Below are 287,010 nucleotides of genomic sequence, written 5' to 3' on the forward strand. Positions count from 1 at the left end.
TTATAAAGAAAAAAACCTTTTTCTTATGCATATTTATGAGATTTCATTCAGCTCCAAGATGGCTGTCTTCATCCACAGGCTTTCAAGCACCATGGCTCAGTCATAATACAGTTACAGAGTAGCTGAAATTAACCAAAATAAATATTGCTTTAATTAGCTTGTTCTAAACAAGAGAAACATGAACACATCTCTCTTCCTGAGAGGTTTTGTGAACTACTTCCTCAAACCTGGGGGGATGAACATAACATCCTCAGCAGCAATTAAGTTCAAACGTCTGTGAATCTGGGGCTCTAAATCACAGCTTAGAAAGAGCTCTCTGCCCAATGTATTCACTAAAGACTGTGTGCCAAACAAATGCTGCTCTCCAAAAGTCTCCTTGTAAACTTCCCTGTTGTTAGCTGAGGAGAAAATAGTAAGCTTACCAACATGGAGTAGGTCAACAATCATACAGTAGAAATACTTAAGTGGGATTCACATGATCTATTTGAAACATGTAACTATAGAATAGCCCCCCTTGCTAACTAGGGCTGATGCCCAACTGACAATTGTTTACAGCCACCTCCTAACAAATCTGTACACACAAAATTCAACTATTGCCATGTATAGCACAGCTGCACAGAACTGCAGTTATACTACTTTTGGGTTACTTTACACACTTTTATTATTGCTAAGTTGATGCAAATCATCACCCATGTTTAGACAGCACTTAACATTCCTGTTGCTTCAAAGGGGATATACAATTCTCCTCCATTATTAAAAGAAACCTGCCTGGCCAATCCAATAGAATTCCTCTGAGATCTCCAACCTGAAGACAACAGAAAGATTTCTACATGTTAGACAGGACCAACTCTACAGTGCAAACTAAATGCTTGGATCAACAGTGCAATCTTTGTGCAATCTAAGACTTCAGCAAATAAGCAAGACAGCATTGGTGAAACTTGTAGAGGGGAAAATCATTAAGCAGGACAAGAGTGGAGAGAACTAAGTGCACTTTATAAAATCTGCAGATCAGTCATTTCCATATCTCATTTCTCTTAATGCAGATATTTCAGGCAGAAAGGTCAAACATACAATTTTTAAGACATTCATCTCTGTTCTGATGCTCTGCCACTAGAGGTATGAGGCTGATTTCTATGTTTTGACTTAACACAAAGCTCTCTGGAAAAGTTCAGATAGAAAGATACTGTTCATGTAAATCCAAAGCAATATAAAGCTAACAGTACTTCCACTCTTCTTGGAAATACCTTCTTAAGTTGGTAGCTATGATCAAAAAAGACAATGAACTTAGGGAGGTGCATATTGCGAAGCTGTATGTAATGGGAAAAAAAAAAAAAAAGAAAATGTCTTACTGCAACTAAGTCCTTAACAGTTTGAGTATTTTTTTTATTTATTTTTTGTGTGTGTTGGAGATTTCATAAACAAACGAAAACCATGTTTCTGGAATTTACATAGAAATATGCTTTCTTGTTCATTCTGTACAGACGTAAACAACTAGGATTCCTTTTGTTGAAATCGCCCACTGCAAAAGCACGACGAGATCAGCTGTAAAAAAATTTTCAACTACAACAACAATTTCACTTTGTACAGTTATTCTTAATATATAATAGAAAAAGTCAATACTCCCAGAAAAAAAAAAAAAGTAGAAATGAGAATAACAACTTTAGATTTTATAACTTGACAGTCATTTCCCACATATAGAAACAGGCTACACCTCCTGATGGATCAATAAGAGGAGGTATGTTAATTAATATAGCTATGAGTCATCAATACAATATACATAAGTAAGATGTTATACACGGAGCCTGGAAATAGGATGGCAGAGGGGAACAAAGGCAGGACTGTCTCCAGTCCACAGAGAAATGCATCACTAAATGATTACTATACACTGTGGTATGAGGCTTTGACACTGAACTCATTGCTTATCTTTTGAAGAATTCTTTTCACAGTATCTTTCAACTATGAAATATGCATTTTTGAAGGGAGAAAATTATAAACCAGCAGCTTTTTCACTGTTCTGAGAAAAGAGTCTTTAGGAACATACCAAGAATCTCTTATCTGCATCCCAGTTCGCTTTGCTCTTTTAAAGTTCTCTGAATTATTTGGAACCTCTTTTTCATCTCACTCAAAATGCAATCCAGCAGACACACCTCAACAGTGATTCTGAGACCACTATGCCTGGCACTCTGCAGAATGACTTCTCTCTCTGCAAAATAATGCAGTCTGACAGGGTAGTGCAACACTAAATGATACTATCACATGCACTCTCTTGCTCAGTGCTCCAGATGTTGAAAAGCATCACTGTAGCTGCATAATATTAAGTTTTCAGATAGTCAGCTCTGTGCAAACTAATGCCTCTACACATAGCCTTTCTAAACAGAAAAAAGAGACCCCATGATGCTTTTATACTGTATAACACATTTTTGCTTTATTCAAGCTCTTTCAAAGTTAGGCCACATAAGCTGCATGTAAAACTTCTATAAAGGCATTGCAGATTTCCATTTCCCCAGACACTGGGAGACAGGCACACAAGGATCTCACGCTGAAATGTGAGAACCAGTGGCTGAAGTCAGTGAAATCTATTCTGCTCTCAGTCACATCAGAGAAAATCAGAAAGAAAGGACTCCACAGGAGTCAGTACAGTTACACTGATATAAAGACAGGAATAAAGACAGAATTAAGACCATTCAAACTCAAATCACACTCTAGAGATCTGCATTTTTGACAGATCAACACACCCTTAACCCAAATTATTCAATTTTATATTGAATAAAATATTATACATCCTGAAGTGAAAGTTTGATGAGATTGGTTCAGAGGGGCTCTTTTACTCAGCTAGGGATATATCAATCTGAATTGCAAAAATACAATAAATCAGCCAATATGCCTCAGTATTTATGAGGTTACTAGTAACATCTTCAGTCCTGAAAAGAAAACTTACTGGAGAATTTGTATACTGGAAGATACAGCAGAAACATTAATCAATGCTTGTATCACTGCTGCAAGGCGGAGAACAGTTTTATCTCTGTTTTGCTAACCAAGGAATTCATACAGGAAGTTGCAGTGACTCAGGACAGTTAACCAAAGTTGTGAAAGATATACAGTTAAGAGTCCAGGACTGCCTTCCATAATATAGCATGTCACCCAGACCACCGAGTCCAGGGTGTAGGTCTCTTCTTGTTTGCATCAGTTATAGATTTTGTTTCTTTCAGCAGATTTTGAAGCTCTAATTTACATGCATAGGAAGAGACAATACAATGCTCCATATATACGGCTTGAATGTTTTCCTCATTCATCTCTGATACCCAGCTGCAAAACAGTTTCAATTGCAAGTGGGGAAAAATGACCCTTCTCTGTGTTAATGAAATGTTAAAATTCTTTCACTATGAGTAATAGAACTCCTCTGAGCCAGCCTAATGCTAGAGGGAATCTTCATCTGTATCGATGTCACTGCTTGGTTTGTTCAACCTCTCAAATTCTTCTCCATCCTACAGGAACCAGAAGCAAAGGAAAAAAATGTAAGCAAAACTTATCTTACTATTAACATCAACAAAAACAAACAAACAAACAAAACCAACCCAACCAACCAAACACAAAAAAAATCCAAACCAAACAAAAAAACCCACACAAAACCAAAGTTTATTTTGAAGACATCACTTATATAACATCAAAACCCTGTAATTTAAATCTCTTACCAGTGTGTTATAATCTTGCTCTGGAAAAATATCCCTGTATCTTTAAAGCAGCTTGTAGCCCATTCCTTTAACAGGAAGCTTGCGCACACAGTACTGCTTGTTTTCACCACAGCTGCTCAGTTTTAAGTGCTAAAATAGATAACTTCTGGTATACCAGAAATATATGACAGTGTTATTTATTACTTGTTATACAACAACCTAAGAAGGGACTTTGTGGAATATCTGGAAAACACCTCTTCCAAATTGAATATTTCTTAGAGTTAAATGGAGACAGCACCCCCTGCTGGTTTCAACGTGCATTACAGAACACATCTGTGCAAGCAAACTCGAGTACAGAAACATTAACCCTTCCCCTTTAGACTGACCGCTCAGCTTAGCTGAATGACCTACCTACGAGCATGCCCTTCCTGCCATGTTCTAGTTAACTACACGACTATTCAAATTCGGACAAAAGCCACTAATGGGCCTGGAGGAAATTTTTTTTTTTCCCCCTTATGAAACAAGTGTTAAAACTCTGTATTTATAGATTACCTTTTTGTCTTCAAATACCATTGATTGTTCAGGTAGAAAGAATCTTAACATCAAATATATTAACTTCTTCATTATTTGTGCTCAGTTGCCAAGACTTATCAGTTCTACTTATGTACAATTATTTCCCAGGCATCAATTTCAATTTCTGAATGCCCAAGGCCAGTGAAATATTTGTTTCTAAAGGTTTCAAGAGAGTATTTGTACAAAGCTAAAGTTGCTCACAAGACAAAGTAGGAAAGCTATGCTTACCTAGGGTTCACGCACTGAAAAAGATGAATACGCAAAGCAAGACCCAGTCAATTTAAAAGATTTTAAGAAATACTGAGGAGTTTTGGTGTTTGACTTGAGGGATGAGTCCAGTAACATGAAAAATGAATCTTCCAAACATACCATAGCATAAATTGAGGTGAAACAAAAGAGGAGCCAGGGAAGACAAGAACTGAAAAGCCTTACCCCGCTTGACCTCTCCCATGCATCTCCTTTGATATGTTTGCCCCTTTCCCGCAGAGTAGCATATTCCAGGCCTCTTGGTTTACTGGCATTATAGATGAATATGGAGAGAAGTACTACAGGAGCTTCCAAAAAGAACTCCAGAGAAGGCCTGAAGTCAAAGATGATAAAAGAGACGGTGGTAATGATGACAGTGGTGATCTGAGCAGTCATAACATGGAACATGTTGTCTCGGAACTTCAAGATGAAGGCTACAGACAGTCCCAGGAAAGCTGTGACAAATATGAGAGCCACTGAGAAGATGTTGTGCCCATAAAAGAAGCCACAATTCCCTATCTGCTTCCTGTCCTTATTCTGCAGTCCCAGCATAAGCCCATTGAACAGCACCCCAAAGGCATAGAGTTTGCTGTTCTGCGTGAAGATGCTTTCAGCAAGCTGATCCCCATCTTTCAAGATCTTTTCATTGTAGATGTTAGCCAGGGCAGAAATGAAACACTGCACCAGAATAAGCAGATGACCCAAACTGAGGCGAAGAGGTTTCAATGCTCCTGCCATGGTACTGGTGACATTCCAATGGAAGCTGGGAAGGAAACTTGGTGTTACGCAGTTGCTCTTTTCCAGGCATGCTTCCTCAGGTCGAGCATAGAGGAGGCAGTGGTTAGATGGACTAAAAAACATACTATGATGGAATCCATGTGCGGCCAAGCTTTGCTGATGGCCTCCAGTTCCTAGAGTCAGGGCAACGATGGACAGGAATAAAATCACCAGAGATGCCCATTGTACCCAAGAGATTTTTCGCCTAGGAGTAGACAAAAAAAGCCACCAACTTTAGAAACACACTGGCATAAATTGTCAGGAGAACAAACTCTATAAAACACATAAAAGACATCATGCCACAGATAAGGAGACAGAGACATGAGCAAAGATAAATCTTGGCTTTCCAGACTTCACAGTTAAATGCCAAAAGGCAGCACGCTTTATTACAGCAAGGGGGGCCCAGCCTGGCAATCACAGAAATACAAATGGACTGTTCTGTAGAGATAATTTAAGGAAAGTATTTCAAGATCGTGTTAGTTCTAGATACTGACTGCCTGACAACTTAAAAGCAACTGTTGTCTCTGTGGGAAAACAGATCTGATAGAAAAAAAAGTAATCACAAAAATTCAAATAATTATCCGCTTTCTCTGGTAAACTTTTACTACATTTCACTTTTCCCACATGATTATGTGCCCTTTTCTATTATTTTATGATGATACATGATATAAATCTATGAATATAATTTATAACACTGTAGGACTATTTATATTATTTTTCACTCAAGCAATGACAGTTTATCTTGGGGAAAATAGGGAATTTTGAAAATTAAGTAAACTGTGATATCACAAGAAATATCAAAGTAAACAACTGAGAAAAAGCATTTCAAGTCAGACTGTCAGACACTGTTTTGGTATATTAACGCTTGTAGAAAAGGCATCTTTCTTCCACATCCAACACAAATGAGTTTTTGAGTGTTATTATCCATTTCCCTGTCTTTTCTGAACCTAAATCACACCATAAAGTACCCAAATCAGGTGAAGTGGCACACATAGGACAGAGTCTAGCTTTTGTCGGATGAACAATGAAGAAAGAATACATAAATACTTCTTAAACATACTAAGCTAACATATAAATGGAAGTACCCAAACCTTAATTCTGACCATCCAACAACTACCTAATCAATGGTTCAGCTGTCTCTTATTACAGTTGACCAAATGTGCAGAGATATGTAGGAACTCCTAATAAGCTACCATTTCCTATGCCTTCAGAAAACACCTTTGTAGAAAACAAAGCCAACTCTCCAAGTTGGTATAGTCACAAGCAATTGAATAACTGTTCCCCATTAGATGAAAAGAAAGAATGTAGCTTAACTTCTTCATGAAGGCTGGGAAGATATAAAATTTCTTTCACTTTCATAAATACTACTTACTTTAGCACTATCCTGAAGAGAAGAGCTGTTGTTATAATGACAAAATTTGAAAAGAGTACAGCCATTGCCTAGAAAGAGAAGAAAGGGAACAAATTTATACTCCAGACATAGTGTGAACATCAAAAGTCCACCAACTTCAAGTGTTCACCTTTCTGCCAGGTAAAAAGCATCATCCTGGTACTTACCTTACATCTATACTCAAGTGGCAGAATAACACTTCCCTAAAATGACATTGAAGCACCATTTTAAAATCTCAAGCAAACCACAGAGACCAAGTTCCACTGAAAGTGGGGAAAGCTGTACTGAAACAAATGTATGAGGAAACCAATCCAGCAGAAAACTTACTTAACAAAACGGTTTAGTTTTCAGCCGGATCAGATCCCCAGCCAGGCTGATCAGTCAGGTGCAAAACCAGCTATGCCAGTAGAAAGGAGGAAGTTCCTCCAAAAAGAAAGTAAGAAAAGAATAGGGGAAGACAATGCTGCTGCTGGCTGTGGTGCCAGCTTGCAGCATTCATGAAATCCCAGACTTGGACAAGGCACTTACAGGAAATAAACTTCTTGCATGTTAAGTGCATTTGTTGCATTGTTTGTCAAAGGTAAGGAGGTTCAGCTTGAATTTTCAAGACTGCAACTGTACTAGAGAAATCACCTGTTTCAAACCAGAACTGAAAACAACTCTAAAGCTCCTCATTTGGAAATAGCTGTACAATTATGACAGTGCCTTATTCCATAGCTATAATCCCAAACTGCAATCTCCTTGTGGCAAGGACTGTCTTTTTAGTCTCTATATTAGACACTCTACACTGGGACACTGGACCAAGAAGAGGCTCTTTTAGGCAGTGCAGTTACCATTAAAGATCAGAATCTATCAACACCAGTAGGGAAAAAAAGTTCTTTTTGGGGGTGAAGGCGTTTCCCAAATTGTGCTATTCAGGACTGCCCTGTGTAGTCAGTACGCACACAAAAAAATCCAGGCATCTGAACTAATTCCTCTAATTCAGCCTTCAGATCACTTTTTAAGACAATTTTACACAAAACCATATATGGTTTCAGAAGTGTAAGACACAGACACTGTCTTGAACTTCCTCATCTGCATTTCCACATTCCTGATTCCACAATAACAGAGCCTTTTTCATTTACTAGAGGAAAACCACAGATCCTTTTCCTGTTACCTTAGTTCCAGTCTGTTCCAAGGTACTCTCTGCTGAATAAAAAAAAATCTCATGAAACAAACAACACAGGGTCACAAGTAAGCTGAAGACTGACATGAGACATCTGCCTAAGACACAGCAGCTTAATTTTCCTTTTTGCAAGATTACAACAGAATAAATATTTATGGAACAAGAAAAATATTGCATAAAGAAGTGAATCTGGCAGAAACAACTCTGGAAAAAAAGAGGCTTGATGCAAAATGTACAAGTGTTCCATAGTACTCTGGTTTTGCTTTACAGTCAAACCCCCACATCCAACAGCTTTGGTAACATAATATGATCAAAATCTGTAGTAGGATAGTTACAAGGAATTAATTTTGAGTTGCTTTGTTCTCTGAGGCCTCAAGGGACCTTTGTCATAGATGAGAAGGAGCAAGAAAAAATTTACCAAATATCACCATACCACAAACTTACATGCTACAAACAGAATCTCTGAAAATCTCTTATCACTAGGAAATGTTACCTGCTAAAGAGTATCCATAGTTGTTAGAGCTGAAGCTTACAAACAAAAAAATTTAAAAAAATTGCCCCAAAGCAACTTCATACTTCAAGCAACTGTCACCCAGGTGCTAATTAGTTGGAAGCCTAGTAAGTTTTTAAAGTCACATGAAACCAAGTTCAGCGCAGTATGGCCTCCTTTCAAGCACCTTGCCTCTACCTTTTCACTTTGTCTTGTACACTGCCAAGGTGTTCTATCTTATCTACGATCTTACAGGTATTTAGTTGGTCTTTTAATACTTGTTTACCATGATTATGCACAATTACAGCTAACCCTCATAGAACATACCCATTTAAAAGATACAAGATGCTAAGAGTTCTAAAAAAGAGAAATCTTCGAGCACATGCTCTGAGGGGAGAGAAACAAGGTGTGCGCATCAGGGGAGGAGTGGGGGTGTAAAATCTAAAAGCCATCCATACTGCAAAAGATGTATAACCTTTGCATAAAAAAGCAATAGTGTTCATGTAACCTTCTGAACATCAGGCTTTGTTATTACTAACATTATAACTGAATTTCCTTCCTAAAATAAAAAAAAAAAAAAAAACCCAACAGAAAACATACCAAATGCCAAATCCAAAACCAACACCAAAACCACATCACCAACAAAAAAAAACAAAAAACAAACATTGCCAAAACCCATACACAACAAACCACAGAACCAAGCACTGGGTATGTTATTTTAAGATATCTAAGTCTTGATTTAAATTACATTTTTGCAGCCAAGTCTTATTGTAGACTCTGCCCTGTTCATGACACAAATGTACACCTAAAAGAACAATATTTTAAGGAGAAGTTCTGACAGAAAAGGAACAGAAATATTTATACATATTTTTAATGTTAAACAGAGGCTGCCATAATACCTTATAGCAAGCACTAACATCTGTTTCTAACTTCAAACATAGATATGGAATGAAAATAAAGAAAAGCACAAAACCTGTACTATTTCCTGAACATATGTAGATTTATCCAAAAGGATGAATGTAGCTAGAGGAAAGTACCAATTAAGTTTTGTGTTTAAACATAATTTTTGCATTTGTTTGTTAGTTAAGAGTCAGTTTGCCTCCTCCACTCCTCACTTCCTGTTACACTTACTCTATTTGTGGGATTTACATTTACTCATTTCTCTTTGGAGTCATTGAGGAAAGAAAACAAGTAATTATGTGAAGTCATATATATAAACTAGTAGAAGCTGCACAGAAAAGTGCAGCTCAAATATAAGCAAGATGAGCAAACACATTGAAAGAGAAATACAGAGCTGAAGAAACCAAATGAGTGAAAGCATAGAAAACCTGCCTAGTACTTAAGCAATTCAGTCTATTTCTAAATCATTTCAAATGGAGAAAATACACGGAGACTCCTCTACTGAGAGACCAGGCAAAGCAGATAGCCGTTTAATTTCCTCTGTCTCCAAGGCAGCCATACTGAAAGCCTACCAGCGCACTTTTGGGTCCTTGAAGTACCCTCTCCTGCCATAGTATGTGCCAAGGATGCACAGAGCCTCTAGGCCAGTCACAATGTAGTGCTTCTGTCACTCCTTCCTATTCAGGCTGATGTCAGCCTTCAGTACAGTCAGCTGCTGGGATCCCCCTGTCACTCTAGAAACACAAATGGATTCCTCCCCTTCATAGCTCGATAACATTAGGGTACGCTGTGTAACTAGAACATTACATTTCTGTGGGTCCAACATGCCAGGTGATCTGATCCACACAGTCCAGTAAACCCAGCTGTCCCTCTTCTAGTCCCCACCTCCTTCTTGAAAAAATGGATTATACTTCTTTTCAACAGGACCAGGAGTAAGATCAGCCTTTCCACTCTCTCTGGAGAACTGCTCACTGGAGACTGGAGCAGCAACTTTCCTGGAAGAACTCCCACTTGTGATGTTTTTTCCTTGCAATTCATATACCTGTGCCTCTAGAGTCAACGCAAATTTTCCATCCCAATTCCTCATGTCCTTTCTGTGGCACCACAGGTAAAACCACAGGGTACCCATGGGTGTGTACCTTCTATATTCTCCCTCTCGAGCAAAAGAATGCTTGCTGTTAATAGATGAAATACTGGTCCATACAGATAGAGAATAGGACGTATCTTCTTTGAATCACTGGAACTCCCAGGACAGCTTTTCCACAGCTGAGAAACAAGTCCTTTGGGAGGACGAGAGATTTTCTTTGTATTGCCAGAGATGGTGAACCATTTCATCCACCACTGTGGCATCTCATCTCTCTAGGTCATTACTATCAAGTTGGCATACAACAATGGTGCGCTCCATACATATTTCCACAACATGAGTCATGTGCATTGAACTTTGGATCTGTGGGTAACTGTGCATTGTTCAAGTCATAATAAATCATCTCTAGCACAGCCAATTCTCTCAGATACTGGATACTTCTCTACATTGCCTTCCAATTGCCTGGGTGACATCTAATATCTTCCTTGAAGAGTTACCATTCCTTGACACTTCACAGGAACCGCCTCCAGAGGCTGAGAACTTGTGACCCACTCCCAGTTGCCTTCTCAATTCTCCCTTCCCTAGAAAGTGACCCCAGATGATTGGCTTACCTACCCTCTAGTTCCAGGCTACTAGCCCTGTTATCCCAGGGAGCAGCGAGGTGATAATGTGCTCACCGGGATGACAGCTGAAATCTTTTTGCAAATTGCACAGCTCAATCGGGGATAGTGATCAAGTGGTTACTTCTTGTTCCACTCACTCCTCCTGTAATTGTGGTGGCCCTGCTTCATCCTCCTTTACTGAATGAGCTGACTTCCTTGTCCATTTCTTCTTGTGTATAGGGACAACTGATGCCAGCACACATTGGTCCTCTGGTTCAGCTGCATCAGCCATTGCCAGGATTGGAGTAGCACAAATAGCTGCTTAACCCTAAAGAAGACCTGAACCACATTCATGGCTCCTAGCAATAGGGCCATGCCGATCTGAGCATCCCAAGTATAATAAAAATTTTCAGAATTCTCAAATGTTTTCGTAATTGGCCTGGAGGAGGAGGTGAAGATGTGGAGAGATGTCTTTTTCATAGGTTGGCTCTCCAAGGAGAAAAGGTAAAAGGTATAATTATTAATAGTTTCCAACAGATTACTCCCAAAGTACAGAGGTGATAACAATGCTGGGTACACATACCAGCTCAGTTTCACAACCAGGAATTCTATCATATCATAAACCAATATTACAAAGTACAGCAAAATGGTAACTTTAGCCCGGCCCCCAAAGGTGATAAACAGCACAGCAGGGAACATGTACAGCAAGTGAGGAGTTACGCAACACAACCCTGAGAACAAGCACAACAACCCTGACAGCAAATAAACCAACATTGTGACTAGCGACTATTAAATCAATACAATGAATGCTTATAACAAATTTCTTATAGCATGCTCTGGTCAGATCTGTCATTATCTCAATACTTTGGTGCCACTCTGGACACTAAAAATGATTGTCATGGTTTAAACCCAGTGGGCTGCTAAGTACTACATAGCCACCTGCTCACTCCCTACCTCTGGTGGGATGGGGAGGAGAACTGGAAACGTAAAACCCGTGGGTTGAGGTAAGAACAGTTTAATAATTGAAATAAAGTTGACAACAATAATAACAACAACAATCATCATCATCAAAAAAAAAAAGAGAGAGAAATAAAACCCAAGAAAGACATAAAACCCAAGAAAGACAAGTGACGCACAGTGCAATTGCTCACCACTGGTGCCCACTCCGTACCTCCCAGCCAACGTCCCCCAGTTTATATATAGGGCATGACGTGCTGTGGTACAGAATACCTCTTTGGCTAGTTTGGGTCAGGTGTCCTGTCTCTGCTCCCTCCTTGCTTCTTGTGTCCCTCCTCACTGGCAGACCATGGGAAACTGAAAAGTCCTTGACTTAGGGTAAGCACTACTTAGCAACAACTAAACCATCTGTGTGTTATCAACACAGTTATCAACACTGTCCTCAGACTAAAGCCAAAATACAGCACTGTACCAGCTACTAGGAAAAATTAACTCTATCCCAGCCAAAATCAGGACAAAGCTGTACAACACTGACCAGTGGGCAAGAGAATAAGGTCTCCTTGGTAAGGTAACAAGATCATTCTTCTACCTGCAAATCTTGCCTTGCCGGTATTACAACTGTTGATAGTCTAAAGGCAATTTTACCTACCACTAAGACATCGGAAGATATTTTATTCATTATATGTATACTTACTGGCTGGAGGTAGGACAGTACGTAGAAGACAATCAAGTTATCCAAAAAGTAGAGAAAGGCAGGAATTGACCATTTCATGGAATTACAAAAATTCTTCCAGGAAAGACAGTCAAAGGGATGATCCAAACAACCCTCTGAAAGGAAATCAGCAAGAAAATAATCTTATTATCAAAAGTCCATTCCCATGTAACAGAATAGGTACCACTGTTCTATTTTCAGGAACACTGCTGGACTGAAAAAAAAAACAAACCTAAGATACTACAGCCCTCTGGCAACACAGAGGACAGATCCAGGGCAGAAGACACAGCCAGAGCAGCAATCCTGTGCCTACAGATCTCCTTGCTTCGACATAGAAAACATCAAGGAACCTGTTACCCCCATCAGAGTGTTTGTCTACTGGGAGAAAAAATCCAATTACCAACCATTCTTTGAGGATCAAAAAGCAACCCAAAGCCCCCACACAACAGTGACATCATCACTGGGTATGATTTCCTGATGATCATCCATCAAATCTAGAAATGAAACAATGACACAGACAGTGAATCTGTTCATACAGCACCAAAAAGGCAGTCAGTAATGTCAGAAATACAAAATAAACCAGAATTCAGTATCTGTAGCACACAGGACATGATCTGGGTAAAAACAGAACATATAGGAAAAAGGAAGAAAGGACAAGGCACAAAGTATGACATTTACTTAGGTATTCAGAACACACACTTTAGGATGAAGACTGTGATAAACTTAAGAGCTGGTGACAGAAGTACTTTGTTAGCAAAGATTTAAGACTACACAATGTTATTTAATCCTCCTCTGAACCACCAACACATTGAGTTCAGAAAAACTCAGGCATCTGGAAGGAAAAAAACCCAAACAAACAGAAAATGTATAATCAACAGTAGCCAATGATGGCAAACACTGACTGTACTAAATGGTGGAAGTAAAAATTTCCTCAGCTTGCTAGAGCCATGACTGTTAGATGGAGAAGTCGATAAAAATAACAGTTCAGTTTAACAGAAGTCTCCAGTGCTTGACACCCTCTTCCAATTTAAACATGTTTCTTACCATTTTGAAATGCTACAAGCTTAAGCTCTTGTTCTTTTTACATCAAGACAGAAAAGCCAAGAAAGAAAAAGAAAAATAGCCTGCAATGTCAAACCAGTAGCTACTGAGGCCCAACACTGATTTTTCTGAAGAGCAGCCCTAAGATTTGTCTTCACAGCAAAGCCACCTTGAATTATAACATTGGGATGTTGCTTCTGACTCAAATACCACTACACACACAAAGCCTCTTCAGTGGAAGAGTCGTTTAAATAAAAGTGGTCAGAAGAACAGAATAAAGGCCAATTCTTGGGTTAGTGCAGTTTTTAAGCTTCTCTTCAGTCTATTTTGTGAACAGTGACTATTATCCTAGCATATACTGTGTTAAAATTGAGAGAATGTGAAGACCCTGTCTTCATTACACTTTCTAATTCAACTTATCTGCCCCCATTTCAGCCACCATGCATACAACTGAAGAACACCTGAATTTACAGCATGAAGTTATAAAAGCAAAGTTTTGTTGCAACTCTGCACGGAAGACACAATTCCAGAGAACCTTACTAGCAGGACCTACTCCATACTACAAGTGAATATACCATTAAAAAAAAAAAAAAGAAAAAAAGAAAAAAGAGAAAGTACTACAGCAAATCTTAGAAAGTCAACACATTTGAGTTATTTCAGACACAGGTACTTACCTTTTTTCTTAACCCATAGTGCCAATACCAAACACAGGACCAATTTTACTACTTCAGAACATATGTTCACTGTTGTAGGAAGATAATCATATTTGTTATCTGTGGGATTCAGCAAATCAGAGAGTACACAATCAGATTCTGTCTCCTGTGTTTATAATTAGAGCAAGAAACTATTTTAATCCCTCAGGTCAGAATTTTAGCCACTTTCCATAAACGCAAAAGGCTCTATCAGCACTTTCATTATAAATATTCCAATTTTTATGATATACAGCTTCCTGAACTGCCTCCTTTCTGGGTTGAAATCTTTCCTCATTTGGTCCCACTTTACAGAATTTTTAGGGAGAACTCAAGAGCATCCTTTTTTTCTTTTTTTTTTTAATTAGGAATATTTTCCCCAAATGACAATATACTATTATTTTCTCCTGGCAAAAAATGGCTTTTCAGGAGGGAGGACACAACTTTCTTCTAGGCCTGTATCTTTTCTTTGTTAGCATATTTTGCTAATACTTGGCGGAAGGAGCACCAGTAATTCTAGGCAGCTACAGCACACCCACTCTGATACCACTTTTCTCCAAAGCCTGTTGCAAAACAAATATTTCAGTCAAGACACATACCATTACTATTGCTTATACAACAATTTAGCCTTTGAAAATCAGCTATAAAATAATTCACTGCCTCATCTTTTAAGGGTGAATCACCACATGGATCATACACTTTGCAACCCAAGTTATCACTATATGCTAGACCAGAGATTTTCCAGTACAGAAATACATGTCACTACTTATACAATTGAATGTTTATCCCAAGAACTCTGCAGGTGGAAAAGTAGGCTTCTGAGTGTTCCTTTTACCCCAAATGTCAACTCCTTATTTGAGGTACATCGTGTTTATTGCCCAACAGCACCTTCATTGGCAGAATACTTCATCAGGAGGATTCGACTTGAGCCCAGTGCAATAAACACGCCTCCAAGCAGAAAAGTATAGATGGTTGTCTTGGAGCAAAACACAACTCGATTACAGCACTTCATTCTGCTGTCTCACTGTCAATATCCTTTGGATGACAAAATGAAAATACACTGTAAATAGTACTTCCAGAAACTGATTAAACCAGGTGAAATGTATTTTGCTTCTTTGTGTTATTTTACACAAAGATGTTTACATCACAAGCTATAATCTCAGTCTGCAGTTATCTTTTTCCTTTTTATCAAAAAAAAAAAAAAAAAGAGAGAGTGAAAGATATGCTATAAGGAGCAGCAAAAGGGGGATAAGCAATGAACACAGAATATTCAGAAGGTGGCACAGGAGGCCAGTCTGTCAGAAGATTGCATCTATGGAATACTGATTACCTATGAGGAACAAACAGGCGACAGGTTTATTTTCCTTTAAGATTTTTAAAAATATTGTTCCAAATTCCAGCAAGGGAGTGTTTTACAGCTATTCAGCGAGAGCAACACCTCAGAGAAGATCTGGCACTTACTCAGCACCGGCTTGTAGCCAGGAGGACGGGAGGTATACGGATGGCTGCACGCAGAGCCTCAGCTGTGCCTGCCGCTGGTTCCCCGTCTCTAGCGTTACCGTTACTCGGCCGACCCGTTAGCGGATCTCCAGGTCTGACAAACCGACTCGCAGACGGCCAGCATCGGGCCCTCTGCCGGGTGAAGAGGCCTGAGGGGAGCCCCTTCGGGCCGGCTGCGGGCAGGATGTTCGTTAACAGCAGCCACGGCTCGCGCCGTTTCACCTCAGGGAGCAGGGGCCAGGGGCGGCAGGGAGAGCGGCTTCAAAGCAGACCCCCCCGCAGTGTCAGCGCTGCGCGCCGCCGGGGACATACGGAGCGAACACTCACCTCGCAACGGCGGCGAGAAAGCGGCCAGCAAGCGCCGCCGACCGCACCCCCCCCCCCCCCGCTGAAGGACCACTCGCCTGGCTTTGCGGACCGCCGGCTGCCACGTCGCTGCCTCAGGTCGGCACACGGCTGCAGCCAGGAGCGGGGCCGCAGCCGCGTGGGACGAGCCGGGTTCTGAGGCCGGGGCAGCGGGGGCAGCGGGGTCAGCAGAGGCGGCAGCAGCGGCCGGTGCTCAGCCGCCGCGGTCGCAGCACACACCGGCTCCCCTTCACCCGCGCTGCTCGCCCGCCGCGCCCATCGCCAGCTGCCTCAGCCGCACTCACAGCCAGCAAGCACCTCAGCGGCCCGCACCAAGCTCTCCCGCAACCCAGCGCGTTGCCCGGCTCCCGCCCTGCTCCACCGGCCTCACCTGGCAAGGCCAGGCGGTGTCCTCCCTCTCACGCAGGCGGCGCACTCCCCTCGCCTGCTCACCCGCCCCGCGCGGGAGCGCGCACCTCATTCTCTTTGACAATCGGCCCTCCCGGCTGCGTGACGGCGAGGAACCGCGCTCCTCCCCCCGCCATTGCGGGACACGCGTGCGCGCCAAGAGCCATGGCCCCTCTCCTCCCTCCGGACCTTCCCGCCGCGCGCACGCACGCGCCGGGGGGCGGGCTTGTTGCGGCGGACCAGGGCCCGCTACGGCGCAGGCCCATCACCGCCGGGCCGTGCCGTGCCGGGCGCGACGAGGTGCTGAGCGTCGGTGTGTCGTCAACGTGTGTGCGACGCGGGGAGAGTGCCGCCGCCAAGAAGCTTGTTGACCGAGGGGCGGGGGAGGTGGTTGTCCTCCTCCTGCTCTCGGGGCCCGCCGGCAGCATGCAGAACGTCATCAACACGGTGAAGGGGAAGGCCCTGGAGGTGGCCGAGTACCTCACCCCTGTGCTCAAGGTGCCGGTCCGTGCGGGAGCGGGGTGAAGTGAGGGGAGGTTTTGGAGCTGTTAAGGGTGGAGGATGCGCCTGCTTTTTTAAAGCAGGGTGGCCCGCGGAGCCGCGAGCCTCCGGTCGCGGGTGGCTGTAGAGTTGTCCTGCTTCCCTCACCTCTGCCTGGGGTGTCACCCGCAGTGCGGCCGCTCGCGGGTTCTTATGGCGCAGGCATTGCTTTGCCGCCCCAGTAGGACGCGAGGAGCGCCCGACCGCTCCGGGAGTCGCTTCGCCTTCCCGGAAGGCGCTCGGCGGCTGCGGTTTCGCTTGTCCCGGCCTGAAGAACTCTGGTTGCAGCGGCTTTATGCAACCGGCGGAGCGCCTCAGAGGGCGCCGTGCTCCTTCAGGCCTCGGGAGAGATTGTGCAGGGGCAGCCTTGCGGCTTCAGAGCCACCGACTCTCGTCTTGCGCTGTGCCATACAGGATGGAGGGAACCTGAGTGGGAGCTCCCATTCCATTAGGGGTGGGAGCATTCGCTGGAGAGGTGCGGACCTTCGAAGGCCAGGTATTGCTGGACCTATTGCTGGAGAAATAACTTACTTATTGCTGTTCTCTATTAAATTGGCTAAGCTTTCATAGAACCATAGAGTGGTTTGGGTTCAGAGGACCTTAAGATCATCTAGTTTTGACCCCCCTGCCATGGGCATGGACGCCTTCCACTAGATCAGGTTGCTCAAAGTCCCCTTGGCCTTGAACACTGCCAGGGTTGGGGCATTCGCTTTGGGCAGCCTGTGCCAGTTGCTCACCACCCTCACAGTAAAGAACTTCTGCCTTGTGTCTGACCTGAACTTCCCCTGTTTAAACCCATTATCTCTTGTCCTGTTGCTACAGTCCCTGATGAGGAGTCCCTCTCCAGCATCCTTTATAAGCCCTCTTCAGATACTGGAAGGCTGCTATGAGGTCTCCACGCAGCTTCTCTTCTCCAGGCTGAACAGCCCCTATTTTCTCACCCTGCCTTCGTATGGGAGGTGCTCCAGCCCCCTTGTCATCCTCATGTCCCTCCTCTGGACTTGCTCCAACAGCTCCATGTCCTTCCTATGCTGAGGACACCAGAACTGCACACAGTACTCCAGGTGGGGTCTCACGAGAGCAGAGTAGAGGGGCAGGATCACCTCCTTTGACCTACTGGTCATGCTTCTTTTGATAAAGGATACTTAACTGATTGTGCTTTTCTGCAGTTCTTAGACTACATCCCATCTTCTGTCTCCTATTTACAAATACTTCTTTACATAAAAGTCAACTTTGTGAATGCCTGACTTGTCAGCAGTTCCTTCACCACTGATTTTCACATCTCCCCATGTTTTTTGAAAAACTACTTTTGCTGTAATTGTTTATGATAGCAGCTTCTACCTGTGGTTTTACGGCATGATCTTTTAGGTGCTTTGTACTCTGCAGCTTAGATCTTTGTGCAGAAGACATGATACTTAATAATTAATTGAACTTGCCCCTCTGTGGTATGTTGCCTGCATAGTGGACCTTTCTACAGTTACCCACCAATGTGACGTATTACAGACTGCAGTTCTGGCATGGAAAAGTGAAGTGACTTGTTTACCATGGTACAGTTGCTGTTGCACAGCTGGTGTAGTGGTAGAGGATTTCTTGTGCCCAGATGTACTACTGGGAGGAGGCAGCAGTAAAACCCCCTACAAATGGAAAGATATAACAGTGTACATGTTCCATTTACAAGGGGTTGAAATAAATACTCCAACTTGGTAACTTTGAAAGAAACTATACCTGTGTATCTCACTAGCTTACATACCAACAGAATGTAGAGATGAAAAACTGAACTGTTTATCCTTAGGGCATGGAGGATGGATATTTTACATATTTTCCATATGTAATTCCAGAAACCAAGCTTATGCATGTTGCCTACTCCTTATAGTGTATTTTGAAATTAAACAGTAAGTTGTCTCCACTGTGCTGTTGCATAATGTGTTATTGAGAATTCTCAGTTTTATAGCAATCCAAATTGCTAAATTAGGGCTGTTTGAGTTTCTTTGGTTTCTGTTAACTAGTGCGTATTGGTGCTTGTACAACTGCTCTTTTGCTTATCTTAATACTGTTCTTAAAGGTGTTATCTTTAGAAATGAGGGAGAAAGGAAACAGGTTTGCTGTGTGCTCATTTCTTTTTACATAGTGCAGGTGATAGTACGCACCGGGGTGAAGCATAAAGAATAAACGAATTAAGCAGTGATTGGCATTAAAATGATTTCCCAATGATTAAATAAGGTGAAGTTGTAGTGGAAAGTGAGGTGCTTTGCAGTTGCTGCTTTTAGTTTAAAAAAAAAATAAAAAAAAAAATCACAAGTTCTTTAAGGCAAGAAGTTATTCAGTAATTGATGACAGAAGAACTTGAAAAGTCAACTATGCTATGGTTGACATTACTTCTTTTTCAAAAGCCATTCTTAGATAGCTCTAATGCTGGGGAGCACTAAGTTTCTTTGATGATTGTGACTCTTCTGAAGAAAAAAAAACAAACCAAACAGAAGTCTGAAACAAAATATTCTAGATTTGAATATGCTAAAAAAAGCCTTATCCTTAAACTTCATAAATATCACCTTTAATGCAAAGGTACTTAATTTCTCCATGTAGAGCTAAATTATATTGCTCATTGTTGTCTATTCCTCATCCATAAAAAAAATCATGGCAATGTGAGAAAATCTGAACTGTTTCCATAGAGTGCATAATGAAGGCACCACAAAAATGAATATATAAAAAAAAGTTAGTAACGAAGTCTTTCTACGCAACTTTTCCCACCACAGATAAAAGTTGGTTTGGTCGTTCATTTATTGACCTTTCTTAACTGCAAAGCCTCATACTGGTCCATTGTAGTGCTGTTCAGCACCTAGAACAGTCCCAAAGTCCTGTTTCTGAGAATCACTGATTCTGACTCGTTTTCTGTCTCTCACTGGCAAATGTAGTACTGAATTCTGGGGGAGATTTTCTCCAGTTTTGATATATTAATTGGCTGCAGCAAAAAAAAAAAAATAAAATTAATGTGTGATCTTTTTTCATAATATCCCACATTCTGTAAAAAGTAATTTTGTTGAGCCATACATCAGAGGATATGGAAGTAGGCTGGCTGTCAGCCCTGACAGAGAGCTGCTTGGTCTCCAAGCTGATTAACAGATATCCATGGACAGTGCTAGTTCCAAGGCAGGACTTGATGATCTTAAAGGTCTTTTCTGACCTGGTTGATTCTATGATTCTCTGTTTGTCTTACCAGTAAAGTGGGGTACTTCAATTTGTCAGCAGTTCTCAAAATTTCTAAACTTTTTTTATTGCAGGAGTCAAAGTTCAAAGAAACTGGAGTAATCACACCTGAAGAAGTAAGTATTTAGAAACTTTGAAATATATTTGGGACGTAATGATAAATTTTAGTCAAAAGGACTGTATTTATCTCAAAAGTTCATGTCTTTACCAATTAATTACTGGTTTTTGAAACAGTTTCCACAAAGTGAAAGTTCTAAATGGCCTTTTTACTGTCCAGATGAAATAGAGCAACAAAATTCCTGTTAGATGACATTTGACATCTGAATATGGAATGCTTTTTTCCTATATTATGTCACAAGAAGCTTGTAAAGAAGCTCGTGATGGGTCAACAGCTCCATTTGTCACAGGAGTTCTGGACTCAAGCAGGAGTATATTGATTTTAGAAGTCTTTCCCATAAGCAGTTCAGAAGGGAGCTTGTATCTTGAAAGCTGTCTTTTGCTTACCTCACTTTTGTTTCCTTCGAAGGCTCTGGCTAAATCATTACAAATGCTTGTCCACACCAAGTATCCAATGATTACTATTTTTTCCCTCCTTTTCTCTATAGCTTACTCCAGGCTGGTTGTATTTTGGCTTGCTGCTAAGCAGTAGTAGTTTTTTAAGGAGTCTTCTGTGAAGAGAAAAAAAGAGGATTTTTCTCTTTTTGTCTAGACTGGTAAGAACACTGATTGTACAGTGCTATTTTGACTTCGCCATTCTACTTTTTCTCATACTAAAGTGTTACTGTTCTGAAAATACATTGTCTTCACAGAGGTTTAAGAAAATTATGTTAAAACTGTTAGGTAGAATGAAAGAGAAATGAGGTAAAATGTACAAATGTGAAGATGAGATGGAAAAAGATGGAACAAATGGTGACTGATGCAGGTACATAATGTGAACAGAAGCATTTTTCCTAACTTTGGTACCTATAGCATATTCCTGCTGTGTTGCATGGCAAGCAAGCAAGCAAGCTCAGAAAAACAGGCTTAGCAGCATGATGTTCTGCTGTTTGGATAACCATATGTGTGTGTTAGTGCATATAGATCTTTCTATGTTGTATATTACACAATAATAGATTTACAATTTATATTATCTGTGAACCAAATATAACAGAGAAAGTCTAGACAAATGTTCTACTAATGCTGAATCCCTTCTTGATCATGGGAGAGATATTTGTAGTAGTGCTGAAGGAAAAGGGTCTTTCTATAGAACTTAGCAAGAACCACATTATGTTACATTAAATAGTTTGCAGCATTTAAACATCCTTAAGAATGTGAATAGTGTGTATTCTCTGTATAAAGTTAGATTCTGATAGGAAGAAGAAATTGAATCCTTCAAAGAAGTAGTAAAGGGAAACAGTTCTACAGCAGGGTTAATTTTTTGTTAAATTTAGGTGAGACTGAAGAGTGGATCTACTGATTGTCCCTTTGACAGTCTTTCTTTTCTGATGATTTTGGTCTTTATATAGTAATGATTGCTAAAGAAGGATTCAAAGCGTTGATGTTGCTAGGATATTGTCTTCAAATGACTTTGAATTTCTTGGGTAATGAATCTCAATTCAACTGTATTTTAGTCTGAGATGCTGTTGTATAGACTTTGTGGGATTCCTGTGGCTTGCCTCAGAAGATGAATCAGTTAGGAATAAGGCTAAAAGATGACTCATTATTCAAACTCAGCAATTGCTCCCTCTTTTTATATACTTTTGTGCTTGATTTAATTGCAATGAATTCTTGCCTATTCTTACTAGTTAATACCTCAGAAAGATAACATCTGTTTTAATTTTATATGTAAGTACAGGCAAATCTTAAAAATCATTCTTTCCAGGAGTAGAAGTAAGATGTCCTGAAATTGATGTCTTTTGCAATATTGGTTCAGGCATGAGATAGCATTAGTGCTTGAGAAATAGAAACCACCTAGGTAATTCTGCTGCCTAAGCTGAAGAATATGCAAATGACATTTCAATTACAGTTCTAGGGTTTTGCATCTATTAGAACCACAAAGAATACTTCAATGTTTTTTTCATCTTGAGGAATATTTTGTAACATTGCTGCCAGTTGGTTCCAGTTCCTTGAACAGAGAATTCTAAATAATTCTGGAATTTCATATGTTGTTTATTACTGTGTAAAGGCTAATGAGTTTTAAAGTTTTGATGTGTATTGGGAGGGATTGCTGTTTTCTTAGAAGATTTTACTTCTGCTGGAGACTTCCGTTGGAAAATGGATGAAAGGAAGCACTTTTGCAGGGATTGAGTCTGCTAATCCGTATGCAGTGCGTGTTGCAGTGTTTTCTACTGTGCTAATATGCCTCGCTTTGGAGGACATGGTGAGAAAATGGCTGACACACCACTACAACAGCTTCTGGTTAACTAAAAGTGTGTTGTTATAAACTGGCATTTTAAGACAAGAAAGCAACTGTAGCAATGGGTGTTCCTCTCATTTTCAAAAGTAGCTGGTGCAAAAGACCACACAAGTAGCTTTTCATAGGTGCAGGCCTGCCTTTCTCAATATATGCATACAAAAAGAAGCCAGTGTGTTAGACTTTGCTGGGTGAATTTGAGTTCATATGCAAGCCTAGCATAAGTTTTGCAATATCACTCTGAAGTAATTATAAAATTTTATAATTTTATTATGTAATTTTATAAAATCCTTTGCTGTGACATTAAGCACAAGTAGATTGAAGATTTTTTTAAAACCTATTTCTTCAGAACAAAGTTATACATAAGGTTTTTCAAGGTATGGTTATCCTTATTCAGTTAATGCCAGTGGTGAACTATTACAGTGATGGTCATTACTTAAAATGCATACTGTTTATACTCTGTTGCAGTTCTTTCACCAATACAATGAATTAATGTCAGTCTCACTTTTCTTCTTGCTGCAAAATTGTTTTAAACAATTTTAAACAATTAAAAATTTTTTTTTTCTACATTAAGCTCTTCATTGTCTTTGCAAAACTTTGAAGAGTGGCAAATAAAAACATATTCTTCATCATAAAGTAAACAATGTTACTGGGTCTAGAAACTTTTTTGCTTGTTTCCAGAGTGGTAGGTTATACCACAGCTTTTTAAACTATCTGAATTTGCTGTTATGCTTAGCATGTTTCCTTACGCTGAAGTCAATTTAGTCTTTGGGTTTTCATGGTTATCTGAGAAATTGAGTTAAAATAAAGCATCAAACTGATCTAAACAATTGCTAGTTACACAGTTAATCTGTCAAAGGAATGTGCAACTGAAATACTAATATTGAGGAAAATTGGAGATTGTTTCTTTAGGCTCTATTTAACAGGGCTGTTTTTTTTCTGGCCTTAACAGTTTGTCGCAGCTGGAGATCACTTAGTTCACCACTGTCCTACTTGGCAATGGTAAGTAAAATTAAAAGAATTTTAGAAAGTTAGTGTCCCTGCTATGCTTTGATGTGCTTCCATTGAATGCAACTATACAGTTGTCTCATTTCATAACAATACGTGGACTCTTTCAGTAGAATTTTTGCTGGTTTTATGATAAAGCTGTCTTTAAGTCAGGCAGGAGTTACTTATTGCTGTGTATAGGAGTAGTTGAGATGAGGATTTGTTTGGGGATTTTTTGTTTTCCTAAGGTTTTAGAGGAAATAAGCCGATACATACTTGAATGCTTTCAGTGCTTAGCTGCGGTAGCAGCATGTCTCCCTGAGCTTGTCTTGGTGATTAGTGATCAAAAAGTAAAGGCCACGTGCACCTAAGTAGTTACAATTAGTATATTTTAACAAGCGTTTATTAATTGATTATGTTCAAGTTGGCCCACATCAGATCACTTTGAGCAGTGCTTGCCCTTGGAAATTCCTTATCTTTCATACACAGTAAGGGTGCAAATAGGGTGATTCCTCATGTTCTACTGATGTCTTGCATTATAAAACTGAATCAGTTAGTGCCTACATAAGCATTGTCTGTGCAGTTGATATCATCAAGCTTCTTGGCTCTGTACTGGGCCATGAATTGCTGAAGGAGGAATTATTATGCTTTAATCATTGTTTCTTGACCTTTTTACCATCTCCTTCAGAGAAAACATGATATTGAGTCTGGCCTATGTGCCAGCAGTTTAGATCAGGCTATTTAGAATGTTGGTCTTAGTTTAAACCAAAAACCACTGAAGGTGAAAGCAAATGCTTCAGTAATGTGAACTTGGCAAAGGTTACTTGAGCTCTAATGACTATGGGCAGGTTTTATATTTATAGAGGTCTATTTCTTGCTTTTTCTGAAGTTGCTTTCTTCAGATATTTGGATCTCTGTTGTTGATGATCTTAGCAAATTTTGTATAGACTAGATTGTTCCATCAACCCATCATTCCTTGGCCATCTTAAAGTGAAATTAGGTTTTGAAGCAGAAAATAATTTTGATCCAAGGTTCCATAGTTTAGGGGTGGCCAACTTTTTTGATCCCTCACTTACCTCAAAGTCTCTGTGTAGGGAAGAGTAAAGTCATAGCAAACAGATTCTGAGAATAAGTGAAGAAGAGTATATAAAATGTTCCTGATATGCAGTGAAAATAGAAGGGTTCTTTTGTTTGCAGATCATCAAATTCTCAACCTTTTATGGTGCACTTCATTTTACAGGGCTTCAGGAGAAGAACTAAAAGTCAAGGCTTATCTGCCAACAGACAAACAGTTTTTGGTAACTAAAAATGGTAAGGCTGGAGTTTAAATGTAAGTGTTCTTAGGTTTGATAGCATGGTTGACTGTGCTATCAACTCTACTGGTTGTATTGACAGGGGAAGCAAATAATCTTGCATTTTGAATGCTTTGGCTTTGCAGTATTAAAACAGCTTTTCCTGCACATCTAAAGTCTTTTCTGTAGACCAGTTGTTAGCAGGGCTTTACACTAGTAATACAGCTGGCCTTGATGAAGTAGAAATGTAGTTTAAGCACAAAACTCCTCGTGTGTCTTTCTCCTGTCCTTCAACTCATATTCCATGTCTAAAAGGACGTTGTTTATTTTCCTCTTTCAGAAAACTCAGATTATTGAAATGTTCCCAAAATGTTTTTCATGGTGACACTGATGCTTCTTGTTCAGATACATAATTACTGTCACTATTCCTGTCAATAACAACAAAATACAATTTTAAATAAAATTTTGATCGGCTTCAATGCTATGTATATAGAATACATGTGGTGACTTCATCTTTAATGGAAAAGACAGCTAACAAGCATGTGGAAATAATTTTCTCAAAAGATCTCAAGTCAAAATGTGTCAAAGATAATTCCATTAAATGAACCTTTAGTTTGAAGAACAGCCTGAGGAGATTTTTACCTGCAACGGATTGTATTTTGTGCTTGGCTTTCACTTGCTGGCTTTTGGAGTCTTACAGTGTGCTGTCATTTGAAATTGCTTACAGTAGTGTTGGATGCTTTCCTAAGGTGGTCCTGATGGCTGGATGACCAAGTAATCAACTTTGTTTCTCTTCCCCCTGCCACTTTTTCCTCCTTTCCCTTCCTCCCCCTCTCCCTTCCTGTACTTCCAGGACCCTAATTGATCTGATCCTTCTATTTTGAAACACATTTCAAAATTTTGAAACACATTTCAAAATAATGTGTTTCCTGCTGATGTTGACACATTGGCCTAACACTCGAGTAAAAGTGGTGGGCTATGTATTGAGGCAGGGAGCCATCCTACAGATCTCATTTGAAAGTCTTTGGGATACTTCATTGTGACTTTCACACGCCTGTTCTCCCTTTCTGAAAGGTCTAAGAACAATTTACAAGTTCTGCACTTCATGCAGCAGTGGAGTTACAACTCCCCCCCCTTTAGTCTAATAGGAGCATTTCTTAGATTGTATTTGTTTATGATGATGGAAAATGTCTGTTTTGCCTTAATCAGATCTGCATTTTCTCTTTGACTGTGTTCTGAAAACTTTTATAAATCTGAACTCATATGGCTCTGTAATGCATATAACTGAAGTTATTTAGAATAACATGAATTCTAACCTTTTCTAAACTTGTATGTGTTAATTTATAATTAAACATACCTAATATATAAACAGGTGTTGCAAACGTTTAGCAGAATTGTAAAGACAAATCAGTTCAGTAAACTGATGCTAATCCAGGCAAAATTATACTCAAGATAGAGGTTGCTTAGCAATATGAAGAAAACTAATAGGTTGTCTCTAGTTGTTAGCAAATGAGAAGTTAATTATTTTCTAGTTCGTAAGAATTTTGATGAATGTGCTCTGATGGGTTACAGAAGAATGAACTTTTAAGTGTTGTACTGTATATGAAATAAAATGTGGTACAGCACATCAATGTAATTTTAAGTTCATGCTTTTGCATTTGAAATACAACTTAAGGATTCCTTAAATAAGGATATATGAGAGACATTTCAGAAATCCCTGTAGGATAATTTCTACTCCAGTCTGGTTTTGTACAGGAATGACTGCACTCATTTTGTTTTGCAATTCTTTTGCAGTGCCATGTTACAAAAGGTGTAAGCAGATGGAGTACTCGGATGAGCAGGAAGCAATTATAGAAGAAGATGATGGTGATGGGGGATGGGTAGACACTTTTCACAATGCAGGTATTCAGCCTTCCTTCAGGCTTTGCATTTGGTAATCTGAAGTATTTTCAGTTTCCATTACTAGAAAGTAAAGTCTTTCTTGAATATGTTATGCTTCCAGCCACCCACTTGATTGGTACATGACTGCTCAATATTCTCTTATAAATGACCTGTGTAGTCATGTGTAGACACATTCCTTTGTAAGATCTGTGAAGAGAATGCTGGTTTAAACTATTTGTTTGATCAATATGCAAATTTATTTATTTTTTTTTTTAAGATTGCTTGTGAAACACATCAAGATCTTTATCTTAATGATGACCTCAACTGACTTAATTATTTCAGTGTTTCCCATTTTGTGTCAGAGCAGAATCTTACTATGCATCCCAAACAGTACTGGGTGAAAGCAGCAGTAAAACTAGAAAGCTAATGGGAAGGAACTGAAGAGTTGATACTATGATTTGGGATGGTTTTAAACTCCAGTTCCTTGCTTCCAAGATGTTTAGAAATACTCATAAATGCATGCCTTGCTCATGAAGTTGGGTTCTGTAATTGTGCGATGCCTATCCTGTGAATGCCTATCCTGAACTCACTTCTATGAAAGTTCATTAAAATGAAAATTACTTTGCAGTGTTCCATCAACAAAACCTGAATGATGTGTGAGAACTGTGCTGTTGTGCTCTGTGTTACTGGTATGGTTTATGCATGTCCAGCACCAAGCATGCTACCAATATCAAATACACAGCCTTTGAAGTATCAAAATTGTTGTGAGATGTAACTTGAAAAGATCATACGCTGCTTTCTGAAATCTTGGCAGCCTTTTTCTATACTGTAATAAAGAAAAAAGCTTTCATAACACAAACCTCTTGTTCAATTAACAGGTATAGTGGGTGCAACAGAAGCAGTTAAGGAGATCACACTAGACAGTAAGGTATTGTCGTGGTTTAAACATGGTTCTAAATTTTCCTCTTGCTTTATTACAGGTAATAGAAGTCTTACCTGCAGCAATCTAATACTGCCCATGAAAGATTAAATTATACTTTGTCACTAGATGTGTTACAGATACATAGTGACTTTCAGAGCCCATGATTTGAGTCAAAGCATGTGCATCTCCTTCTGAGAGATGTTTACTGAGGCAGTGTTCTTTTTGGAATTCCTTTAGCCAGTATGCTCTTGTGCCAGGCATCTGCTCATTGAAAATGAAGGTACTGCTTTTTCACAAGTCAGTAACATCTGGGTGGAAGGAATACCTAAAGATGATCACTATTTCTGCAAAACACAGTACTTGTAGGATCTCATTGTAATTCGTAGCTGCTGTTGTGTGTTACTAATTGAATTTCACTTCTGGTATGTTGTATGTCAAAAAACTTGCTTATTGTACAGCTTGGATCACAGGTCCAGTCCAGAAGGACAACTCTCTGCTTATGTTCTATTTGCTGAAGCACTTCACAACTTAGTTTCTTACTGGTTTTGATGTTTTGGTTTTCTAATGAGGAAACCTGCTACCTGATACTTAGCAATTGGAGCAGCTTTCATGAAACCCATGTAAATCGAGACCTCCCCCTTCTGAATTTCATTAGGGTTGTCTCTTGGGTTCAGATGCTGTGCATAGGCCCACACTCCCTAAAAGAAAAAGTTGGCTGAGGGCTTGGGCTAGGACATACAAAATCGTAATCTGTAGATTAGTCGTAGCTGTTCAGTCATTGCCTTTCGTTTAAGATGGGTGGGTTTTTGAAAACGGTTACAGGCTGTTTAATCTCTCTTATTTTTCTTTGCTTAGCAATTAACTCATTCCAGGTTACAAAGTCAAATGAGAACTTTGAAAATGGATTTTTAATGTCATATTAGGACTTTGAAACAGATTGGTTGATAAGCAAATATTTGAGTTCAGTATAGTCCTTAATATTGCAGAAATTATTTTTCTGTTTCAGTGTATGTGCTGGGGCTGTAAGGCTGTGTAAATGCAGTGTCATTAAAGCAGTATTTTCAATTTAAATTATAAAGGAAATTATAAATACAGCAGATCATTCAGCATCTTGTGAAGATGATGATGATGAAGATGAAGGAGAAGCTGCAGACATGGAAGGTATTTCCTTAAATCGGGTGGGACATGATTTATGTCAGGCCTTTGACTACAGCAGTACACTCTAAGAAAACACTACTCTTTCTTTTCATAGAATACATGCTGAAAAATTCAGCAGAAACGTGCTCTTAATCATCTTTTGTATGGTCTTATTGATGCATGTTTACTCTTACCTTGTGTGCAAAAACATGCATGAATGTTTTTGACCTGGAAATTAATTTGAGTAGCAGAACAGAGCCAAGCAAGTGTAAATTATGGATTTAATACAGCTTCCTTCCACTTCATATCCACACTTAACTGCAATCTGCCTACTTAAAACCACTTGAGGATTGCTAATCATGTACTTACTATAGTCTTGATCAAATTTGTATTAAAAAAGGTATAGTCTGGTTTGGGGTTTCAGAAGTTTACCTGTATTAAACATCTTTAGATACATGTAGAATGTTTTAAAGGAGTTGTTTATGAATGAGAAATATGATGACTAGCTACAAGCTGAACACAGAATTTTATGGGTCTTCTTTTCAGAGTATGAAGAGAGTGGGCTATTGGAGACAGATGATGTGAGTGAACAGTTCTCTATCTTGTCTGTTGCAATGCTTATTACCAATATGAGCACAAGCAAAGTAAAAATAATGGTAACGCAAATGGATTATATAACAAGCTTGTTATGAGCAGTGGGATTACTGAGCTTGGTTTCCTGTGGATTTGTCTCCTGCCATCCTATTGCAGTAACCTTAACTCTTAAGTCCTCAACGATTTAGATCACAGTCATTTTGTGATTTTTTTTTTATTTTTTTTTTTTTTTTTCTGATCCTTTTCACTCTACTTACACACAATGCTGTACTCGCAAGACGTAAAAATACACAATAATTCTTGAGGCTTATGTGTGGAAGATGAGTGGCTTACAGGTTCGATAGATTATGCTGATACATCAGACTGTCATGAGAGGAAAAAAAGAGTGTTGTTGTTCTTGGTGTTCCACTAAGGTCTTCATAAATGCATAAACTGAGACCTCTGCCTTCTGAATTTCATTGGAATTGTCCCTTGGGTTCAAAAGTTACTGGTGAAAGAAGGCGGGGGGGGGGATGTGACAATGTAATTGCATTTGTAGTTGCAAATTAGACCTTTCTTAAAAAATCCTCACCAAAACCAAAAAGTACTTGGTGGGAGACAAACTGATCCAACTAATTTAAAGATAAAAACAAAACCTAAAAGCCTATGGATTTTTTTTTTTAATGCTTGCTTAAGAACATTAATTTCTGCTTTAGAGCTTTATATAACTACTTAGGATGAGAAAGGAGGAAATCCAAACAAGACTATACTAATGTCATTTTTCCCTTGAACCAGGCAACACTTGACACAAGACAGATCGTAGAAGCTAACAAGGCTAAAGTTGATGTTGGAGGGGAAGATGCTATTCTACAGACTAGAACTTACGACCTCTACATCACTTACGACAAATATTACCAAACTCCAAGACTCTGGTTATTTGGATATGATGAGGTATAGGTCTGTCGGGTTTTTATCACGTCTGTAAAATTAGACTTATGGTATCAAATAGCAATGCTTTTTTTTTTTTTCTTATTCACAGTAAAAATTGAAATGAAAAAATAGTGACAAAATCATTATATAGTCAGGGTTGCAGACAGGACTTAGGATACTTGCTGGAAGTAGGAATAATTTCACTTGAAATTGTACTTGGTGATGGAGCATTTAGAAGGAAGCAAATCATGCTCTGTCACTTGACTGAGTTAGCTCTGTAGAGGTAGTAATAGCCCTAGTAAACTCAGTCAAATAAGCAAGTAGGTATTTTCATGATCTTCAGAGGGAGGGGATTAGATAAATCACTCTCCCTTTCATGACTAAGTTTCTTGAGTTAAAGTTGGTTAGGGCTTACAGCTCAAATACCTAGATGGGAACCTAAGTGGGAACCATTGAGATGGTTCTCAAAATGTATTGACTTTACCATTCATACAGTTTATTAAAAACTAAATTTGTTTAGTACTATTCTACACCATATGGATCTTAAGACACTTGGTTCTTTCCTTCAGACCTGTTTTATATTAGATGCTTATAATTTATGGTGCTTGATCTGTTAATGATGTTAAAATTGCTAAGAAGGAGCAAAAGACTCTTTGCTAGTAATGGTTTTGTTCTGTTCCGTTTTCCTATATAGCAGCGGCAGCCTTTAACAGTAGAGCATATGTATGAAGATATTAGTCAAGATCATGTCAAGAAAACGGTAACCATTGAAAACCATCCTCATCTTCCTCCACCTCCCATGTGCTCAGTTCACCCCTGCAGGTAAGTCTTTGTTTCAGGTCTGATTCAGTATGTAGATAAAAGGCACTTCACTGGTCTTGTTGTGGATTTGGTTCAGGTTTTCTGGATGCTTCCGCAGTTGGCTGCTGTAGTGGTGTGTCAACTTCTGAGGTAGTATGAAAAGAAGATCTTGGTGATTCCAGTGCTTACTGCTGCGAGTATATTCTGCAGTTATAACTGTCTCCTCTTGCGCAGCTTACTTTTCCTCCACTTCCCTATGGACTCCAGAAGATGGCAGACTACTAGAACTCTATAAAAGGAATTTCTTCTATACTTTATTTGCTGCTATTTTTGTGAGGGTAAAATTATAATGTATACTTTGGGAGCAGAAAAAGCTATTTGAACATGAAATACCTCTTTATTTTGTAATATCTGCCTCTTGCTCCCCTAGAAGTCCCTGAAATTTTATACAGATAGAGGTGCTCTAATTGCTGTGCTGAAATGCTTGTTGAACACAAGTGCAAAACTCACGTGTGCTTTTAGGCTTTTTTCTGTTTCATTTGCCACATTTCTCACCCAAGACGTAGGGAGTCTGTAGTTCAACTACCTGCAGCGGTATTTTTTTCCTAGGTCTTTGAAAAGTGCCTGTCATGTTATATGTAAAATCCTTTTAGGTGTCTTAATGATACAGAGCCAATATCTTAAATGGTGTAACTCCTCAGCTTCTTGATAGCGTGAAGTTCTTAAGAGATAAGAGTTTTGGCTTCTATCTCTTTTTAAGAAGAGAGACACTCTTTGTAGTCTTACATAGGTTAATAATAATAAAAAAAGGTCCAAATTGCCACTTTAAGTCTTGTAATTTCTTTTGACTTAAAGAAACACCTTTGGGATTTGTGTCAGTAGCTGAGGTGTCAAATAATCAGCTTTTTCACAAGTTTATGGTAGTTTTTGCATACTCAAGACATTCTTGTTTCTGGTTTAGGAATTACTCGATCGTAAAATTACTCTTGGTAAGGGTATACTATTCTTTAGCGAGAGAGCAAGGGAACTTTGCACCAAGGAGTTTATTGCTACCTTTGGTGGTCTTATGAGGATGAGTATTCATGGACTTTGTCAGTGTGTGTCTCTTGATTCTTCCAGTTCATAGTTCTTTACTGCTTTACAGCAGTCTTTGCTTTCACCAAGTAGTCAGGCTTGTATCTGGACAATCTGAGCAGAGAAGCCATTGTACAACTGGGAAATAGCTTTTTTTCACAGTTAGTGGACTTACAGAAAATCTAAAAGTGGTAAGTTTTATTGTTGGCCTTTAAATCATCAAGTTTAAGTCTACACTAATACAGTACAATTTCCACACCCGTGGAAATGTCAGTCTCAGAGCTAGAAAAAAAAAACACAACAAAAGAATAGAACAGATAACAGCATAATGCCTCTGCTAATATGTGGTACCACCTGCATGTTGAATACTGCAGTACAGCTCTGGTCATCTGTTCTGTAATCTGTGAGGTGAAGGAAGACTAAAACTGGAAAAGATACAGAGGGATTATCCAGGATAACTGAGGTTATCCTTTTTTCCCATAAGAAATGATTGAATAACCTGGGACCCTTCAGCTTTAGAAAAGGCAGCTGAGGAGGTTGTTACAATTTCAGTGACCATCATTATGAATGCCACAGAAAGTGAAGTAATGAGTGTTCTTTTGTTTTTTTTTTTTTCTTTTTAGTAGTAAACTGGTGACATTGAATGCATGTGACATGGTGGCATGTTCAAAGCCAGAAAAAGGATTAAATTCTGCACACAGCACATATTTAAACTAAGTATTTATTTAAGCAATATGATGTTAATGAAAGAAAAGTTTGTCAACAGTTGTCACAAGGGAAGTTACTAGAATGCTTCAGAATTAGAAAGTCCCTAGGTTGTACACTACTGGAAACTAGTACTTTGGAGGAAGCATTACTAGGTGCTTGCTCTGGTCTCTTTCTTGTGTACATACTCTAAGACAATAAGGAGGACACGGTTTGGTCTAGAAGGTATTATTGTACCTTATATTAATATACCAGTCTTAATATGTAAACCTGTTGGTGACTTTGAGTGTCTCATTGTTTGCTGTCTGCATTGTTCTGGGCAGAAAAATGGATGCAGCATTTTGTTTTTGAACGAGTGTCGGCATGTATCTAGAGAGACTTAACAGACTGACTAGGAACATGATTTATAGAAGAAAAGGAGAGAAAAAAAGCCTGAAGCCAAGGCTTGATTTAGTGATTGCTGGAAGTCCTGCTAATAAATCAGTTGAAAGAAGCTCATGTAGTGGATGCAGGCTGGGAAGATGTTCAGAAGAATCAGAGATGACCAGATATTTGGGTGTGGCTGACTAGGTAGGCCTGTGGGTTTTATAATGGGCTGTGGCTGCAATGTAACCTGTTTAATTTTGCAAACACCTCTGTAGAGTAAGAACTTATCTAATACTAGACTGTGAATCTGGATTGAGAGTCTTCGTGGATGAGAGCTCTGTGTGCATGTGTCGCTTTCCTTCACTTCAGACAGTGAAGTGCCAGTGTCTTTGTTATGTAGTCCACATCTACACTTGAAGAAATGGTTTGCATTGTGAGACTTGTTCCATCGTGAGGCTTGTTTCCAAGCCTGAAAGAGGTGTAGATATTGTGGTGAGACAGACTTGTTGGTAGCCTTAAATGTGGAGGAAATTGTCTAGTGCTTCTCAAAAAGCAGACTGACTGGCAACTGCTTAACATTGGAAAGGTTTGAAAAGGTCATCTTGATACTGTGAAGAAAGAGGCCAACAGTATATCTAAAATGGAGGATTTAAGTATGTTCTCTTACTCTCTAAGGTGAGCTATTTTGTTAAATTGTTAGGCTAATAGCTAAGAAGGTCTGGGCTTCTGAGGTGAAAAATAGTAAGCAAAAATGTTGGTTTGTTCTTAATTTAGCTAGGAAATACCACTGCTTAGCTCTGCTGCTATTGCTTCCATGCATGTCACAAGAATTGTGTAATGTCGGATATTTAGATGGTCCTAAACTTGGTTGTTTCTTGTGACGTGTACATCACTGTGTCATGCGTCAGAAAGGAAACAAACAGCAGTTGCGTGCCACCATCAGCTGCTCGAGATCGCTCCCATTTTGAGTAGTTGAAACTGTTCATCTTGCAGCTCTGCTGTAAGTTGTAGTTCCTGTCAGCATTTTTATGGTACTGGGAGGAACACAGTCAACTTCCTCATTAATTCATGCAAACTGGCTTAATTGCAATTCTCAACTTTTTTTTCATGCGGGTATTATGAAGGGACTGTCAAACTAGTTAACTACTGAACACATTTACATTTAGATCTGAATTACTTGCACTACTTCCAAGCACTTATTTTCCTCTCTTTCAGAATAAATGGCAACAGGTTTCTGGACTTTTTTTAGTTCTTACGTACTCTCAATATCTGCAGGGAAGTGACTAGAAGCAGCTGCAAGGATCAGCAAATTGTAGATCTTGAGGCTAACTGATTGTTACGGATACTGAGTGTCTTGCCTGATGATAACATTTGTGGGTTATCCACACCTGTCTTAGTGTGTTTGTGCAGTTACAGACACTTAATTGAAATAATAGGGAACTTTTTTTTCTTGAAAATATGCTGTCCTAAAATGTCTTACACTTTACTCTCTTTAATGGAAGCTTGATAGTTGTTATTCACTGCACTGAAAGTCCTCTGGAAGGCCTTTTATCTCTATGAATTGCAAGGGGTTGAGAGGGACAGGAAAACTGATTCATTTCTGGTGGTGTTTTTTTTCCTCATATGTCAGGAAGGCTTCTATTTTTTACTTTTCTGATGGTATGTATTTCCCTTCCAGCTGATATTCAGTGTCAGTATGTCAGGTGTGCTGAACTCCATGTGAAGTTGTTAAATATTTTGACTGACAACTTTGGTCTGTTGCAAAGCAGTAAAGGGGTTCTTCAGCAGGAAAGCGGACATTCTTGATGAGAGCATAAAAGGTCATCTAATCAGTCTCAGAAATCAGTTTCTTTCTGTTAAAGAAACTTATTGTTAAACCCTTAATATATGGTTTTAATTCTGTGTATCTCAATTTATTTTCAGTAGTAACAGCAATATTTCTGACTTAGAACATGAATAAGTCCATTACATTACTTGAACCACATCAAGAGTTAGTTGATTAGTTGGTTATGCCAGAAAGTAAATTAGGTGAGTTTAACAGATGTTTTAAATGTCTGATCTATTTGATAGCTCAAGCAATCTACAGACAGGTCCTGGAACAAGCATTTTAGTCATCTGAAGTTAAGAGTTATTTCTGGGGGATTTTTTTTTTTTTTTAACTTCTGAATAAAAGAGAGATTTCTAGACAGCAGGATAATTTAGATAACGTTTCTTCCAAAGTCATCTCATTTCTTTCCATTGGGAGGTATACATACTTTATATTAATTCCTCAAAATATTCTTACAGAAGGAAATTGAAACAGGAAACAAACATTTGAAAGTTTATAAAGCACCTGCAAATCTTTTCATGAGTGTGACAGTAAGAATGACCAATATTGTGGCCATTATGGAATTCCAAATATCTAACGTCCTTAGAAAATTAAAAAGAGCAAATGTCATGCAGTTGTATGAATTTGAGCCAGTATCCTGTTAAAGACTTCTAATAGCTTGTAGGGTGGCCTGTGCCAGTACAAAAAATAGTCCACTGTTATGGGTAAGGTGGAAGCTTGACAGTCCAGGTTCCTATATAGAAGCAGCTGGCTATGGCACCCGATACATGGCATGTGTGCTGCAGGTTCATTATGAAGATCCAGAATTGGAATCAGCTGTGGGGGTCAAAGACCAACAGCACAGCAAATGACAGATGCTGACCTTTAGTATTTCCCCAGACTTGCATGTTCCTGTTCACAGCGTGTCCTGGTAACTTCGCAACAGCTTCCTTCCTTGTGTTTGCAGCCACTGGCAAGATGATTAACTTTGGAGGTAACTACTAAATGCCAGTTACTGGTCAGCTATTTAGATTTGCATAATGGTATCAAAGCGTGGTCAGAAAGTTATGCAACCTTGTCCTCAGTAGAATCATAGATTGTTTTGGGATTGGTATGTTAAACTACTGCTGTTAACTAGCTTGCAGTGTTGCATAGGTGGATATCCATAGCCCTATATGATGTCACTGATAAAGATTGCTACGGAATTGTGAATTTAAAACCAAGTTGAAGTCTAGAGAAAAGTAAGATGAGTTGTACAACTTGGGATCTTGTGTTAAATATGTAAATAAAACATCAATTAACCACACAGTAGTTCTCCCTTTTGATGTTCATCCTTTGGTTTATGGGACATAATAAATACCCTGAACACCAGACCATTACTTCTGAATTGTAATTGGTCATTAAAAGATTTAAATTCTTCATCACTGGAGATATTCAAGACCAGACAAAGTTCTGAGCAACCTGTTCTGATTTACTGCTCATCAAGCAAGGAGGATTGGACTAGATGATGACCAGTCTCTTCCAACCTTAGCTGTTCTGTGATTCTGTGTTATATTCCCAGGAACAGCTTTGTACAAAAATGTCATGTGGTTCAGTTTTACAATATCATTTTTTATGTTTTACAGTAATGGAGTTGCAAGAGAGAAGCTTACTTAGAAACTGTTGATCTGCCATAGAACCCAAGTTACCGCCAGAGAAAGTTTCCATACCCTGTCAGTCTCAGAGCAACAATTCTGAATTTATGCAGATTTAGCTTAGCCTGCCTCTCCTAGGAAACTACAAATTGTTTAAATGTTCGATACCTCCTAAGCTCTACAAATTTAAGAGTACAGCAGAGCCAGCTAAATAAGTTGCAGCAATTTCTAGGTATCTTCTTCAGAGGTCATTTGGGAACTTCTGGTGACTTGCTGCTGGTGAGGATTACCTGCTAGGGGCATACCTGGTGGCTTCTTTGGTATTTAGCAATTAAAAATAGCACTAGTAACAAGCAATATATATTTGCTATTGTGGCACTCCATCTACATTGTAGCATAGAACATTTTTCATTTTCCTTGTGAATGTAGAGAGTTGGCGAATAACTTTACATTCATTGTGTAATACTACCTTTCAGTTACTGTTGGGATTTTTTCGTCAGCAAACTGAAAGGTTCCTCTTGCTGCTTCTGAAGCTAGCAGTCCAAAACTATTTAACTTGCACAAAACCTAATCTTACTGAGATGAAGAGAAGCTTACTTTTTCCTTAAAATATTTCCACTGTTTCTTATCTTTTTCAGGCATGCAGAAGTCATGAAGAAAATCATTGAGACTGTTGCAGAAGGTGGGGGAGAACTTGGAGTTCACATGTATCCTTTTTCATTACTACATGATATTTTCAAAGATTTCTTGTATTTAAGGAGCTGTTATCTCAAGGTTCCTAAACTGGAATGCAGTTGTGTGTGAAAGCAGTAAACGACTGCTTGTGGTAGCACTTACTAAAGTTCTGGGATTAATTCCTTTGTGCAAACAAGCTCTGTTAATCAGTTCTCAGAAAGTAGGTGGAATTGAAGGGACAGAATTGAGCCCTTGTTTTTAGGGGTGTGAAGCTGTGAGTATAAAACTGAGTATGAAACTATGATCCCAGGGGAGGATGAAGCTGGAGGTTCACAGACTCCAGCCAGAGTATAATCAGTCCTCTTGGTACAGCAGCTTCTGTATTAGATTTGAATCTGAAATTCATTTCTGAAAGATGTCGAGGTCCCATTGTTCTCTACTCTATATGTGAGCAATATGTTGGTAACAACATTCAGCTGACAAAAAAGCAATAGAAAGTCTACTGAAATGATTCTTGATATTGAATGCCTCACAATTAGAATTTTCTTTTGCAAGTTGACTGATCTTGGTTATGCTTTGTAGTAATTGATCCCACGTTTTCTGACTAAAGAAACCTCCATGTTAGGAGAAAATGAAGTGTGTACTTTCAAAATGATGTTGCTGCTGTAAGGCAGGCAAGGGGGCATTACTGTGCAGCTGCGGGCCCCGAACCAATAATATTCTCTTTAGCTGTATGAGTTGAGACTTGCTCAATTTGTGCAGCAAGCAGCTGAAACTGAACTGGAAAATAACTTTTCTATCAAGGTAGTTCAAGTCTTCTACTCCTTAGTAGTTAGAAATAACTTATTTTCAAGATTTTTGGTTACTTTTTCTGCTATTGCTTAGCAAATTGAGATTTTTTTTTTTTAACAGCCAATTCTTCCCTGGTCTGTGTTTGTCAAGAAATGGTCCATGAGACTGACATGCGAAAATAGTAGGGGTTACATATGTCCAGTACTTAACTGTTGGCTGAAAGTAGTGATTTATTTTAGTTTTTACTTTGCTGTCTGCCTCAGTCCTAAGTGGACAAACACTTCATTTTGTAATTACTGCGTATACCCCACACTGCAGATTCAGGCCCAACATACGTTTGAAGGTAACATACACAAGGGAGATTAGGAAAGTCTCCTCTACAAAGGCAGACTTCTTAGTTTAGCAAAGCTATCTCTCCACTTTCCCTCATTGACAGGTAAGATTTATTTCAAAAGACAATTCAGAACAGGAACCTATTTCTTTTTCTGAGACACTGAGATGCTGAGGAGGAGCTTGCTTTCCCTACAGCTACACAAAGGTAGCTAGGGATTAGCCTTCCTAGATTTAACTCACCTTGACGTTTGTTAATTACAAACGTGAAGTGTGTAAGTGGGATTGTAAATGTTTGTGTACTGTTTTCTAAGATCTATTGAATATAACTCCTGGTTCTCTGCTTCAACTTAAAACAGGAAAGTCTGTTATGTTTGGGCAAGCATCAGATGTCATTACCAGAGTTCTGCTGTATTAATTTCCCAGTCTCTTAACATTGTAATTGCTAGGTGTTATTTTCCTACCAGCAAGAAATAGTGTTGAGCAGACCATTGAAAGTGACTTTTTCTTTCTTTTACAGGATTTCTATCTATTGCATGTTTTCCTTAACAAGAAACTCAGGTACCTTCTTATTTTCTTGAAATTTGTACAGGCAGTCATTCCAACGATAGAATATGACTACACAAGGCACTTTACAATGTAACTAAAATAAGAAGTGTCTCCTCTAATTATCAGATCCTTTTTTAAATAACCCATCCATGTGACTTATACAACATTATACATAATTTCTGTAACTAACCTTTTATCAAGTTGATGCATTAAAATAAAATGTTCCATTACCAGCCTTTTTAATAAAAATCTTTGTGTGTAATATAAATAAATCACTTTCATTCCTATACAGACACTGCAGTAAGTGGTGGGATTTTTTTTCTCCATAATTCCTTCAATTTGCTTTCAACAGAAGACTGGTTTTTGTCTACATGAGAAGCTAAAATCTACTTTCCTAGTAGAAGCCTAATGCTTTTGGCTTTATTGTTGATTCCTGAAAATGTAAAGATTTTATTATTATTTTTTTATCCCAATTAAATTAACTTGAGAATTATGTGGGTTTTTCCCTAGTTAATGAATGGTTATGATTCCTCTAGCTGGAGGGGGATTTAGAAAGCTGAAAGAATATAAGTGATCATCTTGTAGGAAAGTTTAACTAGTATAGCTGTAACTAACCAATCTCTAAAAAGTGATTTAGATTTACACTTCAACAAGAGTAGTGTTTTGGGTTGGAATCTTTGTGGAGACAAAGGAGTAATATTATTAGTATGTAGTCTGTTCATCTTGTAATAAAGGCAAAAGCAGTCTTATTGACAGAATTGCATCTTTTGGGTAAAGAGAGAAGATTGCTATGGTAAAGCAAGGTTCAGTCTTGATTACTTTCCTGCCTCAGCTACACTAGCTGGTAGTCCAATAGCATAATTTCCTTTTGGGGGTAAATATACATGGAGTTGTTTATGAATTCAGATTATTGCAGATGCATCCAGGCTTTAGCAGCTGCTTTCTGCCCTGTAAAAACGTCAGTTTTTCATTGATGAAAATGTGAGGAAAGGACCATCATATATATATATGTGTGTGTGTGTGTATTTATATTTATTAGGTTCACTTAAACTCTCTTTAGCTTTCAGGTCTCCCAAACTTCCATCTTGCATTCTGCAAGGTAATCCAAAATTGAGAGTCTGCAAGTGACTGAATTTACTGTTGGGTGGGAAGGTTGGTTCCTGTCCTGACACAGCTGGTCCCCATCTTGACTTTCCTCTGTACCATGCTCTTACATGACAGACTGTGTACTATGCTTAAACTGGCTTTCCTCTCTTGATATCTATCTTCACTTCCTCTTTCTTAGACAATATCTTAAGCAATGTCTATGTAAGTGAAGAGTAATGCAGCTGAAACCTGTTAAAGCTTAACCACACCCACTGAGTCATGCCATAGGATTTTCCCTATCAGACTAATCTCCAGGATGTTTTGGTCTTTTGGTAACAAAGGAAGTAGCTGTACTCCACCCAACAAACAGGGGAGTTGGAGGGGAGCAAAAACAGATTATGACCTAAAATAACCTGCACTGATGCATATTTTTTCCTTTGCTCTGTCAGAATCTTTTGAAATATCATTCTTCCTAAAAGTTGTCTATCCTCTTTTAGGAAGATTAATTAGTCTTTCACTGGTATCTGGTATGTTAACAAATACCACATTTTAGTTTGCCAGGCTGTTGATAGAAGTATGTGGCATGATATGTGTATATATTTTTTTAACTACAAACTGATAAAGGCCTTTTTCTCTGACCCTAGCAGGAAAACAGGAGCAGCAGAGCTGAAGAGAACTTGCTAGCAGCTTCTATCAGCACCATGATATTTAATGTATTATGGCATTTGTAACACAGAAATATCTAGTATTACAAAACCTGATGCTTGGTGACTAATATGTGCAGCTCTGCTTGGCTGGATATCAAAGTGGCTTTACTGTGGCAAGCAAATTTGAGCTGGGTGCACTTGCAGCAGTTGTAACATATACTAATCCTATTCTGTATTAAAAATTCCTGTTAGAAGTGAAGATTGCTGCTCTGGGAACTGCTATAAACGTATGCATTAATTGTCTCAATTTTGCCACTACATCAAAATAGCTCTTGAGAATATATGCTCTGCTGGAGTCCCTTTCCTGCTATGCATCTTACAGTTCTTGTGGCTCTTTATTTGCTTTCTGCATCTCTATCTCTGGGTCTTGGGCACTGACTACATTCTAATTTACAGGTGCTGCGTGCAGCGAAGACATGGGTGAAATTACTATTCTACTGAATCTGAACCAAAGTTACAGGGAATGGGTTACGATGCAAAGGGAGTAACCTTACAGAGATTTTAAAATAATGATCATGTCAAACTTAAGATACCTAGTCTTCAATTTACATGAAATACTTTTAAAATACAAACAAAAAAAAAAAAGACCCTCTTTCAATAAAAATAAACATAGGAAAGTACAGCAGTAACTTCCAAGCAATATCTGTATTTGGCCTTCTAAAAGTCTAATCAAAGTCTAAATTATAAATAATGTAGGGTGGAAATAGTGTTAAAGAATGAGGGCAATTTCAACTTTGGCCTGCTGTGGCTTCATTTTTAGGTGTGGGAAAGTGGAGCTTGTTTAGCCAGCTTGCAAACAAGCAGCCTGGTCCATGACTAGAGAGCTAGAATGTCATGAGTTTGTCTAGGTGTTGTAAAGGCTGTAGGGACACCTGCATTTTAGTCTTACCATGAATAAAAGCTTACTGATTTCATTTTTCTTCCTGAAACATACCTATCTGCTGCCCTACTGGAAAATAACCTTCTCTGCTAGTAACTTGTAAAGATTATTCTAAGTCTACTTTTTTAAAATAAAAAAAAAAAACAATAACAAACAAACATGGGTGTAGAAACCATATGAAGGAAGAAAAAGTTAATTAATCCATGACATTATACCTAATGTTGGAAGTAGGTATCTATGCGACTTGATAAGAGGCTCTCTTTTTTTGATAATCCACTTTCAGTTCCAGCAGGGATTTATGATAAAAATATGGAAGTCTTCCTAGCTGCAGACTCTTGTGATCCTCTACCACCTGGTTAATATCGTGTTGCGGGCGCTGATAGTCTTACTACTGTTATTCTCTACAGAAAGCAAGCCACGTTGAATATACTGCTAGACTGACCTAGCACGAGGGCAGCTGGTCTGATTTAGCATGTCCATTTCAAGTCTGGGCAAATAAATATATCTCTTTATAAAGCAGACAAACTGAAACGGAGTGAACACAGGCGTAGTGTAGAGTATGAGCAAAATTCTTTGTGGACGCTAACTGAAAATTTTCTGGCAAAAATTAAACACACAGTGGGGGGTGGAGTGGAGAGGGGGAAGGCTTATTTTGGGTCAGGCCAAAATTTTGAGTCAGATATTATTAATGTAGCTTTTGAAGAGAGGAAGCTGGTGTGTTCTCCTCTCCTTCTGTTCCTTAAAATGAATTCAGACCAGTGGTCTTTAGACAAATTTGTTAAAGCACTGAAATTCAGTTTTATAATATTTAGAAAATTGCTTTCTTTTTATTCCTGAAACTGTTTATTGAATTCAGCATTTCTGTGCAAATAGTTTTAGGTCCTACTAAATAATTGGTTTTGGCAAATGTATTGACAGGAGAAACACCGAGTTCAAGCCAAGGACGCTTGCTTTTCTCCTAAGAAAAGCCAAGAGGTTTAAAACATGTGAATATGTTTAGGTTTAAATCAACATGATTATGCATCTTCTGAAGCCTTTAGTACCAAAGCAGTCTGAAATGCTGTTCTACATTCTTACTGCCTTGTAGCATATACATGACCACACAAGTTACAGAGCCTGCTTTCCTTTAACAGCTTTGCAGAATGTGTTCTTGTATGAGCTGTCATCAAGTACAAAGTGCGTATATGTATTCCTTTCGAGTAAGTTCTTGTCTGAAAGAAAGTCTAAGTTTTCCTGCCATCTTTTCTTTTTGCCCGCTTCTGTGGTTTTCAACATAGTGTATCTATTTTAAACTTAGAACATGAGCCATTTCAAATTAACCTTTCTTGGCTTTAGTGCCCTTTTGCAGAAGTGAAGATATTTATCTGGTGGCTTCTGTTCCAAGTTGTGCCTGGAAGGTCTGGTAAGTGTCCCCTCTGTCTTTTACCTACTTCAGAACCATGTGTTCGCTGCTGATCAATAATTAACTCCTTGTTTGCCTATGAAATCCTTTTGACCTGCACTAAGCAAAGTACGCTTGTTGGACATGGTGCATTGATTTGTGTGTTTGAGAAAGATCTGTGCTAGGGCATTATTAGCAACCAATTCAGTAATTGTTTTACAACTCTTCTCAATACTAGTTCCCTCTCAGTCAGTCACTGTAATACAATTGTTAAACCTGATGGCAACCATCAGGATATGGATGCCTGATACTATTCAGGATAGTGTTTGTGATGAAAGGGAACCAAATTTGTTCTGGGTCCTAATCTGTAATTTGCAGACAGCTGCAAATCACCACTTTACAGCTCTTTTTTTAAACTGTTGTCTGTTTTTGATTGCTTAAACTCAGCCAAAGCTATTCAGGGTAAAAACCTGGCAATGATAGATAGTTTTAAAGGTCAGCCTTGGAGCAGTAGTCTGAAATATATTCTTTTAGTATGTTCTCGCATGTAGCATGATACATGTAGGAATCAGGACCATAATTACTGGGTGTCAGGACAGGCAGTAATCTTCCCCAGTTAGAAGATGAAGACCTAGACCTGGTTTTAGTGTTACAAAGTGTTGCTTATGATTCTTTTTCCATGCTTCATTTTCATTTGGCATTTTAATATCGGTAGTACATCCCAAAGCTCCTACTTTGTTTTGGGAATGACATTGTTCATTGTGCTGCAGAGATTGTTTTGCCAGTATGGACTAGACTCATGCTCCTCCATGCATGGCTTTTGCCCACAAGATCGTTTGATGTTGCTGGTGACCAGATGTAATCAAATGTACATTTGAACATGTGGGAAAGCAATGAAGATAAAATACGAAATTTGCAGCATGTGCAGTGTTGTGAGGATGATGATCATGGCTAAATTTGTGAATAGACAATAAAGTTAGATTGTCTTGGAAAACTTCAGCCTGAAGAATGTATTCTGTAATCACTTGTCAAGTGACTAGTAGCGATAGCTTGCAGGCAATCAGTGCCAACTAAAATATTATGTGTATGTATTAGACTTTCACCATGTCAGAGGATATAATTGCAGATATTGGCAATTAATGGTCAGATGGAAGGGAGCAAGGTCTTTGGATTATTAATACTATTTTTCAAAACACAGTGAAACTTCCCATAGTTTGGAGGATTCAGTGTTGTGCAATAGCTTAAAGAAAAGAAGACAAAAAAAAAAATAACAATACACATGCAAAAAAAAAACCCCACAAACCCACAAAACACCACCAACAAAAAAAACCCCAACCACAAACAAAAAACACACCACTGCCCGCAGGCTGACCCAGATAAATTCAGGCAGCTCCATCTCATATTGTTCCTTCATTTCAGGAAGAGGACAAAATAAGGGAGTAGCCAATATTGGACTTCTTGTTCTTAATGCATTAAGGAAGGGTGATACATGCTAATCAGTATAGCTTTATGCAAAGTATGTCTAGTTTAATTTTATGCTCTTCTTTAAAACAGTCAGTATTATCAGCCACACTTACAAAAGTAATTTCACTGATGTAATGCGTTTTGATTCATTTTACCATTTGAATGGTACTGTGTGACTCACCTACTAAGAAATCTCAAAAATTCAGCCTTCAAATTCATCGATATGGATAAAAGAGAAGTAACTGATGTCAGCTTTGCTCACAGTCACAAAGCAGGGGGTTTCAGCAGGTATTCTGGGTATTAACTTTTATCCTGCAATATTTTAGCCTTTTATTACAGGGAAGAAGTAAGCATTAAAAACCTACCTATAATGGAAAATTCAAACACTTAGTTAATTCAACAGAATCACAGAAAAACTTTTCTCAAGTGTATTTTAGTTTCATCTCCGCAGCCAGTCACATAGGAATACAAAAAGGTCTTCAGATCCCTATATGGGAAGGAGCTTTAGGAACAGCATTGTAAAGCCCAGTGGGTAGAGGTTGGACACAAACACAAATCAATTTCTGTTCTGATAGAGATGTATGATATTTTCTGTATGCTTCTGTATGAATTTGAAGACCTGGAAATGAGACAAGCTAAATTAAAATTGAAGATGGTTTATGCTTAACAGAGTGGGCCAGGAACTTCAGCACCAGCTGCTTAATGTCAGTTGTGGATCAAAGGAAGGAATTGTCCATCTGCCCAGAGATTTCTTTCATGAAATCTAGACTATAGGCATTTTCACAGCATCTGTCAAACTCTGAAGCACCAGCATTGAAATAGATCCTGAGCCAGATTGGGACCACAGTAAAAAATGAGGCAAACATAAATTTTACTTTAAAATTATTGAGGTAGTTTATTAAGGATTATGGTGAGTTGTTTAAAACAATAATTCATTAGTAATGAAATACTATTGGACTTTATTTACCTAAGATTTTCTCTTCAGTATCAGTGCATGCATTCTGGTCCAACTTAATTGTTGCTGGATTCTTGGGTTTACATCCATTTCATATATAATGTGTCAAAGTGGCTCACGGAAACAAGTGATTAACTCCATATACATACAAAAGGTGATAATTAAAGTTCAGTATGCTGCCTTGAAGCTCCTCCATGATGTCTGTAGTCTTATGCTGTCCAAGTGATCACAATTGTTTATTGAAAAAGTTGTGAACTTTTATCCAGGAAGAAATACGTAGGGATATTTGCTTTTCCAGTAATCCCCGTGTACAGGAAACACTCTCAACAATTTTCTTGTTGTTTTGACAAACTTCTCAACACTGGCAAAACCAGGGAAACATTTTTGGTGATACAGTTGACACTGGTAATTAGCTCATCAAAAGATATTTTCCTAATAATTTCTTTTTGGATAAATGTCAACAGATTCTAATCAAGACTACATTAGATGGGTTCTCACTACGGGCAGGTCTTCAGGCTGACCTATTAGCTTCCACTGAGAAGTCTGTTCATTATCCATTACCTGAGGTACTTAAGAGTGTAGTGGGAACCAAACAAGCTGATGCCGTGTTTGAAAGAGTTACTTACTATTACAAGTATGCAGTATAAGGTGAGCTGAACTAGATTTAGTTCTACATCCATTTCTAGTCCTCACACCTAATCTCTCAACGTTTTGCTTTCTAAGTGGGAATCACTTATTAGGAGATGCAGCATCTAACTGGGAAATTTCCATCACTGCCAGCCATGCCAGGTTTCTGTTTTCTTGGAAGATAGAAAATATGCCCCTCTTCTTCCAAACCGTGCAAGTCAAACATCCTCTAATTGTAAGTGATTGCTTCTGCCTCTGATATCCTGCTGCTTCAGTAGACAATGACTCAACCACAGCCTGTAGTGGGGCTGAAGCTGCTTCTTCTTGGTGCTTGTCTCTCACTGAAGATTGTGTGGAGGAGGGGAAGGAAGGTAGTTTAAACAGTTTATCTCTACTGGATCCTGGTCAGTAAGGGAGAGGCAGAGGTGAAGAGCAATGACCTGAACATAGCAAATGCTGTTACCCTGTTGCATCACAAATATTTCATTTCTAAGGGGAAGTTAGAAGCAGCAACAGCAATAAAAGCAGTGGTTTCTGCCTTGTCTTCCAGACCAGCATCAACAGGCATCTGTACCATGACACTCCACTGCATGTGCCTTTTTCTCTTCCTTCTGCTTGGTTCATGGTGGCCAGACTCAGAGAAGCATGTGGTGGGAGCAGTGAAGGTCAGGGAGCACTATATAGCTGCTCAGATCACTAGCTGGAGCTACAAACCGGAACCTGAGGAAAAGTCCAGGTAACAAAGTACAGGACAATGACGATGAAACTAGCCCTCTCTTGTGACTGAAAGTATTTTCTGCCATCTCCTGTGGGATTCTAGAGCCCAGGAGGACTTTAGAGCCTGATCTGTTGACTTCAGAGAAACTTGTGTGACTTTAAACAGCATTATTTGGGCTGGAGCCAGTGAAGTATTAAAAGCTCCTTTTTACTTTTCATTAGTGGATAGAATTGCTTTTATGTATTCAGAGCACTTTTGTAAAGTATCTTCCAGGGCTTGCTGTGTCATCTTTTTTGTGGGTTGATGTGTGTTTTGGGTTGTTCTGTTTTTTATTTTTTATGTAATTGTTTTAGGCATATAGATTTTGACCAATGTTAAGTTGAGCCATGGTTTGATGAGATTTCGAGAGCTTTCAGACTTTAGAGTTTGCTGAAGGAATAAATATGTTCCACTGTGGATACTATCACTTTCACTTAAACCAGAGCCCAATGAACTTTGGAACTAGCTATGTTGTTTCTGAGTTGCTCAGTAGTTTTTGTGGAATGGCTATCCTGAGTTCTGCTGGTAAAGTGTGTAGGATCAGGCATTGCTGAACTTAAGTATTTTTTTTCCAGGCACCATTGCGGAATGTCCAGCCTACATGCATATGCCAATCAAGCATATAAATATCTTACTTGTATTGCCACTATTATCATTAAGATTGTAAACACTGCAAGTGCAATGCTACAGATGATGGAACTTGATGTAATTTAGAAATCTGTTTAAATTAGGCTTCATTTTTATGCTGTGGTCACTGTAGTTACCATACATAGCTTTTATTTGTCCATGAAGTGGCATGAAATGATACAAATTACTTGTTCTACTACACTGAAGAGTGTATTTGGGAACTATTGGATTTTTGTATATTAGTGGATGGCTTGTTCATTATGGTTCAGTTTGTGTTTTTTATTTTTATTTTTAATATGTATTGCATTTCTGGATGTTACAGAAAGAACATTTCCAATTCAGATTTAGACTTTCTATCCTTTTTTCAACACTTAATTAAAATGAAGTTTCTGTGATTTCTAAAACTCCACTTGGAAGTTTAATACAAATTATAAAAGCATAATGTCAAACAGGCAAGACAGAAGAAAATATGTTTTAATGTGAAGGCAAATGCCATTTAAGTGTTGACCTGGGCACGTGAATTTAGTAGTTAGAACTTCATTCTCATCTGCACTGGATGCATCGATACAAGCATCAGCTGCTGTTTCATTAAACATCACATTGTGTATAGACTGTTGAAACTCTTGATTAGGGTTTTTCATACACAGTGCCTATTGAGATAGCTCTCTTAAGTATTGAGAGTAAGTCACATCCTAAATGGGTCTGATGAACTTTGTAGAACATACAGAAATTCAACTCAAAACCAACCACACAACGGGGAAAAAAGCCAAAAACAAGCAACAAAAAAAAACAAACAACAACCCACCCTCAAACAAAGATCCCCAAGCCACAAAGCTGCTCGCTGCGGCAGCTGGCTATGTAACTTGCTCTGATTTCAGTAGTAGCTGAACATCTAAATACAGTGTAGAAATCTGGTACTTTGCTGCATTGGTTCTAAATAACTGAAGCTGAAAAGAAAATGGGTTCTTCCTGAACTATTTCCTTAATTTTCCAGTCATACAGGCTAGAAGAAGACACTTCTAGAGTCAGTTGTCTTATCTGTGTAAAGATTTGCTACCACATGCAAGTGGTATTTATAAGACACTTAAGAGCAAAATGAAAATGTATTGTCTGTGCTTGCAGCGTTTCTGCTGCTGTTCCCAAAAGTTATGTAATTAGACCTGCTTGTGTAGCCTGAGATTTCCAAAGTGTTAGTGTTAGCAAGCTACACGCTTTGTTCCTTCTAGCTATACAATTGGCGCTGATGATCAATTTCCTCTTCCACCCCATAGTCTTATGGCATGTTCTGTTGAACATTGTCACATTAGGGCAACAGTTGTCAATGAAGTTTGTGAATTGGGGCCTTCTTAAAGAGTAGAACTAAATTTCATCAGTGTCTTTAAAGAGAGGGGAATGAATTGGTACATGAGCTGATTCTGCCCGACTTCTGGTGTCAGTGTTGCAGAGGGATTTACAAAAGACCCCTATAAAAAGAGGTCTCCCCCTTATGGGCCCTGGATGTCACTGAAGCAAGTTCGCTGTGTTATTTCTGCCCATCCTCTCTGTGCTTGAGCAGCCCATCAGCTCCCTACTGTCAAATGTGCCTGAGGGGGCATTGCAAAAAAGCAAGTGGGATTACTGTTGGATTCAGTCATCATACATACTGTAAGAAATCAGCCAATAAATGAGAAAGGCTATTATCCCTCCAGCACTCTTCTCATCATAATTTCCATTCTAGTAGTACTGTGTGCTGTTTTCCTTCTGCTTGCCTAAATATTTTCTAGGGAAGTGGTGTATGGTCTGCTTGCAGTGTTTCTCAAGAAGCAATTTTCTGACTTGCTGTGAGATTTGTAGTTGTCAGGGAACAGTGTTGTGCTTGCCTTCAAGGTCATTGCTGCAACAGGAACTTGCTGTTAATGCTGTTGTAGAATCTTTGTGGTGATTTTTAAAGTTCAGGCATGAGGATGAGTAAATAGAAATCCAATTTCTTTCACTGTGTTTTGGCAGATGCTTTTTAGGTTAAGATGTCATGGTCAAGACATCTTTGTGTCTTAAATGGACAAAACAAAGACATCTTCAGAATCAAAAGGACCTATAGAAACCATCAGCAAAATCAGGGGTAAAGTGTGCTAGGTACTGTAATCGAATGTCCATTGTGAAGTGGCTTACCTCGTTAACATCATAGATTGAGTAGAGTAAGAAAGAAAGGGGAAGACACTACAAAGAGTCGGACTGTGTGCCTTGCCTTCAGCAAAACATGCAAGTGATTAAATTTGATTCCAGGATTTGTTTTCTGAGATAAGCTATTAAACAGCAATGGGAGTCTTTGTCCTTTTAATTCCTTTTTTTTTTTTTAACTCTTTGGTTTCAGATTAGAACATTCAGATCCAGTGTTTAAGAAAATTTCTTACAGAGAATATGAAGTGGATTTTAAGAAAGAAAAGCCAGGAAAGAAATTTGCAGGTAAACAGGAAGGAAATGTCTGAGTATGTTTGTTGCTTGTTATAAAGCCGGTTACAAGCTTGTATTTTTGTGTTCACTGTTTTTCACATAAACCAAGTAGGCACAGGGGATGAGGTCACTGCAGTGCACCAGGCTTTCAAAGGACATAGAGAGGTTGGATTTTCAGAGGCTCAGTGCTATCTGCAAATTAATTGCATGATACAAAGTTGCTCCCTTTGTTTTCAGCATGCATTTGGGCAGGTATGGCACAGTCACAGTGGTGACACTAGAAATTCCCATGGAGTGAGCGTAAGGCCTAAGGCTAAACATTTTCTGATGAGTTGTTGGAAAGGAAAAGAAAAACTGTAAGGTTGGGTGTGAAAGATGTCCCCTTGACTTTGCATCTGTTACTGCTTGAAGATACTTTAAGTGGTTGGAGGCAAGTTCTTCTACTTATGCCCTACATAAATATAGTACTTGTGTTCTGGTACTTATGCAGAGTACTTATATAGTGTTTCTGTGTTTGCTATTAATAGATAATATAACTTCAGATACTAGATGTTCAGATTTCGGTTTCAAAGTAAATGTGTGTGTGTGTGTGTATGTGTATGTGTGTGAGGCTGGTTACAAGTTACCCTGAAAGACCTAATCTGTGATCTGATTCCTTCCAGTTTTGTTCTCCGGTGTTACCTGAAACTGCTTTTTTCTTTTCAGAGAAAGAAAGTTACTAAATGGTTTACAAGAAAAGAGGCAAATAAGATGAACGTTGTTTTAGCGTATCTCTTCCATTGCTTATTTTTGCAACATGGGGATAAAAGACCCTCTTGAAGCCTTTAGCAGGCAATGCCTCAATAAATTTGCAGCATGGAATTTTTATTACTTTAGGTAACACGGGTTTTGAAAGATCTTTTTGTTCTGTGACCTCTGGCACTGAGACTGCTACTCAAATGTTCTTGAATGCCTTTCCCTGAATTCTTAAACTATAAAATGTCTGCCTTCTGAAACTGTTAGTTGTGTGTGAATGATTCCTAGAAATTCCCAGTGAAGCTCAACATGAGCCTTTTGATAAATTTGTTGTATCTGGAAATAATTATTTATTTTTTTTTTTTTTTTTTACATCTACCATTTTCCTGTGATTTCTAAGTGCTCTTTGCCAGATACACAATTTATAACATTCCTGACTGTAAGTCTGCAGGTTTTAAATCCCCACATGCCTTTTTAAGCATAAATCTTCATTGCAGTGATACATTCTCTGCCAGTATTAATTTAGCAACTTGTACTTTGAGAGTTCATGTTCCCTCACTGGGAGGAGAAAACTTTGAATTTCACTAAACACACTGTTTTGCTTACATTTTCTTTATCATGAATAACTACAGGACTTCTGGGACCAACTCTGCATGCTGAAGTGGGAGATACTTTAGTAGTTCATCTTAAGAATATGGCTGACAAGCCGGTCAGTATTCATCCCCAAGGCATAGTGTACAGCAAAAATGCAGAAGGTAAATACTAGAAAAAAAATTGTGTTTTGTTCATTTACATTCAGACTACTACATGAAATATTGAGAAGGGCCCAGACCAGTGTTTGAGGATATGTGTAACACAAGTGTCTGTTGATCCTGGATTAAAACTTCACCTGTTGTTAGCTCCTTTCTTGTTCATCAGTGTAACACCAGAAATACGAGTTTCATCTGACATGCACAGTCTCCTGACCAACTGCCTGTGTTCACAGAATCGCAGAGTGGTTAAGGTTGGAAGGCACCTCTGGAGGTCATGTGGTCCAACCCCCATGTAACTGCAAAATACTCTTTTTCCGGACATGAAAACTCTTAAATACAGGTCTAAAAAAAAAAACAAACCCACAACTTTTCCAAATCCCTTGCAATAGCTTACATCAGGGCATTATTGATAAAGGCAGGTAACAGTGCTGATCATGTTGTTCTGATACTCAGCATTTCATTCTCAGCTTTGTGGTGTTTTGCTCCTGAAACCCTCATGAAACTAGCAGAAAGAGATCATAAACTGTGACCAAATTGACTAGCACAGAGTGAGCTTTCACATACTTCCTAGATTGCCCTGCCCTGGGTGCTGAGCTGGAGCGCTGACCTACAGTTCACAAATTTATTAAAGGCTTTGTTGTGTTGGTACAAAAAAAAGTTTTGTAACATGGAGTTGAACAGAACATCTTATTGCAAGGGATAAGCAGTTCAGTTTGACTATCTTTATAATAAAAGGCACACTATAATGTGCCTTCTGCACCTAGGATTCTGTCTCACCTTTGTCATATTCCTGATTTGTTGGATATGGTAGGTATACATACGAGCCACTACTGCCGCCTGGATGCTCAATGCACAAAAGGTCTGAGGCAGCAAGGCAATGCTAGTCTGCCCAATGGTTTTATGAACTGGTTGTCAGAGAATATTCCAGGTGCTTTAATTGCTCTTTGTCTTCATGCCACTCTACTGACTGTTTTCTTGGCAGGCTCCCTGTATGATGACCGAACATCATCTGTAGAAAAACGAGATGATGTTGTGCTTCCAGGCCAGGTCTACACATATGTGTGGGATATAACAGAAGAAGTTGGTCCAAGAGAAGCTGACCTTCCTTGTCTTACTTATGCATATTATTCTCATGAGAACATGGCAATGGATTTTAACTCTGGTCTGATTGGGGCACTGCTTATCTGTAAGAAAGGTAATGAAATGCTTTAAGCCTACTATAAAGTAGCATAGTTTCATTTCTTAATAAGGTTGTATGATAATGGGGAAGATATATTATTTTCCTTTCCACATCTTTACATGCACTGTACAGTAAATGTTTTTTAACATTTCTTTTTGATGTTAAAGTTTTTAAATGCCAGCTTTCATGCAGATCCATCCTAGATTTATAGAATGGACAGAGAGTGCTACTGTTAGATACGTTTGCCTGACCTGGTCGCATTTTCACTTGCTTTACTGCTAAATACATGGCCTTAAATTTCTTGCCCTAGAGCCTCTCATAAATAAGAATGATTACATTAACGATAACTGCTTCCACTGCCAGTGTCTCTTCGCAAGTAGAATAATCAACAAGCTCCCAAATTTTTAGTTCATGCAGTTCAGGACAACATCTGTTTTAGTCCTGGACTGTGTATTGAAAGTAGCAAATGGAAGTTTTTGATGTGAGCAGTCTACAGAAAGAACCAGTAAAATGGCACTTGTTCTGTGTGGCATGTCCAGGATTAATTATAATTGTTGATAGAAATCACATCTGTATCACAAACTCAACTAGATGTTTCTTATAACTGATCTAGTTCAGCAGTATTTGTCAAAGTTTATGTAAACATTGTTTGCTGAGTGGTTGGCTTTATTCATTTTAAAGGAGCTGATGACCTCAGTATAGCTTGAAAAGGCAGTGTTTGCTCTGTAGGTGACTGTGCCATCATCCTTCTCCTTGCCTCGCAGTCTCAAAAGACTGACCAGTATCTGATCGTGGACAGACAGCTGTTTTAACACTCCCATTCATTAAGGCAATCCCTACAACATATTGCCAGAATAGTCTTGAGACAATTCGCTGCATGGTGTTTAATCTCCTCTGGAATATTACAGACTTTTGATTTCATGATTACCCAATCCAAAAGTATGTTCAGAAATAAAATTACTTTATAAGCATCATTAATGTCTTGTTTTGGTCAGGTACAGCCAGTGCATACTAACAGGTGAAGCAAGCTCATTAGATACGTATTGATGCAACTACATTGATATGTAAACTGCTTTATTTAAGCTTCAAACCAAGACCTGTTGTTTCTTCATCATAGGAAGCCTAAATGAGGATGGGTCACAGAAACTTTTCGATAAGGAGTATGTACTCATGTTTGGTGTGTTTGATGAAAACAAGAGTTGGCAAAAATCAGCTTCACTCAAGTACACAATTAATGGCTATACTGATGGAACATTACCAGGTACTATTCAGGCTAATGTGAAAGGAAACTAACATTGATGAAGACTGAGTATTACCTTTTGCTTTTTGTGCAAGGGAACAGGAATGTGGAGGCATGGATTACAGCCTTTTTTAGAACATGTCTGTAAGCATCGAAACCCTAGAAGAGAAACTGTGCTGCTGGAAGGAAGTCATTGCTGATAAGAACAACAAGATTATGTCTAAGAAGAGTTCTGCACAAAGAACAGGGTTACTAACTATAAAAACATAAATGCCTCCCTTTTTTACTCAGCTGATGGGGAAAGAGTGATGTGTTTAAGTGAACTGCTGGTTTTACAGCATTTAGAACATACTAAGTGAAGAACTTCCTGGAAGTGGAAAGTCAGTTACCTTGTGGGAAGACTAGGAAGGTTGTAATGGGCTACACCTGGGTCAGAGCAATCCCAGGAACAGCTACAGGTTGGGCAGAGAAGAGATTCAGAGCAGCCCTGCAGAGAAGGACTTGGGGGTGTTGGTTGATGAGAAAATGAACATGAGCCAGCTTCAGTGTGCACTCGCAGCCCAGAAAGCCAACCGTATCCTGGGATGCATCAAAAGAAGCATGCCCAGCAGGTCGAAGGAGGTGATCCTGCACCTCTCTTGTGAGACCTCACTTGGAGCATTGTGTGCAGTTCTGGTGTCCCCAACATAAAAAGGACATGGAACTGTTGGAACAAGTCCAGAGAAGGGCCACGAGGATGATCGGGACTGGAGCACCTCCCGTATGAAGATGGGCTGAGAAAGCTGGGGCTGTTCAGCCTGGAGAAGAGAAGGCTGCGTGGAGACCTCATAACAGCCTTCCAGTATCTGAAGGGGGCCTGTAGGGATGCTGGGGAGGGACTCTTCATTAGGGACTGTAGTGACAGGACAAGGGGTAACGGGTTAAAACTTAAACGGGAAGTTTAGACTGGATATAAGGAAGAAGTCCTTTCCTGTTAGGGTGGTGAAGCACTGGAATGGGTTGCCCAAGGAAGTTGTGAATGCTCCATCCCTGGCAGTGTTCAAGGCCAGGTTGGACAGAGCCTTGGGTATGATGGTTTAGTGTGAGGTGTCCCTGCCCACGGCAGGGGAGTTGGAACTAGATGATCTTAATGTCCTTTCCAACCCCAACTATTCTATTGAGTCTGTTCTTTCACTAGTGTCTTCCCCTAGTTCTCCCAAGCAGCTACTTTCACATCTCTATCCAGTCCATTGAGCAAATACAAAAGACTGTTTTAAGTCCCTTTCCTTCCTCTCCCCTTTCTCCTCCTCTTTTTTGTAAATAAGGACAGCTTTCCAAATAAATCAGCTTTCCAAAATAAACTTTTGGTGTTTTTCCTTCTTTCCCACCTCACTATAACTGAGGTTGTCATTTGCATATAAGATTTAAACACCTATCTTCCACTGACGTAGAGGATTTTGGTATCTGTTCCGTTGGCAAGCTTCTGAAACTTCCTCTTGTTACAAACACTCAGGAGTCAGATATTTATTTTTTAATATTTTGAGCAAAGCCTCAGTATAGACCTAGTATGCATAGGAAACTTGCATGATTTGTCTGTGTTCTGAATCGTACTCTGGTGTCTCTTTCAGATCTGGAAGCTTGTGCATATGACAACGTTAGCTTGCATTTGATAGGAATGAGTTCCAAGCCAGAAATTTTCTCCATTCATATCAATGGCCAGTCCATGGAGCAAAGACAACGACGAGTTTCTAATGTTAACCTACTGGGAGGAGCATCAACCACAGTAAACATGACAGTGACTGAGGAAGGAAGGTGGCTCATATCTTCTCTTGTCCAGAAGCACCTGCAAGGCAAGGGAACATCTATTTATGAGGCAACTGTGGAGTTGTCCTTCTCTTCTTTATGTCCCAATTGGCTTCTGCTGTTTTGCAATGGTACCGTTACTGCGTTTCAGATGGTGGTTATTTCGCTCAGAAACCACTGGAGACCAGGACGTTCTGTTGGAATGAAGAGTGCATAATGAACTAAAAGGCACTTTTATCTGCTGCTTTATTGCTGTGTGCAGATCACAGAGCAATAGTGAATCAGTACTCCTGTGTCTTAAGTCTCTCTGAGCTGTTATAAAATGATTAAGGAACCACCTGTTCCTGGGGAACAGCTGAGGGCCACTCAATGGGTTGAAAATGTTTTGCTGTTCATCATTTGAAAGTGGGTATCCCTCGGCAGTGACCAGAATTCTGTTTTAAAGCATGAGAGAAATGTCTCTTACAAGAGCTGGAAGGCATGTCTTGGCGGGGGGGGGGGAACCCAAACAGGGTAGGAGGGAATAGCTTTCTCTCTATTGAGCTGATATTTTTAAAGAGGGCTAGTTGAGATAGTTTCTCTATTCCATTTGATTCCTATGGGATCCTTGGAAGGCTTACATCTTATATATAGTCTAAATGGATTCAGCCCTTTCAAACCTGAAAAGATGGTAATCAGGTGAACAAACACATGCTGACAGCCTTACTTAGCTAAAGAAAAGAGAAATGAGTTGAAGTGGTAAGAGTTCATAAAATGGAAAATCACTGTGGTACCGTTTCTTCCCAATCAGCTGGAATGCATGGTTACCTCACTGTAAGAGATTGTGGGGACAAAGAGGTGAAGAAGAGTCGTCTCTCCTATAAAGAACGTCTTATGGTCAACAGCTGGGAATATTTCATTGCTGCAGAAGAAGTTACTTGGGATTATGCCCCAAATATTCCAGACAGCCTTGACAGGTAAAATAGTACTTTTCTAACATATTACAGAATGTTAACATGAAATCACAGTATAATTCAGGTTGGACAGGGCCTCTGGGGACCCAACAGCAAAGTGGCACAGGGCCCATATTCAGTCAAGTTTTCATTGTCTCCAATGGTGGGGACTCCTCAATTTCTCTGGGCACCTTTGTAACCTCAGAGTGAAAAAGTTTTTGCTTTTACCTGATCAGACTTACAATGTTGTACATTGTGTCCATTGTGTCTTATCTCTTCACTATGCAACTCTGAGAAGAATCTGGTTCTGTTTTCTCTATAATCCCCTATTTGATAGTTGAAGATAAAAAGAAGATGCCCCATTAGCTGTGTCTTTGTACGACTGAATAAGCTGAGATTTTGCTCCTATGTCATCTGTTGTTGCTTCTCGATCACTTTGGTGGCCCTCCACCAGGCTCTCACCACACTGTCAATGGCTTTCTTTCCTGAAGAGCCCAAAAGTGGACACCTTCTTTTGCCTCTAATGGGGAGCCCAAAAGAAGAAAATGACTTATGGAATGCCTTAAGTAGCATACAAGCCTGGTTCCTAAATTACTTTTAAATGTGAATTCTGCTGAAAGAAACAATCCTTAAGAGAAAGGCAAAGAGAGGGAGGGAATATTCCTGGAGAATTAAAGTTTTTAAAGTTCAGTACAATAAATTGTTTAGGGAACAGAAGAAAGAGAGGTGTCTATAAATAATCTCTGCATGACACCTGTGTCAATGTAGTAAAAGTCATAATAAATAAGCATATTGGGCTGTTTTGTTTGATGTGAGGAATTCTGTAACATACATGAGGTCATAGAATCATAGAATGGTTAGGCTTGGAAACATAATGCTGCCAGTGCACTGTAAGGTTAAATTTGCAATTTCACTTCCCCACTGCAAGAGCGCTAGTAACTTTACAATCTGATGTTCATAAGAACCTTTAAGGATTTAAGCAGAACAAGACAAATGTCTTACCCTGTATGGAGTTACAGTTTCATATATCTCCATAGAATATAGCATTCACATAACACTTTAAGTAGTCCTTCTTCTTTGGCATGATCTTTGCTCTTGGACTGCATAGAGCAAGCTTTTATATCTTTCTCTGCTAATTTCATGGCATTACTTAACCACCTCAGTGCTTCTTTGTTCAAAGTTAGAGTTTATCCCTGTTCAGTAACTTCTTTTGAAATGCAAGTGACCAGAACAACTGTGTTACTCTGTGTTACTTCCTGGTAAATATCCTGGTATTGCTATCAGCATTAACAATTCTTATGTTTTTAAACCTAAGTAAGTGTAGCACTGCTTATTGTATGGTGCTTGACTGGGATTAACGTTAGCTGTTCCTGTCTCTCCTAGAGTCTTTACTCCTGTAAGCAAATTGTTTATTTTTTCTGTGCTCAACTATGCCATTTTTAAAGGAGAGCAGTGATTTCTGCTATCTAATCTTGAAAATGTAGCTGCTGCTTCAGTTTGTTTCTTTCTTGCATGTATGCCCAATTAAATGAAATGTAAACTCTGATACTAATTGACCCTGATACTAGAACAGAAATAATGTTCCAAGCAACTTCTTACCTAGTTTAGGTTAGAATTTGGGGTAAAGAGCATTAGGTTAGTTTAGGGTTTGAGTTTTTTTTCACACAATGAGGTTTCTGCCAGTTGCTTGAGTACTAATTCTGTATCCCAGTAGATGTCACTACTCAAGTTTTGTTGATCATTTGTCTTTTTCTTTATTTTTAAGACACTATAAAGCACAGCACTTGGACAACTTCTCAAATCTCATAGGTAAAAAGTACAAAAAGGCTATTTTTAGGCAATATACTGATGCCAGCTTCACTAAACGTCTGGAAAATCCTCGCCCCAAGGAAACTGGAATCTTGGGCCCTATTATCAGAGCTCAGCTCCATGACAACGTCAAAGTAAGTAAAAAATTCAGAGTTTATTTATACTATAGCGTAATTTTCTGTTGGGCAGAGATACAAAAGAACTACTTTGATTTGTTTGGGGTTTTTTTTGTCAAAAAATATAGCTGATGTTATAAATATTGGCCCTGTTAAAAGGTATGATCACAAGTGGTGGTGTTTAGCTTAAATTTTTCAGCATTCCCTCTATAGGTTCCTAATGGTACTTCATTTTACAAAATAAACATACTTCATTAACACTCTTTGTAAAACATATTTATATGTTGGCATTGATCTAAATGGAAAAAATTTGAACATGAGCCCAAGCTTCCTGGGCCTCTCATTCCTTATGTTGTTATTTTTTTCTGCCTGTTTTAGACAGTGGTACTCAGTTTTCATCCTTAAATGTTCTTTCGTGGAGTTATGAAATGAAACACCCTCTGTCACATCCACTTGTCTTTCTGTTGTCACTTAATGATGCATCGCAAAGTTTCATGACCTTTTATTGCTACCATGAATCTGTGACTGAATTTGAGTTTAGCATGTTTGGGGTTTTTTTTGGTTTTTTTTTCCTGGTTTCATCAGGAATAGGCAGGACATTTTGCCTTTTCCTCTCATATCCCTGTAGGTCTTGGAATCTGAGAAAAGATTTGCTTTTAAATCTGTTTCAATATGGGAGACAACAAATTTAAAGTTCGTAAGAACTTTAATCAGTGACTTCATATTCCCTGAGGTAATGTGTGTCTCGTAGCTGGAGAAATGAGTGTTCTTTTTAGATTTTCCAGAGACCAGGTGTAAGAAGCTGAACTTTACTCAATAGGCTCTACAAAACCCAGCATCAGGGTATCAACAGCATTTAGACTGTGGGTTTTATGTAATCAGACAATATTGAAGACATCCCTTTGCTTTTCCAGCACTTTCTGAGCTGAAATCAGGAAAATTCTGCTGTAGTTGAAGCTTTTGTCATGTATTCTGGCAAGGATTTGCTGAATACTAAATTCATTTTTGCCTGTCAATATAGGTTGTGTTCAAAAATAAGGCCAGTCGACCCTACAGCATTTACTTCCATGGTGTGACACTTTCAAAGAATGCAGAAGGAGCTAATTATCCTCTGGATCCTACAAGTAAGGAATTTGTGAATTACATTTCGCATACCATTAACTGTTGTGCAGGGTTTCATTGATTTGAAGAGAAGAGATTCAAAGCAGCCCTGCGGAGAAGGACTTGGGGTGCTGGTTGATGAGAAAATGAGCATGAGCAGGCAGTGTGCGCTTGCAGCCCAGAAAGCCAACTGTATCCTGGGCTGCATCAAAAGGAGCGTGACCAGCAGGTCGAAGGAGGTGATCCTGCCCCTCTACTCTGCTCTTGTGAGACCTCACTTGGAGTATTGTGTGCAGTTCTGGTGTCCTCAACATAAAAAGGACATGGAACTGTTGGAACAAGTCCAGAGGAGGGCCACGAGGATGATCAGGGGACTGGAGCACCTCCCATATGAAGACAGGCTGAGAAAGTTGTGTCTGTTCAGCCTGGAGAAGAGAAGGCTGCGTGGAGACCTCATAGCAGCCTTCCAGTATCTGAAGGGGGCCTATAGGGATGCTGGAGAGGGACTCTTCATTAGGGACTGTAGTGATAGGACAAGGGGTAATGGGTTAAAACTTAAACAGGGGAAGTTTAGATTGGATATAAGGAGGAAATTCTTTCCTGTTAGGGTGGTGAAGCACTGGAATGGATTGCCCAGGGAGGTTGTGAATGCTCCATCCCTGGCAGTGTTCAAGACCAGGTTGGACGAGGCCTTGGGTGATATGATTTAGCATAGGGTGTCCCTGCCCATGGCAGGGGGTTGGAACTTGATGATCTTAAGGTCCTTTCCAACCCTAACGATTCTATGATTCTATGCTGTGGCTAAGCATGCGTGTGACTAGGAGACCTCAGTTCTGTGCTCTGCCTCTGCTGACCTGTTGTGTTGCCTTATAGAGAAAACAAGTATTGTCTGCAAACTATAGACAAATACCCTTTTTTTGTGTCTTAGTTTTCTGTTCTTGTTTGTGATTTTGGAGAGAGAGACAAAAGTTCATGCTGAACAGGAGTTACCTCAGAGGTAGCTTAAAAAGGTGTGACATCACCAATTTCATTAAAAGGTGCAGCCTGATGTTATATAAAGATCTGGCTCTAATTTTGTATCATTACTGTTCTTCCTTATTTTCCCTTAGGCAATGACACCCAGAGAAGAGGAGTTGAACCAGGGAATACATACATTTACGAATGGAAAATTGCTAAAACAGACCAACCCACTGCACAGGATGCACAATGTATTACAAGGCTGTATCATAGTGCTGTAGATATTGAGAGAGATATAGCCTCTGGACTGATTGGCCCACTTCTGATTTGTAAAAGTGAAGCACTGAATCAGAAGGGTGTGCAGGTAACATGTTTGGCAACCTCTTATAGATAGATTTTACTCTAGTAATAATGTTGGACCTTCAGTGAGTTTGGGTTTGCCCCCCTTAGAGAACTGTCATGTAGAGAGCAATTACACCAACAGGATCCTAAAGAAATTACTTGAAGAAACAGTCCTCTAACTGTCCACAGCAGTAGAGGAATTATTTTCTGATTTTCTTAGCAAGAGCAGCATTTCAACAAAAGGTCAACCTGACTCGAAAGTCTGTTTCTAGACTTGATTATAAACTTTGCTGCTGCTATTATATCTTTGCACTGTAAAGATATTCAGATATGAGCTGGTGTCTATCTGTAACAGTTATAACTCACACTGGCAATCTCAGTGATCACTGAACCCAGAGCAACCCAAATAGCATGGGAAAGTTCTTGGAGAGTGGTTTTCTTTCCCATCCATTGAAATCTTGTATGGCAAAGCATTGTGACCTTGAAGTCTTGACTCTATGCTTAGCCTTTGGATCACACTTACCACAATTGTAGTGAAGCTTATATTGCTTATATAGTAAGTAAGAAAGATAGTAGGATTGAATCCGTACATGCCTCTGCGCATAAAATGCATTAACTGATGTGTCAATTTTCTTTTTCAGAAAAAGGCAGATGGGGAGCAGCAGGCAGTGTTTGCTGTGTTTAATGAAAATAAGAGCTGGTACATAGAGGATAACATCAAGGACTACTGCAGCAACCCCGCCAGCATTAAAAGGGATGATCCCAAGTTCTATAACTCAAACATAATGCACAGTGAGTGGCATGTCAAGCTGAATATTGCGAAAGCTCATGTGAACATGAGCATTCAGTGATTGCTTGTTCTCAGGTGTAGTACAATCAGGGAATTCTCCAAAGTCATTGAACTTCTAACCATCCCAGGTGGCACTGTACAGAAATATGCAATATTTTAGGGACCAGGCTGGCTCTGGACCCTGAAACAAAGGCAAAGGTTATTTAACTTTCACATAGTACCCTGCTGCCTTAGAGATACTATTTCCAGAGCTAGAATAAACCATCAAGGCTGTTGTGGTTTCAGCCCTGTGTCAGTCTCTTTCCAGATGCAAATGTGAGTCCAGTTCAGTGGACTGACATGAAAGAACAGCAGGTTAGAAGTCTTATTCTGAAAATATTGAGACCATTTTTATTTCACTTTTCTTTTAGCAATAAATGGCTATGTGTCTGACAGCAGTGAAATCCTTGGATTTTGCCAAGATAGTGTGGTTCAGTGGCACTTCTCCAGTGCTGGCACTCATGATGAGCTTGTCTCTGTTCGCCTTTCTGGGCACTCTTTTTTGTATCAAGGAAAATATGAAGATGTGTTGAACCTTTTCCCAATGAGTGGAGAATCGGTCACAGTGGAAATGGACAATGTTGGTAAGCGGTAAACTACAGTGTTTGATGCCTTTTCTAAGACATTTTTTTAATCCCCTGTCTATAGGGACTTATCTAAATAGGAATGAAAGCCTTTCAGGTAAACACAGTGCTGGAAAATGTTGAATCATTCCCAAAAGCAGTTGATGTGTATGGAGTTTTGTTGGCTACACAGATTTAGCACATGGCATAATTGTATTCTATACTGAGGTGTTTTTTGTAGAGGCTTTTTTCACTTCACAGCTAGTATTGGGGCTAACAGTGATCTTTTCAAGGCAATTCTAAGATTGTTCATGGAAACAATCAGTACCAACTCCACTGTGTGATGCCCATACTTGCCACATACTTGTCCATCCTGAATTAGGTAAAATAGGCCAAGACTGCCAAATTATGCTAATCATGATTGGACAAATAGAGTACCCCTCACCTTGTGGTCATTTAGCAGTAGCAAAGTCTGCCTGACTGAATCACATCAGTGGCCTATTGGTATACATCGTCTCAGTGTCTAACTAGGATTAATATTGTATCTTGAAAAGGTGACACTAGAACCCATGTAGTCTACACTTAAGGAGTTACCTGCAAAAGGACAGAGATTCATCCTCATTGAAGGCTATGAGTTAAATTCCACAGGGTTGAGGTATCTTCATCCTATTTAAAATATCCTTTTTTTTCTTTTTTTTTTCTTTTGTATATTTAAATAATGAATTCTTTATGTCCTCAAAGCATGTTTTTGGTGATCATACTGCATCAAGACCTTGTAAGTTATAAATGTATGTTAAGTGTTTTATGTTGTTTAAGACTAAGGAATCATAAACGTTCCATCTGACTTACAGAAAATTATGAGGTCTACCTTTGCTTGATTTTTGGTATGCAATCTTTTCTTTCCGTCTAGGGCATGTTTCGTTTTATAAATTTGCTGTTGGAAGCTATGCGAGTCACTTCAAACCCTGATAAACACTGAAAAATCATATGGGACCTTTTTAATGAAAAAGGCTGTTTTTCTCAAGCTCTGTTAATTCTGTCTATTCAGTCATTTCTGCTAGTGCCAAAAGCAAGCTGTAATGAGCAAAGAATTTAATTTGATGCTGTTTAGGGAAACAGATTGTACTTTGTTCTCTGCAGACCCTAGTTTCAAATAGAGAACTTATCTTTTGACTAGGTTTTGAAGGAATTATTAAAACCTTTAGGTTAATCTAAGATGCCAGGGATTGGCATTTTAATGTTTTGTGTCCAGATTGAAAATTCAAATTACTTTATTCTTTTAAAGATCATTCTTTGTGCATTTAAAAGCTTTTAAAATACTGTGTTTGTCAACAGTGCCCCAGAACATATTTGTTCTGTTCAGAATGCTCTGTGTGGCAATGTATTCAACACTAAGGGCAGGGCAAAATGAACATTTTCACTCAGAAGATCCCACTCTTAGATCTAGATATAAACATAGGATCCTTTACATTGTTTCTCTCTTTTTCACATGCGTCTCTTTAATGGGTTATGTTTGAACTCAGATCCTAGGTACAGCTTAATCTGTGAAGCTCTCCAGCTCTTAGATGTATGTATTTATATGTGCTATTATTTATTTACATTTATTAATTCCTTTTCATAGCAGTTAGAGCTAATGGAAATCTCAGTTGAGGATTAGGACTCTGCTATAGCAGGTGCTGTAGAAACTAACCCAGCAACTTGCTACTTACATGGTAGGCAATATCCTCTCATAACTACTTGTGTATTAGAAAACCACTTTTATTTCAATTGCAGGTACTTGGCTTTTAGCATCCTGGGGTAGCCCAGAGATGAGTAAAGGCATGAGGCTGAGATTCAGAGATGCCAGATGTGACAATGAGGAAGATGACATGTTTGATGTTATGGATTTCACTTACACCAAGACTGATAAAAAGGCTGTTTCCACCTCAGTTGAGGATGATGTGCAAGAAGAAGAAACTGATAAGGAAGATTTGGATTATCAGGATTACCTGGCTTCCTTTTACTCCATCCGAAGCTTAAGGAAAGCAACAGCCAATGAAGAAACCCAAAACCTTACAGCACTGGCCTGGGAGCAGTATGAAGGCACTGATGCCATGAGTTCTGAGGTGGCAGCTGGCTCAGGTCTGACAGCTCTATATAGTAGTGAATCCACAAGTACCTCTGAGTTCTCAGAAACTCTTATCACTCCTCTTCCCCTAATTGAGGCTGAAACATTCCAGTCAAATCACACATCAGTCAAAGCAGAAGAGGATTTATTTTTGGCTGGCACAAGTGATGGGAAGGCTGACTTGGTATTTGAGAATAGAAGCCAAAGCAATTATGAAATAGATCACAGTAATAACATGGCTGCAGATGAGCTCTCGCTGAGCAATGGGGAAGGCCAAATGAATGTTGCAGAAGAGTTTCCAAGTGATGGGAATCACAGCAAATTTTTTTCAGAAAAGAATCAAGAAGACCGCACAGGAACAGAAAATTATAACATTAACAGTAAAAGGAAAAGGCGAAACTTGCTGGCCATCAAGTTTTACTCTGTCCAGAAGATGACTGCCCTTCTGAATCATGTACGAAATAAAAATGTCTCATTTTTTGACAAGACAAGTATACCTCATTCTGCGCATAATGCAGAGAACACATCTGAGATAGTGGGAGCTGGCCAACTTCCAAGTGATTATGATGATGAACTGGAAGAAGAAACCAAGGTGGAAAATGCCATGCAAGATGTTAACTTGACACTTGGTTTGGACCTCATTGTAGATGGGTCTAATGCATCCAACCTCTCTGAACCCAAGCTATCCAAAGATAAACAAGCAGACACTTCTTTAGGCAATATAAGGCCTAATTCCAGCCCTGCTTTAGTGAAGAACTTACTAGAAGCATCATTGCCCAGGTCTGGGAAATATTTATCTAAAACAACAAATGAGGAATGGAATTTGGTGTCTGCAAAGGGGAGTCTGGGATTTGAGGCAAATTTAGATAAATCTGTGGGTGGTAAGTTAAATCGTCATGGCAGGAATGTTACAGCATTCATAAGTAAGAAGCATATGAAGAAGTTTCAGGGGTTCTTGCATCTAACAGGAGAAAACCAGAAAGGGAGCCACATGCACCCAGCTCTGAAAGGAAGGGAGGAGAACAAGAATGATACTTCGAGTACCTCTGGAACCTTTATCAAGATCCGAAGGAAAAAAAAGGAATATCCAAAAGTGAACCACTTGATGAGCCCAAGGAGTAAAAAGCCCCCCCAAACCATCAATTCTATGGCAGAGTATGGCCGTACATTGTTTCTGGGCGAGACCAACCACACGACACTGCCATGTTGCACTAACACTACAGAGGCACCCAGTGAGGCCAACCATACACATCTGAGCAAAGCCAAGCACGAAGAGTCACAAAATTACACACTCACCCCACGGCAGTTTAAGCCATCGATCACGATTGGGCTTCCCCAAGAAAATGGAGAATACGAATATGTTATGGAAGGATATTACAGCGAGGAAACATCAGGTAGTGAATATGAGTATCATTATGTGACCTTTGATGACCCATACATGACAGACCCAAAAGTGAATATCAATGAACAACGTAACCCAGACAACATTGCTGAACATTACCTGCGTAGCAAAGGGAACGAGAGGAGATACTATATTGCAGCTGAAGAGGTCTGCTGGAACTATGCAGGATACAAGAAGAGGTTTGGCTAAATTATTTGCTTTTATTTTGCATGCCACCCTGATACATGCTAGCAGATTGTTGATTCGCATGCTGATATACTTAAGGGTAACATGATTCCCAGTTGCAGAGAGGCTGGGGCTCCCCTAGAATGTCATAGAGAGAGGTTACTATAATCAAGAGAAACACAATTAAGAACCCTTTTCTATGCTCAGAGCTCTAGATAGATCTCTCCATTGAGGTTCATCCTCAGCCAGTGTGAGTTGGATAGTTCCATCAAAATTAACAGAGCCCATGGCATATACTTTCTCAGTGTGCTGAAGAGCAGAAAAACAGCCTTTTTTTCCTACTAGATTACTTTGGTTAAGTTTCTGTTGTTTTTCAGAATTGATAATAGGGTGAGGTTTATAGGGAATGATAATATGTTTTATCAGAATAATAGCATTTTGGTGCTTCTGTTTAAGATCTGCAGTATGGTTAGAATGCCTAAAAGCTTACTTTTTCTTACCAGCTTTGTGTGGCAATATGCAGATATAATCAAAGGCAAAATGTGTTTCTGTTAGCTTTCCAGAGAAGGTATGTCTGTGTGACAGTAGGGCATAGGTGGTAGGCTCTCTACACTCCAACCTAAGCCCTGATTCAGATTGTTAAGGCTAGTTGTAAAAAAGGAAAACAGCGCTCAGGTGGGGTTTGAAAGATTAGAGGTTTTGGTCAGTGATAGCTGACCAAAGCTTCAAAGGATCTCCTGTACAACTGTAGAACTAGAATTGCTTAAACATTGCAAGTCACGATTTTCAGAATCATCTGGCATTTATTTGTGTGTTTATTCTTTATATTCTAAAATGTTCCTGCTGTATGAGTTCTCAGGTTTCATCAAAGCTAGTATTACTGATTCACTGTGTGGGTTTTTAATTGGGGATTTCCTTTCAGTACAATGATGAATGACAAACCCTGTAAAGATGGCACCACATATAAGGTGATTTTCCAAAGCTATACAGACAGTACCTTTACGACACTTCAGGATGAAGACGAGTATAATGAACACCTTGGCATCCTGGGGCCAGTTATCCGGACTGAAGTGGACGATGTTATCCTAGTAGGTCAATGTTTTGAACATGTGTGCAGCATAAGATTCTTGTGGTGATTATACAGTGTGACATAGAATGGGTCTAAAAATCCCACACATTTTTAAAAGATGATGGTTGGGGAAACAGTTTTCAAAGCTAGAAACACTAATGTGAACACAAAAACACAGTAGTGTGTTGCTTTGAAACACATCCTTGTTCTCTCCTCTCCATAGTAAATTCTGTTTTTTTTCTGTTTCCTAACAGTAGATACTGACTTACGAGTCTAATGTAAAATGAGATTTAAGTTCAATGTTAAAAAATTATTATTTTTTAAACCCAGATTGCACTGAACATATGAAAAGGGAGCTTCTTAATTTTTTAAAGAAATTAATAAATCTGTATTAAGGATTAATATATTTATCCAAAAGGTATACTTTTCTCTGAAAAACCTTTGCTGTAGATGGGTTGGTTAGTTCTAATACAAACAACAAGGATAGAGAGGAACTGTATTGCTGGTGATAGAGTGGTATATTTGCATTAGGCAGCACCTTGCTGTAGAGCTTCCCTTCTCTTACCCCTTCTTCAGTCAGTCTTCCAAAACAGATGGATGGGCTTAGATGGGGAGAGTAGATCTCTCTACTTTCTGCTTATTTCAGTAGGAGTAGTGCACAACAGGAACACATTGAGCTACATTAAAAAACATTTCTCTTAGAAGAAGGAGGCTATTTTAGCTTGGGAGCATCATTCTGTAAGGAGAGGTAAATATGTAATCTCCTTATCATTGTGCTTCTCTGGGACAAGTGAAATGCACTGATTTCAGTGGGAGTGATACATACAGAAGTCTGGTGTTACTATTTTGTGCTGTCCTTTAGTGCAGCTGCAACAAAGCTCACAAGGTAGAAACTCTCCATCTCCCTGCTTGCTGTAATTAAGCGTATCCACCTGTAAAGGGCAACAATGAAAGTCCTAAGAACATAGACTCTGGAAGACAGGGAGTTAGATTCATGCTTTCTACTTTTTAATTGACTACCTCCATCGAAGAGGGTGGCTCTGCATGGAGACGACAGATGCTATCCCTGCCAGCTTTGCTATGCACAATGTAACCTGTAATCACTTTACAAACCTTGACCATGGTTTAAGGTCATGGGAATCTATTGTGTGGGGACTTTGTTTTAGGCCTGCATTTGCTGAAGAGAATCTATTTCTTCCTTTCTTTGGTTTGTTGTTTTTTTTTTGTTTGGTTTTTTTTTTTTTTTTGGTGTGGGGGGGGTGTTTTTGGTTTTGTTTTTAGGTTCATTTTAAGAATCTGGCATCCAGACCATATTCTCTCCATGCTCATGGACTCTTCTATGAAAAGTCATCTGAGGGAAGCATTTATGACGATGAATCTCCTGCCTGGTTTAAGGAGGATGACCAAGTCCAGCCAAATAACAGCTATATATACGTATGGTATGCAAACAGGCGATCGGGACCTGTGCAGTCAGGAGCAGCTTGTCGGTCCTGGATCTACTACTCTGATTTAAATATGGTAAGGAAATCAAAATAGAAGTGGTAGTGTTGCTGGGGATGATCACAGAATCACAGAAACATTTGTGTTGGAAAGGATCACTGGAGAACATCTAGTCCACCCACCCCCAACTCAAGCAGAGTCAGATAGAGTAGGTTTCCAAGACCACATCCAGTCAAGTTTTAAGTATCTCCAAATGATACTGCTGTATAGCTGTAGAACACATTTTGGTTATCTGGCATTTTGGGCCTTATGTTCCCATCTGACATTTAATCTCTTATACTCAGTTAAAAGAGGATATAAGCTGTTGAAAAATTCAAATTGTGGAGCTTATTGGTAGATTGAGCCACAGGAAAGTAAAGATACAACGCAACAACAATTCTGACCTCTGCTTTAAATTTTTAGGGTCTGATGCATTTCTACAGAATTCTGTGTTTTCTTGACATCTTTTGGGAAATCCACTCTTAGATCTTATATGAGTTCATTACCTTCTAGGAGAAAGATATTCACTCTGGTTTGATTGGGCCAATACTGGTTTGTCAAAAAGGAACCTTCAGTATGTCAAACAACAGCAAAACATCGACCCGAGACTTTTTCTTGCTTTTTATGGTCTTTGATGAAGAGAAAAGCTGGTACTTTGACAAACATTCTAGAAGTCCGTGTACTGAGAAGACCCAGGAAGGGCAGCAGTGCCACAAATTCTATGGTACTTATTTAATTTTGCCAAGTATTCAGTTTGTTGTGGTAGAAGGAAAGGTGTTGGGGGAGGTATCTCAGCTCACTGTGTCTTTGAACATGCATAAATCTTACATGTTAATTATGTGAATGGGGTCATTTTTGTTGTTGTTCTTCATTATACCCATAATAGTCATAGTCTCATATGTAAAGATTAGCATTGACTGGAAATTTGTTATTACGATAAAGAAAGGTCATACTAGACTGAAACTTCCAACAGAAAACTACTCTCTGGTACACACCTACATCTATCCCCCATATTTAAAAAGAAAAAAAGAAAACCAAAAGACCCTCTTTTTAGGAAGAAGTTAATGCCCTGAAACCTTTTTGCAATAAATTTAAAAATACTACCCTAATTTGACAAATCACATAGTTCTACTGAGGAATTTAAAGCAGCCATAAGACAGCTCTTCATATACCTCTCTGTGGATGCAGAGATTTCAGACATGTAGACTTGAATAAGTGGCTGACTGTTCAAGGCAACCATTTTTTTCTTTTGAAGGTCGGTAACAAAACTATGTTTCTGTCTTTGAAAATCTGATGTTTGTGTGCTGTAAGTGATCATGTTTGAAAAAGGCATGTTGAGAAGAGGAATCTGCCTTTTCCCAAATGCTTTACTTCATTAAATATTTTACTCATTTTGATAACTACATTCTAGCACTTTGAGACCTGTTTTGTGAGCAGTTTTCCTTATCAACAATGTTATTTGATTTTCAGCCATTAATGGGATTACCTACAATTTGCAAGGTTTGAGGATGTATGAAGGTGAACTGGTCCGATGGCATTTGCTGAATATGGGTGGGCCAAAAGACATTCATGTTGTTAATTTTCATGGACAGACCTTCATAGAACAAGGAAAGCCACAGCATCAGCTTGGTACATACATGCTCCTTCCAGGTAAGTATCAGAGCAGAATAAGTTCTAAGGGGTGATCATTGCAGCCTGTTGTCTTCATACCAGTATAAAGGTGGACAGAAGTTGCTGTTGAGCACAGTAAGAAAGAGTTTGAGAGTGCTACTGGTTCATTTGCCTACAATGGTGAGAAGGAAAATCATCGCTTTGCACCTTGCTTAACAAGGAAATAAAGGTAACGTTGTACTTTAAAACTGGAAAGATGAGTGAAGTTACAGGCAAAACTTAAGTGCTTGGACAAATGTTGTCTTTTCAGATGAGAAGGGATATATATGGAAAATGAATATACAAAAAGCAATGAGGGCACATACTGTGCTTTCTAAAAACTGCAGTAAATAGTCTAAACCGTATCTGCTTTCTGCTCAATCCTTGGCACTCCTGTGATATGCAAAAAGTGAGGCGAGGGCCCATACATCTGATTCTCCCACATCTACTTTTGGCTTCTTTCATCTATCCTTTACATTGCTTGAAGAACTCAACACACTGGGGCAGCAGGAGTAAGAACTACAATCAGCACCAAATTAACATCCCTCCATTATGTAATAAACTTAATAGCACTGTCCATTACCTGGCTCAGCACTGAACTTAATGTGCAGGTACCTGCTGTTACGTACAGGCATCCAAGATTTTCTATTTTGCACCAGCAGCAAAGATTAGGTTTTGATCTGGTCACTTAATTCTAAACTCTGTCTCCAGCTGTGACCTGCTTGCTAAGAAAGGAATTACTGAGATGCTGGTAGCTATTGCTCTCTGTAATGTGTAGCAGGAAATTTAATTTTTTTAAGTCACAGGATGATATTTGCTTTACAATCCAGCCTTGCTAACATCAACCTTATGATGCTAATGTTTCTGACATGTTTCTCTTCCATTTTTTCTAGGCTCATTTAGAACAATCGAAATGAAACCGCAGAGACCTGGCTGGTGGCTTTTAGACACTGAAGTGGGGGAATATCAGCAAGCAGGAATGCAGGCATCCTATTTGGTTATAGAAAAAGGTACTGAACTAAGGAGGTTTTTTGACTGGGGAGAGTCAAGCTATAAAGTCATCTCTACCCTTTCAGTATTACTAAAAATAAATTTGGGAGGTTGTTCTGCAAAAAAATAAAGCAGATTGTCTGTGCATTCAGGAGGGTGTGAATTGGTTACTGTAGATTTGTGGTAGAAGAAAAAATGTGTTTAACCTCTACCATAGTAGCTCTGAAGTATTTAGCATACAATGTTTATTCCTTTAGCATACTGGCTTTGAATTTGAGATCCCCCCTCAGTGACCAGTGGATTAATCTGTTGAGAGAAATTGCAGAGGTGAATTTGGCCTTCTCTGGGAAGAGAGTGGTGATGTTACATTGTTACTAAGAATTGTTCTGAGTGATGATGTTTGAGAAGATTCCACTAGAATGTATGTTGGAATTTCCCTCCTGTTTAACAACAAACCTACTGTGCTCTCTTTAGAGTGCAAGATTCCAATGGGTCTAGCAAGTGGTGTCATACTCGATTCACAAATTGATGCTTCACATCATATAGGTGAGTTAATGCTTGAAAAGGTCTGGGCATGCTCCTGAATGTGCATAGCAAAGTATTGCAGTTCCAAATCCTTTTGGCATCTCATGATAGGTGTTACAAGATCAGTTCAGCAGTTAATCCACTGTCAGGTTTAAAAGCTCTCCAGTGCTGTAAGCAGAGACTGAGAGCTGTCTGAAGTAGCCCTCATCATTGTAATCTAACAGTGTCGCAGGTCTACTGTCAGTATCGCAAGCTTGAGAGCTGGGGAGTCCTCTGTCTATGGCCTGCTGGATGACCTGGAACAACCCCAGCTCTGTCTTTTTGTCCTTTGGCTTCCCTGTTTGAAAATGAACACCAAGTATTCAAAAAGCTTTTGGTATGAGGCGTGAAAGGACAAAGTATACTTGGTATGAAAGATTTGGGAACCTGGCATCCCTCCAGAGCAATGACAGAGTCTTTAATTTACCAAGTATTTTCCTGGTAGAGAAGTGGGATCATTTGGTAGAGAAACTGACAGAATTTTACATGGACAGGGGCAAATCAAGGTGTACAGGTTACACATACATGCAGCAACACACATCCTTTCCCTTGAAATAACAGATTATTTATTTTGGAAAATGTGGGGGTTTTTTGTGTTTTTTTTTGTGTTTAATTTCTTCATTTCCTACCACAGTGTTATAAAGGCTTGAAAACTCTGTTGTCATATATATTCCATATCAGTTGTTAACATGGAAACCTCATTATGCAGAGAGGAGCTGTCCTCCATGAATGTAGAGCACATTGTGTCTGATAACTACTGGTTGCCAGCACTTGATTAGCAGACTCTAGACCCCAGTTCCAAAGCAGCAGACAGTGCGCTACAAAAAATGCTGTTATTTTTCAAGTCATTCTGCCAATTATAAAACTTCACAGTTGACTTGGTTGGTTAGTTGGTTGATGGGTTTGTTTTGCTTTCTCCCCCAAGACAGACTGGAAAAGAAGTGAAGCACGCGATAGCAGGTTGCAACCTTAATTTATTTACTCATCCTTTATTCCTGTTTTCTGTCTTAGACTATTGGGCACCAAAGTTAGCCCGATTAAACAATTCTGGAACGTACAATGCTTGGAGCACTGTAGTGAAAAAAGAAGAACTTGCTTGGATCCAGGTATGGTTGGTTCAGCAAGTGCTTGACCGTAATCGAGTTGTGATTTTCCTACAACTTATTATAGAAGGTCAAGATGTTCTTGCTCTCTCTGAGAAGACTGCTGGGGAAAACTGAAAAGATCTAGCAAGTTTGAATGGTGATGCCATGAACTGTCTACCTCCCCTGGAGTAACACAGTCTCTACTGCGTTGAAGTCATTGACTGGACTATCATAATTTAGACTGTAACCATTTTGTAGGCAAATTGAGTCATTCTTTCTACTACTTTTCCCGCCCTCTCTCTACCTGATAGTGCATATTTATATGTATGTGTGTGTTGGGTGATCATTTAAAGTGCAATACACTCAAGCATTGCTTCAGATAGCTTGGGGGGGTTTAGGGTTTCTTGGGGTTTTTTTTTGGTTGATCGGTTGAGATGCTTCTGTGTCCAACTTGACACAGCACAGTGTGGCTTCATAGGGAAATTACGCTTATAATTATGGCTTCAAGCACCATATCATTGTCACGTCATTCCATAATTTTTTTTCCATCACAATCACTTTTGCAGCAGATAGCAAATTTGCACCCAAATTTAGGTGATTTCTTAGAAATCTCATTAAAATTGGGAGTTTGGAGAGGAGAAAGACTCAAACTAGTGTTGCAGTGTAAGTTAAACAGGTGGCTGTTGTGTTTGCCTTGCTAACATTTGATGTGCTAGCAAGTTAGTAGAGGTGAAGTCGGGAGACCTGAGGTCTAACTGGAAATAATGCTGGGAGGAGAGAGAATTTGATTGGGGGCATGGTAGTGAGAAGCTGAGTTACTGCAGTAAAGTATGCAGCGATATGGAAGACATACCCCAGAGAATGAGTTTCACTGCTGACAGGCACACCCTGCTGATTTGTTGTTAAGTGCTTGGATGTGGTATCAGCAGCAATGGTAGCTTTTCTGCACTTCAGAATGTCTTTTATCAGCCTGGGTATCCAAAACTAGAGGCAGCTCATGAGAATGCAAGTCTTTAATTTCTTTATACTCCTTTTGTCTATCTGTAAAATGAGGCTAAAAGAGTTCTGCCTGTCACAGATATTTTTGAGGTGCCTTCGTGGTGCTGTGCTGAACAGTATAAACGGGCCTCCAACATGAAATGCACACACAGACAAATACTCAAATTATAGGAGAGTGAGACAGCATTGATTTGGAATTTGGCATCTGGTTGTTATTCCTCCCGAGAGTGTTAGTGTTGTGGATGTTAAAATGCAGGGCACAAAGCCAACATGTATATGACAAAGAATGAAATGGATATTGCTTGCATTATTGGTTTTGAAACACTGTTTGCTGTTCCTAGGTGGACTTTCAAAGACAAGTTCTGTTAACTGGGATACAGACACAAGGAGCCAAGCAGTTTTTAAAGTCCTTGTATGTCCAGAAGTTCTTCATTGTTTACAGCAAAGACAAACGGAAGTGGAGTACTTTCAAAGGAGACAGCTCACCAGCACAAAAGGTCTGTATGTGCCACAGGGGTTGTGATAACCTAGATAGCATCACTGGGTGATACAGTGAGGTAACAGTTTAATTTTATGTTAAGAGATAGGAGAAAAAAAATTATGGCTTTCAGAGATGTAATAACACAGCTTGAAGCTGCAAAGGGCAGTGAACAATCTAATAAAATTCAGGCCAGAAGACCTGTAAGGTGGGGAATCTCATAGACTAGTGTTTATTGTGGCCCTATGACCTTGACTGTGTAGAGTCTGGCTTTTTTACAAGTATCTCTCCGTACTTTTATTTCCTAAGTCCATGTCAGCTTTTTTGATGCAAGCAGGAAGCTGAACTAAAAATCAGGTTGTATGTCATTTGGGATTAGATCTTCCCTGTTGTCCCTCCCTTTCTGCTGTCACAACAGCGGAATGTTAAGCTGTCTGAATTGTCTGCAGAAGGCCTCTGTCATAAGTGTCATACCTTGAAAGAGGTTCATTTTATGCCCAACTGCTCCAACCATGCTTATTACAGCTCCCTTCGGTTTCTTCTCCCTGAAGTTTCTATGGTACAACTCTCAAACTGAAAACCTGTTCTCTCTTATCTCTCCCCTCATTACTTACATCTTACTACTGACTTATGTAGTACATAGAAATAGGTTGCTTATTTGAACTGAGGCTTTCAGGCACTTTCAAATATGCTAAGATAGAATCATGAAGTATTCCAAGTTGCCCTTCAGCACAGGGCACTCCATCACTGTGGATGGGGCTAACAGTGTAAAAGACTACTTTTGTATCAGGGCAGGCTTGCAGCATCCAAGGTTGTGATTGCACTAAATTAACTATGTATGGACTTTCTTCTTTTTTTTATTTTTTTTTTTAATTTTTCTTTAACAGATTTTTGAAGGTAATTCTGATGCCTATGGCGTGAAAGAGAACATCTTTGATCCCCCTATTATTGCTAGGTACATCAGAGTTTACCCAACTGAGGCCTACAACAGGCCTACTCTCCGCATGGAGCTTCTGGGCTGTGAAGTAGATGGTAAGAATGGGTCACATGCTTCCTTTCTGGCAATTTTTTTACCTAATATCTTAAATGAAGCTAAAATTGTGGGTGTTCTCAGTTCCAGCGTTGTTGCTTAGGCAGTGGCTACTTGGATGAACTGAAGATAACATGGTGTTTCTCTTAACAGGTTGCTCTTTGCCACTTGGAATGGAAAACAGAGAGATCAAGAATACCCAGATAACAGCCTCGTCTGTTAAGACATCCTGGTTTAACACATGGGGGCCTTCACTTGCTCGGCTCAATCAGGAAGGAATGATGAATGCCTGGCGAGCAAAGGTAACGGTGAAAAATAGGGATGACAGCAAGACAGCTACAGTTACTAAATTTGTACTGCCTGTGTGCTCATGTGCTTCCTGCACGTTGTGGCCAGTGCCAGGCATGTTAGGATTATTTCACAACCATCCCTTGGGAAGAAGCCCCTTCAACAATTCCAGTGGCAAATTTCCAGCAAGAGCCATGAAGTCATCTTTTCAGATGGATATTGTTCTCTGGGCCTCAGCCTGCAGCACTTCCCTGCAGAAACAGTCCTTTTAATGTCCGGATATGAATACAACTTGAATATTTGGCTTGAAGGGATTAAAGAAACCTTTCTGGGTGCCATATAGGTAGTGCACCTTAATGGATCTGGGGGCAGATGACCTTCAGTAAGGCATGTGAGCATCTGAGTCTTCAAAATGGAGCTGCATTTCTTTAGGAAGCACCTTGGATGCTTCACAAAGATTTGTTGTAAGATACCAGTTTTATAAGCATTTGATATCGTGTATTACATTTTAATACTGGAGATAAATCTGTGTTATTTTTTGTTATGTATTGGAAATTAATGTGGAAATCTTAAGACACCAAGACATTACCTGCAGTGAAGAATTTAATTGTATGGGCCACAAAGAATGGTTGTGACTTTTGCCTCAACTTTACTCTTGTGCACTTCTTTGATACAGTTTTGATGCAGTTTTAACAATCTTTAAGCAGGATTTTTCATTTAGGCAAATACGGACATAAGACGTGTTTGCTAATAGACAACTCTTTTTATGAATTATAGTTGAACAACAACCAACAGTGGCTGCAAATTGATCTCCTCACAGTTAAGAAGATAACTGCAATCACTACCCAGGGGGTCAAGTACATGGCTGCTGAAAACTTTGTGAAAACCTATATTATCCTATACAGCGACCAAGGCTCAGAGTGGAAATCCTATACGGATGGTTCAAGCTCAGTGGCAAAGGTATTCTCAGCTCTGGCAACTGTATTATTGCTTGCATTTAGATGCTGAGCACAGTCAAGGCTCAAAGGCAGAGTACGCTAAAGAGCTGAAGAGAAATTCTCAGAAGCTTTTATAATGCTAGGGATCTGGGGTTACTGCAAATAATGTCATAATATCCATCTGATTTTAGTCATGGTAATTAATACTAGTAACAGGGAAGAATGCCAAATCTGTAGAGTATGAAGTCAACATTGTGATAAAAGGAACTAGTATTATTTGTAAAGGAGAACATTTAATTTGAATGAACAGCAGATTTCCTGGGGCCTCTTTTCAGCTGTTTTATTTCTGCCTTGATTTTATAAATTAAATTCATGTTAGTGAGCAGTTTTGCTGTACAGAGCTGGACAGCTCCAGCTGTTGACAAAGCGGACACAGTACTACGTCGTTGCTCATATCACTTTACTCACTAACCTAACCCGCAAGGGCTATTGACGCAGTAAAATAAGGGAAGATTGGTTTGTTTTAGTTCAGGCAAGTTAGAATGGAAAATGTGGTGTGGATGGAAACAGAGGCTGTTTAATTGATTCAGACTCAGATATTGCTGGTCTGAACTAAATTTCAACTAGCATTTTAGGAAGAGGCTAGATGTGGTTTCATGTAAAATCAGAAACGAGTTGGTCCATGTTCCCTGGATGGTTAATGCAACAGCTTGGAACCATTTTAAAATGAAAAAGCAGGTTTGGGTTTTGCTTTGATGTTTGTTTGGTTTTTTTTGGTTTGGTTTTGTTTTTTTTTCTTTTTTAAGTGCTGCCTTTTAACTAATTTTGTGTTTGTTAATCTTCAGGTTTTCTTGGGTAATGAAAACAGCAACGGGCATGTCAAACATTTCTTTAACCCACCCATCCTATCCAGGTTTATCCGCATTGTTCCAAGAACGTGGTATAGTGGTATTGCCCTTCGTGTAGAACTCTATGGCTGCGATTTTGGTGGGGGTCTGACTGTGAAAAAGGACTGACGGTTCTGGGAGCTCTTAACCCTTCAGGAATCATCATGCAGAATGAGGCTTTTTAAAACCCTTAAAGCAATCATACTGGATGTGTGCTTCCTCAAAGGACATTAATGTTTTGCCAGCAGGAATTATGAGAGACTTCTCTGGCAGAATTTTTGTTCCTACAAATACACACTTTGGAAAACCATTTCTTTTCTCTGGGAAGAAACAACAGTCCCTTCTCATTTGTATTATCATTTCTTCATTATAACACGCTCTGTTTTACCTTTTACTTAAAAGTTCTAAATCCCTAGGGATGGAGACTCTGGCCTTAATCCTGAGCCCTGATTAACTTCATTTTGTAATGCTTCTGCAGCAGAGAGGAGGAATAGAAAGCTTACAGCAGTTGGATGTTCTCTGTACATAGGGCTGAGAGAGAAAACTAGTGCAGATATGGAGCTGTGGTGCTGCATTCCAGCAATGTGTTGGTAAGAAATGATTGTAGAGGTGGCCTCACCTCCACATCTTTCATCTACACTGCCCCAACAGTAGAATGCATCCCAGCCTTGAGGTGTGTGCAGGCCCTTGGAGAATATGGTTCACATTACTGATTTGTTTCTTGCATACCCAGGCACGCCTGAAATGCTGTGGATTTCATGTAATTCGTCTTTAGTGCCCTTGCAAGGGGAAGGGGAGACGGCGGTATCTTTCTTTCCTGGAAACAGGAAGGGAAGTGATTTAACCTGGCAGGTCATGGAATGACAACAGTAGAACCAGTGAGGATCCAGAGCTCCTGACACTGTCCCATGCAAACTTTTAGACCATGGGGTGGGGGAGCTCCCTCCAATAGGATACATTGAGAACTGTAGCTGCTCAGTGAGAATACCACCTGGTAGTGGCAGAGGAGGGTTGGATGAAGCTGGGTAATGGCAACACCTGCACCTTCTTTACCATTTAGCTATAACAGTGTTTTCAGTAATAGAACTACTCTTGTGCGTGGAGCACACATGGATTTTTTTCCAGGGTGGCTACATCTAGTTAAAATATATACACACAGTCTATGAACTCATTATTCCAGCAAGTTTTGGCTGAGCTTTCAGTAGTGTTTATGGCTTTCATCCTGTAAATTTTTTAGTTGCAGAACTTCCACTTACCACACTGGGTACCATTCAGCAGGGTGGATTTTTCAGAGACGTTTGTCTTTGAACCTCATATGGTTTTATCCAGGTTAGTTCAGTAGTTTTTCAATTCTTGTATCTTACAGACCATGCATTTCAAAAGGAAGGCACAGAACCAGAGTGAAAAAAGTATAAAAGCTAAACAAATATTTTCTTTTTTTTTTTTAATTATGTTGCAAACTCTTTCACTGGTAAATAAAGATAATATTGTAGCATGGAAAACATGGACATTGGATATTTGCCTTGACAGTGCTCTTTGGCAGTAATTAGTGAAATTCTGCATTATGAGAGTAAAATTTTCAGCTCCATGGGAATTTTCAGAGCTAATCAGGATTTCTTTCAATGGTAGAACTTTATAGAACTTGCTTCATATTAAAATATCAGTTTGTTAATATTCTGTAATGGTCCTTACTTTATTTTTATTTGATGCAGCCATGAAATAGCACTACAAGTCATGTTCACTGTAAAAATAAAACGTGTAAACTTTGGAGTCAGGTTTTACCCCAGAATGCAGATAAGAAAAGCTTGCTAACTTTTCAGCAGGACCAGGATTTTGTACAATAAACCATCCATGTTTAAGAAGGCCATGATCTTAAAGGCTCTAAGTAATGAGTTCTTTATTTATGTAGGATTCTATGTGAAATTAGACAAATGCAAAGTTGATTGCAGGAGCATGACTCGATACATCTGTATTGATTTTACAAATTGGAGATTCTCCTACTTCTTGCTATAATGGATAGGGCTGTGGTTAGCTGTCCCAGTTGTCTCCCTTCGTCATCCTCTTGTCCAGCCCCAGCCTAATCACTGGCAGGGCACAGAGGGAAAATGGCCTTGACCCTGTGCAAACCCTGTTCAGTAACAGCTAAAACACTCATGTATTGTCAACACTGGTTTAGTCATAAATCCAAAACACAGCACTCTGTGGGTTGCTAGAATGAAAATTAAGCCTGTAACACTGGTGTTCCAGTATAGCAGCACAGGAGCAGCAGCAGTGCCTGGGCCCTGTGCCAGCCCAGGCATGTGGCCATTGCTATTAACAAAATGTTCCCTGGCACAGTGGAGTAAGATAGTATGTGCTACAACAAACAGCAAAAGTCCAAAGCAGCCACTAACGAGCACCAAACTCCAATAGCCAGAAAGGCAAGCAAGCATAGGACCCTGCCTCTTAACAACAGCTATAAATTCTACATAGCACATTGTCATCACATGTTAGTACCTCGACATCCTCTTGCCCCATGTTGAATACCATAAAGGACTGTGGTGGGTTGACACAGCTGGCAACAAAGGCTCCACTCAGGCACTTGCTTGCTCCTGAGGGACCAAGTGCCTGAGTGCTGGCAGCTCGGGGGAGAGAACTGGAAGGGCAAAAGCAAAGAAAACTTTGGGTTGATAGAAAGGCAGTTCAGTACGTGGAGCTGTCATGGTTTAAACTCAGTCAGCCACGCAGCTGCTCTCTCACTCCCCCCCCTTCTTCCCCCTCACTCCCAGAGGGACGGGGAGGAGAATCGAAAGAATGTAACTCCCACGGGTTGAGATAAGACCAGTCCAGTAACTAAGGTATAACACAAATCACTACTGCTGCCACCAATAATAATAATGATAAGGGAAATAACATGGGGAGACAATACAACCGCTCACCACCCACCGACCGATACCCAGCCTGACCGAGCAGTGATCCTGGAACCCTTCTGGATAACTGCCCCCAGTTTATATAGCAGGCATGACGTGCTGTGGTATGGAATACCCCTTTGGCTAGTTTGGGTCAGGTGTCCTGTCTCTGCTTCCTCCCAGCTTCCCCTCCTCCCTGGCAGAGCAAGAGACTCAGAAAGTCTTTGGTCAGAGTAAACATTACTGAGCAGCAACTAAAATCATCGGTGTTATCAGTGCTGTTCCCAGGCTGGAAGTCAAAACTACAGCGCTGCACCAGCTACTAAGAAGAAGGAGAAAAATGACTGCTACTGCTGAACCCAGGACAGGAGCAAAGCAGAATAAGGAGTTTATTCACCACTTTCCACCAGCAGGCAGATGTTCAGCCGCTTCCTGGTAAGCAGGTCCTAGGCACACCTGATTTTGGAAGACAAACAACGTAACTTTGAACATCTGTCCTTCTTCCTCCTTTCCCTCAGCCTTTTTCACTGAGCATGATCTCATGTGGTCTGGGATATTCCTGGGGTCAGCTGTCCTGGCTGTGTCCTCTCCCAGCCTCTTGTGCACCCCCAGCCTGCTCACTGGCGGGGCAGGATGAGAAAAAGACCAGACCTTGATGCTGTGCAAACACTTCTCAGCAATAGCTAAAGCACTGGTGTGTTATCAACAGTTTTAGTCACAAATCCAAAGCACGGCACTATACAGGCTCCTGTGAAGAAATTAACTCTGTCACAGCCAGAACAGGCACACAACACACAACGTATTTCCAAATGCAACTGGGGAAGGAGGAGGAGGAATTCTTGGTCCATGTTTACAGCAAGGAAGATGTGAAAACATATCTCTGCTGGATCTGCCAGACATGTTTAATGAGCCTGCAGGTGACTAGAAAACAAAGAACTTCTATCAACTTGTGAAGCAGCCAGCTTAGATTGAATCTACCAAGGCTTGTGGAAATCTGTAGTTAAAACAGTCAGTCCTGCACATCCTTTTACACAATGTGGGATGAAATCCTGTGTATGAGAGCGCAACAAGAATTCCTGCAGTTTTTTTCAAAGTGAAGAGCAAAGGTGCATGTAACAGCATGAAGGTTAGCAAACACCAGCTCTTTTGGACTGAGGAAGAGATGTGGTGCCAAAGTTCAGAGTGTTCCTGTCTGGCCAGTAGTTTCTTCACTCACAAATCTGGGTGGATGCCTTCACACTGGCTTTTTGATCCGGAGGTCCAAAGTTAACTGGTTTTAGCTTCGAACAGTGTTGTAAAGGAGTTGCTGCCCGCTAATGCTCATTCCAGCTTCTGGAGGCTTCAGGGTGCCCAAAGCTGACCAGCTGCAGATGACAATTAGCATATGGCTGCCTGCACATGAAGTCTTCATGCTTTACTCAAGAGGTGCCACTGTTTCCTTTGCTTTCCAGAGGTGGTGGCTGTACTCCTTCATGCAGAAGCTGTGAAACTGGTTGTGTCTGCACTTGGATTGGAAAGGATGTGGAAGTACACGTAAAGACAGTTGAGCAGCTCTAGTTACTGACAGCAGCACCACAGTAGTGTCTTCAGACCCTGAAATGTTAGTCCAGTATTCAGACAGGTTTGTACACACTGCCCTGTAAAGTCTAAAGGTGATTCAGGCAGGCCTATATGAATCAGTAAGCATCACTCTTACTTAAACTGTAAAACTAACCTCTGTTTTTGCCAGGTTTTCTGCTGGTAGTTCCAACCATAATGCCTGTAGCTGGAAGCTGAGCCAACTCACCTTCACTAAGGTTTTCAGAAATTGCAAACTGGGTGATACTCTCCACACCACAGGCACAGCAAAGGATAATGGAGACATAAAGCAGCGTATTACCCATGGCTTAAAGTGAATGGAGATCATGTTTCTGTGTTCACTCTATCAGAAGCCTAAGCTGTGCATCAACATAAATGCAAAGGTGAACCTGGAGTACTTTGCGTATTAGGCACATCAGTGAGCATGCATGGCAAAAGTATACCCATGTGAAGTGCCAGGAGAACTCTAAAGCATTAAGTGGAAATCTGACAAATGCCCAACCTTTTGAGCCACCCACCCAGCACCCCTGAAATGGCCATCAACACTTGCAGATTGATCAGAATTTTAGGACTGCTAAGGGGCAAAAAGAGAGCTTGCAACTTCATAAATACTCAATTAAGTGCTCAAGAGGTGCCTTTTATGATGAGAAAAGTTTTTTGGGGGCATATACTTGAGGGAGGAAGGTGAAAGCTGTGCCCATACCCCTACATGTGCTAGGGAAAACCGGTTATTAACAGGTTACTATTTAGAGCCATAGAAATGAGATGCAATGTTGTCCTGGGGTGACCAACTGATGTTTTATATAAGTAAATCGTTCCACTTAATCAGTGTTAAATATTCCTCCTCTTGCTCTCACTCCTGTGTTTTGCTTTGTTATGTTTATTCGTGCTAGCTGTACATCATAACCAGTTTATCCACCTGCACTTTCCTATCATTACTGTGCCCCGTTCTCCATTTGTTTGTTACACCCAGTATGTGCATCATGCATAAGTACAATAATCTCCTCCAGGTAGCGACTTCACCTTCTTGAATGTTTGTACAGTGCCCTCCTTAACAGGCCATGGGAACATTCTCAGGGATCATGGGAACATTCTCAGGGATCATGGGCACATCTGTTACACAATCCCAAGTCATTCAGAACAACCTATGTGCTTCTCATTTAATAAAAATAAGGGATATGTTTCTTCTAAGTCTACTTGATCCACTGCTTGCTTTTCTTTGTAACACCACTATTGTACTGTTATGCACTTCCCATGAAAATTCGTCCAACAGAGTCCCTATCTGTCACAGACTTAAGCGACTTTTCCATTTCTTCCCATGTAGCTGACTGCAAAATCTTTTGAAAATGTTATGTTCCTAATGGAAATGTATAGTGCTCTACAACGTGATCCATCTTAGACCAAGAGTTAGTCTGATACCCTGTGGCAAGTGATTCCACAAATGCCTTATTTCCAGCAGCTGTGTGCTTCCGCCTGCATTGTGCCAGATGCAGAGCCTGCCATGGTGTGCAGGGCATAAGGGAAGTTCTCTGCCAGAGGCCTTCAACAGCAACCTGTCTCCTACAGATTCCCATACTTTGGAGAGATGGCTGCTCTTTGTCCTAAGGTCTATGCAGGTCTTAGCCTGGATTTTACTCTGGCTCCTCTGTTAGCTGTGTTCCAGTAAACTGCAATGCTGCTTTCTTCCCCCCATGCACAGCTTTCAGGACATACTTGGTTTACCAGTCTTGTTGAACGCAAGATCTAGCACGTATGGAAGTAGAGGTGATGAAGGCAGTGCCACGTAGCAGTTCAAGGCACGAACTACAGATAAAAATAATGAAGTTTGAGCAAAATTAAAAAAATGAACTTGTGCTGAACTAGAGTACCAAAGTATCTTGGACTTCCAGATTGTGCATAGTAAGACAGAAGCAGAAAATATGTTCTGTCCATGCTACAGAGAACAGCTGTTGCATTCTTTTATCAAGGGACCTTTTCTTAAGGACAAGGACACTTGATCAGATTATAGCAATGTATTTATGACAAGGACTGCTGACCCTCCCTTCACCTCTCTAAAATATAAAATTACAACTTACCCCTGAGAGTTTTCTTGCTCTCAAAAAGCTGGAATGGCTCCAAAAGCCAAGTTGTGGCATTCAAAGAATATCCTAGCAGAACTTATACATCTTTATTTTTTGAAGAAGGAAAGGAATTTTAAAGGAATTAAGAAGAAGGAATCAAGAAGCTGAGTCAATTCTGTTGTCCTTAAGGCTTTTTTTAAAACAGTGATTACTGTTTGAGGTCCTGATATGGGAAAACACTCCTTGATCCACTGGTTTTGATGCCAGGAAATTGCATGCTCAGTGCTTGCAGGACAGGGCTATCCACTTGAATTCAGGCTCGTATTTACTCAACATGTAACATCTGTCTGGACAAAGTCTGGAACTAACAAACACTTGGAGAACAGGAAGAAATGGAAATAAAGGCATACTATCTGAACAAAGGAATCAATGCTGGAGCTTTTAAATCAACCCTTCATGGCTATATAAGATTTGTAAGTCTTCTGTTCAGAGTCTCTAAATTACTAAAGGATCAGCCACAGGGGAACAAGAAGACACAGACCTTACAGGCTGTATCCAATCTTCTGTTCTTACAGATGGCTACAATCTATAGGCTTTGTTGTAATCTAGTCATGCTTAATTTCAGAAATATTTTGGCTCTTCTTGTTCTTGCTACTCCTGTTTCATTCCAACATCTATACTAGTTAATAGTCTACTTCCCAAAATGAATTAGAATGGCCAAAATCATAAAAACAAATTAATCAGTTGCTGCCTTTTCTCACATTTATGTGTCTTTGTTCCTCCTGTGCTTAGCAAAAGAGAAATCTGGTCTAATCCTTTCTTCTGGAGAGTTTCTGAAGTACTGGTACCATCACAGTGCTCTCACATACTGAGAGAGCTCCCTGAAGAACAGCTTCCTGAGTGTGTAGAAAGTTTTTAATCTACAGAAGCTTTCTCCAAACAACTTGGCATGATTTAAGAGAACTTTTCTTGCACATATATGTGAGGATGGAGGCACGGACCCAGAGGTAGAGTGCAAGCTGGATCCTTTATTGCAAAGATTACACTATATCTATATGCTTCCAAGCAATTAGCCAAGCACATCTGTGTTTGCCTTGTGGTTACATCAGGTGAAAGGTCTATCTGATTTTCCTATCGACATCCTCTTTCCAGTTCCGACGTCCTTGCTCCTTGCCAGTTCCAACATCTTCCAAGTACCAGTCAGGGACGGGTCACTCTTAATTGCCAGCTGCAGTTTCTCCTTCCCATGATCTCTGACAGTTTCGATACATTCCACCCCCCACACATATACTTTATAAATTCCTCCACAATAAACTGCAGGCCAGAACTGGTTAACAATACTGCCCTCTGGTGCACTGTTGGGCAAAACCTATTAGAACTTATGGTATGGATAAGATGTGATCTTAAAATGTTGACTCCAAGACTGATGTGTTCATTTAGATGAGTTGCTTGGATCTCATAATGAATCAAGCGTCTTCTATAGGGGTGATTCCACCCTAGATTTGGACAAAAGGGATTCTTAGTCATTAGTACTAAGGAAGGCAGCAACAGTGCCCTGCTGAAGGGCTTGGCATGATCGTTTTTTTCCAAAGTGCCAGCACCAGTTTCTGAGATTGAGCTGAAAATCTGAAGAGTTCTGGGCAAATACAAGCAGATTTCAGAAGTCCTTTGTGCAACAGAGGAGCAGGAAAACACAGCCGGCATGTCCCCTCTGCAGTTAGAAAGCCTTATAGTGTACAACAGCCCTGAGTGGTACAAAGGTGAGGCTTCTGATAAGGAGGTTGTTTGAGGAAACTCATAAGCTCTGAAGGCAGTCCTGAGTGGTGGAGTAACCCAGCGGAGAAGGGTTTTGCCCAATACTACTGCATAAGCTATGCTGTTGTGTAAAATGTTATTCATTGGAAATGTTCAGGAGATGTAGAAGCCTGAGTTGTGTCTGTAAAGAGCAGCCACCACACAGTGCATCCATGCTGCAGCATCAATCAGTTCAGATCACGTGTACAACAAGGGGTACCTCTGTGTTGGGCTTGCACTGACTGTTACGGTCTTGAAAGATTTGATAATTATTTCCATGTAATATTATTTATGTAGAAGTGTTCAGAGTACCAGCAACCACTCACACTGCTTAAATCTTTCTGGTAAGAGAAAGTAGCTCCATCCTGTGTGGAAGGTTGTGATTTTCAAAACACTCTTCACATCGCCTGTCTGGGATGCTAGATATGAACAAACACATAGTTTGGGAATGAAAGCAGTCATTTTTTAATGCTAACATAAATTGTAATAGCTGGTTATTTTGGGTTTGGAATTAAAAGTTGAAGGGTAGGAATTTTTACCTATTCCTCTATCTTTGTTTCAAACTTTCTATTACTCCTTTTTTCCACTGAACAAGATGTATGCTTGTTCAGAGAGAAAAGGAGCAGGTAAGGTTAGGGTACGCATCAGATCCTGAAAGTTGTGGGAGCTGCTGCTCCTAGGCAGGGCACGCCATGGGGACTCCCTCCTCCCAGCTCTGCTGGGTGTGAACTGATGACCCAGATTGGTAAAACAATGCACTGTACCTCATGCTAGTAGGCCACAGACTTTTACTGCCTGCTTCTGAGCCACATGCCAGCAGAACAGAGGGACTGCTAAGAGCTAAGTGAAAGGGCACTGTGTGATTCTGTTCACTTCACAGAGACGGAGGCGAGGGGAGCCGCGGGGGAGCGGCCCCGGGAGCCGGCGGCTGCTGAAGCGGCCCGGGAGAGCGGCCCCGGGCACCAAGCGGCGGCGGGAGCGGGGCCGGAGGCCGCGAGGGGACGGCTGCCGGTGGAGGAGGTCGGGGCGGTCGAGGAGCGGAAGGAGGCGGCTGCAGAGCAGCAGGAGAAGGCGGCGGCAAATACAGGATGGAAGTAAGATATGATATAATGAAACTGTGGGATCTGAGCCACTTCAATCTTAGCCGCTTTATCCACTTGTTGGTTGTTCTGGTGTTCCTCAGTGGCCCGACTCTTGGGTACATGGGCATCTACATGACGTGCCTTCACCAAGGACATAGTACCACTAACAGTGGATGAAATGGTTCATAAACTCCGAGGCCTTTTAATGCTGTTGAGACTTGTTTGCTGATCGTGATGGGAATCACCATGCTACAGTAGCCCTTGGACCTGTCTGGACCGGGCCAGATGTAAAAAATGTGCTGTACACTGCAGCTGGGGAGAACGGTCCTACCTGGAGCCTCTGGCAGAAAGCTCCAGGGGAGACTCGAGGTCGACCCCTCGGCTTTTGGAGTCGGGGATACAAGGACGATGTTATGAGTTGTTCGGCCAAGTGAACTACTATAGACAAAGGCATCCAGTCTCTGAGGGAATCAGCCATCGTAGAGATGATCTAACCATTTACAATGAGTGTGAAACGTGCTGCAATTAAACAAGCCAAGTGGTTAAAGCCTCTTTGGTATGGAGGATGATGGTTGAAGTATAAATAAGGGGAGGGCAAGAAGGGGGGGAAGTGAGTGAACAAGCTGTCTGACTGGGTTTGCATATGATGACGGTACATTCCGAAATCTTTGCCCTCTGGCCAGTCCATGATGACTTCTAGAATGCCTGGACGACAAGTTGCAGAAACTTGTCAGGCTCCATCTCTTGTAACAGTCCTCCAGCAGCAGGGCGGGACGGACGTGGCCATGGACTTGTACCTGGCCGTCCAGCTGCTCTTCACCGTCCTGGCTGTCTGGGGTCAAACGAGGGGGAGGGCAAGAAGGGACAGAGAATACGATACCACCGGCCAAGAAACGAGTCCCACCCGGAAGGACATGGGCTAAACCAAACCAGACAACTCATTCACTCACTTCCCCTCCCTTCTTGCCCTCCCCCTCGTCCCCTCCAGGAGTAGGGGGGAGGGCAAGAAGGGAGGGGAAGTAAGTGACCGAGTTGTCTGGTTTGGTTTAAACCACGACACCATGGCAACTTGTTTATCATCATCATCGTTTTGGCTCATTTCACTCTAACCATGCTATTTTAAGAGATCATCAATTCCTTGTAAATGGCTGCGGTGGATGACAAAGTGTTAACAGGAGCTGACTCTTCTATTTAGAGTTTTGCTCGAAGCTAAAGTGTGGTGAAAAGGCAATTGTTGGGGTTTATTATTATTTCTAATAAAACTGCAAACAAAAAAGAACATGGAGATGCTGAGGAGCAATGTCCTGAGAAAAACTGAAAGACAATTTTGCTAGACGCAGAACACAGCCAGAAAGCAGCAGACCACTGATGTCAGATGATACAGGACCAAAATGTTTAGCTGTGTTCTACAGACAGCTGAGTAATCCTATGGCCCTAATCCCCTTTGTAGCTTTGTTTATTAAGCTGTGATGACAGAGACTGTAATAAAATTCTGCAGTTGAAAGAATCTGTTCTGGGGCTGAGAGGAGCCTGCTCTTGCTCTCCCAAGTGTGTATTAGCCAGATGCCTTCTGGACACTCTTGTTTCCTTGAGCATTGACCCCAGCTTGGCAGAAGGATCTGCCACTGTTCATGCAAGTGGAAGGCCTGACCCCTGGTGTGAACCTTCTGTCGCATCAGCCCGTTTGGAGAACAAGCTGTAGGAAAAGAGAAGAAAGCCCAGAAGGAAGCTCTTGCAGTGGCAGGAACGTGGTGGAGCAGGTGGAAAGAAAGTGTGGGATAGATCGAGTAGCAGAACAGCAAATAGTTTAGAGAAGGGTTGGCAAAGTGTTAGATTACTTTTAATGTAATAATAATGTGTTAGATTACTTTTAACGTAATACTTTTAATGTAAAATAAAATTTTCCCTTCTTATCTAAGATTTCTTCTGGCTGGGCAACAAGGGACAGATTGTATTAAACCAGCTCTTATCTCGCTGAAGGGAAGCAAGCAGCAGAGGTCAGCAGCACAAGGAATTTGGATCTGGAACGGACGAACAGGCATAGCTCAGCAGGCAAAGGAGCTCTTTGTGAGCTGGCTTTCTGGAAAGGACTGTACCTGTCCCGGGGGAAGGGCGACGTGAGCAACTCGAAGGTGGAGGTGTGCGCTGCCGCGGGGACCTCCGCCGCGACTGCAGCTGTGACACGCTGCGCGTGTTCCTTCCCCGCGCGCACAGCAGGGTGCCACCCTAGCTCTCCGGCGCCAGTTCTGAACATGCCTGGTGACTCGCACGCCACCCGGACCCCATCCTGGAGAGCCCCTGCCCGCTTACACAGCCCCTGCTCCGGCTGGGACCCCGCTCCCGGCTGCCCTCCTCACGCCGCGGCACCACCACCCGCCCTGGCACGCCCCGCCCCCAGCGCGCCCCTGCTCCAATCCCGCCACAGCCTGACCCACCACCCCGGCATCCCATTGGTAGGCCTTCCGATGGCAGGCACTGTAGCCCAATCAGAGGGCAGAACGGAGTGCCTCCGGCGGATGGTGCGGAGCTGCTGGAGGTGGTTTGTGGCGGCGGGAGGTGATCCAGGACGGGTCCGCTCCCGACACCCACTACCGGCCCTCCTGGCCCCGGGACCGCGTCCGGCCCAGCCCCTGCCCAGCCCCCTGCCCCTGCCCCTGTCCGGCATGGCGGGGCCGCGTGGGGGCCGGCCGGCTCGGCGCTCTGCCCGGGCCGGCAGCACCAGCAGCGGCGGCGGTGGGTGCTGCTGGGCGCTGCCCACGGGGCTGCTGTGCGCCTACGGCTTCTTCTGCAACGTGCGGCCCTCCGAGCCTTTCCTCACCCCGTACCTGCTGGGGCCGCGCAAAAACCTCTCCGAGACCCAGGTACTGCGGCTTCGGGTACCCCTGCCCGGGTGTCCGTGTTTGCGTCTTCCCGCGCAGGACGTGGGTGCAGGGGGTGACCGCCGTCTTTTCCCCCCACCAGGTGTTCAACAAGATTTACCCTGTGTGGACTTACTCCTACCTGGCGCTGCTGTTCCCGGTGTTCCTGGCCACGGACTACTTGCGGTACAAGCCTGTGGTCCTGCTGCAGGGCCTGAGCCTCATCGTCACCTGGTTCATGCTGCTGTACGCACAGGGGCTGAGGGCCATCCAGTTACTCGAGTTCTTCTACGGGATGGGGACTGCCACCGACATCGCCTATTACTCCTACATCTACAGCATCGTCGATATCAACCTGTACCAGAAGGTCACCAGCTACTGCCGGAGTGCCACCCTAGTAGGCTACACGGTGGGCTCTGTGTCCGGGCAAGTCCTTGTGTCAGTGGCAGGATGGCCCCTCTTCAGCTTGAACGTTATCTCCTTAACCAGCATATCCATTGCCTTTGGCACAGCGTGGTTTCTGCCAATGCCGCAGAAAAGCCTTTTCTTTCACCATGTCCCAAGTCAGCAGCTCAGTTGGGAAATGAAGGTCATGGACTGTAAAAATGGATCGGCTGTCCAAGATCATCCCCATGTGCAGAGGGCACCCGGCTGGGAGGATGAGACTAAAGTTCCCTTAAACGGTGAAGGTCATTCGGCCGAGAAACAGGCAAGTTGTGCCCTGCGTTTGCATAAGCAGAAGATACAGTACCGTTGCGGTAGTCATGCATGCGGACATCCATGTATATATATATATATGCATGCATATGTGCATATATGTACCCAGCAGTAGAGATGTAATATCCAACAGCAGAAAGTATCCCTTTGCTTATCCCATGTCATTATTTATAGCACAGGAAGATTTATTCCTGGTTTCCTTTTGCTGATTGAGCATGGTAGGCTGCTCCTTAGTTTTTCTAAAGTTTGTTCTGTCTATTTTAAAGCTGTGATTGAAATTCTCTGGGCACCAAATTGCTACTCAACAGTACAAAGCAAGGGACATATCTGGGGCACTAAAAATAGTGTCAATGTCCAAATTCTCTGTGTGCTTCTGTGACTTGCAGAAAAGAGGCAATTCTTCCTGCACTCCCCTTCAGAAAACACTTGTTACTTTAACTGTTGTGCAATAACCTGTGTAGTAATTAGGTTTTGTCTTAGGATCCTGGAAGTAAACTTGGTTGGGAAGGAAACCGCAGTAGTCCTTGAGAACACATAGAGGCTGCCACTGATTAGCTACATACAGAATATGGATAAAGTTTAGGAGACACCTCTGCATGATAACAGCTTAATGCAGCCTGCTAGAGCGCCGAGGTAGTGCCCCAACTTGTGGCTTTTGTGGGCTGTGTAACCTCTAACAAAGTCACTTGTATGGAAACAAGCATGCAGGCGTCCTTGTTTGGTAGCAGGACGTGTTGGATCCCATAGCATGACAGGAGAGCAGCATGACAGGAGAGCAGCCTCCAGTTTTGAGGCCCAGTGCATGTGGTAATTGCTTGCTGGGCAGGTCTCTGCCTCCCTGCCATGCTGTTCCAGGTAATGGGTATGTATGGAGATCCTGTCACTGCAGGGGGGATTCAGGGCCCTGGGGAGAGGTCAGTCTTTCTCCCCAGTCAGGAGGAGGTTGTGCTTGTTCTGAGAACAAGCCAGGAGCTAAGTGTGGCTGTTGGTTTAATCAGCTAATGGATACTGCACTTGGTAACCCCAGTTAGCTAGGTCAGGGGAAGCAGCATCTGGGGGGCTGCTTTCAGCTTCTTCCAGCTACAGCTTGGAATTAAAGGTATTAACATTCCAGGGACTTAATCCTGCCCCATCAGCACAATCTTGTGTGAGCAAAAATATTTTTAACCATGTTTATACTTGTATTATGAAGGGTATTTGTTAAGAAAACTCTGTGCTGATAATGAGTAAGGTATATTAATGTAACTTATCCATCCCTTTTGTTTATCTTATTCTTATCCTGTGAGAGCACACTAATGGGGAAAACTTTAAAACAGGAGCAAGTACACTTGCATAACTCTCAAGTTGAGTTATACCAGGTGCTAAAAGCTGAGAAACACCGGTGTGTGATGATAGTCCTTCTTACTGAGGTAACAGCAACCATAATTCACCACCATAAATGAATGGCTGCATGAATAATTGAACCACCACTGCAACCACTCCAACCACTGCTGGGGGAGCGATGGGCCTTCCTGGCTTACCAGGCACATGGCTTGGGCTGACTGTGCCAAATCAGGTTTTGCAGTGTATGTGACAGTTGCCTTCCCTGGTTTTCCTGTGCCTAAACTTGAGCTCCATGTGAAATTTTCCATTTGGGAGTTCCATTGCTAAAGTCACATTGCCACAAGGTGACCTCTTCCCACATTGTTCTATTGGGCTTTGGAGGAATGGCATCCACATGCAGAGCAAGCGTTTTGCCATTGGCAAAGCACCGGTGGGACTGTGTGGTCTTTATTAAAGATGCTTGAAAGTCAGTGATGCTTTGACGGGTGGAAAAAAGGGAGTTCAGGACAGAGTAAGGCTATGGTCTTTGGGGGTTTTAGTAGAAAACTTAAAATCAGTTTTATTGCTCAAGGAGAATAGTCTTTTCTAGGCACACACATGATTCCCCAGAGAAGGGCTGTAGTGCCGAGAGCCCAGTGTTGCTGCTGCTGTCCAGAAACTGGATGTGCAACAGCACAGTGTGCAATAGCTCGGTCCTGTGACAGGGCTGTATGTTTCCCTGCATGGAATTCAAGTGACAGATGCTGGGCGGGCCCTGGAGACTGCACAGTCTCACATGAATTAACCACTGCTCTTACACAAGAAGGGTTTTGCCTGCCTGTAAAGACTTGGTTAGCATGTGTATGCAGCAAATGTAATCAGCAGCTCTGTCTATAAAGTGAATACATGCTCGTTTGTTTCCTCTGCTGCTGTCTGCACAAAGCAGTTAGGAACACGACTGTAACAGCCTGTATGTAAAAAGCAGTTTTCATCGGTGTCATCCCCTGTTGCTAGAACTCATCTATTTTCAAACTTTTTTCAAACCGGTTTGTGGGCCTGTCCCCTTTTATGCTCTTTCTAGAAAGACTGGGAGGGGAAAGCTTTTTTTTTCTCTCATGCCATTCATCAGAGCACTTGTGTATGCAGGAGCTCCATTTGCAATAGCGATGTCTCATGGAAGTGGCTTCTGTTTCTCTTCAAACCCCCAGGAACATCTCTCACCTTCTCAAAGTCTTGGTGAACATCAACGGGGGTAGAGTGTGACAAAATGAGATTGCTTCTTTGAATATTTATAATGCCTGAATGCTAGTACTAAAGAAAATATACTTATTTCTGGGGAAATACACTCATCTAGTAGCTTTCATGTTCTCAGTGTTACCAAATTTGGTTGAATTTGGATCAGGACTTAAAAGTGTGAGTGTTGTTATTTTGCCTTTATGATTTGAACGACTGGCTTCTGATCCTGTCTTGTCGAACTGGATATCATGTCCTGTTCTGTATCTCTTCCATCTGGTACCCTTCAGTTGCTCATGTGGTACTAGATACATGTGTATCTAGTAGTTACTGCTCTGTGCTTGAGAAGGCTGGAGATTGAGTGGTGCTTGGGACTGAACCCTTCCTCCTGATGTAAAAGGGGATGGCTTCTGAGACCATGGGATGGAAAAGCATTTTATTCATTACTCTGTAGAGGTTTGTGTCCAAGAGCAGTACTGTCAGTCACTAGTGATCAGACCACTTGAATGGGGCAATTTTGTGGAGCAGTGTCAAGTATTTATAAATAAAGACTAACATTTCTTTCCTTTTCCTTCTCCAGTCTGTGCAGGAGCAGAAAGTAGACATTATAAAGGTGCTCAAAGATCTTTGGGAGGACTTTCTGCAGTGCTACTCCTCTCAGACCATGCTTTGCTGGTCCGTGTGGTGGGCTCTATCCACCTGTGGCTACTTCCAGGTCATCAACTATGCTCAGGGCCTGTGGGAGATGGTGCTGCCTTCTCATAGCACAGAGATCTACAACGGTGCCGTGGAGGCAGCCTCAACGCTGCTAGGTAAGCTTCTGATGTAACTCCTCCTCTGCTGTGAGAAATGCCTTGTGTCAATCAAGGTCAGGAGAGCATGGTTTGGAAGTGTCTTGTGTTTCCCCAAGTATGTAGGAGAGGCAACCCTGGCATTTGGGGTGAGTCTTCTCTGACTTGCACAGGTATGGTGCTCAGTGTTGAGTTAGTTGCTGTATGCAGCTCTAATTCTTGTAATCCAGTACATAGATGTTTAAAGGAGCCTCCCAAGTCAGCCTTCATTCTGAAATATTTGGCAAAAGGCTCCAGGCACGTGGCTCACTGTATATCCTTGGCTATTACAGTGGCAGTGGGGTTGTGCTTGTTTTAACCACTCAGTCAAAGCAAGGGTCTGATGGGCTTATTCCTTTTTTTCCTCTGCCAGCATAGGAAAGATGTGAAGGTTTCCTGTACACACAGCATGCAGTGAGCCACATTTAGTCATTTCAGCACTGTTAAGCAGAAAAGGTATTAAGATGAAAGAAGTTGCTTGACTTGAAAGGGACAAGGTAGGTCAGTCAACACAAACATTTGTTTATTAAGTTGTTTAATACAATTCCATTACCAGAATTAGGACAATACCTTTATAGAGGCTTTCTAAGTGTTGCTGCAGTATGTTCCTTTTCTTTGATGGAGTCATCATTCCACCACCTGCTGTGGATGTCACCTACTTGGGAGCAAAGAGAACAAAGCATACAAAGAAGGAAGGCATTCTTGGGCATGCTAAGCCCCCTCTTGGAATTAAGTGGGATGCTGGCTGTTCTACAGTTCTGAGAGCTGCTCTGCCACCCATTGTTAGTGGGTTTGAAACTCTTGGCAACTTGATTCTGAAGGCTTTGGCTATTAAATTGGTTTTCGTGTGCTAAACCTGCAGTTTAGTAGCGTGCAGCCGTACACTGATCCTCCACTGTAGCATGATGCTGTCACTCTTATTTCTTGTTTGATTTGCCTTCCTCTACCATCCTGCCGTGGCCCCAGGAAAGGCAAGAATCAGTGTCAAGAGAAAGATGCCCCATAGTGTAGCCAAATGTCAGACTGGGAGATAAATAAATAAATGTAGTATTCTTCAAATCTTATTACAAACATCTTTGATATTATGTTTTTGGGTTTTTTTAAAAGCCTGTGAAAAATGGACCTATTGTTCAAAAAGCTGCTAAACTTATGTAAACTAAACTCATGTAAAACTGAAGATTTTGCTTTCCCATTTTGATTTTTGTCCTCTAGTATCATTATTATAAATATATAAAAATAATTTATATAAATATAAATTATTATAATATATTATTATTATAAATAATACTATAAATTATAATATAGAATCATATTTTTGAAAGCAGGTTAGCCTCTGTCCCTGAACTGCTCAAAAGACAGAACCAAAAAAATCCTTCTGGCTGACACATTGCTTCAAAAAAGTGAAGTTTAATGAAGTAATAATCACAACTAAAAGCCTGAAATGTGTAACGGGAGGGACCTGTTAAAGACAAGCATTCAGTGACCAGACTTCCGAGGCACGAGTTCAAATGCTCTAACTTTTGATTTCCAGTTTGAATTTATTAATGAGCAGTTTATTTTTCTCTCATGTCATGCCAAGATTGTATTTTAGCGCAAAAATCTTTGCTCTGCTCCAAAGCAGCCAAGTTTTCTAGTTGTTCTTTGGTAAAGTTAAGCTCTTCTTACACTTTGTCATCTTACTAGCCCCTCTTTGCACCAAACCAGGTTTGAGTTGAGTTCTTGTTTTTTAAGGTGGATGACCAGAGCCGCACTCAGATTTATTCAGCGAGGCCTCAGACTCATAGAAGGACATACTGTTCACTCTTCTCCCTTTACTAGAAATGCTTTTCCTGGTGTATTTCAGATCTGATTTGCCATTTTCATGGTGTAGGTGTCTAATTGCAGGACATAGTTGGTCCATCTTGTCATAATTAGGTGTTAGGTAATATAACCTTGAAACGCAGGGGGAGTGCAACTTCATGAGTTGCCATGAGATCCCCAGATGGGAATATACCTGTTCCCAAATTTCAGAATTGCTGAGATAGTAGAAAGAAGGCTCTAGACTCAGCTTCTTTTTGCATCTTAGGGTTTTGCTGCTAGGGGAGCCAGACTTTTAAGGAGCAGAATGTTAATTGGGTAGTGTTACAGCAGATACTGGAATGAAGAGTTTAGTGGTGGGAAATAAATTACTTTCCCTTGGCATAGCTACCTTCTTCACCAGTCTGCAAGGTGGATGTGACAGGGTTGCAGGCTTGTACATGCTGATGGTCTATAAGGAGTCTTTGTGTGCTTGGAGGATTTCTAAGATAGCAGGCTAGCTATGGGCTACAAAGAGCTTAGATGCTGCACTGTAGCACTTCTGTACAGTGGTCAAATGCTGAATACAGTCCTGTTTTTCAGATATCTTCTGTAAATCTTCCTTTGTCAGTGTGATGTTTGTCTAGTTTGCTGTGTACAGCAACGTTGTTACACTCTTGATTGCTCTTTGGCTTGTTTGCAGAACAAGGCCTACTTCAAATGGGAATTTTCTTGTAGTGTGTATTTGGGCTTCTCAGTAGGTACAGCTGTGATAGTGCATGAATCACACCTTGTCTGCTCATTCGTTCGCACACTGACTGAAACATCACACACTTTCCATCTTGTGATCCATCTTCTCTCCCTGTTGTAGTTTAGACCCAGACGATAACTCAGCACCATGCAGTCATTCACTCAGCCCCCTTCCCTCCCCAGCGTGGCATGGGGAGGAAAATCAAAAGGATGTAAAACCTGCAGGTTGAGATAAGAATAGTTTCCCAATTGACAATGCAGCTACATTCAGGCACAAAGGACTGAGTGGCAGTGGTCTGAGTCCGGGGGCTGTTGTGCTTTGGAAGCCAGAGAGGAGACTTCAGAGGCTGTCGGCATTGACCTCTGTTTTTTGTTTTGTTTTGTTTTTTAACTTTCCTGTGCCTGTAAAACTGAATGGGAGTTTACAGCAGGATTCCAGGTAAGGGAGAGGTTAGGAAGGAGAGCCACTAAGGTGTTTAGCTATTAGGGCTTCACAGCTCCTAATGTTACTGTAAAAGTCAGATAACTCTCTCAGACTCAATTTGGAGTGGTGGCCATTGTGTAAACTGGATTTTGGGGAAAAGTGGCCTGTGAACAGCACAATTAATTCTAATACTTTGTTACAACTGATGTTACTTTTGAGACAAGAAGGAAAGTGCAATGGAGTAGCTTGTGTGGAAATGCTATTCACTTTGAAAAATCATCTGGAATGGCAAAAGGATTATAGTTTTAATCTTGCACTCCAGGACCTGTTAGTATTGTCCTTGAAGAAAGACAGCAAAATTCAGTTAAACGCTGTTGCTCTTTGCGCAGCATGAGACAGTTATGCACTAAACTTTTGAGGAATGCAGAGGAGGATTTGGATTTGATGGTAGCCCCCTCAGAGAAGGGGTGTTGTGAATAATGGGGCTGAAGGTGCTGACATTGAGAATGAAGCACAAGCACAGGCACAAGAGATGTTAGAGGGGCCTGAAGGATTTAGTCCTATAGCATGGCAAACTAGGGGAAAACAAGGGGAAACTCTGATTGCACCTTTAAGACAAGCTGTGGGCAGTGATGGTCTGATCACAATAAAGACTCCCTTTACCATTGAGATTTGAGTATTTGGAAAGAAGTCATGGGTAATTATGCATCATGTTTTTGAGGGTGTTGACAGGAATATGATTATTCATATGGCTTGGACTGCATTAGAGCAACCAATAACGGCAGGCACACTGGCAGGTATAGTAAATCTTCATATACCCACTGCTGATCCTGACTGGGACCCTAATAGGGACCAGGATAGGCAAGCTTTGAAACAATATCAGAGTTAGATTTTATTCAATATTCAGAATGCGGTCACCAAGGCAGTGAACTGGTCTAAGCTATATGAAGTAAAGCAAGATACAAATTAATCACCCTCTGGATTCGTGGAAAGATTAAAAGAGGCAATGCGTTAATATACTACTATTGATCTGGGCTCGAAACCCTCCCCAACAGAGCCCCTGGCTACAGTTAGGTTAGGGAATAAGATAAAATTTCTTGTAGAAACAGAAGCTACTTATTCTGTTATAAATACTTATAAAGGGTAATGAAGCAAACAAACAGCTTCAGTCATTGGTGCCACAGGGTGGACAGGAACCTGGCCTTTCTTTCAACCTTTAAATTTTAAAACTGGCAATCAGATGTTGACCCATTAATTTCTTTACATGCTTGAGTGCCCCGTGCTGTTATTGGATAGAGATATACTGAGTAAATTAGGTTTAAAGAAAGAAAATTCAGATACATATTCCTGATGAAAAGGCCATGGAGGCCCAAGTTTTTAAATGTTATAAAGAAGTGTGAACCTTGTTTACCATGCTAAGAGACCCCCACCTGGAACAACAAAGGCAATCGTCCAGGACACTATTGGTAAGTTGTCTTTACATAATTGCCACAGCATAACAGGCTCAGGTGTGTGTGTATATATACATATATATATATATATATATACCTACACCCCAGGTATACACATATATATATGTGTACACCTATATATATATTGGTGCTAATAGATATGTTTTCTGGTTGGCTGCGGGCTTTCCCTTGTTGCACCAATATGGCTTGTGATTGAATCAAATAATACCCTGATGTCATGTACCAGCAGGCTTGTCCTCAGACAGAGGTCTGCAGTTTGTTGCAGTAGTTAGGAAGGTGAGAGAGTGTTTGGGAATCAAGTGGAATCTGCATACCCTATATAGACCTCAGGCTAATGGGAAAATGGAACGTATGAATCAGACACTCAAGTTACAATTAAGTAAAATATGTCAAGAAACTTCTTTAACTTGGTTACAAGCCCTACCAATTGCTTTGTTAAGGATATGAATACAGCCAAGAAGGAATCATGTGAGTCCATATGAACTGATGTATGGGTGGCCTTACCAACTGCCTTTTGTTCCTAGTGATATGTCTTTGCAGGGAAAAAACTTGTTTGTGATCGTTATAGTTTATGTCTGTACCCTTGCATGTATCATGATTCAGTTTTGTAGTTGCTGGTCACAATGGTGTATTAGAATCAAATATGGGTAATGGGTGTAGAATGAGACTTACAGGATATATGTATATCCCTAAGTCTCAAAGGGGGGCAATGTAGGCCTAAATTGTAGGTTTAAACTAACAATAGTGTGTGTGTCTTTAAGCTAACATAGTAGAATACAGCAAACTGTTCTAACTTGCTAAGATGTAGCAAGAAAGGAATGTTCAGCTGACAGAGGAAGGAACATCTCAGGACTGATAACAACTAAGGAGACAGTAAATAAGACCAAGGATGTCAGCCTTCAAGATAGCAGAGTAGTGCCTGATTTGGAGTGAGACTGGGAACAGAACAGAAGCAAGGACATACGAACTGCTAACTCAGCCCTAGGAGCTCGCAAGCATGCACAGGCACTGAGGTCGTTCGGTAAACGCAGTGAGGAAGACTGCGACCACCAGAGACCTCAACTCAGCAAGAAAGCGCATGCTTAATTAGGATGCAAACATTATAGTTAGTTCCTGGCGATCTCATTAATATGTAAATCATTTCCTGGAAAAGCTGTAAATGCACATGAGTATGCTAAATACAGAGCTGCTGCTAGCAAGTAACAGGTGTCCTCACCTTTGCGAAACTATTTGCATATGCGCCCTGCGCTGCAATAAAGAATGCTGGCTTCCTAAAACTCCAAATTGAGTCTTAGGTTCTTGAACAGACTTTCAGGGTAGCACTAATACATTGTCTCCGAACTGCTCTAGTTGCAGTTACTAACAGCTGTGTTTTCCTTCCCCTCACAGGAGCTGTTGCAGTTTTTGTTGTGGGTCACATAAAAATGTCTTGGGCAATGTGGGGTGAAGTGGCACTTGCCCTGTTCTCCTTTCTTATTGCTGCTGCTGTATATATCATGGACACTGTTCGTAACATCTGGGTGTGCTATGCATCCTATGTTGTCTTCAGAATTATCTACATGCTGCTAATCACGACAGCAACGTGAGTATCTTTTTAATGCAGATTGCTCTCAAGCTTACAGTTGGCTTGAAAGCTGGCATATTTTCTGTGTAATTAAGAGTCTCACCTACCAGGAATTTGGAAAGGGAAATCTGTTGTGATTCAGGTCGGAAACTGAGGCGTGGAGATACATTTGGCTGGCAGTCTGCTCAAGCTTTAAAGACTTATGATACTAAAGTTGCTACTGCTAAATGTGAGATGGTGCTGCTCGACAGGGGAATGTTTTTCATAAACATGGCTGGAGTGAAATCTTAACAATGAGAAGAGAACAGTGCTTTGCCTGTGCTGAAGTGTCAACTTTCTCTAACTGGTGAGGAGGAAAACTTCAATGTCACTCTGGGGAGGAAAACACAGTTGTTGAACTACACATGCATAATTGCCAGAAGACAGCCCAAGCACAATACGAAGATTGATGCTGAAACTGGTTACTGCAAAACGAGTGCTGGTTATAAGGAAGTAGGAGGCTATGGACTATACTGCAGTAGGCTAGTGCTTTGAGACTGCCACCAGCTCTCTGGGATCAGAGCACATTTTTCTTCTCTGCTAGCCAGACCCTTTAGCTACAATGGACAAGAGGGCTGCTTCAGTAAGACTGAAACCCACAGACTCCCAAAGGGATTAGTTTTTGGGGTTTTTGGGGTGTTTTTTTAAGCTTTTTCCTGTGTCTGTGGGTCTCTTTTAGCTTCTGTGCTAGTGTGTTATGATCCTACTTAGAAAAGTACACTGTCAATGCAAGGTAATTTAGCTGTGGAAAATACTGGACCAGTTTGTGTAATGTTTCAGGTTGCATAGTTCTCTTGTACAGAGATGTTCCTCCCATTCTTGTATTTCCCTGCTTTTTCCCTGTCCTTACATTTCCAGTCATCCCTTTCTTTTCAGGTTCCAGATTGCTACGAATCTCAGTGTGGAGCGGTATGCCCTGGTATTTGGAGTCAACACTTTCATTGCCTTAGCACTTCAGACTCTGCTCACTTTGATTGTTGTAGATGCCCGTGGGCTTGGGCTGGACATCTTCACCCAGGTATGATGGACTCTTTTAGCTTTACTGGTGGGAGGGAGGGAGGTAAACTAAACTGCAAAACTTCTTGACTACCTTTTTTTGGTCAGAAATATTTACAGATTCCTGGTATTTTAGAAGAGGAAGGGAGCTCATGTAACAAATCTGATAACTGCTTGGTTTAACTGCTTTTTTATTTTCTTTCCCCTTCTCTGCAGTTCATGATTTATGCCTCTTACTTTGCGGCCATCTCCCTGGTGTTCTTGGGCAGTGGCATATACAGTATTATAAGAGCTTACAGAAGACAAGAGCAGATGCATAGCAGATCTCCTGAAAGCCAGCAGAGCACCAGGTGAAGACTCTTGGTGGCTACATATGAAGATCTAGGTCTGGTTTTTAATCTTTGCCTTTTCTTCCAAGGCAGTCATCTGAATGGTATTTCATCTATATTTATACTATATTAGTACCACATTTTAGAAGGTAAATGTATTAGCTCTTACGTAAGTAAGAACAAATATCTTCTTTCTAAAATGCCTTTTGTTCTTCTGTTGCATCTATGGGATGTGCAGCAAAGAACAGTAAGTTCTCTCAAAGAGTGAAAGCCTTGGGAGGTTTTAATCTAAGGCTGTGCATCTGGAAGCTGCCATTGAAAAAGCAGCTTCATGATTGTCTAGTCAGCTGCTGCTCTCTGTCACTGAGGTGCTGCTGTGGGGTAGAAGTGGGGGCACACTAACAGACCTCTCTGTGGAGAGCCCCAGCCCCGGAGCATGAGCTGGCATTGGGCCTGTACTCTGCAGCGTAGCTCTTGCTGTGGCTGTCCCATGGTGCTGGGTGCTCTGTTTTGAGGACTAGTACACTTATGTTTTTGCATATGCATATTCTTCCTTGAGTTAGTTATACTGTTCCTGTCTGTCACCCTAGCTGCCAGAGCTGATCATGGTGCTTCCTCAAAAACTTAACAGTCCCAGGGTAATATGTGACATTGGTGAATTGGCTATCAGGAACGCTGCTTGTGCCTCTGCCCCAGGGACTGTAAAGCTGGAGGGGAAGCTTAAGGGGAGTTTAAGTAGGCAAAAAACTAATCCAAGGCTCCCTTGACATTTTTGCCTCTGGCCTTTAGAACCACAGATTCTTGTGGTTACAGGAGTCACTGCCTCATTACCCTGGAGGCTGAGCTGTTCAAACGGGATGTGGCACTGAGAGGGAAGGTGACTTGCTGGGTTTTAAGCTCTTCTTTATGACACTGGAGAATTGTAACTCTGGTGACTAAATACACACCTTCAGTTATGATAGTTACCTGGATGACTGCCTGGGGCTTTGAAAAATGCTAATTTCTGGGGTTTATGCCTTATTTTAAAATGCCTTTGTGCTTCTTGTGCGTCACTGTCCACTAGTTCTACCTCTTTTTTTCCACCTAAGCAGGACTATGAATGTTTGGAGTGGGCAGTTCCTTTATTTTGTCTAAGCAATTTGGAACTTGCCTCATACCTGGTTTTTAAAACTAATTTATTTTTTCCAAATTCCTTTATCACTGGGAACGAGTTGCACAGAGTTGTCCTGGGCTTGGGCACCTGGATACTCAGGCACCATGACCAGCACAGCAACAGATACCTCTAGTATAGTGTAGAAATGCCCTGTGGAATGTCCCTGTTGCTGTTCAGGACATGGCAAGTTTACGTGTAAAGGATAACTGGCAAAGGAGAAGATGCAGTGCAGTGTGCTTCTCTCCATACCTTCTCTCTGTGTGCTGCTTAGACCTTTTTTCAGTCAGAGCCCAAAGAAGCAGCTTTGGTTCATCGATTGCTTTAAATGCCATGGAGACTTCACAGCATTGGGGTTGGGAAGGTGTTTCACCCCTGGCTGGGACAGGTACAGCCTTTCTTAACACTTCTGTGAGCCTCAGCCTTTACCATGCAAGGTGCATGATTAATATGGTTAGAATGTGCTGCTTGGGGTCTGGGGAGCCCTTTCAGGCCTGCTGCTTAGGGGAACCCACTCCCCAGAGCTTCCCCCTGTTTGCAGCCTGCCTCCTAAAGCAACCCTCTAAAGAAGGGTTTGGCTGTACTGGCATTTACACCTGTAAGCATAACTGCCTTATCCTGAAATTGAAACTTGAAGCCACCCATGTATATATTCCTTTCTTTACCATTTTTTGTTTTTAAAATAAAATTTGAAATTCTAGCTGATGAGCTGTCCTGGGAAGGGACAGTATGTGCATATCCTGTCCTTTGAGTTCCTTGGCCTGATGGCAGTTGCAGCAAGGCACGAGGAATGGGTATGCAGCACTCGTGTCAAGTGACCAAAAGAAGCAGCTCAATTTTAATCAAGTTTTTCATACAGAGAACAAAACTCTTTAAAGGCAACTCAAAAATTAACTAATGAACTACAGCAATAACAGTGATTTTTCTACCAAAGTAATGAAACTGGCAACTTCAATAGAGAGGCATGTTGTGCTGCGTATGTCTTCAGGCCTGTTAATGTATGGAAGCCACACCTGCACATTGTTCAGGTTCCTGTGCTGTTGCTGTGGTGATGAGGTGACTACAGAGCCTGACTGGAGCTTTACACAGTTACTGATGCCTACAAAATACTGTAAACATGTTGGCATTGTTGGTTTCTAATTGTTTAACTATTTTTATTAAATAAAATTATCCTGACGTACCCTGTGTAGCCAGTGTTTGTTTTGTGTTTTGATACCTTGCTAATCCACAGTGCTGCTGCTGCAGGTTGGTCTGAGCACTGTTGTTACAAAGAGTTAAAAATAATACAGGTGAAAACATGCAAAAAGAAGCAAGTTTTCAAGAAGCTGATAGTTGCAGGCTGGCTTGTGTAGGTTTGCAGAACTCTGTGCAAGTGTCCTTCATTAAGGATCCTTAATTGCTGAGCAGTTCAGAAATACTCCATAGTTCTAGTGCAGACTGGTCCAGTGAGGGTGAAGATCGCTCACTGATGCAGACTGACTGTAAGCGACAGCAGGTGTAGGTTTGCTGTGTAGGAGGACCTTTCTATTTATGTTGACCCAATTACAAAATTGAGGCTTTCAGGAAGAAATGTTGTAAACTCTTGATCCTGGCACACCTGCACTGCCTTGGAAAGCACTCCCTGTCTTGTGCTTCTAGAAGAGATGGCATGTACAGGCTGGGTTGGATGGCAAAGCGGTCTCTGAATTTCTACTGCCAGTTTGATGTAGTTTGGTGTGGGTAGTAGTACAGCATGCCCTCTGCACAACACCAAAACCAAGAGAAAATGGGTAGTCTGGGCAGGAAGGGGCACCTTTCTTACATGTGTTTCCTTGAGTGCCTTACTACTGAGGCAGGAGGGATAGGACTGTCAGCATGTCAGGCTTACTTTGAATTTCATTCATCTGCCTTCCCTGGGCGAATGCAGGAGTTGACAACTGCACAGTTGACAACTGTGCAGAGATGAGCTTCTTTGAGAGGGTGGAGAATTAAACTCTCTGCTTGCGTACAACAGGAAGGTAACCAGTAGTTCATACAGGCATAGCATTACCCTTCAAGGCAGAGTCATGTCTCTGGTGCTGGTGAAAGGTGCTGTGACAAGAATCCTGAGGCTGCTCTTGCCTGCAAACACAGCAGGTCCATGTGAACAAGCAATCTTCCTTGCTCCTCCCATTGCATCCTCCCGCACCGTGTACAACTGAGAGATCTGAAAAGGGACACCCAGCTGCTGTCAAGAGGCTTGATGGAGATGAGGTAAAGACTACCCACAGGTCTGGGGTGTCTGCCTGGGATGCTGTGACTGTTTCTTTGTTGCAGTTGATGCTGGGGGTTGCTGGAGGTGAGTGTTACCACTGAATCTTGCGTGTCCTGCACCAGGCTTGCTATGAGGCTGTTAAGATGTGGTATAGTTCTTGGGCTTTAGAATCATTGTTGGGGGGCAGGCCAGGTGCTGGGTTTGTTCTGTCCAAAAGGTGAGGAATAGAGTTGACAGGGGCTGCTGTTTCAGGAGCAATATTCACTGCTGTCCTTCTGGAATAGCACTGGTTGTGACAGCCCACCAAGGCATGGCAGGGTTACACTGAACTGTGCTGTGGCTGCCTGCGTGTGTGAAACAGCCAGCAGTGCTCTCAGTGTAAAGGAAGGGGTCTGCACAAGTGATTTCGTTATCTTCTTTATTGGTGTGACCGTAGCCAAGTAACTGGGAAGGAAAGAGGGACTTTGGTTACGGCAGGGGAAGGAGACTGGGAGCTCTGGACCTTATTCTCAGCGACTCTTCAGAGTCAACTGTTTCTTATACAACACACAAAAGGGTGCTTGTTTAACATTGCTCTGGTGTTATGCAGCCTTTCTCTGTCAAACGTACTCGCTGTGCATGAATCAGTGTTCCTTGAACACAGTGTCTAATGCATTAGTGACACTGAAAAGAGCAAGCAACATGCTGGGACCTGTCCTTGGAGCCCTGTGTTGCTTGGCCTGTCCTTGGAGACCTGCATTGCCTAGCTGTTGTTTCCACTGTGTTTTTTCGTTACCATGTTCTGTAGCTCACTCACAGATGAGAACATCTGAAAATCTAAATTTAATGACATATGGGTTAATGAATGCATGCATGAATTTAGGCTGACCTTAAAATATCATTGATCTTCCAACAGTGGGATCTAATCCTGATTCGTAATCAATTGAATAAAGCATCTCTTGTGAATGAAAGGGGTAGCACTGGCTAGTAAGTTGAAGGACAGTCTTACAATAAAAGCAGAGCAAAAAGCTTTGGTATTGTGCCCAGTTCTCTTTTAGTCTGCTGTGAATTTACCAAAGCCACCCATCTGTGAAATGTAGAATATCAGAAGTCCAGCATATTGTCTTCAAGAGCGGGATAACTGCATGACCCTGGGTAAGGTCAGTGGTTGAAGTTTTTCCAGGTACAGCAGGAACCATTGCCAAGCAGGTACCTGAGTGTTAGCTCAGGTAGGTATCAGAAGCCCTTCCTGGTATCTCTATCTATTCCTTTCAGCACACTGAAAACAACGTTAGAAACCGTTTCTCACTGTATGGTGTAGGATTAGCAGAAACTACAGGGTCATGGAGTCCAATCTCCTTCGTGTCATGTGGCTTATGATGACAGATGTCTTCAGAGACCTCCTGAACCCTGCCCTGAAGGGGTTTAGATTTTCTACCCTGCGTGACTTTGAATGAAAGGGTAACTCTACCTGCACTACTCTGACAACTACTCAGTTGTCAAAGCCCTGGCTAAATTTCTTCATGCCTGTTTTCTGCCCAGATTTTCTTTCATTAGCATTAACCCTTCAGTGCAGGGGCTGTGTTGCCCTCTGAGCTGCGTGGCCTTCTGGTGCACTTGCAGACTGTCATCCCTCACTTTGCTGGGGCGCGGTGTATTCAAACTGGGGGCTGCAGCTGTATGAGGGTCCGGGTGAGGGCTGCCATGTTAGTGTTGCCAGAGAGCCACCTCCTTCCACCCTGGGGGGTAACCCATGGTGGGCCTGAGGTGTGAGGAGGGTCATGGCCCAAAACACAGTGCTAGAGAGCACTGCACAACACCGCACGAGCCTTGGTCACCCCATATAGCTGCCGGCAGCGGGGCTGCTTCCCCTTGCAAGGAGCTGCCCTCACTAGGCTGAGGGGCCCCTTGTACACTGGGAGGTTTATACCTTGGTCTTGTGCTGGTGCTAAGGGTGGGGGTTTGGGTGAGCTGAGAGTTGGAAATGGCTTATTTTTTTCTAACAAGCAAGGGTACCTGCTTCCCCTTGAACTACACTGAGGGGGGTCGAGCCAGTGGCTCTCTGGTAACTGGTGACAACACCAACAACCATGTTTATCGGGAGCCTTCTCAGAAGAGATCAGCGTGTTTAACCAGCTGTTCCAATACCACTATCCCTTCTATGGGGCCGGGCAGCACAGTCCTGCCCCTGCACAGCCCTGACCAGCTGCAGCAATGGCAGCTGGGGGCTGGTGCTACCACAGCCAGTGTTTTGCAGAAGGGCCTTTGCCACATGGCGAGCCCTGCGTGGGCTCCAGGGCGAGTAACACAGCTTGTTGTGGGGCCTGCTAACCACAGGGGCACGCAGCACAACAACCTGTGGGGTGTTTGCTCCTTCACAGTGGTGGCTGCGATATGCCACCTTCCCCTGCAGCTCTGCTGAGGAGCCTGAGGCCTCCGATGGGTTTTGGTGGCTTTTTTCCAGAAGGTAATTAATTCGGGGTGCTTTTCCTGGTGTGGGATTTTGGGGTTGGTTTTTTGTTGTTTGTTTTTTCTTTCTTTCTTCTTTTCACATTTAGAGCTCCAGGAGCAATGCTTGATGAATGCAGAGTGGTGTCTCTTTGTACTTGCGGTACTGTATTAACAAAAGCTCAAAGTTTGACACTGATAGTTTTTGGTTTGATCAGATCGCTGCTCACCAGCCGGAGCGTGAATAATACAATGCAGAAACTGCCGGCACCCGGGCTGCTCCCAGGTGCTCGGACACGGAGATGGTGGGAGGGACGCACGCATACACATACACGTACACATACACATACACGTACACATACACGTACACGTACACATACACATACACACGTACACATACACGTACACGTACACATACACATACACACGTACACATACACATACACACGTACACATACACATACACGTACACGTACACATACACATACACATACACGTACACATACACGTACACGTACACATACACGTACACGTACACATACACATACACACGTACACATACACGTACACGTACACATACACGTACACATACACGTACACATACACATACACACGTACACATACACATACACATACACGTACACATACACATACATGTACACATACACGTACACGTACACATACACGTACACATACACGTACACATACACATACACGTACACATACACATACACGTACACATACACATACACATACACACGTGCATACAGATACGCACATCTATGCATGCACATACACTTACACACACAAAGCGGGGCGCGGCGCGGCGCGGGGCCCGTCTCCACGGTAACGGGGCGGCGGTGCCGCCTCGGGAGGGCGTTCTTGCTCGGCGCCGGGTCGGCTCTTCCTCCGGCGGCAGGGCAAAGGTGCGGGCGGGTTTGGTCCTCGGGGGCCACCATCGGCGGTGCCCGTTGCTGCGAGAAGGTGAGCTGAGCTGAGCTGGGCTGAGCTGCTGCCATAGCAACGCCGCCGGGCGCACCGACGGGGCGGGCCGGGCCGGGCCTTCAGCGGGCGGTGGAGGTGGCTCGCCCCCGGGCCGGGGTGGGGACAGCGGCGGGACACGGACAGGCCGCAGTGTCGGGGGAGCAGGTAATGCCGGGGAGGCTCATGGCGGCCCCGCCGTGGGAGGTGCACATGGCCGGCCCTCACGCGTTACAACCCGGCGAAGGGCTGCTTCGCCTGCTTGCTTGTGTCGGTGGTCATCACGGTGAGTCGCTGCCGAAGGTTGTCAGTCGCAGCAGAAGGCGCTCCCAGTGATACGCGGAGCCGGGTGCTTTTGGGCCTTCCCCACCAAAACGGAGTTGGGTTCGGGTTTATGAGTCTGTATAAACGTGTATTTTGGTACAAAGGGGCAAAATAACAAAGCACCATCACTGTGTCCCCCTTGTAACTGCGCCTAGCCTGTGGCTGAATATACCCATGTAGAGGTGTTACTGAGCTTTGCAGAACAGTCACACACCCAGTTAGAATTGAAACAGTGAAAATGAAGACTTGAGATTTTCTGCACGCTTTTGGTCCCGCTTAAAGCTGAAGCCCTTTAATCCTTACTTCATTGGAATCTAAATAGAATAGGACCTGATTCAGGATTTTCTGAAACAAGGTCATTAACTTGAAATTCTCTTCAGCTGTGACTACTTTATGTTACAATAAAAGAAGCTGATTTTTATGCTGTTCCCCTTTATTATACATATCCTAAATATATTGAACAATTTTCAGTATTTGCATTGTCACTGAATGAACATGTTTTGTTAATGGCACAATTCAGCTTTCTAGCTTTTGTGCCTGTTGGCCATCATGATGAAGTTAAAGAGAAATGGTTCTTTTGTGCTGAATACGTACTAGAGCAGGGTAATCTCCATTAAGACCCCAGGTACATGTCCACCCAAGCCCAGGTGAAGGAAGGGGCATTTCCCGGCAAAAATCATGACCTGTTTGAACAAAATTTAAACTTGGAGAAATGTAGCGTGATTAATTGAATAATGGTCGTGGCAAGTGGTGACTAAAAAGAAGGGAATTAGGAGCAAAATTTTCCAGATTTTCTTGGACAAAATGTGGATCAAAAAGAGAAGAGTTTTGTAAAGTTTCTAAATGAAGTTTGCAACAGAAGTGCCCAGCTTGATTGCCATTTTTTTTCTCTTTTAAGCAAATCTTGGCTAAAGTTTGAGGTTCAAAAGAGCAGCATTCTTGACAAGCATGAAAGTTTTAAGAAGCAGAGCTGGTGTTCCTGAGCCTAAATGAGAATTTAGGAGATGCTCATCAGAACATAACAGCTTGAAGGAATTTAAGCAGCATCATCTGGATGGAAGGATTTTTACAAAATGTATTACAAAATCTGAGCAGGTTGGGAAGTCCAGGTCTTGTCTGGAAGGGCAGGTTGTTAACACATGTAGCTGTCTTGCTGTTTCAATCCAGGGTCAGAGCTAACTCAAACATCTTGTATTGTGTTGCAATATGTTAATGCATATAACATGATCTTCTAGTATGTGGTGTGTGACACAGATTTGTCCTACTAGAGACACTTAGAAGTGACACCTTCCAGCCTACAGCAGAGAGTACAAAAAGAATAGGAAATTTTGAATAATCAATGTTTCCTTGTTTTGTATTGTTTTTGTAAACATTAATAAACAAATTAGGAAAGGAATGATGAGTGGCTAAAGCTGTAAAAAGGGCAGAATCATCTCAGCTGATGTGTGTCTCTACATCAGCTTTTAACCCTTTTGTGTATTAGATGGAGACATATGCTTTCTGTTGAGTGAACCCCTGAGCCCAGGGGTTTCAGGCAGTCAGCCTGGAGTCCTGAGTACCAGCACTGAAGCAGTCCTTCAGGAGCTGTTGACACCTATGTGCTATGCAGTCCAAAGATTGTTTAAAATATTCAATCCTTATAGTGGCTTGTCTCCAGTTTTGTCATGGTTGTGACTATATCCATCCTGATTAACTGGTAAATGAGAATTTTCCATTGTTGTCTTCCTCATAAATTCAAACCAGAACTGAATCCTTTTCCCAGTATTCTCAATTGGTGTCTGTGTAACTTTTCTTTACCCCTAATACTAGTGGAGCTAATAGGTTTGAAAGATAGCTCCTTGTAAACATTCAGCCACTCTAGTAGAAGTTTCTGGCAAGAGTACAATCAATGAATGTCTTCTCATTTTAATATGTCATTATGAGAAGCTTTTTGGTGATTTGATCTACAGTAAGGCATAGCATGGATCTTCTAGGACTTGTGCATTTCACATTTTTGCATTGTGACTTTAAACAAGTTGAGACTTCTTTAAAGGAAAATGGGCCAGGCAAATATAAGACAATGTAAAACGTACCTGGGAGCAATGAAAGCTCTTAGTAATCTTAACTACGTTTGTACTTTTTATGTTTTACCAAACATAAAATAGCAGTCTCTTTGTCCAAGCATAAGACTGACAGTCAAGAGATCATGAGTTCTCGTTTTACCTCTCAGAGACTTACTGCAAGACATCGAGTTAAGTCACTTTGGTTTGCTTTGACTCAAATTTTCACCTAGTAGTTGGACCTGGAAAGGCCAAAACCATTCATGTTTATAAACCATTAGTGATCTGTAGTCCTGGGGTTCTGTGGCATGGTCCAGCATGGTTGTATTGATACTGCTCACAAGTTTGATGTGAGTGCCATAAGAGATATTGATGTCCTATATTTGCGTGTCACCAGAGTTTTAAAACAACTCTTTCCTGCTCTCTTTTTTATAGTGTTACTCTAACACATCACCAAAATGAGTGAAAATGAAGACCAAGGAGATCCAACGAATATGGGTGATTTAACAGGAGGCGTAGAATATGAGGATGATTTTGAAAAAGACCTTGAATGGCTAATTAATGAGGAAGAAGAAGATGAAGAAGAAGAAAACCTTGATGAAAGAGAGGTAGTTGTTAAATTAAATGCTAAATTATATGCTAGTTATTTAGGATACAAAGTTGAGTAATATTTGAAATCATAAGCATAAAATTGAATATGGCTTGAAATGTGTAGGTACATTCACTGGATTTTGACAGAGAAAGTTATTTGGGTTATAGTGAAAACCAGTTCAGTGAACTGGTTAGTTTGGTTATAATTGCTTTAAACCAGAAAATTCAGTATTCCTTGAAAAGAATATGCTTATTTCAGAAGTACTTTTGGATTCCTTTTCGTGTTTGTGCAACACACATTCTGTTTTTGTGGTGTCACTGATCACTGTGCAAGCCATGCTTAGTTAAATTTTGTGCATGGAGGGACTGCAAGAAGGTTGTTAATGTCAAAAAAGCTATTAGTTATGACATGCACTATTTGACAGCCTGTTTTAGAGTTAGGGTCATTAGTAGTGCTCTTCTCTCTCACTATTTCTTTTCTCTTTCTCTGGTACTGTTCTTTGTTGGGAGAATAGTTGTTTAATTTTTGTTTTTAGAATCCTGAAGCACGAATTGTTAAAGGTGAGGATAGCTTTGAGGAAGACAATGAGGAAATGGAAGAAAATCCAGATCAGCTTTCAGAAGCAGATGTAAATGTGAAAGTGAGACCCTCCAATGAAGAAAGTTTGGAATCCAGATCTGATGTTAAACAGGGGGATCATGTATCTGATACTGATAGTGAAAGCTCTATCCAGGAATCCAAGCTGGAAAACCAGCAGGAACTGGATGAGGAAGAGGATGAAGAACTAAAGCGTTACATCTTGGAAAAGATTGAACAAGCCAACAAATTGCTGGAGAATCAGGGTCCTGTGGATCAGAACAGAGAACGGAAATTAAAATTTAAGGATAAGTTGGTGGATCTTGAAGTTCCTGCTCTAGAAGATGTTGAAATTTGTAAAACTGACTTTGCAAAAGGAGATGATGTTTCAAATAGGCTGTCTCAGTTGTGTATATCTAAGGAAACGGGACAGGAAAGCACATCGCTTTCTCCACATGCTGACAAGAACAATGAAAAGAAGGATGGTGAAATCTTAGTGGAAAAAGATGGGAAGTTTGAACTCTTAAGTTTACATGATATTGAAAGCCAGGGCATTTTGCCCCCAATAAGTGTTTCTTTTACTGATATTGAAACTCAACACATGTCTCCAAAATCTTCACCCTGTAGTCCTCCTGGTGCTGCTTCTCAAATGAAGAAAGTACCTCCAGAAGGACCAGGAGCACATACTTTTTCTCCTGGTGGAGATGACTGTGTGTTTTTCCCAAAGCCTCCATCTAACCCGAAGCATCGTCCAAATTCTGCCATCAGTGCTTCAAGAGGTCTGGGAAAACAGAAGACTCCACAGAGGGTGCAGTCTGCCAGCATGCCTGTGAGAAGCTCCACTTACTGTCTTTCTCCCAGACAAAAAGAATTGCGGAAACAGTTAGAACAAAGGAAGGAAAAACTGAAGAAAGAGGTAAAGATACAGAGGCAATAAATAGATCACAGTGACTATCCTGTTCCCATGCTTCACAGAAACCACATATTCAGGGCATTTCCTCCATTTTTCCATTGTAAAAGAGGCAACAAGAGTAATACTAACAAGATTATTACTGTTATTATTGTTGCTGTTATTATTCTCTGGAGTTTGTAAGGAATCTATCAAAAGTCTTTTCCTTAGGTGAAAAGAAAAACCCCACAGAGTGGCATAGGATCATGTCTTGCTCACAAGAGAAATTAAGTATTTATTTACTACATCCTCCATAAATAGGCCTTCTGCTATATTGTACTTACTGCTTTTGCTTATTGACTCTCTTTCTACCTAGGTTCCATTTCATGCCCACTGTTTACTGTGACATATCCCATGGTATCACATCTCCACGGATTACACTGCAGTGCAGGAAGTTAACATTAACCAAAGTAATGCAGGTGCACATTTGGGTGCTCATGAAGTATGTAATAGGCAATTATCATATGGGAGAGTGTTCAGTCATAAAATGAGATCTTCACAAGAGAATGACCCTGAGAACTACAAACAAAGAGCAGTGTGTTTAACATGTATGGGAGATAGAGCTGACTTCAAAAGTGGTATGCCTTATGCCTGCAATAAGATGTGTGCAGGTGAAGTCACATTGACTAATAATATAACTGGATACTTTCCTTCCTGTAAAGGTTTTGCATAGGTGAGCGTTGTAGTAAGTTTTCTCAATGAGTTTGTGGCAAAGTAGGTTTTTTTCCCCTTTCTCTGTTAATTAATACTACTTTTCCTTCTTATTTGCTTTTACCTGGGCACTACAGAGACGACAAAAAGAAGACAATATTGCCAGTAGTGAGATTATTCTTCTTGTATCTATAAAGGGCAATAATTTTAAAAAAACAAGTTAGAAAATCAAGTCAGTATCTTATGTATTGCTGGGAAAAAACCTCCACCTTTTTAGATCTTTCTCAGTGCCTTATTCAGAAAAACATATGTAATAGAGCCAGCCTTTGACAGCTGTAACAGGAACCTCATAAATCTTTACCAAGTATTTTAAAATCTTATTTTTCTTCACTTTGCATTATGATGATACAATTACTTAAGAGTAGCTTGCTATGTATGTTGCTCTGTAAAAAAGAGCATGAAGCAGCTACCATTTTTCTGTGCCATGATGTTCTAAGTAATCTGGCTCAGTAGCTTCAAAGGTTGCTTTCTGTCATGTGTGGAAATGAGCCTAGCCTGGTTTATTTGAGGCTGAGGCTTAGCTCAGTAACAAGGGGTATGAAATGAGAAGAGTTACTGATGGGTTTGCTTTGTACCACAAGACTGGATCTCTTGACACCATACTCTGCATATTTAAAGTAAAAGGTAGTGTCATAGAGATAGGGAAGGTTATTTTTCTAACAGTATGTGCTAAATCTCTTCCTCTGCTGGCTGACTTATGAAAAGGTAAGAATGTATTACGTTATTTCTTCATTTTTGAATGGAGTTCTTCCATTCAGTGATGGATTTCACGGGCATGAAACATTTCTTTACATTAATGAAATCCATCCGCTTCATTTTGGTGGAGTTTCTTTCATTTCAGTAAATTTCAAATTACAAGTTTGAAGGCTAGTGTGAAAGTAGATGGGAGGAATATCATCTATTTGCAAGAAGAACAGGTTTCTATGAGTCTTGAAATGAGTGGGGATTGTAGCTTTTTTATCAAAGAAAGAGAGTTACACTCTAGTAAAATGTCCTAACCAGCTTCCTGAAGTGCAGTCTGAAAACCTTTCTCCTCCTTGTAGATACTTGTAATTGGCTAAAATGTGATTAATAATAATAATAAAAACTTTTCTCAGTTTTGTAAAAATCAGTTCATTTTGTAAACTTGAAAAAAGTGTTAAGCTATTAATACTCTGTAAGTAAATACATTACAATGTCATGTCCAGAAAAAGCCCCATATTTGTAAGGTAGTATTCTGTAGTCCATAGGTAGTTAAATATCCTTTAGGGTTTAGTGTACCCACCTGTCAAGACTGGAAACTGCATTCATTTTCAAAATGCATCAGTTGAAACTGATTTTAAGCCAATCAGAGCTATTGGACAGGCTTAATTTTAAAAGTCTTTACCCAGTGCTATTAAGAGATGTCTGTGAGTTGAGATGTGTCATGGAAATAGAGGTAATCACAGAAAGGGTTATCTGAATGTATCATGAATGTATCAAAGGTATCTGAATGTAACATGAACCACAGAAGTGGTCAAACTCTTTTCTTCCTAGAAGTAGTATCAATTATGATGTAATCTTTGCTTATTCCAGTTTCATCAGTATTTTTGTGTCTCTCATATAATTCAGATGGCTTATTTATTGTCTATGAAGGCCTTTGAAGATTGATTCTCTTAAAAACTAAGTTTATTAACTCTTCATTCCATTTAAGGAAGAAGAAAAGAAAAGGGAACAAGAAGAACAGAAGAGAAGAGATAATGAGATGGTTTTTAAAGCTTGGTTACAGAAGAAGAAAGAGCAAGTGCAAGAAGAAAAGCGGATTCGTCGTGCAAAGGAGCTAGAAGACTTGAACAGCAGGGTAAGATCTCCCTAAAATAGAACTGGGAGCTGTAGTGCTCTTGTTAAATAGGAAAATTAGATTCTAAGCCTTAGAATCTGTTCTTCGCTAAGCATATGCAAATACACAGTGATAGGAAGCGTTTTTATTACATTGATTTCGGTGATGAGCTAGATTGACTTGCATGTTTAGGATTGTTCTGCTTGGCAGAGTGGCTTGCATCATAGAAGCTGCATATATGAATTCCATAGCTATAAAATCACAGGAGACGGATGCTCCTTTTTATTGGGAGAATGACTTGATTGAACCCTGCAGTGAACAACCAGCCAGAAAACCCTTTGAAGTGCATTCCTTACCTTTTGGCAAGCAGTTAATGCACATGACCTGACCAAAGCCTGAAGATGCTGTCTTCTAAAGTTCCTCTGCCTTGCAGCAATGGGCTTGAAAAGCTAAATTCAGTATTTTTTTAAAACATACAGCTTTGAATGGTTGTTCATGTGAATATTCCATGCCAGGTTAGCGTATGATTTAGTTTGGTTCTAAAGTATGTTTTGTGGATGGGAGATACCAGCAGAGTTCAAAAAATTGTTATAATGTGATTATAAGTCATTTAATGATAAGCCTTGTGTGTATATGTCTTTTTCTTTTTTTTTTTTTTTAATAGGAGAAGGACAGGAATCCAGAAGAAGCCTTCAAGTTATGGCTTAAAAAAAAGCACCAAGAGCACATGAAAGAAAAACAGTTAGAAATGTTGAGGCGCCAAGCTGAGGGAATTGCCTTTTTTCCGAGAACAGAGGAATGCAACAGAGCCTTTAAAGAGTGAGTAGGGTCATTCCTAGGGAATAGTATTTGTAAGTTTTGTAGTCTATCAGGCTAAAAGCATAGTTATTTTATCGTACATCTTTACTGCTGAAGTCCTCATTGTTTTGGTTTGGGGCTTTTTTTATGGATATGCCCTCATAAACTTAAACCCCAGCAAAAATGCATCAATTTCTTGTTGTTTGTTCAGTGTTGTGAAATTACTTGTCAGAGCCTGAGCTGAAATAGTGAATTACTTCTGCTGAAAAAGGGAGATACTTCTCCCCTGCCTGTCAGGCTCAGGTTGATTCAGCTCTTTAAACAAGCAGAAAGATAATCCAATAGAGTGTTTTTTAACTCCCTCAAGTTTGTGAGTTGAATTAGCTCAACAACAAGGGGGAGGCAAAGGTGGGTGGCAGAAGCTGGAGAATGGGATGGAGAAATAGTACTTTTAGACTGGCTCAGCCATGACACCTGTGTTTATCCTCGAGGGCAAGGTGACTCTAGTTAAGTGGGGGCAAGTCTCCTTCAAATGGATGACATAAAACTTTGAATTGCAACTGTCAGTATTTCTAGACCTCCTTCTCTCTCCCCAGATGGCTAAAAAGAAAAAGAGAAGAAAAACGAGCAGAAGAACTAGCTGCTAAAGAGAGAGTGAGGCAGCTTAGACTAGAAGCCAGAAGAGCAAAACAGCTGCAGAACATCCACTGTATTAATTCAGAGCCAAAATCCTTTCGCTTCACAAATCATTACAGTTGAAAGTTTGATGTAAGAACAGAGTTCTTGGTGGCAGTCTTTTAATTTTTATGGCTTGAGTTTTTGCTCTTTACAGCTACTTTTTGTGGTGTGTTTAAAGCTTCAAACAAGGTTAAAAATTACCTTCACTAACAACAATTTTACTACCTATTTATTTGTAATTTTGTTGAAAAGGCCTGCTTTTATATATAACTAACTCAGGGATTTTATTGGTTTGCTCAAGTCTTAACGAGTATGAGATCTACATACGAGGGTGGCAAATACACATTCCTGTCATTAAAAAGCACTTTATACTCAACTCCACCATGAATTCCTGGATGCAGGCTATTATGTAAAATGTTGACTTTTTGCTGGATTAATATTGCTGTTTGCTGCTGCTTGTGATGAAGACTGTACAAGGTGTTACGTTGTTGGAAAATGCTGCTTCTCGTACCACTTTCTATTGAGCTGTTGACCAGTTAATTCTGGCCAGACCGGAGGACTATTTCATTTTAGTTTAGGGAAAGTGGCCATTGAAGGCTAACACATGTGTGACCGTGCGACAGTCTTTGAAACTTATTTCTGAGTCATAGTTAGTAATTTTCTATCCCATTAAGTGATTGTGTGAATTATGACCTTTACCAGCTACCTTCAAGGTAGCTGGATCATTTGTATATGTGTCCATGTTTGCTAAATTAATTATAATAAATTATACCACCTTACCCAGATCAATTGTGAACTCTTCTCAGAGAGTGCTGAGGTCAATCATGAAATCATGAAGTTAATGGAAGATGAGGAGCAACTGTCCAACATATTTCATGATCTGTCATTGTTCTTCCACTTTTGCACATTTAAAGTGTTTTCTGGAAGTTTTGTAACAGGAAGTAGTGTAGTAGATGGCAAAGCAAATTTGCCATGAGTATTTTTCTCTTCGCATTCTGGAGATAGTTGCAGGCATATTGAAAGAGTACTGATGGCACTGTGGTGCAGCTTTTGCTAGCATAGGTAAAGGACATGGTTGTGAAATGGAAATTTGACATGCTACTGAGAAAGGCAAGCAACAGATGCCTTCCTGTACCTTCCCCTGACACCAAGGACAAAAAGTGCTTCTTGTGTCTGGCAAATGCAGAGGTGAAGTCTGCAAAGGTTCACGGTATCTCCCTAATTGTAAGGAGCTACAAAAGAAGTGTTTCTTGGTTCACTACCTCAGACCAGTAGAATTAAGGGTTTTACAGTTAAACGTCATGTAGTTCTTTTTATGCTGCAGGGAAAACAAGGTCAGAAATACAGTTATATTAAATCCAAGATTGCAACTTTAAAGCAAAGAAAGTTTATTGTAGTTTTCTTCATGCAAATCAAAGCATGGCCAGCAACAGCAAGAACTTAACTTACAGATTCTGATAACAGTATGAGATTCAAAGAAAAACTGGGTGAAAGCTACCATTTCAAAACCCTTTCCCTAAATTAGATGGCTACAGGATATAGATTTGGGAATGAAACTAAGAAATTAAAATGCATACTTGCATCTTTCTTCTTTACATCTGCAGCTTAAAGAGGTTTCTTTAGATTTAGCAGATCATCTGCTGAAACTTCTCTTCAAACCTACATCAAGATTATAAAACCATATATGTAAAAAAAAATACTTTCTTTTACCAGTGCTTGTGCAAACTTCGTGCTTATCTTCAACTCCCCAGAAAGCCCATGAAGACATTGGGCAAGAACTGAGTTCTAATATTAGGTCAGGTCTCAAGACTGTGTACTAAAGGAAGTATATTAGTCTGTCTTTGCTGAGGATCAGCTACTCAACAGCTTCATTCTAGAAGCTGAGATAGATGGAAAACCATTATTTTAGCCTTATGGAAACACAAGAATAACCTCATCCCAAACAGGTTTCCAGAATCCATTTAAAAACAGTTACTGTTTATATATTACAGCTAGAGTTCATTCAAGTTCTTTCCCTTCTTGCCAGGGCTGCAACACTACATATGCTCTTACTTTCAGAGCTTAGAGCTATGAAAATTCATTGCACGTTTTCCTTTTGATTTCTGAAAAGGCTGAACATAGACTTGGTGCCAGTTCATCACCTTGGCTAAGATTAAAAAAAAAAAAATGCATGGAGCTGACAATTTTCCATTGCACCTTCCCCCCTTCCCTTAGCATAATCTATCAGCACTTCATTTACTTTGGTACAGTTAGGCTTTTGTCTCCCTCTAAACAGAAATTCATTGAGATTTGCTAATAAGACTGTAAACCTTAAATGGTCAAGGGCATCTCTATGCTCTACAAATCAGACCAGTGTAACATTTTTGGTCTTGCCTTTGTAGAAGAAAAGAAGTAGCTTTCCAGACTGAAAAGTAGTGGCAGTATCCCAGAGGCTAAGGAAATACTGTCAGTACCTAGCTTCAAGTAGTAAGAAACTGCATCATTTCCAATGTTAAACCCACCCATTATGGAAAGAAATAGGAAAAAGGAAAGTCTGCTGAACATCAACTAGTGTAATTCTTCAGAAGAGTGCATGTGCGGTTGCATTGCCTATGTTTTTAAAGGACTATCAGCTCTCCTTGACAGTGATTGCAACAATTGAAAGTTACATCTTCATATCTTGTGTATGGGTGAAACCTTCCAATATTCTTCTTTGTGGAAAGGAAGGAGGATGGAGAAGTCTCAGAAAAAGAAACTTCTGTCGATGTTTCGGCACGTGCAGCTGGATCCAGTACCCGTAGCACCTAAGGATGGAAAAATTGAGACTGACAATATATCTATTAAGTTTCATGGGTTTTATCCTTCTTTACCAGCTAGGAAAGATTTCCCAAAAGCAATTTTTCATTTCTTTCCAAGTTGAAAACTGAATATCCATCTTTCCAGACCCTCAATATACAGACATTAGGTAGTGTTTATAAATTAGTAATATTCATCAGAAATCCAAGCTATAATTTTAAAGAGAATTAAAAAAAAAAAATCTAATTTCTTTTAGCAGAGTTGAGCAAAACTAGGCAAGAGCAACACAGATCGGTAGGCACTGTGAGCCTCCTGCTGCTCAACCATTACTCAGTTGCTTCCAGACTAAACTCTTAGTCTAGTTTTCTATTTAAGCATCAAGCTTCTTGTGGTGAAACCTTGTCTTGAAAGATAATCACATAGCTTCTTTCTGTGTTTCCATCCACTCTTAACAGAACTGATTTGTAGGGCAACAAACTATTGCTGAAGTGTTATGTGTTATTCCTACCTGAATATCTTCTCCCGCTAAGTTTTTAGACTCAGATAAGTATTTTTGATTGGCTTCCTCCTGACACACTGACTCTAAACTAATTCTGACCCAATCATTTTTAGTGCTAGGAACAGAGAAGGAAACAGTACGTATCATTATATTATGTATGTTGTTCTGCTTATTGTTCCAGGTTTGGTTGGTTGGTTTTGGGGTGTATCTTTTTTTTTTTTGGGGGGGGGGAGGCAACATCTCTATTCAGTAAGTTTCCCCTGCATATAGTTTTTTAAAAAGATAAGATATGAAGTATTTAACACAAGGAAAGAAGACTCTGTGTTGAAAGAAGACTCTGATTTCTTTCTGGAAAGAAGACTCTGTGTTGACAGACTGAGATGTATGAAGAGTTCTTACCATTTCAGCCATTTTCTCAGCAGGGGTACTGCAGAACTCTACAGATGTTGAAGTCTTCTTTGGACTGTTAGTGCCAACATTTCCAAGAAGACGTGAGCTTACAGCTTTGGCTAGCTTACAATTCACAGCCGCTAGCTCTGTCGTAGTGTAAGATTGGGCACTAGGATAGTATGTCTGTTGTCTCCCCCACTGAAGACAAACCATCAGTTCCTCCAGCAGCCTGTGCAGAAAAGAAGACAGCACTATTAGTGGGTTTTGTACCCTGTATTACCAGCAACTTCACTGGAATCATCCCTTCCCAAGACTTACTGCACAAGCTAAATGTTAACTGAAACATGGAAAAAGAAAAAAAAAAGTGTTTAAAAATCATGTTATCCTCCAAGGCAAGGCCTCACCATCAAGGTATTTTAATACAGGTAAAACCTGACAACTGTCAGAATAAGCACAAAAGAAGTCCACATGGGTAGAAGAGTCTGTATGTTTTAGAAGGAGACAGAGAAAACTTGAAGGCAAGATAGTTAAGTGATTAACTACAGAAATCCTGAGGATATAAGGGATGTCAGCTCTAGAGTAACACCTCACACCTCCAGGCAACGAAGGAAAAATTAATACTACTTTGGCTCTTTCAGCTGTGGTGCTGAAAAGTGACATTACTCTCTATCAGCATAATTAATTTTTGTTGACTATCACTGGAACGGGAAAATTATTTGATTCTTCTCTGGTCTACAATGAACAGACAGAAATTAAGTTTGCACAGAGGTAGTGTGGATTAGAAAAATCATACTTCTGCGTATCAATCATCTCTTGACGGAACTGATCGCGTTCATTCAGCAAGTCCTGTATTGCACTTTGTGCATCCCTGGTTTGACGCTGAAGTATTGCTCTGGTATTGGTTAGCTCATCAGCCATAACCCTGCAAAACAAATCCCCAATCAGTAGTGTAAGTGAGCAGTTTGAAATTCACCTTTATTCTACTACAGACTGCAATTTGTCAGCTCAAGTTAAGGACTAAGCTGCTGTTCTCACTCTCCCACCCAGAGCCCATATCAACCTAATTATAAAGGACACATATTAAGAATAATTTATGTTCAACCACAGTCAACACAAGTTCAAGATTATATTTTGATTTGCTGAGTTTAAACAATTGTATGTCACTTAATACAAAGCTAGCAACAGACATTTCAAAATACCTTGGATAACAGAACATTTACACGTAAAAATGTAAATACATTTTGTTTTACTAACACAGTTCTCACAAGTATGCTGTAATCTCATATTTCCATCCTCCTCTCTGAAGATGACACCTATGGCTAAAGACTGCATTCATTCACCTCTTTGCCTTTCTCAGGGGCAATAACTAGACATTACACGTGCCAGATATAAGCATTTAAGAGCTACAAATGAGACAACTGTTGACACATTTTGCTATGCCATGAAGCTCAGCACTGACCCCTCAAGAAGCATTTCAAATGCCTACGTATACTGCAAATGCAAAAAACAATGACATTTAAACCACAGCCAGTTAGAAATCTGAGATCTCAACAAACCATAATGTTACGATATTGAAGGGTGTTACTCCAAGCACATCACCAGGGAATTTACATTCCTGATCTCAGAACTCCTATTAATGCTAAAGAAACAAGTTAGGATAGTAACTCTTGCCTAGTAAGGACAATCACAAGTCCTTACCATTCACTTAATATGCTGAAACTTCTTATGACCAGCAAATTAAAGGGAAGAGACTGTATTGTATTACCATTTCCTTCAAGCAGTAAGGTCTTTTGTCATATGCATTAAGCATCATGATTAAAATTTAGTCACTTATTGCTGAGTACAGTAGATTAAAAATCCTACAACACTATTTACAGATCTGGTAAGACAACTATACTGGGCAAGTTAAAAGTCTAATCCTTTATCAAATGAAATTTTTACATTCAGACTAGTTTTTATGGTTAGAGAAGCAACAGCAGGGCTCTTAGCAGTATCACAACCAGTGTTTTAACAAAGAGATGCCCTATCCTGCTGATAACACATTCATGTTTTTAGTTGTTCCTAAGTAATGCTTACCCCAGTAAAGGACTTTTCAGTCTCATGCTCTGCCAGTGAGGAGGGCCACAAAAAGCAGAGATAGGACACCTGACCCAAACTAGCCAAAGGGGTATTCCATACCACAGCACATCATGCCCAGTATATAAACTGGGGGGGGGTTGGGAAGAGACTGATCGCTGCTCAGGTCAAGCTGGGTACCAGTCAGAGGGTGGTAAGCAATTGTATTGTGCATCACCCGTGTTTACCATTTTGGTGGGTTTTTTTTCTCCTTTCCCTTCTTAGTTTTATATCCTCTCCCCTTGTTATTTACCTTATCATTATTAGTAGCAGTATTATATTGTACTTAACCCATGGGGTTTACATTCTTTTGATTCTCTTCACCATCCCACCCCATAGGGAAAGGGGGAGTGAGAGTGAGTGGCTGCATGGTACTGAGTTACCAGCTGGGTCTAAACCACAACAAGGGTGGGGATGAAAATCAAGATAGCTACCTTTAAGACAAGTCAAGACAGCTGTCCTGGAAAAAAAAAAATAAACCCTAAACTACACATAGTCTATCAGAATTAAGAACTTCTCCTGATATGTGAAGAACTGTAGTTTTTAGGAGGTATAGGATCCACTGTACTACCTTTGTAAATCTGAGAAGTTCTGTTTTTCAAGGAGCTTACTTTCTTTATACCTTTTCTGTAAACTCAAATTGCATAGTAGGTGTCAGTACAGCTACTGTGGCTGTTGTCTACATATGTAAGCACATTACCAGGCATTGCAATGGGCATACACAATACAAGACTGAAGGAGAATGCATTAGAACAGCTCTGTAAGAAGGAATACCTGCTTGCTAGGAATTTGCTTCTCCACACATCACATTGGATAGACATGCGCTCTAGTTGTTCAGACAACTGAGACATATTCCGGCCCAGGACTTCATTTTCTAGGATTAGCTGATTTTTCTCACGAGCCATCCGTTCAAAGTGGTACTGCAGATCATCCCCAACAGAAGCAACAAGTAATTTCTTCAGCTCCCGATTCACCTAGAATTAGACCAGACTGCCTTGTAATTATCAATATATAATGAAACACCTCCTACTTCCAGAATTCAATGCAAGTTACTGCAAACTGCTTTTCCCTTTCCTGAATAGAATGTATCCAGTGCAGGGTATATTAAGGCTCAGAATCCACTCTAGTGAGCATAAACATCTGAGACTAATGCATGTTTAGCACACTCTTATTTAAATACTAACAGTGGCCAGAGAGGAATGAAAGCCTGCTACAAGAAACAAAAAGTTTCAGTAGTAGTCAAGTCCTGAATCAATCAGATAACAAAGGATTAGACAAGACATCAACAAATGGATATTGTTTAGAAAATTATAGTCACTCCTCCTATGGCATCACATTTTTTCACTTAGCAGTTGAATTCAGAAGCAAAATCTTTCATTGTGGAAGACCCATTTCCCTGCAGCCCTCTAACGCATTTCTCACACCTTCAAGACTTTCTTTTCATTGGTTGTCAGAGAAGCAGCACTGGATTACTTAGATGTACTTCTACTCTGTATCTTAGCTTATAGTTCAAGGGGGAAACCATTTCTCTCAAGTCTAGTGTCATAGGAGCTCTTTGGTCACATTCACAAACTGTTTATATAAACCAAAGCAGCTCAGCTGTGTAAGAGAAAACACCTTTCATTTCTTACCTCTGTTTGTATACGCAGCTGATTAGAGAGCCCTTCTTTATCCTGTAACAACCGCTTTTCTGAATTCTTTAGCTTTTCAATTGCATTTTTCAGCTCTTGCTGCTCTTTCTTGGGATCTGCAGCTCCATCTGACTGATGGAACGTGTCTCCTTTATGTCCCTCCGATTTAGCCGCCTTAGCATTTTTAGCTGGAACAACATGGGTGATAGCTGCTTTGGGGACTAATATACGAATAGCTTCTATCTCCACTGATTTATCAACAGGCACTTTCCCCAGCTGCAGAACTCCAGGACTCAGAGAAGAGACTGTCTTTTTATGTGGACTGTGGTGGCTGTGGTGGTTCATAATGTTGGCTCCAGTGATTACTTCCACCGATCCAGCTGCCTGCTCAGTTTCCATGCCATCTCCAGGTCCTCGGATGGGTGACGAGGTATCATCAACTGAAATTTAGAAATAGCAGAGGCAAAGTTTACCACCTTTCACTTTCTTAGTCTCACTGAAACTCTTCACTTAATTTCTGTACTTCAAAGTTAGAGACTTTAATTGCACACTATGTGTCAAAGACTCCTTTGCAGCAGCAATTATGAAGCACAAATCAGACAGATCCTAACTCAGGTGTGTATTGCTCATTAATACTAATAGGACAACACAAACATTGATCTGAATTGTACCGATGGCAATTTCTTGCTGCCATACAAGATGAAATGCAAACATGAGAGATAGTACAGAGGAAATTCTTGACAATATCACTCATAGGCTGAAAGAAAAATCAGTTTTTCAGAACTGACAGAATCAGAGCAGTCTCATTCTAAAAGTAAGAAATGAAGAGCAGCCATTAGATACAGAGCTACTAACACCTTAATAAATCTAGCAGACTGTTAAGGTACCATGTGTTTTAGTTGTCCAATTGAGGGTTTAAGAAAAGCCAACAAGCCAGTTCTGCTTCCTTTCTAATCAACAGACCCCAGTATTTCCAGCAATGCTTCATTCTGTTCTGAATTCCCCAACATGCATGATAACATTTACTGCAATTCATTTTATTTAAGTTCAGAAAATTTTCAGCTGACTGAAGTATTGCTGCACAATTTCCTTATAATGGGAGAAAGCGAGAAAGTTCTGGAGCACGCTCTTAGCTACACATGCTGATTTTTTCCTCATACTGCAGGCAGTAATGTGAGCCTGCGTCTTCTATCCAAATAATGAATTTCAAAAATGCAGTAGTAACACATCATACTGCCCAACTTTCAACTTGGTTACATCAATACCAAAAGGTTCTGAATACTAGAGGACTGACAGAGAAGTGTACTTACAGATAACAGACCAGTGATAAACTTGTTTTTCAATACAAAGCTGGATTAGAAAACTACATTAAATTCACTGTTACATCCAGGCAAGACAGATTTTAACTGCAATAACATAATCACATAACTACTTCCTAATAGCCACATAAACCGACTATGAATGGAGCCTGGCATACAGTCTAACTCCGGTCTTAAGAATTCACATTAAAGTACTTTTAATCCAGTCTGCTTAGATATCATGCGAACAACCTACCTTTTTCTAGAGATGCCATTTTCTCTTTAGTAGTCAGCTCTTCTTAAGTCTGAGGAGGAAATGAGGAGTGGGGGGAAAAAAAGAAAATCTTCAGCAAGGCAACACTGACAGTTAATCTCTAATATTTTTGTACAACCTCTGAACTCCAGTTCAGTTGCATAGTTAAAAAGATCACACCAAAACAAAGGAAAAGAACCCAAACCAGACCCACAAAAACCCACACCAATTCTCAAAGGACTGTGAGACTTCTGGCACTTGTTTCATTTTGGTTTTGGTGGGATTTTTTCACTAAGAGCTGAACTTCAACTCCTATCTTCTGCTCCTCATCCAGTTCAGCTTCTATTCCTCAAATCTCTCTGGGCTCCATCATCTTACCCTTTAAAGCTCTGTAACACTTCCAGAGCACAACTACATGACTGCACAGATAACCAAAGATCATCACAGAACCATGAGAAAGGGAAATCCCACACTGTACTCTTAAAGCAGACCAAGAGGTGAGGAATTTCTTCCTCAGCTGCACAAGTGCTTTAGACCCGCTTGCTAATACAACTTTTTTGGTAGAGCCAATTCCCAAACAAAGCAGAAGTCAGTGCCCTGAGTGGCTGCACATGCTTAATTTAACCTAACAGTAAAACTTTACCCCCAGTTTGGCACAAACTGCCATCCTGGCCATTTTCTCCCTTGTCCACCATTGCTTCCTTCATCCACATGCCCATCCACTCTCAATTCTCCAGGTCACTCATCCTCCTTTCTCAGGGTCTCTCGCTAACTACATTAATTTGAGATTGATATATCCCCCTTTTCTTTTTCTTCTTCTTCTTTCAGTTTTCCCTGTTATTCAAGGGAGCTCTCCCAAAGCCCTTGCTTTCTTTTGTTATTGCACTAACTGAAAAGGCTTAACTAGAACTTTTTTTGACTTTCACTGCTACAGCTCTGCCCTGCAAAGATAATGACAGTGGTGTACACTACTTCCAGCTCTCTGGATTCATGATCTGTTTTGTGGAAGCCAGGTTTATCTTTGTGAGGAGCAGAAGACAAAAGAAACACCTTAAGCTTTTTCAAACGATAGATATGGGAACATCTTCACTATGAGGGTGGTGAGTCACTGGCACAGGTTGCCCAGAGAAGCTGTGGCTGCCCCATCCCTGACAGTGTTCAAAGTCAGGGTGGATGGGGCTTTGAGCAACCTGGTCTAGTGGAAGGTGCCCCTGCCCATGGCAGGAAGTTGGAACTGGATGAGCTTTAAGGTTCCTTCCAACCCAAACCATTCTGTGATTCCATGATCTTGTTATCTGTTGCTTCTACAGCTGCGTTATGTTTTTGCTCATTTAATACCACTCATCACTACTGTTCATTTTTGATTGAGGATCTCTACTCATTTGAAGAGAACTCGGATGAAAGCTCAGAAAAAGGCAAGAATACTCAATAAGGCCTGACTGCTGAGGTGAGCAGCTCGAGAGAGGACGCCTTCAACACCGGAGCGGGGGGAAGCTCAGCGTCCAGGCGCCTCAACCCAGAGCGGCGAGAGACACCGAGGGAGCCTCCAGTCCTCGACAGGACCTGCCCGGGAGCCGGCAGCTCAACTCGGACGAGAGCGAGCAGGGACTCACAGGGGGCGGAGCCAGGAGGGGCGGCACCAGCCCTCAGTGGGTAAAAACCTGCCCCAGGGAGCGCGGCGAGCGGAGCGGGTCGAGGCAGTTCCCGCGGGCGGGCGAGCGGGGTGGTGAGCGCTCGGCGTAGGGCCAGGGACCGGGCTGGGAGCTCTGCTCTGGCTGCCCCGGCGGTGGCAGCGTAGGCACCCAGACAGAGCCGATGAGAGGGGAGGCTGCAGTGCAGAGCTCGGGGTGCAGAGAGTGCCTGCACTGGTCTGGTGAGGGGAGGGTGCACAGTGGGCACGGCTGCACTCAGTGCTCCCTGGTGGAGGTCCTCCTGCAGCAGGGGCTGAGCTGCGGGATGCTGTTAATAGGCTGTGAGATGTCAGGGAAACTGAGAGGAAGCAGGAATGGTTGCTGCCGGCCCAAACTGTGCAGGGGCCTCGAGCTTCACCTCTAGCTCATGAAGGAAAGAAGGAGGCCGTTAACCTGGGAAGCTGGGAATTAGTGACAAAAAAAAAAAAAAAAAAAAAACAACAACAAAAGGAGGAAAAGGACAATCAAAAGCGAGGGGCTTCCTCCTAAATCTGATGTCCCCACCCAGAACGGCTTTGCCGTCCTGCAGGGGGCTAATGAGGAAACACACTTGCACCATGAACAACCGGAGCAGATTCTCCTGGAAGGCACGCTAAGGCACATAAAAAACAAGGTGCTTGGTGACAGCCAGCATGGCTTCACTAAGGAGAAATCCTGCCTGACCAATTTGGTGGCCTTCTATGATGGGGCTACAGAACTGATGGACAGGAGTAGAGCAGATGATGTCATCTACCTGGACTTGTGTAAAGCATTTGATACTGTCCCACACAACATTCTTGTCTCTAAATTGGAGAGACATCAATTTGATGGATGGACCACTCGGTGGATAAAGAACTGGCTGGATGGCTGCACACCAAGAGTTGTGGTCAATGGCTCAATGTCCAGCTGGAGACCAGTAATGAGTGGTGTCCCTCAGGGATTGGTGTTGGGACCGGTCTTGTTTAACATCGTCGCTGACATGGACAGTGGGATTGAGTGTGCCCTCAGCAAGTTTGCCGATGACACCAAGCTGTGTGGTTCGGTTGATACGCTGGAGGGTAGGAATGCCATCCAGAGGGACCCTGACATGCTTGTGAGGTGAACTGATGCCAACCTTATGAAGTTTAACCATGCCAAGTGCAAGGTCCTACAGCTGGGTCAGAGCAATCTGAGGCACAGCTACAGGTTGGGCAGAGAAGAGATTCAGAGCAGCCCTGCGGAGAAGGACTTTGGGTGCCGGTTGATGAGAAAATGAACATGAGCTGGCAGTGTGTGCTCACAGCCCAGAAAGCCAACCGTATCCTGGGCTGCATCAAAAGGAGTGGGACCAGCAGGTCGAAGGAGGTGATCCTGCCCCTCTACTCTGCTCTTGTGAGACCTCACTTGGAGTATTGTGTGCAGTTCTGGTGTCCTCAACATAAAAAGGACATGGAACTGTTGGAACAAGTCCAGAGAAGGGCCACGAAGATGATCAGGGGACTGGAGCACCTCCCGTATGAAGACAGGCTGAGAAAGTTGGAGCTGTTCAGCCTGGAGAAGAGAAGGCTGCGTGGAGACCTCATAGCAGCCTTCCAGTATCTGAAGGGGGCCTATAGGGATGATGGGGAGGGACTCTTCATTAGAGACTGTAGTAATAGGACAAGGGGTAATGGGTTAAAGCTTAAACAGGGGAAGTTTAGATTGGATATGAGGAGGAAATTCTTTCCTGTTAGGGTGGTGAGGCACTGGAATGGGTTGCCCAGGGAGGTTGTGAAGGCTCCATCCCTGGCAGTGTTCAAGGCCAGGCTGGACGAGGCCTTGGGTGATATGGTTTAGTGTGAGGTGTCCCTGCCCATGGCAGGGGGGTTGGAACTATATGATCTTAAGGTCCTTTCCAACTCTAACTATTCTATGATTCTATAAGCATTTGGTCCTGTCTGCTTCATCTGAGACCACCTGCTGGCTATCCTGCTCCTTTAATGCTCATGCTATAATACTGTTCTTACTGTCCTGCTACACGTACAAACTTCAGTTTAAGCCTCGGCAAAATTCCCCTTTTATTACATTCCTATAGGCAAGGCTCCTTCACCGATTGAATCGTTAACTGCCGCACTTCTCAGCTAACATCCTGCCCTACAGAACCGCCACGACAGGCAACGCAAGGAAGTCCCGCATTAACACGACTGAGCCATGACACACCACGGCCTCAGAAAAACACCACAACCCAGCCCCGGCTGCCACGGGCGATGAGTGTCCCCCTCACCCCAGGTTCAACCGAACCCCCTCAGCCTGCCGGTAAGCGACAGCTGGACATTACCCACCGCTCTTTAAAAGCCGCTTCTCCGTCCACGGCAGGACCGGCCAACACGCACCCAGCGCTCCTCGGGCTCGGGCCCAGCCCCGGCCGCTTTCGAGCTCCGGCCCTACCGCCACCAGGCCGGATGCAGGGTGAGGCGGGCTCTGCCTGCAGCTGCCGCCATCGCCATGGTGAGCGCCGCCGCGGGGCTGGGTCGGGACGGGACGGGACGGGACGAGCGGGACCAGGGCGGCGGAGGGTGAGGGTCAGTGGCAGCAGCTTCTCGCCGTCATGCCGGCCTCTTTCTTCTAGGCAGCTGCAGAGGCGGGCGGCGGGGGGAAGCTCAGCCCCAGGGCAGGTGGTGCCGAGTGCAGCTGGGAATAACGGCGGCAGGGGGGGCCCAGGGCTCTCCTCAGGGGCTGTGCTCGTCGATGTGAGCGGGGTGGCTTAAGGTATGCCCTGGCCCGTTCTTTCGCTCCTTTCTGAGGGCTCTTGTGAGGCGCAGTCAGTAGGTAGTGCTAACCTGCCGTTAGGTCTCGTTGGGACCCAACCGGGAAGATGTTTGCATGTCCGAACTGCCCTCAAATAGGAACCGGCTAGTTCGGGAAACTGGGCTGCATCAGCATGAGGTCGAGGGAGGTGATCCTGCCCCTCTGCTTTTATGAGACCCCAGCTGCAGTATTACGTCCAGCTCTGGAGCTCCCAACCACAAGAGGGATGTGGACCTGTTGGAGTGAGTCCAGAGGAGGCCACGGAGATGATCCAGGGCCTGGAGCACCTCTCCTGTGACGACAGGCTGAAAAGAGTTCAGCCTGGAGAAGAGAAGACTCTGGGAAGACCTTAGGGCAGCTTCCAGTGCCTAAAGGGGGGCTATGAGAAATCTGGACAGGGACTTCTTACAAGGGCATGTAGTGACAGGACAAGGGGGAATGGCTTTAACCTACCAGAGGGGAGATTTGGATTAGATATAAGGGAGAAATTCTTCACTGTGAGGGTGGTGAGGCACTGGCACAGATTGCCCAGAGAAGCTGTGGCTGCCCCATCCCTGGCAGTGTTCAAGGCCAGATTGGACAGGGCTTTGTGCAACCTGCTCTAGTGAAAGGTGTCCCTGCCCATAGCAGGGGGTTGGGACTGGATGAACTTTAAGGTTTCTTCCAACCCAAACCATTCTATAGTTCTGTGACCCAGTGGGAAGGCAGCTGGTGAATTTTAAGAATAGAATACATTCCAGGTGCAGCAGTCTTTGTCCTTGCCTGGATCTTCTTTTTAGTAATGCAGGCATGTTGAGGCAGGGGCACTAATGAAAAATCAGTTTGCATTGATAACTGGCTGAGTCCCCTTTGCTGAAGGTGATATGTAAAAATCAGTGTTGCAAAGCTGATTAAAACCCAGCGATTTTGAATCGAATTTTGTACTTGAACACATACGCAAGATACATATGAGAGCCTGGCTGATGCAGCTGCTGTGTTCAGCTTTAAATACCTGCCTCAATAGCTCAGGTTTGCCCGTCTCCTCCAGTCTGTGTAGCAGCTTTGTTTCCACTTTGCTTTCAGAACACAAACTTAGGATCAGCATCTGCCACTAAAGAAGGAATGCTAGTGTTTGTTTTCAAATATAAGGTTTGCAAGTCTGGTTTAATCCAGGCAGAATTGTAATTTTCAGTTCCATGTTGAATTTATTCATGTCATCAGAAGCCCTGCTTTTTGACTTTGCACAGATGTCACTTAGATGGAATGTTTGCTTTGTTGTAGTTGATTATCACTATGAATGTGATGTATTTCTAACCTCCCTTTATTTCTGAGGTGGCACCAAGTTAACTGATTAAAGCGGTGTTAAGTCTTACAAAATGTTTAATGGTGAATTTGTTGAATTTGTTTTGAAAAGCTTTCAGTGACAGAAACTGCATGATCTGTTGTCATAATTCCATTGCATGATGATTTTTCTAGTTTACCCTGGTCTTTCAAGCGTTACAGCCCTGCTTCTTGCTTTTCTGCTTACAAAGCCACCCATTTTCCCACTTATGTGTTCTTCCTACCGCCAGTTTCCTAAAATACAGTAAATAATTTGGTAGCTGAAAGACAATGGGAAAATAAGTGTTTTGGGAATGCATGCTGCCCAGTTAGGTATGGACATGGCATCCTGGGAAAGGGATAAGTTATGTGACTGTTAGACACTATGACTTTACACGCCTGATCCATCTCAAACATCTTGAAAACATCTTTTTCTCAGGATCAGTGAATCAAACAACTGACTCAATTGACTCATCAAAGGACTCCTTCCAGTGGATTCAGATATTGATCTACAAGCTGGATTTTAGCCTCAGGAACCTAATTATGTTCTGAAAGTAGCGAACCATTACTACTGTGTTGCTTCCAGACAGTAGTATAAATTGCATAATTTTAAATGTATATTTCTACTCAGAAAAAAACTGTTACAAGTCATATCATAGCCACAGAAAGAAAAATGCAATAACTTTTTAGTGGAATCAGTTTGGAGTGTATTTGTGTTAGACACTGTACTTCAGTCATACGGAAACAGTACACTGGAAACAGTTGTGTATCTTGTAAAACTGGGCACATAGCTGTGGTGGAAGCTAAGGGGAGAAATGACCTGAAATATCCTGCAGTTATTTGTCTTTTTGTGACAGCAGTTTGGCTTAAAGGTCTGCTAATCATTGAAAACAGTTTTCACTGTCATCAGATCACAGACAGTACTTCAAATCAGCTCCAAGGCATTCTGGTGTCTTCATTGCTGCTGTGGGTGATGAGCAGTAAATTCCCAAAAGGAAACTTGCTTATCTCGTCTAAGATGTGCAGTCTCTCTTGGCTGCTGGAATTCATTATTCTTTAATGATGCCTTTCATATAATCAAATGCAGGGATATATTGAAGTTAATGTTAGTGTCTTTTTATTAATGGCTTTGGTGCACTCTGATGCTTCGAAATGTCACATTTCATACAGATACAGAAATAGAGCATTTGACAGAAAATAATGGCCTCTGTATGCAAGCAATGTGTCACACAGATACAGAGCATTATTGCAATTGGAGAGGCTGTACACAGGTGCAGTTGGATTATTTCCTTTTTCTCCACTCTTTAAAACAACTATTCTTACCCTTGCACACTTGGCAACTGTAGCATACAGTACAAAGACTTTTTGAACAACAACATAGACAAGCATTTCTGTCTTGACCATAAAGAAATCGAGGCACATAAAAGCCAGGTGATTTGTCTAATATGATGCCATCTGGCTTTGATTTTCTGGATGTAGAAGCACATGGTCAGTGGAATTTTAGTGTCCAACTACCTTAGTTCTTTTTGCGAAGTTGGGAAAATAGATATGAAGTCTCCTGGGGTAGGTTGCCAGAGCTTGCAGTCTTGTAATTTGACTGCAGTCTTGTAATTTTGACCACGGTCTTGAATATATCTGGAGATTAGCAGTTCAGCTCACTCCAACAGAAAATTTTACAAATTGGATGTTACGTGTTTGTTGTTGTTACCATCAGTTCATTGGTAAAACCCCCAGCTTAGAGAACGTAAACATGGAAATTCTCAATTTAGACAGGGAATAAAAATGAGTAATTTCTTAAAACACTTTGATTCATCAGTGGAAAGACTTATTTCATGATTTGGAAAATGGAAGTCAGAAAATAGGAAGTGAATCAGCTGTTTCTAGAACTTGACAAAAGTTGAGTCCTAGGTTCCTCATGGTCCAGCATATCATGGTGTAATCACATTTTCAGCTGAAGACTTTATAAAAGCAGTGCAGCTCATGGGGCAGCTGTGCAACATACCTTGGTTTACAGGAGTTTAATTTGGGAACCAGTAATATTACCCATACTGGATTAACTGGTAAAATGGGATAACTTTGGTGAAGAGCTGTCATTCAGAGCTGATCATAGAGACAAAACTCCTTCCTGCTAATAGACTTTCCTAAAAAGTGCATGTTTATGAAATAACTTTTAACAATTTTCAAATTATATACTTTTTGTTGCAAATTAATTGCCATTAAAAAAAAGAAAAACCCCCAAACAACAAAACACTACCAACACTAACAGCCAAATCAAAAAAAACAAACCATTTTTAGCTCTTCCAGGAAAAGATTCAAAATCTCCTCAAAAGACAATTTCCTAATGCTTAAGATTTGCTTCTTTGGTCTTAAAACAAGACTCAAGTTCACTAGAGTGCCAGCTGGTGATTAAATTGACTTTTTTCAGCTGCATCATGGCCTGACCCTTTCAGGTGTAAGATTGCATGACAAAAACAGCTGCAAAGACAGGTTTCCTTCCTTAATGGCTGTCATTTGCAACATTTCATCACAGGGAAAGACAAAGTATGGTATGCAACGTGAGTTAAGAATAAACAAAATGCTATCAGGTAGCCTTTAAATGCTTATTGTATGGTGAGTCTTTGTATGGGCATCAAAAATATGATGTGGTTTCTTCTTGAACTAGTGTTTCCAAATACTGTTAGTTCACTTCTTGAGCAGATAGGCTGTGTATATTGCAGAAAATGTAGCCAATAAAATTGCAATCTTTGCCTTCTGTCAGCCAAATGGGTATGATGCTGCCATCTTTATGCGCTATATAAAATACCACCTTATAAGTTTAAAGTTGACAGGTTTGGAATCCATGGGATAAATTACCTCCTACTCTAGCCAAATCATGGCTTTGGTTTGCAGAAATTGCCACCTCTAAAAGTAATTTTAGATGCTTTGATGGCTCTTCTGATGGAGTGGCTCAAAGAGTTTACATTATAATAGTCAAAATTATCTGGGATTACCTAATGATAAATTCTGTGCTCATCTCCGTTTATCACCCGGATAAACCCAGGTCTCTCTGGATCCTTTGGGTTATAGGTGCAGTTCTTAAAAACTTTGACACTTCTGTTCTCATTGTATGTTGGATTTCTTTTTTACATTGTCAGAAACTGAAGAGACTCAGGAATTACTCAGTGAACCATCACTGGGAATAAAGAAAAGTTACAAACTTTCAGCTGAAAATAAAAAAGAATAGAATTTGATGACATAGCTGGTGGTATTCAGGGAGTTGTTCCAGACAGATTTGATAGGGATAAAATTTATACTTAAGAATGTTCTGCCAGAGGTCTTAAATTTTGAAAGCACATCTAGATCATTGTTAATACATGCACACAGCAGATCTGTGTAGGCTCTGGGGAAGCTTGGAAGGATGGTAATTACCTTTGGTCAAGGAGCTGCCAAGCTATAATAAGAATCATAGATTGATTATTTAGGTTGGAAGGGACCTCCAACCTGATTAAAACGGGTCTAACCAGACAAGGCTGCTCCAGGCCATGTACAGGCAAGTTCTGAACATCTCTGAAGATGGAGGTTGCACCCACGTCTGGGCAGCCTGTGCCAGCGTTTGACCACCCTCGAGCTATTTTTTTCCTAATGCGTAACTGGAATGTCCCATGTTTCAACTTGTGTCCTTTTTGCTATCACTGTGCGCCTTCAAGAAGGGTCTAGGCCTGTCTTTGGTGTCCTTCACTTGGGTAGTTGTCGAAAATAGCAAGGTTAGCCTCAGCATTCTCTGAGCTGAGCAGGCTCTGTTCCCAGCCTTATATCCCATCTTGTAAGACCCTGGTGGCCAGTGGCTAAACACAAAAACCTGAACGTTTTATCTTTTCTGTTCAATAGCATTCAAACAGAATAGTGTGCCTTTGAAAAGCATTTTTGACTGCTCAGTTGAGCATTTTAGTGCCAGTTTCTAAAACATTGTGGTGATCTAGTATATCCAGCTAGTATACCCTGCCAATCATTAACTGGCTGGTGAGAAACTGTGATAGTAGGGAAAACCTGTTTTTGTGAATCCAAAGAGGGCTGTTTCCACGAATTGTTGCTACCAGGAATAATCACCAGAAGTACTGTTTCCTGGAAGTAAGCACTGTGCTTGGCCTAATCTTCCCAAACTATGTTGTGTTTACTTGTCTCCTTAGATGGAAACAAGAGGCACTGATGGATAAGCAGCACACCAAGGTCACTCAGTTGTGTTTTGTGGGTGGAACATGGTAGTTCTCTGCCAGCCAACAAAATAGAAAGAAAAAGAGAAAAAGCAGTGTAAGGTTTGATAAAGGGAATAAAATCTGTATAGCCGGGCTCTGGGACACACTGCTGCAGCTTAGTAATAAGAATGACAGCTTAGCAAGTTTTTGCATGTATAACAAGAATATCATAGAAACAGAATGCTTTTGGTTGGAAGGGACCTTAAAGGTGATCTAGTTGCAGCTCCCCTGCCACAGGCAGGGACACCTTCCTCTAGACCAGGTTGCTCAAAGCATCAATCCAGCCTGGCCTTGAACACTGTCAGGCAGCCACAGCTTCTCTGGGCAGCCTGTGCCAGTGACTCACCACCCTCACAGGGAAGAATTTCTTCCTTATTTTTAATCTAAGTCTCCCCTCTTTCAGTTTAAAGCCATTCCCCTTGACTTTACATGCCCTTGTAAAAACTTCCAGTTTCCTTTTAGTCCCCCCGTTAAGTACTGGAATGCTGTGATAAGGTCTCCCTGGAGACCTTGTATCAGGATATTCCCTAATCACATAAGCACATACAAAAGGTAGAAATTCTTTGTTTCTCACACTAATGCCTAATAAAGAAGTATGTTCTCAGTATCAGAAGACCTCTGTGAGGTGGCCCTTGCAAGTTGTCCTGGAGTGCTCAGCTCTGATACTCATTTAAAACGTGGCTTTGGCATTTTTGGAGGCCAGATACTGTAGAAGGCCACGTGCTTGTGTGTCAGCAGTTTTCCTGTGTGAAAGGACTTTATCACACAGACTGTGGTGATCTGTGCTTTATAATTTAGTAGTTTCTAAATCCTTTTATAAGGTTATTAATTGTGAGGCATGGTGCACGAGGAAGAGACGCCGTCAGACGGCTTTTTACAGATCGTTTTGTGAATTAATTCTTGAGGTTTAAATAAGGTGCTCAACCTGTGTTTGAGCACCAGAGGGTGCTCCTGTATTTGCAAAGAAGTGGCTCTCTCCGGAGGTGTGTTCCAGAGAGCCTGTTTTACCCTCTGTATTTGCATGGAATTCTTCAGTAATTTTAACGTTTTTAAGAATCACAGCTTTTATCACGGGAACTTCTGTTCACATGTAGCTTGTCATTAGCCTGACTTCAGAATGAAGGATGTATGACCACGACATCTGTACTAGCTGAAATCGGATTTAGTCCAACTACTTTAGAATTAATATTTGAGGCAATCTGAGAAAAAATAGTGTTTTAATGTCAACATCTAGTTAAACAGCAGTGCAGACAAAATGCTTGTGTTAAGTGCCCACAGCAGTGAATAAGAAATGTGTCTGCAGAGTTGTTTGTCTATTTCACAGGATTGTAAATTGTTACTTGACTGTTGTAAGTTCTGACTGTTCAAGGTAGATGCAGGATGTGTGGTCTTTAGAGCATTCGCACAACCTCCTGAGTGCTAATGCTCGTGGTATCAGCTGGCTAAAGGACCCTTCCCCCTTAGCTATGCTTCCAAGGCAACCACCTGATTCTTGTAAAAAATGCTTTTCAGAAGATTATTATGAGCTGAGATAATCTGAAGATGCTGTAGGCATTATGCTAGTTTGAAGTGCTGTTGATAGCTTTGGTTCAGGATTTGCAGGTGTTCCCTTATCAAACCTCTACTTCCAACTGCTCATAACTTTCTGAAATTTTAACCATTCGGCTTGAAATTTTCCAGACAGTTTCTACTGGAGGTTGAAAGTATAACGGAAGACATGAATAAGAATGGGAGGGGAGGGGAAGGAAGAAAAATTGAAAACATCTCAGGATCCTAATAATAAAAAAAGTAAGTTCAGTGTTCCTCTGAAGAACTTCAGTTCTGAAAAGGTTGGAAATTGAAAGCTGAATGTTTGTCAGAGGAATGGTCTCTATGAAAGAAGACTACCTTCGAGTATTGCCATCAGTTCTAATTTGAGGCCAAGTTTTGAGCCTTTCAAAAATGTTTTTTCTTGTAAATACAGGATAGATTGGATCTTGTAATGGGATGTGCACAGGTAGCTCAATGTATTTGGATCACATACAGACACTAACCTCATATTCAAAGTCAGAGACCCAGCATTCAGCAGCTGACCATGGTAGTGTTAGTTTCTCCTACTGTGGACTGGTGCAAAGCACCTAAACTTCGTGCTCAAATGTAATTAGGTGAGATGACATGTTATAAATACTGTTATGAGTCAGAGAGCATCTCTGCTTTTTGCTGGTATCATTGTCAGACTCTTCTTGAGTTAGTGGAGGCAGATAAGCACTGACTGCTCTTAGAGGAATTGCATGTGACCATGTAATTAAGAGTACAATAATGTAATTTATGATCTGCAGCTTTATAAACAGGCATTAAATGGGGACACATTCCCCTGAAGACAAGGTGTACCTGGCCTTCTAAAGCTAAACCTGTCGTCAGAGCAGTCAACAGCAGTACAGCATCCTTTGTGAGCTTTAGAGAAATTATATTCCGTAATTAGAGGAATAACATGAATCCCGTAACTAAATACTTAACTATAATATATAATTGCAGAGGATTAGACTTAATGGTTGAAGATTTGAATTCTTGATTCTCTTTTATGAGAGACTGGGGAAAAAAGAATAGGTTACACTAATCATGCCTACACACTTCATAGGAAGCTTACAGAATTTACATAATCTAATAGTAAAAGAACAGTTCTTGCTTAGTAAATTGTCAGAACAGCAAGATAATTTCATGGATGGGAGGTGGGATTGCAGATTCCTAAATCTAGTAAGAAAACTTGGGGCCTTCAGCCTTTTAGAGCTGTGTTCATCACAACCCTTGAGCATATATGGGGGTGATTTACTGAACTGAGATCTCAGTCAAAGAGCGAGATTCACTTGGTTAGTGCTACAGAGGCAGAAGTATCCCTGTGTTACTTGGCAACAGATGGTCAGCCAGCAATAGGCATAACAGTACAAAAGGCACCTGAGAAGCCCGGGTACCAGGAATATTTGGAGTCAGATAACTGAATGTAAAGGATGTAGCACCTGTTTGCAGGAAGGTGAATGTGAATGCAGTCAAGTGTTTCATTGACTCATTTAATAGATTTCCAAAGATTATTAAGAGTTTTAATAATTTTAAGCAATGTTTAATTAATTTGAAAAAAGTTACCTTGAATTTGTGTGAAATTTTCGATACATACAATTTGTTTTCTACAAGGGGAGGATAAAAAGAGATAAGCTTACAAAATTCATGAGTGAACTTCTGAATGTGAGGTTTGGATTGAGAATCAGCAGCAGTCAAGACACTGCAAAGGAAATTGCAGTTGCCAGATGTTTCTGCATTGGAAAAGTGATCTTCTGATTTTACTTTTTGACCAAAGAAAAGCCTGTCAAGAAAGCGGTGGGAGGTCCAACAGCAGTGAGGGGGCTACGGAATTGGAGTTCTAAAAATTATACCAGCTCATGTGTCAGAAACATGAATAGAAGAGGAGGAGGAAAATGAGTTTTAAGAGACAGAGCTAATTGAGTGCTCTATCTACACAGTATTGTAGATTTAAGTTTTGCCTGGAAAATATCCTGTATTAGAGGAACTGTGAAGGTAGAAGATGGGTTGAATAACACAGCTTAATAGGCGTGCACTGCTGGGGATTCATGTGGGTATTTAAGGTACATTACAATGTTGAAAAAAAAGAGCACTTTTCTGGCACTCATTGTCATTTGTGAAATACCACCAGTATGTCTGAAGTTTCTTATTTCTGCCTTGCAAAATTGTCGTTAACATTTAGTGGCTGCACTTTTTTTGCCTTTCCCTTTTCTTTCACAAATGGATTTATTTAAAAAAAAAAAAAGAATTATTGATGATGGAGAATTACTTGTAGTGTGTAAATAGATTTTTTTTTTTTCATGCAGCTGCTTTCAGCCTATTTGCCACAGAAAAGCAAAGTTTATGATCACAGTCTGTTGGTGTGTATCTGACCACTAATTTTTTCCCCTGGGAAGTTTGAAATTTAATGGCAGATCCAGTCAGATTTAGCAGAGGGATAATGATGTTCCTCCAGGTTTTACAAGATTGGGGAGAGGTGGGGAAAATCCCCTAAAGAATCTTTACAGAAAGACTTCAGTGTGAGCTCAGCCCTACTTAAGCATCAGAGAGTCCAGGTGGGTATGAGCCCTTATTAAATGCCTGAACTGAAGAGAGGCTGAATTCAAAACAGCCAAGAAACATAAGTATAGAGAACCAGGCCTCGTTATTTGTCATGTTTGCAGAAGTACTTGTTATTTAGTAATGACAAGTAGTCCTGAGGAAAGCTGAAAATAGTGGTTTGGGAGTTTATTTGTTTAAGATTGTTGCCTGTTGTAGTTAAACATACTGTTCTGCTTGTTCAGCCTGACGAAGATACAGACATCTGATGAAGAAGCAAGTGGTTTGCATTGTGATGGAGACAGCGTACATCTAGCTAACCATTCCTTTGCCCTCCGAAATGCATCTCTCTGCAGCAGTCCAGGCATAGATTGTATAAAAGGAAGTTAAGCTGCCTAATTTGTATAAGCTAGAATTGCTTTACAGCTTTTATAATACAAGAATCCTTTTTATTTACTGATGCCCAGAGTGGCAAGCCCTCCCAGAGCAAGGATTTTGTTACAGCTGGAGAAAAGGATGCACAAAAATTGAAGTTGACTTGCCTGAGATTGCACAGGCGGCCATGAAAAGATTCATGTTGAACCATAGCATGGCTTGGGTTGGAAGGGACCTTAAAGATCACCCAGTTCCAAACCCCTGCCATGGGCAGGGACACGTTCCACTAGACCAGGTTGCTCAAAGCTCCATCCAACCTGGTCTTGAACACTGCCAGGAATGGAGCAGCCACAGCTTCTCTGGGCAACCTCTTCCAGTGCCTTACCAACCTCACAGCAAAGATTTTTTTCTTTATATCTAACCTAAATATCCCCTGTTTAAGTTCATGCTTAAGATATGTCCCGTTTGATGTCTTGACTTTTTATGTAACTTTTTTTAGCGATTCCAATGTTTTAAATGTTTATTTTATTTTTTTCTTCAGCTTTATAGATTTATTTGCAGGGGCCTCTCAGATTTAAGATGTCCTTACATGAAAGAGGAACACTCCTAATCCACTAGCTGAGACCATGTTTGAGCCTAATTGAAGTTCCATTTTTTTTTTGTGTGGTGTTCTGAATTCATAAGCACTCAGTGCTACTTGGAAAGCTGGGCATCCTTCCAGGCCTGCAGTTCCCTGGATAGATGCACCTGAAAGCATTCAGCTGAAAATAAAGCAAAGCTAGGGGGATGTTAGAATGGGAGAACAGGACAGCTAATAAGCGAACCATTTAGAGCAATCAAAATGCGAAGTATTTCTGGGGCTCTTAAGAAAGCAGGTGGTATTGTGACAGTGCTTTTATCTTTGGCCTGCTGGGGGAGTATAAGACTGTGTCTTTGAGGAAGATGGAGCTAGATCTGGTTGAAATTCATGACCTGCTCCTCAGACAAGGAGTTTATCAGTGACTTTCTTTTCATTTGTGCTGGAGTCCTCTGCAGAACCAGAAAGCAGAGTAAACTCTGCAGTGATGAATGGTCTGCCAGATGAGGGATTGGTGACTTAATGAATTTTGAGGGACTGTTTCAAATAATTCGTAGCAGGACTTAAATACCTTCTGTTAGAGGTTTATCTATGTCTACAAAAGTAACTTCTGGACCCAATTCTGAGAATAATATTCTTGATGAAGGCTGGTCAGGTCTCCCACTTCAGCCTGTGGTCTGAAGAGCATGAGGCCAACATGTGGCTAAGGAATGCCAAAATGTACAACAATAGTAATTTTTTTGTAAAACCTACGAAGAGGTAAGACAAGGAGAAAGATACCTGTTAATCGGCCATTTCAACAAATGCTATCTTTTTTTGCCAAAGAGAGTGGCTGGCAAACTCACATACAATTGTGATTTTTTTTTTTTTTTAATCTTTTTCTTCCCTAAAAGCATAAGGTAAGTAAATGTTAATGCATAAGCAGACTACCTGATGTTGGGGTCAGTCAGCTTCTTGATATCTTCACCAGAAAGGTTTTAAAATAATTTATATCCTTGTCTTTTGATACCATTCTAATTTTCATAAAAACATTCTTGCTCTTCCAAAATATTTTTGAGAGTGCCACCAGTCTGGTTTGGGGGGACAGGTTGTAAAAGGAATGTTTTTCTTGAAACTATTGCCAGAATTTTAGAAAGTTTCAACGGGCTTTTTCCAAAAAGTTTGGGTTTTTTTGTGTAATATGTTCCTGTCTGCTGGTCCATCCTGTTCCCAGTTATTTTCATAGAAGCAGCTTAATTCTTAGATCAGTGCTTGACTGCAGGTTTTCCCTGTGATAGCAGTTTTACAAAATACAGAGTACAGATATCAAGATGGATCCTTTTTGGCTGTGATTAAGCTTTTACTGAGGTTCCTACAGTCTTTTTATTGCTTTGTTGGGAGTTGATTCAGCTCACTTGATTCTTTTTCTCTCTGGTCTGATTTCAAAGTCATTGAGTCACTGAAAAGATCGAAGGAGCAGCAGACACGAAGCTGCCTCCTTACAATGTAGAAATACTCTTCATGATTCCTAAACTTGCAAATATGTGGGCAACAGGCCGTGAGCCTGTGTCGATGTGTCATGCATGTTGAAGTTCCTGATAACGTGTATAAGCCTTATAGAGACCAGATTGCTAATAGCATGTAAAGATGCATTTTCTAGATACCTTGGAGGTTTTCTAATTTTAAGAAATACTTTGATGCTGTTTTATGTGAAGTTGTCTTGAGTATTAAGTTAAAGGGATTATGATAAGCTGCAGGCTGATAACTAGTTTAGGTACACGTATTTGCTCCAGTCAATTACAGATCACAGAGATTACAGCTCAAAAGCATAAAGTGACAAACTTGCAGAAAAATACTAACTTTAAGCTTATAGATGGGACAGAATTACCTTTATAATGGAAAAAAAAAGAAACTCATGTGAAAGGCAGGATCTTAGTAAAAGTATGTTGCCCATATAATAGGGAGGGGAATCATCTCACTATTCCTTAGGCTGTGGTAAGGCTGAGTGTGCATGTAACCAGTAATGGTTATGTGGTTCCTGATTCCCTGTGACCTCCATTGTAAGAGAAACTCTAGGATGAAATTTCTAGTCAGAACTAGAGGAAGAGGACAAAAGTACACACCCCAGAAGAGACAAATAGTATGGCAGTCAGGAGGCATCTTGAAGCTAGGAAAACGAAATCCAGAGATATGTTCTTCATGTTTCAGATGAGAGGGATAAAATTGTTTGTCCACCTTCCCATGCAAGTTGCTTACTCCCTGAACTGCCGTTCTACCACAGTTGCTTCTCATGAAAACCTTTGAAAGCTTTGCTTTTGTTTTACTGCAGAACAGAAGCCCTGTGGTAGTCTAAAAGGTTTACAGGATAAGAGAGCGTTTCCTGTCTAGTGTGCTAAGCATTCTGCTACCTGGTTATGAGCTTCCTTGGCAGCTATAGAATCATAGAATAGTTAGGGTTGGAAAAGACCTTAAGATCAACAAGTTCCACCCCCCCTGCCATGGGCAGGGACACCTCACACTAAACCATATCACTCAAGGCTCTGGCCAAAGATGTCCTCCATGTTCCAGAGAAAACATTTCCCTCTGCAGCAGAGTTTTTTGTGAGCACAGTTCTTTCGTAAGTGCTTGGGTTTAGCTTCTAGAACTTATTCCCATACTAGCTGAGAATGACTGCTTCCCCCATCACTTTCAGAACTAAGTTCCAGATTTATTTTGTTTTTTAATTCATCTGTACTTCAGTAGATGTTTCTCATGTGCGCAAAGCCATCCTACTGCATATTCACACATACCAATATAAACAAAAAAGTGTAAGCTAGCAAAACCTACACATGCATCCAAATGTTTTTCTGTACGGTTTGTTAAAAGAGGAAGGAAGAAAAAGATTATTCTTTCTGTATTCACTGGGGTGAACTCTTGACATCACTGATTTCAGTGGCTTTAGAATTTACCATGGAAGGGGGCTGTAAAAACTGAGCTCAAGACAGCTCCTCTAAAACTATCAGTATGTAACTATAAAGCGCACAGTCACTGCTGGGATTTTTAATGCTGGTAGTTTTTCCCCTGATGTGAAAAGTTATGAAAAATTGTGTCTCCCCCATTAGTTATTGCTTGGTTAATTGCTTAGTCGTGAGAGCGGAGGCTATGTGTGATTTTAATGAGGGCATGGTACAGAAATGAATGGAAAATACTGTTTTAAAGCAAGAATTTTTTGACTTATAATGTATTTATAGAGTCGATTTATTATTACTCAAGCTGTTCACAGTGATGTGACTTCACTAGTGACTAATGTGTTTCAGCCATTTCCTGGGGGAGTGAGGTGCTAGGGCTCCCTGGTCAAGGGCTGTGAAATCTTCCCACTTCAGGACTCAGTACTGGTCTCGAGCTGTGAGGTGCATTAAACACGATACCACCATCAGTGCTCTCTAATCACTCTGCTCTGGACAATATTTTCTCTTTGAGTTTCCTTTGTTAGGAGGATGAACAAGGATGAAACTTTGCATGTCTCTCATATTACTATCTCATCTTTGAGACTCCTTCCCATGTTGCAGACCAGGGCACACTAGTGAAAGGTTGTGCAAGAAGGTTGTTTGCCATAGCAGTTCTGTTGATTGAGCAGTAAATCGATTGAAAGTAAGAGTTCAGAAAAGATGATTTCAGGGCTGTGAAGACTTAGATTTTTATTGCAATCTTTACAGTATGTAATGGGAAGGGGACAGGTTCTTGTGTTTGTTTTTTTTCCTTCAAAAATCCTACTCCTGTTCTAAATAAGTTATTAAAAGTCTTTGTTCTTATTTTAAAAGATGTATTATGAGCTTAGTATGTACTCAGTTTTTTAAACTCAGGATTTTAAATTGGTTGTTGACTTGGAGTGGCAGTTTTACAGTGATGCCTGGCAAGGGCTCACCAGACCATGTTCACATTACTCCATGTCATGATTATCTTCAGGATTGTCTTTCACTGTTTTAAGACTATCTGCAATAGCAAAATTGCAGTCCTGCGTTTCACAGTACTGTGTTTCACAGTATACTTGTCTGGAAGGGTCTTCAGTTTGCTTTTAATGTGGAATTTCTTAACTTTGCTGTGTGTGCCTCTGAAACCATCTACCTGTTCAAAGTCTGTTCCAAATTATTTTTACAGTGTTTCCCGTAAGCACTTAAGTTTTCTTCTGAAAGTATTTTTTACATTTAGAGATCTATATTGTGATAATTTTATGTGTATAAAGCAGGAGAAATTCTAGTTATGGCCCAGGAGAAGCTTTACAGACCTTGTTTTGGTTGTTTCAGAAAACTGTTAGCTCTCCACATTTTCCAGATACAGAATAAGAGCTGATTCAAATTTTCCTGTTTGCTGATGACATTACTGGGTGTTGAGGGGTTAGGTCTGCAGTGTTTTTCAAGTCTAAGTTACTTTGCATTTGCTTACAATGCTAAAAGAAGATAATACAGAATGTTCATTTTTGCCATTCAGCTGGGTAAGAAGCACTGGCCAGCAGAGCTTGCTGAATAAAAATATTAATAGCTCAGACATTCATTATGATCTTATAAAATGAATTTCAAATGAATCTTCGAACCAAGGTTGCTTTAAATGAAAAAAAGCAGACCAGTTCCTCACCAGACATGTAGTTTCTGGTGAGAAACTGCACCACACAATGTAGTTTCTCACTGTAAACATGAAGATGCCATTGACTGATACTGGTGACTAATCGAAAATCTAATGGTGTTTTCTTTGCTTATTCACAGAAACACATTACTTCTCCAAGACAAGTAAGCATTTAGAGGCTTTGGAAGTTTTGCTTAAATGAAAATTAGTAGTTGCTCTGGCAACTGCTACCTAGAAAATATATTTTAAAGTGATGCTATAGTATGAAATAAGTAGCATGACGTAATGCAATTATAGGTGTCTTCATGTTGTGAGGAGGCCCTGATTAAGAATGGTGCATCTTTATTTATTTCATGGATCACTCACTAGTTAGCTTCTTAAACAGTACTCCAGAAACAGGGCCATTTTTCTTTTTAGACAGCCTGTTTGGTAGAGAACTGTTTTTTTGTAGCATCCATTCTTGACAAGATGATGGTCAAATTAATCAATCAGATGTCTTCCAGCAGTGTGTGTGTATTTAAGATCAAGGTTGAAATCAGTAATTTATTGTTGTCTGTCAGCCATTATTATTGCTTATTGTCAATATAGAAAAATTAAGGTATGAATTTTGACATAAGAAAGAATTTGTTCTGGTTGATGTATCTCCAGGACAGCAGCAGCATTTCTAGCTTAAGTCAGGGCCAGGAACCAGGGTAAGCCCTGGGGAGGTTTTGTGCTGGATACTGCACATAAAACATGATTTTTTAAGTGTTGTCAAAGGCTGCAGTGTGTAGAGTAGAGATAACACAAAAGTTACAGTAGCTCATGTAAATAAGGCTTTCGGTGCTGCACAGAATTCTACAGGTAGAAGTGAAAGCTGCATCTTCACAGAGCAGTGTGCTGCCCCCATTGCATAGGTCTTTCTCTGATATAATCATATCTTTGTTTTGCAGTGTAAGGGTACCATAAAGGCTGACAAGAGGGTGGGGCACTTGCCATGATGCTATTAACTGAGCAGAAAACTGTTCCTCATTGTCTCATCCTTTCCTGCTGCTGTTTGTGTTAGGACTTCAACCTGCAAAAGCACTTAGTCATAAGTCAGTTTTAAGCTGAAGTTGCTGAAAGAAAAAATGCACTGACAAGATCACTCTTGCCGTTTTGTTTTGTTTGTTTTGTTTTGTTTTGTTTTGTTTTTTGTTGTTTTTGTTTTGTTTTTAATGTCTGTATCTCTGTAGGCTTGTACTCACTAGGAAAATGGTTATTCTTTTCCTGCTGATGTTCCAGAATAGTCATGGAAGCCCGTGGGAATTCTTTCTGTCCTGTTGCTTATTGAGCAGTCTTTGAAACAGCTGAAATGCTGCTCTTCTCTAAAATCTGAAGTACTAAAAAGACCTACATTGCTTTAACTTGAACTCCAAGTTGTGTCTAAATATTTAAGATATATAAAAGAGCACAGATACGTCTAAGAAGTGGAAGCCTGTGGCAGGACTGTGCTTACCCTCAGGACTAGAATGAGATTTAGGGGAGGTGTAGAAAATAAAAATTTAGAATTCCATCTAGCAGCTGTAAAATAACTGATGTTGCGGTATTGATAACTAACAAACATATGCCACTAAGAGGTGTTAGAACTGCAGGTCCACATGCATTACATCGCCTTTGTGCTTACATTGCTGCAAACGGTTATCCTCTGAAGGATGAGCTATGCATGTAGCTACAGTTTTAGGATTACTGTAGTCTACCTTTCTTGTCACACTCCTTAGGGGCAGAAACTGAGTTGTAAATGAGATTGGGCTATTTATGCTGTATGTGAAATAGTCAATCAAACTGATGTTGTCCTTTAATATATTTATCTCATCATTAACAGCAGTTCAGATATAATTGCTCAGGAAGAGGAAGGTGTTTTATTGTAGGATGAATAGAAAATATCTTAAGATTCTGTATTTCATTTGTGAGCAAACACTTTATTTCTAAGAAATTAAAGTAAATCAAATACTTCACAAAGTGAAGAAGTCTAACAACAACTTCTACAACGGTCTATCTTTCGTGTCTGATAAAATCAGAGTAAGTTTCGAGATTGCCGGGCAAACTGCCATGCTGTTCCATCATACTTAAAACATGATAGCTGAAAGTGAAAAGATGTCACCAGATGTGGTAAGCAGAAAATGATACGCAGAGTGTGCAAATGCATTTACAAGTGTTTTTTTTTTTTCCCTTTTTTTACTCTTCTGATGACAAATGCAAGGAAGTTTTCTGTTGGTGTGTTTTTACATATAAAACATGTATGCTTTCTGTAACAGCCTTTTTCTCCCCTTTTCTATTTCCAGAGTCAAGATGACAGGTTTGCTTTCACTGCTGAATGGTATGACCCAAATGCTTCACTCTTTCGACGTTATGAACTTCTGTATTATCCAAAAGACGGATCAGTTGAAATGGTGAGAATAAAAGAAGAAAAGTATCTATTATCATAATGATTCTATCCAATTAAGCAGTTTACAAAATGGGAAGCTACTGCCTATACCTATTGATGGAAAATGTAAGGAAAATGTAACTTAAGGAAAAAATGGTAAAAAAATGTAATTTATCAAGTATCTTCACAGTATCACAGTATGCTAGAGATTGGAAGGGACCTCAAAAGATCATCTAGTCCAATCCCCCTGCCAGAGCAGGAACACCTAGATAATGTTACACAGGAATGTGTCCAGGCGGGCTTTGAATGTCTCCAGGGAAGGAGACTCCACAACCTCCCTGTTCCAGTGTTCCGTCACCCTCACTGAGAAGAAGTTTAAGTGGAACCTCTTGTGTTCCAGTTTGCACCCATTACCCCTTGTCCTGTCATTGTTTGCCACTGAGTAGAGCCTGGCTCCATCCTCGTGACATTCCCCCTTTATATATTTATAGACACTAATAAGGTCACCCCTCAGTCTCCTCTTCTCCAAACTATAGAGACCCAGCTCCCTCAGTCTTTCCTCATAAGGGAGATGCTCCACTCCCTTAATCATCTTAGTTGCCCTGCGCTGGACTCTCTCCAGCAGCTCCCTGTCCTTCTTGAACTGAGGGGCCCAGAACTGGACACAATATTCCAGATGGGGTCTCACCAGGGCAGAGTAGAGGGGAAGGAGGACCTCTCTCGACCTACTAACCACCCCCCTTCTAATACACCCCAGGATGCCATTGGCCTTCTTAGCCACAAGGGCACAGTGTTGGCTCATGGTCATCCTGTCGTCCAATCTTGCTCTGTTTCTTGCAGAAATACAAGTTCACAGCATGTGAAGCATGTGGAATAGCTTCCGTGTTTATAATTTTTTTTCTTAAAGCTTGCTTTGACTTGGAGAAATTCATCTTCACAAATCTTTTCTTATTCAATCTCTGCTTGGGTTTCAGAATTGAAGCTCAGCAACACTGACCTGCTGCTTGAGAAACTTAATTTGAAGCTGATTCCAAATAGGGGCATAAGCTTCAGCAGAAATTCCAGAATTCTCTGAAGAGTAAGCTATAAAAGTATTTTCAGAGTAGAGAATTGATAAATTGCTCTTAATTTGGTTTGAATGAAAGGAAGCATGTTTCAGACAGTGGGATCTAAATTCTTACATCAGTGGTGCTTGCACAGATCTTTCTGACTTGTGGTTCGTACAACTAATCCCCACTGTTTATTGATACCATGTTAAAACAAGCATTTTGCAGCAATAGGCATGTATAAAAATATACATATATTACATTTATATATATATTTAAATGTAAGAGGTAATGTAAAGATAATCCTAGTAAGCCAGCCAATGCTTTGTGCTTCCTTTTAGGAATGAATGGTTTGGACTATCTTTTCCAATTTCTAATGAAGATCTAGGGGCCTCAGAATAGCCTAGACTTGGATATTCATACTTAGTAATTTTACAATAAAATTTTTAGTTTTCCTGCTATAAATCTCAAATGCAGAAATAAGAAACCTAGTGGAATCTGCCTGTTCTTACCCAAACTACTACTCACTGAAACCATGGTACCCACATGTGTGGAGGTGATGCTCTTTGCATTTTTTACTGATAGTCTCTTTAAAGAAACTGTCATGATGTTGTCCCTTTTAAGTTAGTTCTTTGTATGATATCTGTGTGTGCACAGTTGTCAAAAGGTGAGGATTTTTAGTTTTTATTTCCCGGAGACAGTTTAGTTAATCAGTCAGGAGCCATAATCATCTTCCTACACAACCATGTGTAGGCTGGCAAAATTGTTGTTCATTTCACCTAGACGTCTCAAACCCAAGAGCTTTCAAGGTGTTCTTAAGCTTCTTAATGCATTCAGCATCAAATACCTATGGCTTAGCAGACTTTTGCATTTTGCTAGTGTGCTCTTAGGTTACGGTAGTATAGTGTGTGCGTATGAGTAGTATGTGGTATGAGTGTATATGGACTGCATGTGATCAGGATGTGAGTTAGAAAAGCAAAAATGCATGTAATACCTCTATAGAAAGAGTGTCTCAAAATCACTTTTGCCATGAATTTGTGGACAGATATTATATTAAGAATTCTTTCTGGACTTTTTGTTTTTTTTTTAATTTCTGCAGAATTTAGCAATTCTCTGTTAGTGCCTAATTCTTCTGCATCTTTTGGTATCTTGCTGAGGAGATGACAGCCCACTCTTACCTCTAACGTATCTGAGGATAAGGGAGGTAATGGATATGAGCCAGCTTTTCCCTGCTTACGAGAAAGATGTTTCATCCCCTTCCCCATCTCCTGGATAATAGCTCTCCTTTATCACACACCTCAGCTGAGGGTGGAGCAGAGCTATTTAAAGCTTGTGTTGTGTGAAGTCCTCAGCTTTCCTTTTCTTTCTTAGTCCTTCATGTCTTGGTTCCTGTGAAGAAAAAGGACAGTGGGAATAATGAAGCAAGTTTCTAGCTTGCTTTGCAGCTGAATGAGTACAATATAGGTTTTTGCACATGACAGCAAGCAGCTCTTATGATCAAACAGGATCTCATGACAAAGAGATGCCCCATTTTCTGAAGTTTCCGTAGTTAATAACTCTCACGGGGAATTTTTACAGCCTGGACAGGTTTTATTTCTGCAGGAGATTTCCTAAAAAGAGAGCAGAAATTTTTAGAAAGGACAGATTCTTAGTAGAGAACTCTTTTGTTTTGCATGGTTTACTTCTACAAGTACATGGGCAGGAGGGACACAGTCTGTTTGTATGTAACGAGTATGTAATTTTACTCTTAATTTTTTTTTTCCCTCCAAAATTTGTGGGAATCATATTCTTCCTTTTAATGCTATTCTAGTCTGTATACCATTACAGTGGAGCACAGTACGTGTATGTAATTCAAGACAGAGAAGGGTAAGTCTGGCCTGAGGAGGACGAAACTCTTCCTTTGATAAGATTCTGCTTCCTTAGGATACAGAAGGCATCTGTAATACCCACATACAGTGAAGAAACTGTTCAGCAGGTTGCCTCTTGTGCTTTGCCAGCCCACCCAGAAAACTACACATTAATATCTTGGATCTTGCTTGGAATGATGATATATAGCTGAATTGTCTTGACAGGCTTTTGAGCTTGCAGCTTTAGGCAGTGAGAATGTCTCAACCTAATGTTGCAGTCACCCATCCGTCCCTAATTCTGAGTCTTGTGCAGTCAAATAAAGCATGTCATCATTGGAATGATTCCCTGGAGACCTGCCACAGTGCAAATCTTCATCGATCCCGGTGTGAGCCATTGGTCTGTGAAACAGCAGAGATCTGCTAGGGGGAACTCTCAGTGAGACTGGGCAGAGGTATCCACTAGGCACCTGAACCATTTATCACAGCTTGAATTAGCACAAACAAATGATGAAATGAAAAATGCAAAGATAGCTGTCATCCTGAGAGTATTTAAATGCAATAAATTTGTGATTGTGGTTTAGTCTTCTAAGCTTTCCTGGTGCACCTCTAAGTCCAAAGGGTCAGGAATTAAATCAGTTTAGTGATCAGATTCAATTCCACAGTACTGTGGAAATTTTTGAAGGTAGAGTAAAAATTATGTTGAATTTGCCCACAGCTTTGATCTCTTGATATGGTAGATTTTAATGTTCTTTTCTCTGCAGTATGATGTGAAGAATCATCGCACCTTCCTAAAGCGCACCAAGTATGAGAGCCTACACCTTGAGGATTTGTTTGTGGGCAACAAAATCACTGTTTTTTCCCGTCATCTGAACTTAGTGGACTATGGGGATCAATATACAGCCCGCAAACTGGGGAGCCGTAAAGAGAAGTAAGAATGCATGTTTTTTTAAATGGTCCTTTGTAGTTTGGCTTTCAAAGTAGTTGTTCTTTGATGGAAATGAGACAAGTATTCTGTACTATGGGAGAGAAGGAGACAGCTACAAGTTTACATGCAGTTTGAAATGATCTGGCATACTGATAGCTGGAGTGAAGCGGACTGGCCTGGGCTTGTGGGCAAACCCATGACTACTGTTGTTAGCTGAAAGATCTTCAAGGTCAGCTTCTCCATGGTGTCAGCTGCTGCCTCCTCAAGGTCTTTTGGGAGAGAAGAGGGGAGGAGGAAAACAGGGGTTCCTCTGCCTTTTTACTTCCCAGGGCAGGCAACAGTAGAATTCTTGTGATTTGGAGATTCTTTTGGGGTAGAATTGGTAGTCCTGATTGCTGGCCTTGAAAGGGCTGGATCTTGCAGAGCTAGCACCTGTCTGTCTGGAATCTGTGCAGAAGCCTACTGCCTTATCAGTCCGTTCTACTCAGTAGTAGTAAGTGAAAACAGTAGTAACAGAAGAGAGGCCCATTCCCATTCTCCATTGCTTTTTCCCCACTGTGGAGAATTTTTTCTGAGAAATTTTTCAGCGTCTCCTAAACCCCATGTGTGTGATTTACAAGGAATTTAAATGTGGTTTGAGTGCAATGCAAGTAATAGTTGAATTTGCAAATTAATAAATTACCATAATTTGCTCTAGCTTTTTTTTTAAAAAGAGCACAGAGTATTTTCTTAGGTATCACATTCCAGTGAGCCCTGCTCGCCTGCTTTCTTGCTCCCTCCCACTAACTGGCCTTATTTTGCACTCTTTCTGGAGAATTGTACATAACCAGAAACATAGGAAGAGTTGCAAGTTTTAACACACATATTTGCTTAACCTGGCAAAAAACATTACCATGGAAATGACTGCCATAATATCTTTCCAGAAAGAGTTCTCCTGGTACTTTTTCTCCACGCTGGGGTTGGGCATGGTGGAAGAGTCATAAAGGAGGAGGAGAACTCCAGAGGGTGTCTTCTGTAAATGTGGCTACTCTCGCTCTTCCTCAGTGAAGCCTGTCTTATCTATGGTTTTTATATCAATGTCACTTTTTATAGTTGTGTATTTCCTGCTCTGCCTAAACTAGCATAAGCCCTGGTGCTGATGCAGTTATACCAAGAAAAGGCAGCTTGTGATAAAGTGACATTTTCTTCTTCTTGTAAGGGAAGTTGCTGTCTATACAGCAACACTATAGTTGTCAGTGAAGTGGTCCCGGGAGAGAGTGGGTTTTTGTACTGCTTTACAAAAGGAAGGGAGAGAATTTATGACATGTCAGCTGTTTGGAAAACATTTTAGGAATGTCAGCCGAAAGATAACATAGATATGCAAGTGGTGTTACATATTCAGAATAGCCCAAAGGAACATAGTGAAAGGTGTCTTAAGCAGGCAAGGGATTCTCAAAATCCAGTTTCTTCACAGAAGCTTTCACTGGGTAAACAGGGTCATATGAAAAGAGTCCTTGGGCAAAAGAGTTGCATATGAGGTATTTGCCCTTTTGTCCTGTTCCCAGCAGGTTTTACAGCAATTATTAGTTAAACAGATATAATAAAATTTCTGCAATACTTGATAATTCCTAAAATTATCTGTAGTTGGAATTCTATTAATAATTTTAAGGATGTTGTACAAGGCAGAATGTTTTCCTGTCTTTTTCTTGCCTTTGTGCTGTACAGGACTATCAGCAGTTTAGTCTGGGTTTGGAAATACTTTCTTTAGTTGCTGAATTTCTATGCAGGCAGGCTCAGCAAAGGCTTTGAGGGAAACTGAGGAGTATATATAAAAAATCTTGAATGGCTTGAATTAGGGACCTTTGGTTCCATTTTTAAATACAGCCGTATTTGATCATTTGCCTTCCTTGCTTCCCTCCCTGTGTATCATAAGGAAACTCTCACAAACAGTAGCTAAAATGGTGGTTAAGTAAGCCTGTGCTTATTTACAGCGTATCACACAAGGAATCACTGGCGTGGGACAGGAATTTCTGTTTCTGTAGTATTTCTTTGTGATCCTGGGTGGGTGTAAGTTGAGGTAAACATTTGTCTGACTAGTGTGTCCTGTCTAAGTAGACTGGAGTCAGTTAATATCACTGGTTTTAAAAATCGTGTTAGAAAACTTATGTATCAACCAAAAATATTTGAATTCTTTTTTGATTGGGATATGTTATTCTTAGGCTTCTTGTCATTGACATAATCAGCGTTTCTTCCCCTACAAGACATAAGCTACTGTATATGCAATAGTCCTATTATTAGGAATAAGTAGATCTCAAAAGCATAGCCGCAGCATGTTTTGTGCATTGTTCCTTTGATCTTCTGTTGTTTCAGTATTCATTGCAGTACAGTCATACAGTTCCTCTGAAAATCTAAGTAAATGAGCTTAATTCTCATTCTTTGTCCTTTGTTCCTAGACGTAAAATTATTTCAAACTGTACTTTGCAGACTGCATCATATTAAACCACAAGAAACTTATTCCTCATTAGAACTAAAAATAGGGCACATGAATCAAAATCCAATCTCAGATACAGTCTTTAGCATGCTGAATTATACCTTTTTTTACCTTGCATACCTCTGAGAAGCTCACACTGAAATGTTAAAGTTTATATATCAGTGTTAGAAAAAAGGTGTCACAGGAGTTGCTCATTGCAGTTTGCCTTAATGACTTGTAAGTAAATTGCTTCATAATGCAATATTTTATTACATATTGGTAGGAATTAATTTTACTAGAAAGCTTGGAATAGAAAAGTAAGGGACAATTTATTTCTAGCATTAGCAGTCTGTCTCAAATAGCCTGTGTAATAATGCAGATTCAGAAAAGTATTCCTCAAGGAAATGTGAATGGCAGTAGAGACCTTCAATCATTTACTCCTTCATGGTAAACAACAGAGTTGAGAACCTCTTATGCCAGGATGCAGGTCATGCATCATGTGAACAGGTGTCATCAGTCAAGTTCACAGCTGCTCCTGCGCCTTCATGCGTGTGGCACGCCCTGTTGTATGATAAATACCACAAAGTGAAGTGGAGCTGTGAAATCCTTGGGAAAGAGATGAACAGGCTATGGGCCATAGGCTGCATGAAGTATGCTGGCAAACTGTGTTGAATGTTGGCCAGAGGTCAGACTTTCCTGATCTGAACATGGAGCTAAACTGACTTTAGTTTGCACTGCGATGGACTGAGGCATAGGCTTGGTTGACTACTGTCATGCAGTTTATCCTTAGTCCGTCAGTCTTTTGACGTCGTATTTCCCAATGGATCTGGGCCCAAGCTGGTCCATGTATGTAAGTTTCCTGGTGCTTGAGGAAATCTGTTTCTGAGCTCTGAAGGTCATCTATGTCTCCCCCTTAGTTTCACATGAAATGTTGCATATGTTCAAATCTTTCTCATTACATTCCCTGGTCCTAACAACTCCCATATTTTAGATTTATCTGTTCCCAAAGTATCTGTCAATCTGGGGTCACTGTTCAAGGTAAATGTTGTGGAAGTTTGTCTATTTCCTGCAACCTAAGCATAAATGCACTGGCTAGAATATATTACTGCTAACCTAAAGGCAGCTTTCCATTTCTATGCTGGTATATGAAATGAGAAATTTGCAATTATTTTGCCTTTCATCTAGGGAAATACTGCAGTGAGAAATTCCATCTTGGACAGCCTTCGTTATTTGTAACAGCGTTAAAGATGGACAAAGCTCTTTAGGATTCTTGGAGACGTAGAGTTTCTGAGATACAGGATTGAACTAAATCTGTTGCTTTGTAAGCTGAGCACATTTGAAGCTGACTCACCATAATATGAATGCAAATAGAAGATGCCATTTAACAGACCTTCTTTTTGTGCTTGTTATTTTTGATTAATAATACGCTTAATGCTGATGGTGTACTTGGTGCTGTTCAGAGTGCGCTAATAAAACAGTCCTGGCCTTGGGGATGTATAGTATAAAAAGATAATTATCAAGAAGACAGGATGTACTTGGAAACAAAGATGTGGGGGAGAGTGTAGAAATTTTTTGATTTGTCTCCCTTAGAATATAGCTGTCAGTCAGTATAAGAGACGTAATACCTCCTCTGCCAGTCTTTTATTGTGTCTATTAACAGCGTCAGCTATTTGGCATTCAAATTATATACCATTAGGTGTTTGTAATGTACGAAGAACAATAAGACCTTCTTTTGACTGAGGCCTCCAAATATTTTAAAAGGAGTAATAAAACGATCATTTCACTGTGATTTTTTTTTTTTATTATGTTTTTTTTTTAAAGAGATGCAGGTTTAAGTAGTATTTTTAAATACGGAAATTTAACAGCTTCATTTTTATGTAGATAATGATTAAAATTAGGGGAAAAGGGAACTGAGCAATTATAGGGAGACATTAACGAAACAGTTGTGTCTAACCCAGAGCCATGGCTGAGGAGCTGCAGGGATATACACTAGCTAAAGAAGAAGTGGTCAGATTATATGCTCTCAGAGGGAAGGGAGAAGTCAGTAAATAAAGACTGCTGGAACTCTGCGGGCTGAGTTGGGCTAGAAAGCTGAGGAAATTGTTATGTGCAAAGCTCCTTCTTATCAGAATAATGTCTTGTGCAGGCATTCAAGGACAGTGTGGAAATTGATGAGACGCTGGGACTGGATGTTTGACTGTGGCAGAATTTCTGCCTTTGATGTGATGTTTTTTTTGTCTGAATGCAAACTCAACGTGCACACCAAATGCTCTAAGGAAAGTAACGTTGGCTGTGTCGCTCTACCTTTTTTTTTTTTTTTCCTCCCAGAACGCTGGCTTTGATTAAACCTGATGCAGTGCCCAAGATTGGAGAATTAATTGATATCATTATTAATGAAGGATTTACAATAACTAAAGCCAAAATGATGGTGCTTTCAAGGTAAGGATTTTTTTAAGGTTAGCTCTATTGTATCTAAATGTGTTTTTTTGCAGATAAGAATATTCTTTGAAGCTATCCTCTGTTGTTCTGCACATCAAATCCATTCCAGTGGATAACAGAGGGGGGACTCATTGGTTTCATAATCATGTAGGTTTCTGAAAGCATGTAGAGAATTAAGCTAAGAGGTAAAAAGTTCTGTGCAAATGAGCCTAGTGTCATTAAATGTATAATGTCTCTGTATGGATCCAAGGTGACTACCATAGTTTTAGCAATTCAGCAGTGTTTACTGACATGTCTGTATGTTCTTACCTCATGGCTTCCTGATACTAACCATACTGCTGATTTTACTTGGGTTGACTTTAAAATGCCATTGGTTTGTTTGCTTTCAGTTTACCCGTTAACTTGTGTTCTCAGACCCACACTTACTTGTTTGGTATTTTTTTTATCACTGGAAGTCTAAGGCAAAGAAAGTGATCTTCTGATGGCTCTGCAGGGGTAGACAGATTTTGCATCTTCCTAATCCCCCCTAACCTTCACTGTTCTTCCCTTATCAAATTGAGCCATAAGTTTTAAAAAAAGGCATGCTGCGGAAGAAAGAAAACATTTAATTTACCCTAGTCAACTTCCCTAAAGTTACTGCATCATTTCTTCATTGCTGGTTTGCCAAACGTGTTCGTATACCACTTGTCTATGAAAAGAAAACCTATCTGTTCTACATAATACCATGGTCATGTCTTCTTATGGTTTGTGTGAGGTCAGGAACAATTTTCTCCTACCTCAAAACCTTTTTGGCTTTCAGAAGTGCTGATAAAACAACTGTGACTTCCACCTCTTGTCTCTGCATTCATCTGCTGCGGTGCTGGATGATACTGGTCCCAGATCCTCCCTGAAAGAACTCCAGTCATTGAGGTCAATCAGGTTTCTAATGCTGATTTGCAATTGATAATGTCTTTCAAGCCAGCGTTTTTTGCTTGCTGCCCAGCAGTCTGAGAGATTTGATCCTGCAGTGTTGTGTTGGGTGGTTCTGTATTTCAGTGTCTGTCTGAGAACTTGAAGAACTGTCGAGCCAGGGCATGTGCTTTAGAGTTGACTCACTGAAGAGACAACTTTGAGATTTGAACTTCTATTGCCTTATTAGTATATAAAAATTTCTGCTTCTCTTATATAATTGAAAGCAATTATTAAAAAGCACAAGATTGGGTTATACTTAAAAAAAAATAAAGTCTTGAATATTTGTGGTTTCTCTGCTTACTGTGTACTCTGTTTCTTGGCACTGTGCCATTTTAAAATGATAGAACAATGGCTTTGCCAAAATCTTCAACCTTTAGGTCTCTGCAGGCATGCTTGTTCAAACCAGTGTCATCATCTACTGCTTTCTTTAAATGGGTTATTACTTACATTTGTTTTTCAATCACTGTTAAGTAGATTCATGCCTACTGTTAAGTAGATTTGTGCCTTCTGTCAAAAAATGTAGCCAGGATGTGAAAGTGAGGGCAGGCACCTACTTTGATACATCAGCTTTCTAGTCTCTTCATGTAATCATACATCAGTTCAGTCTACTATTCCCAGATGAATGCTGTTTTCTGTTCTTTAAAAGCAGAGAACTTACAAGAGAGATAAAATTTAAAAGGACCTAAGTTATACAGCACAACTGCAATTTTATATTTATTGCAATAGGAATTCTTAACTGAGTAGTAGAGCTCAATTTGTTTCAGAAATAGATCCCTCAAATATTTCTTCACATTCAGAAATGATGGTACATAATCAGTTTGCATAGCTTTCTCATATTTGCTATGCAAAATTATTTGGTGGATTAGTTTCAGAAGCGGGTTTTCTGATGAAATAGTGAATTGTAAGCAAAAACTTCAGGCTATTTGCAGAGTATAGGTTTGAAGCTTGAGATTGCAGGAGTTTCTGTGACTAGCATAATTTTTAAATCATGTTTCTGCCTTAGTTATGAAATGAAAGGAAAGCATATTAGCTGTATGGCCAGTGAAAATCTTTTGAATTTTGAATGGCTCATACACTGAACTAAAAGCAACAAACCAGGAATTATTCATTTCCAGTGATCAGGTGGTCATTTTGATAAAAAAGCTGGAGAAAATGGTGACTGTTCAAATATTTGTCAAGGTTAGGAAAATTAAATTCTCCTTAAGTTTTTCTTAAGGTTATTTATTTCCTCTGGCAATATTTGGCTTAAGTCTGGACTGCAAATGGGAGAGAGATGTGAAAAGTTCCATTGCAGCTGACAGAACTGTGCCTTTGTTCATACCTGGAATCTGTTATCTAAAAAACCTTCAGGTAATTTCTTTCAACCAAGACAGCTGCTCAAAGTCAGCAAAATCAGGGAGACAAAAAAAAAATCACAAGACTGTTTCTGCAGGTGAGAACAGTTTTCCAGGTGGGAGTCTTTTACTCTTCCTGCAGCTCTGCTTTAATTGTGAACTTTATATCCAGAATAGGAGTGAGTAGTTTTGCTTCCTTTCACCTGTCAATTGTCCTGAAGAGCTTGTTGTTCTCCGCAAAGTCCAGGTTCAGAAAGTGGTACACACCAGGTTTTAGGAAGTCAAGAGCAAGCCTGCGCTTCTGACCTGGAATTTTGAAGCTGCGAAATAGCAGCTTTAGACTTGAAAAAGTCCACGGATTTTTCTAGCGGTTACCATGTAGAAAAAGCAGTGCCGTAAACAAGGGTTAAGTATGAGAGGCAGCTGGAGAAGAAGCAGGGAAGAGAGTAGGCTGGCTAGCTGCAGGGGTGGTGGGGTGAAATGGTGTGCCCACCTGTGGATGGATCTTGAGTGTGTGTCGTGGTCCCTGAAACTTGTGTAGTTGGGTAGCTGAGCCCAGTTCTGCTAGCAGCGTGGCTGTGGCAATGCAGACCTTGGAGAGGGCCACTACCCTGTCTGAAAAGGTATCTTTTTGCTTCCAGTACCTGAGTAAAGGTTAAGTAACAGCTGTGGTACAGACTTATGCCTGGTGGCCTTTATTTGCCTGGCAGTGTAAGGAGCCCCCTCATTACAGAAACCCCACTGCTTTGGGAGAAAGCTCTGTGTAGTAACTGCTGTGTTCCCTGAGGGAAAGTGCAAGACCAAATTGAGTTTTCAAGTGGAAAAGTGTGGGAGAAAACAAGTTTTAATCTGAAGAGCATTGTGCTGCTGATGTGACTTATAACATTAGAGGATTTTGAATAGAAACCAGGTTATGCAATATTTTGTTATGCACCAGAATAATCAAACACTAGCCTTGATAAGGAAATAAGTTCCAGTGAAGCAGCTAAATTCTTTTTTTATGCTTTAAAAACCAAACTTCAGTAACCAACGTACACACTCAAACTGAGATGAAAGATGAAAACGACGTCAGTGAATGGCTTGGCAAGGTGACTCCACTGCATTTATTTCTCAAACTGAGAATGTGGGGACTATCAGTGACCTTGAAAGTCCATGCTATGGGCTTCAGTAATTACTTCCTTCCCAGAGCAGGAGCATAAGGAGGTGGCAGCTACAAGCTATACCTGTAGCGACACAAAATATGATAGAAAATTAAATGTAGTTTCTGTTATTGAGCATGAACATTCCAGAAGCTGTCCAGCTTGGGAAGACATTACCCGTGGAAACATGTTGATGAATGATAGTTTGTGGTTTTCAGGGAGGTTTATATATATATATACATATATAGGTATATGTGTGTGTGTGTGTATATATCTGTATATGTCTTTTTATTCTTTCAGAAAAGAAGCAGCTGATTTCTACGTAGACCATCAATCAAAACCTTTTTATAAGTAGGTATATCAATTTCAGCTTGACATGCAGTAAGCTTGTTTAATGAATGCACAAGCTTCATTTATCGTATTTGGTACTGCAGGACCACGGGAAAATCAGAACTTGTCTTAGTTGAGTGGAGCCCTTTGCAGAGCATGCACCCTGTTTGTCTTCCTCCAGGAACAGATCCTTACTTCAGCTATTCAGGGTTTTAACTCATACTCTTTACAGCCTGATAGTATCAGGGCAATGTCTTTGGTCTCTTAGAAGTGAAAATGCTTCTACCAAGGCAAAGCTTCAAAGCCAAGGGAAGGAGCATCTTCAGGATCAGGGTGGAGCTTGCAGATAATGATAATTAGGGGGAACACTTAGCTGTGAGAATTGATTTGATAGCAAGTACCCCAAATTGTAAGTAACTGAAAGGATAGTGCACGGGGTAGTTGTTTAGAGTACTGCTACCCTTGGATGAAACGTCAAACTTCCATGGTGTTAGACTGCTCCACCTAACATGAAAAACCTAGTCTTGTCGTAACTGACCAGACTGATACCAGAGATTGTGTCATTTCTGCTTTGCCTAAAGGTACCAACAAACAACTTTCCTTTCCTCCCTCTGGATTTGGCAGTCTGCCTCTTCTAGGAAAAGGGTACAGCTCTGCCTTGTGTTTTTCAGCCATGCTGGAACCTGGGTTTGCACTCAGTTGGTCAAAAGACCTGGTTTCAGTACTGTCTTGAAGTTTCTGAGTATTAGGATCTGCCAGCTGCTCTCCTGCAACAGCAACTGATTATTGTGGGTCCAAACTCAAGCTCTTCACAGAGACATGGTCCCAGGCTACATCTGACCATGCTGGAGATCAGAGGAGGATTTAGGATTGCCTTTTCTTTGCTGAATAAGCCTGCTTGAATATGTTGGTAAATAAGCAGGAACTTTACCTGTAGTGTTATTTCACAGATGTCTATCTATGCTAATGGTAATTATCTGAGAAACTGTAGCCTTTGTCCACTGTGATGTGCTGGTCTCCCATGCTACAGTCCCGTTGGCTACGTCTTCTGTGTAGGATTTTTCTCTAAATTAGAAACAAATAGTTATAAAGCATTGCAGATCAAACAGGGCAAGAATCTTCAAGGCAGTGAAATGTAAAAACTCTGACTCAATTATATTTAGCATTGTATTACTTGTCTTTAAATTCAGATTTAGTTTGCAAGTTCGCTAGTCAATGTTAGTCTAGTGAATTCTACTTGTTTGGAAAATAATGTCGTATTAAAGAATTTAATTTTTAAAAATTATTTAATATTTGGGATCAGTCTGAACTGTAAGCAGTGTTATAGAAGTTGCTTTTTTCTTGGGTGTATGTATGTGTAAGCCATTTAACCGTATTCTAAACAAGCAGTCTCTGATCAATAGAACCTGAGTCCCAACAGCTTGTCCCTGTGTAGTTTCTTTATTTTTATGTAACTTCTCATAGTTCTAATATCGTTCCTCTAGCAAAAAACTAATAGGATTTCTCTTTTCTTCTTCCCCATGGATCATTGCATAAATGATCATTAGGAAGAAGATGAAGAAGCATACACATCCACAATTATAATTGTGCGAAGCTCTTTTTATGAGAAAGTAGTACAAAAAGCATTGAGCCAACTTTCTTCTTTGTTGGTTCTGTCCAGACACAGTGAAAAGGCAGTCTTGTTGTTATGCAAGTTTTGTAAAGATACGGAATTATAGTTACAGTGGGGCTTTTTAATAGGGTGTTTGGGTTTCCAATTTTGTGTGACTGTTTTCTTTGTCAGATAGTCAGGACAGAAGACTGGCTGCTCCTGACAGCCTGATCTCTTCTCCTTACTCAGATTCAGCCCATTAAAGTCATTTGACTTCTGCGTATGTCAGGATGTGATAACTGCAGTTTAGACCCCTCTTCCCCACAAACTTTCCAAATCTTGCTTCTCCCTTCTCTCCCACTTTGGATTTTGGCTGGGCAAAATCTATGGGAGAGATCCCTGAGGCAGTGAGCACTCCATCCTCGCAGCAGTGTTGAAGTTGTGCGAGTGGGGAACACACAGGTCGTGTAAGAATCCTTTTATCCTGCTGTGCAGAAGAGACATGCTTAGGAATTGCTCCTGCCAAGCAATGGTTAGCAGGGGCTCTTTCTAGTACCAATCTTTTAAAAATTCTTTTGAAATTGAACATGGCATACAGTAGCTTGAGTGAGTTTGTATTATCTGATTCTTTTTCTACAACCATAATAAGAAGGGAGCATCTTCCCATCACATAGTCCAACTTCCTGTCTCAAAGCAGAGCCAGCTTTGAAGTTAGATCAAGTTGCTCAAGGCCTTGCCGAGTTGAGTTCGTCTCCACTGGATCATATGTTCTTTTTGGTTTTATTTTGTAGCATAGATCACCATGTACTGTTTCCATTTTACAGTGAGCTTCTCCAGTTCATAACGAGTGGTCCCATTGTTGCTATGGAAATCTTAGGTGATGATGCAGTTTGTAAATGGAAAACGTTACTGGGGCCAGCAAACTCTGCAGCGGCACAGACTGATACACCAGAGAGCATTAGAGGGAACTTTGGACATACTGGCCTAAGAAATGCAGCTCATGGCCCAGATTCAGTTGCTTCAGCTGCTCAAGTAAGTTTTTGACTGTTTGTTGACTGACGTTTACTTTTACTTTATCTGGTTAACAGCTGGGTCAGGAATTCCTCTTTTTTTTTTTTTTTCCCCACTTGAGTTTAGAACTAGTTTAGATATTCTTCACGGATCCTTTTTAGAGTGGAAAAGTAAACTGAAAAGAAAAATCTTGTTTATCTCTTTCACAAAGGGGAACCTTGGGCACTTTGATCGGGAGAGCATGCCTGGTAATTTTTAATGTCTTCTGTACATCACAGACATTGAGCTAATTGCATAGCCTGTATTATCTACCTATAGCCTACCAATGTTGATCACAAAAACAAAGGGATTAAACAAAATTGTTTGTGCCATCCTGTGTGTTGCAGTTACGTGTTCTCCTCCATAGTCTTCAGTAGACCTCTGCTGTTATTACTCAGAATGAATGATTATGAAAACAGGCCACTTCATAGTGCTTTGTGTTTTGAAAGGTAGTACAGTGGGCTTGGCTTTGAGGAGATCAGTTCTATTTTGCTTTGTTTTCAAGTGTGTGTTTCCTTAGTGGTAAGAAAAAGCCCTGGGACAGGGCGGTAGATACTATGAGCATTTCTACAGAATTGAGGTGACTATCTGTGTGCTTTGTTGTGGGGTAGATATGCTGGTTTTGGGGTAGATATGCTGGTAAACGTTGGCAAGAATGAAGTTTGCCTCATGACTGATTGATATTGCGCTGTGGTATCTTAGCTCTAGACCAGTGGTGAGAAGATGTCAGTTGTTGTTTCCTTGATCCCAGTCTTTCTTCTGTTAAAATTGGAGCAGCGGCAGTAGCATAACTGGAAAGAGATCTGCCGTGGAATACCTAATAAGCTGCCAGTTACTATATACTAGAAAGTATACACAGAGATTATATCCCGGTGGTGAGGGAAGAATTGGTTAACTTCTATGTGCCATAGCAAAACATGGGGTATTTTCTGCTGGTCAAGCACTCATCTCATGTATCTGTGCCGTGCTTGGGCTGCTGGATCCTCTCCGTGTGCCTCTGGTTTTGACAAGAAATCATATGCTGCACCTGAAATACCATTTTTGCTGGCAGACTTGATGAAGATGGTACAGAGTCAGAAGAAGTCTGGATGAAATTGATCCTTTCTGTTGAAGGAAAATTATAGTCAGAAAAGTCTTTGTAGTTCTGGTTAAATAACTAGATGTCTTCATATATAAGGGTGAAAGTTTTTCGTTATTCCTGTGTACTGTTGTGACAGCTCTGCCAGCTTTTGAACTGACAATGTGTCTGTTAGCATAAAATTTTGATTAGAAGCATAAGTGCTTTGGCTTAAGTTTGTTGGTTTTGCATTTCGTCATTTTTTAAATGCTGTTTGAAGGCCCCCTTCACGTGCAGCAATTTATGACTGTGGGATTATTTTGCCAAACTTTTGCAGGTGTGTGCATCTTTGTGGTGTTACTGATACCAACCTTCAATAAATCAACAAAAATTGTGCCCCTTGTGCCTATTTTAATTTAGTGGGCCCAGTATTCTATGGATGCATAGCAGTTGCCATGGAAACTAGTTGGCTGCACCTTGACAGAGCTTTGCTGAAAGAAATATAAGATACAGGGACCTAAACAAACTCTTCTGAAGGAAAAATGGTATCAGCCACACCTAATGAATGTGTTGTGAATTGTGGAAGCCTGCATTGTTCTTTTTGTGGCTAAATGACATGTGAAAACGTGCCTTTGATATATTCTAATCTGGTGACTCTCAGCAGGCCAAATTTTGGAGTTTTTTTACATAAAGAGTAAAGGGAAAGGAAAAGAATTTTCTTTTTAAGGCTCCACTTGCTTATAGTTTGTCATTTCATCATCTTAGTGCTTCATCATTGTTCAGGTATTTTCCTTTGATTATCCTTTTAATGGATAAAACAAAGCTTTAAATATTGTAAATATTTTGCTGCCTTTTCCTGGGTCCTTCTTTTAAAATAAACATTAGTTAACAGAGTGGGACAAAGTCTTTGAAACATGCAGCATTTTATCAGCAGAAGAATGTAGGAAATGAACCCTTTTGTCTCAGATGTGCCCAATTAAAATGTGGATTATTTGCTAGGAGAAAAACAAAATTTTTTTTCCCTTCTATTGAAAGATGAATTCGTTTGAATTATATAATTCTTTCCAAGTAAGGATTACAGGAATTTTCAGAGTGTCATGAGCTAAAGACTGGCAGATATCTAAGTCTATTCCGTGTGATCTGAGCTAGTAGATGAAATGAGACTATTTCAGGAAATGGCCTTTAACACTGCTAGTGTTACACAGGAAAAAAAAATCAAATAGATTTGGTAATAGTATTTCCAGGATATTATTATTTCCCTTAAATAGAAATTTATCAATCAACTCTTACTGAATTTGACCAATAGGTGTGAAATGGAATCTGCATTCTGAGCATTTAACTAATCTTAATTGGCAGATTGTGTAACATATGTGAATAAATGGTATGGAAAACCTGTGAAGCTGGCAGTAAACAGTGAAAAAATATCACTGAGGAAAGAAACCTGGCTGTCAAGCTCACCCCAGTATGGTCTAAGACCCAAGCTGTATGATATCTGAATAGTAACGGTGGGGAGAAAGGAAGTGATTGGAGGCAAGGAGGTTCATCCCAAAATCAGAGCAATTGAGTTCATCAGCTCAAATTCAGTAAGATTAAAAAAAATAAAATAAAGAAAGATACTGTCACTAAGGCAAGAGTCAATAATTCTAGTGTTTAAGACAAAATGAAAGAAATAAATAAATGGGATAGAGGTCAGCTTTGTGTATGGAAAGAAAACATACTGAACAATGTATGGTAGTTGCATACTTGCTCTTATAATGGAAAAGATGATGTGAAAAGTCGGAAGATAAAATATGCATATGCGGGAGTAGATTTGGGAAAGATACTGAGGAAGGAGAGAGAGAATTTAGAAAACTGGGAACACCTTTCCCAAATGATTGTGGCTGTGGTAGCAGTGCTTTGGATGTTCTGAATGGAAATGGATGGTGTTACAGGAGGGGAAAGAACGACATTGCAAGAATTCTAATCATGTTTTTATGATTGTAGCTGTGGTGCCAGAGAGGGAAAGATATGTTTGAGAGAATATTATAGGGAAAAAGTATTTGTAGCACAAAAAAACCTGTAATTGTGGTTTATCTTCTGTGACTGTGGATACCTCAGATATTGTTACTTATGATAAAGGCTGATGTATGCAGCTAGATCACTCTAAAATGTATTCAATTGCAATTCTTTTCAGGAGCTGGAATTGTTCTTTCCCTCCAGTGGAGGTCGTGGACCAGTCAACAGTGCAAAATTCACAAACTGTACTTGTTGCATTATTAAGCCTCATGCAGTTAGTGAAGGTAAGCAATGAAAATAGAGGAGGGGAAAGCAATCTGTGCTTCGTTGTGTATCCATGATAATTCCTGCACCTTTTTTTTGGGAGAATGAGACTGCAAAAGCACATGGTATATTTCATAGTACATACAAAAGCATGCGGATATATACCTTTAATATTTCTGCAATTCAGTTCCATGAAGAGTGGGTCACATGCTTTCCATGTGGATACTTGTTAATTTTAGAATAAGAAGGGTGAGGTGATACAAAAGGGGGATAAAAGTATACATGAGATTTGGTGAACCTTAATGTGACAGCTTACCATGTCCTTGCTCCTTTCTACCCAACACACTCCTCTGCTGGAGGTTAGCATCCTCAAGGCAGTCTGAAAGCAGAACACCTGGCCATATTGCAGGGCCTTCCACTCAGGCAGTAATACATTACATTGAAACGACTTACAAAGGGAGATTTTTACTGGTATGAATCTCATTCTGCTGAAAGTAGTGAGAATGGAAAAGTAGAAAAGGCTTGTTTATTCTGTAAAACTGAGTCAGACACCTAAAGCATTTGTTGGCCTCCACGATGCTTTATGTGCTGGCAAATGCTCTGTGAGCTCACCATAGGAGTATCAGAAATGTTTAGTGCCCAGCTTTTACCGTACAAAAACAATCACACTTTGTGTCCTGTACTCAGGTGCAGGAGCATGTATGTGTCGGAGCAGTGAGTACAGTAAAATATTTTGGCTTTGGTACTGCAGTAACATTTTTGAGTGTAGAATAAATGTTGCCATGTGAGAACACTGAGATTTTTCTTAGTAAGATACAGAGCACACTGCAACATTTTAATCACTTCTCTGCTGATAGCTAACATGGAAACAGCAGAAGTGGCCATAGCAGTTTCCAGGCCTTTCACACCTCAAGTGGGATGTCTGGAAAGCTTGCTGAAAAAAACATGCTTTCATGAGAAAGAGTCTCATGCTCACTGCTGATAATATGTCTGTTATCTGTTTGAGGCCTTGCATGGTGTCTGCTACTGGTAAATCTTTCATGCAGCAAAGAGGGAGTGATGTTCCTTTTACAGAAATATGGGCAGCAGCTAGGACTAAGATTTCACCTATGTTTGCAGAGGACAAACCTTTTCTTGGAAAAATTGTTACAGTCCTTAATTTGACTGTGAAAATATCAAAGTGGATGTCTTGGGCTCTGCTTTCTTAAGATATAATTTCTATTGCGTATCAGGCCTCAGACGCGTATCTTACTGAGCTTAGGTTGTCTCTTCCCACTTTGAATCTTAATTTATTTATGTAGTTTTCATAGTGGCCTGTCTGTTACTTTCTTTCTGTTTTCTTGAACTTCTCAGAATTTTTCTGAATCACCAAAGGACAATCTCTGGTTCCATTTGCATGCCTCTCTGGGAGTGTGAGTGTCTGGAGGAGGGGGGATTGGTGAGAGAGAAAGAGGTGTGGGTACAGAAAACCACTGTACACCCAACTTTGCAATGTGAGTGCTAGAAAAACTGGACTAAAGTTGAGATCAATAACCACTATATAGTCCTTCTCCTCACACCAGAGGGCTGGAAAGGCAGACCCAAGCTGCCAAACAGCAATTAGAATTTGAAAGGTGAAGTGTACCTTGTATGAGCATTCTCCATCCATACAGCTTTTACCTTGTATGAGCATTCTTCATCCATACAGCTTTTACCTTGTATGAGTGTTCTCCATCCATACAGCTTTTACCTTGTGAGAGCTTCCTCCATCCATACAGCTTTGATTACTACTTTCAACAGAATGAAAAAGTAAAACCTGAATATTCTAAATTAGCAAAGCGTTTTATCAATTTGCTGTGGTTTAACCCCTGCTGGCAACTAGGCATCACACAGCTGCTCACTCACTTCCCCACCAATGGGATGGGGGAGGGATTCAGAAGGGTAAAAGTGAGAAAACTTGTGGTTTGAAATAGAGGCATTTTAATAGGTAAAACAAAAGCTGCATGTATGAGCAAAACAAGGAATTAATTCACCACGTCTCATGGCAGGTTGGTGTTGAGCCATTTCCAGAAAAGCAGAGCTGCATCATATGTAATGCTGACTTGGGAAGACAAACACCATCACTCTGAACATCCCCATATTCTTTCTTCTTCCCCCAGCTTTACATGCTGAGCATGATGCCATATGGTCTGGAATACCCCTGTGGTCAGTTGGGTTCACCTGTCCTGTCTGTGTCCCCTCCCAGCTCCTTGTGCACCACCAGCCACTTGTTGGTAGGGTGAGAGGCAGAGAAAGCCTTGGCTCTGTGTTAAGTACTGCTCAGCAGTAACTAAAACATTCCTGAATAATCAACACTGTTTTCAGCACAAAATGAAAACACAGCCCCATACTAGATACTATGAAGAAAATTAACTCTACCCCAGCCAAAACCATCGCGTAGTTTTAAATTAATATCAAGATTGATGGCATTCAGAGACTGGTTATGCTTTTACCTCAGTAAGCTCTCTTGTTCCTGTCTGTCTTCTCCAATGTTACTTTGAATGCTTCAAAAGCCAGAGGTACTGCAACTCCTAAAGAGGTTATGAGTCTGAGGTCTTGTAAAACTTTCTAGAAGTGTGGCTTCTGACAGGGAGCTGGGCTTAGGAAAAGGACGAGTCACCGTTGGTGGGCAGTGGCCTCCCTCTTTGGCTGAGAGCACTGGTGTAGCTTCATATCACATCTGGACTGGTTCCAGTCTGCAGTTTGACAGGAGGTGAATCTGCCACAAAGGCTGCAGGAACTCTCCAACATCAGCCCAGTGGGCCAGGAGTGTCACAAGGGAGAGGATTTGGCTTTCTTTGCCTGTCCTCTTCTGTTTTCCTTAATCTTTCTCATATTCTACTTCAGCCTATTTTTGTAACAACAAAAATATCACTGGGTGGCATCTCTTTTGTATGCTTGGTCTTCTTATAAAGTGCTTTGCATCATCACGGTTGAAAGAACCATGCACAACCGGGAGCTGTGCACTAGCTTTGCAACAGTTTTTTTGAAGTCTTAATTCTGAAATTACTCCTATGATTGAATTGCCTGTTTTAAAATTGAAGGAACATGGCCTTTGCTTGCTGAAGATTGTAAAGCTTTTAAAGTTTTGAACATGCTTTTTGGCAATGGCAGGTTGTCTCTATGGAAATGCCACCATTCCTCCATCCCTGTGCAAGTTATTTTGGAGTCCGGGACTGGTATGCTGAAACTGGGGGGACCGAACAATCTGCCCACGAGAACTCCAAGCTGCCCATTTGAAGCAGGAAGACAAGAAGGGAGAAGCCCTGCTATAGGGATTAGAGAGCAGAGACACGGCTGTGGAGTAGGCTGGCCCCGTGGATTTTGCATCTGTAGGCAGAAAGTTTGAGAAAGGAAGGGCTGACCTATTTGGGCTCAGTGCTCCATGATGGAGCCGGGGGGGGGGGGGTGGTGCGGGGCTTGCTCATCTTGTCTCCGTTTTAAGGGCTGTTAGCAACCAGTGATACTCCAGACATTCTGATTATATCAGCAACATCTCCTTTATCTCAGTTGAAGTAGGTGCTATAGCAACTAGTGAGTTGACCTTTTGGCAGAGTTGCATGTAGGAGGCTGTGTGCATGGTCTTAAAAATAAGCAACTTGCTTAACCCCAGCAGCAGTGCTTCTAGCTGTGGTTGTCCACCCTGTTTCTGGTGGGGAGACTGTATGTGGAAACAGCATCTGCACAGGAAAGGAAATCTTGTGTGGCCATCAGTGTGAAAAGGTGGTTTGGCAAAGGCGTGGAGTAGAATTTATGTGGGTCAAAGCAGCAGAGCCTATTATGCATTGCAGATTTGATTTGTACTCCATAAATTTTCAATATCGAGTATCTAAAAATAAACCTCTTTGCCATTTCCGATGTACTGCTGAGGCTTTGAACTTGATTATCTAATTACCATGAATATAATCTTCTCATTACACATTTACAATTGTGTGAAGTTTCACTTGTGTACACTTATGTACACTTGTAAAGAGCTTTAGTCTTTATTTCTGCAGAAGCATTTGACCAAATTCATAATCTGAATTTTCCTTTCTGGTCTTTTTTTTTCCCCAGTGTTTCTTCTTCCGTCAGAGTCCATTGCATAACTGATTCTTAGAAGGAAAAATCTTCTATTTTTCTGTCCTGGAAGATGGTTTGCTTTAACCATAGCCATAAGCTAGGAGGCTTTTCAGAAAGTTTACCTTGCTGTCAAGAGGCTGGATCTAATCTCTAGTTTACGCCGGTTAATTCTCACGGAGAGTGCTTTCTTAGAAACTGACTTTGACCATGGAGGGTTTATAGGGTTCCTATTCAGTGACAAAGCAGTGGAAAATCACTGCTGGTTTTATCTCTGGCCTTGCTGACCCACTCCTGACAGGCATACAGAAACATCTGTCACTAGGCTGCTGTAGATGTGCAGACTGACCACCTGCAGCAGGGACTAGTGTAGCGCTCTAGGGTACTGAAAGTGTCTGCCAGGCTGCAGAGGCACCCTGGAGCCTGATAAAGGGTGTCGGGGGAGTTACGTGAGGTTTAAATTCAGCTGTCAAAGGTGCTGGTAATGCTGAAGGGGTGGTGTCTCTGGTCCTTCACGATGTGTATTTATAAATGCCTCTTAAAAAAGTAAGGCAATAGCCATTTTTTCAGTCTGATGTTAGCATGATGTTTTCTGTGGAGGATCAGAGGTGGGAAAACAGCTGGGAAGGCCTTTGAAGGCTTTGTAGCCTGACACTCCAGATTAGACATCTTTAGCTCATTCTCCAGCAGCTCCTCCCAGTTGAGATGAAGCACTTCTGTGACTGACTGAGAAGTTGGCAGCAGTGAGGTGGTTGTATTTTAATTCTGAAGAAGGTTTGCAAGAGCAGTCCAATTCCTCTTTACTGGGAGCTGGAAGAATGCAAAAGGAACTCCACGCAGAATTGTACTGACCAGGGGTGCTATGGGGAGCCCCAATGTGGTTTGACCCTTCTAGAGTCTGCCGCACTTTTCAGTGTTTTTCAGCCTACTTCTCCTCTTCTCCTGACACTAGTTTTCAGTCAAGGAGTATGGTAGCTAGTAAGCATAGCTCTAGGATTATATGGCTTAATTGTTTAAGAATTTGAAAGTTTTAGTGTGGATCTGTGATCTGTAATCCTTGCTTCTTGTGCTTGAAGCTTCTAATAATTCAGATACAAGACCACTGTTGTGAAAACTTAGAGATTCTTTTTTTCTTTTTTGTAATTGCCCTCATATTGTTAGATCTGGAGGTATTAGCAAAGGTGCTCAGAAGCCAAAATTATAAATGCACCAAAATGGATGAACTTCAATTTAATGCCCTGAGGACAGTTATGACTCAACTGTTTTGTTGGCAGAAATAGCACCTTGTAGATCACGGGGCAGAATTAACTTTAATGTATTTACGTGTAACAGTTTAGTCATGTTTGCTGTAGGAATTAGAATTTGTTATTTCATGCCTGGTTTAAAGTTTCTTTGATGTGGCCTTTACTTAATTCCTTTGAAAAATGTGCAGGAAAAATTTATGAAAACAGTTACGATAGGAGTATAAATGCTGAGGTCAGAAGTGTATTATATTTTGCATTTTGTAAAAAGGTTACAGCACAGAGTTCCAAAGGTGAAATCCTGTTCTCCATTTCTGCACTCCCAAGCTGAAACATGGGTTCTCCTAGTGTCAGGGTTTTGCAAGAGAAATTTGAGGATAGAACTGTGCCATAAACTTGAAAGCAAAAATGCTAGTCAGGAATTCATTGGACCTGATGCCAATAAAAATGTCTGCCTGTTGATAAGGAAGCCTCTATGGTCTTCAGAGCTCTTAGGTGTCTGGCAACACAGACAGGTTTATTCTTCTGTGTGTTAAGCTTGAGATTTTGTTCTAACCTTTTTGGTAAATTATACCCTTGTTCCTCTTATGTAATTAAAAAAAATAAATAATTACAGTGCTGTCTTTCATAGTATTCTTCAACTAGAATTTAAGTCTCATAGAAAACAGAGCAGGAGTGGGCTCTTTCTAAGTGGAAAAGGGATTCTGTGGAAATACGGTTTTAGACCTGTTCTGAGTAGATAATGTCACAGAGCTCTCCTATCTTAACATACTGGTTACTGGACATCTTTAGAAAGTCGTAAGTCTTTATATTGATTCACAAAATGCTGCATGAGAAGTAACCATAAGAATCATATTTCCTTATTTGCTTTAGAAAAAAATTGAGAGAGTAATTCCTTGCTCCAAAGACAAACCTAACTTGGACAAAAAAGATACCAAGGACAGTAGCTCAGTCTCAAGCAGGTACAGACAGAGGTTTACTTATGAAGCATCTCAAGTGAAGTCACTTTATAAGGAGGGTGGGGAAAGAAGTATTTTAGAGAGTGGGAATCCAGCTTTGTGGTAGATTCTGTGTCTGGCTGCAAACAGCTGAAGAACTGTTTCTGACATGCAATATACTTCTTGCTCTTTGAAAGAGAGAAGAACACTTCCACACCACTGAGAAAATGCTCAGTTCACCTCTGTATTATGCTTAGTTAAATGTGTGTGGTTAGGAAATTAAATAAGCTGGAAGGAAAAAGAAGATGGGATAGAAGAGGTGGAAATTGTCATTATTTTCACAACTAGGTATCTATCTATATTTTTTTATCCAGATGTATTCATTAGATAAGATTTATAAAAATTGTAAACGACTCTGGAAATTGTTTCTTCCCACCCCCTGTGTTTTTAGACATAGGTTTGAGTAACTCATGATTTTTATTTTCAGGACACTTAGAAGTAGAACAGAGTTTTCAGAAAGCTGTTTTCTCATGCATGACTTAAAAAAAGGGGGATGCAATTTTCTCATAAGTAATATGAAATTATATCTTCGGTTTGTGATAAGTATGCATAATAGAAAGGTGAAGTGCAGACGCTCTGGACTTCTCAGTGTAGGCAGAACTTTTCTTGTCTACAAGGTTGAGTGCAGGGGGCATCCGTGATGGCCTTGATACACTTAACGAGTAGAAGTCTGAAATAGATAACTATGAAGATGATAGAACATGGAAATGAAAAAAAGGTGGGATGAAGGCAATCCTTGTAGATACTTCAATGAAGTACAGTGGATCGTGCAAGATCTGACCTCTGGATATTCCCGCAAGCAATGAGGCTGTCTTAGAACTGCAGTCATGTGAACCTTACCTAGTAAAGCACAATGCTTTCATATACAGGCTTTTTTGGTGTGGGATTTTTTGGTTGTTTTTTTTTTTTTTTAATGGATATACCCAGACAGAAGACATTTATGCAAAATTAAATGCACTTCATTTCTTATGTTTTCCTTGAATATATTATATATAGCATGTTGAAGTGTTTGGTGGTGTCTGGTGGAACCGGGGATTTCTTTTTAGAGAAGCTAGGAAAAAGTGGTTAAAATAAAAGCAACCTACTTTAACACTTTACCAGTGTTTTCTAGAAAAAACATTAGCTTCCATGAGAACGGTAGTCCATCCCCTTCCATCAGTGTTTTTAATTCTATGCTGTAGTTGTAAAATGATGGAAATTCTTTGCTTGGAGTGTTTGTTTTTGAAACCAAGCCTGTGTTGTTTCTTGATTTAAGTTTGAGTTGGCTTGGCATTGTCTTCCCGACTTAGACTGACTTTGGATTTCAGTGGCTAGTGGGGAAGTGACATTTATTTTTTCTGACGTTTGGAAAATGTATTTTACATCTCAACTGCTTAAGATATAGGGGGAGATGAACTGAATCTGGAAATTCATTAGAAGGAAGAGGAGGAAGTATAATTTAGAAAAAAAAAAAAAGGTCAAATCAAATGCACAGCCAATCCTTGCTGAAGATCCAGTGTCTTCCTACTACTGGAAAGAGATTATTTCCCAAGAGGTTTCAGCAGATTTATATTAGTGGTGCTCATGTTGTTGAAAATAGTCTCTGTGCAGGGATGATGGTGTTAACATTAAAGAAAAAAAAAACAACAACAAAAGGGCATTAGGAATGAGTGTTTATTGCTGCATTTTGGGATTTCATTCTTAAAGTGTTAGAGAAAAGTTAATTCCCAGACAGATCTGAGGAATTTCATGCTAATGAAGCTTCTTTCATACCAGGAAAACTGATGAACCGAGAATCTATAACTGTATTTAAACCATTTAGTGACATGATGGACATTTACCAGCATGTCTTTTCTGAAAGAAACTACACTTTGCTGATCTCTGAACTCTCCAAGTGTACTTTCCATAAAGGAAAGTGAAACAGAGCCAGATAGTCTAATTCTCTTGAACATCAGTGCCTTCATCAAAGTCCCTTGCAGTTAGAAAACCAAAGATTTCCTTTATTGAAGTAATTCTTATGTTTAGATCGGTGCAGCATAGGCATCTGCATAGTTTTAAATGTTTTTCTGAAGTCTGGACTCCAGTCCATGAGCATGTCAAATTAAAAGGGCTTTGCAAGTGAAGACTTGGCACCCATCTTTGGGCCAGTTCTTGTCAATATTGTCAGTAATGACAGACGAGGAAGAACAGTGCAGTGTTTGCAAACGGTAGCAAGTGCCTACTACAGTTTTGGAGAATGTGATTAAAACTGAGAACATTCCTAATGAACTGCAGAAATGAAGCAAAGTGAAGAAGATGAAACTGAGTATAAAAAACTGCACAGCACTGCTATGGAGGGCTGGAAATAATGTCCAGTGTCTGGGCACTGTTTAAAAAATAACATAATCAACTGAGAGCAAAAAGAATAATAGATTTAGCTGATGAAAACGTGATGAAAACTTTAAAGGTTTAATTTATTTAACCTGTGATGGAGAAGACAGTGTTATACAGATTTCTGTATGTAAATTTGGAAAATACATGCATATTTACTAATTTTGATGAAAGAAGATTTCATCTAATCACTAAGGAAATCTTCAAAGTATAGTCTGTCCTGAATATCTGCGGATGTAATGGAACCTTTGTTACCAGAAGTTTTTGAGTGTTTTAGGAAAATTTAAATAATGCAGCCATGTATAGTCTTAACTCCACTGTACCTTGGAGCAAAAGATAAATATCTTGAAGTCTCTTCTCTTACTGCCCTTTTCAGATCAGAATGTAAGGAGAAAGGCAAGGTATTTGGGCTGAAAAGAGCCAACACACAGATGTAGTAATATGTGATAGTCTTTTGCCAAGTTGAAAATAAATGATAGATCTTACAGTATATTTACTATTGATTTAGGGCAGTGAGTTGGCAAACCTTCCACAGGAAATGGAATATAAAATTAGTAAAGGCTGGAGCAGGTGATAGGGGATTTCATGAGGGTTTTAACCTCCAAAGTTAATTGACAGTGCAATAGTAGATTAAAAATCTTGTTTATAATTATGAGCTAATGCACACTAATTATGGGCTAATGCATGCTAATTATGCAAAGGCATAATTTTAACCACATCCTCTCTGTAACTGTAACCATTCGTGAAAAGTCCGATGCTCACTATTCAGTAGGGATAACAAAAAAAAAAAAAATAATTAGTAAGCATATGAATGGTTTGAATTATAGTACTGAATGCCATCATTTAATCCAGTGGTTCAGCCTCAACTAAAGTTTCACATTTAGTTTTGTTGTCACTCAAGAAATAAGCGAAAATAAATGAAAATTTTATAGCTGTAGAAACACTTCCTTAGTGATTGACCATAATCTTCTGAAGTGGAGAAAAGAATATTCAGAGTGGATTTGTTGAAGGAATACAAAATAACTAATATCTCAAAATAAAGAAATTAAAATAAAAACCAACTTGGTATTTCTTCTTAATACAAGAACGAGGAAAGACAAAACCCTGAGTTTTTGATTTGGGGGTTTTGGGGATTTTTTTGGTAAATATGCAACCATCAGTTTGAGTTCAGCATAACTGTTGCAGAGGTATTAATCTTTCCTTCTTAGTCTTTCTTTCTTCACGTTCCCTTCTTAGATAGCACATACTGTATGACCAAATTGGTGTATATTTTCTGTAGCCTGGCTCTGATCTTTGACTTGAATTTCTGCATGAGTTTTTGTATATGAATTTTAAGTGACTGTTCCCATCTGTTCCCATGCAAGAATTCCACAAATACCTTTTTTTTTTTCCTACAGATTTTCATCATTCTGCGTCTTAATGCCCCATTTGACATTCACAAGTGTGGTCTTGCCTTGTTCAGAAAGTTGCAGCTAGGATTAAGCATTTGAACCTTTCACCCCCTTTGAATCTTTCTGTTGGCTCCCATTCTGAGTCACATCAAATGCTCATCCACTTTGGTTTCAAGGTCCCCTAAGATTTACTGTCTGTATGCATAATTTTTCTTGTGCGAGCAAAATGCTAACTTACGTTTTCCAGGAAAGCTGTGGTGGTGTCTTTTATCTTTGCCCTTTTAGTATTTTCAGATGAGTACTGTTAGTAAAGATTTACATCAGTGCTGCAGTATAGAGCGCTCCATAAACAGAGTTCTCCATAAATATCAGTAAAGCTGCCCTTTAAATTTCTTGAGTTTCTTTAATACAATGCCTAGAGAGAAGTGAGGAATGATGGAAAATCTTGGATTCTATCACTGTGAACAATATTCCCTCATAATTTCCTCACATGTTTGTCTTTACCTTCTGTCTTTATCCACTTGGCTTTATTTCTTGCTTGTGGTTAGCATGGGTAGCTTTTAAGCTCGCCTTCTCCTCTCTGTTGGCCCAGTGTGTGTCACTAAGGAGACCCTCTGTGACTCACTTGCTGCTCCAGAGTACAAATACAAAAATGACTGGATACGTTTTTCATACAGTAGGCAGTGAGACTGGAAGATCAGTAGCTGCAGGTTATAACTATGGCCATACTTTTGGGCAGTGTAGAAATGGTGTGTTTATGTTGTATAGTAAGAATGCCTAGAGTTGTTTTATTACTAAGTAGAAAAAGCAAAAGAGAAGAGATAGAGAAACCCTGTTCTTCAGGGGATAGGTTGACCAACTGCTAGGAAGAAGTGCACTATTTAAGAACAACATCTGTCAGCTTCTTACTGCACAGTGTTTTGCAATGTTTTCTGAAGCAAAGATTAGTGAGAACTTCAGCAGAAATATATTGCAGAAGGGCCCCGCTCTCAATCCCACTCTTTGCTCTTCTGGAATTCAAAAATGATTTTCCTTGGAATCATACCTGATCATGATTCTCTGGAGTTCTGGGACAGGACTGTAACACTTGGAAGTAAGGAGGCAGGTAATTTCAGTATCTGCAAAATTTAATTTTAAAATGTCAAAAATAGACATGAAATGAAATTGCTATTTATAGTTAGTGCTACTTTATGCATCTGTTGCTGGTTACTTCTAGAAATATGTTACTGAGTTAGGTGGTTCATTGATCTGATCAGTCATGGCAGTCTGTATATTCCTGTCAAAAAAACTGGTTGTTGTTCCAGAGGAATTAATTTTATTTATTGGAAAGGTATTCAAAAAATGATATATAAAGGTTAAAATGAGGGAGCTAGTTCTTGACTTTAAAGGCAGTTTTGTGTCTTGCTTAATATGCTTTTAACAGTGGAATGGTTAAATTGGGAAATAGGCCAAGAACAAAGGGAATAGAATGTAACATCCTTAGTTGTAGAGCTGGTGGGTTGTAGTGCGCTGGGACTGGCAGGTCCTGGCAACATAACTGTTACCTCCATTAATTAAAGTGCTGTTAGGTTAAAAGTGACTTTCATGAGCTGTTTGATTTCCTTCCAATCCATAATTCTGCAAACAGTTGTAACATTATCAGTGTGATGTCTTCCCTGCTGCTTTCTGCTTCTTAGTGAAGGACAATTTTCAAATACTGTGTGTTGTAAAGCAACAAACTGTCGACGTTCAGTGTAACTGAGGAGGTCTTGGTGCCTTATCATTTTAGCTGATAAAAATGTGTTGGAAAATTATCCGTCCTGCATTAGGTGCGTAGTAACATAATAATGCTGCCTAGGAGACATAAAGCTTGTGCCCGCGCGCTCTTTCTCTTTCTCTCTCTCTCACTCTCATATTTGTTAGGATTAGTATTAAATTCCCCCAGTTGTATTTAGTAATGCTTGTGATTCTTTTGTGCTTTGTGACTGAAAATTCATCATAACTGGAGTTAATCTCTAGCTTTGATTTGGATTCTTACAGTAATCACATTTTAAGCATGTGCTGGCCCTGTTTGAAGGGTCCTTAAAAAGTTGGTGCTTTACCACAGATTTGGATTTTAAAGTGGCAAACAAATTGTTTAAAGCTGTTGAAATAGCAGTCTATCTAATTAGTTCTTCTTTTCCTCAGCCTTATCTGCCTACAGAGGAAAGGACACGTCCTAATTCAGTCATGCAACTGGCTGAAAGCTTGAAGCAGATCCCAAGCTGAGCCTTGAGCTTCTACTGTTCTGTTGCTTGGGGATTGCCTCTGTGCCTTCTATTTCTATTTTGGTTCAGGTAGAATTTGAAAGGAAAGTGTCCTTAGGAGAAGTGATATGTGTATTGCCTAAACTGGGACAAGGGAGGCCAAGTCACTGGCTTTGTAGATCTGTACTGCCTGGCAACTTGCTTACCCTCTTGTGCTTCAGTTTCCACATTTGGAAAGCTGGCTTAATATCCTGCTTTGCAAACATAAATGAGATGACATGCCTCTTCCTCACAGTACTTGGAAGTTTTTTGGCAAGGCATCTATCTGTGTACAGTGCTGACAATAGTTCCTTTGCTTAAGCTTTCTGGGTGTTGCAGTTGTGGGCAATCTCCCTGGAGCAACAAGGTATTGTGTTGCTCTGATGAATGAGAGTGAACTCAGGAATACAATGTTGAGGAAAATCTTGATAGGTTTATCACAACTAATTATTAAAGGAACCTTGCATTAAAGACCTTTATGCAAAATTTTATGCATCCTACTTCGTTTTCTATCATGAAAGGAGCCTGTCTTCTCTCTGCAGAGAAGAAAAATCTTAATGACTTCAGTAGAGACATGGTGCAGAAAGCTGAATATTTGAGTCCCCCTTCATTTCTCTCAAGCACTGATTTTGCTAATGGCTGGTAAAACTGCTGAGGACAAGAGTTCTGTAAAAAGCAGATCCATAGAATCTAGGGCCCAATACCTGATCTGTTTTAGTTAGATGTTTGCTGGCTGTGAAAGCTATTAGAGTGTCCTGTTCTTACCTGTTGAAGTGTAAAGTGGAGTTTGGGCAGAGCAGCTTTTTCATACCTTTCTCATAGCCTTGTCCCTGCAAGCAGCAATCGCTGTTTGTCTGCCAGTGCCCTTTCTTCATCTTTGTTGGTTTCTGGTGAAGCAGTGGCTGTTGGCTGGATTATTTGCTCTGAAGATCAAGAATAAGGAAATGTTTATGCTCTGTCACAGAGATTTATTCATTTATTTATTTCCTGAATGATCCCCAGCCAGTCACTTAATCTTCTTATAAACTGTCCATTCATCTCTGAAGTCAAGACTGTAGGCTCACTGCCTCAGTCTGTGAGCAGATCTGTATGTAAGGATCTGAGCTGCTCAGCAGTTCCAGCAGTGAGGACAAAAAGAAACTAGAGGTCTGATTTCTCTTTCGGATGTGGTCTTCTATTTCCTGGGCAAACTTGTCCAAGCCCCTTTGTTTTCTTGCTGCCAGGATTTTTTTTTCACCTTGAAAAAATGTGGAATTTTATTCACCAGTTTCACAGAAGTGTTATAAGAAAACTTATCAGGGCTAGTGGGCCGTGTTGTAACAGCATAATGGGACAGAAACTGCCCCTGCCATGCAGCAAGAGCTGCATGGCCATGGTATGTATCAAAATAACTGTTTTTCCTTTAGTAGTTTGAAGATTTTGGAAGACGTATGCACTGGTTTATATGGGGAGATTTTTCTACGTAAATCTTAACGTGAAAATACAGTGGGGGATACTTCAGGGGTAGGTTTTTTTGTTTTCATTAGTAAATACAATTTTTGAAAGCCCTCCAGCTATCTGTCTCATTTACTCAGAGCTTCCACTGATCTTTTAATGTCATAGGAAACTCACCAATCCTAGGACATTCTGGGCTGTCATCAAAAGGAGTGTGACCAGCAGGTCGAAGGAGGTGATCCTGCCCCTCTACTCTGCTCTCGTGAGACCTCACTTGGATAATTGTGTACAATTCTGGTGTCCTCAACATAAAAAGGACATGGAACTGTTGGAACAAGTCCAGAGGAGGGCCACGAGGATGATCAGGGGACTGGAGCACCTCCCGTATGAAGACAGGCTGAGGAAGTTGGGGCTGTTCAGCCTGGAGAAGAGGAGGCTGCGTGGAGACCTCATAGCAGCCTTCCAGTATCTGAAGGGGGCCAATAGGGATGCTGGAGAGGGACTCTTCATTAGGGACTGTAGTGATAGGACAAGGGGTAATGGGTTAAAACTTAAACAGGGGAAGTTTAGATTGGACATAAGGAGAAAGTTCTTTCCTGTTAGGGTGGTGAGGCACTGGAATGGGTTGCCCAGGGAAGTTGTGAATGCCCCATCCCTGGCAGTGTTCAAGACCAGGTTGGACAGGGCCTTGGGTGATACAGTTTAGTGTGAGGTGTCCCTGCCCATGGCAGGGGGGTTGGAACTAGATGATCTTAAGGTCCATTCCAACCCCAACTAGTCTATGATTCTATGACAGATGTTAGCATACTGTACAATTCAAGGTCTTTGAGCATGCTAGAACCTAGATGCTAACTTTGGTTATATTCTTATCTACTGAATTTATGCAGTGCTAAAATATCCTGCCGTTTAAAGACTAGTTAATACAAGGATTTAATGACCAGGAGTCAAAGCGTGCTGTTGTCATTCGTTACAGGGTATTCTTTAATACCCTATAATTTCTGTCACTCCATAAACCTGTCACATTCTGTTCTAAATAAATGTCCAGGAATTTGTAGTTTCTTACAAACTGTACTAGAGGACAGGCATTTACATTCTATAAATATGGTGATTCTATGAAATTCACTCACACAGTGTACTGTGCTTGGCTGACAGTCTTCAAACTGGACTAACCTTGTAAGCACAGGCAAATCTAAAATACACATTCAGTGGAAAATCAATGGTTCTTGTTCTCAGAAGTTTAGTGCGGTTTTTCTTACAATATCATTCAGTCTTTGAAGATGCGTTCTGGAGAGAGTAGAGCAAGCAGTGCAGTCAGTAATAGCATATTTGAGAGCTATAACCTTAGAAACACTAGCTTATTTTGCACTGATTTTTTTTTTCCCCACAGAGCACATTAACTTTTGTGCTTTTTTATTGACAATTTTTATTAGCATCCTACATTGTTTCTAGATTAAAGTAAGACCCCTGCTCTGGTGAACTCTGTATTAAAAAAAAAAAAAAAAAAATCAAGGCAAAATAGGCAGCCTGTGCCCTGAATTGTTTACTGTATAAGCATCAGTGTCGCCAGTGGAACTTCATTAAAAATAGAAATCTTGATCTTGCAGTAACTGGGTGTTTTGCAGTTGGACTGAGAAAAGCAAAGGCTTCACTTATTAACTTTTTTTAGGTAGAGATTCTTTTCAGCTGCATGGAATTTAGTTGTTGAACCGTCAACATATATCCCTATACAGGATATAGAGTATATGAACTTAGCTCTGTTCTCTGCTTCCTCTCACATCATGGCACGCTTTTGAAAGTAATATGTTGACATAAATGCCTTCTAGTTGTAAATTACGCTTTTTAAAATGGGATACTGTCTTATCTATGTTTCTTCAGGGCTAGCTGGAAAGATTATAAAAGCCATCATCAATGAAGGATTTCAGATCTCAGCTCTGCAGATGGTGGGTTTCCTTTTGTGTATGTTTTTCTGATAAACAGAAGTTGGAGAAGTGCTGTATGTGCTTCACAGCAACACATAGGTGTCTTCCTGCAATACAAAACTTTTGTGCAGACTGTGTAGCAATGTCTTGGGATCAGCATTGTCCTTGTGATATTAGTGTTTTATTATTGAATTGATCAGCTGCTCTGTTTCCTGTAGCTGGGTGACCTTGAGGCAAGATACTTTAGCCCTGTGTATCTTAGTTTTCCTATAATTAGAAGTGGGGTAATTATTTTTGTCTATTCAGAAGCAATTTGAGGTATCTTTACAAGATTTTACAAAATTAATCCAAGATTAAATAAAAGATAGTTAATATTCTCCCTTAATTTTTCGTAATATATATTTATTGTGATTTTGGGGAAGGTTTTAAAAGATACTTAAAAGATTTTTGACACCCCAAACACACTCAACAGTTAAAGGAAGTTGGCACAGAGATTGTTCCCAAGAGTAGTCCTGTACTTTGATTTTTGTGGAAGTCTCGGGATCTGAAATCCCCCTGTGACCCAAATCCCCACCACAAATGAAGAATAGACCCTTTCCTTTACTATGCAACAAACGGATCCTCTTGCATGTCTTAGTGGCATCAGCCAACACTACATTGTCTACTTATATTTAAGGTGGAAGAAGATACTGTCTGCTGTGTTGTCTGTGGTGTCATTTGCTATGTTGTTGACAAACTTCATATTGTAGCCGTAAACCCATTCCTTTTGCATATTAAAACTTAAAAGTGTATTCTGAATGTTTGCTGGTTAAGAAGGGGTATGTGTCTGTGTTTTGTTATTGTTTAAGGCAGACTGGCTTACATTTTTGTTTTCTTAGTTCAATATGGAACGTGCAAATGTGGAAGAATTTTACGAGGTTTACAAAGGTGTCGTCTCTGAATACATGGTAAGCATAAGGTTGAGAAGAATGTGTTTAAAATAAGAAAAAATAAGGAAACGGTCCTTTTTTGGGCTGGGGAGAGGATGTATTTTATGGACCTGGTATTGACTGGTTCTAATTTGTTCTCAAATAAACTAACTCATCTTGAAAATTGTGCTATCTGTGTTGTAAGAAAGGAGATCTTTTGTGAAAATTCTTCAGCCAAGGAATTTGTAAAATGCAACAGAATGAAGTCCTTCCCCCCTTGGATAAGTTATTTTATTGTAGTAGAGCTATGAGAGTGTGTCACTTCTGTACCTTCATTTGACTTGATATTACAGTTGTGGCTTTGACCAGAATATAGATTTATTATTTTGTTTACAATGGGGCTACTATATTTGAATGCTTTCCTGATGGCATTTTTTAGCTATTAAGTTTATTGATCTGAATTCTGTAGATCTTCAGAAAATTTGAGAAGTTTAAGATATGCTGTAATACAAATGTATGTCTAAGACTCTATATATTATTATGTCTTGTTGTACTGTCACATAGAACTTCCTGACTGCAGGCAGAACAAAACAAATACACGAAGACAAGCTTGCATTTCTATATAACTGTCTATCAGAGAATTTTGGTTCATTTTAGAAATAGTAATAAGTTTACCTTTACTGCTGTCATGTACTATGCAGGTTATCCTTAATTTTTAAATGGTTAAGTTTTTAAAAGTTTTCTACACAGTTACTAATATTGCTTTAGTTGCTAATATTACTCTGATCATGACATTTTTGTTCCCTCTCCCCTCCCTCTGTATAAATGTTTAGTCTAACTTCAACAGGGTCTGTGGAATTGTCTTTAAATTGTTAGTTCACTCTCAGATTGGGGAATACTCTTAAAGTCTCCTCTGATAATACTGGTTTTGGCAAGGATCAAAGGAAGATTGGACAGACAGACTTATGGGTATGTGGCAGAACTCAAATATGGTGGTACCTGACCAGTATTTCAGGGCCTGAGGAATTCTGGTACTGCAAAATTCTCTGCTTTGAACCAAATCGGAAATGCTGTATCATCTTCTGCAACTCTTGTACAGTCTCTGACCCCCTAATAAGTTGCAAATTTAGTTATATAATTTGAGAGTTACTCAGAAGGTAAGGTGACATTTAAACAGGGTAAGTCAATAAAGCAGATACGTTGCAGATGGAATTTGAAGAAAAGTGAGAATCTAGGGCTCTGTCCTGCAAGCCATATGAGCTGGGTGCACTCAGTTGAAATGAAATTAGTATCTCCGTGCATTCAGGATATCTGTGAAACAGGAAAACGTGGGAAAGCTAATGATGATGGCAACAGAATCCAGAGAAGGCACATATGGAAACAGAGATAGATACTGTCAGTGCAGGCCAAATAGGAAGAAATATGTTGCGAAATAGGATATTGAATAAAGAATATGACCTCTTATATCTGTGACTCAGAACCATCTGTTTTGATCTGAATTTTATTTATCATTTGAAAATAACTTGGTGCAGAAGGTACTTGGCATCCAGAAATCCTTTTCAAAAACTATACTCTCCTTTCTTCTGGTGAAGTCAATCAGATAAAGGCTTTGTGTTTTATATAAAGCATTTCTCTGTGAAAAGAGAAAGCTCAACAACTGCCCAAAATATTAGCTGTGTTGGTATCTCCTGCATGAAATTTTGCATACTATTGATTAGGTTTTATGCTGTTTTGCATTCTATTTCCCACTGTAGCCAGAATAGAAAATGGAGAAAAAAGGAGGAACATTCTTTTGGGTCAGCTCAGAGTCTAAGTTGTTAATCAAAAGTGTTCGAGCTTGATCCAGCTCCAGGAACTGTTCTGATTGACCACAAACCACGTTATTTGGTGGATAAACTATTTGCTAAAGAAAACTTGATTTAGCTGTAACTGGGAGTCTTACCGAAGAAACAGTGTCTGCTATTTAAATTCAACTCTGGACTCAGTGAGACTGCATAAGGTAGTTCAAGCTTTCCTCACATTGTACTGCTTGTCTCTGAGCCGTAGTTGATGGCAGCTGCTCTTGACTCATCAGCTTTCTGTTGTAATGAAGGAGTCAGGAGTAACTTGGCTCATGTTGTTTGCAGTTGCAGGTGGGATGTCAGTGCTGATACAGAAACAATAGAAAAGGGAGAAACAAGAGAAAAAAAACAACCTACATTTTGCAGGGAGGAATTCAGTTGATTCAATTAAAGTTAAAAGCATGGTTTTTCTCCACTTTCCTGTTAATAGTTATTTAGATGACAGAATTTAATGAAGCTGTACAGAGTAGTGACTTTGTGGCAATTTATTGTTTCTTAATAGAATGAAATATATTGCCCACTGACCTTTGTTAAAAAGAATCTGCTGGTGATAAGACAGTTTTGTCATAAAATATTTATTCCTATTATAGACCATGAAACTAGTCTGCACTCCTTCCATGCCTTCTCAGGAATGCTTCTACCTACATTTTGTAGGATCAGGTTAATGATAGAGGCACTTGGCTAAAATACTGTTCTCCTTACTTTAAGTGGGGAGACTAAGCCCATGCTTTCAGCATGGAATCCATTCTGAAGACAGCAGCTTTTTGGAACAATGATGATCAACTTGGAGTCTTTGTGTGTTTAGTTTCCATCACAATTCATAAATGGCAGAGGACTTAATCCTTCTTTTCCTACTGCTTTTTTACCCACTCTATATGCTCTTGTTCTTTGCTATTACTCATCCTTGACCTGCCCATGGCTGGTGGGTGTGATTGCAGTACCTTGCTTATCCTTTCCTGTCCTCCTTTATTTCCTGACAATGTTTTCTCCTTTCCTCTTTCCTCATTGGTTTTGATTCTGTTAATTGTCCTGATTTGTTTAAAACTTGCCTGGCCAGATTTCTAGACAAGTGTACTATTATAAGGACATGATTTAGAAAAAGAAGTCAGACTAGAACATCAAAATAGATTCTTTCTGCTTGTGAAACCTATACCTCTTATTAACAGACTCCAAATTGCACTAACGCCCAGAGTTAATTTAAGGTTATGAAAACTAAGACCCATCTTCAGCATCTGCTTAGAACTGACTATGTCTCTTTACTCTTCAGGAGGTTACAGGGAAGCAGATGATTTTGGTGTAACTGAGACTCTGGTAACAGTACACCTCAAGAATGTTGCCAGATTAAGTACCCTTTCCCTAACAGCTTGTGCCACAGGCACAGCTTCTGTTGGCTTTGTGTGTTTCAAGCTTCTGTAGTAATGCATGAGGAAAAGACAGTGAAAACCAAAAGCCCAAAAGACATTTTAATGACTAAAAGCCATCGAAAGAATGCATATTTGGAAACAAATTTAGGCTGCGTACTGTGCTTCCTGTAGGGAACACTGCAAAGTACATTGCTGCCTGTGGAACTGGCTGAACACAGTGTGATTTTTCAGGCTTGTGCCCAGTAAAGTGTAGTCTATTGATTTAGTCTAGTTTGACAAGTTATGGGATACTGCTGTGAAATCCAGGCCCAGATCAATAAGGATATACCCACAAAAGAATTTGAAGTACTGGGGATGCTATTCAGTATCCTGTTGAAGGTGAATATCCAATTTACCTCAATTTCCACCTCCTAAACCAAGTAGCAAAACGGAACACGTTTCTTCTGTTGTATTTGTTGTATTCTGTATTCATGATGTATTTGTTTAATGTCTTTGCTTTCCCTAATGCACCAATATTTCTCACTTGTTCCTGTCCTGTAAGCTTGGGTCTAATTTTGGGGAGGAATACAACCCTTGTTAATGCCCAGAGAAGCTCAGATTTGTTTCTTTTTTCTCTTTCAGGAGATGGTTACAGAATTGTGTTCAGGCCCTTGCATAGCAATGGAGATTATACAGCCTGAGCCTCCAAAAGTCTTCAGAGAGTTTTGTGGTCCTTCTGACCCTGTAAGTACTTCCTTGAGTGGTAAGGAGTGCTTAAAAAGTTGATATGCTGTGGATGTGAATTAAAATATCAAGGTGGGGTATGGTTGCCACATACCTGATGAATTCATTGGAAACATGAACATTATCTTGGTATGGAGGTCAAATGCTAGTCCTAGTGGACCAATTTGCAAATCCTCTAGCAACTTTTCTAATGTTACTAAAAGAGATGATCAAATACTGTGATATTTATGTGAAAGGAAAGCTATCTAGGCAGAAATCTCTGTTGAAGATTCATATATTCTAGCACAAGGCTTGAGAGCCCTGGAACAAATAGTTACTGCTTGTGCATGCAAATGTAAATCAAATGTTAGTCCATCACAGTCTATGGCATTCTGCTAGGATGAAACTATAAAAGGAGAACTGGTTCTTCAGAAGAAGAATGGTTTTTCAGAAGGAAGCGAACAAAAAGGATGTAAAAGTTCTTTTACCTGTTTGCTATGGTAATGCCTTCTAGCTTTTATTTTTAATTTCTTGAGGTGACTAATTGGATGTGTGTGACACTGCATGTGATTTGGAGACAGGCAATAAATGCTGTCTCTAAAAATTTGCAGTTTTTTGTTAAACAGAGAAGACTATTATACCACACAGTATCCATGAGGTAAAATATCAAGATGGAGACAATGAGGTCAGGGTTTGTATGTTTTCTTGATTATGAAGTTTTAGTTGCAGACTGAGTGGGTTTACCAGTTTCCATGGAAAGAATCCACCCAGATTAATATTTGAGGGGAGAACAAGTTGTTCAGGATATATTTTTCCTCAGATCCAGAGTTTCCATTACAGAAAGCTCAAGCTAAAGGCATTATCCAAACCTTTTTTCCCCCTTCTGTTTGGTAACATTCAAATGTTTCTCTGCTGGATTAGCATCTTGTAAGCAGAGCATAACCTGTTTATCTGACTTAGTTTTACCTGCAGGATATTAGTGGTAATGTACCCAGTATGGTGGTTTCAGTTTTGCTCCAAATTCCATGTTTAAGGTTTCTGACCTTTAAAGCTTTCAAAGGTGCATTTTTTTTTATTCAGGTCTATTATACCCTTTTCATGTTTCTGCCTGTTTGATTCCTGATAGGTTAAAATCAAAATATGCTTGTAAACATCACAGCTGCTTTCAGTTATTATAGACAGTGTACCTATGCAAGGGGAATTTCCCTTTTTTGCTGCACTATATCATATGAAAAGGTCTGTCATAGCCATAAAACATGTGTGACTGAAGGAGCTGTTAAGCTGAAGAGCTGAGGGGTGTATAAAATGATGGCTTCTTTGGGTAGCGCAGGAAAGGAGCAAAGGAGATAACTAAATTCCTGCCTGCCAGATCTCTTCCTCTCTTTCTAGTGACCTAGCTATGCCATTTGTCTTTCCGGTTTAAATGTTAACTGTGATTTGTGAAGTGAAAATGAGTACCTGTCTGCTTCTGGTGGAAGCAGGTGGCTGTAAGTTCTAGGCACTGACTTTATAGCAGCTGTACTAATGGTACATTTGAAAGGCAGCTGTGTTACGTAGTTCTGTCTACTGTTTTCTATTGAAATAGAAGGATTGTGGATGAATTGATTCTGCGGGCACATAGAGCATATGTGCAAATGCTCTGAAGGGTGATCTTTGAAATTTTTCTCTTTGGATAGCGTTTGTTAAGTTGACCTTGAGGAAGAAGGGACTAGGATATCTCGGTGGTCTTTTTGTCATTCCCATCCAGAATCATCAGAGAAGCTCACAAGTGAACTTTGTGGTTAGAATATCTGTCTCAAATAGGAGTAGCAGGAACCATAGCAGCAGTTTCATTATCTAGCAAGGCTATATGCAGACTATGAAGATATGATGGACTTGATATTCTGGTGATAAAAGTTGTGCAAATAGTGCATTATCACTGAGAGATCTGGATTTCATTTGTTTATATATGCTAGATCCTGATGTGTGTGCAACCTATTTATAAACATAGGTGAAGACCAAGTTCCCTACAAAACGTACCTGCTTGGGTCACTATGGCTATTAAAGAATACTCTGTCTGACAAGTAGTGCCATTGAAATCACTGTGATTACTCTCAAAGCAAGGTACTGTTTGAAGTGAGCAAAGGCATTAGAATTCAACCTACATAGGTTGAATCTCCCAATCACATGTGCTGTTAATTACATCTTAGATACATAGCAAATGGAATAATTACTTTGTGGCAAGTCAGATATCTAAACTGGATATGAATGTTAACAGCCCTTTCAGTCTGTTCTTGGTTTTACAGGGAGACAGTTGGGGTACACTTCAGTAAAAGGCATCCAGAAAGAGGTGATTCAGATTTTCCCAAATCAGAGCAAGATGTCATTTGGAAATAGGTTTGGGTTTGTCCAAGTCCCTGATGTTTAAAGATGAAGAATTAGAGTTGTTCCATTTTGAGGATTATACTTCAATAACCTAGCAATTTGTACCAAGTAGACAATGCTAAAAATGAAATGGAACTTTGTGCTTACTAGGTAATAATTTGTTAGCACTGCAAGTCAGTATAACTCTCTGCCAAAAATATCTTTCATTATAAACCAGCTTATAAATACTTCATTAAAATTTCTCATGTGGTTGTAGAGAAGACTACTACCAAAAACCTGTTTTGACCCTTTTTGTAGCAGCATATGAATGGCCTGTCAAATCTGGAAAGTTGGCAGTGGGATAAAGATACTTGTCTGTTAGGAGCTGTGCTGGACATGCTCACCCTCACAATTACTGTGACCTGGTTGAAGGGCTCAGTGTCATGGATTGCAGGCTTGTGTAACATTTGTCCCTGTGGGTAGTATATACACTAGGAGAAATGCTTTTCTGCAGGTCTTGCTGCTGCATGCATTCTTGTTGTATGCTGGCACTTTTCTAGTGAGTGGCCAGCTGGCTTACTGCATTCTTGCTGTCCTGTCAGAATTTTTAACTGTGCTTGGCTTAAGCTTCCGGAGTGCAACTGGATTGTTTTGTGTCATTGGTGGTCTCAGCTGAGGACTTTCTGTAATCTTTCAGATCAGCAGTGATGCTTGTTTTTCTTGTCTTCCGATTGCAGCCTCTAGCTTAGCTGTTCCTCACAGCCAGGTCCCAGACTACTTGTGTGACTTGCTCTTGACATCCCTCTGTACCTCGTTCTCTCTGTCCTGGAATGCCTCTGTGGCTAATGTGTAGGACTTAAAAATGGAAGACTTTCTCCACATCTGCTATAATAAGCAGGTATTTACTCTTTACTTATTGTTGCGCTTGGCTGAGGAGCCAGTGGTGCGAGGCTACCATCTGCGGGCTTATGACTGAATGCCTCTAAGTCAGAATCGTGCCTAGATGTTTTACCCTACTGATGTTGTGTCATTGCAATAGTAATCCTGCTCATGCACTGGAAGCCACAGACCCAACCCTGCATGCAGGCGGTTCAGGACATTGGTCGTTCAAGATTGACCCAGGAGATAAAAGTCTTGTTCGGAAACATCCTGAATGAGCAAGCAGCCTTTTTTCCAACTGGATTTGCCTATCCCACATTGCCCTTTTAGTCATAATTGCGCTTGTAGTAAGCGTGGGTAAAGCCCTTCCCAAATCTTCATTTGCAAAGCCAAGCCATGAATCAATCAATCAATTGTTGCAGCAACCCTATAAAAGGCCAGCGGCCATTCCGATGCCCATTTTGAAAATAGTGTTTCTTTACAACATTAATAAGTGCTGTCTGGAAAGGATGGCTGAAGTCCACACAAGACTGCAGCTTTCAAGGAGTGGAAGCGCCCACAGCCTTTGCTATGTACTTAAAACTAGGAGGTTTGAGACACTGAGATTTTATGAGCAGCTGAGCACTTTTATTTAGATATTTAAATTTCAAATAGGAGTGGGATTTCTGAAACGGCTTTGAGTTCCACTGATTTTCCATGGCGTGTCTGAATCATTTAAGCCCTTTTTCAAGATAGACTTATCAAATCTTATTATGCAGATTGTTAAATTACATTTTTTGTGCTGGGTGCTATTTCACTCTGTTTCTACTGATGCAGTTCTTACATCAAGAAAGAAAAAAATTACACCTATGGCAAAGAGGTAGCTCTAGAAAGTTAGAAAGAGGAGTTAAAAAGTTCATTAAAACAGATTACTACAGAACACTAATCTTTTGAACTTTTGGTACACACTATCACTTAGAAATAAGAGCTGCCACTTGAACCAAAGTTCAACAGAAGACAAGCTATGTTTCTTCTTCATTGTAAAGAAATTGAAGTGACTGGGGAGAGGTAGGGGTAAAAGCAGCACAGTGTGCTTTATCAAGAAAGCTGTTTTGTTTAAGAGCAGTAAGAAGAAAAACCAACAACCTATTCTGTATTGATTTGATGTTGTTTCACATGGATGAGGAAGCAAAGGTTGTAATTGAAGACCTCAGAACAAAGGGATGGTGGCCATGGAATCCTGTCACTGCTTGAGCTTGCTGGCAGCGATGTTTCATTTAGTTGGTGTTTGTGTATTTTTGCCTGATAGAGCACTTGTAGGCCTTTTGTTATTACTGAGTTCTAAAGCTACGGCTTCGTTTTCATATCTTCTTCGTGTAGCTTCTATGTTGAAATAGCTGCTGGTAACATTTTGTCATGGGATTATTGAGGTGGTTACTTAGTATTTGTAAGACACTTGTAAAATGCTGTAGAAATCAGATACATTTCTGCTTTTTTTTTTTTCTTTTTAAATTATTTTACCTTTATTTTGAACTTTCTTCATGCACAAGGGAAAAGTTGGTTAGAACATGTGATTCCGGGAGTCTACATCAGGTAGCTGTTCCTGGGTGATTGCATAACTTATAGTGGCCATACACTAAATATGACTCAAGTACCTTTTGCTGTGAGATATTATCAAAGCTATGGGACATGCCGCAATATTTCTGCATCCAGTAGGCTGAAAAGCGATTTTCGTATACTTGCTTTATATCCTAACCTGCATTCTTTTTACATTGGGGATTTGCAATTTTAAGGTATGTATTAGTCCCTTGTGCTTTTTCATCAGTGCCAAAGAGCTAAAAGGGAGATAAGTTGGTTTAAAACAAAGCTGGAAGAGCTGGGGTCTGCTTTAGCTCCATTCCTGACCTCACTGTGTGACCTTGGACAAAAAGTTCAATACGTTTCTGCCTCAGTTATCTCATCAGTTAAATAGGGAAACAGTATAAGCCGAAGAGCTTTGTTGCTGTAAGATTTTTGTTTGTATGGACCTCTTGTGAATCTTTAGCACTGAAAAATATCTACATGTGAGATGAAAAATGTTCCTGTTCATTCCTAGAACAACATTAGCACTGAAAAATATCTACATGTGAGACGAAAAATGTTCCTGTTCATTCCTAGAACTACATTAGCAGCACAACATTTTCATATTACATCACATAAAAAGTAGTTCAGAGGAAGATACAAAGAAATATTAACACTATTTTTGAGCTCCCAAGTATTCATTTTCTGGTGATACCTTCATAGCTGTTTCAATATGAATTCTTCCTGTAGCCTACTGAGCTTTGCTAAGAGTGTTGACAGTGAAGTACATGATGTGTTTCAAGAGAAATAAGATTTATTAATCTAATTCTTTGATGAAGAAGATTTTTATATAATTGATTAGTTGCTTAGATAGCCTGAGTCATGTAATGATAATAAAAACTTTCATTCAGTGCCAGAGCATTATCAGCTAGAGTAGCAAACGTATTGATCAATACCAGTTACGATATCCTGCTGTCTAAGCCTGCAGTGGGAGACATGATTGAATTGCTTAAATGTTATTTAGGGTCAGTCATCTGACTCTGTCCTTTCAGTTTTTAATTTCCACATCAGCCTCTGCAGGTCTAATGAAAATGTGTTCTGGACTGTGCTAAGGCCTCTTAGTTGAGGGATGTGGTAATTTTTGACTGAATAGGTGTAAGTGGAGGGAGATTGTTCCCTCTAGTGCAGCCCCCTTTTGCAGACCTGACACTGCTGGTTCATAAAGCCCAGTTATAGTGTGTTGTCAGAGATAAGCCTGTGTTTATGTGTATGCCAAACACCACACCTGTGGCAGTGAGTTGCTTTTCCCGGTATGAAATGGATGGAGTCTGCACTGCCTGCACCAGAAACAAGACGGATACATAAGTGTCGTATTTATTCTTCCTGCCAAAGCTATGCCTTGCCCCAGGGGCACCTGAAAGTCAAGAATCCAATAATAAATTTTTGCAGGCATGAACTCAGTATTCATAGTAAGTTCTCATGATGTGGTTCTTTTGCTTCTGAATGGAGATTGCAGTGGTCTGCCAGCCCCTGATACCCTCCCTCTGTTGCCCCATTTGCTTTAATCGTGTGTGTATGTGCTTTTGTTGTGGCATGCATGCATGCATGATCTGGTTATAATTTTGAGGTGACCTGCTTTGAGCTCTTCTTCTTGCATACTATCTTCTCAAAGCCACCCTTTGGAGGTGACGGGAAGTCCTTTGATAGAGACTTCAGCCTCACTGAACTATGCCTTTGTGCAGAGATTAGAACAAGAATCAGAGTAGTAGTGGTGGAGGAGCCTTTTGCTTGCAAGTGTTTTGCTTTAAATGTGGCTTGTTAATTGCCGGAAGGTTGCTGTCATATGATGGCAGTTCAGTGTCATGTGGAGCTGGAATTTGTACATTAACTTTGGTTCTTGATAGGCAGCTGCATGTGTGTTGAAAATTGCTGTTACTGGTAATGACTGGCAGTCTCCATCAGGAGACTAAATGCTGACAAAGCCCTCAAGACCAAACTCTGCTTAAAATCCAATGTGGTTGAAGCATGTTGGCAAGGTTACAGTTTGAAAAAACCCATTTGTATCTGCCACTCCTTGTCTGAGGCTCCAGAGCTACCTGGCTTGAACATGCCAACAGTGCTACTTTTTCTGCCTAAATAAATCCTTGATGAGATGTCATTTGGTAAAGTAGATAATAAAAGATACTGCATTGTCTGCTATCAAGCCCACTACCACCACAGAGGTATGATGCTGGAGGAGTCTGCTGCTTTCAACCTCTGCAGAGAAAGGACTGGGAACCTCTGGGAGAGGACTGAAACTGAAGCACATATGCATCTTGTTTGCAGTTGCTTAGTTGTTTTTTTTTTTTCCTCAGCTGGCTACCAAAGCCCTTCTAGTCTATGAAGGTTTTTCTTGTAGTTCCTTCTGCTACCTGTCACTGACATTTTAGTATCCTCTGATGACCTGGCACCTTCTTAACTGCAATTTCTGGGCATTTTCAGAAAGTTATCAGCATTTTGTCAAAGATTCTGTATGCCCTCCTGGAAAGTATCATCAACTTCAGAAGCCTCAGGATTCCCATCTGCGTTCCTGTCTTTCCCTAATGTTGGGCTGCCTGTGACTTTGAACTGGTTTTGGGCTCCTTGTGCATGGTTCCAGGCTGGAATAACTTTCCCTGTTTTAGCAAGGGGAGAATCATAGAATCATAACGTACCTTGGGTTGGAAAGGACCTTCAGAGGTCATCTAGTCCAACCCCCCTACAATGAGCAGGGAGATCTCCAACTAGATCAGGTTGCCCAGAACCACATCCAGCCTGGCCTTGAATGTCTCCAGGGGTGGTGCACCCGCCACCTCTCTTGGCAGCCTGTGCCAGTATTTCGCCACTCTCACTGTAAAGAATTTTTTCCTCATGTCCGGCCTGAATCTCCCCTCTTTTAGTTACCCTTGTCCTATTGCAACAGGCCCTGCTAAAAAGTCTTACCCCATCTTTCTTATAGCTCCCTTTTAAGTGGCCCTGAATGACCACTATAAAATCTCCCCAGAGTCTTCTATGCTTGAGGCTGAACAGCCCCAGCTCTCTGAGCCCTGAATGTGTGTGGAGGGAGAGACTGAAAGAAAGCAGGGATGTGCCACAGGAGATTAACAGCACTGGTTACTGATTTTCCTTGACTTGCTGTGCTGCCGTAGAGACCTCCTTGCTACTCCCTAGAATGGGTAACATGCCAGGGTATCCTGGAGCTAGGTTTTTAGGCCTTTCCTTGCAAAGCACCACAGGGCTAGCCTTTTTTGTAAGGATTTAAGCTGTACTTAAAATATTTACTTTTTAAGAAAACTTGATTTCTTGGTCAAGCACTTTGCACCGTTCAGTTCTGCAGACACATGAAGACATTTAGCCTAATCTGAAATCACAAAGTCTAATTGTGTCTAGTAGGTGTGAAAGAAGCCTGGAAGACTGGTTTAGGGTTCATAAAGGCTCCCTTTGCACTCAGACCGAGTGCATCCCAAAGTAGTAGGTGGGTGTTATTAAAAAGTGGTATTTTAAGCATCTATGATGACCACAAGATTCTTATAGATGCTGTGAGTTGCATGAATTTGTCTATTCAGTCTTGATGGGGGGTGGTTTTTTTGGACTGTGTGGGGTTTTGGTTGTAACTGTCCATTTGCAGGTCTTGCTTTGCAAAATGAATGCTTCCATATCCTGTTTATATTGTGTCTTCCTTGTTATGTTCTCCAAATTTTGAATAGCTGCTATGTTTTAGAGAGTGGTGTTACAGATTTAGTATCTCATACAGATGGATCATACTTTCATGCATTCAGTATGTTTCAAAATACCTTATCTTTATTGTAACTCTGTTTACATATCTTAAATAGATTAAGAGAAAAGTTTTTTTTCTCAATACTGTAGAGAAAGGTATTTTTCTAACATACCAGCTGATTGTGTGATACCAGTCTGGTATGGACAAGCTCACAATGTAATTTTACAGTGGTAGGCTGATCAAAGGTAATCCGCAGGGTTCTGTCTAGTGCTTGTTTCTCCCACCTACACTGGATTAAAATGCAATTTATGCTGCCGGGGGGGGGGTTTAATACTTCTTAAAAGTAAAAGTTTTCTTCCCCTTTGTGAAAACACAGCCTTTGTCAATAAAACACAGGCCTGGCCCTAGGCTGTAGTCTCCTCCTACAGTCATAGGAGGTCTGCCATCCTTGGTGATTTTGATTTATTTTTTTTTCCCTCCCTCCTTCCTCCTTTGGACTGTTCTGTTTTTGCAGTAGCTGCTGTGGTTTCTGAGATTTAATTAATTAATACAGTCCATAAAGGCACTAGGGAGGATCCTTTTTGAGAACATAGCTAAGAGCCTTTTCAAGAACATGATGCTTCTGGGTTAATTTCAGTTTACGTGATTGTTTTCTTTGCTTCCCCTATGTTCTGTTTGGTTACAGCAGACAGCAAATCACTTGTTCACATTGGACAGCAGTGGTTTTGAATCTAGAAAAATTAATCCCTGAAAGGAAGCATTGAGGCAAAAAAAAAGTAATTCTCTGTAGCCTCAGTCCTTCCTTGGAAAAAGGGAGAAGTGTTTCCAGGAAGATATGGGAAGTGCTGAGGTCACTGTCTGGGAAAGAAAATGGTAACTGTTACTGCACTAAACGTTGTTTTCTCTTCCAGTTACTTGGCATCCTGGTCACAGTGATCTTGTGTGTTTGAGCCTTGGCCTTTACTTGTATTCTTCTTGACTTCTTTTGGAACATAGTAGTTTTGTAGTAGTGTTACATAGACTTCAAGTTATGAAATAATATGAATAAATAATAAGAAAGTAATAAACCAAGGTAGAATTTGGTAGAACAGGCTGCAAGGGCTTTTTCTAGAGCACTGTAGAGGGGAGTTAGCAAGAGTCAGCGCACAAAGGTGCTTTTGAAAATGTGCACTAGAAGAAGTTATAGGCATGTAGAAAAAGGACAGTAGAGCACTTTTCCATATAACCATGATGATTTTGTGATCTTGAGAATCATGAAGTTGGCTGCAGCTGTCCCAAAAAGTTTCATGTCTTTCAGTCAACAGCTTATGAATAATCAATTCCTGAATGTGCGTGACTTTTTTTCTTATCCTAGAGGACTGCTTATTCAGGCTCTGCTTGGTTAATAACTTGGTGGCAGAGCTAATAATAACCAAATGGAAAAGGAGCTGCAGCTCAAAGTGTTTATTATGTACTCTTGATGATAAATTGGTACACGAAAGAGATTGATCTGAGTGGATCTGATCACTGCTGGAAAGAGATCTATCAGTTTCTTGAGTGGGTTTCCCCTAAGAAGGATCAGTTGGCTTTCTAGGTAGTATAGCTGATATCCTTATACCGTACATTGCAACAGGGGGTGTGTGGACTGAAATTGCCTAGGTGCTTTGAATGTCATTGTAGTAATACAAGAAATACATGCTGTGGAGAGAGCATATCTGCACTTATTTTCTGCTTGAGCTACTTATTAAAGGCTTCAAAGTGGCTGAAAACAGATACTGTGGCCTAAGCCTTCCCTTCTGTAACAGTCAGTAGTGTGGTTTTGCATTTCTGATGATGGTGGCTGCTATTATTATTACTGTTGTTCTTATTTTAAATCCTCCTCTCTGCAATTGCTGAAAGCCATGAGAACAGCTGCAGTAATAGTTTTCATTTTGTACCACTGGTCTCATTGTCTGTGGACACTGTTAACTAAACAAAGACATTTTAAAAACTGGATATAAAATGGTTAATTCAAATGCTGAAAACCTGCTGAATAACTTGGGGTGCTGCTTGCTGGTCTGTTTGGTTTAGGTGACATTCTCTGTTCTACTGCAGGGCCACCTGAGCAGAATTTTTAGTAGCTTCTTTCACTTACAGCATGATAGACCGCATCCAATGTGCACATGGGACTACTCCCAAGATGTTTTCCCTTTGTCTGCATCCCTTGACTTCCCAGATCAAAGGACTAGAACAAAGTTGTGGTGGAAGATGGGTGAGCAGCAGTTGTTCTTCAAGTTTCCATGGCAGCTCTCAAGTTCCCATGGGTCACCCTGGCATGGCCTGAATTTTGCAGACTGTGGTTTATCATCAGGGTGCTTGCTACACAGGAATTAAAGCAGCATTAAAACAGGGAGAGAGAATAGTGAAGGAACTGGTCTCGAGTTCAAGACATCTGAGCTAATAGTAAGATGTTGCACTTGTGATTGTTGTGACCTGTGGTTTTTTGTGCCCCTGAGAAAGTACTGTCTCCCTGCCTTGGTTTCTCACTCCGAAAAAAAATGGGGTCCATTCTGCTCCTATTTTCTGTTCTTTATGTCTCTTCATTTAAGTTTTACAGACCAGGAACCGTGCATAGGATCACTGACTAGTACAGCTAGTCCTGAACACAGCAGGGGCTTTTAAGAAACAGTTGTAACACAGATTATGAGTGATTCCTTCCATCCAGCAGGGCTACTCACAACTGTGTGGGAAGAGATGGCAGCACAAGCTGGCTGTTAGATTGGGGAGGCTTGAGGGCACAGAGTATGCTCTCCCATGCTGAGCCCCAAGTGAGAAGGATTTCTGGGGGTTGCAGCAGACTTGTGAGGTTTTTTTTTCAGTCCGTGTCTTCTGTTGAAGTGGATGGTCCAAAGTTGGTTTAACTAAGGGCGTCTCTAGAATTTTAAAGCAGTTTTTTTCTGCTTTGCAAAGTGCCTCACTCAGGTTTCTGGACTGCTTAAGCAAATGTAAAATTTGATCTCAAAAATTTCAGAGGAAAAGATAATTTCTAATTGTTCTTACCAGGAAAAACTCAGCCAAGGTATTTGCGGACCAAAAATAATGTCTTGCAACTTCATAGTGACTTTCACTGAATGCTCTCCAGATATTTTGCTAACATCTATTAATGAAATCCCAAAATACCCCTTGCAGGCTAGTATTTTTTTATCCTTGTTTCACAGGTGAATTAGTAAATAGATGAAATTCTAAATGCCTTGAAGGTGCTGGAAAAGCATCAATAGGACCAGTATTGTACCTTTAAAGCTTAAGGTAAAGCAGCTAATAATAAAGTTTAATTACACTGCGCTTTCTTATGGAATTAGTTGCTTTTCAGTTGTTAAATTCTTCCCTTTTCCAACTTGTCAAGTAATGTAAATATCCCTTACTGCACCCAGATAGTACAACAAGATAGCTAGCTGTTTTATCTTCATTCCTATTTTGCAACCAACTCACATTTGATATGTAAGTTATCCTCAAGGCTTCACCATCCAATCTAGTTTACACTTCACTCAGAAGTGTGGCTGCTTGCTCTTATCTAAATTCAGCCCATTGGCAACGGCAGATAGGCACACAAATACGATGGTAAATAAGTTTCAGAGCAGGGTAGTTTTCATTAGAATTGTGTAACTATAAACCAGAAGCACCAAGACCAGTGAAAATGCTATCTCAGGCTGGCAAATGTGCCACGTTTGCTGCCCACAGCAGAGAATCTGCAGAGAGTTGGTGCAGCACCTTCGGGCTGCCAGAGAGGAGGAGTGGTAGGGAAAGTGTGGGAGTGAAGCCGGGAGAACCAAAGTGCCTCAGGGGCAGAGTGTGAGAAGGAGACAGTGTAACAACTTCTACAGACCTGCTAGCTTCCGGGAAACTGCCGGCGTTGGAGTACGGAAGATAATTTTAGGTCCCTTACCAAAACTTCCAAGAGCCACAGGCCTTCAGAGCAGTAGTTCAGAGGTAGGCTGGCTTTAAAATAAACAGAAAAGAAGATGGATTTTTGTTTTCTTCCTTTTTTTTTTCCTTTTTTTAACTCAGAGCAGAGTAGGCTTTTGTAACAAAATAAACTGTGGTTTGGTTCCTTGCTGCTACTGTTGCAGAACTTTTTGATTAGGTGATCCTGGGCTGCACTGTTCAGAGCCTTACAATTAGAGGTTTGGCTGCTGTTGCCTGGATCAGATTAAGTTAATTCGCTGAACAAACCTTTACAGCCACACTGTTTCAAGTACGTAACTATATGCCCACAGACTTGACTCAGATAAAGATATGAGAAACTTGTCAGGACAGCCATTAAATGATTGGAGGCATAAATATTTTGCCATCAGTCAGGAGAAGACAACCTGAATGTCTAGGTCAAATGCACAGGGCTCAGGGGACAGAAGATTAAGCTAAATATTAGAGAGGCTTTCAATGCAATCTTTCTAGATTCTTGAGAACCTGTGTATCAGTTTGTTTTGTGATAAAGATTAAAAGATGAGGGGTGTTTAGTGTGTGTGTATGTTTGGAGGAGGTTGTTTTAGTTTGATTATTTTTTTTGTGATATGTGGGAAGTATGAAAGACTTTCTGATAGCACTGACTCCCTTGGAAGTGTGCGTAAGGCTGTTAATACTGACTCCATATTTGTACAGGATGTTGGTGCAGCTCATGTGGAACACAAAGAAAAGAGAAAATGTGTCACTGTCAACAACAGACTTCTATTCTGCATTGGTTTGCAAAAGGAAACCTATTGCATTCTCTTTAACATTGACCAAGAGTTAACAGTGGTAACAGCAGCACCTTACGTAGATTTTTCTCTGTGTGAGATAGACAGAAGGCTTAACACCACATTTAGGGATGATGAAATGGACCTTGAGTTGACGCAGGAGTAGAAAATTGTGTTGTGCAGCAGCTGATGCTGAGTGCAAGGTGCCTTATTGCATGAAACTGGGGAACATAACCAAGTCAGAGCTGAAGTAACTCGTAGGGAAGGGCACACATCAGAATTGGTTGGCTAGAGTTTGGAAGGAGTATGAACTGCAAAGAAAACATGTCAGTCAAGGTGAGGCAAGTCAGCCCTTGTGGTATCGTGCACAATATCATCTGTGACCACAGATTTTGTTTTGACAGTTAAGCCTTTGTCTTTAGATGGGAACATCTGTGAAGGATATATCAGACTGGTCAACTGAGGTTGTTCCCACAGTAACAATAATGTGAAGGTGTTTCTTAGTTTGAATTAGCATTACAGGAGATGCTTATCTAGTATGGTACTCTGCATGACAGAGAATGTGTTGCTTTTATCATTTTACCTCTTACTGATGGCTTATGTAGGAATGAGTATTTTGTACATCTCCCTGCTACAACCAGCAGCGTGTGATATGAATGGTGCTAAAATCCCCTGAAAGTAAAAGCCAGCTGAAGAGCTGTGATGATGGGAGTAGAAGAGAGAGGCACTCATCCTACCTGCCTTACATAGCTGTTGTATTGCAGGAGCCTTTTTTTTTTTAGCTGAAAAGGCTTATTAGCCTCCATGTGCTACAGAGGAAGCTCAGGTGCCTCACTTGGACTTGGTTGAGGCAGTCAGCTTTCTGATGGCTGACGTTCAGATAGACAAATTCCACAGTGAGTGGTGGAATTTACATTGTTTTGTTTGTTCACAGTTAATGTGTGTTCTGTTCTCTTGACAAGGGTGTAGCTGGTCTTTAAAAGGAGAAAGGCACTTGCTTGTTTGGCTGAGGCTGGCTACTGCTTTCTGGATCAGTTGGCACCCTCAAGGGAAAAGAGGAATCATCTCTTTCATGACAGCAGTGGAGCATGGAGAAATGCAGAACAAAAAGCTTCATGAGTGCAGGGTGGGGAAAGCAGAGGTGGGGAGATCAAGTCAACATAGAGCCTTCAGAAAGAGTGATGAATGAAGAATATTAAGATGACCAAGGAGTAGACACACAGGGCTTGGATAGAGAAGGAAAACAAGGTGTTTTACTGGGGGCTTTGAGAGGGCTGTGCAGTTTATTGCAGCCCATGAATGATGCTGGCCTGAAAGTAAATGTGAAAGAGTGAACCTGCCTTGGGAGCACACCATGGGTAGCAGACAGTTTGATCACAAACTCATATTTTTATTCTAATTCACTCAAGAGGAATAGTAAGGAATTTTCAAGGTTCCCTTGTTCTAGTTCATGTTCAAATAGAGCAGAATTTTAGGCTGTAAAAGTTCCTTTGTGTAACTTTGGTGCATTCAGAGTTTGTGCTGTTTCCCAGTGATGAGGGAGGGAATGGTTGCTGCACAGTCAGTGGTCGCCTCTTTGGCTTTTCCTTAAATGCCATTTAAACAACAAAGCACGCTGAAATGTTTAAAGGCAGTGAGGCCTTTTGGCCTTTTTAGATACCTAATTAAATATTCATGGCAGATACATTTTCTTGACATTTTCTTTAAATCTGAAATTTTGGCTGGAATACATATTACTGTATAACTTCCCATCCAGCCTAGGAAAAGACAGACATTTGAAGGAAAAGCAGTTAATGAGCTTTGCTTATGAGTATGTTTATGATATTTAAGTCTGTTTTTGACATATTACTGGCATGGGTGACATTTGTTTCCCTTCACTCATATAGAAATAGAAAGATTTTAGAATGTGCTAAGTACTTCATACAGGCAGTGTTGCACTGTGCACAGCTATAGAGTGATAGATACATGAAATATATCTGTAACTTGTGTAGGGCAAGGATCTTCAAAGGGCTGGGTGAAGATCAAAGCCCAGCCTGTAGGGTGTGATCAAATAGCCTCCTGAAAAAGACCAAAGTGGATATGAAGCCTTTTGGTACAGCAACACTGGTTTGTTTTACTGCAGACAGTGTATTCTTTGTGAGGTGCAAGTTTGTGGCACCTCCATTTATACCTGCACGTGAAGTTCCAGTGCAGACGTTACCCTCCTCTCATGCATATAATAGAGCTGTAGCTGCTCTTAACTCTTGCATCATCCCACTCTCCTTTCAAAAAAGTTTTTGGAAACTGATGCACAAAGCACATACTCCAGAAAATAAACATAGTGGAAAGCTTAGGAAAAAGAGGTTTTGCATTTCCATGTTGTTGCAGATGAAACCCTGTACATACATACCCAAGGACAGTTGTGGCTGATCCATACAACTCTTTGTATCTCCATCATTTACAGAGGCCTTGTTCCCTGAGGGCTCCTCATTAGCCTAGTAAGAAAGCAATGGAATAGAAAAACTTTGGAATTGGCAATTATTGTCCTTTGTTTGGCTGTGTGAATATAAGCAGAGACTGCTTTACCTCTTGTCCAGTTTGTTAACTAAGGACAAGAAAGATTTCTTTAGATTCTTACTAAGCAGGTGCTAACAGTGTGAAGTGCTGGACAACCTACCTTTGTGTACTTCGGATCTAATGCAGTCCTAGGCAGAACAGAATGAGTCCCTTTTTGTACAAGATGTCTGATGAGTTTCAGGAAGGCAAGAGAATGTGTAGCAACCTGTGTTGAAAAATTGAAGGAACTGCAACAGTAGGAGTTTTTGCCAGTGTTAGTGGGGTAGAGTGAGTCTCAGAGAAAAAGCATGAGGTCTTCTGTTAAGAAGTCATGAAGCAGAAATGAGAGCTTAGGAAAAATTACAGGTCACGAGGCCATAGCTGCATTTGGGAAAGTTTCATAAGAAGCAGAATTTTTGGCCTTGTTGAAGGATGGAACAGTTTGAACAAAAGAGTGTGATGGATGGGAAATAAACAGAGTATGAAATACCAAGGTTAAGCTTTTTAGATCTGAGCTGTTTCTTGCTAAATTGTTCCCAAAGAGTTTATAGTCACAATAATTTTTTCTAATATGCCCAAACTTTCTTTAAAGTAATTGGAAGCCAAGTGCTATCGCCGGCTTCCCAACACCTAGTTGTTACAGGAATCAAGAGTTGTTTCAAGGAAGACTTGATTAAAGTGTCACATAGCTATAGTTAACTGGCATGTGACTTCTGTTTCTCCAGCAGACTTTCTTATCACAAGCCTTTGTAAGGACCATGTAGAGGAGGGGTTTTTTCTCCTTGAGGATTTTTTTTTTTTGAAAGTCAAACTCTTGAACTGTCCTGTTTGATATTGAGTGTATCTTATTCAAATATCCTTGACATCCATATCTAAAGATCCTGTACAACCTGTGACATACCCACAGTAACAATGGGGAACTGAAACTTCTGCTCACAGCATGTTTTGGTTTAGACATACTTTAAGCATTAAAGTAGTTTAATTGTCTTCCTGGTGGGTAGCAGATCACCACAGGTAACAGATCTAGGTTACTAGGTAACAAATCACCATAACTGTTAATTGTTATTACAGGAAAATATCTAGGACTTGCTGGGCTAAAATAAGATCTTGCCTTGAAAATCCAATTGTCTTAGTTTAGTTACGAGACATGACAAGTGGGTGAAGCTGGAAAGTGGGCAAAGGGTGTTGTCAGATAATGCTTTTGGGACTAGCTTAGAACATTCACTGCCATCGCAGAAGAGAGTGGGCATCATGCAAGTGGTTCTCACCTGTACCTGTGCAAAGCTTTCCAGCTGAGCCAAGAGCCAATACTGAAGTCACTTTGAACCCATCTGACACTGACAGTTAAGAAATGCTTGGATGATCCAGGCTGGTGACTCAGCTGTGAGGACGGTAACCTCCAGCTGTGACATCAAAACAAACATCTGGGAGTGGCACAGTGAAACCCAGCTGGCCACTTCCAAAGTGATTACACCCTGATGTCCCCAGTGCCCCTTCAGAAAGGGGCTGATGTAGGTTCTGTTAGCAAGGAAAAATGCTTCCTTTTTTTTCAATTCAGTAGCTGTAGCATGAGCTTGTTGTGAGCCTGACCCCTCAGAGGCAGCAGTGCTCAGGAGGCACTCACTGAAGAATGTCCTGATGGTTTTAAGGAGGGAAAATTGGGTTAATGCCATCACCACTGAATGTTAATAGGAAGCACACTGTGTATGAGGTAGGCTTGGAGAAATGTTTCAGGGTGTTGGGAAGAGAGGCCCACGAGGTATAGCACAGTTGGCACAGAAAAGGGGTTAAAAGACAACAATACATGTGCGGAGAATTACAGCAGAACTGCATTTTGCCTTGAAAGAAAGAGCATGGTGGACAGGAGAGCCAATGAAGGCAGTCCTCTGTGGCATAAAATAGGAGGTATGCCATCACAAAGAGGTAGGGGAAGAATGTTATGAGTGGTATCTGCTGCAGTAAGAGAAACACAGAGAGGTCAAGGACATATTTGTTGATGAAGGCATTGTTGATGAAGAAGAGTATTGAAATGTCAACTTCAAAGAACAGAGAAAAAGGTAGAGAGAGTCTGGACTGATCCTCAGGAGGGATCAGATGTTGGCGCTAGTCACAGTCTGAGAAAATCACTGCAGAGGAGAAGACCAAGAGTCTATTCAGCAGCTGGGCTTCACAAACATCAGGTTCTGAAGCAAATAGTTCAGTGCTGGGGAGGTGGTGTACTTGTGTCTGCTCCCCAAGGGCAGACATTCTGTTGAGAGCTGGAAAGGTGTTAACATGAGCTAATTGTATTAATACAAGTAACAGGAAGTTGTATCTGTAATATGAAGGGTCCTGCATGTCAACCGCGGTGGCTTGATTAGCCAGTTTCAAGCAGTTAGTTTTCACAGTCTTGGTCATGATTTTTCAACAGCTGTGTATGTGTGTAATGCAAGCTGGAATTTCTCTCTTAGTTTTCTTTTATAGTGTACTACACATATTTTGATAGCACAGTAATGTTTTACTTTATAAGACTCCATTGCATTCACAATATAAAGGAAGAGTGTGGTTCAAAACGGTCTTCTGGTTTTGTTGTGTTCAATAGGAAATAGCTCGTCATCTCCGACCTGGAACTCTGCGTGCTCTCTTTGGGAAGAACAAGGTTCAGAATGCTGTACACTGCACAGACCTACCTGAAGATGGACTTTTGGAGGTAAGACCTGCTAGAAAAACATGTGGTTTTCTGTCATTGAAAATTTTAAAGTGAAAAGCTATACTTGACACTTTTTTAAGCTGTGGACGTGTTTTATATGTGGAGTAGCTGTATTGGAGACCAGCTGAGAAACAAAAGCAAAGAGTTTATTAAGGGTATTTAACTCAATTAATTATGATACTGTAAAATTCACTCATGCAGTTTCCTTGGGTGAATATAGTATAAGGAAATATTTAATGAGATGGAAGTCAAGAGTCTTCTCTTGGCCAAATGTGTCCTTGAGACTGGATATCAGCTCCTAACTTCTTAGCTTGGATAACCACCATGATCTGGATTGTCTCTACAGTGAGCTTGTGTGGGACTTGGAACATTATAGGCACAGGAATTCGAATTCTCCAGATAGGGTCCAGGTTTATTTGTGGACACTCATAATTATGCACATCAGTTGATACTTCCTGTGGTTTATATTAACTTACTAATTATTATCTGATTTTGGTTTTGTATTCTTTCTTTAAAGTCCAATAAAATGGGAAAATGTTACATTAAGGGAGTTTAGAAAGACAGAAATACTGTGAAAACCAGAACGAGCTCACTCAATTCCGTGCCTCAAGACTAAGGTCTGTACAAGGGTGTCGATGCAGTGTGTAAATGTATCTTGGATGGATCTCTGCATCAATGCAGATGTTTTTCCAGGACATGCATAGCTTCTGTTTTACTGTCTACATGTATTTGTGAGTGCTTTGTTGTCAGACTGCTGATAGCAGAATGATGGAGCAGCAAGAATTTTCCCGGCTTGGATACTGTTACACTGCCAAAATGGTGTTTTCTTTGAGGGGAGAGGAAGAGCTAACTGCACTGCCATCTCCCTTCATGAAATAAAATCCCATCTGTGGGTTAAAGTGCTGTTTCCCAGGAAATTGCGTCTGGTTTAAGGAATAAATTACTGAAATCCAACGCTGAGAATGGCAGCCAGTATCAACAAAGTTGCAGCTTTTTAAATCGCTTCCAAGCTGCCGTTAGAAGATAGATGATAACTTTTAGTTTATGCCCAAAGGGACTAGATTCAAATAAACAAACAAGTATTTGTCACAACTGCCTAAGATCCCTCTGTCATGGCTTTTTAGTGGCAGCAGAAAAAAAAAGGCAAATCCTACATGCTTTTAGAACTTTAGCAGAATTCTTTCTTGCACGTGTCCACAATCTGTCTCTTATGCTGATGCAAAGCAGGTGTAAGTCCATATTGCTGGGGTTTTAAATTGGTTTTGTTGTTCAATTTGAGTTCACAGCTACTATAATTGAGGTGGGTGGAACAAAGCATTTGAATTGCTTCTCCAAAATAAAAATTGAGACTGGAGTTTTTTCTTAAGGTCTCCACTACATATGTTTGTCCTTTAAATCCCACAGCTGAATCATAAGCTAAGTTCTTGATCTAGTATTACTTCGGCTACACATTTTGGAGTTTCCATTGCAGGCTGGTCATTTTGGCAGTCATTTGTTGATTATATTTTTTGGGGGTGGGTGGTGGTGTGTGTGTAAAATACTTTTTTTCCCCTGGCATAAGTGTACACAGAATGTGGCCCTTTATCTGTAGTTTCTTTTATAACATTCCAGAAGTTGTAAAGGACATTGACTAACGTTCGTTAATGAGTAAATAAAGAAGTGAATGTTTCATTCTGATTGTTTGGCAGATAAGCATTATAATGTAAACTATAGAAACTTTTTTACTTCTAGCACTTTAATTCTTGGAGTATCTTTAGATTTGTGTTCTGTAAGAAATGTAGTTGCCTGAAAATGTAGGTAAGCAGAATCAAAAATACAAAATCAAAAAGCAAGAACCTCTGGATTTGCCTTAGTGCAGGGGTCTGTCACAGCTGATGGAAAAGAAATGATACATTATACACGGAGATCACTCTTGGGAAGGACTTTTTCCTTGTTAAGCTTTTCTGTAAGAGAACTCAAACCCAGTTACAGAGGTCTCATTTGCCGGCAAGCAGTTACCAGATGTTTCCCCTACCTGAGCCCCAGTAACTGTAACAGCACTGTATGTGCTGGGCTAGAGCAGAGTGACTGTGTGACATCCAAGATAACCATACAAGGAAACTAAGGCAGACATTTTTAAGAAGTATGCTGTTCAGTAAATGATAGTGAATGTTTTCATTCTTCAGTGGATAACAATATTCTAATATACTGACTTCAAAAGAGCAATTATTCTCAGCCTTGGAGGAATTCAGGTGAATTCAGAGATGGGCAGGGCACTTGTCATTGAGGAGAATGACCTTGCCTGTGGTAGCACAGGGGAACTTTCTTGTTTCCATATGGAGTTAGGGTGTGTTCATTATGTCCATGTTCTGGTAGGAGATGTTGCTGAGATGGTAATGCTGCAGTTGCTATAAAAGCTTTACAGTATTGTTGTAGGACAACTGATTAGTAGAGGAGGAGTCTGGAGTAAATTTCAGAGAGAAATCTGACTCTAGTAGATTTATACTGTAAAGGTGAAGGATCCTTTTTAAAGCCCCAAAGAAAATTGATTCATCCCTAGCAGTCTCTTTGCTGTCTTCAGGTGGCACTGGTTTTTGTACAGTGTTAATACTCTGCTGCAGTTACTACCCAGTATAGCTCCAAAACCCAGCCTATATGCAAATTCTTGCACTTGTGTTTTGCCGATGAAAGGCAAGTCTGGCAATCTGAATTCAGGCACAAGAGCTAGGAACTCCAGGGTTTCATTTCTATCTCTCGTGCTGATTTTATCTGAGCTTGGTTAAGCCACTTTGCAAATTTTGGCATTAAAGTGTTTGGCTCTGAAATTCTGTATGAATATGTTCTGATTTATATTTATCTTCTCCAAAATAAAATACTAAATGCAACAGATTTTAGAAAGCAAATTGCAGAATCATTCTTACAAATTATTACAAGATTTCTAGCACTTTCCCCCACCCCCTACTTCCTGCTACATATATGTTGGTGGGGTTTTTTGAGGGGTGGGCTGGTTGGTTTTGGCATTTTGTGGGGATTTTTTTGTTTTGGTTTGTTTTTTGCATGCTTGGTTGGCTTTGAGTTGTTTGGTGGTAGTGGTGTTTTGGTTTTGGGTTGGTTTTTTTTTTCCAGAATAGAACATAGCTCAGTTAGTTACTCTTCTGAAACCCAGTAAGCTTTCTTGGAGAGAGGATGCTGTAAGATTTCTGAAACTCTTGGTAAACCAGAGAGGTGGGCCTCAGGGAACTGTTACAGCCCAAAAGCAGGCAGAGCCACTGTGTTACACTGTGAATAAAGTTGTTTACCGTCTTTGATTCAAAACTTCTGTACAACCTTGACCATGTTTGATAGCTGAACCATCCTTTTCCAGAGATGGAAATCCATCCCATTTCCAATGCAGCCTCTCTGTACAGGTCTAAGTGCTGCAGAGTGGAAGTCCCAGTATTTCTGAGCTTGAATTGAGCCCAGTGGGTTCCTACAAAGAAAGCGTTAGCTGTGTCTGTTGGCTGCCATGTGGAGCACTTATGTTGTTAATGCTAAAGCAGCTTCTTAGAGGTCTCTGTCACAGTCCTGACTCTGTTGTGGCTGCATGTTCTGTGAGCACATCTGCAGGCAGGGTCAGCAGTGCCCAAAGAACCTTGGAGGCAAGATGGAGGAACTGTTGCCGTTTTGTGGAAAAAAGCAGAATAGGTTGGTCTGTGTGTTAATTGTGACTTTTGAACTTCCAGAATCAAACAGAGATGGGAAGGTACCTGATTGATCTATCCTATCATGGGCCTTAAATGCACAGTATTATTGGAACCACAATAAAGGTGTGCTCCTTTGTAGAAGAGAACACACCAGTGCTTTCCTGAGGGCTCAGTTAGGTATCCTTAGTGGCAGGTAGTGCTTATTTTAAGATTTCTCCACCCTTCTCTGCAGTTTTAATGACCCATAGTTAATGATCAAACTGAAATTTGAAAAGTGTTTGTAATGGCAACTGCTGTCTGATTGTCAGCAAATGGAGACTTCTTAGAGGAGATGAGACAGGTAACTGAGGGCTAGATCAAATGCTTGCTGAAGTTAATAACCAAACCCTAGGTGACTTTGGTGGCTCATACTCAGCTGACAGTCACTAGGAAGGGCAAGGTAGTGACCTTTCTCCCCAAAATCATGACCAAGGAGTACTCGGGGAAAGGACAGAGAACAATGCTGTCTCAGGGACAACAAGGACTAATTAACTAGATGAGGATGAGTTTGTGCACCTAGCTTTAGAACACTGTGTTTAATTAATGTAGTACAGCAGTTTTTCGATATTTGTTTATTAGACCTCTTTTCCATGCATCTGGAAAAAGGAAAGTTCACTTCTGGTCTTAAAGAACCCTCAAACAAACAAACAAACCCCAAAAGCAAACACTCGCATTTGCTCCCACCAGTTTGACCCTTAACTCCTGTCCGTGTTCTACAAACTACTTAAATTTTAGGCAGTGATTAGAGCACACCATGATTAATAACTCACTTTGGCTCAATGGAGGGAGATGCAGTTGAGTGTAAACTGCAATGGGAAAATCAGTGTATTTTCAGTTGTAAAGCTTTAACTGCTGCTTTTATTGCCAATTTTGTGATGCAAGAGGAGGGTGAATATTGCCCTGAAGCCTCTTGGATGAGCTCTGTGACTTACTGGGTAAGGCATTTATTTATTAACTTCATAGACTTGCATGTCTTCAATTCAGTACAAAATCTATTTTTACAAGTGACAATAGATAGACATGAATAGCTCAGGACAGTCCGTTTCCTCAGCCTTGTCATCAGTTTCTCATTTTAATGAGGAGAGGAAAGAAAGGAGGAAGTAAAGAAGGGGGTCTGATAGTGACGGACTGTTTATGAGATGATGGTGTTTCATGAGCGAAAGCTAAGCCAACAGTTTCTTATTTTTTTCTGATCAACTGATGCTGTGTAGGACATTCATTCAGAGCACAGGTTTGCGTTTGTTTCCAACATCCAAAGCAGGTACTACTGTACCTCTCATCAGGGTTTTTTTTCTGTTTTATATAAAGCAGGTACTATTTGGAGCAAACAGTTACGCTACTCACCTGCATTTACATTCCTTCTGAGTCAGGTAGAGCAAAGACTGGAACCTGCATGTTTTATATATGCCAAGTGAGTGCTCTATTTAATAGACTAGAGATACTTTTACATTTGTGTCTTTCATGTACACAGGGTGAAAGATGACTCTGTTTCTCAACTCGCTGTCTTTGATCTGAGAAACATTTCTGATAAATACCTTGTTGAAACAGGAGCTTGCAAACCATTGTATCTTATGAATCATCATTCTTTAGACAAAACAAGTTTCCTTGACATTAGTCATTTCTGGAGTAGTTTTAATGGAAATATTTGATGCAAGGTGCTGTGGCAACCAGACTTCATGGTTTATCTCGTGAGACCTCACCTGGAGTATTGTGTGCAGTTCTGGTGTCCTCAACATAAAAAGGACATGGAACTGTTGGAACAAGTCCAGAGGAGAGCCACGAGGATGATCAGGGGACTGGAGCACCTCCCATATGAAGACAGGCTGAGGAAGTTGTGTCTGTTCAGCCTGGAGAAGAGAAGGCTGCGTGGAGACCTCATAGCAGCCTTCCAGTATCTGAAGGGGGCCTATAGGGATGCTGGAGAGTGACTCTTCATTAGGGACTGGAGTGACAGGACAAGGGGTAACGGGTTAAAACTTAAACGGGGGAAGTTTAGATTGGATATAAGGAGGAAATTCTTTCCTGTTAGGTTGGTGAGGCACTGGAATGGGTTGCCCAGGGAGGTTATGAATGCTTCATCCCTGGCAGTGTTCAAGACCAGGTTGGACGAGGCCTTGGCCGATATGGTTTAGTGTGAGGTGTCCCTGCCCATGGCAGGGGGGTTGGAACTAGATGATCTTAAGGTCCTTTCCAACCCTAATTATTCTATGATTCTATGTGCTTCCTTAAATTTGCCTTCACCACTTGTTCACGTCACTGAAAGTACAGTGAGTAAAATTTTCCACAGGAGGTGGTGCTGTACACGCACCTCAGCTCCCTGGGTTCAAGCGGCTGAGTACCTTTCAGATTATGCAGGAATTCACATTATTTGCACCCATTAAAAAGCTGGTAGCCGAGCCATGCAGTTATAACAAAACCAATATAACTGAGGATTGGCATGCTCTGCCTATAAATTGTGGCTCATACTGGGCAGTTCAAGGTGTACTTTTTTTGCTAGCAGTTCTGTAAGAGCATTTGTACTGAAGTAAAACATTCCGGGATGACAGACTGCACACATCTGGGATAGCCTCACAGGCTGTTGAGGTGCAGCCTGCTGTGTCTGAGGCACCCATGCTAGCTCTGTCTTCCTGTGCCTTGGTGTTTGGACAACCAGTCAGTCTTATGGGGTTTATTTGCATAATTAAAAAATGCTTAATAACCATACATGTATATGTGTGTGTTTTTACGTATTGAGGGAGAAGATGCTGCCCTCAGCAAGATATGCATGAAAAAGATTTGCTGTGAGATGCGTAAAATTTGAGTTCTGGGTGAAATAGCCTTCTCCCTCATGCCAAGGAAGATGCAGTTATTAAGTGACTAATTCTTCTAGCTGACAGTAATGTGGTGGGGGGATTGGAATTAAATGATCTTAAAGTCCTTTCGAACCCTAACTATTCTATGAAATGCTGCAGGAATGTCCTTACACATGCTTTTGCGTGTCTGGTAGGCTATGTGTGGAACTGCAGAGGGGGGTGGGCTCTTAAAGCCAGTTTTCACAGGACTGCAGGATGTGCCAGCTGCCTTCCCAGCCTTGCATCCCCATGGGTGCTCTTTCCACTGACTCCTCAGGGTGCAGCGTGTGTGCTGGGTGTGCCTGTGCATGGCTGCTGGGTGCCGTCAGGCTCTGCCTTGGGCACTGGGACTGTGTGGAGGGAGATGTGTCAGTTTTCAGTGTCACGGGCAGCTTTCCAGCCAGGCAGCAGCAAGGTCCTCCTCGAGTATCATTTGCTGGCCTTCTCCCTTGTCTCAGAGCTATTTGTAGCATCCATAGACATGAAAATAACCTATTTAAGGGAGATGATTTTGCTGTTATCAAAGAGTGGGTTTTCTCTTCTGAGAGAGCTGTCATGATGGATGGTTTTTTCCCTATCACTCCTTTGAATTTCGAATGTTCACTAGTGTTTAAAAGTAAGGCTGGGGACTGGCAGACTGTGCAATGTGCTACTGGAAGCTCTTCCCCTTGCTCAGCCTTGCACCAGTGGTGAGACTGGCTTACTGCTTCTGAGGCATTTAAACAAACAAGTAGCATCATCTACCTGTACAGATCAGCTGTGGCAGTCTGACAGAGGGAGACTTGCACCAGTTCTGACACTGAAAGTTCAGCTGGCTGGATCCAGCCTTGGGGAGATGGGAGGTGCTGTTGTACGATAAGCTGTGACAGGGTGGGCCAGTTCAGAGGATGTTTTTGTCTGGGCAGGTGCTGGACAAGGAAAACCAGCATCCTTTTCCTCTGACTTGGTATTAATTAAACTCTCTGATGAGTGTTAAGGGCTGTGCTGGTCCCCAGCTTTTGGTGCAGCGTTTCTTCCACCTGCTAGAAGCCAGCTGTCCTTGGTCTGGCATTCCAATTAGTGCCAGGAGAAGCATGTGTTATGACTCCTTTCCCTTTGCCTTTATTTGGGAAGGCTGGGGAGAGGGTGGTGGTTTAGCAAGCTGTTCAGAGTGGACAGGGGAGCACTCACCTCGCAGCAAGGGCACACGACAAATACTTCCCATAACCGTTTCCGTAAGGAGAGAATCCTGTTACAGAAGCTCCCCGCTGGCTGACAACTTGAGTTTTTCTGTTTGCTGCTTCCTTGTCTGCCTGCATTGTCTTAACACATGGGCATGCTGCAAGGAGCTTCCTATCATCCACCCATGCTTTCTTACCAGAAGTGAGCTGAGCCTCGGATTGAGGTTATACTGCAGCAGTTTAGGGTCGAAGGCATCAGAAGGATGCAGCTCTGTTAATCTTTTTTGTGCATCAACATATAGTCCAAGCAGTTTAATAGAGCATGTCAATGAGTAACTCTTAGAAGCGTCAATGTGCTTAGTGTGGAATTTGTGTATGTCACACTCGGAACAAAGGTCTCCTGCATTGCTTGTTACCGATTAACTTGTCTGGTATTATGCAAGCTGCCTCTACCAGCTGAGAACTAACTCTCCTCATTCACAGGATAGTGCAGCTTGTAAAACATTACACAGCAGAAGTGCATAGCATGGCAATGAACCTTTCACTGAGGGCATTTCAGCTGTACAGCATTTCCCTCAGGAGTCTTTAAAATATTAATAAAGAAGCCACTGTTTCACTCAGTCATACAGCAGTTTTGCCACGAAGTCTTTTATTAGGGGCCCATACTGAGCTGCATAATCCTGGATAAGATGCTTTTAATCATCTCCAGTGAAAAGAAATAAAAAATTGGAGGGTTTGGATGAGGTTGGTTTTTGGCGGGGTTTTTCTGCAAGTTTTCATCAAAGCAGGAGCTATCTTTAGCTGTCAGTTAGAAATTTCAGTTCCTTCTGGTACAAAATGATTTCTAGAGAGATCTGTCAGATAATGGTTATTATGATTCGAGTGCTTCTCCATTTTAACTTTCTGAGACTTTTTATCCAACAGCTGTGGGAACAGGTTGGAAAGAATCTGGAGTGTAGGAAAATTTCATCCTATTTGGTTGTGGTTTTGCATATCAAAGGATGTTAGCCAGCACTGTCTCACAATGTTGCCTGATGCTGTATATATACTTGTACAGAGAAGTAAGTAATATGTTTGCCTAGGCCTATCTGAAGAGAAGATTAAAGATAGCAGTAATATAGTAGTAATAGAGGGATGGATTTTGAACAAAAAAGGTGGTGACTTCTCTTTTTTAAAAAAATAAATCATGGTATTATTAGGTCACTCACAGCCTAATTTTGAACACAAGTTGCATAATTATTATAACTGTGGGCCAGACAGGCAAACTAAACTAGAAATTTGTTTAAACAGAGTTGTGAAATAGTTCAGCTCTTGTGCTTCCACTTCTGGGTAAGATCTGAGGTCCAATTGCCCCTTGATCTGCCAAGTCTGAGCTTTACAAGTGCCAGAGAGAAGTTAACAAGTGTGAACCAAGCAGCTTCCAAAGCTCTTTTAGTTTCACCTGATCCTGAAGGTAACCTATGTGATAAACAGGGCTTGGCTTTTGGCATGTGTTTGTGCTGCGCTGAGCTGAACACGGTAATTTTGTGGAGGGGAGGTCAAGGCAGAGGGAAGGCGTGACACTTCTTGATAACTCATCTGAGGCCCAGTTTGAGTTGAGGCTACTGCCTTCTTTCTTTCCCTCAGCATGATCTCATTTTGAACCAAAAAGCCCAGACCCTCTTTCCATTACCCCTCTTCTTCCAGCTTAAGAATAGCAACAACTTAGCTGCAACTGAGCTGCATGGTGGGTAGACTGCAGCAAAGAAGGGAAAAGAATCCCAAGGGAATAGCTTATACAGCAGAAGCAGTAAGGGGAGGGGACACTGCAGCTGCACAGTCATGTAGAAGCTCAGAATCTCCTTTTGTTTCTTGAGCAAGGGGTCCCACACCATTACTGGGGATAAGGGAGGCGCGGTTGTTGTGTAGCACACATTGCTGTGTCATGCACATGCATTTTTTTGTGGATTCCTATTATTGACCTCAATCAGTTACAGCTCCCACCTCTCTCTCAGAGGTGGAATAGGCAAATGATTAGCTATGTCAGTATTTCCTGTGTCAGGTTTACCCCTTCCCTCATCAGTGCAACCTCCTTGACTGACTACTGTAAACCAGCAGTAATTAAGAGGAGAATTTAAGTCTGCTATCCGCATACATGTGTTGAAATGTGTATGGAACATAGAAGGAAAAAAACAAAGTCGAATGTGTTAATATGGATAGAAGACTGTGAACAAGATTTCCTTTCACTCATAGGACATCAACACCATGGGATATCTTAAGAGTTTTTCAAGCTCTAGAAGCCTCTTATTTCATAAGTAGTAATTATTCCAAGTGTAGGGTCATACCAGTATTGCTTTTCCATTGTGGTAATACCGAGGGCTTAGACACTGGCTGTGATGATCTTGTGCTAGCAGCAAACGCAGAGCAAGATAGCAAGGGTCACCTGAGGGGGTGTTGGCTGTAGTCTAGGGCTCCTTGAAGTCAAGCATCTTCTGGTTTCAGGAAGAGCTGGATCCTTCCTCTTTGTCTTTAACCCTAAGTGCATTGGCGTATAGGCAGGAATGATATGTCTACAAGTATATCTGAGATATACCAAGATATATAGGCAAGTCTGAGCAAAAGGCAATTCCCTTAAGTGGCCAGAGTTGCTAAGTGTGCAAGTTTCCTTCCATGCTGTCATCAGTGGTAGTTACTGCTGTGCTGTTGGGCAGAGACTGTATGCTGGGGCTATCCAGCCACAAACCAGGGACTGTGGGCTTTCTCTAGTAGCTGCCTTACTCAGTCCAGGTATTGAAGAGAAACTTGGTCACTCAGATGTCAAGAGTCTAGTCCTGCCATGATAATACATAGTTTAGCACACAGCAGGAGTGTGGAAATTGCAGAGGGCTGCTCAGACTTGAACTCTTGGCCCCTTAACACTGACCCATTCCACGGGGGGATGGAGCTTTCTAGGTTGAGTGATGTTGCTTCGAAGGAAGCTTGAGCACTGAACTGGGGGAATTTATGCTACTGGTTTGGTGGGATATTTCCTGACAGCACAGGGAGCTACAGTCTACAGAGGGGCTTGTGATGATGCCTGCAAGGCCACTAGTGGTGGGCCAGGTGATGCTTTTGCTTAGTTGGTTGGGTTTTTTTTCAGGATACTTTGTTACTGTCTTAGCTGTCACAACTTTTACCCTGCTGCCAGGTACAGCCTGTTGGGTATCCTGGCCGAATAGTACCCTGCTGAACATACGTATTGCTCAGGAAGAGCTTTAGATGCTGGCTGCCTTCTACTTCCTATATTTGCTTGTTGCTTCCATGGTTGCATGAATCTGTGATGTGGGTGGAAACACGTTCTTGTCTCTTTCTACAACCACTTATAGCCAACCTCTATTGGCCATCATCTGGTAGCTTGTGAGGACCATGACTGTCAGTGCACTCTGAGCAGGCTGGAGAGCATTGGTGAGGAGCCTCCACGATGCCTGTGGCTTGTATGAACACATTCAGACCAGGCTTTTCTTCAGCAGGGGCCCTTTTCAGTGTTTTTATCCAGTGTTCAGGACATGCTTGCAGCTTACATTGACTTCCATAGTGTCTTGTCTGTACCTATCATCTGACTGGTTCAGGGGCATCCTACAAGAGCTCCACAGGAGCTCCTGATTTTGAGACAGACAAGTGTCCCTCAACATGAGCATAATGTGCAGAGGCAGTGATCCTGCTGACTCAGAGGGATCATTGGGAAAGCAGTACTCACTGTCATGTTGTAGTTTTTCATGTGTGATAGGAGCCAGGACCTTTCATTTTATTTCATTCCAGTAGCTCTGCCAGGCCAGTGATCTCTTCTGATGATGACCAAAGGCATTGCTAAAGGAGGAGTAGAGTTTCTGGGTGGGAGCATCCTGGGCTAATGTGTTCAGCCCCAGCTACTGAGCAGTTGGCTTATGCCATGGAATGGGGAGATTCAGTGAACATGTACCTTCTTTTTAAATCTCCAAGTATCTGTACTTCATAAATCAGTAGTCTGAGTCAGCACAGTAGTTATGTATGATGTAAAAACAACACTTTGTTATTTTCAGTGAGTTTTCAAGTTCACTTAATTTTCTTGTGATGTAACAAAGTAAATAGCACAAAACTCACTTTCTTGGTGTTTTGATTGTGTTGTAACAAATTACTGTCTTGTCCTCTCGTTTACATCCTGTTTGGAATTGAGATTTCTCTAATCTTTTTATGGTAAAATTTTCAAGGTGCTTCCCTTGTCCTCTTTCACTGTATTTTCAGGGTTGATCTTAACCATATGCAGTGTTTGAGGTGACTGCGTTAACAGCACATGGCGTAAAAGCAGGACGTGCTAGCCTGTTGTGTTTCTTTAATAAAACCTTCCATTGCAAAGTTTTATTTTTTGGTGTGTATTGGGGGGTTGTCCTACTTGTACTTAAGAAATTACCTTGGACAGTTGAAGTGCATGTGTACACATTGTTCTGCCTTGGGCAGCCTGACCGGCTTCATTTCTTGCAGTGCGTGACGCTTGAGGGAGAGGCAGGGGTGACTGACTTTGCTTTTTTGTTTTCTGAACAAACTTCCCAAGACTAAACCCTCCTCAGATTAATGTGGGAAAATAATTCTTTTCAGAATAAAACAGTGAGTAAGTAGACCCTCTTCTTTGACAACCATTTTTTATGTCTGTGGACTGCTTGTGGCTGGAAGGATGGTATGAATCCATGGGGTTTCAGTGTGTTAACCCAGTGATTTAGTCATGATTTAGTTGAGTGTGAACTGTAGCTGAAATACATTTTAGGTTTTAGCAAGTGCACTTGCTAACAGAGTTGGCAGGTTTATGATGATGTACAAACCAAGATTAATGGGCAAGGAGAGATTTTTGGTTCCTACTAGAGACCTCAAACTGAGATAATATGTAAAAAATTATAAGGCTTAAGTGTTCAGGGAGAGCGCAGTGATGCTGAAACTGGAGGTCAGCAAAGACTCTCTGGATCATATGCCTGGATACCTGTGCTCAACCAAGGAGCTACAGTTTTGTGGTAGTTTTGGGGAGAGTGTACTGGTGAGGACGTGTCCAGGTGCATGAAAGGCACTGAGATGACTGTCAGGCTCTAAATTAATACAGGGGTGAAAAAGCCTTCTAACTCCCAGCTGCCAATTTTGGTTCAGCAGAGGTGAGGAAGGACTGAAATTGCTGTCATCGTTCTGGTGGTTGATGAGAACTGAATCTGTGATCTCAGCATTTCCTACCAGTATGTCTTCCCATCAGCCCCTTTGCTTCTGCTGTGAATGATTCTAACAGGGCTTCTTGTTGAAAACTGACAGCGCAGGGGAACAGGGGAAGTGGACCATGAATGTTGAGGTCCCTTTCAGTGACAGGGTTTTCTTTGAGGCAAGCTGTAGTTGTGCCTGTAGGACCATTCAGGCTGATACCATTCAGTGCATACCTGGATCTGTTCTGTAGACAAAAGTTCTGACTCCAGAGCTGCTCAGCTGGCACCTCTCTTCAGCGCTGCTTCTCTGGGCAGAAGGAGAATTAAATTGTAGGTGTCTGTAATTCTTATACTTGAAATCTTCACTTTGTGCCTGCGCTGGGTCCTGTGTTATTACCAAGATCTTTTTGCTCTCCTATGGAAGACTGGCTCCTCACTTGATTTGCTTCCCATTTTGCCTGGCCTCTCCATGCTCTTAGGGCACACATTGTTCAGATGACAATAGTTTGTGCTCAGCCAGGCCGTTAAACTGGATTTTGCTGTTGCCTGCTGTATTAACGACTAAAACTTAGTGGTAATGCATGGAAGCACACGGAGGGAGGAACCAGTTCAGTAACGTGAGTTTTGCACGGAACTTGTGTCACTGAAGTGAAACTTCACGGAGCTAGAGCAGCTCTCAGCTTCTCCTGTGAAGCAGTTCTGGCCAGAGCCAGGAGGTTATAGTTATTCACCCGTTATTACTTCCTGAACATTATTGTTGTTTGTTCCTGACCAGGCGCTAGAGCAGGCATAGCTGCATGCTATAAAGCAGGTAGATGGTTCCTGGGATCTGTAACATACTGATGTTAAATTTAATCCTGTTTCATCCTTGGAAAGGAGTGAGCACACCTGAATGTTGGCATCATTTGAAGGACATTTGGGTGGCGCCTGTGAAATGTGTTTGGTTCATTTCAGATCAGTTCCTGTGTGGGTTTGTCTCTGCCACTTTTGGGTCCTGTAAAGAGATCAGAGGTGTACTTGGCTCTGAGAAGCTGACCTTGCCATGGGTCTTGTTGAGATGTTTTGTACAAGCACAGCTTACTTTTTGGTGGTTTATAGTGTACTCGGAGCCTGGGAAAGTGAGTAACTGGACTTCCTAAAATACAGAGGGCTTTGGAATACCTAACCCCCATCTGGATGCTTGGTTGGTGCAAGTACCTCCAGGTCCTGGATCCCCTTGGAAAAGGACCTGGTGCTTTTAGAATGCGATTCTTCAAGGTGTCTCCAGCTGGGGCTTCATAAAATAGTGGCACCCCAAAACTGCTGGTAGTGCTGAAATCCTTGCAAAGCATCGTAAGTATTGTCGTGTGAGCAGACTAACAGATGGCCCTTATTTTTGATATTTCCTGTCCAGCAATGCCATACTCCCAAGGGTGAGGTTGTTAGAGAGATCTTTCTTGTGTACCACATACATGCCAGTTCTTAACTGGTTTTACTGGGAGCTGGGTGGCAGCTGACCCACATAAAGATAATTATACACAGAGAGAACATACCGGCACCTGTTTCGCATGTTATACAATACGTAGCATGTTTGTTCTGATGTCCAAGCCTTGCCAGTACTGTCTGCGTGGACCTTCAACAATCCAATAAAAGCTAATTGAGGAGAGAGGGGTATCCCATAGGTTGTGAGCAGGCTGAGGTTGTTCAGCCTGGCCTGGGATAATCAGTTGCATAAAATCAGGGGATTTTAAGGACTGAAACAGTGTAATGCCTTTTCTTGCTAACAGCCAGGGAGCGGGAGTTGGGTGAGGACAGCATTCGCATGCATCAGTGTGTGCCGCAGGGGTGGACCATTCCTGAACCCTTGCTTTTGCCAAGGTAGCCAAGAGGAAGCAGTGGAAGTAGGCACAGCTCCATTGAAAGTGCCCCATGGCAGGGACGTGGCGCCTGTGGTGGCAGCAGTTGTGTGGGCACCCCAGGCTGAGGCTGGACCCAGAGTTAGGACCTGCACAGGACAGCCTGTGCTGTGACCGTGGCGCAGGTTCCCACACACGCTGAGGGTCATGCCTGCCCCGTGCCGGCTGCTCTCAGCCAGGCTGGGAGCAAGGCTGTGAACAGAAGCCTGCAAGTGCCAGCGCTCAGAGCTGTAAAACAGGTTGCTTGTTAGTGCAGGCGTTCATGCGGACACAGCCTTAAAGGGCCTGGGCCTTCAATGTGTCTGTGCGTGTCTGTCTCTGCACTTTTGGTTAGCATTTTTGTGTGTCTCTAACCTTGAAATGTAGCTGTCCTGTATCAACAAGAAGGGAGATAAAATTCTCCTTAATGGCTACAATTATATTTAACTACGTTGAGCCAATCTGGCAGAAAGAACAACATGTTCGCACTGGCAGTTTATAACATAATGTCCTACCAGGCAGTAAGGAGAGCGGTGCCTGCCTGAGGAGCAGGTTTTCCATGGGCAGTACAGCACAGATTTAAAACAGTAAAAAAAAAAATAATAAAATGGAAAGCAGTGCAACTTTTACATTGGGTTGATGAGATGTGACAGCTTGACCAGTTCCCCTGCTTGCCCCCAGCCAGTGACCAGCCGTGAAGCAGAGCAAGCTTTGGTGGCTCTCCTGGAGCCTTTTAATGCAGTCCCTTGGTCTGACACATTACAGCTGCATTTCTAATGGGGAGAGGGGATGTGTGAGGCTATGGGGGTTGTGTTGGCTTCTTTTTGGGGGGGTTGGTGGGGCACAGCCCATTTGTTACAGCGTGGTCATGAGGCCTGTGAATAGTGGGGTCTTGGCAGTTGATGGCTGCAGGGTGCAGGGCCACGGTAGCTATTGCCATTACTGCTGAGGAGTTAATTAGCGGTCAGTGCAGGCCACCCAGCTTTCACTGCTTTGGTGCTAGAAAGTGTTGGGGCAGGTAAAGGTTTGGTTTTGCTTTGTGTCAGATGCGGTTGCCAAGAGTACAGTATGGGGACCTCTTTAGACGTGGCTCCGTGGAGCCAGCATGGGCACCATTAAGTTTTCTACAGTGGCTGTCCCAACCCCTGCACTAAGCTGTTATCCTTATTACTAGTTCATACTTGGACTTTGTTCTCATATAGTAAATTGAGATAAATTACCCGTGACTTGGGCCTTTTATAAGTGAAGCAGTTTGGGGGCAGGTTTTAGGGGTGGTGGGGTTTTTTGGTTTTGTTTTTAAACTGTCACAGGCCCTGCACCCAAGACGCAAATAGCAGGGGCAGTCGATCCTATTGAACCTTGAGCCATGCCCCTGCCACCCCCGCCTCCCCCCCCAGGGTAGTGTCAGTAGGGCACCCAGCAACTGCTGGCAGCCAAACTGGCTCAGTGTTCCTGCAACCCTCGTGCAGGCAGAGCTTCCTTCAAGGAGTATTTTAGCACTTTAATCAAGCGTCTTTGTTAATTCCTTGCCTCACTGCAAACATGCAGCAGCAAATGGAACAGTAGAAAGGGAAATTTCTGCTCCTAGGGAGCCGTGTCAAACAGCCAAATGCGTGCACTGGCTGCCACAGCGTACTGTGATTGAGCTTTTCCTTCTAGCAAATGGGAAGAAGTTTGGCAGCTGTTTTTCCAGTATCATGCGTTCCGATGAGGCAGGCTTTATCAAGCAGCTTGCTCTAGAATACTTATGTTAAGTCACCTTACCACAGAGCAGTTCCCCCTCGTAGCCCATGTCACATAGCCTAAAGTGATCTTGACTCTCACAGGAAGGCAGCTGCCACATCCCGTCAGGCTGAGCAGCCCTGTCAGGCAGGGCCTGGCCTCAGCACCATGTTGCTGGCTCAGCAGAAGCACAGAGCAAGTCACTGCCATGAAACTCCATTTCTTCTGCTTGTGACACCAAGCGTGCAGCCTCCCTCTGGACCTGCAGCATGTGCTGCTGGGGGATGCTTTCATCCACACTAAGGATAAATCACTTTAGCTGCAGCTACTACTGCATGTATGGCCTGAGCCTCTAGCCATGGAGGACTTGCAGTAATGGTGGATACACTGAAGACTTTCTGGGTTCATGACTGATGTGTCCAGAGGCAGGTGGGCCTCAGGAGCCTCTCATGTAGCTCAGGGGGAGGCAGGTAATACCAAAGCACGCTGCACTGGAGCTGGGTGTAACAAACACCACTGCTCACAGGCAGGAGGAGCAGCACTGTCAGGCAACCCCAGTGCATGTTTTAGCCACCATCAGCCAAGGTGTCCTGGGAATGATCAAGGCCTGTTTTCTGTTTGTAATAGGTGCAGTACTTCTTCAAGATTCTGGACAACTGACAGCCTCTGTCCCAACCCACTCACAAGACATGCAGACATAATGGTGTGTTCATTTATTTATTTGTCCAATGTTTCAACCTGACTGAAATACAAGATCAACAAGAGCACTGTACTCCTGGCTATTATTACATGTTAGAACATAGAGTTTTGCACTTTAGACAACATTTAACACCATTCTATGGGGTACTGCATTGCTTTTATAAAGTTTAAAATAAAGATTTATTTTCAAACATGTGACTTTGGTTTATTTCATACATTACACTTTCTTGCAGAAAAAATAAAATTGTACAACTGCATAAATATAAAATTCTTCCACCATGAAAATGGTTAAAACATTCAATAAAGACATTAGCACCACAGTGTGCGATGCCTCCAGCAGGAAAAGAATAAAAGAAGAAAAAGAAAATATACAAAGCAAAGAGTTACGCCTATCAGTGAGGAGAGCGATAGCCTGACCCGGTCTCTCACATGACGTACTGGAGCATGAGGGAAGAGGTGGAGAGACAGCACTCACTACCGCGCACAGTACAGTATCCAACCGTCTCTTTAGTGTCACTTCAGTCAGTTTCCCCTGCCACCCCTCCAAGTAAAACACCCTACCACCACAGAAGAGTCAGAAGCCTTATGGAGTGCTGTTAAACAGAGTCTTACAGGTGGGCCTTTCTTGGAAAAGGAACAAAATGATGAGAAGTATCATGCCAGTTCTAGTCCCACTGAGTATTTACACCTTGGACAGCAAAAGTCTTTGCTCACGAGAAATAGAAAACAGATACAATACATGGCTTGAAAAATGACCAGAGTATGCACCTATAGTACTGTACACTAAATAAAATACACAAGGCAGCAATACTTAGGGGCCAGAAACACTGCTTACTACAAGTCAGTTATGGAATCATAATTTACAGTAAAAATGGGCATGTCCCAAGGCTCAATTTTGTCTTCTTTTGTCATTTACAGTAGAATAAATATTTGTCGCTATTGCTACACTTTGTTTACATTCTAACCTAGTAAATGCAGAAAGCTAGTGTAAAGCATATAGATTACGTGTAGGTCCCATACGTATGACAGTTTGTTCAAGACTAGTAGGTTTTCTTTTTTGTTCTTTTTTTGTTCTTTTTTTTTTAACCTTTTAAAATGGCTAGGAGGAAGGGGGGAGGGGGAGGACAGAGTTGTGCTTACAATCAGCTGCTTTTTATGTCAAATTTAATATCAAAGCGTCCCTGGAAGCGGTCTTTGTCGCTGTACTGGATATTCTGCCCGTAGGCCTTGCATTCCACACGCACCTCCATGTCGTAGGTCAGGTTGGTGAACTGCACTGCCACCAGCGGCTGCAAGTACCGTGGCTGCAGGAGCTTCCCGTAGTAGGGGTAGTATTGCAGGCCAAAGCCAGGGTAGCCACCCATCCCATAGTACTCCACTGTGCCTATTTTGTCTGCATCCTCCTCTCGCTAGAGGCGGGAAAAGGAATAAAAAACATTGGTATTCACCCAAACTCTACCTTTTGCAGCCATTTTTCCTCACAGCATCAGTTGTTCTCTTTGGCCATTGCTGACCCTCACCTCAACAGCATGAGGGCATTCCAGGGACAGGGAGGACACATAGCACTGTCTAACCAGTAGCTGCACATGAAACACCTTCCAGCACACATCAGCCAAGAAAATTACTTCTCTTTATTTGAAACCTCAACCCCTTTATGCATTCAGAAACCACCACAGCTTCCTGTCACACCAGTGCACTAGCTCTGGCTAAAAAACAGTTTGCTGCTTCACCAGTGCTAAGTAAAACAGTCCTTCTTTCAGCCATCTGTGCTTGGAAGCAAAAATGTCTACTTTTGAGGATACCTTCTAATACCTGGCCCTGCTCCTACCCCTCCCTGTGAGGGCAGCACTGTGCTATGTGACATCATCAGTGGAGTTTTCAGAAGCTCCTGTCCCAAAGGGGGAGATATCCTAAGTATAAGAACCACCCCCACTGCCTGCAGTAAGGCAGAGGGACCAGCTACACTCAAAGACTCAGCCTTCCCCTGCAGCTTCCCAGCTCTGCTCTAGTGTATTTCAACTTACCTTGGCAGTGCAGTGGACAGGGATGAGATAAGGGTGATATTTTGCCATAACATCTGAAGGGAGGCTCTCATTTGCTGGAGCCTAGAAGAAACCCAAAGCAAAGAGATGTTACACAGCAGACAGCAGCTCTCAGTGGTGACAGAAGAGCAGCGGTGACACAGCTAGAAGCAGGGGAACCTAACCCAAGCAGAGCTGTTGTCTGTTCTTTATAGCCTTACTGCTGTGGGTACCAAGGCAAGCACATCAGAGTAGTTTTAATTTCGTGGTGTCACCCATGCAAAGCCAGGCAGTGGCAGGAAGGATTTGCCAGCTGCCTGCCAGGTGCATGAGCCAGGACTGGAAAGCCACAGGACAGAACAAAGAGCAGCAGTCACACCCTGACGTTGCTGAACTTCGACACCACCGCAGGGAACAACAAAGGGTCTGAGCATGTCGGGGAAAGGTAGAAGCACCAATTCCAGCATTTGTAACTGGTCTCTAAACACATGCAGCAGCTTTGCCTCACAACCTTGCAAGCCTCGATACTGCTTTACATGCACCCTGCCCAAAACGAGAGCCACAGGGTCTCTGCTGGAGTGTGGAATAAGGAAAACAAATACGGCCTTGGATACACTTGTCACTGCTCAAGGAAACATGTAAAATCGTCCCTTGACTAGGCCCTTCTGTTCAATGCAGCCTGGAGCGCTTCAGAGCTCTGTGGCAAAGAAAAGGGGAACACACCAAGCCCTTCTCCTCCCCAGTCATCAAACCTGCACATCTTATGTCATCCCACAGCCACCACATACCAGTTCCTGCTAAAATGTGCCCACTGTTTCCACCCTGGATCAGATGAGCCACAATTCACCTCATTTCTTCTAGCAGACAGGTTCCCTTCAAAGAAAAATGTTCCTAACAATTCATTAGACAGCATCAGTTCTTGTCCTCAGCTGCACTGATGGACAGTGGTGAAGGCCCTTAGCACACCGTTTGCACTGCTTAGCATCCAGAAGATGGAGGGGCAGGTTTTGCACACCATCTTATTCAACTGAAAAAACCCAGAAGTAAAAGTAGCTCCTGTCCAGATTGACACCCTTCAGCATCACTGCAACCATGCCTTCAGGTGCAGCATGGAGCAAGTGGGTGACAGACATCCTACAGCATCTGAGAAACTGTGTTAAATAACTAAAGATGTCCTCACCTTCCTTGCAGTAAGAGCTGTGCCTGACACAGATGTCATTTACACTTTATAGCCTGTGTTTCAGACTGATAGTTAATATAAGCACTACTTCATTTCATTAAGCGGCTTTAGCAGCTCCATACTGCCTGAGGAAAGAACGGAGTAGGCTGTAGCGTGACACAGTGTACTGATCTTACTACAGATAGAGTTGGTCTGGGATGATCCTATAGAAACACACAGGAACTGTAAAATGGGTTTTCTCATTTGAAGAAAATCCCCCATTACAGCAATTCACTTGGCAGGCTCTGAAGTTAGCAGACAAATAAGCAGGAGTTTGCAATCATTGCTACCTGCTACCAACTTGTGGGGTGCAGTTCTCATTGCTTTTTAGTGAAGAGTATTTTTAAAGCCAGTTGCTCAGTTTATCTCACAGCTTCGCCTCTGCAGAAGGGCTTTAATACTGATCTCTCTCCTGAGACACAAAAGCAGGAACAGCAAATCTGCAGCCAGTTCCTCCTCCTCCTCAGTAGCTGCTGCTAGAACGGGAAGAGATACTTGCCTTAGGTTTGAAGCCGATAATTCTGTTGAGCTTGATGAGGATGCATGGTTTGCCATAAGCGTACCCAAAGGTGGGATCATTTATTCCAGAACAGTTTTCCAGCCATTCACGTTTGAATTTGCAGACCTTCTTCTGGCCCTGGGCATCATTATATAGTCCTCTCTCTTTGTAATCAGCAGGAATGTCTGTCATGGCGGGAGGATGAAAAGACAACCATGATCTTCTGTGTGTCAGGAACAGCAACACTTATGCTTCACTGTGTAGTTTGGATTTCCCCCTCATCCAAACAGATGACACCCCAGACCTGAGCCTAGCCTTCCCCACCGTGGTCCCAAAGTCTGCAGCGCTTTTGGTTTTTAACTGAGGATTCTTCCAGAGAACAAGTGGGTTGCCCTCAGATTTTACATGCACGTATTACAAAGTGATAGTCCCATTTACAGTATTACATATAACCTCTTAAAAGTCAATACCTCCCAGATGTTTTGCTGCATTACATCAAGAGGACCAACACTATCTTTAGTCATCAGTAAAACCCCCAGGGCTTTCAGATAGGATAAGGTCAGTGCCATGTGCTTCTGACAGTCAGCTGGAACTTTCTCCAAGTGAAATCTGGGAATTCCCAACAACAACCTCCACAATAAGCTTCTAGATACATCCCTGGCCAAATCTGCTCTGACCAAACTGAGTTCATGAGCACCCATATGACTGAAACCAGAGCCTGACAGTTTACCAATACGCCACTATATAAATATTTATATGAACACAAAGAAATTATAATATTTATATAAATAACATAATAAAAGGAGCAGCCCAAGACAGAGACCAACACCACTGCTCACCCTCAGCTTCTGATGGACCTGACGCAGCGGCAGTGGTCAGAGCCCTCAGCTGCAGGACGCAATCGAGACTTACCCCCACACTCCTCAAATATAATGTTTTCAGTCTGTTGATCAGCCTTGTAGTCATTTAAGAACTTCTCAATGTTCTTTATGTACACCTCAAAGCTTTTGGGATCAGAGGCAGTAAAGGAGATTTCTGTCTTTTGTACCTGGGGGACTTGAGTCAGTCCTAAGAAAAGCAAAATCAAGAAGCAAACATTAAGTACACTTCAGAGCTGCACAGCCTCCGGGCAATGCAGCACATACCAAGAATGGGAATCATTTTAGTATCTATTTTTCAAACCTCAGAACTTGCACAAAACAGCTTAAGCTCCCTAGAGGGGAGGCTGTGATGGGCTCTTGTCTCCTCTTTCCAACAACAGCCCAGAGTATTTGTCATGATGTTTGCATTGCTAAGCAGACAAATATTGAAAGGAGAAGCTGTAAGCCAAGGCTTTCCCCACGAAAAACAGTCAGCCACAGGTCCTCTACCAGCTTCTGCCTCCTCCTCAAGGGCAGAAGAGAAACTGTGAGACTAATGGCATGAAATAAAGTCCCACAGCTGCCTACTCTTATGCAGGTATCCCCAGTAGGCTGCCTCGGAAGTCTGCAAAACATGCTGTGTGTTGAGATACAGCAGAGCTGTCCATTTGTGAACCCTTGCAATAAAAGATGAGAGAGGTTCCCCAAGCCAGGTATAGTCACACTCTGCTGGTTGTAATCCACATCACCCTTGTAGGATGCAGGGCAGGAGACGTTTTGTCACTCAGTTATCAGCCTGATCACATTCTCTGGTCTTTTCACTCCATAAGCAGGTATTTCTCATTGCAGGAAGAGCCTTCTGAGCTCTCTAATCAGAAGCTCATCACCAAGTAGGCGAGTAGGAAATACCACCTTACGGAACAGATTTTAAAGACCTTCCTAGATTCTGAGCTGTACAACTAGCCCCGCCTTGGAATTTAGGAGGATGAATAGAAAAAGAACACACGGAGAAGGGACTAGGTACAAGTAATGCCTACAGATGATGTAAAGTACTAACCCCTTTGCTCTTCATTATGGGAGTTGGAAATAGTTGCTCCTCACAATGTCCAGGTCACATTTTAATTGAATGCATCAATGCATGACTAACACTTCAGACTTAAGTAATGGGAACTGCAGTTCATGCTGCTTTTGGGGCGGCCACTGTAATTATTGAGGTCGTAACTCCTGTTCAGTCTGTCATCCTCATTTTAACAAGAAAAAGAAAAAGGAGCAGGGGAGCAGCATTTGCTCTGACAGCTTTCGGAGCAGGCCTGTTGCAAACAAGTTCCCCTGGTGCAAAACTCAGGCAGCTTAGCTGGCTGGCTCGAAGCCACAAGAGCTTGTGACTCCAGCAATTTTTCCAAAGCCACTTAAGTGCTTCTGCTTAGTCCCTCCTCAAGCCAGCTCACCACTCCCCCCCCACCGCCCACCAGGTTGGAATTTGTAACCTAGGACAAAGATTAGCTTTGTTCCCCTTAACGCAGCTCCTGGTCGCCAAAGATTGCGAGACATCCAGCGACCAGCTCAGAGGTTTCAAGTTTTATTCCAGGAAGCAGCTTTAACTGCTCAAGACTCCCTCTGGTACAAACTGACCAGGCTGAGTGTTACTAGTTTAGAAGCAACTTACTACTCCACTAGCAGAATTACATCCTACCCTCCAAAGGCAGAGGCTTTCAGCCCAATTTTGAACAATCACCTGATTTCTTGCTTCACAAATTGTTATCAATAAATATATCTAAAATAAGCTGTGTTCCATTTTAATAAGGGACTTCAAACTCATCCTGCCAAACCCTCCTCACATTACCACTCAGCTAAGAAGCAGCGGGCTCAGGGTCACCTGAAGCAGCTATCTGGAATTGCAGCAAAGGCAGGCCAGGCCTTGGTTCCCCTCCTGGGTCTGCCCTTCTCTGAGTTCAAGTTACAGATGGGTCATTCAAGTGTGCGCATACAAGAATCAAGCAGGCTTGTCAAGCTTTGCTCAGGACCTCTATGATGAAGGAACTCTCCACCTGATTTTTGTCTTATCCAAGGTAATGCATAGAAGTACCCATGCAGAGGTGGCAACGGAAAGGTCAGCAACAGGCACCCTGTGGTGTATAAAAGCCACCTCGCAGAATATCCCCATTCTCTGGCTAGGACAGCCTGGCCCCTGATACATACAGCCCAAAGCCAACCCTCCAACCATGAGATGAGTGACTTGGCTAGGAGAACTGACTCCCATCCCAAAGCTTCCTTGTCTTGCAGATCTTTGCAGAACAGCACCAAAGCCCAGGCAGTACCCCGTGCAAGCAGCACCTCCGTGCAGCTGTTCCAGTGGCCAGCACAAGAGAACAGCCATTCCTGCCAGGCAGCCTTGGCCTGCAGCCATAGATTGCTTTCAGCCTAACTGTGGGCATTTGCAGGTACTTGGCTGAGCCAGACTGCAGCAGGCTTTGGTACAGCAGGCACTTTCTTTGTTCAGGAACAGAGAAAAGTGGAGATCAATCTTCCCACTTATGAAGCAAGGAAGTAATTTTCGTGGAGATGAGAGACTTGCTATGAAAAAGTTTTATTCTGATTAAAAATGTATTACTGGCTTCCACGACAACCTCCATTCTCACATATCAGCAACTGACCAGGCTCAAAGCCCTCAACACAGATCTATCATTTCCTTCTTTGCTTTCCATCTGTACATCCCGCATCCAAAGTAAAAGCTCAAGTGCTGTTGTCAGAGCAGCACTATCACCGAATCCTTCTTACGCAATCCTGTTTAAAAAGAAGCATGTTGATTTGGTACAACAGGAGGAGGTGACCCCTGCAGAACTCCTCTGAAACCTCTCATCCCCATTAGGGAACTGAAACTAGCACTCCAGTGCTACCTACCATGGGTTGTTAGCCACCCAAGGGAGTGTGTGGCTCCAGTAAGTTACAGACATGAATAAAGCCTCTTTGGGGCTTCTTGTACATGAAGAAGCCATTCATAAGGAAATCACATGGGGAAAAAAGAAATAAGGTCCCAAGTGCTTTCGTAGCCAGGAGTCAAACAACCCAACCCTCTCCCCAGCTTCAGACTATAACCTGTTTGCCACAGTTCTGCATCTCATGCTGTTACCACAGAGATGCACCATGGTGTCATGTGTGGTGATGCTGTTCCTCACATGTGGAAGAATCAAGTAACTGATTGCTAAAATGATAATTAACAGCTTTAGAAATTTTCTGCAACTGGCTCTTAAGAGTCATTGCTGGGAGCTACAATTCCTGTCTGCACTTGACTGACACTGTCCACATAAATGATGAGTGATGTATTGACTCGGTAACAGACACCACCTTCTGTTGGCTTTCCAACTCCGTAAGTGTACAAAGGTACACGTCTTTATTTTTTGCCTTTTGGTAAAGTCATCAATTGTTTTTCCAGCCACAATTCCACTTCCAAAACATCACTGCAGATTAAAACTGCATTTATTCAAGTTCATTTAAAACCAAGTTTTCCAGATAGCCTTTATCACTGTATGCTTCAGGAAAAATGGTGTCCCAAGGGTAAAGAGGAAGAAACTAGAAATGGGAAGTCAGGCTTGATATTAGTAATGGCTGTGTAAGTCCATAGAAACCACTCTTGCTTCATCATGCAATGCATATTTCCAAGGACAGTGTAGTCTTGTTTCAGAGCGAGTCTGAACACTCCTGGGATGACACACAAAAACAGAGTGATCACTACTCTGCTCCTATTTACACCCCCCAAATGATGATAGACTGTAAGTCTCCATATCAAGCAATGCCCTTACAAGCTTCCAGTCACCCTACACCTCATCCCCAAAACAGGCCCTTGCTGCCACCTCCCTGCTGCTCTCCAAGCTAAACAATACAGCAGAGCAGCCTTTGCCATGACACACACTCACTGCCCAGGCACATCACAGCCAGGCAGCACTTGAAGCTGGGACACCTGAAATCCCCCAGCCTGAACAGGGATTATTCCTTCCAGCTGACATTCCAGAAGAGCCTTAGGCAGCAGCAGGCACGCTGGCCCCTCACCACCCGTCGCGATGGGATGCTGTGTTTCACGGGATGCACACCACAAGATGGCAGGATACACAGCCCAATTTATATTGGGGTGGGAAAGGGGAGGAGGAGAATGGAGTATTTTTCAAACACTCAGTGCGCTGTGTTTAAGTGGCCATATCCTCATCCTTCCCTGTTAGCAGGGTAGCTCCTCTGTGCTTAAAGCAGAGTCAGAGCCTGCAGCACAAGTGGAGCTGGGGCTGTCGCAATGGCAAGGCTCGACAAGGTGAGCTGCACAGTTTCTTCCCCCGCCCCAAGACAAAAGAGGAGGAAAAAAAAGTACTATCATGGAAAGGTACAAACCTCAGCGTGGCCTGAAGCCCTGGATCACATTCCTGTTGTGTTCAGTGCAGAAACCAATTAGCATATTAATGACACTTGGCTATAAAAATAGCACTTTCTGGCTTTCAATGTTATATCCATGTCAATAACTCAATAAAACATCCTGTAGGTTCTGTTGTTATGAAAGCTGTCGCATTTCAGAACAAGAATGATAAAATGGCAGACCCTTCAGCATTTTCCCCTGCAAACCCTGAAGAGAAGCATAGCTTCCCCTTTCCCAGCCATTTTGCACTGACAACAGTGACTTGCCCAAGGACAGAGCACTGTAACAAGAATAAAATCAGGTTTTCTAGCTTCCTAGAAAACCCAGGTCTCTATCAAGCTGCCAATGTACATGGCTTGCAAATCTTCCCACAAGAATCAGGAGTAAGAACTGCACAACACCGTATTGTATGTAACTCATGGTCTGCAGGGGTCCCAGACCACACAAACAGTTCAATGCTCACCAAGAGCAGGGGTGAACATGCCCACGTGTGTTTGCTGTCAGAAGAGCAGCTGTGCTGGTAGCACAGGAAAGAGCCCTACACAGCAGAGGAGTATGGGATTGCTGACCTCTGAAGCACAGCAGCTCACTACAGCATCCCCCTCTTGGAAACCCTACACCGATTCACGGTCTAATGCCTGCTACAGGACAAGAAATGGACTTGATGTTAAGAGCCAGCCTCCACCACACCTCACCAGCTGCTTGTCCACGTTTGCAGAAAGCACTCTCACATGATGCCCTGCAAAGCACTCTGTGCTACTAACAGGTTGTGTGTGCGTGCTTCATCGGGGCTTGGTTCAAACCCTTATTTATTGGCTGCCCACTGTCATATATTCAAGGAGGTGGATTTCCATTCCCCTTGATTTCAGAATATGTCCTGAAAGCCATGATGACCTTTTCATTCTTCCTCCATTTTGATTTCCACAGTACACACTTCAAGAGCATTGAGATTCAGTTCCTTTTTTGCTTAGAAATAAAAGGGTAAGCCCCAGAAAACCTGGTGCAGTCTGCAATTGAGAGGCAAATAAAAATCCTCTGCAGGCTGAAATCTCACACAGAAATTCTACTACAGACTTGCTTTGAAATTGGATCCCAAACTGCTATTAAACAGAAGGCAAACTGTTTACCTAGAATGAGTAATTATGTGACATCAGGCTAAACAGGAGGTCTGTCTGGATGTGACCCAAGATCCATGGGCTTCTTCACTCATTTCACATCTGGTGAGACCACTGCGCTCCAGCCAGGGAAAAACACATTATTCAAAAAATAACTATTCCCCCATTAGCCATGGTGGGTTTTCAGATGCAGCTAATGGCTCTGGGCAGTAATCAGCAACAGTTTAGTCTTTCCTGCAAATGTCAGAGCCTGTTGCAGAGACAGCAGCAGCCACCTCCAGTGCTTAAGAGTGCTGGTAGATTAGGAAGTGCCACACACCGACACTGCAGTTCCATTTTCTATTCTGTCTCTGGAAAGTGCTAGTGGAAGAGCAATTATCTGAAAAAGATTATTCTTTGCTGAGACATAACACCATTTGGTGATGGTAACATTCCCTGTGCTGTTAGAGCAGGCAATAACTGCAGCATAGCACTGCAGACAGTGGGGCTGGTAAAACACTGTGCAACACCAGAGCCAACTCCTGTAGCTACAAGCCATCATCAGCCTCACAATTGTCACTTAAATACCACCGTTATTAAAAGCTTTTGAACTGTTTTACAGAGCAACTGGAGACAGATCGTTACCATCGCCAGTGCCAAGCAGCCTCAAGGTCATCCGCAATGTGGGAAAGTGGCAGTTGTGCAGCTCCCCCACCGCGCTCTGAGCTGCCGCGGGCTGCGTTGGCAATCAGATGGCGCAGCAGAGGGGGGAACCTGCTGCAAGGGCTGGGTACTCCGTTTGCTCCTGCCCAAGGCAGGCTGGCCACAGACGGCACTCAAGTGATCATTTCAATCCTGAGCAGATATTTACTTTGTCTAGTTAAGGGTAGATCGTGTATCAGCAGCTACAAGACCCACCTTTAGCCTCCCAAGGCACATTAAATTGAAATGCCCATTAGTAAATGCCACCACCTCCTCAAGAGCATAGTGTAAGTCAGTGTTGGCTAATACAATTCAAGCTCACCCAGAATCGGTAGTGTCCCCTTTCTCCTTGTGCACCCAGTTTCACAGACAAAGCTATCATTTTACCTTATTCCTTCACTTACCCATGGGAACACAGTGGCTATGAAGAAAAACTGAATCCAGCTTTTTCATACAGCTCATTACCAAGTGAAGCCTCTTAAGCCTCACTCCATTGCTTCAGTTTAGGGGAAGGGAAGAAGAACAACCCAGGTCCGAGCTCCTCTCGGGCAGGAGACATATTTTATGTGATGCAACCTTTAATACTAGCAGGATTGCCTTCAAGCCCCAGAAGGCTGCGAACATACCCACCCCCTACAAATATGTGTTGCAGCAACGACATGCTTATTTCATCCTCCTTCTTGAGGCGAATAACCAACCCACCTCCCCAGAACAGCTTGCACAGAGTCAAACATGGGTCTCCTATTTAGTTACCTGGAGGTGCCACTCGATCCTGGTATTTGGGCTCAAATTCACTGACAGTGAGTAACATCACTTGGATGGTCCCAATGAATATACCTGCCAGGCAACCATAGAAGATGACATAGAAGAGGAGGATCTTAACTGCAAGAGAAAAACAGAAAGAGGAATCAAAACAAGCCCTCAAGGCAGTCACATTCCAGGACAAAATTTCCAACCTTTGCCACTTACAAGGAAGAGCCCAGTGCACCGAATTCAGATGCAAGCCCTGCTGCAGAGGCATGTATTTAACAGCAAGATTACACCCTGATGCAAAGTAATCATCCCAGTTGCTTGGGGGGCTGGAAGCATAAGCCCCTAAAAAAAATTTAAAATGGATGAATTGGGATTTGGGATTGTAAAACATGAGTATTAAACCATGCTCTTCCATATTTTAAAGGACCCTTTGGCTGACCCTGCACTACCATCACATGCTTTTACAGGTGACAGACTTGCAGTGAAGAAAGTGTCCAGCAGCAAGAAGCTGTACTAAGGGTGTGCTCTGAAGGACACAGATTCCACAAAGCTCTGGGCCTCAGATCTGTTTCCAGGAAAGTCTACAGTTAATGTTTCATTCAGGTTTACAAGCGATTGTAAAGTCTGATCTCTCCTCACTTCCATTAAAGACAATGGGAGCAGAATTCAGGCCCAAATTAGTTCCAATGCTCCATCTCAAATGTAGGAAAAGTACTCAGCCATGTCACAGTACTGCACATTTAGCAGCCTTGTGTCTGCAAAGGCACTCCAGCACTGCTCATATCAATTAAAAAGTCAATTACATAATAATGAAAGGTTGAATTTAGTTTCAGTCTAAAGGGAGATGTCTAGAATAAACTTTGGGCGGGGGAATGACGACGAGGACGGACGGAGTGGAGAAGAGCCTGGAGACACAGCATAGCTCACACTGGGTATCAGTTACCAGTTTACAAGGATTATCTCAGCTGATTAACTGCACAGTAACATGCTGTACTAGGCATCACCAGGCTGTCTACAGAAGGGTAAGCCAGCCCATGCCAAGCAACTATATGCTAATCAGGCTGCGGGAGCAAGCAAAGGCCAAGAAGAACTTGAAAGAGAGCCCACTTGATCTCAGACTGTCCTCATCTAATCACAAACAAAAAAAATAAGGCAGCTTATCTGAAGGACTTCTAGTGACAAACCACAAAGGACAGGGACGAAGCAGCAGATGGAAGTATTCCTCCTTGCTCCCTAGCCCCATCATGAAAAAAACTCCATAATTGGAGAAGCCTCCTGATGAAAGCAGGAGGTTCTGGTTTTCTTTTTACGTCTATGAAAGACGGAGGTGAGCAGGAAGAGGGATAGACAGTGACAGGGAGGCTGAGCGATGCTGTCAGAAAGGAGCTCCATCCTCTCATCTGTCTTCCTCATGCGCACAGGAGGTAGCCAGGGCTGGAGGGCAGAAACGGGTGCCGTAATGTGGTGCTCCAGGAGTTAAAACCACTCGTTGGTATCCAGGCAGCGTAAAGCAAATGGCCGTGACGTCAGGGACGTGTGGAAATTTTTTCCAGAGCACGGTCATAGGAGGTGCTGTTGTAACAAACCAAACACTAATGCTGTTGTCTGCAGCGTAACGCCTTTGAGTTTTGCAACATCAAAAGCCAAATGCTGGGAGATAGTTTATTTAATCAGGTTCCCAGCCAGGATGCTCTTAACGCCAAAGACAACTTAAAGGTCAAAACCACTCCAAGGTCTCAGAAAATGCACAGTGGGTCTGGCAACCCAACACCCCAGGGTTGAACAAGAAGCTTCCCGCAACAGGTAGGCTTATAACAGAGGAATATGATCATCAGCCTGCAGATGGAAATCGGTCCTAGGTGGATAAGTACGGGCACCCTGGCAAGACCTCGTTCAGCCTCTCTGTTTGAAGCACTGCGCAGCTGCCTGGTGCCTCAGGAGGAGAGGTACCTATCCATGCGCACCCACAGCCCAATTCTGCTCACGTAAAAATACAGCAGAAGCCTGCTCTAGTCCACCCGCCAGAGGTAGAGCTCCGGATGTGGCACCTCCAGCCGATCTGTTACAACAGCAGCCGGATTCAACACCTCAAGGGTGCCTCAACACGCTGGCTGAGCTTGGCAGCAACTAGAAGTCTGGATATTCGCGTAGAGAAAATGTTACAAGCATCTCGATGCAAGTGCTATTTTTACAGCACCTAATAAATACATCATGAACATTTAATCACAAACGCACGTATGGCCATTTCCTTCTCGCAGAGACATTAAAAGCCAATTGTTCTCTTTGGAAGAGGTAAAATTAGCGCAGTTTCCTTTCTCCAGAGAAAAGGGAAAAAAAGCCACCCTGAAGCCTAAGGCAGGCTTCCCCGACGGCGATGCTCCAGGTCCGGGCCAGCCGCCGGGTAAGGAGACCCAAGGACGAGGCGCCCTCGCCAAGGTCGGGCCGCCTCAGGCTCCATCCCGGGGCCGAGGACCTACCGTGCCTCACCCCCAGCCCCACCTGCAGCCGCACCTCCGCGGGCAGCGTCCCCCGACCCCCACAGGACACCAGGAGAGGACGGACAAGGACGGACCGCCCGCCCTCGCCCCGCGGGTACGCGCCTGCCCCGGCCCCCTCTCCGGGGGCCGCAGCCCCGCCGCAGCCGGCGGAGGCGGGGCGCCGCGGGCCGTGCTGCAGCGCCCGCCGCATCGCCGCCGCTCCCTGGGCCGGCCCCGCCGCCCCCGTCCCGGCACTCACACCAGCTGCCCCCGGTGCGGCCCAGCAGCTCCTTCTTCTCCGAGTTCCAGATGAATTTCTTCCAGTTCCCGTCGCCGTCCTTGGCCTTCCCGCGGGCCATGGCGAGCGGGCGGGCGGGCGAGCGGCGGGGAGAAGTCTAGCCCTCGGCGGGAGGCGCGGGCAGGCCCCGGCCGGACACCCTGCCCCGTGGCACCGGGGAGGTCCCTGCGCGCCCGCCCGCGCTGCGGGGCAGCCGGCGGCGCTGGCCCGGCGGTGTCGTGGGGGAAAGCGACAGGAGGCGGGAGCGGCGGAGGGCACCCACCGAAACACACACGGCACAGAAAACCGCACTCCCCCACCGCCGCGCCCCTTCATATACACCGCCGCCTCCGCCCCGCCGCCGCCTCCGCCAATGGGCGCCACCAGAGGGCCTCGGGGGCGGGGCCGAGCGGCCGGCCGGGGCCCGGCGGGGGGCGCGCCGGCCGCGGGAGCGGCGGAGCTGCGGCAGCGGGCGGCCGGCGGCGCGGGTCCGCGCGTGTCGGTCCCGCCGCGTCGCCGGGCTCTGTGCCGCTGCCCCGGGACGGGACGCGGCGGGAGCGCGCGTGCAGGCGCGGGTGCGCGCCCCCGCTGCCGGTCCGCAACCGCATGCACGTCCGCGTGCGCATGTGCGCGCGTGCAAGGTGGTTCCGCACGCGCCAGCGCACCTGTGCGTCCGGGCGCGCGCGCGGCGCGGCGAGGCCCCGCCCGGCTCCCGCTCCGGTTCCCTGCGGGACCGGGGCCGCATCGCCCCGTTAACAGCCCCGCCGCCGAGCACAGTCGCCCGGGAGCGGAGCATTGCGTTCCCCCCTCCGCCTCCTGCTGCTGCTGCTGCTGCTGCCGCTGACCCGCACCGGCCCCGCCACGCTCTGCGTGGTTCACGTGTAAGGCGGCTGCGGCATACTTAGTGCAAACAGCGCTCCTTCCCAGCACCGGCAGCACCTGCAGGGAGAGATGGGCGGGCGGGCGGGCAGGAGCTCCCCGGGGCGCGGCCGGCGCCGTGGTGGCAGAAACTGGCCGCCCGCATACCTACCGCGGGGAGCTGCAGCAGCGATGGGGCGGGGGGCGGCACACACAAGAGGCTGCAGCCGCCCTTGCACGGTGACCTTCAGGGCGGTGCACACCCCCTGCCCCCCCCACCTCACCCCGGGCCGTGATACCCGTCTGCCGGCAGCGCAGCCCCAGCGGCGCACAACAGCCAGCCGGGCCCGGCGGGGTTTGCCGTTTCCCCGCGGGGGACACCTCTGCTGGGAGGCCGGAGCCCAGCTGCAGCGCAGCCGAAGTCCCCGCGGGGAGAAGCAGAGAGGCACAGACCCGGGGGGATACCCACCCGTCTGCCCCTGCTTCCAGCTCCGGCGGGCCCTCCCCGGGGCTGCCCAGGTGAGGCCTCCGGAGCCGCCTCGCCCTCCCGCCTGTGCAAGAGACCTGCGGCTCCCTTGTCTGCCTTGCAACCTCGCGGGCAATGAAGCAGCAGCTGCACAGCGCTCCAGAGCCCAGCACCACTCTCCCGGGGCTGTGGGGTGTATAGGGGGTTACCTTATATCCTGACAAGGAGGTGAGGGGGGTCAGAACGCGAGGGGCCTCGCATCTCAATCCGGGAACTCATCCTTCTGCCCAAGTCTCACCAATCTTACGCTTGTACCTTGCAGGAAAACAGGAAAAAAGAGAAAAAGGGTGTTTAATGCACCATCGTTAATCTGCTCGATAGCTAACGTGCCTTGCCCCCCATTATGGGACAGTTAAAGTTACATGAATAAACCCAAGCATACTTGGATTTACTCATGTAACAATATTGAAACCAAATAGGAAATTCAGTATGCCCTTAAATTACTGTCAGGCTCTCTCAACTTTAAGTCCATCCTTTTTTATTTTGGTCATGGAATCGGGATGAATGCATATAAGGTGAGCTTTCCCTTGGTACCACCCAGCAGATGCATGTTCTGGATGTTACCTGCAAGAATGACCTAAGCCTGAAGTCATGGACCACCCAACCAACCAATGTCACCATGCCATGAACTTTAGAAAAGCAGTCTGGCCGCTATTACCTCCTACCCTCCCTAAGCCATTAAGCTCCCAGCCACGGGGTAAGTCATAACATGGCACCTTTCTCCAAGTGATCCATGGCTACAGCCCAGAACCAGCCCCCAAGGCAGCCGGCTGGCAGACCTGCTCCTTAGGCCATTGGCCTTGGCCTGCTGGTGCCACACAGGCCAGATACCCTCCAGGTCACACCACTGCTGGTGGCAGCTGCTGGGCATGGCCTCCTGAGCTTGAGGCATGCAACCAGGTTTCTTTCTCAAAGCCTTGCAGGGCTGTGGGTTAGGGAGAGGACAGGTGTCACACAGGATGTACAGAGAAGTCATGTGCCTGGAAGGCTGTGTGTGTTTAATTGGGAGTGCCCGGTTTGCTGAACACTCTGCAATATATTATTCCTGATCAACGGGATCCAGGTTTGCCACATGGATTTTCCTCCTAAGTAAGGAGAATCAGCTCTCCATGGCATTTATATGATGGGGAAAGATGGGCTAGAGGGAAGAGGGTAAATGGCATCTCTAGTTTCTCCTTGGTGTCTGGTCAGAGCTGGTCTTTTAAAAGAGACCTGCTGATGGTCGGTGATAACAAATGCAAACACAGACAGCAGTATCTGATACCCAAGCGAACATCATCTGTGCTGCAGGGAGGGCAGTATCAGTTACAAGTTAAGGCGGCTGTGATTACAATCAAGCCAATAAACACACAGGCACCGCTGGAGGAAAAAACAGCCATTTTTAACTCCCAGACCTCAGCGCAGTTGCTGCAGTCGCCAGCTAGGCAGCTTCTCTTGGCTTCTGGGCCACCAAGTCTGTGCTGGCCACTGAGGAACTGAACCAGATCTTCTCCTACTGCCCTGGATGTGATTCACAGCCCATGTATGCTACCCTACAAAGGGCAGCAGTTTGGAAATTGTGTGTAGGTGTTGCGGTGCTGTCACCCAAGCATGAAGTCCACACACCAGCTGGCCTGCCCCTTGGATGCTGTCTCTGGCATTATCCATGGGCCAGGACTCAGCCCACCTAGTCTGCAGAGGAAAGCATCACACAAGTTGGTTCAGGGCACATGCAACAGCAGCAGTGGTGCAGCCCTCCCCTCCTTGCCTTCTGCCTGAGCAATGGGGTCATCCAAAATAAAGCAGGCATGGGATATGGCGGCAGGTTCATGGCAATATTCAAATCAGGGAAGATTTGAATGGGAGCACACTCTCCCACCACATTGTTTCATAAAACCATAGAGAACGAGTTTGGAGAAGGCAGCTATAGATATCAGAATAATTGTATCACGATTACAGAGTAAATGACCACCCAGAAACAGTACCTTCCTCCGAGTATGTTCTCATGGTTGCTACAAGCTCTAGTGGTGCTGGTGGAAGCTGAGCTGCAGGAGCTCCTGGCTTCATCAGCGTTTGTTCAAGGACCACCGGGAAACTCTCTCCTCTTCCTGCAAGTGTCTGTATTTCTGTGTACATACAGAGACGTCCTGTTGTTTGGCAGCAGCCGCCAGTGATACCGAATCCCTGTGACTGCAAAGGATGGAGGGTGCGAGATTTGGAATGAGCAAAAGGGGCTTTGTGCACCATTCCAGGAACCCCTTTTACACAGCCAAAGCCTCAGTCCCATGAATGCTCAGGATACGCACTTGCTGTCAATGAGTCGGCAGCACTAACAAGGTACCAAATTTTATTCAAATATGCTGTTTGTTTGGCTGCCTAGATATCAATGAGGCTGCCTCTAAGGCCACCACTATATGCTCTGATTTTTTAAGGCGATAAGGCCCTGAAGCAACATTTGAAATTGCCAAGAACAAAATGTTCAAAGCAATCCATGCCCAGGAGATCAGCTGCAGGAGGAAGTACAGGGCCGGGGAAAGCTGCACACCAGCATCTAGGTAGGAACAACCTGCAGGATGGAGGTTGCTAAGGGTTTGTCTTGCTGCCCTGAGGATCTGGCATGTGAAGAGCATTCTGATTTTCTGCAGTGGGTTTGGGTATAGTCACCAATGAGATCCCTGCTTCCTTTTTTTCTCCTGCCTTGAAGGACTGGGAGAAAGCATCTAGGGCAAGGAGAGGTGTCTCACTATGGTGCAGGATGGCGGACAGCTACTTTTGGTGTAAGCAGTGAAAGAGAAGTGTCTGATACAGAACAGAGCAAAGGGAGGATTTGTACAGCTTGGTGACTGTTTTGCACATTAATTCCATTTGTGGGGGGAAATGAGACTCAGCAGCTGACAGTCACAGGCGGGAACTTTGGGTATCGTGTGATCTAGAAACATATCTGAAAGTGGCTGTGGAAGATGCTGTGATAGGCAGCAGAGGAAGGAGAGAGGCATGCCAGTGGGCAGGGACTCACAGACTGAGGGACCAAGTGGTAATTACAAGATGACAGAAGTGTGCAAAATGGCCTCAAGTAGTTACTATTCGTGGGCTGCCACTGCAAATAACTGAGGCTGGGCCTCCTCAGGCTGGCATGCTGGGAGCTGGGAAAGGGCAGCTCCTTGGCACCAAGCCTGCCCTACACACAACAGGTGAGGGAGGGCGAGGAACAAAACGGGCAACAGGAGTTTCTGTGGCCCTGCAGACTGTAAGTGAGAGGCTGGGTACCACATGGGCATTGTACACTTCTCTGGGAGCTGCAAGGCACTGCAAAGGGGAGAGGAGTGACCCTTGAGAACTGTCCCAGAAAGGCGGGTGCCAGCCTTTGGTCCCCATGCCAGCTCCCTGGTCCTGCAGTGCAATGCCTCTGCGCTGTCCTCCGATGTTCTGCCTTGGAAGTTCAGGAGAAACGGAGCCCGCTCAGGACCGCTGCACATTACACTGGCTTAAGCAGGGTGTGTAGTCTCCAGGACATAGTATAACAAAAATAGCTTTCAAGCCTTCCTCCTTCTCCTTCTCCTTCTTGTCCTGCGTCACCCACCCACCACCAGATGTGGGGCACCAGGGATTAAGCTTATAGATACATGTGGCTAGTCCCCTCAGCACAATGACAGAATAATTGCATATAGCTATGCAAGATGAGGTAACCAAGTTAAAAAAAATGTGATCTGGTAGGCACTGAGAAACTAAATATATATTGAAATAACCTACCCCTAAATCCAGCCACGGGGCCAGTGTTCTTTTCCTTAGTATCTGTTTGATAGTTGTGTAATATCTACACAGCTGTATGTATAACGTGGGGGTGCCTGCACAGCTCACCCTTGGCAAAATGATGTGGAAAACAACAGTTGTTAAGATAGGTAAGTAAGTGTAAACAGCATGTGCAGGTGGAAAACCCCAAGTGTCTGAGAGGGCATTTGCCCAAAACTGATCTTGCTGAAGAGGGGAACGACCATCAGTCCTCAGTTGGTCATGCTAAAGAGGACGGCAGCCATCAGCTGGATTAAACGGTAACCAAAGAATGGCAAAGACAATTACGAAACTAAGAATCAATTGGTCTGAAAAGCTGTATAAAAGAAGCACAAAAAATTGTAATGAAGCAGGGAGAAGCCTCAGACTGGCAATGAAGCAGCAGTCCAAACCCAGTCTGGCACATTACAACCTCTGCTGAGACCAGATGCAGCAGCTTTCCCATCAACAGGACACTGTCAGCAGCCAACACCCAGCACATGGCCTGACCTTGTGGGGAGCAGCATGTAGGGACCCACACTTTGGAGGGTGGGGGGAGACCTGCCTGGATGCCTTCCCACCAGTGGGTGCATTAGCTGACTGAAGGGTGCACAAGCACCCCTAGAGCTGGCCCAGCCATGATCTGAGTGGAAGCTGGGCTTAAGTGTGGGGACCCACTTTTCACAAGTGATCCCCCTGGCAATGAGAGAGGGGTAAGTGCCTGCATGTGTAGGAAGAGAACTTCTGGGTATTAGTTACAGAAGGGTATTTAGAAGCTTGCAGGAATTTATTAGTGTTTTCTAAGTATCTAATGTGGTTGAACTGCTGACACAGATCCTGAATGTATAGTTCACTGATTGTCAGTTAATTACATGTCCTTAATAAATCAATAAACCATTTCAATCCTGATTTGGTTTAACCTAAGTGAGCTGAGCCAATTTTCCCTTCAACAATGACCAACTGATAGGAGATTTTACCAATCCTGGAAGAAGGCCTATACGCTCAGCGGGAAAAGATTCACTTCATGTTGAACTGGAGACTAAGTGCAGGACAAGGGACTTCTGGGGTGGAGTGGCTGGCAGATAGAAACAGGAAAGGGGCATGTGCAATGGAGACAACATGCTGTGTTCCTGGTGTTTGATAACTGGGATATGTACTTCTGGACAGTATAGAGTTCCTCCGGCTGAGCACAGCCACCAGTTTTAATGGAGGCAGAGGCAACTTGGGAAAGCAGCAGAAGTCAAGTCATATTGCCAAAATTTCTCTTTTTGGCTGAGGCAGGAAAGATTATTCTCATCTCCTTGCTGAAAATAATAAGAAAATACTTTCTTGCATGAAATCCACCCTGTTTTCCTTGACACATCTGGAAATGACCACCACACAGGGAAGCAGCATTACCCAGAAACTAGCTGTGAAGCTGGCAAGAAGCAGCACGTTTTGTGACAACGGGCACCTGGAGCCCATGCAGGAGTAGCAGTCACCAAGCTCAGGCAGCTACATGACCTCCTGATGCACCCTGCAGCTGCAAGTCTGGGGGACTGCTTTGGCTTCAACCCTGTTGGTCAAAAAAAAATGGTCCCCATTCAGTTTCTATTGGGTATAGCAGCACTATGCACCATTAAAATGGTTTTCTGTCTTGGCAGCAAGATCACAAGGCTTCACTCTCCACTCACTCCTAACCATGGTTTGTAAGGCATTTCTGATGGCAGGTTGTACTTGGGCACGAGCCTGCTCAGCTGCCCCAGTTAGAGCTCTGCTGTCTCCAGGGCCAGTCAGTCTGGGACATCCAGTGTGAAACCAAGTCAAAGAACGTGAACTAAATAAATTCCAAAACTATTTTGGATCCAGCTCTAATAGGGTTTAAAAAGGAAAACAAAATCAGAGTGGAAAAACGTTTCTATCTTTAGCCATCTGGAGCAAGACTTATCTAAGCAGCACCACACAGGAGCTGGCAATGGGAATGGTAACTTAGGGTTCGACTTGTTCCTAAACATCTTTCAGTTGTTCAGCCAGGGCCACAGTGGGATGCTACATGATTTACAGTGCCTGCCAGAGGCGTTTCTCCTTGTCCTCATGGGAAGTCCTTTCCCTAAAAACCACTCACAGATGTCTGTGATAATTTTTAAGATTACTCCAGCATTGTCCACAGTAATGGTTTTTACCAACTGAAGGTAGATGACTCTGCAAGCCAGGAAGCCTGCCGTCCACTGTGGACTTCTTGGTGGTCTCTGCTTTGGTTTGGGTTGTCTGGTTCCTCTGCAACATCCTGCGGTGACCAGCACAGCACCCTCCCCCGCAACACAGTAACACAATGCATGTGAAAACAAACATGTTTTCGCTGGAGATCTCTCCAAGTCTTCGACATCCAGTTGCGGTGATGAAAGACATCATGCAGCTGTGATGGGAACTGTCAGCCTTCATTCTCCTGACATAAACTTGGTGCTGTGGTAACCACGCTGGAGGCTGAAATTCCCTTTTCTCTTTTAACCAGCCCTGTGGACCACAGCACATCACACATCCTGAGAGGCATTCACATGTAGGCCAGACACACATCTAACAGGAGTTTAAAATGCACTGAAGTCTTTCTCATTACAACAAGGAGAAGTTAAGGTCCTGACTCGTATGGCTGATGTGAAAAGCTGGATGGGCCTCAGTTTGTGTTTTTAGATGCTTGTGTACATTGGAAAATCTGCTTTGCCTTTCCACAGTTCAGCCTTTCTGCTCAGATAGCCAGGGTACATTTGACATGGACATTTGTACCAGACCTGTATCAAAGCACATCCGTTCTGCAAAGGCATGATGGGAGCTGGGCACTTGTGTCACTGGTGCCCACAGATACACCAGGTGTTTCTCAATTCTGGCTGAATAAGACAACACGAGTTACAGGCAAAAGGAAGTGAACACCATGAGGAAATCATTACGTCTTGTCTAACAGCGGGACAGGTAGAGGAAGACAGCGCATGTGGTGATGCTGCTGTCATTTATATAAGGCAATGCCTTTTTTTTTCTGTTATCTAAACCCTATTTATCAGCTTAATAAACACAAACCCTTGGAGGATATAATCGTGACAAGACCCCCAAGTCAGCTGGAGTTTTGAGTTACACTTCTTTTCTCAGGGGAAACATCCCCAGAATACCAACATGCAGATCTGTTCTTCTGTGTGTTAAAAGTATTCCCCAGGCAACCGAGATTGTGAACTGAACAGAAATTCCCTTTCCTCCCCACCCATATTTCCTTTTGACAAAAGCAGTCACTGCTGGTAATCGAAGATTAGCTACTGTCACTTGATGTTCAAAGCACTGAATACCAAAACAGGCTCAACTAACCTCTTTCATTACTAGCTAGTTTTGTCAATTGTAGGAACAATTGTAGGCTACACCTGGATCATGCCAAAGGTCCGTTTCATCCAATATGTTTTCTCCAGCTGTGGCCAGTAACAAGCGTTTAGAAAAAGAGCCTAAGAACAGGTCAAGTACAGAGTGACCAATGTGACCTCCCAGGTGCCAGCAGCCTGCCACCTTGCGATCTCCCAAGCCAGGGAGTACACTGACAGCTAAATAAACCGGGCATAGTCCCAAACCTAATCTGTATCTCACTTTGGAGGGGCAGTTTGTATCCAGCATGTTGCACCTCACCCTCCAGCTTAGCAGCATGACTACAGCCTCTGCAAGTTCACCTGAGTGAGCTTTAGAGGCCAGCAACTGTGCAGAGGTGAGGGCAGGTCTCAGCCACACACGTGAACAGCTACTGTCTGCACTGGGCTGACTGCACTGAGGCATTTCATCGTGGTTCAGCAGGATGGTTTAAAGCAGTCTCCAGTCTTGCTATGTAAGTCACCACCAGCCTCAGGGGTCCCACAGATCAGCCTTCCCATGGGGAGTGAAGTAACAAGTGGACCATAAGACTTCAGTGGAGACACAGTGGTTTATCTGATGAGAGAGCTGCATGTTCGTCTTACTGTCATGGTGGTATCTGAGCAGTCACCCACATGTCAACACCACCAAACAGCATACTAGCCTGTAACATAAGGGTATACAAAGAGCTCTGAATCTTTGGCCTCCTTCTTCGGATGCAGCCTCCTAACACATGGGAATTGCCTATCATTTTTCAGTTGAGATGACCTACTGAGGTGGCCTGCATGTCACCTCTGGTCAGCACTGACTCACTGTCCTTCCTTCTACACTATAAGAGGCTTGCCACATGGAAAGACACACTCTGCTAGGCACATACTTAATGTATAAGTCTAATTAATTGAATAATGGATTGGTTAGCAAAACACCTGTCTATATTGTATGCAAAATGCCATCTGGAAAAAGGCTTGTGTGGTTAGTAAGATGGGTGCTCTCTTAAACCTGATACCTTTGTAAGAGAATCTGTCTCAGCACTACTGATGAGGCAGAATTTAATGATGAAGATATATATATATTATTTTCCAGGAGAGTAATTTTGAGATGGCAAATGTTTGGTCATTGGTATGGTGATCAGTGTACTTCATTCCAGTGACAAGCAGCAGGATGAATATCCTGCTATAAATGTAAAGCAAATAGTTTACTTGAAGAGCTTTAAATATCATCAGTCTCTTAGAAAATGCATGTCAGTAGGTCTCATGTGACTCTGAAAGCAGCATGGCTGTTTAATGTAACTTTTGCCTCCTCCTAGGCCCACTGGGTGCTTGTCATTGAGAGCAGCTATCTTTATACTGACAGCCTTGTTCCAGGTCAGGGAGGCTCTGACCTGCCTCTGAACTGAAAGTCTGGAGCACTGGACAGATACTGCTGTTTCAGTTCTCCCACATTTATCTCAGGGATCAGGTTTCCAGGAATCTGCTGCAGTTGAGTTCCCATAGTGAAATGGCAGATGAAAGTCACCCGCATCACGTGCTCACAACAGGCCTGAGAACCCCCCTCCCCTCTCTCAGCTTCAGAGCACATTAAAGAGTAAACGCATATACACTGTGATGGCCCCATTTCTAGCTGGTGGGTATGTGTGATCCATGGGAAGCTGCTGGCACAAGGAAGAGTAGAAGCAGTGCTTTGCTGCCTCAGGAGTGCACTTTGCGCAGACGATGGCACTGTCCTTGCTAGCTGGCAGGCACCTGGGAGCAGGCTGCAGCTGGGAGCCTCACACAGAGCAACATGCAGCTACCCACAGCCTGTGTCTGCTGCACCCAAGAGAGAACTGTGCACGTCTGGCCTCATGCCTGCCACAGGGCAAAGTGCTTTCTAGGTAGACTAAGTCCAGTTGCACCACTTGTCTAAGACAGAAAGGTCCCCATTTTATCGGTGGGAGAAAGTATGGGTTCGTCTTCATAGAGCTCTGGAAACCCGATCTGAATGAACTCTGCAAGCTAACCCAACTTCTAAAAACTTAATTAAATCACATTAAAGCCCCACATGGGCATTTTAACGTAAAGATTTATTTATTTCTGCAGTATACTTCCAAAGCAAATTGTAGAACACTTTATTTAGCTCACCCTAATTCTTACTAAAGGTGTCCACTTTAATGCAGTTGATTCATCTATTTGAAATTTATGCTTTTAGTTCACTTAGATGAGTTTTTTCTCAGTTTTCCTTTGTAAAGAAGCCATACAAGAGAGAGAAGAGGGGCTTGTTTAGGATCATGTGAGTGCCAGGAGCAGAAGTAGGGGAGCCCAGACATACACGGAGTACAGTATTCAGGGAAGCAGCTTTTCTCTCCACTGCCTTTCTATCACTGCTGGAAATGTTTTCTGCAGATGTAGCCTTACTGCACCATTTTTCTACCCCTACCACACGAGGCTTTGCAAGAGACCCGAACAGCAGAGGCCAGACATGAACAGCGAGCTAGCAGGTGTCTCCTCTGGCTTCAAGCAACACTGCATAGAAAATTCGTGAAAATGACACAGCCCTTTGAGACTGCAAAGTCTGGGGATCATTCATTCTGCCCTTCCGGCTTAACAGGGACAGTATAATTTCATTCCATTACTTCCTCAGTCAGCCTGATAGCTTATCATTGACTGAAGCACGAAGTCAGGTATTTGCTGCAGTCAGATTGTTCCAGGCATTCTGATGGATGCATGTTTTCCATTGAAACCAATTTTCATTTTAGTAAACTATTTTCTTATAATCTTTTCCCCTCTGACAGACTGTTTCTGTGCAAATCCATAGTCATTGCTTTCTCGGGGATGCAGCTCTGGTCTATAGCAGCTTAAACAGAAAAAAAAAAGAGTAGAAAACCCTATTCCTTTCCAGGGGTCTGGAATTATTGCACCAGCATGAACGCAGATTTCTCCTCAGCTCAAATACCTGTCTCTTATAGTCACTGCTATATCTAGGTTTTTGAGGACATACAGTGGCTCCATTTGTCCACCTCACCATGTCAGCAAAGCAGCTGGAACAGGAACACCAAAACCTGTGAGCTTTACAGGTGTTTGCAGCCTCAGGCACACTACAGTAGCCAAAATGATAGCTGGTGGGAGCTTCAAAGGCCACGAATTTAGCTTTTTCTCTTCCCCTACCCAAATGGCAGCATGCAGTTGGGCAGTCCAGAGAGACTAAAGTATAAATAAAGCATAAAGTGATCAAGAGAGAAAAATGGAGAACAGCCTCTATAGGATAGGTAATTCACTCACAAATATTTTAGTGTTATTAAACTAGACTTACTACTCTGCACTGTCTCAGCCTTCTGAGATCATCAGTAAAGTTCAGAACATATATATAAGAAATGTTCCACTGCTGGATGTTAACATGATACTAAAGACAAGAAGCACTATTTGTTTCCTTTTCCTGAGGCAGAAACTGAGAAACGGGAAAAGTGACTTGACCTTGGTCACACTGGACAGGCGTTTATTAGAGAACTAGGGGTAACACCCATAAGTCAAATGACAGTTAAATATGTTTGGCACCCTGATTCACAGACCCATCTGGCCAAAGCAGAGCTGGGTACAGTCACTAGGTAGAGATCTGTGGATATGATCTTCTCTTGCAACATTCATGGATACCCACTCATCCCAACTTCTCTATTGCCAGGATCCCTTGGCTCCAGACAAGGCTTCCTCAGGCTGCCAGTCTTCTACCTGGAAAACTACAGCGCTCTGATAAGCCCTGAAGAAACAATGTTGGAGTCATCATTAACCTGTCAGAGACTTTATTACAGTACCCTTACAGGAAGCTGAATAAAACATAGTATATTCATCTGAGTCTATGACAAATGTGCTATGTTTGTCTAATTTTCGCATTTGCACAGGAGAGAGTTGGAATTATTCTTTCTGAGCAAATGAGTTTTAGCTTTTCTCATTAGTATTTCATAATCTTTAGTGCACAGATTGGGAGGAAAGGGCTTTCAGCAATTTTGGCTGAAACTTAAATGACTAAAGGTTATAACTGAGAGCAGGAAGGAAGGTGCCACCATTCCAGAGAAATTTCAAGCCTCCTTCTACCAGTCTTGACTGCACAAGGAGTTTAAAAAAGGCAAATCCTTACTTTTGTAAGGTAGTGCAATGGGCTGTTCAGGTAAGATGCTGTGACTCACACAGGCTGATCGAATGTAAATAGCCAATTTAAAAAGGAAGGGCTTATCTGTACTGAGCTGTCAATTTTAGCTTTGGTTAAGTCAATTTAGAGTTAACATTATGGTGACACTAGACCTGTGAAATCTCAGATGGTCTAAGGAAGATAAAGGCATGTATTACATAGCATGGGGCATCTTGCATATATGCTTGCATCTTTCATCTGTCCTAAAGGTTCATCCATTCTCCTCCAAACCACTGCATTTTCCACTGCACCGTGCCCTGTGTGTTGTCAGTGAACACTGAAATAAGCTGAAGTGAATGCACTCTTGAGCACAAGGCTGCAGTGTCCTCAATTACAGGCAGATCAGAAGCCTCTCACGTGTTCTTCACAAGCCTAGACTTTGCAATAGGTGCATACCACTCCTAGGAGTTGCACCAAGGTCATCAGACTACTACATAGATTGAGCGGCTGCTGGCACTATACAGCCTGAGTCATAGTCAAGCTGGACCGCACACCCTATCATCCATGCACTGCATGATCTACTTACTTGAGGTAGGGCTTGGCAGTACAGCAATGGAAGGAGAGCACCAAAGGAGCACATCCCTCAAAAGGAAGTAAGTTGCCCAGACAAATTTTTTGACATAACTGTGTCAACACCAGGGCTTTCACAAGCTCTGGGTTCTTTTTCACTCTCCTATCCAGCTCATCTTCATGTCCAAAATGGTGAAATGTAGGCCAAATGCTCTGAGCCAGCTAATCTTTTTTATTTGAATGAGAACAAAGACATATGTTTGATCATACGTAGCAAATGTTGCAGCATACACAGCCCATGGGCAAAGGAAGCAGAACATGCTTCATCCTGTGCTGTTTTCAGGGAAGTGGAAGGCATGTTTTCTTGTGCACAACCCAGACCATGGACAAGGCTTTAGGAACTTGAAGTGGAGGTCACCCTTGCACATCTCCACTCAGCATTGCCTGCCTTGCCCTAGTCTGCAGCTATGGAACACTGGCCCAAAGGAGGTTGGTCGTGACTAAGGAGCGTGAAGAGCGGGAGGGTGGTGGGGGAAGGAGAGAGCTTGTTGCAGGCTGTCAGCAAGGCAGACCTTACACAGAGGTACACACAGCACGCAGCTTCTCAGACTGCTGTTTGTCACACCACATATGACGGAGAAAACGAGACTTAAGGAAGATGATGCTATTTGTAGTGTATATGCTATGGCAGATGAGCTGTAATTCTTTGTCTGTACAATGTTAGAAAGTGGGGGTGGTGTTTTTGAAGATATTTTCAATACTGGAGCTAAGAATGGCAGGTTTCACAATGAAGCTGTTGTTCAGTTAAACGTGAATCATTGTGTTTGCAGACCTGACTGAGACAGGGAAGTAATAAAACAAAGACACTAAAACTTATTTGCAATTCTTACCATTTCTTAATGATGTTTCTAATCTATGCCTTAGACCTCTTGGTAATTCTGCTTTGTTCTCTGCTGCTGTAACATTTAGAAAGTAGTTGAAAATTTTATGCCAGTTGTTAGCTTATCAAGTTTGCTTTACAACAGCCCAAGGTAAAGGGAAATATACAATAAAATGAAAGTCCAAATCCATATTTAGACTTCTGAGTAAATGACTTGAATTTCCAGTGAGTGAACTCACAATCTCTCTCACTGTTTTTAATAGAAACTCAAGGGTTCCTGAAAAATGAAGTCTTTTATCACACTGTCAGATACAGTCTTGGAGACATAGGTTTTTATGCAAATCATATGCATAGGCCTTCAGTGAACACTGTGTCGTTAGTACACTTACTGAGTGGGGAGACTTCTTACTATAGGAAGGGACATCATGAGGGTATTCGTGTTCTTTCTCTCAAATGACTTGAGGGACAGCTTCGCATCCTGTCAAGCTGGTTTATTCCCAAAGGCTGCATCACTGAAGACCTCTGTGGACATACTGGTCTGGACAGAAAAGGGGTGAGCTGCCTTGCTGGCATCACACTTGCAGCAAAACCCTGTTTTGTGCCTGTGGGTTACAGGCTGGTATGGAGCACAGCTTTGACAATACACTGTCTATCTTCATAACAGAGACAGCCACCTGGTAGAACTCACTAGGGCTGGAAAAGCATTTGTAATAAAGCTGTGGATGAAAGACAGGCTCTTTTGACTACACCTGCACACTGAGTGAGTGTGTTCACGCTCAGAAATCAGTTCTTTACATTGTCTAAGCTTTCACTTCCCAGATGAGAGAAGAGTTAAATCAATAGCAGGCCTATTCAGGCTATTGTAATTAAATTTAAAATTGGAAGTTATATTGGTATGGACTTGGTTAAGTGAAAACCAAACTCCCCCTGACACATACACATAGCCACAACAGTTGTGCAGGCATGCAACTATACTCAGACAGTAGCCTAAGGAAAGACTTCCATGTGGCTTGGTAACATGGCAGATTATGCAGAAGAAACAGGATAAAATGAAGTTACAAGGTGGCAGATTCACCAAATCTAGTGAAAAAAGCTAACAAAAGGAAATGCTTCATCAAATGCTTAATTAAATTCTGGAGCTTGCTGCCAACAGTGCTGCGAATGCCAAAGATAGATTTTGAAAAATGATTTGACAAAGCTGTGGACAGATCTATTAAGCACTATTAAATAGCAAGATTTTAGGAAGCTTTCAGGAACCCACAGCCTGGCAAATACATCACAGAATTACCACTACATGCTTGCCTTTCTCATATGGTTTAAGCATCTGCTCCTGACCACCAATGAAGAGTGGATAGTAGACTAGCCATGTTTAGAGTGATTCAATATGACTATTTATCGTTTAAAACTTTCTGTGTATGTGCTCATTCACCTTAATGACGAGGGTTGTCAACCGCAGTGGTTCACCAACTGCTTCATAAGCAGCTGAGCCACCCTGCAGCCCAGACAACCACTTCAAGAGAGAGAGACAAGGTCTGAACTGGTAGGGAGATAGTCAGGCCATGTTCTCCCTGGATTAATTTATCCAGCTCTTACCTACAAGAAGGTAGAACTTCTCAAGCACTTAGTTCACCTGGTTCAGACATGCCCTAAAGGGTTCATCCAGCTCAGACACAAAGGACTGCGGCAGGCAAAGGTACTGATTCCAGGTCTCCAGAGTGCTTTGCTGGTGCCCAAACACCTGATCTGTTTTGCTTCTCAACTCAGGAGACAAGTGCAGGACAGGGAGGAGGTGATAAAATAAGTGAAAAATAACAATTATGCAGTTGGCTAAAAGGATATTGCAAACTTTTATAGGTCTGCACATCATCTCCCACTAAAGTTTACAGTGCACACCTCATTTTGGCAGCCTTCTTCATTGGTGTAAGTAGTCCTCTCCACACGGAAAACCAAACGTGCCTTGGAATCCTGCTGCAGTAGTGGTTATTACTGCTGGCATGCATAAGGTCAAACTCTGTTTTAGCAAGTTCCTGGAGCTCTAACATGGATTGGACTTGCGTACACAGGTGAGGCAGAAACATGAAGTAACATGGTTAAGCAGAGAATTGTGCTGTAACATGACCCTTTGGCATAAAGATCTGCCTGCGTAAATGCCACTCCAGTCATAACAGATGGAGACAAAAGAGTTTCTAATGCTATCGTTCCCAAATGTAACAGATCCCAGACCACTGTGATTCCCCAGAGTCTTGCCTGAATCACTGCACCCTCTTAGTATGTGCTACCAGGCATTAGTCCTGTCCCTGTGCATAGGAAATCACTGTGGCAACTCCCCAAGGACCGCCAATGGGAAACCAGGTTTAATCCCTGGTTCTACCATATGATTTTTCATCGTTGCTTAGGAAAACTGAGGAGGTGACATCTCTGTGCTTCAGCTTCTCTTCTGTAAAGCAGGGCTTGCAGCTGTTTTTAACCCCTTAGGAACATGAGGAGAACACAAAGATGTGAGAGAAGCTGTGAGATGCTCCGATTTGTTGGTACTAGAGACCACCACAGCATGTAAGACAGGTGAGCCCCATGGATGATGCCTGCTGGACAGAACTGAGACAGAACTGGACAACAGACAGAGCTTTTCCCCTGAAGTCTAAGGCAGGTGGCTGCAACTGAAGATCGCTTTGCTTATGGAGGACCTCCTGCATGTGCTGAGGTACATCCAGGCTTTGTCACTTCCCCTCTGCCCAAACTTTGCCTTAGAATGGCAGCAGAATAGATGGCTGACCTGTGTAACTGTGGGTCAGCTAGTCAGGACTTTGTACAAGCATCACAAACACCTTGTCCTGGCACAGCTGCAGAGCCCAATACCAAAATGTCCCAGCACCGCGCCACTGCTGGGAAGAACTACAGTTTCTTAAGACTTCCCTGAATAGCCATACAACTGTATGTTCCAGAACAGCTTGTTCTACCTCAGGCCATGTGGTTACTTCATCTAGTGGTGGGCTTTGGGCAAGCTACTTTATCACCAGTTGCAGCAGGGCTGAACTGTTTCCTGCTGTTGATTAAAGAAAGAAAAGTCAACAAGCACAGATTTTCCTGAAGTCTTTGTGTGAAGCTCTTCCCCTCTGCATGCTCACCACTGTATCGCTTTGCCAAGACTTGTTAAGGCTTCTCCATTGTTCTTCATGTACTGTCAATCAATCACAGTTGCCTGTACACACTGGCAAGCTTTCCAAAGAGGAATATGCAATTGAGATCCTTAATTAACACCACATAACATTCAGATATAGTCACTGGGTAAGGGACATGTGAAAGAAATCGAGCAAGAACCTAACAGAATGGAGGGAGGGGAGTGGACCCCTTCCAAGGATTTTATCTGCAGAAAGATCTAATTAAGCTCGGATAATATGCAAGCTCACTTAGAAAGAAAATGAACATCAAGAGAAGCTGAAGCTAACAACCAGCTGTCTCTTCTTTGAGAGTTAAACACATTAGCTCCAGAGGCAAGGAGAAAGAGAAAAATAGGCTTAGGATTTGTGCATCTTAAAACAAGTGAAATCTACACCCACTGGTATAACACTGCAAATCTTCCACTTTATTTACATCACAGGGGCAGGTCTATTCGCTAAAGGGAAATGTCCCTCTATTTGCCAGTTAAAAACATTGCTGCCTGTTGTAGACAAGCCTAGTACTACGCTTCCACTTTCTCCTCAGCCCAGCCCAGGCTTCCTCCCCTAGGTTTGCTGTCTAGGGTATGTCTGAGGTGCAGCACTGAAGGCAGGGTGACCAACAGGTGGGCTGGATTTGGGATTGAGGGAAGATGATACCACATTGTTCATAGAGACCTCACAGGGGAGAAGGGGAACATGGAGAAATGTGTTAAACCATCATTTCAGAAGTTAAAAATAGGTTTTAGGTAGTGATTTGAAATGTGACTTAAATGTTAGGTACCTAGGTGACCTTCTCAGCAGCCTGGACACCCAGTTCCCCTAGGGTGTGTCTACACTAACAGGAGTTTTCCAGCACATGTATATATACATTGCTGGAGCTATGACAAAAATATTTCAGTAACAGAGATGCCATTCATACCACTGAAGGAGTTATTTTCTCAGCTACCTAAATAGACTAAGCTATATATTTTTTTTTTCCTTTTTGCAAGCATAATTGAAATTATGTTAGGGCCAGCACTGATATGGGTTTGATGTGTGTTCTTCCATATATTCCCAAACAGTATAGCCCACACAGATGACAAAAGTTTTCAATGCAAAACTATCTATATGCAATTATCGATATCACCATTATCCTTTTAGAAAGGGAAAAACAAACCCAGGGGAAAGCATTCAGGTCAGTGTGAGAAGCCACACAGCTCTGCTGAAGAGCCAGCAACAGTAACTCTGATTTTTCCAGCCTTTATTTAACTTTGCCATTCAGCGGTCTGCCCGCAGCCCTCAGGAACGTGAGGATGCCAATGGTTCCTTTATAATTGGGAAGTTTCTACCTCTGTCAAAGCATTACCAGAAAATACATTTATACCCATGAACTAAACCCATCAAGAAATCACAATCCAATCTGCAAACTCTACAGGACAGCAAAGCAGCTGCGCATCCCTCAAAACAGTGCCTGGACTCCCCAGCAGTGACTTGTCAGCAATGCATAAATTTATCTCCAAGGAAATACAGGGTTGTTGGAATCTAGCTGAAGACCCAGGTTAAATAGCTTTCCCTCACTGCTCTAGCTGTCTATTAATCAGACGTGTAAAGTATTACACTATTACAGATAGATTTGCTCTTCCTTAACTGAAAGGTGGAAAGAAATGCGTGCATTTCTACAGTCCAGGAATCATGATCAGTTTTGCCTAAACTTAGAGCAAACTAAAGGTTTTTCAGCAGACTGACTTTTTCAAAAGGAGGTGACGAAGAAAGCACATATAGCTATGATGAGACTGAGAAGACCAAAACGGCTGAAAGGCTGTGTTATTCCTTGTCCTTGGAGACTTCACTTGAATCCTCTCAGGCCTGGCTGAAATTTAACCACTCCTTTGACAAGTGTCCAATCCATTTATGTGAGCAATGCACTGAGAACTCAACAACAAAGCAGGGAGTAAGAATTTCTGAATGGCCATGGTGAGAGGCTCAAAGGACCTTCTCTAACCAAAGACATGAACTATCAATGACAGTTCCTCTAGTGGAGGGCAGTGAGAGTGGGCTGGTCAATATCCATCAGAACATAGACAAAAAATGAGATTAAAAATTTAGAGATGTGGAGGTCTTACTTATTTTGAGAATAGAAGAGAGCAGCCACTAAGGCCAAGCAATTTTTGAATACGAAGATGAGCACTCCAAATGCTCATGTACACTTTATATGCACATGGATAAGGCCTGTAGTAGTCTTTAAAAAAGGGCAAGAAAACGAGCAGCTACAATGCAAGATCTGGATTCGTAACTGATGTCCCAGTACAGTTACCTCTCCGCCCCCCACTTTTATTTGGGAGAAATTGTATAAAATTTCTGGAGTTTTTAATTGCAGTTTCTCAGGCATTTCTAAAGGGTCAGAGTTCAGCTGCAGCACAGTGTCTCCAGCCTTCTATTTAAGTAACACTTTCTTTGGTGAAGAGAACAAACATGGCCTGGGAACAGACTGCAACCTTCTCCAGTCACATTCACAAACTAATTCTAGGCTTTAATCTCCTGCTCCAATCTGCTGCTGACAAAAAGCCCCAACTTATTATATATGTGATTATTAAGATAATCATAAAATACAACATACGGTTTGACTTCGTTACAATAAACCTCCCCTCTCTGACTGGCAAAAACATCTTTGTCTACATCACATCTTTATCAGCTCTCTGACTGGCAAAACATGTCTTTGTCATCAGTGGCCTACCAGGATACTTTATCCTGGGTTTTACCCATATCCTCAGGAATGCTTGACATGACTATAAATAATTCAGTGCTGACACATAGTTTTTAAAACAGATTTAGTCTCAGTTATAATGCAAGACAAAGCCAAGTGCCTGGTAGGAACGAGACTGTATGAGAACCATGCTCTAACCATTTTCTTTACCTGAGTGACTAAACAATGAAGATGGCCCTTCTGAGGCCAGTCTTTGTGGGAAAATGCACCCAGCTGAAAAGCTGGAACAGGCAGAGCCGGTGGAAAATCCCCAGCACAGCACACAGCCCCTGATGGGACAGCCGGCAGCAACGGTTAACACATTCCTGGCCCAAATAGATTTCCTTTCCACAAGTCCTGGCTTGTGGAGGACAGGATGATCTAAGACAATGCGCCTACAGGACACATCTCTCACTGGAATGCATTGCACAAAACAGGGGTTAAAAAAATACAATCTGTAGTGAGAGGGGTGAGAAGTTTGCTTGCTCCTTGAATACAAGCAGCAGGGAAAAAAGCCCAAAGAAGAGAGGCCCCAAGGGAAGTTTCATACTCTTCTCCACAGCGTCTGGGCCTTGAGACAAAAGGAATTAAGAAAACAAAAGGAAATCTTCCAGTCTGACTTTGTCCTTCCAGCCTGATAATGGTGAAGACCAAGTCTCAGCTCAAGGCTTAGGATTTGGTCATCACCAGGATTTTGCTGCTTGTTTCAAGGAGGCTTCCCTGACTTATGACCTCTAGAATCTCCTGTTGATACCTCAGCTGGTAGAAGACAGGGGCTAGCTGTCCTTGCCTGATGCCCTTTTCATCATTTCATGCCAGTCCTCTGAGCAGGAGGGGCAGGAAAAGCAGGAAAAGGCTAGGACCACGTATCTGTGCCCTCCTGCGTGACATTTAGGCAAAATCCCTGTCAGCCACACAGAAATGCCCCAGTGGCGAAATGTGTTGCTGCATTTACAACATCAACTTTCTTTCTGGAGTTCAAGGAGAAAATGCTGCAGAACAGGCCTTCCCGCTCGGCTTTTTCCACTAGCCTTAAGGGCAACTTGGGACAGCAAAAGCGAGTGACCATGAGTGTCGTTTTCCTGCAAGGACACCGCTCCCCTGCAAACCTGTGACCGTGCCGGGGCCGTGCCGTGCTCTGACCCCATGTGCGCACGGCTGGAGGCTGACGTACAGCACCTCCGTCCTCCCACCCGGCCCTGCGGAGGCACCTCATGTGCTGTAGCTGTGCTGCTGCCCGGCCGGTCACCCAGGCTGACCCGCAGCTGGACTCAGCACCAGTACATATTCTTTCCTGCTCTCTCTGATGCCCCACTGGCTTTCCACCGCCCGTGCGCCTGCACAGGGCCCTTCATCAGTAAAAACCTTCTCCCTTGCCTTAATGGCCCCGACGTTGTGCCCAAGAAGGTGCAGGGTGCTGGTACCCTGCTGCTGCTGCTGTGCCCTGAGGAGGTGCTGGAGGAGCAGCCCCAGGGCTGGAGCAGTGCTGTCTGGCACTTGCTCTGGTCTGGTATGGTATGCTGACCAAACCAGTTACACCAGCACCCCTGTCTTCCCAGCCCCCATGCTGAGCTGGCTGGGACACAGGGAGGCCTCCAGACCCCAGACGGGGTGGGGATGGGACCTATGGAGTTGCTACAGCTCTGTCTTGGGTGCTATCCAAAAAAGAAAGCCACGTGGCACCTCAGTCCCCGTGGTTTGGGGCCAGCCATTACAGTTGCTTGCCAACATTGCAGGTTGAAGCTGTAGCATAAGCAAGGCTATGCTGTAAGTACTGGTACACAGCATAGTTAAGCAAGGGCCGCCTAAAGAAATAAATGTGAAGCCCTCCCTCCATACGGCCATAGGTATCCCCATGCCTCCCATTTTCCAAGATGAGTAGCTTTGTCTCCCTGCTCCTAACAGCATTTTGACATCTTTCAGCCTTGGAGACCTGTCCAGTAGAAGTTCCCCTGCCTCACAGATAGCTCCCTTTAAAACTTCTCCAACATGGACAAAAGCCCTGTGCCTTCCTTCCTTCACATAGCTCTCCTGTAGGAAGGGATCACACATTGATCTCCTTTTCTCTACCCATTTTTTTGATACCTCCCTGCACCATCATCTCATTTCCCTATTCTACTGCTCTACTTTTTTTTCCAGGCTCCAGGGAAGGCAAAGCAGAGATTTCAGTGGTGGACTCTGGGGGGCTGCCACAAATGTGTTTCTGTCTGGAAACAAAGTTGGGAGAGGAGACTTGAAGCCTGACTTACCAGGCTAATGACCAGGCATTTTTTTCCAAAGCAAGTTTTTCTGAGGACTGATACAGTAGGTGGGTAGAAAGCAAATGTCTTTCAGAGAAAAACAACTAGTGTTTTACCAAAAGTGAGAAGGACCAGGCCAGGTGTGTGGTTCAACTCCCTTGCACATCCCAGCACTCCCCCACTCCATGGTGAGCCACGCACCCGCTCCTCAGGCTGGAAGAGATCTGGTTTACAATGAGTGATTTTTTTTCCTATCAGTTGTTGTGTGTGTCACAGCTTTTCCTCCTCATCCTTATGAAAGAAAATATTATATCCTCTACTTGTGCTTAGGTGTGATGAGAGGTTGACTTTCATGGGAGACTTTTGCTTGGGTCAGAGCTCCTGGGTAGGTGCAGAGCAGATGTCTGATATGAAGGCAAAACATTAAAACCACAGGAATTTCACACCACCAGGTCAAAGCCCTTCTCTTGAAGCAAAGGCCTCTAACCTTTTCTAGCTGGTGATCCACTTAGGAAGTTTTTACAAGCATAAAAGCAACATAAGCATTACTGATCAAACTGGCTTTATGCCAGGCACACATTCCCATTCATAATTGGCGTATTAAAGTCACAACCATGCCTATCCCCTCCTCCCCTCCATTTTCATTGTGTTCAGAAAGAGAAAATTGTCCTCTGGTACAAATGACACAAACATGTGGCAACACTGCTTTGACAATGTGTTTGCCATGGCCTGCAGCTCACTGAGTATTTGCCTGCTGGAAACCCCAGCAGGCTGGGGTTCAGGTTGGATTCTGAATGTAGATCACTGCTTTGTTGGGCAGGGTGTGAGCAGCCACCCAAGCCAACGCAGCTCTGGTGCTTACTGTTTTCTTCCCATGCACCACTGATTTGTACTGCTGCAGTGTCCAAAGCTCAATGGGCAAAGGCCCTAGGCATTCAGGTGAGGAGCGCACACCCCAGTAGGGAGGTCTCAGTTTCACTGAGCTTCTGCTTGATGCTATTCAGGGTACAGTGGGACAGGAGGTAAAGCCCAGCTCACTACCTGGGAGCTCCATCCAGCTGTTGCAGTCTGCATTGCTGGTGGTGTACTTGGGACAGCCCTAGCTGCTCCTGAGGCAGACCATACAAACATTGCAAGTAGTTCTGCAAGCCAAAACTTGTTGCAACAGTTTTGGGGTTATTAACCTAAATCTGTGGATGTGCATTGTGAAAACCAATCAACAGAAGGGGTGAGAAACGAAACCCCCTGTGAGTGCCTGGGTGGCTCCTGTGTGCTGTCATAGCCTCTTCACCTCCCCGTGCTACTCCCATTGACCTTGACTTCAGCAAGAATACTGCCAGCTTAAATCAAGCACAGACTAGTAGTGCTTAGCAGTCGAATTCCAGTCAGTGACTGCTGGCAGGCTGAAAAAAATGAGGTTTAGGACTCAGTGGTTCACACCTCACTTGCAGTGGGCCCAAATTAGCTGTCTGGCTGAGATCTGAATAGGCAACTGTAACTGCTCTAATGCAAGAGAAAGAGCCAGGATGTGAGGAGATTTTGGCATAACTGCTTGCCTTGCCACAAACCTGTCACAACCATGCCCAAGTCACCTCATCACCTTGTGTTCCTGAAATCAGGGTAAGCACTGTTTCTGCAAGGTACTGAGGGCTTTATTCTGAGGCTTGCATGAAGTTTGGCCATTATATGGGACTGTTGTGGTTTAAGTCCAGCCAGTAACTCAAAACCATGCAGCCACTCATTCACTCCCCCTCTTCTTTCCCTCCGTCCCTGCTCCCGAGGGGATGGGGAGGAGAATCAAAAGAATGTAACTCCCACGGGTTGAGGTAAGAACAGTCCAGTAACTAAGGTATAATACAAATCACTACTGCTGCCACCAATAATAATAATGATAAGGGAAATAACATGGGGAGACAATACAACTGCTCACCACCAGATGACTGATACCCAGCCCAACCCCAGCAGCGATCTGGGCCTTCTGAGTAACTCCCCCCAGTTTATATACTGGGCATGATGTGCAGTGGTATGGAATACCCCTTTGGCTAGTTTGGGTCAGGCGTCCTGTCTCTGCTTCCTCCTGGCTTCTTGTGCTCCTCCCCACTGGCAGAGCATGAGACTGAAAAGTTCTTGAGCAGGGTAAGCACTACTGAGCAACAACTGAAACATCGGTATGTTATCAGCTTTGTTCTCAGACTGAAGTTGAAAACACAGCACTGCACCAGCTACTAAGGAGGAGAAAAATGACTGCTACTGCTGAACCCAGGACACTGACAGACATCCCAGAAGGCTCCACAAGAAAGAACTGGCTAGAACTAACACCTGCCCCTTTCCTGCAGGACTTCATCTGCACTGTCGTGGATGGAAGGTCCCAGTACACCTACAGCAAATGCAGGACAGGAGTGTTTGCTCCAGCCCTGCCTCTTTCCCGTGCCCTGTGGGTAAAACAAAGCTTTAGGCTCTGTGGCTGTGAACAGGTTACTCTCAGCACTGCTAAATTCACTTTTAAAGCAGCATCATGAGGGTTTTTTTCTCGCTTCCTCCCTCTCCACAAGTTCATAAAGCGCCTTTCAAGTAACAGGCCATACCTGAAAATTCCTCAAGATCTTAACACAGGAAATCTGGGGTTAGAGAAGGCTGCTGTTGTTAGGATAACGTGTCATAAATATGGCATACTCCCTGCCTGATCCCAACCACTCTCCTTATGCTTCACAGCCTCTCTCCCACTTGACAGGCTGAAAATGAGGTCAAATGCTCTGGAAGTGGTTTGAAGCACTTTTTTCTGCATGTAATAAAACGCCCCAAATGAAAGCATTTCTCAAGTCAGCACTGTATGAGCAAAGATGCGTATGCTGCAGTGTTAAATTAAAGGAGGTTGTTGATCAAACTGCTGCAGTTGGCTGACTTTCACGGACAATCCAGGCCAGCAAAGTCTGTAAGTCATTCATCTCTGTAAGGACCGAGGTGCTCTCCTCTCATACATCTGAATGGCAGATTTGGTTAATGATAATCCATGACTTACTCTTGCATGGTGCATCCATTCCATTCCATTGCAGCTTACTAGCTGCAAACAGTAATGCTACATGTCTCGCTCCATACTGCTGTGTGGCAAAGGAGAAGGCTATATATAACCTATCAGATGTGCAACTATAGAGCACAGAAGAATTGAGGGACTGGAAACTAAACTGTAATATCTGGAACTTAAGAAAAAATAAATCTATGTGTTTAGAACCAGCACACAAAGTGTTCAGACCTACAGTTACACATTTCACTGAAGACATGGTAGGTAGTGGGGTACCATGAGTTTTTCTAGCACTGTGGGGCCTTTCCTGCTTCAGATATAAGATTGCCACCTACTGACCAATTGTCCCTACTTTGGGCAATACCCCAGATCCTGACCCTTCCTCCTAAGACTCTCCATTCTCCTCCCATAATAATCAGCAAGACTCCATTTAGTTTGTGATATCTGATCAGATTGCAACCAGAGGTCATATAAGTGTACAGACCATTAAGCACCAGTTCACTTGGGCAGAAGCGAATGGCTCCATTATACTGAAGTCCAATTACTCCTGCAGCTCAGTTTAAGCACTGGGATATCTGAGCAAGGTAGTGAAGGCAATAAAAATGCGATCTGCCTAAGACATGGTTCTTGCTGGGGAGATCTGGATATGGAAGGTATTTCCAGATACTTCCAGATCTGTGCTGTTTAATGTACAACAGGAACACATTGCAAGAAGCTAGATTTACATGTCTGTGACTAGAATATTTTGTCATGAGTTACTGGTTTGTGGTACCCTGCCCCTACCTGCCAAATGCAGAGAGTAGGTTTTTTTAATGACTTCTCATCCAAATGCGTGTGAAAAAGTATCCCTGCTGGAAACTTCTCACTGTAGCACAGTTCTGTTTGTGCTGGAAAACGCAGGTATCACCACCCAATAGAACAAAAGAGTGATCTTGGAGGGATTCTTCTCAGCAAATGTCCAAAAATAGCAGATACTGCAAGAGGGTAGAAGGTCACGTAACACCCATGCTATAACACTCTTCTGAGTCTGTTCGTTACCCATGACAAGCCAGCCACTCCTTCTGTGCTGCTTGCTAGGCAGTTTCTAATTCACATAGTCTTTATTTAGCTGCTATTTTGCTGAGTATCTCACACATTCTCTGAGGCCCAGTTTTCCTTCACAGAGCTGGGGTAGCTGCATTAGGCTGAAATCTGTACATTTCCGAGTTTTCTCTCTTGTTTCAGCCACAGCCTCTTAGTCTGACTCAGACTGGTGTTTCTGATAGGACCCCGGAGAGGGAGGAAACAAGAATAAATAGCATCACGCTCTCCTCACATGGGTTGTGGTGCAGAGCTGAAACAGAAGATGAGGAAGAGCCTAGGCCAGTGAGGAAATGGGTTCAGCTGAAACTAACCCACATTTTGAGGATTCCTTCACTCTAATGGGGCACTGAAGCAGGGGTATTACTAGCCTCTCCTTCTCTCATTCTGGTACCCAAATTGGCTATTACTAGTCCCTAACTATCAGAAGCATGAGCTGTCTGTCTTAACCTCCCCGAGCTGGCGACAAACTTGCCCTAAGAGGCAGTTAATGGTGTCAGTCAAGATGAGGGCAGGTTAGCATGGTAAAGGTCATGGACACAGGGCACCCAGCCCTGACCAAGGGTGACACTGTGTTTGCTTCTCTCCAGAGAGCAGCATTAAGTCAAGCACAGGCCACTTTGGATGAGTAACAGTTTGAAACAGCAGCAGAAAGCTAAATAGCTTTACTGGCAAGGGGAGATAGAGAGCTTAAGGATTTTGATAATAAACAACTGATCCTCTGACCTGATTCAAAACCTGGTCTGGTGAGAATGGGTGGTGACTCAGCCTCAGAGGACTGATTAGTACTCTGCATGCCAGGATTGATTAGTACTCTGCATGCCAGGATATGCTGGCCTCAATTTGATTCTTTGGAGATACCTGCATGATGAAGAGCTCCTTACATCTAGCACATCTGAGAGTTTTAGGAGGCCACCAGGCTGAAACTGAGTCAGCCACTTACTGCAGTCAGTTCCTTTCTGAAAGAAAGGCCTGATGGTATCCCAGCAGAGGCAAGATGTGATGAGAAGCCACACACATGAATCTTTGTGAAGCACCCATTAGAAAGGCCCTATGTGCATGTGGATGTCCTGAAAAGATTATCGAATGCTTTTCTTAGGTGCCTATAACTTAGTACCTTTGCTCCTCAGCGTGCTGCAGCTTTTAATAAAATACTTTCCTGCCTCACCAGTTGCACAGTTTCAAATCTCATTCTTTGTCTCCACCAAACAAGCTACAGTCACAGGGGCACTGCCACTAGCAAACTGCAGTTTTGCATTAGTACCTTATTTTCTCAGATAGTAATCATAAGCCACACCAGTAAAAAGGCTGCTTTTGCCTCTACTGCATTTACATGAATGCTTGTACTGATTGCGGTTGACTGGTGGGAGAAGAGGGAGAGAAAAAGTACTTTCCACATTTCTAATAGCTCTATAATTTTCTAATACAAGATAAGGCTACATCATGTCATTGATTGCAGTAACATAGGACATCCCAAGGCAGATGGGAGGTAGATAAAGGCAGGCTGCCCATTCTGGGCAAGGAACAAGAGTCCCACAGAAGAAAGTAGAGCAAAAGCTCACACAGGACTGAACCCACACCAGGAAATCACTTTCCTTTATTTCAGCAGAGCTACTATGGTGGAGATGAGCTCTAGTATGTGGCAGGAACAGCTGTTTATAACAGTCTGTGCTCATTAAGATCTTTTCAATTGAAAGGACAAAATAAAGGTTGCTGTGTACAGCTTACACCCCTTGTTGAGTCAGAGGGAGGAGGAAGAGAGGAGAGGCTGGGTGTGCAGCTCTGTCCCAATTCTTTTGATAATGGTCCCAGACAACTGATTGTGCCCTTCCTGAAGTGCACAGAAAACCCCAGGAGACTGCTTTCTGCCAGCCCATCTGAGGCTCTCTGCACAGCTGCATGCAGAGAAGGGCACGTTTCAGAGAAGTATTTTTGGTGCTGGGGAGTTGACAGACCTGCAGAGGCAAGGCACCTCTCCAGAAGCTGAGTTGGGCAAGCACGGGGCATTCGTCCGCCCCGTCCCTCTGCCAAAGCACTCCTGACCTGGAAGGAAGCCACTTCTTGCAGAGGTGAGCAAGCTGCCTGCCCGCCTTGCCAAGGTCCCCCTTCCCCGACGCCTCTCCATACCACTGCAAAACGCCCTGCCAGTTTCGGGGCCACAGATACTTGCCTGTCAGAAGCCCAGCCCAGCCCAGCTAAGCAGAAGGTGCCCCCACAGTCTCAGGCAGCCACACTCACTGCCCCTGGCCAGCCTGTGCAAGCCTCACACCAGAAACCCAGCTCTGGGTCACTGAGTAGCATCCACCCCTCCCAGGAAGACAGTTAGGTGGTTTTAATACAGTTTCTATTGTTCAGGAGATTAAGGACGTAGTTGAGGCTTGTGGCATTTTCCCTCTGGGATCTAATTAGAGAGCATGAAAAATGAATCTGTGTGTTGATTAACTCTTACAACATAAGACATAAGAAGGGTCCCAGCAGAGCAGGGCAAAGGCTTATGTCGCCATTGCTCTGGCTCTGACAGTGGCTGCTACTACATGCCCAGGGAGGTGGTAAGACACAGGAAAAGACACACTCGGAATTGCTGAAGGCACCCAGTCAGCCTCCAGCATTACCCTGTGCGTGTGGCAGTGTACCAGGAACTGAATGATAAACATTACAAAAAATCTGCATACTTTCATAGAGAAAGTTTTGCAATGTTTTGCTTAAAGCTGCAGTTCCTGGTATCAAAGGGTTGCATTGGTTCTTTGGTCAAAGGGAAATAGGATTTGAACTGTCACAACTGCATAGAAAAGCCTGAAAACAGAACTTCTCTGTACACCAATGCACTCATAACCAGAGGTCATAAAAGAGGATCCCCCCCCCCCCCCCCCATTTATTCTTTAATAATCCATTGATTTCTAAATTTGAAGGCATCTTCCTTGATGGCTGAACACCTGAGGTTAGTAGCAGTACACACAAATATTTTTCCTTTGAACAAAGATTAGCATTTTTCTTGACATTGAAGTCACCTTGGCTCTTCTTTTCAGAGACAGCAACCATACGGTGCTCCCAGAGTCTCCACTAAACCCTCTGCCTACCTCAGCAAAAGTCTGAAAACACTCATATTCAAAAGCAAGTCCGGTAAAAATACAAATAAAGAACATCTTTGAGGCCACCCACAGATGTGTGTAAGCCCAGCTAGAAGTAATATTGCTGACATGCTGTGCAGTAGATTTCTCTTTCACGGCCACCACTACACCTTTGCTAGCCAACTCACTGTTTACAAAGCAAGGTTAGATATAAAACAAAAAACCTGTACAGAAAAGACTGCACTAAACCAGATTTCTCATGCACCTTGAACCATCTTATCTGCACTCTGTCTCAACTCCAGTAAGGGCTGCTAACGTTGCAGATATTTTAATTAATAGAAATGAATGTTTAGAAAGAACCAGCCGGCTACAGAAGAGTTTCCTTTGTGTCCCTCTTGCAGATCACACTGATGTGCAGTGTTTGATCTTGTTCAACTAGCTGCTTTAGGGTACTTTGTCCCATGAGAATATAAAAGGAGCTTCTGATCTCAGAGCGTAGGCTATGCTTTTAAGATCACAGACAATGAAACTGCAGGGCATAGACTGAGATATTTTACAGGACATTAGTACTACTAACTACTTTTCTTATCCTATAGCCTTATACTTACATGAGGTATTTTTTTAAAAGAGGGACTAAATCACAATGATACATTTATGAGTGCTCTACAGTAACCTGTGACATAAAATTTGAACGTTACTTAGTTTAACTAATCTGAATTCCAAGCTTTTTGCTTTCTAGTTACATTGTCCAACTCTGGTTTTGCAAACTGCTGTTAAGGTAAACCAATTTATGGGCATATGTGTGCAGTGTCAAGAACTATAAAGAGAACTAAAATTATTCTTTCATTAAATGCTAGAAAAGACTTTCACTATTTTATTCTAGGAAATCTTGTAAAACAACAATCTTGCACTGAAGGAAAGAACATGTCTTCAAATAAATGCAGTTTCAATGAGAAACTATTTTTGAATAATAAATGCTGACAAAATCTATGAGTATGGTTTGTGCAAATGTGATATACAGGTAAATGAATGAACACCTATTTGTCATTATCTGACCCAACCTTAATTTAAGCAACAGTATCCTCAGTTAATAATATAGGAAGAGATTGGAAAGGGAGAGGTTAAACTTTTAATTGGCTGTTTACTGTTTCAGTTCCAGGCAGCATTTATGTATCTGCTCAACACTGGGATGGCTCAGGAATAATAGTGGGTGTAGTGACTGTAAATAAGATGCAGGTTACAAGCCATGATCTCATGTAATAAATCACAAGTCAGATGATCTTGTGGTTTGTGACATCATGGACACTCGAAGTGCTATTTATAAGCTCTACTGTGCACTGTCCAAGAGTATTGCCAGTTCTGAAATGCCTGTGAATTAAAATGTTTAGGATTCTTTTCTTATGGTCCTTCTTGGATAGGGTGGCCTATTTGCAGCAAATTTAAGCCAATACAAAGACAGGGTTGCTTGGGCCACGGGTCAGGTGGAGCCAGGCACTTGTGTTTGAGGGAAGCCAGTGTAGTTGAGTACACAGGAGTCGTGCTGCTGAGCTGACTATCGCTGTTGCTCCTTTGAAAGTAGTTTTTATTCCAGCTTCACTAAGGTGACCTGAAATACCAACAAAGGTATATTTGAAGAGTGCAATGAGGAAAACATTGAAAGAGAAAGCAAGGGAAAATTATCTGAAGGGACACAAGGCTGGAAGGGACACTCCTGCTACCCCCTGGCTACCAGGCAGTGCAGTTTGTGAACATTAATACCCATGCCACTGCTTCTGGTGGCTTTTTAGAAGATGGTAATAGTCAAATTCTTCAGCGGATATAGTACAAAGTTAAATGGTTTTGCTTAAATCTGCTTTGGTCTTAGCACCTTACACTGCGCTAACACAACTGCAAAAGCAGGTTAAGCACCACTCCATTCTGGGAAATGCTGAGCTTTCGTTCTTACATGTTAGATACTGCGTTATGAGTAGCAAAGCATCAGTTGCTTCTACTGACAGGCTTATTCAGATCAGGATAAACTGATTTCCAGAATCAGTCCCTTCCACAAACAGCACAGGCTGCACAAGGGCACTTCTGAGGTGGCTGAGGAACTTCTCCAGGGAACTCACCCTGTATGCACAAGGCTTTAGAAAGCAAGACACCACAAACATTTCTAATCTGACTAAGAGAGACACTGCAAAATCCTCAGGCATAATCACTGATTGATAAAACAGACAACAGGAAAAGGATTTAAGCAAGAAAGGAAGAAAGAGTAATAGCAAGCCTTAGAAGCTTATAACTATTTAATTGAATCAGAAAAAGGTAACAGCTGGTTAGTTAAAAGCAGTGTCCCTGAATAATTACTGCAATTATGCTGAAATATATTATTTTGTTTACATCAAATTGACTGCTACTTTCCTCAGCGCTCGACACATTTATACTGCTAGGCACACAAGCTAAACAAGTCAGCAGCTGCTCCCCCCATCTGCTGTGCGAGCCCCCATCCACAGCCTCAGCTCCCCTGGAGGGATTCTCACAATGGCCAACACATTGCTGTGGCTAGGAAATGGTTAAAAAGTCAATATTTGAACGCTTTAGGGAATTAGAGGGCCTTCCTTGCACAATGTTGCATGAAGGTTTACTGTAGTGTTTATTAGCAGTACTCCTCTAACCAGGGCAATCTACTGTTACCAGCAGGGTAATCCGGGGTGCCCACCAATATAGCTGATGGGGAAAGGACATCCCCAGGCATGAATGTTTTCTGTGTATCTGACTGGACTGGAAGACAAACCTATGCATATTCTGTTTGCATCTGATTTTTACAAGAACTGAGCTTACCAGCAAACACTATTGTTGTTAAGTGTTTTAGAAGAGGAAGCCCACTCGTCTGGTACAAAAGGTTCAGTATTGCCAGCTGAAATTACAGGCAAAAGGACTAGCAGCAGGTGCTAAAGAGCCAGAAAACAGAATACTTAAGTAAATCCTGTATGAAATATGCATGATACAATTTCCTTCTGCTTTCAGGATCAAGTGACTAATTGTAATTAGTTGAATTCCTAAGGTAAAGCCCTTCTTCTAAAGGAACTTGTGAAGGATTTCCTAAAATAGCCCTCTGAAATTTCCATATCTCTTTAATGTTCTACCAAACAAAACTATAAAGCAGCCAAGTAGTCACGAACTGAAAGCATCTCCTCCCTTTCCCTGCTTCAGAAAGGTGGAGATGGTGCTCTCTTGACCTGACTGATGGTTGCAGTTTTACCCTTGAAATGACCCCTGTATTTCACTGGAAATAACAGTGGTGTACAGCAGGAAGGAAGCAAGAATGACTTGTGGCTGTTGCGATAAGGAATCTCTTAATGAGCATCAGTGTTGTGGGGAAGCTTTATCAAAGAGGTCTGCTCTACTCTTGGTCTTGAACTCAGTCCATCCTAGTTTCTGGCAAGTGTTTCCACTCAGGATTGAAGTCCTGAAGCTAAAAATTCCTGGTACCCAATGGTGCTTAGTTCAGATTTGGCACTTCCTAAATGCATTCATCCTGGTAGAACAGATTCTGCTGTCTCAAGGGCTTGAAAGGGAAAGCAAATGCCTGGGACCTGCAAGGCTGGCAGGTCAGAAGCCTGATTAACAGGCTCCAATCAAGAACCGATGACTGGAGATAGTGACCAGAAGCAGTTCCCAGCTGGCAAGAGTTCAGCTTCCTTTGTGACATGAGTCAGCGGCACTGGGCCAGTGACCAGAGAACAAAGCACCCTCAGTACAGCAAACAGATGCCAGGGACTCGGTGGCTTGGCAAATGCTGGGTTCTTCTCTGGGGTTTTAGACATAGCCTCCTATAGCTGGGGCAGCAATGCTTTTCAGGGGGTTTGGTAATAACCAAAACCATGAGCAGAGGACTGCATGGGTATAAGGCTATTTGAAAGGCTAATGAAAATATTAAGGCTGAGGTGAGCATACAGAGAAGAACAACTGTACCGCTGGCTTCCTGATACTGTTTTTCCATCCACACAACTCCACCAGAGATCTATAATCCCAAACAGCAAGTGTCAACCCATTAGAGGCAGCTGCCCCTCACTTCAGCAGGGAATCCCCTACAAGATTTGTGTTTTGGCACTGGAACTGAGCAGAAAGCAGCAGAGCCAGCTCTCTGATCTAGCCTTTTGCAGCTTCCTCTCTGTTATGCATGGACAGAGTTCCAGGTCTGAACAGGAGGCTGGAGACACCTTCAACTTTAAGCAGCTTTCTTATTTTTCTGAGGTCTAAAATGCCACACCTAGAAATTTCTGAGACAGGAAGAGTTAGCATTTCAAATAAGCAACCTGATATTCAAAGCAGTTGTCTCTGACAGACTCCAAGTCTTTAAAACAAGGTTGTGCAGGGACACAAGTGAAAACACTTGGATTAATGAAAGACATGAGTAACAATAGACTAAATTAATCAATAACCACACAGACACCCTTTGGAACCACTGCCAGCCAGCTGGAAAGTTTCTCTCTTGCATAACAAAGTCAAACTCTAAGTGCTTTATTGCTCAACCAAGATTATTTTTTTTAAAAGCCTTAGGTTTGCATTTCATCTGGAATTACTGACCTTTCAAAAACATTGACCCTTTTGTGTGCACTCCTTTTTTCTTTCTGGTGAAAGGATGAAAGAAAATGTCAAATGACATTGAACTGATAAACGAGGTATAGGTGTCTGAGAAATACCTGTTGATGGTTTCTCCAGAATGAACAATGTGTCCCAGAACACATTTTGAAATGCGGGCTCTGAGTTGACAGCTCCCAAGGGCATACCTGCTGCATGTGCCCATGAATGCATGCTGGGAAATGGCCAAAAATATCGTTTCTTTTTGTCATGATAAGAGGCTCTTCCAAGGACTGTGCAGGCACAGAGAAAGAAAAACTGTCAGCCCTAAGAGAGGAGACCTGAAGAGACAAGATGGTCATTAAAAAGGTGAACAGTACTGAAGAGATCCGTCAAGATAACACTGAGTAGGACCTATAACCTAGTACAGAAGTGACTTACTTACCTTAAACCAGAGAAAGGCACTCCTTGTCTGGAATAACTACAACTGCCGGCAGAGCCAGACATGACAAGGAAAGGCATCACCAAAACGAAACATGAGATATACTATTTTTAGCCTAATGGGAAAAACAGCTCTTTTAAAATTCTCCTTCCTGGGGTGTGTGGTTTTAATACATCCCCCCAGAACTGAACATATCAAATACATACAGAAGGATAGGCTTCCCTCCTCATGTGACCTAGCCTACTTTCCACAGTGGGACACTTTATTTCATCTCCACATAAGCAGATAAATTAGATGTACAGAAACAGATTCACTTAAGCTACAGTTTCCTCATTCCTCTTCCTGAGACCCCTCCTCATCTCATATAGGTAAAGGAAAGGCGGACACCGATTCCTGATCCTTTGCTGGTGTCCTGGTGTTTAGGAACCCAGGCACTGGTATTTGAGCCTTTCTTTCACAGTTCCCAGCAAGTTCAATGCAAATAGTTCTCACTAGCCTTGGGCTAGCTTTGATTCACCAATTAAATGAAAATACACCGTGCCTCCTTATCAATATTTGTGAGATCGTATTTCTTCTGGCAGCCATTTTCCAGTTGTCAATATCCTAAGAAATAAAGTGCCTTACCCTACAATACAAATTTGCTGCCCTTAAGTCATCTGACTAGGCTTTTAAAATCCAAACTTCAACCCCATGCTTCTCTATAGCCACTCATTCTCTGAAGTCATGATAAGTGTTCTGAATCAGATACTGAACAAACACAAAGAAAATCTGGAAACAAGCACATACTTACAAAAGTTTTAAAGCTATGATCACTGCTTTGATTCTAATCACTGCGTCTCTTTAAAAAAAAAGAAGAAAATCCAACAGCCAAGCACCAAATTCCACAGACGTATCCACACCATAAGTTACGCAATGTAAGGACGATTATTTTACACACCAAGAGGCTATGGAAGGAGGAGAGAATAGGGAGGAGAGCAAATAGTGGAGAATTGCAAGTGTATGTGAAAGACCAGTGGTTTTCCTTCTCAGTTGTTAACACCTTGTGTTGGTTGGGTTGGGATTTTTTTTATTGGCCTTCTCCTGTCAACATATAGTAAGTGGTTCTGAGTAACCATCTGTGCATGGCCTTATAGCTCTGCACCAAATTAGGTCTTTTTGGATTGATGAACTGCGAAGAGCTGACCGCCAGCAAGGCTGGCCTAACCAGCTTTCAGATCCAGGCTATGCAGCTTGCATGGGGGAGGCAGAAAACAGGGGGTCTCCATTTTTCTAAGGCAGTAGCTCTGTACTTGATGTTGTTCTGCATTTTCATTAATCTTTTTCAGTGATCCAAGACCTGCTACTCTGAAGCAAGAAAAGGATGAAAAATAGTCCTAGATGTATTACTGGTGCTGCAGTGTGTCACAGTAAACTACTGCTCATCTGAGAAACTTGAGAGCAAGCAGAGGCCATGTTATTCAAATAGTCTTCTGCATAATTACTTTCTGGGCTATGCTGAACAAAGATGTGATAGGCAGACAAGTGGTGGCAAACATCCAGACCCTAGGCTGGATCTGAACTCTGAAACAGTTTGGTCTGTGGATTTCACATCAGGTTTGGGCTTCTCTGCACTATACTGTGGAGTATGGGACAGAGATACTCCTGACAGGGCTGAGCTGTGCCAAGGCTCCTCCACAGATCCCTGCAGCATGCTGCTATGCTGATGTACCCAGTTTAAATGCAGATGCAGTACAACTATTTTTATGCACTGCTAGGCCACAAAGTGCTGCTTTCAGATCTGAGTTAGCTAGGGAAGGAGGGGACAGAAAAAACAGGAGAGAGACCAAGTAGCAGGGAGCAACAATTACATAACTGTAATCTGAAAAGAAGTAGCAACATAGTTTATCTTTACAATAGTTATAACTGTGCTAAGAACATCCCATGAAGGCGCTTATGAAGTACATCTCTCATGATGTCTTTACAGCTCAGAAGTCACATCCACCTGCTCTATCTAGGGGACTCCTAGAAAAATATCATCTGTCTAATCACATTACAACACAGGATGCAGGAGTCTGGAATTAGAGTTGTAATCCTTGGCCTGCTAGCAGCCTTAGCACGCTGCCTCAGTTTTAAGTCTCCCAGCCTGAGGGTTTTTCAGAATGAGACTCTCACTCAGCAAGGATGTTCATGTGGAACATCTGTGAGACCAACCACAGTCTATTGTGAGCTGTACTGAGGCTTATCAATTCACACCAACCTGGCTAAACAGTCCATCCTTTCAAGCCATTAACAATGGGAACATGACAAAACGTGGTCCTTTCACCACTGAGGACTTTAGACAGGACTTTCAGATACTCCAATCTTAATCTCTTTGGAGGAGATATGTTAATTAGACTCTGTTAACACAAAGATAAATAATTTTTACAGAACCCAAGCAACCTCTTTCTGTCATAAACCTGTGATAAGTATCTATCATCTCAATTAACTGATGTTACCCCAAATGAAAGAGCATGCTGAAGGCTGGAGCCTAAAGCAAGAAAGCATCTTACGGATCCAGATCCAGTTTCACTTACCCTTGCATACATCAGAGTATCTGCTCCTAAGACAAGGAGGTGCAGTTCGTTCCTATGATCAGAACTGCACTGCCTCTCTTTACCCCAACAGATCTTGATTTAAGTGCTCTCCTTCTTGGTGCTTAGATTGGAGGATGCAAGCAGTTCAGCTGAATCAGACTATGGCCAGGACAAATAGTTTGTTGGACTGGAGCCACAGTTCTTGCTGTCCAGAGTTAAGTCTACCGTGTTTCATGTCTTATGCATATGCTTGAGAGGTTAAGGCTGGACCATTGGTCATGGTCTGTCACTGCTTAGGAACCTCTGTATTTGAGATGGAAAACCTTTTACTAAAAAAAAAACAAACAACAAACCAGCAAACCCAAAACTATTGAGAACACGTAAGTATGAAAAATCACCAAGTGATTTGGGACAAAGAAAAAACTTAGTGAAGCTGTCTCAAAGCAAACATACTAGATTTTCATGTATACTGTGGCAACTCTTATGTAGTTTTGTTATCTAAGAGAATTTATACTTGAGTAAATTTAATGTTTCAACTGAAGTGCAGTGGATGCTACTTAAAAATACTCAGCAATCTCAAATGTAGTGTTTATACCATAGGGTACTGATAATTTCATTTAAAATACATCTATTTTCTCTGTGTGCTCTCCAGCTTTCGACCCTGGCTTTGGACTAGAAATGTAAGCAACTTAATATCACACATTTCTCTCCTATTCTGACATAGTGAACCACGTTAGCTATGTCAGGGTATTTACATCAATAACATTTTGTTATTGTAAGTTTTGTTATTTGTACATTTGTGAATGTAGTCACTGAGAGGTAGACTGGATCCTGCTGCCAGCCCTGAAGCTGCCTGTTTCAACACCAGACAAGCCCATCTCATTCAGTTCGTCGCTTCACAAAACCCAGCTCAAGGAGTAGGATTTTTTTCCCTCTTTAGCCCACTCAACCCAGGCCCCTCTTCACAGATGTTCCTGAAAGTACAGGGTCAAATTACACGTATAAAACTTCAAAGGTTCCCATGGCATTTGTGTTCCCCAAACCTCCTGTTTCCCTTCCCAGGGTTGGTCATTGGGAACCCAATGGAGATTTCCATTTATCTTTATTTATATAATGAGATCAGGCCTGTATCCTTTCTGTTAGATCTGCAGACCTATTAAAAATCATAGAAATGCTGGGCTGGAAGGACCTCAGTGGTCCCTTCCTTACAACATGCCTAGACCATCACTGGCTAACAAAGCTGTGTTCTTAAAGGACTCCATAAACAGGGACTTCATAGACTTCAAGGCTGCTTCACTGCTTCTCTTTTCCTATTTTCAGAATAAATGAAAATATTTATTCAGTAGATGTGTTTTCAGAATAAATCTACTTCTGACACTTTGTTATGCAAACAAAGCTGGCCACTATTTGTTTCATACCCCTCCTGCCATGGAAGCAGAGATCAGTTAACCCCTGTTCTTTTTATAGCCCCATTGGAAGACAGTTCTCCATGTTGCCCCTCAATGTTCTTTCTCCTAAACTCAGCAAACCCAATCCCTTCAATCATTCCACTTTGGCCAGGTTTCCTAGACCTGTGGCAGTTTTCATTGCTCACCTCCAAGCCCACTTCAGTCTGTGTCTGACACAGAGACGTGCTCTATATAGGCCGGTATTTTTTCTCTGATGTTAGCAGAGAGTTTCTTAAATACCTAAGATATGTCAGATGATACCACAAACTGGATCAGATTTTCTCCAACAAAGCCAGCAATTACATATAGGCAAATTCAGTAACTTTCTTTTTTAGAATTTTTCTGGTGTTTCAGGAGAGTTTCTCAGTTTTCTGGTATGTTCAGCACACATCATCCAAATCATGAGAGTGAAAAAGCTACAATTGTGCACATCACATTACCCTAACTCTTGGTCTCATCCCCTCAGTCTACCCGTTTCATTCACTGGTTGTGTCTCATCTTTGAAACCTTGTGAGCATTTTGTGGGAATGACTGTCCTTTATTAGACCTGTAAATCGTTGCTTAATACATTGGGACGTCAGCCTGGTAAGACCGTGTGCATTGAGAGTTTTTCTGAAGTAATGTAATAATGTATCAGATGACAAAGCACCTAAGAGCACACATATCAAGGAGAATTAATCTGGTATTAGTGAGTCTTAACTAGAGAAGAGCAGAGCACTCAGGACAGCAGGTCCTTTGCCCTTCACTGGCTTAGAAGCCTGGGGAAGAGAAACAGCTCAGGGAGGTGCCTGCAGGCCCTCATGGAGAGCTCCATGAAATCGTTTGGTAATGCGGAAGGGGAAGATATGAGGTTATGTTCATCACGCGGATGCAGGCCCCTTAGTAGAAATGGCTTTGGTCTTGGATTCTCATTGAACCTCTTTGTTCTCCTCTGATTTTCTGAACAATGTGATTCTGTTTCTCCCCGTGAATGTAACTCCTTATGGTTTACTGCAGTTTTGTTTATTCTTTGCATAAAACTTAGGAACTGGCTTTTTTTCTTTCTTCCTAGCAGATGAGCTTGTCTGGTCTTTCATAATTGTCCTGTGGTTCTCCAGAAAAGCAGAGATAGCGGGGTCATGTCTGGATCATTACCATAAGATATAGTCAGGAGAAAAGGGAAGTCAGGCTGTACAGCACACAGTGCCGTACAATGTAGGACAGCTATTTAGGTACTCACTTTTCCCCTCACAGGGGTTCAAATCATCAGCCTGTTCCCTAGCTTGCCAGCACAAAATCACCAGGTGCTGCAGAAATTGCTGGCAAGCCTCAGTTTAACTAGCATGCTTACAAACAGCATCTCAGTGAGATTCAAGGAGGGAAGTGATCTTTTAACGAGGTGGCAAGTCACTCCGCAGTTAGTAGCCTGAGACACTACAGCAAGCCAGCTTCATGATTCTTGTTCATCACTGCGAGAGAGGCTGGGAGAGAGTGTCAAAAATGAATAATGGAGTGTGATGGTCCAGGGATACCATTAGGCTGTTTAGTCCAATGTGCTTATCCACTTAAATATTTTGCTTCCACTCACTCCTCCTTTCTTACTTTTTCCTGAGATACTGTGATTCTTCCCCCTTCTGCCTGCAGACACAAAGCTCTAGCTGTTGCTTGATCTAATTTCTGTGACATTTCAGGCACTCTTCCTGCTGACTTGTTCCATCTGGTTATTACCCTTTCAGTGAGAAGCAGTTCTGTCTGCATCTCTGCTGAGTCTCCTAGTCTGTGTGCTGAGTGTTTCGGCTCCTCCTCTCTGAACAAACAAGCTTGGGCAGGTTTATAAATAGGAATTTTCAAGCTAATGAGAAGGGGTGCAAGGGTGAGGAAGAAAGAAACTGCACTGAAGTCACTTCAGAGACAGATCCTAATGCTCTTCAGAATGACAGCTTTGCAGGCATAGCCACAGAGGGACATTTGGAGAGGGGATGGTTAAGCACCAAAAGGGGGAAGGGGTTTTAGACTTGGCTCTGTCACAAGTTTTAATACAACTTGGGAAAAGTCATACCTCCTCTCAGTTCTCCATGGGCTGAATCCTGTTCCTGCTTCCCTCCCCGCTCACTGTCCTTCTGGGACTGAAATCCTTGTACTGACTTCCAGCTCACTTTCCAGAAGAGTAAGTCGTTTCCCTTATCTGTACTATGAAGACAAAACACAGCTAGGGTGACCTAATTCATACAGATGGCATGTGGATCAGCTGCTTCATATCTGGACAATGCTCTGCATAGGATACATGGTTTTGTAAATGCCAAGTGTCACTGTATTTGGTCTTTGGACCAATAAACAGGGACCTACTCCAAAATGACAACAGAGAAGTGGCTGTGAGGCATCTCTCTAATGCCATATAAGTGATAAAAGAGAGGTGGGGGCCAGACATACTAAATGTAGTATCAGACATGAACAACACATCCTGCTACTGAGAAGTCTTCCAAGAGTTATAAGATTATTAGACAAGTACTCTCCGTTTACAAGTCCTAGGACTCAATGTGACTTCTGCAATGCTTAGTAGATATGTGGAGAGGACGTGAGGTCAGATGTAGAATAAAAACTGAGTCGAAGTGCAAATGGGTGATTATCTGGAGTCATCCCTGATTGCCACCAAACATGAAGATTCAGCCATAAACTGCAGGATGTTCTGTCTTTGTCTGCAGTGGAAAGACTCTAGATTCATTCTAGTGCAGGACAGCCAGAATGTGGACATGCTCAAAATACTCATTGTACCTACAAAAGTAGTGATGCTCCTGTATCCCTTACTTCTGGACCTCACACAGACTGTATCTCAAGCATGCTGTCCTCTTCATCCACCAAATTAGGACTGATTCATTGGAGAGATAAATGAACATAGTCCTCTCCTTCTTGTGTCTTCTCTTTCAGAAAGTCCTTTCTGAAGAGGTTTGGAAGCTTTCATGTCCAGCCATGGAAGTGGTGTAAGATCTCCCTATGTTGCCTCCCCTTCTGGAAGAAACCCTTGTTTAGTCCACAGTTAAAACTCATCACTAAAAACACTGCTCTCCAAACATGCAGCTGCAAGAACTGGCTGTTCAGGACAATGGCAAGAGCCACTTAAAACATTCTGGCATTTTGAGATACGAAGAATTAGCAGCAGCTTTGCAGGAACCTGTTCAGCATTCTGAGGCATATCCAAAAAGCAGGAGATCAGCCCTCATTTACCTATTCCAGCTTAGAAAAGCAGTATTCAGATGGTCCTTATGTTTCTACCCAGCAGGCTAAAGGCATGTTTAGTAAGAAGATGAGACTTTCTTCTACTCCCAGATATTCCCTTCTTCACAAAACTCTTCAAAAACTTTCAGTGACTTCTTACAGATAGCTTTATCAGCCCAGGTTCTTACTGGGGAGGTGTAAGACATGGCAGCAATGTCCTACCAGCAGATTGCATTCAGACAGCAATGTGGAAGGGGAATGGAAAATTTAGTGCTAGTATTTTATTAGCTGAATGTGATGCTCTTCTGAAGCCTGTTGGCAAAGTTAAAAGGTTGATGGCATTTTTAAAGAATAGGCTGAACCACAGCCAGCTCATGCAGTTTTAACTGGAGACGTACTGAACCTCTCAATGAAGTACTACACTACTACTGCCGCCTGTAATTACAGGAGAAACAGGTCTTTTACACACTGAAGAGGGAATCTCTTCTGGTGGTACTGGGACATGAAAACATGAAATCTTCAGCACTATTACTACTGTCATCACTCTAGGAAACCTGCTTTTGTTAATGTCACAGAAAAATGTCTCTCTGTAGTAACACATTATCTCAGGAAAGGTCTTTTTCAGAACTTCTCCCACCTAACAACCATGCTTCATTACTCGCCCTTTTCAGAAGCCAGTTTTCTATCTATTGCTTCTGTGGCTCCAAAATGTTGTGCTAAGTACCGTCTCATCTCTCCATAAGGATCAAACTCACCTTCTGCTTTGCAGAGCATGTTCCACAACTGTAGGTCCTGTTTGCTACCTAGTGTCCGGACTGCCAACCACTGTTTTATGCACAAGAACAAATGGCCTAACAACAAACCAATTAAGCAGGGCTAATGTCACACCCTACTTCTGTACTACTTGCAGCCAGGGATAGATCTGTTCATTTCCCCAGTGGATCTGTTTACTGATCTAGTACTGTGGTGCTGCGATTTTCAACCCACAGTATGTGAGATCCCAGGGCTCTGCCAATTATTTTTAAGGAGTCCATGGATAAAGACCAAGAAAAGCAAACCTACTCTTCCCACAGGAGCCCATACCTCTGCTGGAATTTTTAGTGGCTGACAAATTGGAAGAAAGTTGAAAACCATTTGTCTGGTGTAACAAGACAGGGTATGCTCCCTCGGGCATCAAATTTTGGGAAACTGCTGAGGAACTCTACCAAGTTGTAACAGTTGCAGTGCCTAGTTAGCACCTGTCTATGAAGAGTGGTATTTGTGAAATAGCTAGAGGTGCACGGAGTATGCAGCATCTATTCCTTATTCCATGCCTGGATAAGACATCTCATATGAACAGTAAGCTTGCCTTTGGGTCATCTCAAGCCAGTGCCATCATCAAGAATCATAGAATACCACACTGGAAGGAATCTCAGGATTCATCTGGTCCGGCCTTTCTTGGCAAAAGCACAGTCTAGAAAAGATATCCCAGCATCCTGTCCATCCAAATCTTAAAAGGGTCCAGTGATAGGGAATACACCACTTCCCTGGACAGATTATGCTAATGGCCGATTGTTCTCACTGTGAAAAATTTTCCTCTTGTGCCCACTTGGAATCTCCCCAGGAGTAACTTGTCCTCAATAAACCCTTGTCTTTTCCATATGACTCCTTGTGAAAAGGGAGTCTCCATCTTCTTTCTAGCCACCCTTTAAATATTGGAACATGGTGATAAGGTCTCCCCTGAGCCTTCTCTTCTCCACACTGAATAAACTCAGTTCTCTCTCAGCCTTTCCTCATATAGCAGGTTTGCCACTCCTTTGATCATCTTTGTGGCCCTTCTCTTGACCCTCTCCAGCCTGTCCACATCCTTTTTGTGTAGCAGGGATCAAAACTGAACACAGTACTCCAGGTATAGCCTGGCAAGAGTTGAGTAGAACAGAATAATGGCTTCTTTATCTCTGCTGGTGATGCCCTTGTTGATGCAACCCAGCATCCTGTTGGCTTTCTTTGCCACAGCTGCACACCGTTCGTTCATATTGAGCTGCTTGTCCACCAGGACCCCCAGGTCTCTTTCCGCAGAGCTCCCCCCCATCTGGGTACATTCTGGCCTATGCTGCACTCCTGGATTTTGTTTTCCCAGGTGCAAGACTTTGCATTTGTTTTTGTTGAGGTTCATAAGTTTCTTGTTAGCCCATCCAGGTATTCTGCAGGGTGGCTCTCTCTTCTGAAGTGTCCACTTCCCCACCAGTTCGATATCCTTGGCAAACTTCACTAGGATATACTTGATTCCATCATCCATATCATTTATGAAGATATTAAATAGCATTGGGCCCTAGGGAACCCCACTTGTAACAGGTCTCCAGCTGGAAAAGGAGCTCTGCCCTTTTTCATCATGGCACTCTGCTCTGGCACAACTAGTCTGTGTTGCCCCAGAGACAGAAGCGTGCAAACCACAGTGAAGTACACAGCTTCCAGCAGGGCAGATAGCTGGATGCAAAGGAGGACTTAGGAAGACAGGGAGCTCTGCAGGGGAACAGCTTTTCTCTCATTAGGATAACGCCGCTATCAGCACACAGTTGTTCCAGTCAGTTAAAATGAGCTGATTATAGGTACCCATGCTCTGAATAGACCTCCTGAAGGGTTTGATGGGCTGTCCAGACTATACACTGTTAACATCTTTGTTTGTTGGTGGCAATTTCTGCCAGTAGGAGTGTGTGGGGAGAAGTACTGAGAAAGATTCTAAAACCTGCCTGTCCTTAGCTTTGCTCACACTCCAGGAGATACCTGTTAACTGGAACACAGGACAACTGTTTTCTCTGTGGCAATGCACATTTAGTAGTCTTTTGCATCTGACAAAAAACATATGCACTAAAATACCATCAGATGGTAAAAAAGCAAGAGAATACTACTGGGATGAATAACTAGCTTCCAGGTTTATCCCTGCCTTGGGGCATATTAAAGAGACACTAGATAGGATCCATTCAAAGCAACTGGTACTTAAAGGCATAGCAGCAAGAGAACTAAATGCAAGCTGCAAGCTGGTTTATGCCATATCTAAGGATTTTGTTGGAGTAAGGTACCTATCTTCTCTGCAGAGCCTGAGAGCAGCTTAAAATCCTACTAAGTCTTTACATCACTATATGGATTTAAGAAACATCTGGTCTTGCTTTTAAAGCCAGAGCTGTTTCAAAATTGTTACACATCCAGACAAAAAGTGCCTCAATGTGGATGTTTATCCTTACTTTCCTAACAGTTACATCACCTGTCATAGTTTCTCTTGTCTAACAAAAAGAACTAAGCTTTACTAAACACCACAGTTGAAGATTTCCTCAGCAGTATTTCCTCCAAGAGCAGACAACTCCCACTAAGCCTTCTCTGTAGTCTGCCAGTATCTGGCCAGAGGGGATTGCTTCAATTTTTTGGATGTATTTCCAAGGTCACAAGGATTTTCACACCCTCTACAGCTGGCTGCTCAATAGCAGGTAAAGGATGTTGCAGGTAATGGGAACACAGATTTGAGCTAATTATGGAGTGATTGACTTGCCATGGAATTAATTGCTTATTAGAAGTCACTCTGATCTCTGAAATGGAGGCTATGAATCTCATAATATGCAAAGAAATACCCGCCATCTGAAGAATAAATATGACAAGCTCATTCAAGTACAAGGAATAGGTATTTGCATGCAACTTCTTTCAATGTGTTATGCATTAATGGTTGGACTCAATAATCTTAAAGGCCTTTTCCAACCTAAATGATTCTATCATTTTATGATTTCAGCACCAGTGCTTGAAAGCCAAATGTAAGTGTTCAGGTGTGAATGTCAGGAAGTGAATTTATCCAAGAACAGTTCCAGGGCCCCAGTCTTGCCAAGAACCAATACCATGTCACAGTGCCTGCCAGTTACTGCTAAGTACTTTTATATGGAGTATATATAGGAAGCTGCATTTTCATGAAACTTTACTCATATCAAGCAACTCTGCAAGTTCTCCTTTCCCTACAGAGCACCCTCTCAGACCACCCTGCCTTCCTGTCTTGCAGCATATGCTGTTTGCTGAGTGCTACCCAAGCCAGCGACTGCACACTGGTATAAGCAGAAGTACTTACAGAAGGCAGCACAGAATCCTGCTTATTGAGCTTTTTATGCTATGGCTCTGCTTAGTTTCAAGACCTTTCCTTCAGTTTCCTTCTCCATTCTTGCCCACAGGCACCAGCTGTCTCCACTGCCTTTTCAACCATCATTTATTTCTCCAAGAAGCCCTGCTAAGCAAGACTCCATGCTAGCCTAAGCTACTACAGTGAGTACCAATGGGATTTGTATAACTCGCCTCGCAGTCAGGGCTCAAGAAGCTACTATGTTTGCAATATACTGCAGTGGAGTTAACAAAGCAGTCTTCTTTTTTGCCTCCCAAGCATCCCTGTTCATATTTTTAACTCTAACAGCAGTGAGCTTTTTCTTTCATTTAGCCCTTGGGGGTTTTTACATTCACTGGCGTTAATTTTCTCATTGCTGACATGGCAGCTTGCTCCTCTGATGGCACCACTGTCTTGCACTCACATGGGATCCCTAGGCACTAACTTATGTTCAGGGACTGATTTTGCAGGGTTTTCTGGCAGGAAGTCTGAAGACCACTTCATTGTCTGCTCCCACCATTCAGAAGTATGTACCTGCTTCTCAGCTGCTGCATTTCACAGCTGAACATCTGACTGCAAGTTTAAACTGAGACGAGCTCAAGGTAATCACAGAATCATTTAAGTTGGAAAAGACCCTTCAGATCATCAAGTCCAACCAAATGCATTTGTCTGTAAACTGCAGCAGCTCAGGAGCAGAAATGTGACACCTCACATAGAGGTGTAGACCCTGCTCTCTGCTCCCATGAGACAGGTTAGATGTCTTGCACCAAACCACAGCTGTGCCCCATGGGGTCCCACCATGGCCTGTGGCTTTGAACATTTGCCCTCCTTGCTCTCTCTCCTCTTCAACAGGCGCAAACTTGCTCCTTTATCATAATTTCTTTCTTCCTCAATTCATACTTTGTCGTAAACAGTAGGAGATAAAGCCATACCAAAGAAGCAGTCTTTGTACATTGCGCTGTACAAACATGAAGCTGTGGATAACACGGTTTCCCCTTTAAAAAAACATACTCCCTTGTCTCTGAATGGGCGCTCTTTCCACTGTGACGTGGTAGCACAATGAATTCCCTGCACTGAGATGTTGCTCACAGCCTTGAGACAAGGCACAAAGGGAGTGCAAATAAATGAACAATACAGTGGAGGAAACAAACGGCAAAATAAAAGCCAGCAACCAATAAAGAAAAAGAAAAAAAGGAGAGCCAGCCTGCAATGTTTAAAGCTGTGCCATGCAAAACCACCACCATACAAAATGATGCAGAATTTCTGCAGAACTGGGCTGGTAAAAAGCCTATGGGGAGTCCAGTCAGAAGAGTATGCTGACTCCATGAGCAAGGGCAGAGCCAGCAGTTAAAGGACAAGTGTTACACAATTTTCACATTGGCCTAATGCATCCCATGGGGTGCCACAGGATTTTACAAGGACTTTTTCTGCCCCTGAAACTCAGCCATATTTGGGGTAACAGGTTAGCAGTGCACAGCAATTTTTTTTTTCCTAGTGCTCTATGCTGTTGCACAGGTCCTCCCTTCTTTTGTCCCCCCACTTCCAAAGGCTCCCATTAATTTTAAATTAAGAGTTTCTTCTCAAATAGAAGCTTGTTCCTACATCCTTCCTTCTGATCCCCTCAGACCAGCCTCCACAACTGATTCTCACTTCTCTTCCCTCTTTTTTTTTTTTATTCTTCCCCCACAACTTTTAGTCATAAAAGTGACTTCATCCTCACTGATCTCCTATCTCAAATCCCACAAAAAACAGCACCAATGACACTGGGGAGGAGTTGTTACCTGCTGGTAGCCTGAATGGTCATTTGATGACAGCCCCTCCCACCACACTGGAGCTGTCTTTCGGGGCTTTAGCGGGTTTTCAAAGCAGAGACACTGTATTTCAGTCTCATGTATGAAACATTTAATGCAACATACTGGTCTCAGTGTTTCTGTAACATACAGCTCTTGCTTGCTTGTTACCATCTGCTTAGTATAATGTACAGTGCAGTACATGGCCAACTGTGTTCACTAAACACTACCTTCTGGTTCCAATGTTAGGTATCCTATGGGACGGGGAAATGTAGGTCTCTGATCTGCCCCCTGGCCATTTCACAGTTTGCTTAAACTCCTCAACCCCTGGGCTGCTGTATGACTCAAGCCTTTCCTTTGTCCTAGACCTAGTGATTTCTGTTGAGCCAGGCAATACAGCATGCTGGGTAACCCAAAGTGGCAGTTTGGCTGTGCAGTGGTTGGCGTGATGGGGAATCTCTCCAGTACTTCAGTGGGGGATAAAGAACCTTACGAGGGCAGTGAACCGTCAGCCAAATCAAGAGACCCACTGAAAGAGGGCTGCCTCTCTGTGTTCCTTTATAAACAGATTTCTGTAACAGAAAATGCTTTTAGAAGATCTTTCTGCTCAAGTTGTTAATGCTTTTCTTTCTTCCTTTCATCTCCTGGCTGTCATTATCTGTCAAGTCTTGATGTATATTTTCTGTTCATTTGCCTTTTAACGAGGCAAAGGCCAAGACTTCCAGAAGATAGGCAAGAGCTTATTTCCCCTTTCCACTCTGGACTGAAACAACACTGCTGCTTAACTTGTCTTAAAGAGCCTTGCTGCTCTTCACTTTTAATCATTCATTCATGCTTCTGCACCTCACTCTTCCACGTCAAGCCACCATCCCAGGCACAGGGAAACTAAATAACTTGTTCACAGGAATAAAGCAAGTTACAGCAAATTATTGGCAGAGAGCATAATTTTAAGAGATGATGACAGCTGCTTATCGCTTCTAAACTCCAGGCACGTTTCTGCCCTGCTAGTCTTGTTTGAAATCACAATGAGACGGTAACTAGTACAAATCCAAAAGGAGGCTGTCCCATCCAGGTGTATTATCAATACTTGGCAGCTCATAAAAGTTTCTAGACTGGTTCCTGAAGATAAAAGAAAGAGTGACATCCAAATATCTGAGCCAGGCCTTGTTTTTAAAGGCAGCATGTATGTACACACACAGGTAGTCCACCTCTGCCCTCTTCCATTCCTTTCTTCTTCTTCTCTTTGTCTCTGCTACTCCAACAAGATTTACTAGTTAAGTTTAAAATGGATTTTTAAAATAGATTTTTAAGTGTTTTTTAAAGATTAGTTTTAAGCCACTGCAAAGGGCTGCATAACCATCTCTTAGCTTTCAGAGGGGTCTTTTAGTTTAGGAACACACAGCAGTGCACAGTCTCAGATCTGGAAGTAAACTGGTACAATGGAATTGGTGAAAATGTCTGCATAGATGCTCAGCTTTCTGTGATGAAAGCTTACACATATGAAGATGGAGGGAATCATTTGCAGTACCCAAGCTCCTTGCATGTCAGCATGCGGTACCGTCTGTGTGGGAGGCTGCTTGGACAGCGGGGTGCATGAGAGCAGCAGGGGCACTGCTCCAACCCAGCCTGCCCACAGCTCACTGTGGGAAACTTCTCCCTGTTGTTACCCAGAGAAACAGAAACTCCCCTCCAGCCTTTTATGAGAGCCAAGCAAGCCTGCCATACGTACTTTGTATATCAGAAAATGGGAAGAGGGTAGGATTCTGCTTTTCAAAGCTTTGTAACTCGTATTCAACAGCAAGGCCTAGCAACCTAGTAAGCAATTCTATACAAGCCTATGATATATTTAAATGATCTCTTGGGTTTTACTCTGTGAGCTGGTTTGGCTTCCCTACTTTATCGCTGCACTTGGTAAGCCTGATTTTCCTTCTAACCTTTGGATCACAGAGCACACGGTAATCTCCAAGCCAATGCCAATGCCAATGCCCTCCATAAACAAGCACTGTCCCCAGGATGCATATTTCTGAGCATCAACCACTTCCCCCAGTAGCTGATAGCCTCTGTTTCTGGCTGCCAATTACTTTCTGTTCACCATCTCACTCTGGATGATGCCCACATTCCTTCATTCCCATGGAAGCACTGCTTCATCTCCCAGCTGTGAACATCTGGCAGGTCCCTAGATTCCAGATAGAACTGTGGCTGCCCCCCTGTCACATTGCCTATATTAGAGTTGGTGCTGGTCTGCTGCTAGGCACAAAAGAGGTGCTGCTCACTTTTCTCGTGCTTTGCTCCCACCACTGAAACACAGCTGCAGCTTCCATTCCAGGCCTATCTGGAGCACTAGTTTTCTAGCCATGCTTCCATCTCTTCCTAATCTGCCAACCCCTGTCTCAACACTTCCAGCATGAAGATTGTGTAGCAGGCTTGTGCTGTGCTGGAAGAAAGTGGGTTTGGCCGCCACACATGGGAAAACACTCACCTCACTCTTCTGGATTCAGGTATATGGGTGGTTTCCCGGTTAGCATGGCCTCAGCAGTTAGCAGACAAGAACTAAAGATGCTACTGCAACACTGAAATTATGTTTTGTCATAAAAAAAGAAAGCAGTCCCCACTAATGAAGCTAATATTTACTCTCATTGGCAATTTGGGAGAATGCTTATTGTCCTTTCATATGCTTCAGCCATGCTCGCTTGTAAGACAATCCATCATGTTACTGGTAGACTTGGAATGTGTGCAGTAGTCCACCCTGCAGAGGCAGACAGCAGGAGATGGAAAGAAAGATGTTCAGTGCAGCCGCACAGACTGCTACCATTTGAATTGCAAGAGCATCCTTGTTACAAAAGAGCGCTGGTAAGGTCTTTCTCTCTCAATGGATCACACACCAGAATAGACAGGGATTGAGCAGCAAGAGGGAAGAAGTCATGCAATGCAAACATAAAGAGAAATAATTGAGGCCATGTGTAGACAGGTGCAGGGCTGGCCCTAGGAATCAATAAAGCAGTTAACTTCCCAGAGCAGGAAACCAAAGCACACAAACCAGCTATGACCCAGCTGCCTGTTTTGCCTGTGCTGGAGAGCCAGACTGTCTGCTACTGCCTCCACCTCTGGTCAGCTGGGTTCAGACTGTGGGCAGGTGGTATTTCCAGCACCAGGACTAGTAGCATGATCTGCCTTCAGTCCCCTGATCTCTACACAGTGTCACCACCACTGTTTCTCCCATCCATACCCCATCCCTTCCTTGCCTTTTCTGTCATAGGAATACATCTAATATCTGTTCCTCATACTTAGAGCAGCTAAATTCACTTTTTGCTATGTCACTGGAAAACCTGACACTGCTCTGGAGAAGTGCTGCATTTATTTAAAAGTGCACTCAATTTGCTGCATGAAGGTTTTTGATCTTACCAAGGGCAAGCTCCCATT

General features: G+C 42.0%; 8 protein-coding genes and 2 long non-coding RNA genes across 17 annotated transcripts; 5 read left to right on the plus strand and 5 right to left on the minus strand.

Moving 5' to 3' along the window:
* Positions 1 to 2,805: 2,805 nt before the first annotated feature.
* On the minus strand, positions 2,806 to 17,325 carry SLC35A5 (solute carrier family 35 member A5). Of its 5 annotated transcripts, none has more exons than XM_062619486.1 (7): positions 17,199 to 17,325; positions 15,186 to 15,332; positions 14,283 to 14,381; positions 12,550 to 12,683; positions 6,640 to 6,707; positions 4,677 to 5,472; positions 2,806 to 3,485 (listed from the first exon to the last, which is right to left on the minus strand). In XM_062619486.1, the coding sequence occupies exons 2-7, from the start codon at positions 15,307 to 15,309 to the stop codon at positions 3,417 to 3,419; spliced, it is 1,290 nt and encodes a 429-aa protein (XP_062475470.1). In that variant the 5' UTR covers positions 15,310 to 15,332; positions 17,199 to 17,325; the 3' UTR covers positions 2,806 to 3,416. The 5 variants fall into 5 exon arrangements, with proteins under 5 accessions (XP_062475470.1, XP_062475471.1, XP_062475472.1 ...); XM_062619487.1 differs by lacking the exon at positions 17,199 to 17,325 and adding an exon at positions 16,619 to 16,682; XM_062619488.1 differs by lacking the exon at positions 17,199 to 17,325 and adding an exon at positions 15,759 to 16,021.
* ATG3 (autophagy related 3) lies at positions 16,831 to 39,441 on the plus strand. The gene is made up of 12 exons (XM_062619492.1): positions 16,831 to 17,048; positions 20,369 to 20,410; positions 23,639 to 23,688; positions 24,914 to 24,984; positions 26,760 to 26,867; positions 27,725 to 27,774; positions 28,848 to 28,929; positions 29,452 to 29,486; positions 30,274 to 30,429; positions 31,103 to 31,230; positions 37,434 to 37,502; positions 39,154 to 39,441. Exons 1-12 carry the CDS (start codon positions 16,977 to 16,979, stop codon positions 39,233 to 39,235), a joined length of 945 nt encoding a protein of 314 aa, XP_062475476.1. The 5' UTR covers positions 16,831 to 16,976; the 3' UTR covers positions 39,236 to 39,441.
* A 6,890-nt stretch (positions 39,442 to 46,331) lies between these two features.
* Positions 46,332 to 79,401, plus strand: F5 (coagulation factor V). Its single transcript, XM_062619493.1, has 25 exons — positions 46,332 to 46,977; positions 49,976 to 50,067; positions 51,423 to 51,545; positions 52,525 to 52,737; positions 53,840 to 53,983; positions 55,570 to 55,791; positions 56,535 to 56,700; positions 58,442 to 58,619; positions 59,623 to 59,725; positions 60,812 to 61,023; positions 61,643 to 61,793; positions 62,202 to 62,414; positions 64,167 to 66,081; positions 66,990 to 67,155; positions 68,418 to 68,654; positions 69,129 to 69,339; positions 70,086 to 70,265; positions 71,159 to 71,275; positions 71,730 to 71,801; positions 72,831 to 72,925; positions 74,245 to 74,400; positions 75,269 to 75,413; positions 75,565 to 75,713; positions 76,477 to 76,659; positions 77,483 to 79,401. The coding sequence occupies exons 1-25, from the start codon at positions 46,817 to 46,819 to the stop codon at positions 77,651 to 77,653; spliced, it is 5,775 nt and encodes a 1,924-aa protein (XP_062475477.1). The 5' UTR covers positions 46,332 to 46,816; the 3' UTR covers positions 77,654 to 79,401.
* A 10,148-nt stretch (positions 79,402 to 89,549) lies between these two features.
* Positions 89,550 to 103,547, plus strand: SLC19A2 (solute carrier family 19 member 2). Its single transcript, XM_062619534.1, has 6 exons — positions 89,550 to 89,787; positions 89,888 to 90,493; positions 93,617 to 93,848; positions 99,678 to 99,870; positions 100,768 to 100,909; positions 101,104 to 103,547. The coding sequence occupies exons 1-6, from the start codon at positions 89,590 to 89,592 to the stop codon at positions 101,239 to 101,241; spliced, it is 1,509 nt and encodes a 502-aa protein (XP_062475518.1). The 5' UTR covers positions 89,550 to 89,589; the 3' UTR covers positions 101,242 to 103,547.
* A 7,266-nt stretch (positions 103,548 to 110,813) lies between these two features.
* On the plus strand, positions 110,814 to 116,571 carry CCDC181 (coiled-coil domain containing 181). Of its 2 annotated transcripts, none has more exons than XM_062619515.1 (5): positions 110,814 to 110,981; positions 111,498 to 112,454; positions 114,871 to 115,017; positions 115,661 to 115,815; positions 116,391 to 116,571. In XM_062619515.1, exons 1-5 carry the CDS (start codon positions 110,829 to 110,831, stop codon positions 116,551 to 116,553), a joined length of 1,575 nt encoding a protein of 524 aa, XP_062475499.1. In that variant the 5' UTR covers positions 110,814 to 110,828; the 3' UTR covers positions 116,554 to 116,571. The 2 variants fall into 2 exon arrangements, with proteins under 2 accessions (XP_062475499.1, XP_062475498.1); XM_062619514.1 differs by having other exon boundaries at positions 110,937 to 110,978; positions 111,477 to 112,454.
* A 1,272-nt stretch (positions 116,572 to 117,843) lies between these two features.
* On the minus strand, positions 117,844 to 129,528 carry BLZF1 (basic leucine zipper nuclear factor 1). Its single transcript, XM_062619516.1, has 7 exons — positions 129,404 to 129,528; positions 125,437 to 125,485; positions 123,883 to 124,322; positions 123,026 to 123,225; positions 120,930 to 121,058; positions 120,146 to 120,365; positions 117,844 to 119,255 (listed from the first exon to the last, which is right to left on the minus strand). Exons 2-7 carry the CDS (start codon positions 125,453 to 125,455, stop codon positions 119,070 to 119,072), a joined length of 1,194 nt encoding a protein of 397 aa, XP_062475500.1. The 5' UTR covers positions 125,456 to 125,485; positions 129,404 to 129,528; the 3' UTR covers positions 117,844 to 119,069.
* Positions 129,529 to 129,531: 3 nt separating this feature from the next.
* Positions 129,532 to 222,065, plus strand: NME7 (NME/NM23 family member 7). The gene is made up of 12 exons (XM_062619519.1): positions 129,532 to 129,569; positions 147,323 to 147,430; positions 151,060 to 151,226; positions 156,001 to 156,111; positions 159,836 to 159,886; positions 162,281 to 162,488; positions 165,737 to 165,842; positions 181,449 to 181,513; positions 182,371 to 182,439; positions 186,227 to 186,328; positions 204,609 to 204,716; positions 221,803 to 222,065. Exons 1-12 carry the CDS (start codon positions 129,567 to 129,569, stop codon positions 221,833 to 221,835), a joined length of 1,131 nt encoding a protein of 376 aa, XP_062475503.1. The 5' UTR covers positions 129,532 to 129,566; the 3' UTR covers positions 221,836 to 222,065.
* LOC134164105 (uncharacterized) lies at positions 146,018 to 167,245 on the minus strand. Of its 3 annotated transcripts, XR_009964991.1 has the most exons (4): positions 165,988 to 167,245; positions 160,797 to 160,930; positions 149,749 to 149,840; positions 146,018 to 146,073 (listed from the first exon to the last, which is right to left on the minus strand). It is a non-coding gene; the product is annotated as an uncharacterized LOC134164105 (long non-coding RNA). The 3 variants fall into 3 exon arrangements; XR_009964989.1 differs by lacking the exons at positions 146,018 to 146,073; positions 149,749 to 149,840 and adding an exon at positions 158,569 to 159,619; XR_009964990.1 differs by lacking the exons at positions 146,018 to 146,073; positions 149,749 to 149,840; positions 160,797 to 160,930 and adding an exon at positions 163,458 to 163,610.
* On the minus strand, positions 221,877 to 236,438 carry ATP1B1 (ATPase Na+/K+ transporting subunit beta 1). The gene is made up of 6 exons (XM_062619535.1): positions 236,158 to 236,438; positions 233,422 to 233,550; positions 226,526 to 226,681; positions 225,614 to 225,798; positions 223,899 to 223,979; positions 221,877 to 223,283 (listed from the first exon to the last, which is right to left on the minus strand). Exons 1-6 carry the CDS (start codon positions 236,255 to 236,257, stop codon positions 223,017 to 223,019), a joined length of 918 nt encoding a protein of 305 aa, XP_062475519.1. The 5' UTR covers positions 236,258 to 236,438; the 3' UTR covers positions 221,877 to 223,016.
* A 29,918-nt stretch (positions 236,439 to 266,356) lies between these two features.
* On the minus strand, positions 266,357 to 270,665 carry LOC134164079 (uncharacterized). The gene is made up of 2 exons (XR_009964986.1): positions 270,265 to 270,665; positions 266,357 to 267,101 (listed from the first exon to the last, which is right to left on the minus strand). It is a non-coding gene; the product is annotated as an uncharacterized LOC134164079 (long non-coding RNA).
* Between the last annotated feature and the right edge of the window lie 16,345 nt (positions 270,666 to 287,010).

The sequence above is a fragment of the Pezoporus occidentalis genome, unplaced genomic scaffold (assembly GCF_034315485.1).
Source record: "Pezoporus occidentalis ecotype Australia unplaced genomic scaffold, CSIRO_AGI_Poc_V1 ctg211, whole genome shotgun sequence".
NCBI classification, from domain to species: domain Eukaryota; kingdom Metazoa; phylum Chordata; class Aves; order Psittaciformes; family Psittacidae; genus Pezoporus; species Pezoporus occidentalis.

What these genes read in the sequence shown, in the direction of transcription:
- SLC35A5 (XM_062619486.1), bottom strand. Translation starts at nt 15,309, where the DNA reads ATGAAGTGCTGTAATCGAGTTGTGTTTTGCTCCAAGACAACCATCTAT. An exon ending in GAAGTATTCTGCCAATGAAG is followed by an intron (nt 14,382 to 15,185) that starts GTGCTGTTGGGC and finishes TGAATCCCACAG; the next exon opens with ATAACAAATATGATTATCTT. An exon ending in TACTGTCCTACCTCCAGCCA is followed by an intron (nt 6,708 to 12,549) that starts GTAAGTATACAT and finishes TTCTCTTTCTAG; the next exon opens with GCAATGGCTGTACTCTTTTC.
- CCDC181 (XM_062619515.1), top strand. Translation starts at nt 110,829, where the DNA reads ATGAGTGAAAATGAAGACCAAGGAGATCCAACGAATATGGGTGATTTA. An exon ending in ACCTTGATGAAAGAGAGGTA is followed by an intron (nt 110,982 to 111,497) that starts GTTGTTAAATTA and finishes TTTTGTTTTTAG; the next exon opens with AATCCTGAAGCACGAATTGT. An exon ending in TGCAACAGAGCCTTTAAAGA is followed by an intron (nt 115,816 to 116,390) that starts GTGAGTAGGGTC and finishes CTCTCTCCCCAG; the next exon opens with ATGGCTAAAAAGAAAAAGAG.
- SLC19A2 (XM_062619534.1), top strand. Translation starts at nt 89,590, where the DNA reads ATGGCGGGGCCGCGTGGGGGCCGGCCGGCTCGGCGCTCTGCCCGGGCC. An exon ending in AAAACCTCTCCGAGACCCAG is followed by an intron (nt 89,788 to 89,887) that starts GTACTGCGGCTT and finishes TCCCCCCACCAG; the next exon opens with GTGTTCAACAAGATTTACCC. An exon ending in GGCAGCCTCAACGCTGCTAG is followed by an intron (nt 93,849 to 99,677) that starts GTAAGCTTCTGA and finishes TTCCCCTCACAG; the next exon opens with GAGCTGTTGCAGTTTTTGTT.
- ATG3 (XM_062619492.1), top strand. Translation starts at nt 16,977, where the DNA reads ATGCAGAACGTCATCAACACGGTGAAGGGGAAGGCCCTGGAGGTGGCC. An exon ending in GAGTAATCACACCTGAAGAA is followed by an intron (nt 20,411 to 23,638) that starts GTAAGTATTTAG and finishes TGGCCTTAACAG; the next exon opens with TTTGTCGCAGCTGGAGATCA. An exon ending in AGAAGCTGCAGACATGGAAG is followed by an intron (nt 28,930 to 29,451) that starts GTATTTCCTTAA and finishes TCTTCTTTTCAG; the next exon opens with AGTATGAAGAGAGTGGGCTA.
- BLZF1 (XM_062619516.1), bottom strand. An exon ending in AGCAAATTCCTAGCAAGCAG is followed by an intron (nt 121,059 to 123,025) that starts GTATTCCTTCTT and finishes TTTGTTTTGCAG; the next exon opens with GGTTATGGCTGATGAGCTAA. An exon ending in GAGATGATTGATACGCAGAA is followed by an intron (nt 120,366 to 120,929) that starts GTATGATTTTTC and finishes TTTTCTGCACAG; the next exon opens with GCTGCTGGAGGAACTGATGG.
- NME7 (XM_062619519.1), top strand. An exon ending in CAATCAAAACCTTTTTATAA is followed by an intron (nt 159,887 to 162,280) that starts GTAGGTATATCA and finishes TCCATTTTACAG; the next exon opens with TGAGCTTCTCCAGTTCATAA. An exon ending in GTGTCGTCTCTGAATACATG is followed by an intron (nt 182,440 to 186,226) that starts GTAAGCATAAGG and finishes TTTCTCTTTCAG; the next exon opens with GAGATGGTTACAGAATTGTG.
- ATP1B1 (XM_062619535.1), bottom strand. Translation starts at nt 236,257, where the DNA reads ATGGCCCGCGGGAAGGCCAAGGACGGCGACGGGAACTGGAAGAAATTC. An exon ending in TATATTTGAGGAGTGTGGGG is followed by an intron (nt 225,799 to 226,525) that starts GTAAGTCTCGAT and finishes CCGCCATGACAG; the next exon opens with ACATTCCTGCTGATTACAAA. An exon ending in TTATCGGCTTCAAACCTAAG is followed by an intron (nt 223,980 to 225,613) that starts GCAAGTATCTCT and finishes GGTTTCTTCTAG; the next exon opens with GCTCCAGCAAATGAGAGCCT.
- F5 (XM_062619493.1), top strand. Translation starts at nt 46,817, where the DNA reads ATGACACTCCACTGCATGTGCCTTTTTCTCTTCCTTCTGCTTGGTTCA. An exon ending in GCAGTGCCACAAATTCTATG is followed by an intron (nt 69,340 to 70,085) that starts GTACTTATTTAA and finishes TTTGATTTTCAG; the next exon opens with CCATTAATGGGATTACCTAC. An exon ending in ACAGCTCACCAGCACAAAAG is followed by an intron (nt 74,401 to 75,268) that starts GTCTGTATGTGC and finishes TTTCTTTAACAG; the next exon opens with ATTTTTGAAGGTAATTCTGA.